The sequence below is a fragment of the Oryctolagus cuniculus genome, chromosome 11 (genome assembly GCF_964237555.1).
Source record: "Oryctolagus cuniculus chromosome 11, mOryCun1.1, whole genome shotgun sequence".
Classification (NCBI taxonomy): domain Eukaryota; kingdom Metazoa; phylum Chordata; class Mammalia; order Lagomorpha; family Leporidae; genus Oryctolagus; species Oryctolagus cuniculus.
Window position 1 is genome coordinate 30,328,040 of NC_091442.1, and position 288,358 is coordinate 30,616,397.

General features: G+C 46.0%; 2 protein-coding genes, 1 long non-coding RNA gene and 2 pseudogenes across 7 annotated transcripts in view; 1 reads left to right on the forward strand and 4 right to left on the reverse strand.

Annotated features, from left to right (window-relative positions):
* PROKR2 (prokineticin receptor 2) overlaps nt 1–949 on the reverse strand; it is an 8,754-nt gene extending 7,805 nt beyond the window's left edge. The window contains exon 1 of the mRNA XM_002710839.5: nt 725–949. The gene's annotated coding sequence lies outside the window, so the exon portion shown is untranslated. The remainder of the gene's footprint in view (nt 1–724) is intronic.
* Nucleotides 950–74,394: 73,445 nt separating this feature from the next.
* LOC100339890 (ataxin-3-like) lies at nt 74,395–76,118 on the reverse strand (annotated as a pseudogene).
* A 47,371-nt stretch (nt 76,119–123,489) lies between these two features.
* On the forward strand, nt 123,490–154,472 carry LOC103348227 (uncharacterized). 2 transcript variants are annotated; one of them, XR_011379983.1, is made up of 5 exons: nt 123,490–124,354; nt 125,197–125,569; nt 125,749–132,984; nt 142,080–142,136; nt 149,589–154,472. It is a non-coding gene; the product is annotated as an uncharacterized lncRNA (long non-coding RNA). The 2 variants fall into 2 exon arrangements; XR_011379984.1 differs by lacking the exon at nt 142,080–142,136.
* Nucleotides 154,473–158,482: 4,010 nt separating this feature from the next.
* GPCPD1 (glycerophosphocholine phosphodiesterase 1) lies at nt 158,483–219,406 on the reverse strand. Of its 4 annotated transcripts, none has more exons than XM_002710841.5 (20): nt 219,204–219,404; nt 214,138–214,214; nt 211,377–211,473; nt 207,466–207,550; nt 201,042–201,117; nt 199,200–199,241; nt 196,520–196,643; nt 192,607–192,838; nt 189,541–189,703; nt 187,639–187,771; nt 185,888–185,942; nt 181,672–181,764; nt 180,136–180,213; nt 179,445–179,484; nt 177,912–177,973; nt 175,401–175,466; nt 171,829–171,965; nt 171,128–171,263; nt 169,098–169,258; nt 158,483–161,854 (listed from the first exon to the last, which is right to left on the reverse strand). In XM_002710841.5, the coding sequence occupies exons 2-20, from the start codon at nt 214,184–214,186 to the stop codon at nt 161,665–161,667; spliced, it is 2,019 nt and encodes a 672-aa protein (XP_002710887.1). In that variant the 5' UTR covers nt 214,187–214,214; nt 219,204–219,404; the 3' UTR covers nt 158,483–161,664. The 4 variants fall into 4 exon arrangements, with proteins under 4 accessions (XP_002710887.1, XP_051702146.1, XP_017197253.1 ...); XM_051846186.2 differs by lacking the exon at nt 219,204–219,404 and adding an exon at nt 214,963–215,196; XM_008256282.4 differs by lacking the exon at nt 158,483–161,854 and adding an exon at nt 167,384–168,313 and having other exon boundaries at nt 219,204–219,406.
* A 5,123-nt stretch (nt 219,407–224,529) lies between these two features.
* On the reverse strand, nt 224,530–225,209 carry LOC100358596 (small ribosomal subunit protein uS2-like; annotated as a pseudogene).
* Nucleotides 225,210–288,358: the final 63,149 nt, after the last annotated feature.

Sequence of the window (288,358 nt, forward strand, 5' to 3'; positions counted from 1 at the left end):
CCCCACGCTGTGGCGCACGCTCCAGCTGTGTGCCCTAGGTGGAAATCTCTGAGGGGGTAAAGTTCGCATCTGCACCCATAGATGTCCTTCCGCGAGATCTCAATCCCCAGAGACGCCACTCAGCTGGAGACAGAGAAGTGGGACTTGTGTCCCCATCGGCTGCCACATTCCGCGGCTCTCCAGTCCCGAGGCCCAGGAGGACAAGGCATGCACCCAGGAGGGCCAGCTCCCGGCCCCACGTCCGCGGGATGTCCTCCCGGCCATGCCCGAGCCGCTCCAGCCGCCTCTCTGTCCTTCCTCAGTGTCACCCTCCCCACCCGAGCGCGCGTGCTCGGCCAAGGGTAAGACCCAAGTCGGAAGTGCCGACTGGAGAAGCAGGAGCCCGCGGGGCCTCTGCACCGCAAGACAACGCTGGGAGGACGCCGCCAGCTCTCCTCTGCTCCCCTCTCGGTCAGGTGCAGGGCCATGCTCCTCCCTGTGGTCTGGGGCTTCCTCCTCGCGCGCGCGCGCCCGTCCGCGCCAGCCTACAGCCCCCTGCTCGCTGCTGGAGGGTAAAGGGGGCACCTCCGGAGCCAACTCACCCTCCAGGCTCATCCCGAGAGTGAAGGCAAAGCAGTCCGAATACCCGCGAGACCGAAGTGGGCGTTGGAGCCTTTTGCCTAGGGGATGCCTTCTCCTTCCCCTACCTACGTCGAGCCCGGACTGCGCCCACCTGAGCACTTACCTTCCACGGCCACTCTCCGCCATGCGCTTGGCTGCCAGGGGCCCGAGCGCGGATCGCGGGCTGGGTGCGCGCGGGTCGGGACGCTAGGTTTCTGCACTTGCCGGGCACTGAGTGTGTGCGTGTCGGGGGTAGGGAGGATGGGCGTGCGTCTCCCTTTTCTTCCTCGCCTCAGCGCGCTTCCCCGCCGCGTGGCGGTCTCCCTCTTCCCGCTGGAGTTGGCGCTCCGCCCCCGCAGCTCTGCCCACCGTCTCGCACCGGCCCTCGCGCTCCGCCCCGCGCTCGACTCCGCCCGGGGGTCCCCCGCCTGCATCCGCGCCAAGGCGCAGGGTCCCGCACCCCGCCGCGCCCCGCTGGTTGGTGCGCCTGGAACCGTAGCTCCCGCTGCTGTGGTGCAGGTCCCCAGGCGACAGAGTTGACCACGATCCGGGGTTTCTATGCCCTCACGCAGGGGTGTGGATGAAACCGCAGTAGCTGGGCGTCCATGGTGCGATTCCAAAGACTGAGCACCTTCCTCTGCGCGCGGCAGTGGTGCCCTATCCGGGTCACCTTGGTGGGAGCGAAGCACTTGTATTCTGCAGGTGCACAGCCAGCCTCCAAGGTGACTCCTTCAGCAGGAGCTGGGGGTGCAGTCTCGGGGATGGTGTAGTAGGAGGAAGACCCTTGGGAGGAAACCAGGGCTGGGGGCAGTTGGCCCTACACAAAGCTCCCAGATTCCTACGCAAATTCTGCGATGACCAACACTGGCAGCTCCCTTGGCTCCCTTGGCTCTCCCTTGGCAGCTCCCTTGGCTCTCCCAGTTGCACTGGGGCCTCAGCTGGAACCCTTTGCTTTGCTTCCCAAAGGCTCCTATGGCCTCCTGGGGTCCAGTGACCTACAAGCACTGGTAGCTGGGAAGCTCTGGGTGGGCAGAGCTGGAACTCCCAGCTGGGACAGGACACAGAAGACCTAAAGGGTTTCCAGTGTGAAAACCCGTTCATTACTGACAGGTCAGAATGTGGACTCCACGTGGTCAGGTCTTCTCATTTTTCAAGGGAATCTGGAATTTGAGCATTTTGTAAATACTCTATTGGGTTAATGCAAACAAATAAAGAAAACAAAAAACCAAAAAGCTTCTGCAGGCCAGTAAGGACACATCCCAGATGGAATGCAGTCCACTGGGCTGGCAATTTAAAATTTGTGGGTAGATGACAGTGATAACCCTTTGGGTTGTGAGACTCTGTGGTTCTGCCTTTCCTACCTGCTGTGTTTGTATATGGCTTGAGTTTCCCTAGGAGGTCCTTGTGCTGCAGGCTTGGTCCCCAGAGTGGCACTAAGAGGAGGTGGTGGAACCTGTAAGTGGGGAATCCTTGAGTTACTGACTCAGAAGTGGAGTAGTACCTGATGTGGGGATGCAGGTGTGCCAAGCAGTGGCTCAAGCTGCTGCACTGAGCACCTGCCCCTAAACCTCTGTTCTTCATAAATCACTTTGTCTCTAGTATTTGCTATAGCAACAGACAATGGACTGACTGGTAGGACATGAAGACGTAAGCCCGCCAGTGTCCATGTTGGAATGCCCCAAAGGGGCCATGCTCCTTTTTCTGGTTTCGCTCCACCTCCCTGCCCACTTTTTATATTTAATGGCAAAAGCCCTCCTCAGTTTTCATTGTTTTCCAAGGGGTGTGTCCATTCCCATAAAGTAACCCAGCCTTGTAACCGGTGAAGCTGCAGTTCACTGCACGTCTCCTGCTGTTGAAGAGCGAATACTCCACTCTGCAGCTCTGGGTATTGAATTGTCAGCTTTCTGGAGACAGCACCTTCCTAAGCTGGTTAGCATCATGGCCTCTCTGGGGCCCATGTGGTGGACTGGAGTTTCCCAGGTGAGGGGCCGGCTCCGTCGGCTGTCTCCGGCAGCCATTGTTGCTGCTTTCCTAAAGTAGAAGGCTCTCCACTTCTCCCTCTGCAGGCAGCACTTTCCCACCCTATGGGGGACCTTTTGGCAAGTGGATGGGTGTGGACAGAATACAAAGAACTCAGTGGTGGAGTTGATCCTCTCTTAGTCTGTACCCCTGCATCTTCATTGTGTCTGAAGGTCACCCAGATAGGTCACCCCAGTTAGGATTGTTCCTGCTAAGCAATTTTACCCATGCTTTAAAAACTGTCAGTGATGAGAATGCACATCGGCTGGCACCACAGCTTACTAGGCTAATCCTCCGCCTGCGGCGCCAGCATTCTGGGTTCTAGTCCCGGTTGGGGAGCCAGTTCTGTCCCAGTTGCTCCTCTTCCAGTCCAGCTCTCTGCTGTGGCCTGGGAAGGCAGTGGAGGATGGCCCAAGTGCTTGGGCCCTGCACCCGCATGGGAGACCAGGAGGAAGCACCTGGCTCCTGACTTCCGATCGGCGCAGCGCACCGGCCATAGCAGCCATTTGGGGGGTGAACCAATGGAAAGAAGACCTCTCTCTCTGTCTCTCTCTCTCACTAACTTTGCCTGTCAAAAAAAAAAAAAAAAAGAAAAAAAGAAAAAAAAAGAAAAAGAAAGAAAGAAAAAGGAAAAAGACCATGCACATCAACACACCCAGGCTCTCCAAGACGGTGACTGCAATGAGAGCTTCTTCAAATCCAGGTACTTAGGACATAATGACCAAAAGCCTGGGAGTGAGGCCAGGTGCTACACGATCATCTCTAGGTGGTGGCATTGTGGAGGGGTTTTTAATGTGGTTACTTTTATTTTATTTTTAAAGATTTATTTACTTATTTATTAGAAAGATTTACACACAGAGAGAAGGAGAGGCAGAAAGAGAGGTCTTTCATCTGCTGGTTCACTCCCCAGTTGGCTGCAATGGCCAGAGCTTCGCCAATCCAAAGCCAGGAGCCAGGAGCTTCCTCCAGGTCTTCCCACGTGGGTGCAGGAGCCCAAGGACTTGGCCATCTTCTACTGCTTTCCCAGGCTATAGCAGAGAGCTGGATTGGAAGTGGAGCAGCTGGAACTCGAACCAGCACCTATATGGGATGCCAGCACGGCAGGCAGGGGCTTTACCCACTACACCACAGCACAAGCCCCTGTGGTTACTTTTTTTTTTTTTGACAGGCAGAGTGGATAGTGAGAGAGACAGAGAGAAAGCTCTTCCTTTGCCGTTGGTTCACCCTCCAATGGCCGCTGTGGCCGGCGCACTGTGGCTGGCGCACCGCGCTGATCCGATGGCAGGAGCCAGGTGCTTCTCCTGCTCTCCCATGGGGTACAGGGCCCAAGGACTTGGGCCATCCTCCACTGCACTCCCTGGCCACAGCAGAGAGCTGGCCTGGAAGAGGGGCAACCGGGACAGAATCCGGCACCCTGACCGGGACTAGAACCCAGTGTGCCGGCGCCGCAAGGCGGAGGATTAGCCTATTGAGCTGCGGCGCCGGCCATCCTGTGGTTACTTTTAAATTGAGGCACAGATGGCATAGATTACTTGTGTCATATAATATGCACATATAAAACAAAACCAAAATTACACAGATATTTGATACCACTTACATAGCAATATCACTATTGGAGTTATTCTATGCTTTTGGTTGTGTTATTTGGGGAATGAATTTAGTCAGTTAGGTAATTTGGCACAATTTTTTAAATGGCCAAACAATTGGCTAAGAACCACCTGATTCAGGACTGGCCTTATATGGGTAGCAGGAGTCCAGGGAGTTGGACCATCTTCCACTGCCTTCCCAGGTGCCTTAGCAGGGAGCTGGATAACTGGCTGAGTCTCTGCCTACAATGCCAATGTCCCATATCACATTACTGATTCAAATCCCCACAGCTCTCTTTCCAATTCAGCTCCCTGCTAAGGCACCTGGGAAGGCAGTGGAAGATGGTCCAACTCCCTGGACCCCTGCTACCCATGTAGCAGACTAGGATGGAGTTCCTGGCTCCTGGCTTCAGTCTGGCCCTGCCCTGGCTTTTGTGGACATTTGGGGGAGCGAACCAGTGCATGGGAGATCTCTGTCCCTCTGCCTTTCAAATAAGAAGAAAAGCCATGTGGTCAAATGGCTAACCATTTCCTGAGGGGAAAGCTGAAGCTGGGAGTGAGGCCGCCTGGTGTCCAGGCTGTACCTGCGGAGGAGTGCCAGGGGAAGTCACGCTGACTGGCACAGAACTCAGGACACTCGCCACAGAGGCACCTGGGGAACAGCTTCCTCCAAGGCCCTTGCCTCAGCCGAGCATTTTTGATCGCAGCTACCAGGGACGCACTTGAACCAGCCCGGGTCACAGAGAGGAATCTGGCTGCATGACAGCCAGGTATGACTCAGAGGTCCCAGCTCAGGAGTTGTGGGAGCCAGCATCACAGCCACAGGGCCACCCCAGCGTCTGGGGCCTCTGCTTGACTTCCCATGTCCCCTTCTCTCTGTGTGTCTGCTCCAATCTTGTCTTTCCCTGCCCCAGACCCAGCTACTGGACTTCCCAGTCCTAAATCTCAGGAATCTCACATGCCTAGGAGAGAGAGAGAAGTTAACCGATCCAGCTTGGACCAGTATCTACCCAGGTGGCCGTTAGCACACAGGTGCATTTGTGCTACTTGAGAGATGCTACCCTGAGCCAGGGCACACAAGTCAGGCTTCTCTGCCCCCTCCTCTTCTTGTGTAGTGCACAACCCAGACAACAGTACGTGGTAGCCCTTGCCCATCCCTGATCCAATCAGCTGTGGCTGAGATAGGGGCCAGGAGAATCACCCCTCAATGGGGCAGAGAATAACACTACTTCCCTCCATCTTTAGGAACTGAAACAGCTCTAGAACTTTCCACGCACCTTTCTCAGGCAGACCATACTGCATTGGGCCTGGAGGTACTCTCATTAAGAAAATGCAGCCCTTGTGTTTAACTTTGGAGAACCTGATGGGGAGAAGCTGATCAGTATGTTACTATGCGTAGCTAAGAAAAACAATAGAACTCCTGAGGTTCAACTTGCAGCACCAAAAAAACTGAGTGAAATACGAGGTGATGTTTGCCTTGCCACGGAAAAACAAATAGCTCACCAAAGGAAGCAATAGAAGTTCTTTGGGAGTTTGCATTTTGGAACCATCCTCGTGGTACAGGGTTTTGTCTGCTGAAAAGGGGAGCTGGGGCGGCTGCGAGGCAGGGGCTGGATGGCTTCTCCAGGCCTCTCTGCGCCAGGAAACCCTGCTCAGAGAACGCAGTCAGCATTTTCCTCTTTGAACTCTGTTCGAACCCAGTCCCTAGAAACTGGATCGCGGTTTTCTGAAATCTGTTTGTAATTGTCAACCTTGTTCCCGTGTGAGACATAAAAAACCCATCTGCATCTCCGGAAAGCCTCAGCTTTCTCTCTCGCCTCCCTTGTTTCTCAACGCCCCCTCCTCTCTCCCGTGCCTGGGGAGACTCCAGGCTGTGTCCAGGGGCTGTGTCCTGGAGCCTGGCTCTCGCCTCTCCCTGCAGAGCAGGCTCACCCCGGGTCGTCCCGCGCTTCTCTTCTCTGCCCTCCTGGTGACGTGGGATTTCCACATTTCCCTCGTCTGCGAATGTCCCTGAGGGTCCATCCCTCAACTCCTCACTGTTGCACTGGATGCGATGATGCGGCCAGGCACACTCTTCAAGTGTCAGTCCGTTGGCCTTTGTGAAATGACAGGGCACTTTCTCCTCTCCCAGTTGGAGGTCGATGTGCAATGGACCATGGAATATCCTTTAGGTATTGAGGCTATCCCTAGGTTTCTAGTTTCAGATTTTATTGCCAATTTTCTGCTACAAAAATAATTCCAGTCTGATTCAGTTCAAGGCTCAACTTTGGGCTGGATGGGACAATCACAGCAGGGGGTGCTCGCGGTCAGATCTGCAACTTGGGCGTAACTGTTCTCTGAATTTCTTCGAACCTCTTCCAATCCCAGTGTGTTATTTTCTTTTTCGGGGACTATTGGGCTATACATCATGTCTTAAAGCTGTAGGTGTAACTTAGGCAACTACCCGTTCAATGGTGCCTTGGAAAGTTTTAAAAGTCTAGAGAGAAAACGAGTTTGAACCATGTTAGAAACCCTTGGTTTAAAGACCTGTGGAGGATTTGTGGGAGCCAGGTTGTAAAATGCAGACAGGATCGCTGAGCAACAAAAGACCCTTATGGGAAAGTCACAACGTAATGCAATGACTTTTCGTGCACATGGCTTAGGAGTACTTTGGTTGAGCTATAAAACTGCTGGGATGTAGGGGCCAGAACTGCAAGCCAAGAACAACCTTTACAAAGGTTTAGAAGTGTTTCCTGCCAGGTAGAAAGAGACAGAGGAGTAGGGAGTCAGAGTGAAATGGGCTGTTGAAAAAAAAAAAACTGATTAAATTATTTAATCCTCTAATTAAACAGCTGAGAAACCTCCAGGGTGTTTTTACTAAGTGTCCAGAGGGTGGCAGATACCCTGGGAGAGAAAAATCTAATTAGGCGCTATCAGAGAATTGTGAAGTTTGGTCATCGGAGCACTGGTGTTGTCCTCACCAGGGTGTGGCGCTGCTGGGAGTGGAAACCAGAGATGAAGGAACTTGTCCCCTGGCACCTTTGGGAAGGGTGTGGAGAACACCTGTTAGTGAGGAGCTCATGTAGGGTCTGCCTGCTCAGAACAGCTCGCATCTGCTGATCACCTATAAACAGGCACACTCCGTGGCTCTGGTTCTCAAGTGTGGCTGCACATTGGACTCGCCCAAGGAGCAGTAAAAAATAAAAAATAAAAAGCTGATACCTGGGGCCCAATCACATGACTCTGATTTAAGTGGTGTGGTGAGTGGCTTGGATACCAGGGGCTTTTTTGTGTGTTTTATTATTTATTTGAAAGGCAGAGAGGGGGGTGGTAGAGAGAAAGAAAGGTCATCCATCTCTTGGTTCACTCACCAAATACCTGTGATAGCCACCCCTGGGCCAGGCCAAAGGCAGGAGCCTACACCCTTATCCTGATCTCCTCCATGGGTGGCAGGAACCTGAGTGCTTGAACCATTACCCGTTGCCGATCAGGAGGTTTTAGCAGGAAGCTACATTGGAAGTGGAGGAGTGGGGACTTCAACTGGCACTCTAACAGGGCATGTGGATGTCCCAAATGGCAGCTTAACCAGCTGTGCCACAACACCCACTCCAGAATCAGGACATCTAAAAGCTTCCCCAGGTGATTCCAATATGCAGTCAAGTCTGAGTATTTTCATGTGACATATTCAGATTACTTTATTATTTTTATTTTTTAAAAAATTTTAAAAAATTATTTGTAAGAGAGTTACAGAGAAGGAGAAACAGTGAGAGAGATCTTTCATCCGTTGGTTTACTCCCCAAATGGCCATGATGACCAGGAGAGGGCCAGGCCAAAGCCAGGAGCCAGGATCTTCATCCAGGTCTTCCATATGGGTGGTAGGGGCCCAGGGACTTGGGCCATCTTCCATTGCTTTCCCAGGCACATTAGGAGGGAGCTGGGTTGGAAGTGGAGCAGCCCATACAGGGACGGGTGCCTATGTGGGATGCCAGCATCGAAGGTGACCCTTTCTTTAAACTTTTTAACAAGTTTACTCATTGAGGTTGGATTACTTGGACTTTGTGGAGACCTGGTGTTTGTACTTAACAGTGTGTTTATGTTGACAATGCAGCCAAAGAACACTTAGAATGCTTCAATATATTCTTCAGTTGCACGTGTCTAAAATAAATATGTATACAGAAATCCACAAGGTACTGATTTTGCTTTCAATTGAACTTAGCTTGTGAAATGACTTAAAGCTATAATTTATGAAAAGGAATCTGACATTTTAAAAAACAAGAAACAGTTTATGTCTTGAACCAAATTGTTTTTAGGGCTTTTGGCTTTTGTTGCATAACAAATTGTCCCAAAACGTAGTGATTTATTTATTTTTTTTTAAATTTATTTATTATTTTTTTGAAAGACAGAGTTAGAGAGAGAGGTAGAGACAGAGAGAGATGGTTCATGCCCCAGATGGCCGCAACGGCTGGAGCTACACTGATCCGAAGCCAGGAGCCAGGAGCTTCTTCTGCGTCTCCTATGCGGGTGCAGGGGCCCAAGGCCATTTTCTACTGCTTTCCCAGGCTGTAGCAGAGAGACAGATCGGAAGATTAGCAGCCGGGACTAGAACCAGCGCCCATATGGGATGTCAGCACTTCAGGCCAGGGCTTTAACCCACTGCGCCATAGCGCCGGCCCCAAACTTAATGATTTAAAATAAGCACTCTTCATTGTTTCTCATGACTCTATGGGTCGGTTGAACAGTTCTCCTGCTCTGGGTCAGGCTTGGTTTATCTTGGCCAGGCTTGTTCATGTGTTGGTTGTCAGCATGTGGGTTAGATGTGGGCTAGTTGGTCTAGGTTGGCTTTACTCATATATTTGCTGCTTTTCCACCCCTTAGACTGGGATCACAGGGCCATATGGTCTCATCCTCTGTCAAGCTAGGCTGGGCTCACTCACACTGTAGTCTTAGGGTTTCCAGAGCAGGCAGAGGGCAAGCCCCAATGTACAACCACCTCTTCTGCTTGTGTTGTTTGCTACTGTTCTATTGACTAAAGAAAGTCCCATGGCCAAGTTCAGAGCTCATGTCAAAGGGCACTCCCAAAGGACAGAGTTTACAGGGGCCTTTGGATGAATCAGCTTCATTACTACAAGCAGTCCACTGGGGTTTCTGCTGCCTCGATGCCAGTTCCTCCAACCTTCTGGGTTATTCTTCACTGCGATGTGAAAAATAGAATGACCTAAACCCTTATCCCGTGAACTCTGAGCATCTCTGAGCATCCCATTGTTTCTCTTCCCAGTATCTCTAAGGACACATGCAGTGTGTGTGTGTGTGTGTGTGTGTGTGAGAGAGAGAGAGAGAGACAGACAGACAAACAGACAGAGAGAGAGAGGAAGTGGTGCAAGGGACCACTCATTTTCCTCCCCAACAGTCATGCATCAATTTTCTGCTTTCACAGAATCATCAGTGGATCATGGTCTTTTTTTCTCCTTGAAGATTTTATTTATTTATTTGAAAGGTAGAGTTATAGACACAGAGAGGGACAGACAGAGAATAAGGTCTTCCCTCTGCTGGTTGACTACCCAAATGGCCACAATGGCCAGAGCTGGGCCATTCCAAAGCCAGAAACCAGGAACCAGGAGCCAAGGAGCTTCTTCCAGGTCTCCCACATGGGTGCAGGAGCCCAAGCACTTGGGCCATCTTCCACTGCTTTCCCAGACCATTAGCAGAGACATGAAGCGGCACCCCCATGGGATGTCGGCACTGCAGGCAGAGGCTTAGCCCACTTCGCACAGTGCCGGCCCCTGGCTCGTCTTTTATTTATTTATTTATTTATTTATTTATTTTATTTGACAGATAGAGTTAGACAGTGAGAGAGAGAGAGACAGAGAGAAAGGTCTTCCTTCGGTTGGTTCACCCCCCCAAATGGCTGCTGTGGCCAGAGCTACGCCGATCTGAAGCCAGGAGCCAGGTGCTTCTTCCCGGTCTTCCACGCGGGTTCATTTGCTCATGTACTTCCTGGGCCACAGCAGAGGGCTGGACTGGAAGAGGAGCAACCGAGAGTAGAACCTGGTGCTCATATGGGATGCTGGCGCCACAGGCAGAGGATTAACCTAGTGAGCCATGGCGCCAGCCCCCCGTCTTGTCTTTTATTCCATCTCCAACAATTGCTCTTCTTCTTCCAGACTTCAGTCTTGAAAGATCAGCCCCAGATTATTTGTTCTTTTCTTTTTTTTAAAGAATTATTTTATTTATTTGAAAGTCAGAGTTACACAGAGAGAGAAGGAGAGGCCGAGAGAGAGGTCCTCCATTCCGCTGGTTCACTCCCCAAATGACCACAACGGCCAGAGCTGAGCAGATCCAAAGTCAGGAGCCAGAAGCCTCCTCCAGGTCTCCCACATGGGTGCAGGGGCTCAAGGACTCGGGCCATCTTCCACTGCCCTCCCAGGCGACAGCAGAGAGCTGGATCGGAAGAAGAACAGCTGGGACGCTAACCGGCGCTCACATGGGATGCCAGCGCTGCAGGCTGGGGCTTTAACCCACTACACCACAGCGCTGGCCCCCCAGATTATTTGTTCTTTACAAAGGATGAAAGGAGGTTTGACTGGGGAGTTGTATGGAGGCCACCACTTCAGCCCAGGAGTCAAACTTAACATTTTCAGCCATGAAACAAAGTGATATCATGTGACTTCTGGCGTGTTGCACTGAGAAATGCACAGTCTCATTTCTGTGGTGTTCCTGCCAAAAATGTATGAGGCGAATCTTTTATTTATTTTTTTTTTTTTTGACAGGCAGAGTGGACAGTGAGAGAGAGAGACAGAGAGAAAGGTCTTCCTTTGCCATTGGTTCACCCTCCAATGGCTGCCGCAGCCGGTGCGCCACAAGGTGGAGGATTAGCCTAGTGAGCCGCGGCGCCGGCCTAGGCGAATCTTGTTATGGTGAAAAATTCACCCAAATATACTTGAGGTACATTGTGCAAAATGGCTGGGTTGAACCCTCCACCATGCCAGTATCATGAAAGACAAAAAGTGCAGGAGAACTATTCTAGAATGGAGAAAGATTAAAGAAGTTTGAAAATCAAATGCAATATGTGATCCTGGAATGGATTTTGTTTGAAAAATAAGCTATAGGGAACTATCAGGGAAAATTTCAATATGGACTGCATATCAGATCTTATTGCACTAATATTATTTTCTGCTAATGATATTATAGTTGTGTCAGAGAATTCTCCCAAAAGATGTATACATTCATGCATATATACTAGACTTAAATTTTGGGGGTTTGCCTGTCAACAATGCTTGCAACTTACATGCAGTGAGTTTCAGTGAAAAACAAGTGGGGGGGCCAAGCATTTAGTGCAGAGGCTTTTCTTAAAGCAGAAAGTGTGCTCAAGAGGGAAAGCTGCCATTTTCCACTCTTCTCTGTGCAAACAGCACTGTAACACTCTAAGGGAGATCATTTGGCAACTGGACTGATTTAGATACAATACTGGCACATTGGAGGTTCTGGGTCCAAGGCCCAGCTCCACTCCTGATTCCAGCTTCCTGCTCATGTACACCCTGGGAAGCAGAAGGCTGGGTCACTGCCACCCAGGTGGGAGACCTGGATTGGGTTCCAGGCTCCTGGCTTTGACCTGGCCCAGCCCTCGCTGTTGTGGCATTCAGGGGTTGAACCAGAGGATAGGATATTTTGTTCTCCTACTGTCTCTCAAATAAAAATAAATAAGCAAATTAATTAATTTTTTAAATTTTTTAAATTTTTTATTTTTTGACAGGCAGAGTGGATAGTGAGAGAGAGAGAGAGACAGAGAGAAAGGTCTTCCTTTTGCCATTGGTTCACCCTCCAATGGCCACCATGGCTGGCGTGCTGTGGCCGGCGCACCGCGCTGATCCGAAGGCAGGAGCCAGGTGCTTCTCCTGGTCTCCCGTGGGGTGCAGGGTCCAAGCACTTGGGCCATCCTCCACTGCACTCCTGGGCCATAGCAGAGAGCTGGCCTGGAAGAGGGGCAACCAGGACAGAATCTGGCGCCCCGACCAGGACTAGAACCCGGTGTGCCGGCACCGCTAGGTGGAGGATTGGCCTATTGAGCTGCGGCGCCGGCCCAATTAATTATTTTTTTTTTAAAGACAGAGTGACAAAATGTTAACAACTGGTGAGTCTGGAAATGGGAGTTCATCTTACTGTTCTTTTAGATTCTAATGATTTGAAATTTCAAGTTAAAAACTTTTTTGATATTTGCACTAAAACTAGAATGGCAAACTATTACTGTTTATCATTATACCTAGTATATGTTATACACAAGTGAGATTTATTCCCGGGTTACAAGGCTGGCTTAACATACGAGAATCCATCCATATATTATACCACATTGACAGAACAAAGGGGAAAAAACCCCACTTGATCAACTCAATTAATTCAGGTTAAACATTTGAAAAACTTCAACATTGCCTCATGATGAAAGCACTCGACAAGGTAGAAATAAAAGGCATATGTGAAAAAAAGAATCATAGCAAGCATCATGCCCGGTGAGAGACTGGAAGCCATTGCTCTAAGATCAGGATCCAGGCAAGGATGCTGCCTTCGCTCTTCTCTTCCGCAGAGTCCTGGAAGTTCTAGTCAGGGCAGTTCAGCAAGAAAAAGATATACAAGGCACCAAATCAGAAAGGAAGAGCTAAAACTATCTCTGTTCACAGATGACACACTCTTATACGTAGAAAACCCTGAAGTTTCCACATACACAAGAAACTTTCAGAATAGATAAATTTAGCAAACTAGTGGGATACAAAGCCACACAAAAGTCAGCTGCAAGTCTACATACTAATAATCAATAATATGAAAAAGGAATTAAGAAAACAATTCCATCTACAGTAGCATTAAAAAGAATAAATACTTTGGGATTAACTCAACCAACAAGGAGAAAGATTTGGATACTGAAAAGTACAAAAACAATTCTGAAATAAATTAAATATATAAATAAATGGAAAGATGCCCCATATTCATAGACTGGAAGACAACATTGTTCAGCTGTCAATACTATGCAAAGTAATCTACAGATTTAATGCAACATTTGCTAAAATCCTAGTTGTTTTTTATTTTTTTCAGAAATAGAAAAATCCATTCTAAAGCTTATATGGAGTCTCAAGGGACTCTGAATAACTGAAACAATCTTGAAAGAGAAGAACAGGGGGCCGGCGCCGTGGCTCACTTGGTTAACCTTCCACCTGTGGCGCCGGCATCCCATGTGGGCGCTGGTTCTGGTCCTGGCTGCTCCTCTTCCAGTCCAGCTCTCTGCTGTGGCCTGAGAGGGCAGTGGAGGATGGCCCAGGTACTTGGGCCCCTGCACCCACGTGGGAGACCAGGAAGAAGCACCTGGCTCCTGGCTTTGGATCAGCACAGCGCCGGCCATAGTGGCCATTTAGGGAGTGAACCAACAGAGGGAGGCCCTTCCTCTCTGTTTCTCTCTGTCACTGTCTATAACTCTACCTGTCAAAAAAAAAAAAAAAAAAAAAAAAAGAGAGAGAGAGAGAGAACAAAGTTGGAGGAATCAGAAGATTTCCTGATTTCCAAAACTTACTACAAAGCTATGGTGATCAAAAGGGTGTGGTGTTGGCATACACGCTGTGTATGTACAGCTAAATACAGACTTAGGCACACTAAATATAGTCCCATGCAGTAGAACAAAGTGTTCAGAAATAAAATGTCACATTTGGGGTCAATTGAAATTTTACAAAATATGCCGTGACCATTCAAAAGGAAAAAATGGTCTTTTCAACGAATGGTGCTGGGGAAATTGGATATAGACATGCAAAAGAATAAAGTAGGCTGTCATCTAACACAGTAATATACAAAAATTAGCTTAAAATGGTCGTATGAACCTGACTGTAAGAACTACAGCTATAAAACTCTCAGAGGAAAACCAAGTGCAAAGCTTTATGACAGTGGATTTGGCAATGATTTCTTGGATGCAGCAGCAGAGGCACAAGGCAACAAAAGAAAAATTGGACAAATTTAATTTCATCAAAATCAAAACGTTTTTACATTAGAAAACACTTATCAGTGGAATAAAAAAGAAACCCAGAAACTAGGAGAAAACATTTGCAAACCAGACATCAGATAGCTGCTGTCATAGTATTGGGAGGCAGGATTTTCTTTCTTTCTTTCTTTCTTTCTTTCTTTCTTTCTTTCTTTCTTTCTTTCTTTCTTTCTTTCTTTCTTTCTTTCTTTCTTTCTTTCTTTCTTTCTTTCCTTCTTTCTTTCCTTCCTTCTTTCTTTCCTTCTTTCTTTCCTTCTTTCTTTCCTTCTTTCTTTCCTTCTTTCTTTCTTTCTTTCTTTCTTTCTTTCTTTCTTTCTTTCTTTCTTTCTTTCTTTCTTTCTTTCTTTCTTTCTTTCTTTCTTTCTTTCTTTCTTTCTTTCTTTCTTTCTTTCTTTCTTTCTTTCTTTCTTTCTTTCTTTCTTTCTTTCTTTCTTTCGACAGGCAGAGTTAGACAGTGAGAGAGAGACAGAGAGAAAGGTCTTCCTTCCGTTGGTTCACCCCCGCCCCCAAACGGCCGCCATGGCCAGCGCACTGCACTGATCCAAAGCCAGGAGCCAGGTGCAGGGCCCAAGCACTTGGGCCATTCTGCACTGGCTTCCCGGGCCACAGCAGAGAGCTGGCCTGGAAGAGGGGCAACCGGGACGGAATCTGGCGCCCCAACCGGAACTAGAACCCGGCGTGCCGGTGCCGCAGGCGGAGGATTAGCCGAGTGAGCCGCAGCACGGCCAGTAGGCAGGACTTTTAAGAAGTGACTATATCATGGGGGCTTCATCCTCATAAATGGGTTGGCGAAGTTATTTTAGGAGTAGGAGCATCTTTCTTACAGAAGTTCTGTCTCTCATATTCTTTTGCTCTTCTACTGTTTGCTGTGAGAGACACTGCAAGAAGGCCAGCACTAGATGTTGGGAAGTGTCCAGCACCTTGCCCATGCAATTAGCCTGCAGAACTATGAAAAATGAACTTATTTTCTTTATACGTCACCAAACCTGCAGTATTCTGTTACAGCAACAGAAAACAGATTGAGGCACCACCCAGATTGTTGTGGTGAAATCCATCCCCCTTTCTGTACCTCATCAGTGGCCAATGAGTAGATTGATGTGGAGCTGTGAGCCAACGTGGCACGTCTCCAGTGAAGCTGGGGAGTAAGGTGAGAGGCAGAGGGTGACGGGGGGAGAGGACCCTGAAGAGGCAATCTCACCTCCTAGTGCATTAAGGAATTTAGCCCTCGTTCTTTACATTGGTAGTTTTCCATTTTTGTCATCTGTGAATCATTTATTGGATCCTGCTACTCCAGAGGGTTACTGATTATAGGTTAATAAAAAGGAACGATTCAACACAATCTTAAAATCATACTACTAAAGCATAATATTTCCTTAACCAAGAAATGAAATGAGTTGTTTCCCCTCAGTGAGATGGTGTTTTCTGCCCTCTTGTTTTGACAAGGATCGTGGTACCATCGTACCCTGTCTGTTTCTTCCCTTCGTCTTTCTCACGTGCGTGATTCTTGCCTCACATCCTGGGCATGGCAGGTCTCTGATGGAAGACCACAGTCAGCACTTTGTGGGTCGCAAAGTCAACAAGAACACCACACCTGCAGCCTGGAGAATCAAGCATTTCAGCCCAGGAGGGAGCGGGAATGGATTCGTAGCCACTCTTTGGTTGAACTCAGTTTCACAACATTCTTTGTATTCTACTGCAACATTTGGATGTGGTTTCAAAATATGAATAATAGTATGCTATTGATTTCTTTCTCTGACAAGAAGGAGGACCATCAAGACTGGGCAAGACATCAAATGCTCAAGAACCGAGTGATTCGTACAACATTTTGATTTGGTTTAAAGTTATTTTTCTTTGGCTGTCTGAACAGATCTGTTACTCATGTGTCTCCTGCAGCCAAGTTGCAAAGGCAAACCTGAGTCAATCTGATTCTTAGCCCTTTGGAGTTAACCTGATTTTCACTCTGATTGCTTTTGGGTTTTATCTTTTTTCTTCTTTTTAAATTAATAAGTCCCAGGAGGAACCCAGGGCTGCGAGTGCCCTCAAAGTGTCAATGATCAACGTGTCCTGTGATTTACATTAATTCTCACAGCTAGCTGCATCCTGAGCAGAGAGATCCATCTCTAAGATAGCCAAACTTTTTAAGCAGCTGGACTTGTTTTATGGAGTGCTTATCAGAATTTTTTTTGGAGATTTTATTTTCTTCAACTTAATTTTTTTAAAATATAACTTAATTTTTTTAAAATATTTATTTATTTGTTTGAAACACAGAGTTACAGAGAGAGAGAGGGAGAGACAGAAAAGGAGATCTTCCATCTGCTGGTTAACTCTTCAAATGACCTCATCAGCTGGGGCTGGACCAGGCCAAAGCCAGAAGCCTGGAGCTTCTTCCTAGTCTCCCACGTGGGTGCAGAGGCCCAAGGACTTGGCCATCTTCTGCTGCTTTCCCAGATGCATTAGCATGGAGCTGGATCAGAACTGGAGCAGTGGTGCCCATATGGGATGCTGGTGTTGCAGGCAGTGGCTTAACTTGCAATGCCACAATGCCAGCCCCTCAACTCTTTTTTAAAGATTTATTTATTTATTTGAAAGTCAGAGTTACACAGAGAGAAGAGAGGCAGAGAGAGAGAGAGAGAGAGAGAGAGAGAGAGGTCTTCCATCTGTTGGTTCACTCCCCAGATGGCCACAACAGCCGGAGCTATGCTGATCCGAAGCCAGGAGCCAGGAGCTTCTTCCGGGTCTCCCACGTGGGTGCAGGGGCCCAAGGACTTGGGCCATCTTCTACTGATTTCCCAAACCATAGCAAAGAGCTGGACAGGAAGTGGAGCAGCCAGGTCTCAAACCGGTGCCCATATGGGATGCCGGTGCTTCAGGCCAGGGCGTTAACCCACTGCGCCACAGCGCCGGCCCCAAGCCCCTCAACTTAATATTTTATTTATTTTTTGATATAACATATTTTTTAACTTACATTATAGTAAAAGTTTTTACTCAATAAAGAGTTCAAAAAACAAAAAGTAAAGCAACCAAAATCCAGGAGGAAAATCGACAAGGGCTATAAACAATAATCAAATGAAGAGATATTCAACTTCACTCATCTAAAGTAAATAAAAAATGCAGAATCATTAGAACTATAGTGGTATACAATTCCTATCAATTTGGTTGCAGAATATTTTAAGCTGCAGACTTCTGTCTTCATTCAACAATAGGAAATTTTCAGTTATTCCCTCTTCAAATAGTATTTTTACACCATTTCTCTTGTTTTAAAATTGCCTTCCTCTCCTTTCTTTGGGTTAACATCGCTGTAGTTCCTGTGTTCTAGAATCTGAGCCTTTGCTGTTCTCTCCGGAATTCCTTTCCCACCGAACTACTGCCCCATCCTTTCTGCCAAGGTTCAACTCAGAATTCCTCTTCCATGATTAAATCTCTTTTGATCCCCGATTGGACATTCTCACCCCTGCTTTGTGCTCTGGTCATACACAGAATGCAAACTCTCTGAGGCCAGGATGGTGTCCTATATTGTCGTAATTCTCATAGGTTCTAATACATTCCAGGAACTGCCCTGATTGGTTGATTTTTGACACATGACAGTGTTGGAAGGCCACCGTAGAGAGGGAAAGTAGAACTCTGTCTCAGGGGTAAAGGGTAGGAAATGTGAGGCGCTCTTTGACAACTGGACACACCACCCATATACAGACACAAATTATGTGAGCAAATAGTGACTGCTGACTCAGGAATAATGGTAGCTGGGGCTGGCCTTGTGGTACCACGTGTTAAGCCACTGCCTACAATGCCAACATTGAATTTGGGAGCAGCAGTTCAAGTCCTGGCTGCCCTACTTCCAATCCAGCTCCCTGCTAATGTGCCTGGGAAGCAGTGGATGATGACCCAAGTACTTGGGCTCTTGCCACCCTAGTGGGAGACCTGGATGAAGCTCCTACCTCCTGAGTTTGGCTTGGCCCAGCCCTGGCTATTGCTGCCATTTGGGGAATGAACCAGTGGATGGAAGATTTCGCTCCCCTTCCTGCCCCATTACTCTGCCTTTCAAATAAATAAAATAAGCCTTTAAAAAAATAAATAATGTAGCCATGAGTAGCTGTTTTAGCTGTCCGTTCAGGCATCTATAGCAGAATCCCATAGACCAGATGGCCTCAAGAACAGACACGTATTTCTCACAATTCAGGATGCCAAAAGTCCAAGGTCAAGGTGCCTGCAGATCTGTGTCTGATGAGTGCCTTTGCTCTGGTTTGCAGATGGCCATCTTGCTGTGACCTCCCTCATGTGGTGGAGAACAGAGCGAGGAAGCAAGTACTCTTCCATAAGGGTCTCTTTCTATAAAAGCACTAATCCCATCTCGAGGGTTCCTCCCTCATGATGTAACTGCCACCCCAAAGCCACACCTCCTAACACCACCACACTCAGGTTAGAATTTCAACAAATGGATGCTGGAGGAGCAGCACGAGGTCCATAAGAATAGCTATTTGTTGAGTGTCTACTGGGGGACAGCCACTGTGCTAAGGGTTTTGGTTCATCGTTTCAGGTCACACTCAAAACAGCCCGAGGGAGGCAGTGTGATTGCCTTTCTCACTGAGGACCCTAAGTTCTGAGGGCTCACAGCTGGTGGCAGCCAAGCTGGCTGGCTCCAGGGTGTGCTCAGGCGACCACAGTGTTGCAAGGTCTCCCCAAAGACTGTGGCGGTGTATCTGGGTTGCTTAGTAACCATTAAACATTTAGAGGATTTGGCCAGTGCCACAGTTAAAATTTACTTTTACTCTGTAAGTACTGATTTCTGTGGCAACTGGGTACTCTGTGGCCCAGCCAACTCTAAACCAAAATTGCTCTTAGAGTTTTGGAATCAGCGCTGGGCTGCTACTTACATAACCAATTGCTTAAAATTGAGGGTTAGTAATTGTATGTACATTACAGTATTGTTCACACCATCCGCAAGGAATATTGGAACATTCTTATACTATTCAGATAACTTCCAAATATCCTTAATGTCATTATGCCAAAATATTAGTGACACATGAAGAGTCTGCCCACATTTGTATCTTTCTTTCAGTACAGGACCCATGATTCCTCATCATTTGTGGAATAAGCCTGACAAACCTGCCAGATTTTTCTGGCCATAAACATTTTATTTTGGCTTAATCTACTTTTTCTGGTATTTCAAAGACTTGTCATTTTCTTACTAAGCATGTGATGCTAATTACACGATAGCAAAATGGCCTCTCTTTGCAATTTTGTAAATAGGCCCAAGAATAAATTAGGGTGGCGGGGGTAGTAACCATCTTCCAAATGTGGATGCCAAGGTTATGAGTTTTGGTTTCTTGAGTGTTGAGGTTAGGGTGGGTGTGATGAGTGGCTTTCTCAAAGTTGGGTGGGCAAACGGAGACTACCAATTTCCAAGGTGGCTTCATTTTTTGAGTAGGTGGGAAGGAAAGAGGGAAGGACACACGTGGGAAGGTCATGCAAGGTGACAGTCACCAACACTGCCCTCTTCGGGAGATTCAGCGTGGCTGCCTGAGCTGCAACCTCCTTCTGGAATGTTCTTCTTAAACGTAGGTGTTGTGGGTTGAGTTGTGTCTCCCAAAAAGATATTTTGACGTCCTAACCCTGGGTACCTGGCACCACGATCTTATTTGGCAGTAGGGTCTTTGCAGATATAATGAAGCTGAAATGGTCGAAATGGGCTCTACTCCAACATGACTGGTGTTCTTGTAAGAAGAGGGGGATTTGGACAGACACACACATGCAGGAGAGATGGCTGCATGAAGAGGGAGGTGTAAATTCCTGGGGCTACCAGTCCCTGGTTGCAGCACGGAGGGATTCTCCCCTAGGGATATGGGAAGGAGTGGTGCCCATCAGCACCTAGATTCTGGACTTCTGGCCCCCAGAACTCTGAGAGAATGAATCCCTGTTGTTTTAAGCCACCCAGTTTGTGGTACTTTGTTATGGAAACCGTAGGAACCTAATACAGTCAGTGACTCTGCACTCTGGCTCTTACTTGCAAATACCCAAGGAAAACACTAGTGCCTTGGACTCCACCCTAGACCGATGTGGCTGCAATTTCCATGCTTTCAGCCTTGGCCTGGGCTTCTTATCAATGCCCTCAGGTAATTCTAGGGTGCTTGCAGGTGAGGCTGTGAAGCCCTGATACAGGTGACCACATCCGTTTCTCAGGCTGCAACTAACGAGGCCAGTGATTGGCACCTGACCCAAAGGCCTTGGACGTGCAAGAACCTCTGCCTGACAGGGACATCTTACACTGGAAAGATTAAGTTCGGGCCCAGTCCAATCTCTATTGGAGAATTTGAGTTTAAGACACTAAGCACTGTTAGCAGGCAGTCGAGAGGCCCAGGAATAGAAAAAAGACAGTGAGTGATGGCCTAGAGCAGGAGGAGCCGCAAGGAAGTGTGAGGTGTGGAGCAGTAAGGTCGGTGATGGGGCGGCTACAGAGAAAAGCAGAGATGCAGCTGTTGCGTCTGAGCTTGGAAGATGTCTGTGTGGTCAGAGCTGTCGGCAGACACCCAGCACTGCTGCAGAATCTACAACAGGGGTGAGGGATGCTCCATTCTCTACAACCTGGCTGCTCTGTGTGGCCTGTGGACAGGCAGCATTAGCAACCCCTGGGAGCTTGTTAGCAATGCAAAGTATTGAGCCTCACCTTCAAACTTCCCCACTCAGGACTTGCATTTTTCACAAGATCCCCAAGTATTTCATGTGCTCACTAAGCTTGACAAGTTCATGGAAAGTGTATTATTAAAAAAAAACTGTATATAAGAAAATGCATGTATTAAAAATATAGATATTATAAGAAAACATGTTTAGCACCAAAATAAGCACATCTTTTGATTCCATTTCCCATGTACTTTAAACAAATTATTGTTTTTTAATTCATTTGAAAGAGAGACAAGAGGGCAGGGAGAGATAGAGAGGTAGAATGCTCTCATCTGCTGGTTCATTCCCCAAATGCCAGCAATGGCTGGGGCTGGCTTGGGCCAAAGCCGGAAGCTGGGACACAATCCAGGTCTCCCATGTGGGTGAGTCCTACTTGAGTCCTCACCACTGCCTCCCAGGGTCTGCATTGGCGGGAAGCAGGAGTCAGGAGCTGGAGCTAGGAATCTAACCTTAGACACTCCAGCGTGGGATACTAGGGTCTGAATGGTTAGGCTGAACGCTTGCTTCCTTCCACGGCTATTTTGAAGGCCTGGCTGAATGGCTCCTGGTATCATTTCCTGGGCTTCCTTACTCCCTGTTTCTTCTTACAAAAGTCAAATTGCCCCAGGAAACCTCAGAGGAATCTGTTTCTTGCATCCTGAAAAGTCTCCCTCCCTTATGGAAGGCAGAAATAATTTTCCATGTGAGAACTCTACAAAGTTGGAGAAATTTTGAAAATGAGCCTGGGTATTAGCGACTGCTGGAGGCTGCCTGTGGCACTCGTGGTAGTTGGTGTGATTTCGGTAGTTGTTGGACCTACAGAAGAAATGCATGACAAGTGGCTCTAGGTCAGTCTCTCAAAGTGTGGTCGCTGGCAAGCAGCTTCAGCATCTCCCAGGACGCTAATTAGAAATGCAGCTCTCAGCCTCCACCTCACTCCTTGGAAATCAGCTGCTCCTGGTGGGGCCCAGCCATCCATGCTCTAGAACGCCTGCTGGGGAGTGCGGGTGCACACTCACACTTGAGAACCGTCTTGCTACTTGACTGCGTTTATGCCTCCAATTCTCTCATCTGCAGAACTACTGGGCAAATGACCTGGGCATGTCACATCTCATCTTTTGGTAAAAACATGGGCTAGAGTGGGTGGTGTTTGGCTTAGTTAAGACACAAGATTAGGGCACTTAACATCCCATATTGGATACCTGGTTCAGCTTCTGCCAGTGCAGACACTGGGAGACAGTGGTGACGCTCAAGTAATTGGGTTCCTGCCACCTGTGTGGGAGACCTGGATTGAATCTCTGGCTCCTGGCTTCAGCCCTAGCCTAGCTCAGCTATTGCAGACATTTGGGGAGTGAACCGGTGCATGAGAACTCTCTGTCTTCTTTCTTTCTTCTGTCTCTCTTTCTCTGTCTCTTGAAATAAGAAAGAAAGAAAGAAAGAAAGAAAGAAAGAAAGAAAGAAAGAAAGAAAGAAAGAGAGAGAGAGAGAGAAAGAGAGAGAGAAAGGAAGGAAGGAAGGAAGGAAGAAGAAAGGAAGGAAAGAAAAAAGAAAAGAAGAGAAGAGAAAAGAAAAGAAAAGAAAAAAACCAAAAACCAGGTGGGCATTTGGCCGAGCAGGTAGCATCATTGTTGAGACATCCATATCTCACATGGGATTGTCTAGTTTGTATCCTGGCTCCTCTTCCAATTCCAGCTTCCTGCTAATGCACACTCTGGGAGGCAGAAGCTGATAGTTCAAGTGGCTGTTTTTCCTGCCACCCACATGAGAGACTTGAATTGAGTTCTAGGCTCCTGGCTTCAGCCAGGCCCAAATCTGGCTATTGCAGGCATTTGGAAGAGTGAACCAGCAAATGGTATCTCCCTCTCTCTCTCTTTCTTCCTCTATCTCCCCCCTCTTTTTGCCCCTCAAGGAAATAAATGAATAAAAATTTTAAAAAAATAGCACCTCTCATAGAGGGGGCAGCTCTATTTGTAATAACCCCAAACTGAAAATGACCCAAAATGCTCACAACAGCAGAATGGACAAACCAGTTGTGGCATATATGCTGGAAAAGAGCAATGAGAATCAATGATTCACAGCTGCAGACAAAATGTTGAATGAAAGAAGCCAGACATGAGTTCATTCAGTACGCTTCCATTTGTATGAGATACCAAAACAGGCAGAAATAATAACTGAGGTTGCTTCAAAACCTTTGAAGGAAAAACTGTGTCATTAAAAAGCTGCATATGGATTACAAATTTTTTGCACCCAAATAAAGTTATCGAATTCCATTTTCCTAAGAACTCTTGGAAACATCCTCATGTTGTTAGATACCAGGCTTTGCTCTCTGGGACATTGTCCTCTGTGACGCCCCCACTTCCTTGACTAAATCCCACTCATCCTGCCATTCTTGGCTAAGTACCTTTTCCAGAGTCTTTCTCTGTCACCTCATACAGAAGTCACCTGGGAGAGGGTAGTGCCGGGAAGGAGGCACAGGCAGCAGGCTTTGGGGCAGCTGTTAACTCTCTCTTGCTTGCTGTGGATGCTGTGGGTTTTGTAAAAACAATGTACCAAGCAGTATGCTTAGCACATGTGTGCTTTTCTGTAATTATGTTATTATACCTCCATACAAAGTATTTATTTATTTATTTATTTTAAATTTTTGACAGGCAGAGTGGACAGTGAGAGAGAGACAGAGAGAAAGGTCTTCCTTTTGCCGTTGGTTCACCCTCCAATGGCTGCTGTGGCCGGCACACCACGCTGATCCGATGGCAGGAGCCAGGTGCTTCTCCTGGTCTCCCATGGGGTGCAGGGCCCAAGGACTTGGGCCATCCTCCACTGCACTCCCGGGCCACAGCAGAGAGCTTGCCTGGAAGAGGGGCAACCGGGACAGAATCTGGCGCCCCAGCCGGGACTAGAACCTGGTGTGCTGGCGCCGCAAGGTGGAGGATTAGCCTAGTGAGCCACGGCGCCGGCCCAAAGTATTTATTTATTTGAAAGGGTTAGAGAGAGAGCGAGAACGAGAGAGAGAGAGAGAGAGAGAGAGATCTTCCATCTGCTGGTTTACTCCCCAAATGGCCACAACCATCAGGGCTGGGCCAGGCCAAAGCTAGAAGCCAGGAGATCTCCCATGTGAGTGCAGGGGCCCAAGGACTTGGGCCGTCCTCTGTGGACGTAGCCATAGCAGAGAGCTGTATCGGAAGTGGAACAGCCAGGACTTGAATTGGCGCCCACATGGGATGCTGGCACTGCAGACGGCGGCTTTACCCGCTACGCCACAGCACCGACTCCACCTCCATACAAATTTTAAAAAGCACTAGTGGGTGCTGTCAAATGTTTGAGTCCAGATGTGACTTTCCTACAGCGTTTTTATAGCCTGTAATTTGAGGTTGGGCCCCATCTCCCGATTTTGTTGCCTGGGAGCAGGAACGTTAGGGACTCCGTGGTTTTATGAATTAATCTCCAATAACCTCACCTGGAAGGGAGAGGGAATGCTGGACAATGATTAGATATTTATGAAGTGTTTTTAAAAGTATATCTTGGTAGCATTCCAGGGTAGGTTAACAATATTATTTATTTTTTTGATTAGTAAATGAGTATTCCAGATTGTTTTTTTCTGGAATAGTGCTTTTGCTAGCTCTCTTTTTTCCCAGGGAGTCCCCTAAAATCCCCTTTGGGATTTAGTGGAAGAGACAAAGTCTGTGTGATGTTTTGCTCTCTGGAAGCCCGCCTGGGAATCAGGTGGGCAGAGCTTTGGGAGGAAGCAAATTTCATTAAGTCAGATAGAAGGTGTTATAAACTTAAAATGAAGACATCCATTTACAAATCATTGTGGCTTCCTTCCAAAAAGGCACAAGTACTACATATGCATAGCCTAACCTGCTTTTTAAGAGGAATAATCAGAAAAGAGGGAGAAACAGAAAACTGTACCAACACAATCAGCATTGATTCAAACCCCCAGGGCAGGGGGTCGGGGAACAACAGTGCTCCCTTTTGAAAGTTGCAGGGTTGGTTTTACTTTTGTGATGCAGTTAGGACCGAGGAAAATCCTGCCGCTGCTCTGCCCAATTACATTCCCGGGTCAGGAGGTGGGAGGAGCATTTAAAGTTCTGTTGTATCTGCTTCTAGGGCTGGGGAGGGAAATGAAGCCCGCTTCCACCCCCACCGCCAACCTCCCTGCAAAGGCTGTGCATCTGGGAGAGATAGAGCTTGGCTGGGACTCAGCCTGTGAACTTGTCTGTTTGGACTTTTCCCACGTTCAAGGGGAAAGTCTAGCGGAGACTGGTCCTCAAGGGAAGGACGAGGAAGACATGGAGGCCGGAGCACCTGAGGCAGAAGCCGGGTGGATCCCCAGTGGGAGACTGGGGCATTCCAGGCTGGAGGCCTTGGCTCGTTTCCCTGGAGCTTACTCACACCAGTCCCTGAGACTTCCCTTGGGGGTTTCCCTTGTCTCCTCTCAGGCCACATGTTTTCTGGAAACTCACACCACTTTCAAACCCAGAGGCAAATCTGATTGATAATCCCCATCGCCCTGGCCACCGTGCATGGTTGAGGACAGCATGTGGCTCAAATCAGTTCAAGCAGGGTCACCTGGATCCAACGTAGGGCTTTTGTTTGAGCCATGGGAAAAGCAGACTCTCGAGAGGGCTCAGAGCAGCCAGGGGTCTCCAGGTACAACTTGAGAATGAAGCTAACTGGAAGAAGGCAGAATCAAAAAAAGGAAGGAAGGTCTGATGGTGTGTGCTTGGAGGCAGACTCACCCAGAGTTCTCATTCCTTGGAGCAAAATTATTCCCAAGACTGGATTTTCTGTTTGTAGCAACAAAATAAGTCTGAAATGATACAAGTGCTAATGCACATCATTAGTGACTGCTCAGGGCACTGTGTTAAGGATTCTGAGGACCAAATGCAGATACAGTGGAAAGAATAAGATTGATGAGTGTTGTCTGCCATGGGTGCAGGAGGCAGCATGGTGCCACACACTGTGTGTCTGCTATCCTCGGGCTAGATGCCCCTTTCTCAGGACATCACACGCCAGATTCTTATCATAAAGGTTGAGGCAGGTGGTCCATAGCAGTGCTGTTCAATGGAAATATAAAGTGGACCACATATGCAGCTTAAAAAATGTTAGTAGCTATATAAAAACAGAAATAGTGAAATTAAGTTTAATAATACCTTTTATTTGACCCAATGATCCAAAATATTGCCATTTAGCAAATAGCCACAATTCCTATGCTCAATAGCCACAGGTGATGATTGTATTGGGTGGCTTGAGTCTGGAACCCGGAGTGTGAGCACTGTAAGACACCTTAGAAACAACTTCTCCCAGGTCCTCACTGTGCAGGCAGGAGGCAGAGGCTGAGGCAGGAGTGAGTCGGTTTCCAAGCACGTGAGCAGTGGCAGTGACTTCCTGTGGCATATTTCCTTCTTCTTCGAACACTAGGGACTGATGAGTCTGATAGACAGAATATTGCCACTCTGCCAAGGATGTCCACATCCTAATCCCCAGAACCTGCGCATACGTAACCTGACGTGGCAGAAGGCACTCTGCTGGTGTGATCAAGGATCTTGGGTGGGAAGATTGTCTTGGATAATTGGAGTGAGTAGATGTCATCCCAGGAGTTCTGGTCAGAGGGAAGTGGTTGAAAGTCAATAAAAGGAGACAGGGGCTAGAAGCAAAGGGAGCCGTCATGCATGCTGAAGACAGAGGAGGAGGCCCTAAGCCGAGGAAAGCAGGAAGCCTCTGGAATCTGGAAAACGTAGCTCCTTCCTTAAGCTCCCAGAGGAGTCAGCCCTACTGACAAGCTGATTGTACCCTCACGGGAACCATTTTAGATTTCTGGTCTCTACAACGCTAAAGGAATAAATGCCATTGATTTGGTGGTGGTCCATTACAGCAGCGATAGAAAACGAACATGGGGGAAGGGTCAATGCTAACTGGATTGACAATTTGTTCCCTTCATTGTTTCAGATGAAAACCAATGTCCCCTGCAATAAGACCACTTACCTTCACTCTGGGAAATCCAGTGTCACCTGTGGCTAAGTTCTCCTCCTCCCATCCCCCCAGTTCCCTGGGGTACGAAGAGAAATTCTCCAGAACAGTCCTCAGCAGAGGAAGTGTCTCCCATCCTTTGACTCCACGTCTGGCCTGGGAAAAGGGTCCACAAAACTCACCAGCAAATTTTTTTTCCTTGTATCTTTCTAGAAATTGCTACAGAGAGCTGCTAGGTAAGTGGTACCTTCTGGCATTCCAGGAACAATGTGTGTGTGTGTGTGTGCGCGCATGTGCACATACATACACACAAAGATTACAAGAAAACACCAGGGTTTGCATCAACCTTTCCTTTTATTAAATGCCAAAGCCCAGCTGGATAACTTAAGGTAAAGCTTTCATTATGCAACTGGACCCGTTTGGAAACTGTAGTTCAAGAAATGCAGCTGGGCTAATTCAAAGAGCACAGGGCAGAGTTAAAGGTTCAACCAAGAATTAGCTTAGGACTCTCTGGCTCTGTGTTTCTTTAATATCAAGAAGAAAAACTGAACTCCTTGCTCCTTTGTGGACCTCGGATCTTCTTATTTGAATTTCATGTTGCAAGTTTCTTGCTGGTTTGAGACATAGTAGCCATCAAAATGCACAACACCTGGGATGCCAGCCAAAGCCACCTTCCACCTTGAACACCCAATTCAGGGTGCTTGACCTCCTTGTTATTTTGAGTCTCACAGAATCTTACAGTATCCAAGAGACCATTTGGGTTTGTCAGCCAACTCCGCCTCTCACAATTAAGGAAACTAAGGCTCAAGGAGCTCGTGACTTGTTAAGGTCTCAGGACTGGTACTGACCTGGCAGGGTGAGAATCAAGATTTCCTGATTCAAAGCCAGAGCTCTTCCTACTCCTTCCTCAGCCCCCTTATTTTGCTTTGCTTATAGCTGAGAGGCACACCCCTCCAGTCCATGACAGCCCAAGGCAGTGGCACTGGTGAGGAAGGAGGTAGAATGGTGCTGGGTGCATTGCCAAGGCGGCAGGTGGGGCTCAGCAATTTGTATGAAAATAGCAGTAGAGGTGCGGCTGTCATGGCTGCACTGGCCACGCATGGTCCCGAACTTTCCCCAGAAAGGGCTGCTCTCACCAGTGGCAGAGCTTATATTTCAGAGTTGGGACTGCAGGTCCGGGAAAGAGCAAGTTTTGTCCTGAAAGGATTTTCCTTTTATCCTTGATTTCTAAGAACTACCAAATAAAGAAAAAAATCTATGCAAAAAATCAGTTCTCCTCATTAACAAACAAAGGAAACTCACAGAGTTCCTCCATAGTTTGTTCTCTCTCTGATGTACGCACAATCAATCACGGGAGGAGCAGAACACAGAGCCAGCCCCGGTTTGCTTGCTTGCAGTCGTGTGCAGCGGTAGGCACTGAATTGGGGCCCCACACTCAGGTGGCAGGTGATTACACTGCACCTTCCCTACCTTATGCGTAAGTCCGTGTCAGGTAGATCGTTGACCTAAATCTGAAAGGGAAAACCAAGAAGATTTTAGAAGAGAATAAAGGAGAATATCTTTATGTCCTTGGGGTTAGAAAAGCTTTCTTAGGTAGGATAAAAATAGATAATTGGACTTCATAGACTCAGAATTTCTGTTCACCAGAAGAGCACTCAGAGGGAGAAAAGTCAAGCCCCAGAATGAGAAAATGTGTTTAGAATATTTATGTTTGTTGAAGAACTCATGTCAGAAGGCATAGAGAACTTCTACTAACTGATAAGCAAGAGTTGGACACCCAAACAGAAAAATGGGCAAAGAATTGAATAGCATTTCACACATGTCCAAAATGGCCAATGCCAGGTCTGTATTAGGGGCTACAGAGAGTCTTGAACTTGTATAAATGGGTTATGAATGGATTTCCAGGCTTTTATTGAAGCTAAGTCAAGGGGGAAGGGATCTGTTAAAAAACACAAAGTTTGCTGCAGATGAAGAACAGATGAATATTTATTTATTCATGCACGTAGCTATTTGTTGAGAGGTTATCTTGGTAGAGAAAGGTGAACCCTTTAGGGCGGGAACTGGTGTTTTAGTCAAATCACAGATGGGGGTAGGGAGGATCAGACATTGGGGTGGTGATGCCTTCGGTAGGTTAAGGCACCAATGGTAATTGTTACAAAAGGGCTGTGGCTCTTTTAACTATCGCTATTTATAATATGCCAGAAACTCTATTTCCAACCATTTAAAGCAATGATGCAAGTATGGAAATGTAAAACAATCTGGGCTGCTCTGATTAGACTGGATAACTTAGAGATAACAGAAATTTCTTTCCTAAAGTGTGAGAGCTGGGAGCCCTAAGCTGGCGCTGTCAGCAGGTTCTGAGTCAGGTCCCACACTCTGCTTTGAGGCTGGCGCTTTCTTGTGCTGCCCTCACATGGCACGAGGGGCAAGCAAGCGTCTTCCGTCATAAGAGCACTGATCTGGAGGCCAGCATTGAGGCACAGTGAGTTAAGCTGCTGCCTGTGACACATGCGTGCTGATGCAAGTCCCAGTTGCTCCACTTCTGATCCAGTTCCTGCTAATGTATATGGAAAAATAGTGGAAGATGGCCCAAGTCCTTGGGTCCCTGCCACCTGGAGATGGAGTTCCTGGTTCCTGGCTTCAGTCTGGCCCAGACCTGGCCACTGTGGCCATTTGGGGAGTGAGCTGGCAGATGGAAGATCTCTTTGTCTGTCACTCTGCCCTTCAAATAAATAAACTCTTAAAAAAAAAAAAAAGAGCATGAATCTCATTCATGAGGGCTCCTCCCTCATGACTGGACCACCCTCTGAAGCCCTCCCTCTTTTTTTTTTTTTTCCAAGATTTATTTATTTGAGAGGTAGAGTTACAGAGAGAGGGAGAGACACGAAGAGAGGTCTTCCATCCACTGGTTTACTCTTCAAATGGCTGCAACAGCCAGAGTTGGGCCAATCTGAAGTCAGGAGCCAGGAGTTTCTTCTGGGTCTCCCATGTGGGTGCAGGGGCCCAAGGACTTGGGCCATCTTCCACTGCTTTCCCAGGCCATAGCAGAGAGCTGGATTGGAAGAGGAGCAGCCGGGACATGAACTGATGCCCATATGGGATGCTGGTGCCACAGATAGAGGCTTAACCCACTGCACCACAGAGCTAGCCCCAGCAGCCTCCCTCTTAACCCTATCACTTTGGGGATTAGGATTCAGTCTGTGCATGTTGGAGAATACAGACGTTTGGCCAGAGCAGGGGGAGCGGAGTCAGTTTTTCCAGACCCTTTTGTGAGTTTAAAATAAAAAAGCTGAAGGCCACTGGCATGACCATGTTCTAGAATGCAGGGGCTGGGTGAGTAGGAGAGTCCCTGCTGGCTTCCCTGGGCTTGCAGGCCCTTGGAATCGACAAAAGGTCTGTGTAGGCCTGGCCCAGGGCAGGTGCAGCACAGCTGGCCTTTGATGAATGAAGTTTACTTTCTTACTTCACCATACATTTTCCTGTAACTCCTAGCATCTCACATTGATTGAAGACTCAGCTGTTCTCATTCTGTGACTCATTGCTGTCTACTAGGCAATTGTCCTTTATAAATTCTACCTATTTTAAAAAACAGTAAGGAATTGTAGATGACAAGACCAAATATTAGCCAAGTATATAGTGAAAAAGGTAACAGAAAGCATAATAAATTCATCACTTAATACTTGGGGATGGGAAAGTCAAATTTCACATTCTGAATTTTGCCCTTTAAGTGGCAAATTCCCCATTTTCTGTCTTAGGTAGAAAATGGAGCATTTGGATTAATTAAACACTTACTTAGTAATTATTATCGTACATATACATTAGTCTTCAAAACACTTCAAAATCCACTTGATATTGTCATATAATTATTTTTTCCCTTTGGCAAATCAGAAGACACCAGAATTCTGTATGCCTTGGAATCTGTCTTACGAATGATAATTATCATTGTCTAACATATAAAGACAACAGCATAGAAATTCGTTGTTATTTTGCCCAGAGTGGAGACCAGAAAATGCTGGCAGGTGCTACAAAAGACATACAAACCATTACATCTTTATGCCAAAATCAAGGAGTATTTTATAACTTTTTTAATCTTATTGAATGAAATGTGCTCTCTGCAGTTTACACTTCCAGTTTTAACATACTCAAACAGTTTTCTTGGTAAGGAATTATTTTGCAAATTTATAGGAAGCCAAGAAGTGGTGAATACATAAAATAGTTTCATTTCTTATGATCAAAGACTCAGGAAATTTGAGAGTTGGAACAAACCTTAGAAGTTATTGATATATATAGAAGGAGAATGCCAGGCAGAGTTATTCCTCCAAAATACAGCACTCATAATTGACCCATTAGCAATCTGCGCTATAAATCAGTGAGACTCTTGCTCTACATTAAGTAGGCATCATTGTTACTCACTGCAGATGGGTGCCTGGAAATTGATGATGCAGGCATTTCTCACTTTACGAGCAGCTTGGGTTCCAAAGTATGTAGGTTGGATTTCTGGGATTTAGAAGATAGCTTTCCATGGACCCAGTGTCTCAAGCGGAGGTTGAATTGCTAAGCCAGAACATAAAGCCAGAAGTGCACTGTGCTCTGATGCTGTTAGAACCCCCGCTCTGGGCAGGCTTCAGTGTGACCTCTGCAGAGACCGGAGTCAAAAAGACCAGGCCTTCAAATGCCAGCTCCGCCGCACATGAGCTGCAGCTCTTGGCGATTACTTCGGCTTTCTGCGCCTCTGCTTCCTTTACCATGAAATGGGGAATAATTGTACTCTGCTGTGTTCCCCCTGCGGTAATTCCTCCTGATTTTCATGGCCTCATGTCGTGCCCTCCCACACAAAGCAGGGAGGATGTGTGTGACCAATAGGGTGTCGTGGAAATGGGACTTCCGCAGCTGCATCAGAAAGCACGTGGCAGCGGCTCCACCTGCACCTCTTGCTCTGGAGGAAGCCAGCAGCTGTGTCATGAGGATTCTCCAACAGCCCCACGACCAGTCCGTGTGGCCAGGAACTGAGGTCTCCTGCCTACAGTCAGCATTGTTTTGCCAGACACATGAGGAAGGCACCTCCACACCCAGTGACTGCAGCCCTGACGGACAACTTAGCTATAATCTCACGAAAGATCCCAAGCCAGAGCCACCAGCCAAGCCATTCTTAGATTTCTGACCTACAAGGATCTATGTGAGATGATAAAGCGGCTATGTATTGCAGTAATTTGTGATGCAGCAAACTAACTAGCATATTAGATGGATTAGGTGACGGAAGGATGTCGATGAATTAGCCTGGTGCCTAGGCAGAGATACTGAGGATGGTGGGAGATGCTTCTTTCTTCTTCCTATTGGAGTTCCCTCTGACCTCACAGAGCTGTGAACCACAGGTGGTGCTCACAGCTCCTTCTGCCTCTGGTCCCCCTCTTCTTCTCTTTCCTGCTCCTCTTCTCTCACTCCAGGGTCCTGACTAAATGCGGGGTCCCTGGGAGTCAGGGAAGTGGAGATGGTGGGGTGGTTCCTGATTGCAGCCTCGTAGGTCCTGGATCGTCCATGGGAAGATGCATGAGTTTGGTGCTTTATTATGCTGAAGACCCATTCCCTCCAGGGACAGGCTTCTGTCTGAAGGAAGGTGCTTGGCCCTTCCAGAATGTTCTAGTGCTGTAGTACTAATAGGATAGCGCGAGTCTCTAGCTTCCCCTCATGCTCTGTGAACGATCCTGTTTTGTAGTTTCCTTTTTGGTAGAGGTTAGGGGAGAGATGGTTTCCTGATGCCATCTGCAGTTATTTGTCTGGATAGACTTCAGTAACCTTGAACCAGACACTGTGCCGAGCTCACTCACGTGTTAGATGCTTTCCGGTACTCCTGAGGCGTATTAACTCAGCTGGCACCTGAGTCTATTGAGAGCAACGGAAATCAAACACAAAATCGTTATTCAGAATTTGTGTTTGTGTAGATGTATTAAATTAGAGGCAATTAGCAATGATGATAAATTCTCCTGTTGTTATGAGGCTCAATGGGAGAATTCCAGAGACTAGAAGGAATTCCTGAGAGTTCTTATTAATTCAAACAAAAATTAGATTGAGAGTTTCACATGGAGAAAGAAACTCAGGATGCAAATAATAAAAATACAATTAGGAAATTATTTGGGGGGAGTTTGAAGATAGCTGAAATAACAGTCAACATTTACTTGTATAGCAGCTTTCTACCCATATCAGTGCCCACTTATAATCCTCTAAGGGGTATTCTTTGGTCCGCAGCTTACCAATGAGCAAATGGAGCAAAGAGGGATTAAAAAACTTGCCAAAGGACAGACGAGAGGAAGAGGCACAGCCAAGTCCCTGTGTCTTTTCCAGAATCAGGTGGAGTTTCCTTGGATTATAAGTTTTGTTCTATGAAAACAAATGGGGGCCAGCACCGTGGCTCACTAGGCTAATCCTCCGCCTAGCAGCACCGGCACACCAGGTTCTAGTCCTGGTCGGGGCGCCGGATTCTGTCCCAGTTGCCCCTCTTCCAGGCCAGCTCTCTGCTGTGGCCAGGGAGTACAGTGGAGGATGGCCCAAGTGCTTGGACCCTGCCTTCGGATCAGCGCGGTGCGCCAGGCCGTAGCGCACCGGCCGCGGTGGCCATTGGAGGGTGAACCAACGGCAAAGGAAGACCTTTCTGTCTCTCTCTCTCACTGTCCACTCTGCCTGTAAAAAAAGAAAAAAAAAAAAAAGAAAAAAATGGGCTGTTAATGGATCCAAAAAAGCAAGCGTTTGACTTTTGCTTTTATTGGGGGTGAAAAACAAACCACGTGAGATCCCCGCTGTTAGCAAATGCAAGCGCATTGTGCAAGGGAACAGTCGTGGCAGCCACGTCTGTGGTGACTGAGGTTTCTAGCAACCATTCATACGCAAAAAGAAACAAGTAAAATTCATTTTATTAATATCTTGTTAATTCAATATATCTAAAATGTCACCCATATATAATTTATTCCTGAGATAGTTCACATTCTTTGCTTTGTTCAGATCTTCAAGATCCAGAGTGTATTTTACATTTGTTGACCATTTTAATTCAGATGCTTGAATTTCGTGGGAAATATTTAATCTGTATTTATTTATTTATAATGTTTAAAAATTTGTAAAGATTTATTTATTTGAAAGTTACAGAGAGAGGTAGAGACAGAGACAGAGAGAGATATCATCCATCCACTGGTTCACTCCCCAATGTCTGCAGTGGCTGGAGCTGAGCTGATCAGAAGTCAGGATCCAGGAGCCTCCTCTGGGTCTCCCACATGGGTGCAGGGGCCCAAGGACTCGGGCTCTCTTCTGCTGTATTCCCAGGTGCATTAGCAGGGAGCTGGATGGGAATTGGAGCAGCCAGAGCACTCAAACCAGTTCCCACATGGGATGCCTATGCTGCAGGCCGAGTCTTTAACCCACTGTGCCATAGCACCAGCCTGAGGTCTAAAATTTTTAAATTTATTTTATTTGAGAGAAACACACACGCACACACAGAGAGAGAGAGAGAGAGAGAGAGAGAGAGAGAGAGAAACTCCCATTCACTGGTTCACTTCCCAAAAACCTATAATGACCAGGGCTGGGTCAAGCCAAAGCACGGAGCCAGGACCTCAATCCCGATCTTCCACTTGGGTGTTAGGGACCCAACCAGAAGCTGAAAGCTGGAATTGGAAGTGACACCAGGCACTCTGACGTGGGATGCTGCTTCACCACTTCATCAAATGCCTGCCTCTAATTTGCATTTAAATTTCATAAAACTTATAGTTGAAAAAGTTATTCCGAGGTTACTTAAAGGTTTTCTCAGTGTGGATTAGAGTATCAAGAAGCAAAGCACACTGAGGTCAAAGGTGATGCTGTGGGGCTGAGGATGCTGTGAAATGGGCGCATGAGTGGACTGTGCCTGCACTCTGGGCTCAGATGTGTCTGATGGGAGCTTTGGGGACCCTCGAGGGAGATCTTGCTGGAGAAGGCAGATCCCTCTAGGGATTCCCTGGAATGCTGGCTCCCCTACAGAGGAACCCTGTCACCTGGCACTCCCAGAGGTCAGTGTGCAGCCGTCCCTACTGCACGGAGCCTGCCCCCGGGGCCACTCCTGTCCCAGCCATGCCCTGCTCTGTCCTTGCTATCCAGCTGTGTCAGGAAAAACAAGCCCAGCCCGGCAGGCACTCTGGTACAGCAGGTTTGGTTAGTGCAGTCTCTGGAAGTTCAAGGAAAATGCATGATTTTGCCATGACTTGGATTTTGTTGTACCAGTTAACAGTTTCTGCAGATGTCCAAACTCAAATGCAAGCCTACCGGGTTTGACTCCAGTTACCATAAAAGGAAAATCCAATCAGCTCTTAAGAGTTAAAACTTTTTCTCTTGGGGTTGGTAGAGGGTAAAACCGCCACCTGTGATGCCAGCATCCTATACGGGCACTGGTTCGAGTCCCGGCTGCTCCACTTCTGATCTAGCTCCTTGCTGATGCACCAAGGAAAGCAACAGAAGATGGCCTGAGTGCTTGGGCCTCTGCACCATGTGGGAGACCTGGAAGAAGCTCCTGGCTCCTGACTTTGTCCTGGCCTAGCCCTAGTCATTTGGGGAATGAACCAGATTCTCTCTCTCTCTCTCTCTCTCTCTCTCTCTCTCTGTGTGTGTGTGTGTGTGTCTGTATGTGAAACTCTGAATTTCAAATACAAAATTTCCCTCATTAAAAACTTAGTAGAATTTCCCCTTTTCAAGCAAGCTATTCACGTATGCTCACTTTAATGTGCATATAATCTCCACCACAAAGCTTTTTTACTTCTGCAGTGGCTTTCAACGTGTTGTGGTGCTTTTTCTCTTGCTACCTAATGTTCTAATGGAACATTAAAATGCTACATTTTCAGCACAAGTTTTATCATCATCTTTATACTGCTCAATGCCTCTTTGAAGTGCAAATGTAAGAGCAATATCTGGTCTGCGGCCCCTTGACTCAGTTTGTATTTTGTAGCTTGTACACGCAGGTGCATTTGTGCTTCCCAGGATGATGGAAATCAGCATGAAACTGCCTTACTGGTTTTCATTTCCCTTCCGAAGGCAACACTTGCTACAATGCCCTGTGCAGCCTTGCATCCGCTTTGTGTCCTCCGTATTCTCACACACCCAGGATCCAGAATCCTGTGCGGGAGTGTTCTACACGAATGGGCTGCGAGGGACAGGGTGGGGAAGAATTTTGCCTGCATCTTCCCTGCTCCCATGCATAGTCCACTGACCCCCTGGGCTGCACTTGCAGAACACAAGATCAAAGGTAAAGACAGTAACAGGAGGGCATTAAACTAAGCAGGGGGCCTATCTAGGCACCCGGTCCCCAGGGCACTTGCTCATTAAGCTTGCAGCCAATCTCTCCTTTTCTCTCTAGTCTCTGGCAGCCACTGATCTGTTTTATGCCTTTGCAAGAATGTAACGTAATTGGAATCACACAGTATAGGACTCTTTGAGTCTGGCTGCTTTTCATGTAGTGTAGTGCATTTGAAATTGATCCTTGTTGCATCCCATTCTCTGTGCAGTGCGTGGCTGTACCACGGTTTATTTGTTCTGCCTAGATGAGGATGGTCTTCATCTTAGTACTGAGGGGTGTTCTTTTTTGGGTTAATCGGATCCTTTCAAGGCAGATCTTGATCATGACTTCTTGAGTCATACTCTAATTTCTTAGGCCATAAGCCCTCTCACCCCCTTCCTGTAATGACAAAGGAGGAAAATAGCGTGAGGATGAAGTCAAGGGTAAACTCCAACGTGAGGGCGGTCTGGGGGAGGAGCCAAGAGGAGGGAGCACTTCAGTAATACGTGTAGCCAAGGGAACCCAAAGGTGTTACGTGTACAGGTGTTGCCTTATTAAATTAGCAGGTTCCATTGCTGGCGATGCTGGCTTCTTGCTGCTCTGGCTGAACTTACTCTTAAGGAACAGATTCTTAAATCTGAATCTGCTTTGTAACGACTGACCCACTCTGGTCCTGTGCTATCAAGGAAACTCTGGAAATCAGGGACCTGAGCCTGTCACTGCCCTGGTGCCCTGAGGCAGGATTCAGAGAGCTCCAGGTAGCTCCTGCCAGGCTGGTTCTTGGGGACTTGCCATCCCCTGCTGTGGGTAGGCCCACCAGAACAGGGAGTAGTAGAGGAGTCAGCACCACGTCTATTCTTTTTTTTTTTTTCCATACATTTTTCTAAAGATTTTTGTTTATTTGAGAGGCAGAGTTACAGACAGAGAATCTTCCATCCTATGGTTCCCTCCCCAAATGGCTGCAACGGCCAGAGCCAGGAGCGTCTTTCAGGTCTCCCACATGAGTGCAGGGAGCCATGCCCTTCAGCCATCTTCCACTGCTTTCCCAGGCCGTAAGCAGAGAGCCAGCTCAGGAAGTGCAGCAGCCGGGACACGAACCAGTGCTGCAGGTGGAAGCTTAGCCTACTGTGCCACAGCGCCAGCCCCAGCACACCACGTCTAGATCATTGAACAAGACTCAAGTGGCTGAGGCCTATGCTAAGCTCACCCAGGTGGCCTTCAAGGTTTAAAGACGTAGCTGAGGCTGTTGATGATGACCACAGCCCACTAGCACCTGCCTTTTCCTTGCTCCACAGGCTTCCTCTTTCAGACTCCCATGAAACTCCTGCTCGTAGAGCATGCTTGGCCCAAGGGCAGAGCTAGTCCCAAGCATGGGATTTATCTTTTGAGAGATGATGCATGACTCTGGCATGGCTTGTGCAAGTCTCCCAGAGGTCCCCAGCTGGACTGAGTTCGAGATGCCCATGGCGATCAAGTCCAGTCTGCTATTGGCTCTCTTCCCTTCTGCCTCACCTCCCAAGTCCCCCACCTGCCCTTCCTGGGATCACCTCCAAGCAAGCTGCTTGCACTTGAATCTTTCTCAGGGGGCCCAATGCTGCACAAGGGGCAAGGCTGCTCCAGGGGTTCCAGGGCACTGTGGCCTCTAGAACCTTCACTGTTACAGGCTCTGCTCTGATGGCATCTAAGACATGTCTCCATTAGAGCCTTCCAGGCCTCTACCTTCAACTCCTAAGTGCAAGGTTGAAAAGTACATGCTTTCCATGCTGTTCACCGTGCATGAAATTCTGGCACATAACAGGGCCTCCATGTAGCCTTGTTGTTATTCATGAGGATGGAGCGGTGGTAAAAATGCTACAACTAAAGAAGCATCTAGAGGGCCAGCACTGTGGCACAGCAGGTTAAAGCCCTGGCCTGCAGCACCGGCATCCCATATGGGCACCAGTTTGAGTCCTAGGTACTCCTCTTCTGATCCAGCTCTCTGCTATGGCCTGGGAAAGCAGTAGAAGATGGCCAAGTCCTTGGGTCCCTGCACCCAGCTGGGAGACCTGGAAGAAACTCGAGGATCCTGGCTTTGGATGAGCTCAGCTCCGGCCATTGCGGTCATTAGAGGAGTAAACCAGCAAATGGAAGACCTCTCTCTTTCTCTGGCTCTACCTTTCTCTGTAACTCTTTCAAATAAATAAAATAATTCTTTAAGAAAAAACAAAGCATTATCTAGATGGGACAGAATAAGGCACAGTAAACTCTTAGGGAATTTGGGACCTGCCTGGGAAGCTTGGTTTACTGGTACTTATCTCCTTGGGTAGCTCGGGGGGGGGGGGGGGACTGGACAGGGAAGAGATAGAGCTTTGAGTGTGAGTGTGATTGTCCTCCTACATACTCTCCCTGTCATTTGATCTGCTTGGGTTTTAATCTCATTTTGCTCAAAGCCATCCTGGGGAAGGAGGGGAGGGACGTGGTAAGGAAAGGCTCCAGTGTGGGTTCCCCTTGCCCGGCACCACCCTGCGGCTGGGAACTGCTCCTGACTAATTCATTACCTGCTTCATGGTTGCTTAGGGCACCTTCGTCTTTGATTCCTCTTGCCCACGGCGGGCTGGCTCCCTGCATTGTCTGCCAGCCCTGCAATGCCATTCTCATTCTTTAGCCTTACTGTGCTGGCAGCTTCACTGTGGCCAAGCCGGTGCTATGGCCTTGGGTTTCCTGGGCTGAAACTTAGGTCTTCAAAAAACCAGCTGTAAAGAATGAGCAGGCTGGAGACCATGGGAGGCCGGCTGCTCTGTGGGGGTCTCTCTGCGGCGATATGAGGGTAAGGTGTTTCTCACTGCTCTCGCTCTGCCAGTCCTTCCCCAGAATACCACATGCAGGGCCGGTGTGAACTCTGGGCAAGAGCCTGGAGCCTAAAAGCCAACTGTTTGGGTTTGAATTCTGGGGATGTCATCTTCAGCTATGTGACCATAGCACTTCCATGTCTCAGCCTTCCCGTCTGTAAAAAGGGTACAAAATAATAGCATCTCCTCAAAGTTTTGTGTTAGTTCTTTTAAAGAATAACATACTAAGTACCCATGAGGGTACAGCAACATGTTTGGGGGAAAATGGCATGAAAAGATAAGTTTGGGGTGGGTGTTTAGCTTAGCATTGGCATACTTGGATTCAATCTCTGGCTCTCTCTGGCTGCTGACTCCAGCTTCCTGCTAATGGGCCCCCTGGGAGGGGGGTAGTAGTGAAGACTCAAGTGGTTGACTCCCAGCCACCCATGTGGGAGACCTGGATTGAGTTCCCAGCTCCTAGCGTTGGCCTCAGCCTGACCCTGGCTATTGTGAGCTTCTGGGGAGCAAACAGTAGGAGCGACCAAGCTGGCTCTCTGTCTCCCTGTCTCTTTGTCTCTCAAGTAAAAAAAAAAAAAATTTAAGATAAATTTATTTTGGTGCAAAAAATTTTTGAAATCTATGCATAGGTTTTTCTTAACATAAATTTTCCATGAATTCTTTGAATACCGCTCATATGAATGGATTTCAATTTTTTTCTCCACCAAAACAAACATCTTTTAATCCCACATGTCCAAGAATATTTTGAAGTCTCCTTTTATGTTGAAAGCAGACAGTGGAAACTTTTTCACACACTGAACGTGCATAGGTCATCGGGATCCTGCTCAAACACCAGAACGTTCCTAGGACTCCTCACGGCACCTCCCCTGCAGTGCAGGGCAGTTTTGTGTTTGTAAAATCCTTAGGACAGGGACCGGCATGCAGCAATCACTTCTTCACAACATTTTTTTTTTTTTTTTTTTTGACAGGCAGAGTGGACAGTGAGAGAGAGAGAGACAGAGAGAAAGGTCTTCCTTTTTTGTGGTTCACCCTCCAATGGCCGGCGCGGCCGGCGCACCGCGCTGATGCGAAGCCAGGAGCCAGGTGCTTCTCCTGGTCTCCCATGGGGGGCAGGGACCAAGCACTTGGGCCATCCTCCACTGCACTCCCTGGCCACAGCAGAGAGCTGGCCTGGAAGAGGGGCAACCAGGACGGAATCTGGCGCCCCGACCGGGACTAGAACCTGGTGTGCGGGCACCACAGGCAGAGGATTAGCCTACTGAGCCGCGGTGCCGGCCACAACATGTTTTAAAAACTAATTTATTCGACGGAGCTGTTGGCCCCCCGAAGCTCAGCTGCTTGCTTCCTGTCTGGGAAAGCCTGGCTGCTGCAAGTGCAGGACTGCCCCCACCCCCTCCTACAGTGCAGCCGGCAGGATGAGTTAAGAGTCTTCAGAATAATCAATTATTTCCATATCCCCAAGGACCAGGTGGTGCCTTCCATGGCGAATGGTTCCTGTAGATTGCCAACAATTTTGCATACATGAGATAGCTGCAATCAGCTGCCGTCACCACTCAACAAAGGGCCAGGTGCAGCTCTCATGCACAGCAACTCCGGGAGGAGTCAGCACAGTCTGGGTCCTGGGCTATGGGGACAGAAGTCAGGGGTCTTAGAGCCAGGCTGGAAAGGGGTCCTGGGTAAGGCTTCCTTTATTGCTTACACATCCCATGAGACACACAAGGAAAACTGACCTTAGAAGTGTTCCCATAGAAATGCACTGCGCTGGCGGAATTCGTGTGTTCACACTTCATTTCCTATGGTGTTTTAAAATTTATGAGTGGAGGAGAAGGTTATGTCACAGGTGGAGACTCACTTTTATTTAACCTCACAACACATGTAAACTTCTCCTCTTGTGTTTATGACAAAAGGATTTTTTTAAAAAAGTAACATCAGACAGTTGAATTAAACCAAAGAATTTACAAGGGGAAAATTCTGGACAAATAGTAGGTAGTTGTCCTGGGAGCCACTGATAGGGATGGGATGCCAAAGACGAAGGGGAGAAGGAAGAAGGGAGTGAAGAGGGGGTGGCCCGGGGTATGGTTATGGGTGCACCACGTTCTCCTGGAAGGCACTCGCAGGTTTTGGAGGGAGAGATCCTATATAGTAGTGGCATGGAGGAAAAGAACCTAGTAGCAGTTTCAGAAAATATGTAGCAATCTTTGGATTGCAAAAATGTTTTTAAATTTCTAAGTCCTGTTGCCTTCTCTGATTAAGGAGAGATTTTATTTGCAAATATTATAATGGGACCAGCACTGTGGGGTAGCAGGTAAAGCTGCCGCCTGCAGTGCCGGCATCCCATATGAACATCAGTTCAAGTCCCGGCTGTTCCTCTTTTCTATTTTTTTTTTTTAAGATTTTATTCATTTATTTGGCAGGTAGAGTTAAAGATAGTGAAAGAGAGAGAGACAGAGAGAAAGGTCTTCCTTCCGTTGGTTCACTCCCCAAATGGTTGCAACGGCTGGAGCTGCGCTGATCTGAAGCCAGGAGCCAAGTGCTTCCTCCTGGTCTCCCATGTGGGTGCAGAGGCCCAAGCGCCTGGGCCATCCTCTACTGCTTTCCCAGGCCACAGCAGAGAGCTGGTGCTTTACTTTCAATCCAGCTCTCTGCTATGGTCCAGGAAAGCAGCAGAAGATGGCCCAAGTCCTTGGGCCCCTGCATCCACCTGGGAGACCTGGAAGAAGCTCCTGGCTCCTGACTTCAAATTGGCACAGTTATAGCTGTTGCAGCTAGAACTAGGGGGTGAACCAGAAGGTGGAAAACCTTTCTCTCTCTGCCTCTCTTAACTCTGTCTCTCAAATAAATAAATAAAATATTTTAAAATAAATAAAACCTTTTTATTTATTTGAGAGGTAGAGTTATAGACAGAGAGAGGGCGAGACAGAGAGAAAGGTCTTCCATCTGCAGGTTCACTCCCCAAATGGCCACAGTGGGTGGAGCTGGACCAATCTGAAGCTAGGAGCCAGGAGCTTCTTTTGGGTCTCCCATATCCCAGACCATAGCAGAGAGCTGGATTGGAAGAGGAGCAGCCGAAACTAGAACCAGAGCGTATATGGGATGTCGGCACCGCAGGTGGAGGCTTAGACTACTATGCCACAGCGCCAGCCCCAGGATTTTTTTTTTTAAAGATTTATTTGGGCCAGCGCCACGGCTTAATAGGCTAATCCTCCGCCTGTGGCGCCGGCACACAGGGTTCTAGTCCCGGTCGGGGCGTCGGATTCTGTCCCGGTCGCTCTTCTTCCAGTCCAGCTCTCTGCTGTGGCCTGGGAAGGCAGTGGAGGATGGCCCAGGTCTTTGGTCCCTGCACCCACTTGGGAGACCAGGAGAAGCACCTGGCTCCTGGCTTCAGATCAGTGTGGTGCGCCAGCCGCAGCAGCCATTGAGGGTTGAACCAATGGAAAAGGAAGACCTTTCTTTCTGTCTCTCTCTCTCACTGTCCACTCTGCCTGTCAAAAATAAATACATAAATAATAAAAAATATTTCTTTGAAAGTCAGAATTACAGAGAAGGAGAGAGAGAGAGAGAGAGAGAGAGAGAGAGAAACTCTTCCATCTGCTGTTTCACTCCCCAAATGGCCTCAATGGCCCAGGTACTTCTTCCAGGTACCTACTATTTTCTTGTGGTTGCCCAAGCACTTGGGTCATCTTCCACTGCTTTCCCAGGTGCATTAGCAGGGAGCTGGATGGGAAGTGGAACAGCTGGGACTCAAATGGTTTAACTCACTGTGCTACAGCACTGGTCCACGTGTCTAAATTTTAATGACTTGAGCTTGCAGGTTCAACAAGAAAATATCCATACATAGTGTTCAAAAATAATTTCATGAAAATCAGTACATTCATGGCCATCATTTGAATCTGCCTTGTCCCATCTGAAACTTGGACTGAATTGTGGTCAGTATTGTGGTAGTGTTGGGGGTTGGGGCCTTTGAGAGATGGTTAGGTGGTTAAGAGACGAGTCCTTTCCTGAGGGAGGGGTCAGTTCTCTTGAGCGTGGCTGGTTACAACACCTGGCTGCCCTGGCACTGGTCTCTCCCACACCTGCTTGCTTGCCGTCTACTCTCCACCATGCATTGAGACATCAAGAAGCCCTCACAGGCACCAGACTCTTGGATTTCTTGCCCAAAGAACCATATGCTAAAATGAATCTCTTCTTTCTCCATCATGCCTGCCTCAAGTATTTTGTTATAGTAACAGAAAGCAAGCTCCATGATCTTACGTTGCACACGAGCATTCTGATTTCAGATCTTGTACCAGGAAACAGCAGCTACTGTGGGCAGGAGGAGAGTCTGTCAGCTAAGGGGACTGAAACCCTTGCCTGAATGAAGACAATCCTAGAGTGTCTCTTCTGTAGCTGTATTAAAAAATATTGAACCATTAGGTTATTAAACTTGCAAAATATACAATAACTTAATGAATGCCTTGTATGAGTCCACTAATTTTTCCAGGTTTGTAGTATGATGTATTTAGTTAGGGTTTGACCTCCTAAGCAGTAGACTCCTAAAAGGTATGGAGGTAAAAGTATTGTTTATAGAAAGATAGGAAGACAGAGAATGGATGTAGCTCAAATAGATGAAGGGTGAACGTGGATTGAAAGTCCTGACTACAGGCATATCACCATCCGTGTTGTCTCCTAACACCAGGAACATGGCTTGCTCCTGATGAGGCACAAAGACAAACAGTTTAATTGCACCTGAGCCTTCCTCTAGGAAGAGCTCACAGCCACGTGCAGTTACCACCAGTGGCAAAGATGACAGTGGATTCTTTGATATTCTCCCATTGAGAGGAGGCTGCCTCTGTCCCTCCTCTTGATTCTGTGCTGAACTTAGTAAAAAAAAAATAGCAGTGAAGTTATGTTCTGGGACTCCTGAAAGTAGGTAATTGTAAGCTTTTAGCTTCTTGAAACACTGACTTTTATACCCAGCTGCTGTGCTATGAGGAAGGTCAAGGAGACCTGTGGAGAAGCCCCAGCTGAGCTCCCAGCTGGCACAAGCACCAGCTTGAGTGGGCTGTTTCGGAAGTAGGTGCTCGGCCCGACGAGTGGCTGTGGCTGATCCCGTGGTAAGCAGACATGAACTGGGCCTTCCAAGCCCTGCTTGAATTGTAGGTTCATGAGATAAACAGCTCTTGTTTTCAACTCTGAGTTTCTGTTTGTTTGTTTTGTGATTATAGCAATGGATGATTGGACCATCATCACTCAAGTTCTGGACCACGGTGTGGAAGAAGTCAGTTACCATGACTGGTCCCTGGGGGCAATAGTGTGCCTGTGATTTAGCCTGCTTCTCCATGGGACTCATCAGCTTCTTACTTGTGCTTGCTTCTATGGAAAACAGCTGGGACATACTGGAGGTAAGTAGGTTAAGCATCACCTCCAGCTTTTGGATCAGGAGGTATGTGCTGGGATGGCTGTTGTAGGGTGCCAGGCTCCTACCACAGCTCTGCTTCTATGATAGACTAGAACCCAGGGTGCTCAGTCTTTGTGGGGACTAAACAGGTGTCTCTCCAGGGGTGGGCTATTTTCTCTGTAGGGGCCATTGTTGAAGGACCCTTTTGCTCTTGGTGGCCTGACTTCCATTCTCTGGGCTGGGTGAGCTGCTTGTCCAGATCCTTATGCCTCCCAGGAAGCCCAGGAGACTCAGACATGAGTTTCCACACTGGGTAAAGGGGCTGGCAGGCTATCCTTGCTGTCTGCTTTTGTTTGCTGGAGTCCTGCTGGGAAAATGCATTATCTGAAGGTGCATCTGGGAAGTGCTGGCTATCACTGAATTGCTCAGGGCAAAATCTCTCACTTCTGTGTCCGCCTTCAAAGGGTTTTCTTTGAGGATCCCATCATCATCACTCAATTTTATTGTGACTTATTCTGTCCCACGTGGACCTTGGTTCTGTACTCTGCATTGTGGGACTTTACTGAGTTTGGTCCAGGTGTGCAGGAGACTCGGGTTGGGAGTGGAATCCTCTGCAGGACTCTGGCTGGAATGGCCCAGGAGTTGCTGGGGTGGAAGTTGTCCCACGACCTCCCATTTTCTGTGCCATTCGCTGTGCTTTTGCATAATGTGTTGCAGCTCCAGGATTCATTCCTGCAGAAAGCCACAAGAATCCCTGTTACAACTGCCCTGCCTTCCTCTCAGTGGAGGAGAATAAACCAATATTCTAATAACAAGAGATAATACACCTTCCTCCTAGAAATTCTGCTCTGAGGATTTTTTACTGATTATCTACTGCAACATTTTTAGTGGAAAAACATTCAAAACACCATTAATGCACATTAGTAGGATTAATGTTAGAGGTGGTCATTCATTCTTCCCAGGAACATTGCCTTAACTATGTGCATTAGAACTCTATCAGTAGTTACAATGAATCTAAATGCTTAGAAGAAAACCTGGTGCATATTATGTGTACAATAACTCACGGTTTTTGTTGTTATAAATGAGAAAAATTATGCAGGTATATAGATATATAATAAAATCTATACTGTGTATATATATAAATATGTTATCCTAAATCTGTAAAATAAACACAAAACCCTGTATACATGTGAACATACATGTGGGTATGGTTAGGTGAGCACAGAGAAAATTGTGGATGTGGATATCCTGCCAGCTTTTGAATGAGGAGATACCTGGCAGGGTGAAAAAGGAGCCGGAGGTAGAGGAAATAAAAAAAGAAAACAAATGTCTGTAATGAATCATCTTCGAAAGGTTGTATGTGTAGATATGGGTATGTGTGTGGCAGAGGGAGCTACTTATCAAAATCTAAGTGGTAGTGAGGGTTTCAGAATTTTTCTTATGCTAAGTTCTTCTGCATTCTCTTCTCTACTTTTTTGATTTTTTTTTTTTAAATTGAACATGTGTTATTTATAAAACCAGCAAACAAAGGGTCTTTTCAACTTTGAAAAAAAAAAAACCAGCACTATGAATAGCAAAACTCCCATACTAATTTTTCGGTAAGGAAGAAAGGATGGTGGTAATGATGGTAAACGGCTAACATTTATCGTGTCTCTACCACCTGTCTGATACTGCTGGGCTTTAAGAAGTAGTGGCCATTTGATTCCTGCCAGGTATCTATACAGGCTTCAGATTCTAAAGCTGGAAACATCCTCAGCTCTCTGACCCCAAACTCTCATTTCAAAGCTGAAGGGCCTGAGTGAGCAGGCAGCAGGGCCTTCTCCACTCACGTCTGCATTAGGAGGAGCCTAGCCTCCTGGCTTGCTGCATGGGCATTCCAGCCCCTGTGCACAGTGACCCTCTCAGCATGTGCGAGAACCGCAGCCCATCCCAGGCAGGTGGTGGTGTGTGACTGTGGTCACTGCTGTCACAGACCTACATCTTTCAAATGTCCATCCAGAAGAGGAAATGCTATACTCTTGCAAGAGAACCAACAGACTGGAAAGGACATAAAGAAGATTTTCCAAATGCCAGAAATGCTCTAAGTCTTGAGCGGGGTGGGAATCACACAGGTGTGACTTATAGGGACAAAGTTATCAGGCTCGTGTTTAAGAGCTGCACACTGGGGGTGAGCATTTGTCCTGGTGGTTAGACTCTGGTTGAGGTACCTGCATCCCACATCAGAATGCCTCGGTTTGATCCCCAACTCCAGCTCCTGACTCCAGTTTCCTGCTAATGCAGACCCTGGGAGGCAGCAGTGATGGCTCAAGTGACTGAGTATCTGCTACCCACATAGAAGACCTGGATTGAATTCCTGGCTCCTGGTTTCAGCCTGGCACAACCCTGGCCATTGCAGACATCTGGGGAGTGAATCAGCAGATAGGGGCGCTCTCTCTCTCTCCTTCTCTCTCTCTCTATTCCTTTCAAATGATTTTTTTCTAAAAACTTTCAAAGAGATTTGTATAGTTTAGTATATACAAATTATATCTTAAAACATTTAACAAGAGGCTACTAGTTGGGAAGACTGTCATATATACAAAATATTTTAAAATTTATTTATTTATATGAAAGGCAGAGTTACAGAAAGGCAGAGAGAGAGAGAGAGAGAGAGAGAGAGTCTTTCATCTACTGGTTCACACCCCAGATGGCCACAATGGCTGGAGCTGTGCTGATCTGAAGCTAGGAACCAGGGGCTTCCTCTAGGTCTCCCATGCGGGTGCAGGGGCCCAAGGACTTGGGCCATCTTCCACTGCTTTCTCAGGCCATAGCAGAGAGCTGGATCAGAAGTGGAGCAGCCGGGACTCAAACTGCCGCCCATATGGGATGCTGGCATCACAGGTGGTTTGACCCACTATGCTACAGTGCTGGCCCAATAGAAATTTTAAAACAAGGTCTGGATGGAGCCACAGAAGCAGCACAGAGTGACTCAGGAGAGGTCTATCATGTGCATTGATTAGCCAGGCATCCTAATATATGAGACCATTTTGCTTCATCTTAAAAGGTTGGTGGGTGTACTTTCCTTTGCTTACACCCCCTGCCCCGAAAGCAGTGGTGCTTTTCAGGTTAAAAGCATAAACAAGAGCTTTGGAATAGTGCCTGGATAAAACAAAGGAAACTGAAAATACAACCCTTCGAAGTAATACAGGCTTGGAACAAATACAGAACTACTTAAATCCAGTTGGGTGCAAGCAGAGCCTACAGTAGGTGAACACATAGCAATGTCTTTGACTTTGGGGGTCAGCATCTGAATAGGTGTTAACACCTTAAGTGTGCATCAGCTGGGAAGCTTCTACCGTGCTACAAAACAGCCCCCTCCTGCTGAGAGCGTCTGTGGCTCTTGTAGCCACTTCTCCCCACATCTGAGCTTGTGTTACAGCAGTGCCAGGCTGCGACTTCCTATTTTGAAAGTGTTGTTAGCCTTCTGACACTAGCTTGTCGCACTGTTCAGTTTGGTACCTGGACCTGGTGCTACTCCTCCTCTGTTTACTCGGGATTAGGGTAATTTTCTCCCCATGTCATCAATCTCCAATATTTTTGATGTCACTGTCAATTTTCACTGAGTGTCAGAAAGATAACAAAAGCTACAAGGTTGTGCAAAAATCTCACAGAGAGAAATCAGTTAGACTCTTTCTACCCAACTGTGTTTTTTCATGTGTGGGTATAGCTTTATTTTATTTTTTTCAAACCTTTTTGTACCCACAAAGAACAGGCTTTAGAACTCAGCCCTCTGTGGTGACTGCTCTCTGCCCTACACAATGGAGGAAAGGAAGGCTTTTTAAGCCATTCTTAGTACAGGGGAAGAAAGAAGAAAAGCAATGGAACAATATCTGCAGGCTGGCTGTTTAACATGGCTTCAGCAAAAACAGCTCTTCAGAGCACCTGCTAGGCTTCCAACACCTGCCTGTTTCTAGGATATTTTTCCATCTACTGGCTTTAGTACAGTTAGTCCGGGTAGCTAACTAGGGATACTAATGAGGTCAAAATCACATGATGTTGTCCAAGATTAACCAGTTGAAAGGCAAACTGACATAATGGCAGAACGATGAGTTCTATAGCCAGAGAGATCTGCGTTTGAAATCCAAGTCCCACTACTGACTATGATTTGGGTTGGTGAATCAACCTCTCTGCCTGTTATCAGTTACAAAGTAAGAATAATATTATCTAGTATTTAGGGTTGTTGAAGGCAATCAACTGAGATGGTAGGTGTGCTTGAACATGGCTGTCCTGTGTTAGTGGCTCACTAGGTAGATATGCACTTATTAGCTTTTCTGAAAATAGAATTTCTTTCCAAAATTGCAAACAGAAACTGCCCTTTGTCTGGCCAGCGGTCTTAACAAAGGTTGACTCTTTAGCACCTAGGAAATCCTTGGCACATTGCATGACCTTAGTACATGTGTAAATAAATGGAATGTGTGGGGGTAGGCACAGTGATTAAGACATTGCTTGGGACTCCCACATCCTACACAGGAACCTAGGTTCATGTCCCAGCTCTGCTCCTGATTCCAGCTTCCTGATAATGCACACCCCCCGGAGGCAGCAGATTATGGCTCAAGTGGTTGAGTTCCTGCCGCTCACATGGGAGATTCTGATTGAGTTCTGGCTCCCAGCTTTGACCTGACCCAGCCTTGGCTGTTGCAGTCATTTGGGTGAGCAAAACAGAGGGTAGATGATTCTCAATCTTGAAGAAAAAGTCTATCTATGTAATTATATCAATAAAAATTTAAAACATAATAAATTAAGTTTAATAAAAATTGTTTATTAAAAACATGATAAACTTAATACATTAGTTGAAATGAAATGGACACTATGAGAAACAGTGACTTGATCAGCCCTTGTCCTGACCGTTGATGAACAACTTAATACTTTATCCCTTTTAGTATTTTTTTTGTTCTACTTAATACTATTGGTTGAACTCTGTAATTAATACACAATTATTCTTAAGTGTTGAAATTTAACTGAAAAGTGATCCATGTTAAATATAAGAGTGGGAATAAGAGAGAGAGGAGATGTACAATTTGGGACATGCTCAACTGAACTTGCCCCAAATGGTAGAGTTAGAAACGTGGCAGGGGATTCCAATTCAATCCCATCAAGGTGGCATGTACCAATGCCATCTCACTAGTCCCAGTGATCAATTTCTGTTCACAGTTGATCATAATGATAGAACTAAGAGTCAAAGGGATCATATAAACAAGACTAGTGTCTGCAAATACTAACTGATAGAATAAAAACAGGGAGAGAACGATTCAACATGGGAAGCAGGATACACAGCAGACTCATAGAATGGCAGATGTCCTAAACAGCACTCTGGCCTCAGAATCAACCCTTAAGGCATTCGGATCCAGCTAAAAAGCCCATGAGAGTATTTTAGTCATGAAAGCCAAGACACTCTGGCAAAAAAAAAAAAAAAAAAAAAAAAAAAAAAAAAAAAACAAAACAAAACACCATAACAAAACAAAACCTATATGAAAGATCTCTGTGAGTAAAATCCCAAGATCCCAGTGGAAAGAACGGGTCATCAAAGAAGGAGGGACCTTTCTCTGAAAGGAGGAGAGAACTTCCACTTTGACTATGACCCTGTCGGAAAAAGATCCAAGTCAGTGAACTCAAAAGGCCTTCATAGCCTTGGCAACTCATGACAAGAGCCTAGGGTGATTACTGACGCCATAAACAAGAGTGTCAAATTGTTAAGTCAACAACAGGAGTCACTGTGCACTTAATCCTCATGTAGGATCTCTGTCCTTAATGTGTTGTACATTGTGATTTTTTTAATGCTATAACTAGTACTCAAACAGTATTTTACACTTTGTGTTTCTGTGTGGGTGCAAACTGTTGAAATCTTTACTTAATATATGCTAAACTGATCTTCTGTATATAAAGATAATTGAAAATGAATCTTGATGTGAATGGAAAGGGAGAGGGGCAGGAGAGGGGAAGGTTGTAGGTGGGAGGGAAGTTATAGGGGGGGAAAGCCATTGTAATCCATAAGCTGTACTTTGGAAATTTATATTCATTAAATAAAAGTTTAAAAAATTATAATAAATTAGTAAGTTTGAAAACCAGCAAAAGGAAATACAAACCAAAAAAAGTAGAAGGCAGAAATTAATGAGGGGTGGGTTTTGTGGTGCAGTGAGTTAAGCCACCCCTTGGAATGCCTGCATCCCATAACAGAGTGCATGGGTTTGAGCTCCACTTCTGAGTCTAATCCAGCTTCCTTCTAATGCATCTGGGAGACAGCAGATGTGAGTCAGTCCAAGTACGTGGGCTTTTGCCACCCACATGGGAGACCCAGATGGAGTCTGGCTTCTGGCTTTGACCTGGCCTGGCCTAGGCTGTTGCACACATTTCGGGAGTGAACCAGTGGATGGAAGATCGCTCTCTCTCTCTTATTCTCTCTCTCTCTGTCACTCTGCCTTTCAAATAAATAAGCAAAACCTTTAAAAAGACATCAATGAAGATGAAAGCAAAAAGTAATAAGAGAAACTTATTCTTTGAATAAAATAGACATACTTCTAGCTGACCTACTTAGTAAAACAGGAACAAACACACAAAATTGGAATTGTCAAGGGAAAAAGCCATTAAGAAACAGAGAACAATTTATAAACTCATTAGAGACTACTTTACACAAATCTATGCAAATACATGTGAACATTTTGATGAAATGAATACATTTCCTGAAAAAATGAAGTTTACCAAATGGACTCCAATGGAGAAATATAAAATGTCTATCATACAATTTTCCATAATAGTGGTTACACAAGAAGAGAAAGTAATTGAAAAAATCAGGACTGAGAAAATGCTATCACAGGAAATTAAGCAAGAGAAGCTGATGGCGCAGCATTTATAATCCAAACAACAGTTTTATTCTGACGGATGAACCTAGGCTGGAGTGAGCACTCAAGGACTGGCAGTGACCTGAGCTCTGATAAACACAGCTGTCCACAATGACCTCAGCACGTGGCAGACAGCTAGAGCAGGTAACGACTGGCTGTGATGAGTACCAGCAATTGTTAGACAGGCCACACCCTCGTCATATCTGAAGCAACACCCTGCAACTCGCTAAATTACGAGAGTCTCCTCTCATCCCTACAAGATACATTCCAAAACTCGTAGTCTAAAGGCACAGGTGAAACCAGGAATAGTGCAGATATATTTTCATATACCTAGGAGGGTACTTTAAAAAGTACATGGAAAATGGAATTAAAAGATAAGGTGGGAGCAGACATTTAGCCTAGCAATTAGGATGCCCATATTGGAGTGTCTGGGTTTAACTCTTGGGTCAGCCTCTCACTGAGCTTCCTGCTAGTGCAGACCCTGGTGGGCAGCAGTGATGGCTCAAGTAACTGGGAGACCCAGATGGAGTTCTTGGTTGCCACTTCCCAGCTTTGGTCCTGGCCCAGCCCTGGTCGTTATAGCATTTAGGGAGTGAACCAGCAGATGGGAGCTCCTTCTCTCTGTTTCTTAAGTAAGTCAATAATTTTTTTTGAGGGGTGGGGGTGGTGGGTGCTGTGGCACAGTAGGTTAATGCCTCCCATATGGGTGCCGGTTCTAGTCCTGGCTGCTTCACTTCTGATCCATCTCTCTGCTATGGCCTGGGAAAGCAGTAGAGGATGGCTTAGGTGTTTGGGCCCCTGCACCCATGTGGGAGACCCTGGCTTCGGATTGGCATGACTCCAGCCACTGCAGCCATTTGGGGAATGAACCAGCAGAAGGAAAACCTCTCTCTCTCTGTTTCTTCTCCCTCTTACTATCTGTAACTCTGCCTCTCAAATAAATATTTAAAATCTTTGAAAAATTTTTTAAATATACATTTATTTTGGTGCAGAAAATCTTGAAATCCATACATAGACTTTTCATAATATACATTTCCATGAACTTTTTGAAGGTCTCTCATACATTCCTATCAAGGTTAATTTATAAATTAGGCACAGTAAGAGACTAACAACAATAACTAATAATAAAATGGGAAAAGCATAACAGTATTCTGTAATAAGAGTTATTTAAAACTTGTGAGTTAACTATTTCTGGAAATTTCCATTTAATAGTTTGGGACCAGGGTTGACCTTGGGTATCTGAGACTTCAGAAAGTAAAGCCACGGATAAGCAGGGGGCTACTGTGTTAAATCTCTCCCTTTCCTGCCAACACAGGTGATTCCTATTTCTTTACCAGGGACAATTCTAGCCACACTTTAATCCACCCACAACCTAGATACAAATGACCAAGAGAGCCAGTCTTGGGGTTGCCTCTACTTCTGGACAGCACTGGATCCTGAACTGGCCCCTGCTTTCTTAAACTCACCTTGTAAAACTCCCAGCACAGGGGCTGGCTGCCATTGATGATGCCAGCATTCCCTTTGAGCCCTAGTTCGTGTCCTGGCTGCTTCACTTCTGATCCAGGTGCCTGCTAATGTACTTGAGAAAGCAGCAGAAAATGGTCAAAGTGCTTGTGCTTGTGGGAGACCAAGATGGAGTTCCAGGCTCCTGACTTTGGCCTAACCCAGACCTGGCTGTTGCGGCCATTTGCAGAGTGAACCACTGGATATAGATTGATCTCTCTCCCCACCTCCCCCTTCAAATGAAAAAAGAAACAAAACAAAACAAAAACCTCCCAGCACAAGCTCACATGCTGCCACGAGATCCTCCCAACTCCACCTGTGAGGGGCCCCATGGCTCCCCTGGTGTGCACTGCCTGGTTGCAGCAAGCTCAACAACCTCACTTTGTCTTGACTACAGAAGTGAGCCTCTAGTTTTGATGGGTGAGCACTCACAAATACAACTGTGCTGATCCCTATACCCTGGAACTCATTACCAAATCCCTGAGCCATTGTCCCATTCCAGGAAGTAAATCTGGTAATAAAAAGGGAATTAAGGGGCCAGTGCCGTGGCTCACTTGGTTAATCCTCTGCCTGAGGCGCCAGCATCCCATATGGGCACCGGGTTCTAGTCCCAGCTGCTCCTCTTCCAGGCCAGCTCTCTGCTGTGGCCTGGGAAGGCAGTGGAGGATGGCCCAGGTGCTTGGGCCCCTGCACCCGCATGGGAGACCAGGAAGAAGCACCTGGCTTCTGGCTTCGTATTGGTGCAGTGCCAGCCGTAGCAGCCATGTGGGGGGTGAACCAACAGAAGGAAGACCTTTCTCTCTCCCTCTCTCTCTCACTGTCTATAACTCTACCATGTCAAATAAAAAAAATAAAAAGGGAATTAAAAAAAGAGACAATCTGTATGAAGGAGATCTAAGTATATCACACCTCCACAAGTCCTTCTTTACCTAAGTGGGAAGCCTGAAATGTCTAAACAACTTCCTTTCTGGCTAACACCCATGATTACTCTTTCCTTACCAGTGACAACTCCGGCTCCACTATCTTTGCATGTCCATTGTTGGGGAGCATTTTCTCATTACCCGGAGTCTCAACACCACCTTCCTTCCCTCTCTTGTCTCTTTCCATCCTTCATTATGTAGAGTAACCTAGGCTGTCCGGCCCCCAGTAGCGAGACATGTCCCTGTGAGGAAGGAGAAGAATCAGGTGCTGACTTTAGAGTTCTTTTTGGAAGGCTAATGGAGGGGACAGGACCATGAAACTGCCTAATTGGCAGGTTTGCTTCATTCTACCACCGATACCCTCCAGTGTTTGTCAGTTATGAGCAGACTCCTCTTTGTGTACCATCCAAGCCCTTCAACAACTGAAAAGAGATGTTGGCAGTTTTGATTCTTCCCCTTGTATATGTTTGAGAATGGAAAAGCTCAGGAAAGCTAAGTCCAGTCATCCAGTACCTTAGGAGGCTCCAAATCCTGAGCCTCTTGCTCCAAGCAGATCTTCCACTTAATGCATGACCTGCACTAACATCAGTTCCAAAACCAGCCTCTCCCCAGATGACCTTCCACCATGTGCCAAGCTAATGCCAGCAGCGCTTGTAAAAGCATTTCTTAGACTGTGAGATGTACACCAACCACCTGGGTGTCTTGTGAAAATACAGGTTCTGACTCAGCATGTCTCTACGGGGTGTGATAATCTAGATTTCCAACAAGCGAGTTCTTGGCCAATGCCAGTACTGTGGGTCCACAGACCACACTTTGAGTAGCAAGACTTTATAATGCATTGTCTCACAACAAACCCACAGGATGGTGTTTCTCCACCCTAACTACTCTTGGAGGGATTTTTAAGCTCCCCAGTCCTCACACTCTGCCCATCCTAATCACATCAGTGTCCCTCCTGGTGAGACCCAGGTGGCTTGTATGTAAAGCTAAGGTGAAGAACTACTGCTGCATGAGCTAAGCAGTGGTTTACTCCCTGAAGTTTAGAAAGAGGGACCCCTACACACATCAATGTTGCAGGCATATTTTAAACTCAGGGATATCTGGCTCAGAGTTTGTTCTCTTAGCTGTTGACCTCACGGGCTCCTATGAACATGACACCAGCTTAGGATCTATTATTGCTGTTAATGGAAGAAAACCATTAGAAAACAGCCCAAGCTGTTTATGTAGTTTATGGCCCCTTGGGGACAAGGGGTGGAGAGCTGTCCTTGGTGCTGAAGGTGGCTTGCCTCTTCAGACTCAGCACAAACCCAGGAACTGACTATGCCTTATTGGTTCCTGGGCTTTCCTATAAACACTGACCAGTCAGGGTATTTGCTCTCCCATTGAGATTTTCAGTGTAAGAAAAACCAGGTGCATTAAATCTGTGTAATTAGCTCTGAAATGCTGGTGGCTGAGGAAGTAGGTTCCCAGAGAGAGGGAGACTCTCCAAGGCTTTCTCAAACTGGAATCAAGAAGCCCTGGACTGGACAGCAGCCAAACATCTCCCCCTTTCTGATGGGAACTGAAGGATTCCCTGAGGAATGGACTTGCTGGCAATGGCCAGGCTTATTCTCCCATCTGGGAATTCATTAATTAGGACTTAGCTTTGAAGACAGATAACAAGCTAATCAAAAGGGGAAGCAAAGCCCTGCAAATCCTGCTGCCTAATGAGTAATGCTGGGGTGAGCAGGTGAGCAGGCGCCTGTGGGAACAGGTGCAGTGGTGCTGTGGAGGATGGTCTTCTAAGCTGAGGGCTGGCCTCCAGTTTTGAGCCAGAGAACCAATAGAGAAACCTCAGGAGATGAGCTTTACTAAAAATTCTCCCCCAGCCACCTTCTGTGATCTTTTCCCCATCACTATCTCATCATTCCAGAAACTGAGACCACAAAGTCCCTGCTCACCAGGGCTCCCACCTGGGCCCAAGGCCAAACCAGCTCGCTGAGCAGGGCAAGAAGAGAAAGAGGCTGTAACAGGAGGCCTTCTGCTGATCCACACTTTGAGATTTGTAATCGCAAAGAGAATGCACATAAAAATGCATTGTTTACCTTCAATGATTATACTTTTGCTTTGTGCTTTAAAATGGGCATTTGGAACATTATAAAAGTGATATTCTGAACATCATTATAAAAATGATGTTCTGAGTTGAGGAAGAAACATGACAAATGAAGTGGAGATAGTTATATTTGTCAGGCTTTCCTTTCCCCTGTGTGACATCTAAGTAATGACTTGGATGTTTTCTGGGGCTGGTGTCATGCCACAGTGGATTAAGTCAGTCTGGCTACAACACCAGCATCCTGTATCAGCAACCATTCAAGTCCCAGCTGCTGTATTTCCAATCCAGCTCTCTGCTAATGCACCTGGGAAGGCAGCAGAAGATGTTCTAAGTACTTTTGCTCCTGAACCCATGTGGGAGACTCAGATTAAGCTCCTGGCTTCCGACTTAGGTCAAGCCCTGGCTAGTGTGACTATTTAGGGAATGAACCAGTAGATGGAAGATCCTCTCTCCTTCTCTGTATCTCTGCTTTTCAAATAAAAATAAACAAATCTTTTAAAAAATAAGTCAAGGCAGAGTCAGTAAATTTGAAGTGTTGTATTAGATTTCTGATGATTCCTAAAATCTTAGGGAATTCCATTTTCATGTTTATTAAAAATAGTACTTTTGGAATTACACTGTGTATTACTGATGAATTAAAATATTGGACAAGAAATAAAAGATATGATTTCTGGTTTAAAATTTCTCCAATAAGAGTTGTTTTGAGAAGCCAGCTGTCTAACAGGTTTACTGTTCAATGTGATTGGAATGATTTGAGAGTGGAGCTGCCAAGACTTGTCCTGGAATGGATAACAGGACCTCCTTCCCTTCACTGTCCTTGACTACTCTTGAGTGAATGTGCTAAGTGGCTGGAAAGCAGGCAGAGGTGAATAATACTGAGTTACAAAGACAGAGAGAATCCTGGGGGAATCAATTATATTTGCTGCTTAACTGCTAGTTCACTGTAAACCTAAAAGGCAGAATCCCATATGCCTTGGCTTCTTTAAATAAAACATCAGTTCAGTTTGGTAACCAACCTGTTTAGATTTACACAGCGGGTCAATCCGATAAGTATAGGGTATAAGGGTTGCTCTGGAGAGATAGCTCCAAATTGGCTTATTGCAAAGAGCAAAGTAGGAGAAGGTCATCAGCTTGTGTGACTGTCACACAACCCAGGGCTCCTCCTATGTAGGGAAAACACTATTGGGGTAATTATTGCAAGTGGCTACCACTGCATGGATCAACAGCTAGGACAGAGGTGGCTAAAGGCTAACCTGAACTCTAGAAAGCCACATCCATGGCTCCTTCATTCAAAGCTGAATCCCAGCATCTAGTATCATAGATGCTTGATAAACATGATTTATTAGTGTTTGGAAAACACCAGTTCTCACTATCTTGGGCATCCACCACTCTTTATGCAGGTTCAGGGTTCTAGGGAAGTTTGAGGGGACAGTCTTACCCCAGTGGGGAACAAGAGATCCAAATGAGAGTATTGATCTCTTTTAAATAACCACATGGCCATCTGAACTCTCAAACTGTCTTTCCTTCTGTCTACCTTACAAAGATATTTTAAAAATCAAATAGATTAAAGAAATAGGAAAACACCCAAAGACATTTATCTTCATATCAATGGAGTCTTGTTCATAGCAGGTATTCATAATATTTTTAATTTTTTAACTTTTTTTCTTATTTGAAAGGCAGAGAGACAGAGTAACAGAGACAGAGGCAGAAGAAGGGAGAGATTATATATATATATGTGTGTGTGTGTGTGTGTGTGTGTGTGTGTATGCTAGTTCATTCATTAAATATTTACAACAGCCAGGGATGGGTCAAACCAAAGCCAGGAGCCCAGAACTCAATCCAGGTCTCCCATGTGGGTGGCAGGGACCCAAGTATTTTCACCATTACTGCTTTCCCTCCAAAGTATGCATTACCAGAGAACTGTAATTGGAAATGGAGCAGAGGGACTGGTGCTGTGGCTCACTTGGTTAATCCTCCGCCTGTGGCACCGGCATCCATATGGGCGCCGGGTTCTAGTCCCGGTTGCTCCTCTTCCAGTCCAGCTCTCTGCTGTGTCCCAGGAAGGCAGTGGAGGATGGCTCAAGTGCTTGGGCACCTACACCCACGTGGGAGACCAGGAAGAAGCACCTGGCTCCTGGCTTCGGATCGACGTAGCTCCGGCCGTAGCGGCCATTTTGGGGGTGAACCAATGGAAGGAAGACCTTTCTCTATGTCTCTCTCCCTCACTAATTCTGTCAGATAAATACATTTAAAATTTTTTTAAAAAAAGGAAATGGAGCAGAGATATCTCAAACCAGACTCTCCAGTATGGGATACAGTTATTCTAAGTGGCATTTTAACCACTGTGCCAAGTGTTTGCCCTCCTCATAATGTTTTTTCTAACAATAAATAAGATGGTCTCAAAACCCTTTTTTTTTCAAACCTATATAGTAGTATAGGCTTGGGTTTATTTTTTCTTAGAGCCAGATTTGAGATGAGATGAATATTCTCTAATTTCTATTCCTATAGCTTCCACATCTTCACTATCATCCAATTACAGGTGCCTACTCACTGGCACATTCAACCTTCATGTACTGCCAACACATGGGGCATCTCTATTTCCATGCCTTTGTTCAGATCTTTGCCCTTCTGCAAAAAGGCCTTTCCCTTTCTTTAGAGCATAACCAAATTTTACATGTCTGTGGGCCTCCAATGGTTTCTCTCTCCTCAGAATGTCAAGGTTATTTATATAACTAATTATTCCTTCATTGTGTGAATGTCTGTTCCTCTGCAAGAATTCATACTCATATATGTGGAGATCATAAAACTTCCAGTTTCTAATGGATGTTTGTTTACATAGGTACCTGTTTAATTACAGGATATCAAAGATAATTTGGCATAGATAATTTTGAAGGTAAAAATGAGGGGTAAACTATATGTATAATCCCCAAAGTAAATCCCAAGATAAGGAACCACTTAATTTTTGCGAGCAAAAAAGACATCAAGAAAACAGTGTGACTGAATAATCATGCTTCTTAATGTGCTCCAAGAGAGTGTATACAGTTCTCCAAAGAGACTTCTCTGGGTTACTGGCAGAGAAGTCTAACTGGAGCTGTCCTCAGGTGTGGTGCTGAACATTAGTGTTCCTGAAAACACTAAACAATGAACAAGAACAGACAATAGTCTAAACAATGAACAAGAACAGACACTTGGAGTGTCCTTTGAGATGTTCTTCAGCCTCTTCAATCTTTACAATCTCAAAAAATTCATTTCTGTCCAAATATCCTTTCCTATTTCCTAAGTCCTGGCATTCCTGTTTCCTAAATAGCTTTCTAAATCATCTTTTCCTCTCCGTTCCCATTGCCACTGAAATAATTTCTCAACTAGTTTCTCCCAAATATCTTGCTTCTCAGTGGTTGCCCTTAATAACTTCCATCCCTTATGCATTCAGAATTTAGCTCAAGGTCATTAGAGTAGGCAGCAGGTGCAGTTTGGCTCTGGTAGTTAAACTATAAATATAAATCCATAATGGATAAGAAGGATATGTTTTAGAAACCCCTTAGATATAAAGTAATTCCTGGGCCAGATATAGCAGGAGTAAACACAGTCTGTCTGTGGGAGACAGGTGAAGCCCAGGCACAGTAAAAATCATATCTATGTTTAAAGACATTCTGTGAAGATAATGTGTTGTTCACAAAGGAAAGAGCCATCAGAAGATGATAAGAGGGTGCATTTAAAACAAGGAAGAACTGGCAATGTCCATGTGATCCCCTCCCAGGGAACCTCTCTGCACTTTTTAAAAAAAGATTTATTTATTTGAAAACCAGAGTTACACAGAGAAAGAAAGAGAGGCAGAGGGAGAGAGGTCTTTCATCCTTTGGTTAACTCCCCAGTTGGCTGCAACAGCCAGAGCCATGCCGATCCAAAGCCAGGAACTAAGAGCTTCCTCCAGGTCTCCTACACAGGTGCAGGGGCCCAAGGACTTCAGCCATCTTCTACTGCTTTCCCAGGTCATAGCAGAGAGCTGGATTGGAAGTGGGCAGCTGGGACTTGAACCAGTGCCCCTATTGGATGCCGGCACCTCAGGTGGTGGCTTTACCTGCTACACCACAGTGCCAGCCCCTCTCTGCACTCTGTCACAGATGCAATTATGTCAGATAAATAGGATGCACTGGTTTTGGTCAATTGGTCCCTCTACCTTACTCCAGCTTTGGGAAGCCACATGCATGGTCTCTACACCTTTGGGTTTGTTTAATGGAGAACAAAGGCAGGACATCACATGAGAGAGACAAGCTTCAGCTTGAATTATTGATTTCTCTGGCTCTTTCCTATGCATATTGTCCTGATATTTGGCCAGAGCATTCTCACTGTGACTTCTCCTGGGGCCTTATCCCTCTGGTTTCCAATGACCACTCCTCCCATTCCTCTTTGCCTACCAATGGTAACAGTGCTACTGTGTGGACCCCCCCCTAACTCATCCAATTTGAGCATGCCATCTGTTTCCTGTTGGGCTCTGGATCAGGGCCTGGTACCATTAAGCATTCAAATCCTAATTCCCTTGCTCCAATCACATCCTCACCCTGCATTATTCTGTTTATAAATTGGCTTCACATGTAAATACGTCTTCAGGGAGAGAATGTACTGGTCATGTTGACACAAGCTTTCTGTTCTGCCTAACATTTAGATTCTCTTTGTTAATATAAAAACCAGGACTCTAGTTTTGTGCTATTTATTAACTTTGTTAGTTAAAGCCAACTTGCCTGGGCTTGATGAAACTGAGGTGCAGGGCTGAAGTCATCCAGATGATATCACCCCTGGTAACCATCCACACTCACCCACACCTCCTGCTCCCAGAGCCCCAAGCTACTTGGTCCTCTGGCCAAAGATTTGTATTACAACCGTGTCAGGCTTTCATGCCTCTGGGCTTTTATGCAAGCTGTTCTCTCTCTCTCTGGAATCTTCTCTTTCAAAGCACTGTTCAGGCATCATCTTCTCTGTGGAATGATCTTTATCTTTTCCAGAAATAATTCTGACTAGTGATTATTTATTGAGCTCTCTGGTACTGGAAATGCTGAGATATCCTGGGGACTTGGGAGTAACTCAAACAGTTCATACTTCTCAGCTTCACAGGTGAGATGAAGTGATGTAAACAAAAATTCTGTCAAAATGCCATGGTGAGACAGAGGCCCACCCAGGACGCTATGAAAATGTGAGAGTGGGGAAAAGGAGTGGATGCGTGTCAGGGAGGAGACACCAGTGATACATGGTATGTAACTTTACATACCTGTGATACATGGTGTGTAACTTTACATACATGTGATACATGGTGTGTAACTTTACATACATGTGATATATGGTATGTAACTTTAGTCATGAGTGGGTGGGACAGTGAAGAGCTAAGGGCCTCTGCACTCTCAGGGCAGTCTGTCTGGTGGTCTGCTGAGCCTGTCCACCACCTGAGTATGGATGGATGACCATTCCAGGACATCAGCCCTCTCACTGTGGGCCCACCTGATTGGAGCATGGCCACCAGGTCAGACAGCAGCCCCTCTGCACACTGGCCAGTGACCTAGGAGGGGCCTGGCATGAATGCAGCACTACCACAAAAAGGAGTGAAAGGAGAGATGGGAGGGAGAGGGCAGGCTTGGGAAATGGTGACAGGAGACTCCTGTCACAGAGGGGTTTGAATGGATTTTTAATTTTCATAATATGAATCTTAAACCTTTACATTAAAACTTAAAATATGCTTCAAAAAAGAAAGAAAGAAAGAAAGAAAGAAAGAAAGAAAGAAAGAGAGAGAAAGAAAGAAAGAAAAAGAAAGAAAGAAAGAAAGAAAGAAAGAAAGAAAGAAAGAAAGAAAGAAAGAAAGAAAGAAAGAAAGAAAGAAAGAAAGAGAGACCTCTGCATTTGGCCTCCAGGTTGTTCATTTCTTTACAGAGGCTGAGACTCCTTAGCTCAAAAGCCCGCACTGGCCAAACTTGAAAATTTTCACATCCAGTTGTGTGTGTGTGTGTGTGTGTGTGTGTGTTTTTAATAAACAGCCCAAACATTTGCAACCATTTGCGGCCACTGGCTTTGCATACCCTATGAAACTGCACCCATCATCTACAGGCCACGGATAAGATAGAGCTTTGTGGTTACAAGCCCACAGCCTCTCTCTGACCAGAGACTCCCACTGTGCTGCTGAGCAACGCCAAGTAGACATACAAGCCCCTCTCCCATCCCTCCTTCTCCCAGGGTTCTCTTGTCCTCCTCCTCTTCTGGAAGGGTCCAGACACTGTCCTGCTGTGAGGGGCTTCCCCTCTCACCCACCCCTGTCCTAACCCTCACCAATAAATTCTGTGCATTTCTCCTTGATCAGTGTCCACACCCCTCAAATTCCTAAATCCTTCATTGAATGCTGACTCTCTCAACCCCTCACAGTCTCTCTGTTAGGGGAGTTTTCATCCAAGGGAGAGGGATGCTGTGCAGGTGACAGCAGGAGGCAGAATAGAAAGGCATGCACAGAAAAAGAGGTGGAGATAAGGAGGCAGAGAGCCAATGGCAGCAAATTGGACTGGGATCACTATAACAGGGAAACCCAGGCAGGAAGCCATGGGTACACACAGCCAGCCTGAGAGGAAGGAAGCAGTGAAGGAATTACTCACATGTTTTTTTCAGTTCCTGGACAACATTCTGGTCTCCATAAGGCCAGGCTGTGTCCTGGTCCCATCCTGCCACAGAGGACATGCCACTCAGTGTAATTCCCATTCTGATGGACAAGAGCCCCCTCCCCGAGGCAACTCTCATTAGGTCTTTGTTCTTTGCATCCAAAAGAGCCAGCTCCCACCTAAGTCATGGGAAGAGCACAGGCAAGGTCCAGAGTGGGGTGTTGGGAGGTATATGGGGGAATCACAAGCAATCTGATGAGCTAGATAAGAAAGTGCATGTCGGAGAGCTGGTGGAAGTGAGGCTGGAGAGGGGAACGGGTCAGGTAAGAGAGTCCTCTGTGTGCCACTGAGAGTCCTGGGTTCCATCCTGCAGACAGCCAGTGAGGTTTTATAGGCAGTGGACTGAATCAGGGTCATGTGTTCATTCAGTCACTCTGACAGTAGTCAAGAGAAGATCACAATGAGTAACTAACAATCTGGACAGTAAACAGTGAGAGAACACACAGCAGGAATGAGAAGAGGGAAGAATGTTCGATGAATATTCAAGCAGTATGAGCTGCAGGGTTGGTGACATTGTTTTGTGGTGGGAGAGAAAAAAAATCCTGTGATGGACAATTCCCAGTTTTCAGATTTTGGCCCTGAATGTGTGGGGCGCTCTAGTCTGACATGAAAGAGCAAATTGAGGTGGTAAAGGAGGAGGAGGAAGGAGATGTGTTTGAGGCATGCTCAGGACATCCGATGGAGGAACCCATGGGAAGCTGGCTCTGTGCATCTGGGCTGCAGCTCCTAAGCTACATTTCAGCGTCATCCATTATCACTGAGATTCATGCTTGTACTGCTGACTCTATCCTATGTTATGGAGCAGTCCTTCCTCTGTGTGATCTGGAATGCTGGCAAGTTTTCCTGTGTCAACTCCTGCACCAAACGTGCCTCTTCCTTTTGGACTTCAGTGGGCTCACCTGTATCCACTTTCCCTTACAGCTCTCTCAAGTGGAGGCCGGTTTCTATTCATTACTTAAATTTCATTCAATTCATTTATTTTCCCAGCATATTTCTTCAGGGCCAAAAGTGGGGTTGGAGTTTTTTCTTGATTGCATTTCTTCTGGAAATCTTTGAAGATTTCTCTGAAGATTATTCTGCTGTTCTCTCCCCTCTTCCTCACTGAAATTCACCAGCGTTCTCATCACTCTGACTCACTAGAGAAGCCATCTCCTATCTCTGCATTTGCTCCATGCTGGGTGATTTCCTCTTCAATGTGGGTGAACAGTCTACCAACCTGGAACCTCTTATCCTTGACTTCATCACCCCCAAAACATCTATGTTTCAACTCAGGCATCCATTCTTGGGGTCAGACCCCATAAAACACCTTCAGCAATGGCAACTTCACACATCCCATCTCCCCACCACCACTTCCTGTCGAATACTTCCTTGAAGCTACCTTTCCACTTGGCCAAGATCTCTCAACACTTGGCTGCACAATTATTAAGATCATAGGCTTTAGAACGAGGCTGACAGGCTAATTTGTGTGGAAGGCTAACAAGATGTGGATATATCATTTTTACAAAATGAATCGAGATTGTAGTGGGTAAAGCTGCTGCCTACAGTGTCTACATCCCATATGGGCGCCAGTTCAAGTCCTGGCTGCTCCACTTCTGATCCAGCTCTCTGCTATGGCCTGGGAAAACAGTAGAAGATGGCCCAAGTGCTTAGGCCCCTGCACCTGTGTGGGAGACCTGGAAGAAGCGTGTGGCTCCTGGCTTTGGATTGGCCCAGCTCCAGCCATTGCAGCCATTTGGGGAGTGAACTAGCAAATAGAAGACCTCTCTCTTTGCCTCTGTAACTCTGCCTTTCAAATAAATAAATACATATTAAGAAAAAAAAAAAAAAGAGGCCAGTGCCGTGGCTCACTAGGCTAATCCTCCGCCTTGCGGCGCTGGCACACTGGGTTCTAGTCCCGGTCAGGGCGCCGGATTTTGTCCCGGTTGCCCCTCTTCCAGGCCAGCTCTCTGCTGTGGCCAGGGAGTACAGTGGAGGATGGCCCAAGTGCTTGGGCCCTGCACCCCATGGGAGACCAGGAGAAGCACCTGGCTCCTGGCTCCTGCCATCGGATCAGCGCGGTGCGCCGGCCACAGCGCACCGGTTGCGGCGGCCATTGGAGGGTGAACCAACCGCAAAAGGAAGATCTTTCTCTCTGTCTCTCTTTCTCACTGTCCACTCTGCCTGTCAAAAAAAGAAAAAGAAAAAGAAAAAGAAAAAGAAAAAGAAAAAGAAAAAGAAAGAAAGAAAGAAAGAAAAGAATCAAAGTTTTGAAAATTACCTTGGTGGTTAGGATTGAGTAGGGTGTTCCCTTTGGAGAGATGGCCACCACCAGTGGGTGGTAGTGAACAGGGCCATGGAAAGAAGGCAGGAGATACGCTGGAATTCATCCTGCACACGATTCCTTGCAATGCTGTTTGGCTCAATCACTTTGCACTTAATTACACATTCTTTAATTTTTCACATCTGTCTGTCTGGAGCCTGAGATATGATCATAAAAAGCCCTCTGCGCCTGTATTCAAACAAATGCTTTCAGACACAACTTACTTCCTGCCTGGCCTGAGCAAGCCATTTAGCTGCACCTGAAAATGTAAGTAACAGTGCTTACCTCATTGAGTTGTGAAAGGATGAATGAGCTAATAGAAAAGCATTTAGTAAGCTTTAAAACATTTTAAGAACATAAGGTATGCTATCTCCTAATTGTATTTGAGAATAGGAATTCTGTATTCCTTATATGATTCATCAAGAATGGTGCTCAAATAATGTTTGTTAAATGAATGAGTGAATGGCTGAACAATTAGGAATAAATTCCTAAATGCAAGCTGGGTCTCAAGCATTTTGATCCCAGTCCCACAAGGAGAATTAGCTGTCCATTATATTTACATTTGTTAATATGCATTCATTTGTTTACTTGCTTGACAAACATATTCACTGATTACTACAAGTCTGGTACGATGTGTTCCTCATTCAAAACTCAGTGTATGAAAGTAGTTTGGTTAGGGCTGGCTTTGTGGTGCAGCAAGTTAAACCACTGCCTGTGATGCTAGCATCTCATATGGGCACCAGCTTGTGTAATAGCTGCTTCACTTTCAATCCACCTCCTTTCTAATGGCCTGGGAAAACAGCAGAAGATGGCCCAAGTGCTTGGGCCCCTGCCACCCACATGGAAGATCTGGTTGGAGTTCCTGGCTCCTGGCTTCAGCCTGGCCCAGCCCCAGCCATTACAAGTATCTAGGGAGTGAACCAGCAGATGGAAGACCGATCTCTCTCTCTGTAACTCAGCCCTTCAAATAAATAAATAAATAAATAAATAAATAAATCATTTTGGATAGATAAATTTGGATAGAGAAGGGATCATAGAGAAAGCAAAACTCCAGAGTCAAGGGCTGGCAGTATCCACAGAAGACCACCCCCCCTCATCAGGAGCCTCTTCTAGGGATGGCTACAGGGGCCATCCCAGCCTGGTGGCACAAAACCTTCCTGTTAAATGGCCAGACTTCTTGCTCTTGGCCTAAGCTCTCAGGAGGCATCTGGACTCCCTATGCACATTGGCTACAGAAACTAAATGAACACAGTGCCATTCTGCTCTGATTATTCCTAGACATCAGTCTTATTTCCAAGTGCTATCACCTCTGGGATGATGAGAAGCTGAAATTTCTGAGCCAGCAGCCTTAGGGCCATACCAAGGAAGTGAGACCCCAACAGGCTTTTCCAGGCTTAAACTGCAAACACGGTCATTCTTAGCGAGCCTGGACTCTGCAGTGGCGCTAAATAGACAGTTAACAGGAATGACAGGAAATCCCTGAGAAAGAGAGACCCAGACCAAGAAAGACACAGCCAAGCAATGACCATGGAGATCCAGGTGAGCTGGGATGTCCCTGCATGGGCAAGCATCCCAGTGGCTGAGCTCAGCCTAGAGACCACTGAGTGTGGCAATGTGGGACTGTGTAATAAAAAGATGAATAAACTAGAGGTCTAATTTTTAAAGATTTGTTTATTTGAGTGTCTGTTGGAGAGAGAGAGAGAGAATCTTCCATATGCTGGTTCACTCCCTAAATGGCTACAATGGCTGGGACCAGGCTGAAGCCAGGAGCCAGGAGCTTCTTCCAGTCTCCCATGATGGTAGAGGAGCCCAAGGACTTGGGCCATCCTCCTTTGCTTTCCCAGGCACATGAGCAAGAGGCTGGATGGGAAGTAGAGCAGCCAGGACTTGAACCAGTGCCCATATGGGATGCCAACATCACAGGCGGTGGCCACTACACCCAATGCCAGCCCCAAAACTTGAGGATTTAATGGGGACAGGATCTAAAGTCACTTACATTGAAAGGACTAACTCTGTCTGTGATTTAGAACAGTCTGGTATAAAAATCCCAAATTCAGTCAAGTTAATTTAAATAAAGGGGAGCTGATCCAAGGTGTCTTGGGTGTCTTCTAACACAGTAAGGAGATCACCCATGAGTCCAGAGAGAAGAGAGGAGACAAGAGGCCCTATCAAATCACCAAAACCACTTCTTTATAAGTGATTTGAACTTGGTGCTTTTTGTTAATATTTTTGGGAGCATGATGAAGTGAAAGCAGGATTAATTTGCTGATACTTAATCACTCTTTACTAAAGCTCAATTTTATACACATTTATGGAAGAGTTTTGAACTTTTCGTCCCCCAGACCTCTGGAGAGCAGAGTAGGATATCAGTGTGTAAGAGAAAGCAGAAAAAAGTTTAAGTCAGACACATGAAACTTTGGATGCATTAGTGCTATGGCAACCTTCCAGATCACTCCAATCATGTCCCTAATTGGGTCCATAAATAATTTATAACCCACCATTTGTGTCTGGGGTAAAGCGTTTATAACAGCAAATGCTTAAGTAGCTGTTAGAGAGACCTAATGATTTCCAATTCTGAATTCATCAGACCTCCTGTAGACTGTGATTCCACAAGCCTTCTTCAAGTAATTTGGTGGGGATTGAGCAAGTGTGGAGAGGAACTGTTTTCAGTGTCTAGTTGCAATAGGCTGTCAGAGACGCAATGAGCTCACCTCTCTTTGCTGTTAACCTTGACACTGGCTTTCAATAAGGTGAAAAGGCAAAGATAGGAAAATCAGAAATAAAAGCGGGAGCGAAGCTTCCAGAGGCCCTCTGATCGGTTGTATGATGTCTTCCCTTTCTTCATCAGAAGTGGATTTTCCTCTCCCTGTTTCAGGTGTTTTATGCTGCCTGTTGATTTTTCACAGCTTCTCTAGGTCTTCTCCTAATTTTTAAGTTGAAGTATAACATATGGGCAATGCAGTGAATGCAATGCTCACATCTTGAGTATAGAACTCAATGAATGTTCTGGCAAATGGGTCCACCAGAGTAGCCGTCACCCACATCAGGGTACAGACCATTCTATCTCTTCGAGAGGCATCCCAGTCCTTCCCAGAGGGCTTTGTCTCTCAGTGGAGACGCCTGGAGAACAAAGCGAAGCCCGTGAGGCTTGGCTGCTGTGGGATTCCTGCGCTGTCCGCTGTACGGAGACACAAACCAAGAGCAGAGCAACATCCCAGCAAGTCTGAGCTGACGACTGTGAAACGTGCAGGCCTGGAGGCTGTTTGGTAGCGATCTGTCTGTGGACCCAGCCCTAAGAGAAAGGTCGCCTGCCTCTCGCTAAGAGCAGGGGTTTGCAAAGCCCCTTCGCCATCAGAGAAGCCACAGCTCCTCCCCTGGGAGCTCGTGCTTGATTTTCTCTCTCTCTCTCTCTCTTTTTTTTTTTTTTTTTGGACAGGCAGAGTGGACAGTGAGAGAGAGAGACAGAGAGAAAGGTCTTCCTTTGCCGTTGGTTCACCCTCCAATGGCCGCCGCGGCCGGCGCGCTGCGGCCGGCGCACCGCGCTGATCCGATGGCAGGAGCCAGGAGCCAGGTGCTTTTCCTGGTCTCCCATGGGGTGCAGGGCCCAAGCACCTGGGCCATCCTCCACTGCACTCCCTGGCCACAGCAGAGAGCTGGCCTGGAAGAGGGGCAACCGGGACAGAATCCGGCGCCCCGACCGGGACTAGAACCTGGTGTGCCGGCGCCGCTAGGCGGAGGATTAGCCTAGTGAGCCGCGGCGCCGGCCTCTCTCTCTCTCTTGATCTCTCTCTCTCTCTCTCTCACACACACACACACAAAAGCAAACATTCTATTTATTTAATAATCTTTGATATTTAAAATACAACTCCTGAAACATCCAGGAACAACGGAATCTCAGCATTCCACAGTGCTTTGGAAGCCCTGCTCTCCAAGGACCAGAGGGAAGGCCTGTGTGTGCATCCTCAGTGCAGGAACACACAGAAGGGATGCAGACCGGGGTCCTGAGCAAACAGCACTGCCGCAGTGCACCTGAATCATGGCCAGAAGACAATGCTTTCTAGTTCATATGCTTTTCATACTTGAACTTCAAATATTTATACAGAATAGCAATTTTCAAAAAAAACTATTCCTAGTAGTCCAGTGTTGTAGAAATTAATCACATTTCAAATGTCTGTTTTCCTCTTTCCAAAAAATAAAAAAAAAGCATCAAATAAATTCCAGGAAACATTGCCCTTCGAATTTTGCCAGAGACAACTGGAGAGCTTCTAAATGAATCGGGAGTTTTTCTGTGTATATTTCATGATGCTTCTTACCGTTTATCTAGGAATCCAGTGTACTGATTGATACACTATAAAGCCTGCCAATTACCATAAACTTAGAACTTATTTGCATTAATTCTTAAAACATCAGACCATTTCAGAAAAAATAAAACAGCAAAATTTTTCTTCAATTTAAAAAAATTCAAGAATTAACCAAGCCAATCTTTTCTTTCATAAAAGCAGAACAAAACTGTTTTTATTATGTATAAGACTAGCTTCAAAAAAATAAAAAGCCAGTTCATTTCTTTAACAAAAGATGGGAGTTATAAAGGCACTAGGAATGAGCAAATATTTTTATTTGAATATGAAAAATTATTTACATGCTGAAATTAGTTGCTCCCATCTGATTTTTTTTTTATTTTATTTTTTTTATTTTTGATAGGCAGAGTGGACAGTGAGAGAGAGAGACAGAGAGAGAAAGGTCTTCCTTTGCCGTTGGTTCACCCTCCAATGGCCGCCGCTGCAGCCGGCGCACCGCGCTGATCCGATGGCAGGAGCCAGGAGCCAGGTGCTTTTCCTGGTCTCCCATGGGGTGCAGGGCCCAAGCACCTGGGCCATCCTCCACTGCACTCCCTGGCCATAGCAGAGAGCTGGCCTGGAAGAGGGGCAACCGGGACAGAATCCGGCGCCCCGACCGGGACTAGAACCCGGTGTGCCGGCGCGCAAGGTGGAGGATTAGCCTATTGAGCCACGGCGCCGGCTTTGATTTTTCTCAATTAAATTCACACAGGTCATACTTCCCTACTTACTAGGGCTCAGACACAGAAACAATTTACTGTGAAAATGATAGCCTCAGACCCCTCCAACTGCAGATAAGATTTTGAACAGGAAGTCATCAATAATTAATTGATGCCTGCAAAGAATTTAAAACATGATTTATTTTTCAATTGAAGATTGATTATGCACTGAATCAATCTTTCTTGGATTTGCCCAGGTCCACTGGACCAGTTTTCAGAATTTAGTAATGCTTGACACTAGCATGATTTTTTTTTTAACAATATCAAATGTGTAGACATTCAAAATGTCACTTAGGCTCTGACTATTCAACTTAACATTAAATGAAACAAAATAGGGGCCAGCACTGTGGTATAGCAGGTAAAGCTGCCACCTGCAGTACCGGCATCCCATTTAGGCACTGGTTCAAGACCCGGCTGCCCCACTCCCAATCCAGCTCTCTGCTATGGCCTGGGAATGCAGTAGAAGATGGCCCAAGTCCTTGGGCCCCTGCACCCATGTGGGAGACCCAGAAGAAGCTCCTGGCTCCTAGCTTCAGATTGGCACAGCTCTAGCTGTTGCGGCCAATTGAGGAGCGGATGGAAGTCCTCTCTCTCTCTGCCTCTCCTTCTCTCTCTGTGTAACTCTGACTTTCAAATAAATAAATAAATCTTTAAAAAAAAAAAAAGGAACAATAAGACTGCTGGTAGTTTGGCCTATAATAAAACTCAACAAGTTTTGAGCTTTTTTCCTCATTAACTTTGGCATCATGACTAAAGCCTTAATTAAGAAAAATCAAGTTTGAAGAAAAAAGAAAGCATCCACTTATGTAAAATATTCTATGAATTGTAAATTATTTGGCCAGGATCTTAAAATCTAATTATAGTGTTTACCTGCAGCAACCTTTTCAAACAGTTTACTGAAACATTTGTATGTTAACTACTGTAAAAAAGTATTTTTGAAAGTTTTAGGGGCCGGCGCTGTGGTGCAGCAGGTTAATGCCCTGGCCTGATGCGCCAGCATCCCATATGGGCGCCGGTTCGAGATCCAGCTGCTCCACTTCCAGTCCAGCTCTCTGCTATGGTTTGGGAAATAAGTAGAAGATGGCCCAAGTCCTTGGGCCCCTGCACCTGCGTGGGAGACCCGGAGGAAGTTCCTGGCTTCAGATAGGCGCAGCTCCGGCCGTTACGGCCAATTGGGGAGTGAACCAACAGATGGAAAACCTCTCTCTCTCTCTGTCTCTCTCTCTTTTTCTCTCTCTCTCTCTCTGCCTCTCCTCTCTGTGTAACTCTTTCAAATAAATAAATAAGTCTTTTTTTTAAATAAAATAAAGTTTTAGATCAGAGCTTAGTTACTCTGAATTTTTAGAATACAACTACTTATTAAATCCATGACATCTGAAAATATAAAAGTATTATTTCCAATTGGTTTAAATTTTACTTAAAACATTCGCAATACTACTATACCTATTTTACCCCAGTAATACAAATTACACGTTAGAAAAATGATACCAATATTTAAACACTAAAGTGTTTGCAATTGGTATAACAGAATGAAAATGTTTATAAAGTTCTTAGGCAGGACAGTCATCAGGAATTCCATTGTTACTGACCTTCTTGCATATGGTTTGCAGTAAATGGCATTTCCTGATGTGTGACCGAGAGCTTCATATAATTTTTATACTTTTTGATACTGTGGTATAAAGCATTGGCATTTTTTTCACAGTGGCCAATTAAGAAATGGAATATAAACATTCAATTAAATTTAAGACCGTCCAAACAAGATGGCAGCTCATTAGTGATTCTAGATTTGCCTGCCACATTTAACAATCCCACAGCAAACTACCGACCTGACGCGCCGGCATTCCATATGGGCGCCAGTTCTAGTCCCAGCTGCTCCACTTCCGATCCAACTCTCTGTTATGACCTGGGAAAGCAGTAGAAGGTGGCCCAAGTCCTTGGGGCTCTGCCCCCGAGTGGGAAACCCAGAAGAAGCTCCTGGAAGAAGATCAGCTCAGCTCCAGCTCTTGTGGTCATTTGGGGAGTGAACCAGCGGAATGGAAGACCTCACTCTCTCTCTGGCTCTACCTCTCCTGTAACTCTGTCTTTCAAATAAATAAAATAAATCTTAAAAAAAAAAAAGAACACATTGAAATGTATCCAATGTGTGCTCAGCTGTGCCGTAAATGAGTCCTTAACACAGACACATCACCATGCCACATTTTCTTAAGTGCTTTAAGTAGGGTGTACAATATAGGAATTTCAGAAGCTCTGAAGATAAAAAAAACTTTGAAATGTGTTTTAGTTTTCTCATTTTATGTTAGGTAGCATCAGCTGAAGTTTTTGGAAAGTTTGATGTAATTTTCCAACAGGAAGAGATAAAAACCAAAAATGCATGGAAACGATTATTGACATCCTGGGGATCCTTGCATAAATGTTCAGTTTTGTAAATCCCGAGGGAGCAGTATAAAACGCCAACATTCCTTGCAATTCTAAAGTTTTATAATTCCTCTGAAACATTTTCAGTTGTTAAAACTTTACATTTTTAAATAAAACTCTTAATTTTCTGTAAATGTAAAAAAATTTCAGAAATTTTAATTGGCACAAAGTAATAACTAAAAAAATCTGTTCTAGCCAAGGAAAAAACAATCATAAATAAAAGATATCTTCCCTGTGCATGATTTAGCAGTAAATCATAGGTCAGAAAACTTTCCCAGATTAAGCATGTGCAGCCGCACATCAGTAGGGCCACACAGCATGCTCTTAACTTTTCAAGTGTTTGGCTGAACACTCTTCTTGAATTTTAGACTTTAAACAACTCAACATCCAAAAGGGCTTCTGAAAGGAATGGGGAGTAGGGAGCTGATGAAACCCGCCAGTTTCAGAGAGATGTGGTTAAGTTTCATCAGAATCATAGTACAGCACTGACCCAGCAAGAAAATCTGTGCACCTTAATTATACAATGCTTATCGAAACTAAGGACTTTATTTACACACATTAAGTACGGTGACTCCTATAAACCTTAAGTTATTTAAACATGATGCAACTCTCAGATCACAGTACAAATTTAAATATATTTTCTTTTTTAAAAGATTTATTTTATTTATTTGAAAGACAGAGTTATAGAGAGAGGTAGAGACAGAGAGAGGTCTTCCATCCACTGGTTCACTCTCCAGATGGCTGATCTGAAGCCAGGAGCCAGGAGCTTCTTCCGGGTCTCCCATAGGGGTGCAGGGCCCAAGGACTTGGGCCATCTTCTACTGCTTTCCCAGGCCATAGCATAGAGCTGGATCGACAGTGGAGCAGCTGGGACTAGAACCGGCGCCCATATGGGATACCGGTGCTTTAGGCCAGGGCTTTAACCCACTGCGCCGCAGCGCCGGCCCCTTAAATATATTTTGATTAGTGAACTCTTTTCATGTTACAGATCACCATCTCTGGCAAGCTACACCTAGTACAAACAGGTGTGAAGCAGAGTCTACATTCATTTACAAATGTGCTGTAAAGACTCCATTGTACATGGAAAAGAAAAAAATAAAAGGAAACTGCTACTAAAATTGAAGACCAAATTTTGTCTATCAAACATCCATGGTGGAATACATGTAAAATCGTCTATCAGAAGGAAATCTACTTGGGTACTATGCTTCTATTTTAGGAAACAAGAAGGTGCAAGAAGAGGGGGTTACAATGAATTTGTAAAGTTCTGACATAATTGAAAAGACATTCATACCTTTCTCTCTCTCTTTCTCTCTCACTGTCTATGACTCTACCTCTCAAATAAATTAAAAAAAAAAAAAAGAAAAGAAGGCCCATACTCACATTAAAAAACAAAACCAAAAACGTACGTGTATTCTCAACTCCCATGCAAGGCTGACGTCAGAGCTTGGGAATGCACCAGAGCCATGAAATGATGGCTGTACCGCTGAGGGCTTAAACAGGACACATCAACAAAGATGAGCGTATTTAAGAATTATAGAAAAGTAATGAAAGCCAGATAAGTTGTGATTGGAGAAAATGGCATGAGAAAACATCCAAGTTCACAATATGCTTATTTGGAGAGAGAACAGTTGATCCTTTGGGAACCATTACTATTATCAATACAGACAACAGACACTACCCTGCAAAGGTTAATTTGGTTAATAAGAAATAAAAGTAACTCTTAGAGGAAAGAAAGTGAGCCAAATTACCTACAACAGGAGAAAAGAAAGAAAAACCGACAGGAAGAGTTCTGTGGCAAGAGCTAAGGGGATGGTCTGCGAAAAGGTCCAAGAAAAACACTCTGATTCTCGATGTGTTAGATACTGCACAGTCAGAAGAGAAAAAGGAACATTTAGAAAACTATTTTAAATGTCTTTAGTTGCTGAATGCCTTTGGCTAGTACATGGAGGATTATTACTTAGTCTTACAACTGACAAATTTTCCCATTTTTCATCATTTTGTTTGCAAAGCACCTGGAAGTCTCATTTCCTCTGCTGAACACTGTTCTTTTTAATGCATTACTGAAATGGATCCTATGCTGTTGCCATACAGGATCATGTTGGAAAATATGAGTATCTAAAGATTTTAAAGGTATTATTTTTTCCTTTCTGTTTTCAAATTATTTTGAACGATTTCTTTCTTTTTTTTTAAGTTTTATTTATTTATTTGAAAGGCAGAGTTACAGAGAGGCAGAGGGAGAGAGAGAGAGAGAGAGAGAGGTCTTCCATCTACTGTTTTACTACCCAAATGGGCCGATCCGAAGCCAGGAGCCAGGAGCCTCTTCCAGGTTTCCCATGTGGGTGCAAAGGCCCAAGGACTTGAGCCATCTTTTACTGCTTTCCCAGGCCATAGCAGAGAGCTGGATTGGAAGTGGAGCAGCTGGGACTCGAAATGGCACCCATATGGAATGCCAGCACTGCAGGTGGCGGCTTCACCTAGTATACCACAGCGCCAGCCCCTTGAACAGTTTCTAAAGACATGGTCACAACTACCTGAAGCATGTCTTCTTCATTCATAGCATCATCTAGGTCATTCCCAAGGGCTCCAAAACTCATGGTCAGCTTTTCACCGGGATGGGAAACCTGTCCTGGGAGATCTACCTGCTGCTGCCGCTGCCGCCGCGTTTCCAAGTAGGCTTCTTTTCCACAGCTCTTCTGCAGTAAGATCTGTACTTGACATCTGTGGAATATCTTGAGACATACTTCTGGAACCACCTTGCATACTGAGCTGAATAGCCCTGTGGATTGCTGCCTCTTCATCTTCCATGTCAATTTCCTGGCGACTTAGTGCCAGAGCCTTCTGCAGATCCTCCACCTCATCTAACATTCCTGACCCATCATTTGCTTCTAAGACTCGTTCCAGGTCTGTTTTATGGACTCGCTGGTCTTTTAGTTGTGCTGATTCTTCTCCAGTAAGTTTGGGTCTGTGCATCTGTTGGGCCCTGATCATCTGCAGGAGTTGGTCAGCTTCATGATCTGGCAGATCATCCTTAATAACAAATACAGAATAACCTTCCTGCTGTAATTGAGCCAAGAAAAGTGAAGGTGTGTATCTGATATGAATGCTGGGCCTAGCAAGAGAATTCAAGTCAAACCACTGTTTTCCTAATTTTCTAACAGTGAACCAGTGTTCTTTGTAATTGCATATAAATGATCTTTCATTTATGGAATCACTTCTGAGCCTCTGATACTCTGGACTGTTGAACAGGGTTTGTTCCAAACCCCAAACCGTCAAGGCATTGCTTATAACTTGAATAGAGAGAGAGAGAGAGAGAGAGAGAGAGAGAGAGAGAGAGAGAGAGAAAGCCCACTGTCACCCATGTTTCCAGAAGGCTGCTGTAAAAATGTTCAGTAGTCTTCACTGGTTACTCCTCCTTCTGCCATTCTCATCCTCGCCTCTTCATCGAGCTGACGTGCAATTGCAGATAATTCCACAGGACTAAAGTACTCTCCTTGCGACAGATTATTCAGGCAATGCTGAGCACAAAGTGAGCCTTGGAAGATGGACTCCATGTTTATTTGTCTGGAGCCAATGGCCCCTGCCGGGAGCTCTTTCAAATGCTCTGAAGTGCCTGGTTCCTGGAAGGCACTTTCATGCCAATGGGGCAAGCGGCAGCCCAGATGTTTGCTTTGGGTGAGGGACACCTTGAGGTCATCTTCCCCAGGTCGCTTTTGGAGAAGAACAAGGCTTGGGCTCCCCTGAGGTCCTGCTTGGTCAAGAGCTGTACCTGAAGACCCCAGTCCTGGCGACAAGCATCCACCCAGGATTGTGTCTGCTGGGCCCGGATGCTCCCGTTTTCTCTTTTACACACAGCTTTTCTCTCCCCCAGGAGGAAGAACCCACAGCCCATACAGCTGACCCTCAGTCTGCAGTTTCTCATCAGCACATTCAACCTCCTGTGGACTAAAAATGGAAAAATTTTTTTTAAACAATTATTTTATTTTTATTTGAAAGACAGAGTTACAGAGAGAGGTAGAGCCAGAAGTAGAGCCAGAGCCAGAGCGAGAGGGAGAGAGAGAGAGAATGAGAGAGAGAGAGAGAATGAGAACTTCTATTGCACTGGTTCACTCCCCAAAGCACTACAACAGCCAGAGCTGAGCTGATCTGAACCCAGGAGCCAAGAGCTTCTTCCAGGTCTCCCATGCGGGTGCAGGGACCCAAGGGCTTGGGCCATCTTTTACTGCTTTTCCAGGCCATAGCAGGGAGCTGGATAGGAAGTGGAGCAGCCGGGACTTGAACCAGTGCCCATATGGGATGCCAGCACTGCAGGCTGGGGCTTTAACCCGCTGCGCCACAGTGCCGGCCCCACTTTTTTTTTTTTTTTAATAATAAAAGATTGGGGGCTAGCATCGTGGCATAGTGGGTAAAGCCACTGCCTATGATGTTCACCAGTTTGAGTCCCCAGTTCCCTGCTAATGTGCCTGGGAAATCAGAGGAAGATAGCCCAAGTACTTAGACCCCTGCACCCATGTGGGAGACCTGGAAGAACCTTCTGGCTTCAGTCTGGCTGAGTCCTGACCATTGTGGCCATTTGGGGAATGAACCAGCAGATGGAAGATTTCTCTCTCTCTCTCTCTCTCTCTCTAATTCTGACTTTCAAATAAGTAAAATCAATCTTTAAAAAAGAAAAAATAATAAAAGATTAACAATACAACAATCAAAATAGGCCACATTTAAAATGCAGCATAAAAACCATCTACATAGTGTTCACATTGTAGTAGATATTAGAAGCAATCTAGAGATGATTTAGAGTTCGTGAGCATATGCAAATGTTATGCCATTTTATATAAGGCAGACAAGGCATCCACATCCGTGGGATCCTGAGCCAATCCCTGTGATGCTCAGGGTCGGCTGCTCACTGTGCACCCTTCTGTGCTGCGTCCAGGGACAGAGTCTTCACACTGATCATCTCGTCCACCTGTAACCTGCAGTGATCAGTGAAGACACAGCTGGAAACAGACCATGCCAGAGACTGGACCTGACCAGCCCTGCTCCAGCGCCAGGGGCCTCCTCACCAGAGCTGCTGAGGACCCCCATTCATACTCGCTGTCCTGGCCCATGGGTAAGGAGAGGAATGACGGTTCACCCAACCTATGATTCAACACAGTTCCTGAACCATGGCTGCAAATCAACACTTCCTAATCAAATGCTTGTTTTATGGAGGCACCAAATTATAAACTGGAGTTCTGTTTCTTTTTTTTTTTTTTAAAGATTTATTTATTTGAAAGTCAGAGCTACACACACACACACAGAGAGAGAGAGAGAGAGAGGGAGAGAGGTCTTCTATCTGCTGGTTCACTCCCCAATTGGCCGCAACAGCCAGAGTTACACCTATCCAAAACCAGGAGCCAGGAGCTTCTTCTGGGTCTTTCCACGCATGTGCAGGGGCCCAAGGACTTGGGCCATCTTCCACGCTTTCCCAGGCCATAGCAGAGAGCTGGACTGGAAGTGAAGTAGCCAGGACTTAAAGCGGGGCCCATATGGGATGCTGGCACTGCAGGACAGGGTGTTAACCCACTGCACCACAGCACCGGCCCCCTGGAGTTCTGTTTCAAATCGATTATGAAAAGAAAGCACAACACACATTTGTTAAAGTAGGAGAAATGTGAGTAATATAAAAGCGAAATGGTGTGGGTGTTAGATTGGGTGGACTTCTCTGCGAAGGCTACACTGACTAGGCAATCTTCAAACATGAGTTGAGTGGGATGTGTATTGGAAATGCCTTCCACATTTCAAGAAAAAAAATTCCCTGGGGGTAAAAATGGGCATTCTTTATTGTTCCAAAGACTTTGGCTCTGGACTGAGGTCAAAATCAGGTCCATCTTTCTCAAAAATTTCCATGGCAGGGCTGGCGCTGTGGCATAGCAGTTAAAGCTGCCACTTGCAGTGCCAACATCCCATATGGAGTTTGTCAGCCTCAGTGATTGCCTAAACCAATTCCTTATTGGCTGGCGCCGCAGCTCACTTGACTAATCCTCCACCTGCGGCGCTGGCACCCCGGGTTCTAGTCCCGGTCAGGGCACCGGATTCTGTCCCACTTGCTCCTCTTCCAGTCCAGCTCTCTGCTGTGGCCTGGGAGGGCAGCGGAGGATGGCCCAAGTGCTTGGGCTCTGCACCTGCATGGGAGACCAGGAGGAAGCACCTGGCTTCTGGCTTCAGATCGGCGCAGCGCGCCGGCTGTAGCGGCCATTTTGGGGGTGAACCAACGGAAGGAAGACCTTTCTCTCCGTCTCTCTCTCACTGTCCAACTCTGCCTGTCAAAAAAATTAAGAAAAAAAAATCCTTATTAAAATATTTTTCTATATATATATATATATTACTCTATCGGTTCCATTTCTCTGGAGAGCCCTGATGAAATTCACCTCCAAGAGCAATCAGAACTGAGAACACACACATGTTAAAGGATGCTCACTGGGAGTCTTATTAAGTGTGGATCTTGAGTTAGGTGGCCTAAGGTGGGGCCTGAGAATACGCATTTCTAGCCAGCTCCCAGCTGATGCCGCTGGTGCTGGCCTGTCACCGTATGTGGAGTAACAGGTGTTACTGATCAATAGTCATGGGCAGTTTGCTTTACTCAGTGCAACCTCTGCCCTAGACGATGCTGGCTGTGGATTCCTAGCCTGAAACACCTCGTCTTGGGTCATCAGTGCTTCCAGTCTTGGTGATTTTATATTTGGTCATATTAATCAGTCAAGTCAATTTCCTAAGCTTTCTATGAAATCAAAATATGATAAGGCTTTTAACATGGATTCTTCTGAAATTCTCACTCTTCTCATATTCTGCAATCCACCCTTTCTCCAGAGTTCCTCACCCCACCCCCTTATCCTCAGAAATCTCTCTCATTGTTTTGATTCTTCACTGTGTTTTCAAGTCTGATTAAAAAAACTTTGCATTAATTTGCATCTTCTCTCATTGTTAATAAAAAGAGTGATCCTTGCTGGTGATTTTGTGTTGTTTTGAATATGCAGGAAATTTGAAATAAATGAATAAGGAGCACAATATAATTCAGATGAAATTCTGGCATTAGAAACCATGCTTATGAAAAGTAAATGAGTACATATGACGGCGTTGGGAGATTAACCCTCGGCAGCAGCTGGCTGAAACAGGCCCCATGGCTAGCAAGCCTCACCCGGAATGGCCACTGCTCTGATTTCTCATCACAGAAACTGGGGGAGCAGCCACAGGCAGCCCCTTCTTGTCTGCCCCTCCCTGTCCCTGGACTGCAGACTCACCCCTGACATTTATGGCCTCAGGGAAATGATATAATGAAGATTGTCGTGCCATTTGTCTAAATATTGAAAGATATAAATCCAGGTAACAAACTGAATAAAATACTCTATCTTCTGCCAAAACATACACACACACACACACACACACTCACGTGTTCAAAAAATTTGTGCGTAGTATGTATTATGAAGAAGCTATGTGTGAATTTCAAAATTTTCTGCACCAAAATGAATTTATCTTTTTAAAGTTTATCTATTTATTTATTTATTTGAGAGAGAGAGAGAGAGAGAGAGAGAGAGAGCAAGCACTCCCATCAGCTATTTTACTCTCCAAATGCCCACAGAGGTCTGTCGGCTAAAGCCAGGAGCCAGGAACACAATCCAGGTCTCCCATATGGGTGGCAAGAACTCAGTTATTTGAGTCACCATGGCTGCCTCCCAGGGTCTGTGTTAGCAGAAAGCTGGAGTTGGGAGCTGGAACCAGGTGTAGAACCCAGATATTTCCATATGAGATGCAGGTGTCCTAATTGCTAGGCCAAACAACTTGTCCCTAAACTTATCTTTGAATTCCGTTGATTTCCCATTAGCTCCTTGGAGTACCCTGTTATATTTCTTTGTTAACCTGGGAGGCCAAGTTCAATGTCAGAACTTGGTGATAGGGCTCATGCCAACTCCCCTTCTCTTCCACTCCTCACTATGTTTCTCACTAAAAGGGACCTTGCTCCCACATGTCTGGCTGCCCCAGCTCCCTCTTCCCCCTTCAAACAGCAGCCGTTTGCTACTCATCTAGCCTAGAAAAGTGCACATTTAGGGTATGGTGAGGATGGCCCCTGTGAGAATGGCCCCAGGAATGAGAGCCCAGGATCCCTCAGCTCCCACGGGATCAGGTTGTACTGGAAGAACGAAAGAGGACGGAAATGTCTGTATGTGAAGGAGTAGTTATGAGGTGAGATCTCCAAGGATTCTGGGCTGTGATATGGATTCTTCTGGGACATCCGCAGACCTTGCTCTGCCCAAGTCTGCCCTGTGAACCATGCCTGGTCTTTTGGACAAAATCCATCCATGGATTCTTGAGTTGATTCTGTCGACACTGGTAATTAGCTCTTTAGAGAAATCATGGTTGCGCTTCTGTGGCATGGATAACAGTGTAAAGAGGGGCAGGAACCTTCCCTGTAATTTGATTCATTTTCTGCTGGAGAGAAGTGCAACCAAGTGCCGGCTTCTGCTGTGGCTGATGGCTTAATTGCCACGTGCATCTTGCAGGGAGCACTTACTTGGCACCCCTATGCTTGAGTCTCTGGCACTAGGGGAACTTGGGAAGCAGCTGACACCTGGAGGGAGGGGAGGGAGTTGAAAGGGCTGGTGGCTGACACCCAACAGTGAAGGAGTTGGCATCATCATCCTCTCGCTCGCACTGAAATCCCCTCTTTATTCCTAAGGGCCATATCATGTGGTAGCATTTTAGCCACTAGGAAGTGTACCTTAATTGTTTATATATTATGTCCCCAGCATGCAATGCAATATCTAGCACAGGCCAGGTACTCCGCAATGTCTGGTAAGGACACCCTGGCTCTGGCCTGGCTCCATGGCATTCCTAGTTCAACTTTCTGCACCTTCTCCTCACTTTCCCTGCTTGATAAATTATGTAATGGGTCAGCTGATGCTTTGCTGCACTCCCTGTCAATGGTGGCATGGACCTCCCCCTTCCACTGACTTTGGGCTTGATCTTGGCCAATGCACACAAACACATTTTTTAAAGATTTATTGATTTATTTAAAAGTCAGAATTACACAGAGAAAGAAGGAGAGGCAGAAAGAGAGAGAGAGAGAGAGAGGTCTTCCATCTGCTGGTTCACTCCCCAAATGGCCACAATGGCCACAGCTGTGTTGATCTGAAGCCAGGAGCTTCTTCCGGCTCTCCCTCGCGGTTGCAGGAGCCCAGGGATTTGGGCCTCTTCTACTGCTTCCCCAGGCCACAGCAGAGAGCTGGATCATAAGTGGAGCAGCCGAGACTTGAATTGGTGCCCATATGGGATGCCGGCACTGCAGGCAGGTGGCTTTACCCACTATGCCACAGTGCTGTCCTCATAAATAAATATTTTTTTAAAAATGTGCTGTAAATTGCCTAGGCGTGTTTATTACACAGCGTTGAGGCAATAAAGTGATTCACACACCCTCCCGTGCTAGACACTAGCACCTGGTTCAGAGCTGCAGCACAAATGGCTTTGACCAGAAAGAGTAGATCCCATTATGTGTCCTGTACTTTCCAGCATTGTCATACCGCTTTTGCCTCCTATTAACAGCCCATGAGGGAACGTATCTCATTGCATCGCCACTAGTTGTTTTTCCTCAGCAAAATCTAGCGGTCCTTCAAATTCCGGCTCAACTCCCATGTTCTCTTGGTGACTCCATCCTTCTTCAAATCCCATGACATGACTTGAGTCACAAAATTCAGCCCAGCATGCATTACATCCCTTGCTGTAGATTCTTGATGCCAGAGTTTCTCCTTCTTGAACCTCTCTCCTCTTTTGGCTTCTGTATTTCTTCTCCCTTCTGTTTTCCTCCAGGATGTTTCTCACAATGAAACAAAAGTAGATTGAGTAAGGAGCCCCTGGATAACTCTCTTGTTCTGTTGACCACCACTTCTTCCTTCTTCTTGCCTTCAATGATAAGGTGAATCTTGGAGTTATGGCAGCTATCCTGTGACCATGAGGCAACAAGCCCAAAGACAAAAAGCCCAACTCCAGAATGTCCAATCCAGAATTCCTATCTTCAGTTCTTTTAATATGCAAGTTAAAAAAGCCCCTGTTAATTGAGTGTTCTACTTATAGCTGAAAACTTTCCTAATATAGTCCATACAGTAAAAGAAAACCAGGTACCCAAGACAGATTAAATATTTCTGCTATGGTCCCTTATGTATCAGCTTATGAATGCAATTATAATCTATGACTCACAAATCAATCTCATCATTAAAGTGCAACTGCTTCCATAATGCATTTCTCATCAGTCCCTGTAGCTAGACCATGTTCCTCTGTCTCAAAATTTCTTCAGGGGCCAGTATTGTGGCGTAGCAGATTAAGCTGCTGCCTGTGATGCTGGCATTCCATATAAGCACCAACTCGAATCCTGGCTGCTTCACTTCTGATCCAGCTTCCTGCTCATGTTCCTGGGTAAACAGTGGAAGATAGTCCAAGCACTTGGGCCCCTGTCATTCATGTAGGAGACCGGGAAGAAGCTCCAGGCTCCTGGCTTCTGCCTGGCCTAGCCCCAACCATTGTGGCCACTTGGGAAGTGAACCAGCAGATGGAAGATCTCTCTATCTGTTTCTCCCCCTACCCCCCAGCCCTGTAACTCTGCCTTTCAAATAAATAAATAAATAAATCTTTAAAATATTTTTTTCAACTATAGCCCAGGGCTTTGTGGCAATCCCATGGCTGATCTCAAAGTAGCACAGAGAACACAGCTCACTGGGGCAATAAGACTGTAGCAAAACCAGAAAGCTGACTTATTAACTGGCATGAAATTAGAAAAATCAGCATGTAATGCTTCTCCACACTTTTGTATTTCCAGAGTGGCTTAGTATTTTCAAAGTGTCTCCTCACAGACTATCTCAGGTCAGCCTCACAACAAACTTGCAGTTCATTTACCTCTTGCAAAACAGCTTTCTTAAAATTTTGATATCAAGGGGCTAGCGTTATGGTGTAATGGGTTAAGCTGCCTCCTGCAATGCCAGCATCTCATATGGATGCCAGTTCCAGTCCCTGCTGCTCCACCTCCAGTCTAGCTCCTTTCTAATGGCCTGGGAAAGCAGCAGAAGATGGCCCAAGGCCCAAGTCCTTGGGCCCCTGCACCTACATGGGAGATCTGAATAAAGCTCATTGCTTCAGCCTGGCCCAGCCCCAGCTGTTGTGGCTACTTGGCGAGTGAACAAGCAGATGGGGGACCTTTCTGTTTCTCTGTCTCCCTGTCTCTCTCCTTCTCCCTCCCTCCCTTCCTTCCTCTCCCTCTCTCCCTCCCTTCCTCCCTTTCTCCTTCCCTCCCTCTCTCTGTCTCTATAATTCTGTCTTAAAAATAAAATAAAACTAAAATAATTTTGGATATTAAAAAGATTATTTGGCAACATGAAGAGTCGCTAAGTATATACCTCTCTATGGCAATTAATTAAGCAGTGGTTTGAATCATCCTAGAGTCTTTGTCTTCCGATATTGAGTTAGGTTCCTTTCCTCTTGTGCCAAGCCAAAGCAGCAGGGCTAACTCAACCCCCAAGGCCTTTATTGGCAGCAGAAGAGGTAATGGAGGAGACCTTTGCTTGCCACTGGTTTTGTATCAATAGGAACCTTCCCTGCTTAAATTCAGCCCACTGGAAACAGGGAGGTCAGAGGATTTTATGTCCTATAAGAGGAGCAAGTCAAGTCATCCTCTCCCCACATCCTCTCTTCCCGCATGAACATCTTTTTATAGGCCATGAAAGACTCAACAGGATTTTAAGGATCTTCACTCTAGCTTGGAGGTCCAGGTGTACTTTTTGCTCTAGGTTTGGCTCAAATTCTTGGCAAGACCTGTCCTATTGCACCCATTATTTTGGCTTTTCTGGCTACACATAGCCACTGGTGTGGCAAAATCATCCCCCAGCACTTTGAGATTCTTGGTTTAAAAAAAAAATCAAAACAATAAAGTCTCCAAAACTAACTAAAGCCCAGAAAGTAGTCTCCTCTATTTGTACAGAATCATTCCCCCACCTTGCCATCCCAACACAGAACTGCCTTAGATGATAGGCCATTGTCCTATCAAATACACTTGAATTCAACCATGATGACAACTCAATCAATTATGCCTACCTAATGAAACTTCAAGGAAATCTCTGGACACTGAAGCTCAGGTGAGCTTCCTGGGTTGGCAATACTCCATGTACATATCGGCATACATCAATGTCAGGGGGGTAACATGTCCCCAAGGACACAGAAGCCTCATACATGCAACCCTACCAGGCTCAGATTTCTCCCCATGCAACTCTTCCTTTGATCAGTTGTGATGTGTGTGTTTTTGCTGTGACAAAACTGTAATAGTAACTATAATGCTGTCCTGGGTTCTGAAACTTATTCTAGCTCATCATTGAACCTGAGGAAGTGTATGGGGGCCCCTGGATTTGTAATCAACTGATTGGAAATGAGGGGATCTTCACTTCTGCTCCTGGGCCATGCTGAATTTTTGCATCCACCTCAGTATGGGGGGATCTAGAGGTAGACTTTCACTTCATACTCATAGCCTCCCAAGTAGAAGAACAAAGATGGTCAGTCTACTCTCCACTGCCAGGAAGTTGGAGAATTCCTCCAGATTTAGAATAGCTTGCATGGGAAAATACTGCATAGCATGGCTATGTGGAAGCAGGATACAGTGTGACATTCCATCTTTCTGAGTGATGGGAGAGACTTATGCTGCTAATCCCTACCCAGGGTACTATGTCTCTCAGGACAGCCCTGATACCAGAACAGTGCCAACCACATAGTTCTACTTGTTATTGGTGAGTCTTTCCTTTTCTTCTTAATTGATTTTCTACCATACCATCTCCATCATATAAAGGTGCTTAGCTTTGAACAGCTTGTCAGCCTATCCAAGTTGTATAGAGATTGCAGTAGGCAGGGGTAAGGCTGGGAAAGGAAAATGCTAGACCAATGCCCTAGTAGTCAAGAAAGTTGAATGTGGTCATTGCTAAGGTGCTGTAGACTTGTACTCTGAAGACATTTGACATAGGAAGATGCACAAGCAAACTTCATGGAAATGCTTAGGTAGTTACCATGTTCCATAATTAGGATTACTCCAGATCCACAAGTACATAATAAAATAGCCTGCATCAGTTATTAAATGTTTGTGCAGTGCCATCTCTAAGCCTCTGAGGGCTGGGATAGAACATTAACTCGATGTCTCTTGGCCTCAAGGAGCTGGTAGCTGTGTGAATCCTCATTCCTGTTATCTGCTGCAGGGGATGCTCAATACTGAGAGACAGCTGTTAAAAGATTTTGTTTCCTAGACCTTCTGGGACTCAGCTCTAGGGAGTCAGAGTGGGTGGCCTGGGTCAATCAGTCTCCAGCTGCTTTACCATAACAATAATCTCTTTCATCAACAAGGGATATGTTCCAAAACCCTAGTCGGTGCCTGAGACTATGAATGGTAGCAAACTCTATATACCCTGTATTTTTCCCTTTTTAAAAATATTTATTTATTTATTTGTTTATTTTTAAAGGCAGATTTAGACAGTGAGAGAGAGACAGAGAAAGGTCTTCCTTCTGTTAGTTCACCCCGCAATGGCTGCTACAGCAGACATGCTGCGCCAATCCGAAGCCAGGAGCCAGGTGCTTCCTCTTGGTCTCCCATGCAGGTGCAGGGCCCAAGCACTTGGGCCATCCTCCACTGCCTTCCTGGGCCACAGCAGAGAGCTGGACTGGAGGAGGAGCAACCGGGACAGAATCCGATGCCCTGACTGGGACTAGAACCTGGGGTGCCGGCGCCACAGGCGGAAGATTAGCCAAGTGAGCCTCGGCACTGGCCTATTTTTATTTATTTGAAAAGCAGAGAGAGAGAGAGCAAGAGAGAGAGAGAGAGAAATCTTCCACTTGCTGGTTCACTCCCCAAATGGCCACAATGGCCAGGGTGGTGCCAAACCCCAAGCCAGGAGCCCAGAGCTTCTTCTTGGTCTCCTACTTGGGTGCAGGGCCCCAAGCACTTGAGCCATCTTCTGCTGCTTTCCCAGGTGCATAGCACGGAGCTAGATCGGAAGAGCAGCCAGGACTCAATATGGGATGCTGGCATCACAGGCTTTACCCCCTGTGCCACAACGCCAGTCCCAGCAGCCTGTTTTTTTCTTGTATGTACATTACTATGGTAAAGTTTAATTTCTAAATTATGCAGAGATGATCAGTAATAATAAAACACAACAAATATAACAATATACTATAAAAAGATGTGAATGTACACACACTGTCAAATATTAGATTGTACTGTATCCTTCTGATGATGATGTGAGCTGACACACTGCCTCTAGGATGAGATGAATTGAGATGAACAATGTAGGCACTGTGGTGTGGCACTGGGCTCCTCTTTAGGGTACTTGAACACAAGCGCTGTGATACCACGAAAATCCATCTCGGAAGTGAGATGGCTGCTCAATGACTAATGAGCAGGTCGTGGATACCCTGCATAAAAGGATGCTGCATGTACTGGGTGGGACAGAGCAGGATAGCATGAGATTTCATTACACTTGGCTCAGCCATTTCTGAACATTTCCATTATTTTCAGACTATGGTTGACTGAAAAACCGCAGATAAGGTGGAGACTGCTGTATCTGTTGTCTTGGACTTGAAGGCCACTCAGCTCAGGGAATTAAGTTTGGCCACCTTTAAAAAAAAATCTCTCTTCTAAAAATGAAAGATAATTCTACAGGGTGGTATTCCATAGGGAGAACATGAGGACAATATGGAACAAACATTAACATCTACAGTTCATGCACAAAATGCTAGCCTCCTAAGCACTCACTGGGCACTCCATCATAGTCCAGCTACAATTTACAAGACAACAAAGATACCAAAGTATCTTAGTGCCATGCAAAAGCTAACAGTAGAGTCTCAACTGGTTTGCAAAGATGATCTCATGGGAGACCTCTGGCCCAGAAACAGAAGGCCACAGAAACTCATTGTTCTCTGACTACTGGAAAACAGCTCCAATTGGTTTTCATGAACAGCCCATTCTGCCCAGGTGGGCTTGTTCAAGTGTTGCCCCAAACAGAAGAATCATGCAAAGCTTCCACCATCAAAGCTGGGAAGTCATCTCCAGGAAGCAGCAATGAGATACTCCTAAGGGCATTCCCCCATCTCTGTGTGGGTGAAGTCTCTGTTTAGCAAACTACCCCTTCCCCCAGCACTGCACTTCTGGCTTATTGAAAATATCACAGGCACTTTTAATTGAAGTTCTGGGTGACAGCTGGCTCTGCTCGAAGATGGATTTTAAATTAAAGATTTTAAACAGACAGCCAAACGAAAGGGAGGCAGGATAAGGAACTGATTTAAAAAACAGAAGCAATATTGAGAAATTAGCTTATTAGTTTGAGAAAGAATTCAGCTGTAGACCCAAAAGGGCCTCGCGACGTGCCTGGGGCAGCAGGCTTTGTACTGCACAGCTGTGGCGAAGGTGACCGTCTGGATCCAAGGCATGTTCTTAGAGGCACAGGCAGACATTAGGGCTCAGAAAATGATACCCAAGACGCAGTGCTGAGCTGAAGAAAGTCTCAGAACTCAGGTGTCTCTGACCGAGCCCCACTTGCTCATCTCTGATGCTCTTTCTTTCCCAAAGCACAGGAGATACTTTCTCTCAAGTTCCCTTAGAAGGAAGGGAGTTCTTAGGAAGTTTCACCACCTCGGAAGGATTAACCACTGCAGCAGAGACCCAAGAGCCAAATACCACTCCTAGAGCCCAGAGGGCTTATTCATTTTCCCAAAAACCCCTCACTACTTCCCTAAAGCTACCTACATGCCCCCCTTCCCCAATAAAGAGGATATTTAAGCCTCAACTATCTGGCCATTCATTCAGTTTCAAATTTTATATGGTTCCTGTGTACATGTGCATGTTAATAAATTTGAATACTTTTTTTCCCGTTGATTTGCCTGTTGCCAGTTCATTTCAGCAGGCTTAAAACCTCAGACCTCCTGAAGGGGAGGGAGAAATTCCTGTAACCCCTACACAGAAAAATAAATACTCTTAGAGTACACACTCTCATAATTTGAATATATTCTCTCTGTAGTAGCCCCATTCCATGCCCTTGAGTCCATTTCAATGAAAAGTTTACTATCCAGAAAAAATTTTTAAAGCTTGTATTTATTTGAGAGGTAGAGTTACAGAGAGAGGGAGAGGCAAAGAAAAAGATTTTCATCCCACTGGTTCATTCCCCAAATAGCTGTAACAGCTGCAGCTGGACCAATCACGAGCCAGGAGCCCCTCAGGGTCTCCCATGCTGGTGCAGGGGCCCAAGCACTTGGGCTAGCTTCCACTGCTTCCCCAAGCCATAAGCAGAGAATTGGATTGGAAGAGGAGCAGCCAGGACAGGAACTGGTGCCCGTATGGGATGCCAGCGCCACAAGGTGCTATGCCATAGCACCAGCCACCCAGAAATTTTTAAAAGATTTATTTATTTGCTTACTTGAAAGGCAGAGTGACAGAGAGAACAGATGGAGAGACAGGGAGAGAGAGAGAGAGAGAGAGAGAGAGAGAGAGAGAGAGGTCTTCCATCTGGCGGTTCACTCCCTATAGGACTACAAAAGCCAGGTCTGGACCAGGTTGAAACCAGGAGCTAGGAACTCAATCCAGGTTTCCCACATGGGTGGCAGGGGTCCAGGTACTTGGGTTCTCCTCTGCTAATTTCCCCGGTAGCTGAATTGGGAGCAGAGCAGCCATGTCTCAACCAGCACTCCAATTTGGGATAGTGGTATTGCAACCAGTGGCCTAACTTCCTGTGCCACAGTGGCGACCCCAGCTACCTAGATATTTCAATAACGTGTACCTCTAGCTCCCATTGCCAGCTCCCATTTTGTTGACTTTTGTTGATTTTCTTTCAGACCACTTTAAAACCCAGTGATGAAGTGACTTGTTGCAGTGGGAGATGATATTTTTAATTTTAACAGTTCCAGTAACTGCTTTCCTATCTGACTTTTCATCCCCCCCCCCACAATGACACAAACATCATACTAGCTCCTCTGGGAGCTGGAGGAGGGTGAATTCATATTTGGAGTTGGAAATTCATCTCACCAAAACAGACATCTTCGTCACTGAAAACGCGCTCTTTTAAATTCCATTTTAGTAATTTATACTGAGCAAAATTCTCTTTCACCTAAAGCCCAGTGAGACAGCAGAGGCGCTGTCGTGGTCTGCGAGTTTCCTTCCTTCCTGGCTGAATGACTGTGAAGAGAGCGGAAGTTGGGTCTGTGCATCTTGCCAAGGTTCTGAAGACACTAGTATCGTGTAAGAGTAAACTTGGTTAACTGCCAGGTTGAGCCATGTGGCCCTGGCACTGGAAAGAGGACAGTGTGCAGTGAGGTTTACTACTCCCAGAAGTGGGGGGCGTGTCATAATTAACTCCATGAGCCCTTAAAGGACCTTAAACGGGTCATTTGGACCAAGTGTTCCATTTCAGCCTATCCAAGTGTGGAAGAAGAGACTGGTCTCTCCAAATCCAGCCTGTCTGGCGTGGCCCAGTTGAGGTTCTGCTAAATCCTTCTACCATGCTTTATCTCTCCCATCCACAAATTCCTCAAACCCTTTGGTTCACTGATCTTGGACTCCCACGGCTAGGAGATCTGAGAAAACACCACTCTCACTAGACCCACGGCTCCTGAAGGCCCAAACCTAGCATGATTCCTTTGTGTGTCTGCAGCAGGTGCATGGTATCATCCTGACTCTCAGCTGAAAGAACAGAATCAGGGCAGTCAGAAGTCAAGTCCAAATAGTCAACTTCTTCCCTGGAGTCTCAGACACTATAAAAGAGATCCAGGTCTGGGCGCAGCATTGTGGCATAATGGGTAAACCTTCCGCCTGCAACACCAGCATCTTGTATGGGCGCTGGTTCAAGTCCCGGCTGCTCCACTTCCGATCCAGCTCTCTGCTATGGTATGGGAAAAGCAGGGGAGGATGACCCAAGTGTTTGGGCCCCTGTTACTCACGTGGGAGACCCAGATGAAGCTCCTGGTTCCTGGCTTCAGCCTGTCTCAGTCCAGGCTATTACAACCATTTGGGGAGTGAACCAGCAGGTAGAAGATCTTTCTCTGTGTCTCCCTCTCACCCCCTATAAGTTTCAAATACATACATAAATAAATAAATCTTTAAAAAGCCAGGTCTCCAGCTGCACTTCTTCCAGCCCCTTTCCCTGAGCTGACATCAGTTCCGCTCACGACAGTACAACCACCTTTTGGATTCAACACCTTCTCTCCCAAATAGTTCCTGCCACTTTCACCTCCATTGTGCTCTTAATTTTTTCTTTAATTCTCATATATTCTTAGTTGGGAGAGACAAAGTCCAGATGTACAAGGGACAAACAAGCAGAAATGTGTGAATGTGTATGCACATATACATAGCAGCTACTCAGGCGGTGAGGGATCCGCATAAGCTTGTCAGCATAGAAGCTCCAGGTATCACTGCACACCAATAAGGGTCTGAAGCTTCTTCCAGGTCTCCCATGGTGCTGGGGTGCAAGCACTTGGGCCATCTTCCACTGCTTTCCCAGGAGCATTAGCAGACAGCTGGATTGGAAGTGGAGCAGCCAGGACTTGAACTTATGCCCATATGGCATGTGAGCACTACAGGTGGCAGTTTTACCTGCTACACCACAGCACTGGCCCCAGAAATGAAATACTTTTACAGTATACTAAGGACCTGGCCATAAGCATCATTTTAAAAGTTATAATAATGTTATTGTTGACAATTAAAATATTAATATCACCACATTCAGAATAAGGGGTCAGGATTTTTTTTTTTTTAAGAGAAAAGATTGGGGCCAGCGCCATGGTGCAGTAGGTTAATCCTCCACCTGTGGTGCCAGCATCCTATATGGGTGCCAGTTCTAGTGCCAGCTGCTCCTCTTTCAATCCAGCTCTCTGCTGTGGCCTGGGAAAGTAGTAGAAGATGGCCCAAGTGCTTGGGCCCCTGCACTCGCGTGGGAGACCCGGAAGAAGCTGCTGGCTCCTGGCTTCAGATTGGTACAGTTTCACCGTTGCGGCCATTTGGAGAGTAAAGCAGTGGATGGAAGACCTCTCTCTCTGTCTCTCCCTGTCACTCTACCTCCCAAATAAATAAATAAAATCTTTTTTTTTTTTTTAAAGATTGACTGATTAATTTGAAAGAGTTACAGAGAAAGAGGGAGAGACACACAGAGAGATCTTCTATCTGCTGGTTCACTCTCCAGATGGCCACAATGTCCAGGGCTGGGCCAGGCCAAAACCAGGAGCCAGGAGCTTCTATCTGGGCCATATTCTGCTGTTCTTCCCAGACTATCCGCAAGGAGCTGGATCAGAAGTGGAGCAGCTGGGGCTCGAACCTGTGCCCATATGGGATGCTCAGATCCCAGGCAGCAGTTTTACCCACTATGCCACATCGCTGGCCCAGGTGTCAGGATATTTATAAAGTTAAATCCTCATGTAGCACAACAGGAAACTGAGATTACTTGAAACTGATAAATCATAATGTTGTGGCTGAATCATATCGTTTGGAAAAAAATGCAGGAAGCAACCAGATGGAGAGATTTTTCTAAAAAAGTGAAAAGTAGATGTTTTGGGAACAGAACTTGGAGGCAGGAGTCTGTGATGTTTCACTCTTATGAGATATTTTTGTTTCAAGCCAGTCCTTTATACAAATAAAATCCAGGTCTAATTCTGGAGGACTGTTGTGTTCTTTTGGAGGCGTCTTGCTACTTGCCTCTTCGTGTCTCCCGTGTCTGTGCATCTGGTGTAATCGCCCCTTCTTTATGGAGTAAGTTTTATTGGAAAAGAGGTTATAGTTTAGCTGGAATGCAGGATATCTTTTTGCTTTTTTACTTGTTACACTTCTTATTTGGTGAAGCATTAAGCCTTTTTACTGTAATGTAAATTTAAAATATGCTATCTCAAAAGGAAAGAGAAAGAAAGGAATATCATCTATTCTTGGAACTGTATCTGCAAACTATATTGACTCTGTTAAAAAGCTAACTAAAAATTTTTAAAATCCTTAAAAAAGATCCAGGTCTATTCTTAGCATAGAATTCTGAAAATATGATGACTGGAGATTGAAAAGATCATTTAAAAGCTTCCCCGGCACAATTTCAATTGTTTGCAAAAAAAAAAAGGGGGGGGGGAGAGAAAAAAAAGAAGAAGAAAAGCCCCTCTACCTTTTACTGTCATATGCAGAGACTAAAATTGTTTGGGGATGAATATCCAGGTCTTTATTTCCACTGCAATTCAAACTCAGCACAAATAAGCAATTAAGTCCAATTTTAAAGGCAGACGAAAATCATATCGTGCTATTATGCTTCCACTGGCATCTGGACCTTCATGCAGACAGTTGGAAAAAGAATCGAGTAAATCTTCCTGTCATATAGATATAGATATAGATATAGATATAGATATAGATATAGATATTCCCAGAGCATCTGCAAACACTGGGGAAGTACACCTCCACCCTCTGGCAGGGAGAACCAGACTGTAACAAGTTCTGTGAAATGTACGGGTCTCCTCTCCGGGCAGGACTGAGAACAGCCACCTGCCATTGGGGAGAATTTGTCCTAAAGGGTATGGGGTTATTGACTGGAGCAAAGCAGCAGCCGCTTTACAAATGAGAGGCTACCGATGCCCTAAAAATACCCCTCCCTGTCCTGCCTCACGGCAGCCCCGCCAGGAGAGGAGGAGGCAGGTGAATCTGTGTTTTACTGATGTGGAAACCAAAGCTTCTCACAGCCTGCCAAGATCGCTCAGCGATGGGAGAACACAGTGCTGGACCTCCTTCCCCGCCCCGTCCCATCACTCCTCTCTGGGAGGGTGGCGTCTTCATGGGACAGTGCCCTTGCTGGTCCCAAAATGTGGACGTCTCATGGTTCCACGTTCTCCTCTTTCAGCCTAGTTAGAATATCACTAAAGTTGGGGTTTGTAACCTTAAAATGTGCTTTGGTCTCCATGCTTTGCCATACATATTCTGCTGTACAGGATACTTTTCCTGTACTTGTACATCAGTTCTGTCTCCTGTACGTAGCATACACTCCGTGGGAAGCTGGCGATGACTCCACAGATGCTGCTCCACTATGTAAACTTAGCAGAGGCCAAACAAAAACTGGGCTGAGAACCACGAAAGTTGATTATTTTCTCCCACGAGATATATTAACATTCTGGTAAACTGCCATCAAGGGACTTATGGGAAAATAGCTGTTTCCTTTATGTAAATGTCATGAAGCCCAAGGAAAACTCTACACTTCACTGCACATTCAAAATAAGATCTGTAAGTATTAAAAGAGCCAAGTAGCATATTTAATAATCACAGTGTCAGTGTGAAGCTTTATCATAAATTACTATATCTACATCCTCATGTGCTTATTAAAAAAACTATTAGAAAAAAATTTAAGGAAATGTGCATACTGCAGTATAATTAGCTAGTTTTATCTGTAACATCATCTGTCTGTGCTTAATTAACTCTTAATCAACCTGGCTTGCTCTGGGTTCCCAGAGGAACAGAACATGTAAATCTTAAACTCTTAACAAAACCATTCAAGAACACATGAGTATTCTCAGTACAAATGCTCTGGGGCTATGGACCATATAGAGCCATGTTAGTTGAATTCTAATTAATGATCTTCTTTCCTGTGGCTAGTCAACAATCAGCGAGAAAGCATGATGTTGCTTCCTATGATTCTGCGTTTGTTCTCAGAACTGCCCCTTCTGACGGTCTTGATTCAAAGAGAAGAGGTGGTGCTATAGCACGACCCTTCCGGTCTGAGCAGAACTGCTTCACGCCGCCAGGAAGGTGTGGGTTCCTTGGCACGGAGTGGAAGCTCCCTCCCTGCGTCTCCGGGAATCAGCCTGTGGCTAACCCTGCAGCTCCCCACTTATTTATGTGTTTTTGGCTTGCTTGACCTTTGACACAGACTTCCTTTAAAAGCACCTGGAGTAAATCCTTCTAACCCTCTCCTAAAAAAATCTACTTTCAATACCTGTTTACCAAGAGGGAAAGAAATAATCCCAGAATGTTTGCAGGTTAAAAAAAAAAAAGTAGAGCTGGTGGAAGAAGCTGCTGTGAAATTTAGCAGTGAAGTGAGAGACTGGTCCAGGGGAGACGCACACCCGCTGCTGCTCCAACCCGGTGTGTCGTTGATGATAATCCTTCTGAGATGCTTTCCTGGAATAAAACGCTGCTAGGGAGTCCTGACTCAGGCTGCAGCCGAGGAGCGCACAATGTCAGTGGCACCTCAGGGGTCTTTTATTTTTTCCTGGATATTTTTCTTAGCTGACTCTGTCATTAAATATATTGTACAAATTAAACATTCCCTATCTCAGCTTTTGGGTTGAGCACAAAGGAACAGTAACTTCCGGGACAGGTGTTTGGTGCTGCGATTCAGACACCCCTTTCAACACTGTATCCCATATTGGAGCGCCTGGGTTTGAGTCCTGGCTTTGCTTCCAATCCCAGCTTCCTGCTAACGTGCACCCTGGGAGGTAGCAGTGATGGGTCCCTGCCACCCACCGAGGAGACCTGAATTGAGTTTTGGGTTCCTGGATTTGGCCTGTGTATTCTGGCCATGTAGTGAGTGAACCAGCAGATATGAAAAATCTTTGTGGGCCTTTCTCTCTGCCTTTCAAGTAGATACAAATTTTAAAATGCTGGTTTTGCAGTATCTGCAGAGAAAAGAATATTTTACTGGGACATAATCTACCTTCCCTCTCCTAAGTAGAAACATTCCAAGTACACATGGAGATTCTACATTGCCCAGGGCAGTCAAAGCAATGGCTCCTCCTTAGCCGGTAGACTGAGCCCTGGGAGCAAGACTGCACCCTTCCAACCTGCACCCCAGAAAAATTCACGGGGCATCCACGTGCTCGCTGAGGGAGGCAGCAGGCCTGAGAGATGCCCAGGGTGCCGTGGAGACCCTGCTGCAGCCGGTGCCCAGGCTTTTCCTCTGTTACAGGTCTCTCTCTCTACAGGGAAGAAAGCATAAAGCTAATCTCTGCCTCCCAGTTTCCCTGCTCACCCCCTACCCTGGCAGCCCCTCAGAGAGCACACAGGGCCTCCACAGAGGAAGTGCTGTGCAAGGCACATTTCTTACAGGAAGAGCCCCGAGTCACATCCTGTGCTCTGCCATAGAACTCTCACCCCAGCGCCCTGGTGAAGAGCCGGCCTGCACTACCTCCCACCTCTCCTGTGTCTAGACAGACGCGTGCACTTCAACAATTCGTTATCCAGATAGGACTTCAATGTGTGCTACTTTATGAAGCACCAACAGCCCTGCCCGAGCCCTGGGATTCCTCTTCTCAGCGTGTGGATGAACACACTCAGGCTCGCGGTCTCCAGGACAGCTCAGCTCACCATCATGGCAAAGGCTGGCCTCAAACCTGCATCCCCTGCTGCGGTGTGGACCATCCCAGCTGCCTGGCGCTTCTGGTCACTCTTCTCAGGCGCCAGCCCCTTGATAGCCCATAATATTGATGATTTTTGTAGCTGGGAAGAGCTCGTGTGAGAATGCGGCTGGAGCTTCAGCTTGAAGAAGGTTCATACTGCTGGCAGGGGATGGGTGCCGGAGCTGTTCTGTCCCAGGGGACCTACCCCGTGAGCAGAGGAGTGTCCCCTGCTGACTGCTGGCCTCTCCCAGAGCTCCAGGCAAGGAGATTTTCAGACCCCGAGGACCTCTGAGGTGACAGCATAGTCATTTGGAAGGGAACGGGGTGAAGTCCTGAGGTGTTGAGAACCTGAGCGCCAAGCCCCCCACCAGGGAGACCCTTTCTCCAAGGCAGTGCTGCGAACTGGACATCATGTCTATTTTGTACACGGACGATGAGAGCTGCTAGAATTTAAACAACCATGAAAACTGCACGGCCAGGACCTGGGGCCCAGTCTGCCTCCCCAAGGCTTTCTTCCTCAGTGCCACCTCCTCACCTCACTTCAGGGGCCTGAGGGAAGCGAGAGTCCTGTATTAGAGTTCTTCAGAGAAAGAGCGCCAACCGGAGATGGATAGATAGACAGACAGACAGATAATAAATACAGAGGTAGACAGATAGATGATAGATGATAGAAAATCAATTTAGAAATCGGCCCATGTGCTTATGCAAGCCAGGAAGTCCCAGAGTCTGCCAGGTGCACTCTGGAGAACAGGAGAGCCAGTGTGTACTTCAGGTCAAGTGCAAAGGTCTGAGAATCAGGGAACTGATGGTGTGAGTCCCAGAATCCAAAGTCCGGAGGACCAGGAGCATCGATCTCCAAGATGGGTGCCTCAGCTCGTACAGAGAGCACATTTATCTCAACTCTCCTTTTTGTTCTGTTAGGGCCCTCAACACACTGGGTGTTACCAACCCATGTTGGTGAGGACAAACTCTACCAGGTCTACTATTCAAATGTCACTCTCTCCTGGAGACACCCTCGCAAGCACACAGACAAAACAGTGCTTTACTAGCTACCTGGGTGTCCCTTAGCCCAGTCAACTGGCCACATAAATTTAATCGGCCCTGACCCCACTCTCTGGGCTGACCTCTGATGCTGTCCGTAGAGCAAAAGGACCCCGATCTTGGAAGAAGCTCCTAACTTTGTCTCCAGCCTCTAAGCCACCAACGAACACTCCTCCCCTTCTGTCTAGAGCACTTGACCCTCTTGCCACTGAGCTCAGGTGACCAAGATTTTGAGGGAACAGCAGTGAAAGCTGTGTATATTTAAGATACTAATATATATATATATATATATATATATATATATATATATATATATCTTAGGTGGAGTTGTCCCAAGGACTCCTGCCTTCCACAATTGTTTGGTACCCACGACCCTGACTTAAGACAAACAGAAGCTACTGTCTGCCACATTGGCCCTTGGCTGGTACATGCAGAATTAACCATCTGTTGGGCGGTCTGCCCAAGCTTTGTCTTGCTGTTGGCAGCCTGTATTTATCAACAATGGGCCTCTCTAATGTGAGGGTAGGCTGTGTTGGAGGCCACAGTGATGCAGAATAGGAATTAAGCATGCGTCTTCTGCCTTGACTTTCCAAGATGCCTTTATGGGACCCTCAAACTCCTGAGACTGGCTGACTATCAAAGCAATTCCCTTTTCCACATGTTGTATGTAAAGATATCAAGCAAAGGTAGGAAAGGTGGAGGATCCTGGGAGAGAGGCCCTGGCAGCCGTGTGGAGAGGATGGCTCACCTTGTGTGGCCTCTGATGGTGAATTATCAGTCTTGTGAGCAAAGGAGGATCACACTATTACTCCACCATTACTCCCACTTTGCCAGAACCAAGAGGTGACAGATTTTGCTGGAGGTAAAAATCAGCCAAGGCTTGGAAGGCACTTCCATGAGACTTCCCCTCTCCTCTCTTAGCTTATCCAGCTGGGACTATGTACAAGCGTGTATTGGCCTGGAACAAATTAGGCCAGGTGCTAAGAGAATAACTGCTTTCACCTTGATGCCATTGAAATATTCAGGCAGGAGCCTCCAACATGGTCTTCTTTCTGAGCCTCGCAGAGTGACCTTTACATCCTATGGCATCCAGCATTCTCCTTCTGGACAAAGTGGAGGAACAGCCACGGGCAAAGGGCAGGGCTCTAAGAGGAGAGAATGGAAGGTAACGTCAAGATCTGGTGCATGATGAAGTCAGCCCCAGGATATCTAGCACCAACCACGCTCAGTGCTGAAGGATCCCACGGCTGCAGCCTCACGATTCCTCCCCAAAGCATAGTAGAATGACTGTGGGTAGGCCCAGGAGTGGGGCCCATGTTTCTTCCAGAACTGAAGGATTTATGGGAAAAATCTATTCTATGCTTTCATCTTTCTTTTTTTTTAAAAGATTTATTTACTTATTTGAAAGTCAGAGTTACATGGAGAGAGAAGGAGAGGCAGAGAGAGAGAGAGAGAGAGAGAGAGAAAGTCTTCCATCTGCTGGTTCACTCCCCAGATGGATGCAACGACTGGAGCTGCATGAATCCGAAACCAGGAGCCAGGAGCCCCTCAGGGTCTCCCATGCAGGTACAGGGGCCCAAGGACTTGGGCCACCTTTTACTGCTTTCCCAGGCCATAGCAGAAACCTGGATCAGAAGTGGAGCAGCCAGGACTTGAACTGGCGCCCATATGGGATGCCGGCACTGCAGGCGGCGGCTTTACCTGCTACGCCACAGCGCCGGCCCTGTTTTCATCTTTGTTGAGTATTGCTGTGCTCCATTAAGTTTATAAATTGCTGAAGGAATGTTTGGTTAGGTTCTTGGTTTCCTTAAGGTCAAAAAAGTTGACAGAACCATCTTAGTCTGAAAGTCACATTCATAGTGTAAAAGGTGTTTGCTAGAACAAATCCTTCTCAGTGAAAGATCAAATCTTGGGAGTATGTGTTAGCACAAGTAACTTCTTTGAAATGCTATTATCTTAGCCTAAATTTCACTAATATCAATAGTAACCAATAATAAGAGGTCGATGTCATTATATGAAAAACCTTTTTTTTTTCCAAATTTCTTTTTATGGGATGTCAGTGTCCTGGATGTAATATTCACTTCCAGTGAAGAACATCTTTACATAAGTAGAAAAAAATTTTAGGCAAGAAAAAAAAAAACTATTTCAAACCCTATATCAAATTCCAACATGGAGAGAATTGTTATGAACATGGTCATTTTTTGTAAGTTTTTTGATTTTTTAAAATCACAGTCTCACAGGATTTCAAACTTTTGTCAGAAAACTACTCAACAAATCAACTTACCTAGAAGGCATTATTTGACATCACTGCCACTGATTTTTATCTATTATACTGCTAACAAGAGCACAGGGTAAGTTAGTTATTAGGAAAAATTTTGGCTGTTAATGCTGGTGTGTGCAGCATAGGGTTAAGAGTCATACTTTCCAAGTTCAAATTGTTCTTCGCTATTTACTAATGGTCCAGGCTTAGGAAACCAGGAAGCCACAATTTCTCTGTCTCTAAAATGGGGGGGGGGGGGGGCTGTATTAATAGGATGTTCCTCATGGCATTGTTGAGAGGATTAAACAAGTTTATAGCCCCAAGGCAATTGTTACAGTGCTGGAAAATGTTATCAGTTATTCTTAGGTTTCTCAAACTGTGAGGCTCATGTTTCGAGAGTGAAGTTTTCTAAGTTAGTCCACTGAAAATCTTTTCAGAAGATTAAATGCTTTCACTATCAAGGAGATCAATGTGAATGGTATTCTTCCTATGGATTTTTCCAGCCTTGAATTTGTATTTAACCTAAAGCCTAAAGCTTATAGCACTTTAAGTTTCTAATAGTAAGATCTATTTATTTATTTATTTATTTATTGGAACAGTTTTAGACTAACAGAAAGATTGAGAAGATATACCCAGTTTCCTCCTATGGCTGTCATTCTACATTACTATGATGCATGTGTTACAATTAGTGAACAAATATCTATGCATTATGGTTAGCTGAAGTCCATGGTTTTACCTAATGTGCTTTGTCAGCTTTAGGATCCAGTCTAGGACACCATATTGCATGCAGTCATTGTGTCTCCTGAGGCACCCCTTGGCTGTAACAGTTGCACAGACTTTTCCCTGTTTTGGATGACCTTGATGATTTTGAGTGTACCATCAGATATTTCACAGGATGCCCCTCTATGGGATCCCGTCGGAGTTTTTCTCGTGATTAACCTGGAGTTATTGGTTTTGAGGAGGAAGGCCAGGGAAGTCCAGTGCCATCTTCATCACGTTGTATCAAGGGAGCACATGTCATCAACACGAGCTTTCACTCCATGTTGACCTGGATCACCTGGCAGGGGGAGTGTTTTCGGACTTCCCCACTACAGCGTTACCCATCCCACACCTTCTCCCTACTGTGCTCTTCGGAAGGAAGTCACTGTGTGGGCTCGTGCGTCCAGATTGGAGACTTTATCTTCCCCCTCCTTGTGGGTAGAGTTATCTACAGAAATTGTTTAGACTTCTCCACGGAAGAAGATCTGCCTCATCTCTGCCATTTATTTACTTACTCAACAACGTGTTTATGAAAATATGGACTCCCAGATATTTATATTGTAGTTTGGGCTATAATCTGATACTACTTTATTTTGTTGCTCAAATTGCCCCCGCTTTGGCATTGGAAGCTCTTTCGTGGGCTCTGATGCCCCTTGACATACCCTGCCCATACCCTTTTCTCTAGCACTTGCTTGCTTTTCAGGCACTACGAGGTGCTCCAGCTTATCCCCTGCTCCAGTCCCAGAATTGGTTGTTTCTCCAAGGCTCCCTGCGTCCTGCTCTGGAGAATGGCATCAAGATCAGGGAGCCAGGTGTGCACTTGCTAGCGGGCATCATGTTGTGTCTCTCGTATGTACTTTCATCTCACAGAGCAAGGAAATACATATGTGTGTACTAACTCATGCATTACCGGTCTTCAAAAAGTTTAGGGGAAATGTGCATTTTTTTGAATGTTCTAATAGACTTTTTAAAAAAAGATTTATTTTATTTACTTGAAAGACAGAGTTACAGAAAAGAGGTCTTCCATCCACTGGTTCACTCCCTAGATGGCCACAATGGATGGAGCTGTGCCGATCTGAAGCCAGGAGCCAGAAGCCTCCTCCTCTGGGTCTCCCACGCGGGTGCAGGAGCCCAAGGCCTTGGGCCATCTTTTATTGCTTTCCCAGGCCATAGCAGAGAGCTGGATCAGAAGTGGAGCAGTCAGGACATGAACTGGCACCCATATGGGATGCTGGCACTGCAGGCGGAGGTTTAGCCCACTATGCTACAGCACTGGCCCCAAAGATTGATTGATTTAAAATTCAGACTTATAGAGAGGGAGGGAGAGACAGAGAAATCTGCCATCCGTTAGTTCACTCCCCAGATGGCTACAATGGCTATAGTTGAGCCAGGTCAAAGCCAGGAGCCAGGCGCTTCATCCGGGTCTCCCACGTAGGTACAGGGACCCAGGCACTTGGGCCAATCTCTGCTGCTTTCCCAGGCCTTTAGCAGGGAGCTGGATTGGAAGAGGAGCATCTGGGCCTTGAACTGGCTATTTTTTTTTTTTTGACAGGCAGAGTGGACAGGGAGAGAGAGAGAGACAGAGAGAAAGGTCTTCCTTTGCCATTGGTTCACCCTCCAATGGCCGCCGCGGCCAGCGCGCTGCGGCCGGCACACCGCTGATCCGAAGGCAGGAGTCAGGTGCTTCTCCTGGTCTCCCATGTGGGTGCAAGGCCCAAGCACTTGGGCCATCCTCCACTGCACTCCTGGGCCACAGCAGAGAGCTGGACTGGAAGAGGAGCGACCAGGACAGAATCTGGCGCCCCGACCGGGACTAGAACCCGGTGTGCCGGCGCCGCAGGTGGAGGATTAGCCTATTGAGCTGCAGCGCCAGCTGGAATTGGCTCTTATATAGGGTACTGGTGTCACAGACAGTAGCTTAAATCACTGTGTCACAACACCGGCCCCGATATTATAATTTTTAACTAATAAACAAGCAATCAGATTCTATATCAATGACAAAGGAACTTCATGTATACACACACACACACACACACAGAAAAGCACATTTCACTTGCTTAGAAAAAAATAGAAAAAGATTAAAAATCAAGTTTTATATTAATATAAGATCTAATATAAATTTTTGCCAATAAACTTTCCATATTCCACATATTTCTGATGTATTTTTATCAAGCTTGACCAATGATGTGTGTGCATCCTGTCAATTGTGTTCATCTTGGCTGCTGCTGCCTAGGGGAATGCTCTGTTTTCTGACCCCTGTTTTGGAACCACCACATGTTTTCCTCTAGGAAATCAACTTTAGGCACTTGAACCACACTAAGCCTTTACTGCAGCCTGAAAAAAAAAAAACCACACGAATGTGTTGGACCCTAAACTGAATCCTTTCTCTCTTTGTATATATACACTGATTTTACACAAGTAAAATTTACACTGATTATACACAAGCTAAAATTTTCCCATCTTGCCACCTACATCTCCATATCTATATCATCCACACTTACACATGTATGAGACCACTTCAAAATGTTCATGGAGGGGCCGGTGCTGTAGCACAGGGGGTTAAGTCATGGCCTGCAGTGCCGGCATCCCATATGGGCACTGGTTCGAGTCCCGGCTGCTCTACTTCCCACCCAGCTCCCTGCTAATGTGCCTGGGAAAGCAGCAGAGGATGGCCTAAGTCCTTGGGCTCTTGCACCCACGTGGAAGACTCAGAGGAAGCTCCTAGTTCCTGGATTCAGTCTGGTCCAGCCCTTGTCGTGGCCATTTGGGGAGCGAACCAGTGGATGGAAGACCTCTCTCTTTCTGTCTCTCCTTCTCTCGATCCATAGCTTTGCCTTTCAAATAAATAAATATTTTTTTAAAATATTCATGTAAAAATGGAATTAAAATAAGTTTATTTTGGGCAAAATAATTTTGAAATCTATGCATATGAGGTGGTTGTTATGCTCATGGAAATGCATATTTTAACAAAACTATTCATGGATTTTAAAATATTTTGTCCTCATATAAACTTATCTTTTCATTCCTTTTTGCATGATCTTTTTGAAGGACTTTTTTTTTTCTTTTAAGATTTATTTGAAAGTCAGAGTTACACAGAGGAGAGGCAGAGAGAGAGAAGAGAGGTCTTCCATCCGCCAGTTCACTCCCCAATTGGCCGTTCACACCCCAATTGGCCGCAATGGCCTGAGCTGTGCCTATCTGAAGCCAGGAGCCAGGAGCTTCTTCCAGGTCTCCCACGTGGGTGTAGGGGCCCAAGGACTTGGGCAAACTTCCACTGCTTTCCCAGGCCATAGCAGAGAGCTGGATCGGAAGTGGAGCAGCCGGGACTTGAACCAGCGCCCATATGGGATGCCAGCGCTTCAGGCCAGGGCATTAACCCGCTGTGCCACAGTGTCGGCCCCTGAAGAACTTCTTGAAGGACGTCCAATAGTGACTGTTCCTTCACTGACTTGCTTTCCTTCTGACAGCAACACTGAACACAAACCCCACAGAATCCCAAATTGCACAAGACGATTTTCTAAACGGAAACAGGGGGTTCGCTTCTTTTGGAGCCCCCTCCATGCCACGCTGGCTGGAGGTCTCTGACTCCAATAAATCTATCTTAAAAAAAAAAAAAAGGAAACAAAGTATGGTGGAGATTTATGGTATAAGTCACAGCAGTGAGAAAGCCGAACGCGGGCACTTTTAGCCCCCGACAGGTGCGCGAGATTCATTAGACGCATTCATGCTTCATAAAAAGCCTTCCTGTTGGTTTCCTGGGCTGACAAGTGCTTTTCCTGAAAACACAGATGAATCAAGGTAAAAGAAGGGCGCTCTTGCAAAACAGCTCCTCGCTTCTCACCCGGGTACGAGGCAGCGCGGACGCAGGGGGAAGCTGCCGCCGCGGGGTACAGGGGTCTCCAAGGTGGTTGCGTGGAGAGACAGTTTAGCAGAGATTGTAGGCTGCACAAACATCCAGGAGCTGCGATTTGCAAACACGCCAAGCATAAGACGCAGCAGCTGGAAGCTTCCCATCAGAGGCCTCCGACGCCAGCCTCCCGCTTAGCCGAGAGAGAAGTCTGCCTTCTCCCGCAGTCTTCAGTGCGTTCACTTGACACTACCTGAAAAGTGACGCTTAGCTCGGGGTGACTCTCTGTGACGCTGAAATAAATAAGTAAATAAATCTTTTTAAAATGTGTTCATGGAAAAATGGAATGAAAATAAGTTAATTTTGGGCAAAATAAAATGAAAAGTGACGCTTAGCTTGGGGCCTGCTCTCTGTTCTGTCACGGTTGTCTCTGTTGCTCTCTGAGCTCTCAAGAGCCCACAGAAATTAGAATATTCCTTCATCGAAGGTGCTCTGCTTTTAAAAGCCTGTGACCGCCTGGGCCAATTGTTTTGAGATAGGCTGAAGGAATGGCATCTTATTAAAAGACCTAGGAAAGCTAAAATCTTCAACTCAACTCAGAGAGCACTCTGCATTTGTCCGTCTGTCCAGCATAGCTTCCTAGCAGGCCTGAACCTTGTATGAGCCACTCTGCCCTGAGTGCCCGTTTCTATATCTCAGCAACGTGTTAAAAATGAAGTCACAGCGTGCCTGGTACCCATGAAGTTCTGAGCCAGGGGCTGCAGTGTGGGGAAGACACAGGACCTGCCTTCCAGGAGGCTGAAGGAAAGAGAGGCAGGTGCATCGGTGACGGCCCAAGGCTCCCAGCCCCAAGAGGGGGTGAACAGAAATTATAATTTTTTTTGACAGGCAGAGTGGACAGTGAGAGAGAGAGACAGAGAGAAAAGTCTTCCTTTGCCGTTGGTTCACCCTCCAATGGCCGCTGCGGCTGGCGCGCTGCGGCCGGCGCACCGCGCTGATCCGATGGCAGGAGCCAGGAGCCAGGTGCTTTTCCTGGTCTCCCATGGGGTGCAGGGCCCAAGCACCTGGGCCATCCTCCACTGCACTCCCGGGCCACAGCAGAGGGCTGGCCTGGAAGAGGGGCAACCGGGACAGAATCCGGCGCCCCGACCAGGACTAGAACCTGGTGTGCCGACGCCACTAGGCGGAGGATTAGCCTAGTGAGCTGCGGCGCCGGCTATAATTTTGTTTATAATAATTAACCCCCCCCCCCCGATAAACAAAGAGCTCTGAGGGTCGAAGGACATGGAGATTTTCTGGACCCACTTCCTGGTTCTGGCAGACTGGCAGAGGATTGCCGAGCAGCTTCAGGGATGGAAAGCCCTTCCCTCATGGTGCCAGAGCCCCCCTGCCCATCCTAAACACTTCAGAATCACTCATCAAAGCTGTTGTGCAGGGTGGAAGCAGAGAGCTCCTAGCTGGCAGTGTGTGTAACTCCTAACAAAGGCTCAGAGAAATCAGATATTCCAGATGGCACCACTCAAAGCAGTGTGCCAGGGCGAGCGTGCAGCATCAGGGGGAAGACCCTTTGTGGGTGCCCGCTGGGTGGAAAGCAGCGGATGTTGGAATTGGGGTTGAAGCAGAAAAGTACAGGGCATGCTAGAAATGATGTCAAATTGAGGCTTTGGGTTTGCATGGGCCCGTATTGGCTTCTTGGGAAAGATATGCCAGGTGGTATCAGGCTATCAAAATGCTGAGAGTCAGGGAGAAATTGAATTCGACCGCATCCACTAGGGCAGATGGGTAGGGGAAGAGCCAGGCAGGGTGTGACCAGCAGGCTGGGCCTCGCTGTCTAACTTCCTTAGAAAGGCAGAGCGACTGAAAGAAGAGAGGTCTTCTGTGCACTTGTTCACTCCCCAGATGGCCACAGCTGGGTCTGGATCAGGCCGAAGCCAGGAGCCTGGAACTCCAGTCGAGTCTCCCAGAGGCCTAAGCATTTGAGCCATCTTGCATTCCCCTCCCAATAACATTAGCAGGGAACTGGCAGTCCCGGCTGCTCTGCTTCTGATCCAGCTCTCTGCTATGGCCTGGGAAAGCAGTAGAAGATGTCCTGAGTCCTTGGGCCCCTGCACTTGCATAGGAGACCCAGAGGAAGCTCCTGGCTCCTGGCTTCATATTGGCCCAACTCTGGCTATTGTGGCCATTTAAGGAGTGAACCAGCAGATGGAAGACCACCACCCCCCGCCTCTTCCTCTGTAACTCTGCCTTTCAAATAAATAAATAACTCCTTAAAAATATTACCGTCATCCTCCCCCCAACCCCGTCGGGTAGAGCTGTTCTGAGCCTCCTTCTCTCTGGCTGGAGAAACCCCCCACTTCACTCTTGTGTTCTGGGGTCTCCAGGTCTCACCCAGCCCAGGACATTCAGAGAAGGGTGCCTTGCTCTTCTTGACAGTTTAGTCCCCTTCACAGGCCCATGTAGGAGGGAAACTGGCAGTCTGTCACTGAGGCTGGAGACAGGGTATTTGAGAGAAGTGGGAGTCTGGCTCCCCCATGTGAGGTCCAGCTACCCTCTGGAGGACAGCAAGGAGAAGGGTCTGAGCTCAGCCATTCCTAGGGCTGAGCCCGGGTCTTGAGAAGCAATGGAAGGTTCTTTTCTCTTTCATGAGGTCCATTTGCCCCTCTCCCAATGTTTGGTGTCTCTCCTGTGCTCCATTTGTCTATCACAAAAGCCCTAGGTGACAGATGTCTTCACAGTGGCAAATTCTGCTTTGCACTGCGTGCCACTCTGTCTCGGGGTGTGGGCTGGATGTGGTATTTGCCAGATTATCTGTTGAAAGAACCTGAGGCCAAGGATGATGTCACCTTGCTCTGAAGAGGGTTTCTCTTTAGAAGGTACCTTGGGGAACCAGCCATCTGAGATCTTGGGTGTACAGTACAAGGCTCTTTACTAAGCACTATAAAAATATGTAAAGATTCCAGCAATCATGTAACTGTATGTGTCTCCCCAAGTGAATATCAATCTTGAATGCCCCCCAAAACTAAGAAATGTTAAGTTCTGCAGCTGGTGCTGTGGCATAGTGGGTTAAGTTGCCTCCTGCAGCACTGGCATCCCATGTGGGTGCTGGCTCGAGTCCTGGCAGCTCCTCTTCTGATCCAGCTCTCTGCTGTGGCCTGGGATAGCAGTGGAAGATGGCCCAAGGCCTTGGGCCCCTGAACCCATGTGGGAGACCCAGCAGAAGCTCCTGGTTCCTGGCTTCAGCCTGGCCCAGCCCCCACCTTTGCTGCCATTTTGGAAGTGAACCAGCAGATGGAAAAATCTCTCTCCCTCTCTCTACCTCTCCCTCTCTCTCTGTAATTCTGCCTTTTAAGTAAATAAATAAATCTTTAAAAAAAAAAAAACTTCCATTTACTGGACACTATGAGAAGCAATGACTAGATCAGCTCTTGTCCTGACTGTCGAGGAACAACTTAGTATTTTATTCATTTTAGCCTTTTTTTGTTCTACTTAATACCATTGGTTGAACTCTTTAATTAACACACAATTATTCTTAGGCGTTTAAAATTAACTGAAAAGTGATCCCTGTTAAATATGAGTGGGAATAAGAGAGGGAGGAGATGTACAATTCGGCACATGCTCACTCGGACTTACCCCTAATGGTAGAGCTAGAAATGTGCCAGGGGATTCCAATTCAATCCCATTAAGGTGGTATGTACCAGTGCCATCTTACTAATAAAAGTGATCAGTTTAAGTTCATAATTGATCATAATGATGGGATTAAGTGTCAAAGGGATCACATTAACAAGACTAGTGTCTGCTAATAATAATTGATAGAATTAAAAAGGAGATAATGATCCAACATGGGAAGCAGCATACACAGCAGACTCATGGAATGGCAAATGCCCTAACAGCACTCTGGCCTCAGAATCAGCACTTAAGGCATTCGGATCTGGCTAAAAAGCCCATGAGAGTTTCTCAGGCATGGAAAGACAAGACACTGTGGCAAAAAAAAAAAAAAATGACCTAAATGAAAAATCTCTGTGAGTGAGATCCCAGCAGAAAGAACAGGCCATCAAAGGAGGTACCTTTCTCTGAAGGGAGGAGAGAACTTCAACTTTGACTATGGCCTTGTCTAAATAAGATCAGAGTTTGTGAACTCAAGAGGATTCCATAGCCTTGGCAGCTCATGACAAGAGCCTCGGGTGATTACTGACATCATAAATAAGAGTGTCAATTGTTAAATCAACAACAGGAGTCACTGTGCACCTACTCCCCATGTAGGATCTCTGTCCTTAATGTGTTGTGCTATGCGAATTGGCGGTAAAACTACTACTCAAACAGTACTCTATACTTTGTGTGTCTGTGTGGGTGCAGTCTGTTGAAATCTTTACTTAGTGCATACTAAGTTGATCTTCTGTATATAAAGATAATTAAAAATGAATCTTGATGAAGAATGGAATGGGAGAGGGAGTGGGAGATGGGTTGGTTGTGGGTGGGAGGGAGGTTATGGGGGGAAAGCCGCTATAATCATCCAAAAGTTCTACTTTGGAAATTTATATTTATTAAGTAAAAGTTGAAAAAATTCCATTTACAGTGGCATCAAAAAGAACAATGTACTCGCAAATAAGGAAAAAAAAAGAAAAAGAAACATTAAGTTCTTGTCAGTATGGCTGGTATCACATCTCACTCCCCGATTTGGGGTTGAACACAACAGTAATCATTGTGTCATTCTTTTGGTAAGTCAGGAACGCAGAAGCTGGGTGGTTCGAATACGGGGTCTCTTGTGACACTGCAGTCAGCTGGTGACTCCACGTGCAAGGGTGGCCGTGGTGCTGGGTGCCAGCAGAGGCCCCAGCTCCCTTCCACGGGGTCTCCCCACACAGCATTCCCCAAGGAGAAGCAAGCCACATGGCCCAGATGGAAGCAGCCTAGCCTCAGACCTCATAATCTGCTGGCCATCCAGGACCGCCCTCATCCCATGTGCGAGGGAGCTATCGAGGGTACCAACACCAGAAGGCAGGGGTCATTGTCGGCCATCCCAGATCCTGGCAGCCCCAAGTGGAAAGTGGAACTCACGGCCAGGTCTGTCTAACGGCAAGCCTGCTTACAAGGGCACGCCAAAAAATTCTTGGGAATGGCATGAAAAGATTCATTTATTTTGGTCCAAAACTTTTTTAGAAATCCATGCATAGTGTTTTTCATAATATGCATTTTCCATGAACTTGAAGCTCTCTTGCATGTGTGGATTTCGAAACTTTTTCACACCACAATCAACCTTTTAGTTCTGTTTGTCATGAACTTTTTTTTTTTGGCAGGCAGAGTGGACAGTGAGAGAGAGAGAGAGACAGAGAGAAAGGTCTTCCTTTACTGTTGTTTCACCCTCCAATGGCCGCTGCGGCCGGCGCACCGCGCTGATCTGAAGCCAGGAGCCAGGTGCTTCTCCTGGTCTCCCATGGGGTTCAGGGCCCAAGCACTTGGGCCATCCTCCACTGCCTTCCCAGGCCACAGCAGAGAGCTGGACTGGAAGAGGGGCAACCGGGACAGAATCCGGCGCCCTGACCGGGACTAGAACCCGGGGTGCTGGCGCCGCAAGGCAGAGGATTAGCCTAGTGAGCTAAAGCACCGGCCCTGTCATGAACTTTTAGAAGTGCACTTGTACCTCACAGTCCTGCCCTCCCCAAGCAGCCTGTTGGAATTTTGGAGTCCTTCTGAAACTTACATTAAACCTGCAGTCTGTAATAGCACAGGGTGGTACATTGACCATAGGAGGCATGTGCTGAGGTGGAGATGCTCTGGGCACACTAGGAGCTGGGGGGGAAGGTGGCACCAAGCCAGAGGCAGGCCCAGGGGGAGGGGCCCACGTAACCACCACTCACTGTGCATTTAGTTTCCTGCTGTCGCTGGCATCAGCCATCAGAAAGTCTCTGGCGGACATCTGAGCACTTTTTAAAATTGTTTTAAAAATCTATGTATTTTCATTTTGTTCAAAAGGCAGAGAGACAGACACAAGAAGAGAGAGAACTTCCACCTGCTGGTTCACTCCAGGGCTGGGCTGGGTCTCCCACGTGGGTGGCAGAGGCTCAAGCACTTGAGGCATCGTCTGCTTCCTCCTGGGGTGCGCCTTCGCAGGAAGCTGGACAAGAAGCAGCGGACATGGGACAAGAACCAGGCTCGCCAGTGTGGGCTGCAGGTATCCCGAGCAGCATCTCAACGGCTCTGCCATATGCCCACCCCTGAACATTGCTTTATGCCATCAGCAACTTTCCTGCAAAACTTACGTTTAATGGATTGACATTTTCCTGGGAGCGCTATGCGTTCAGAGCAGAAGCTGCCTTGTCCTTGTCCCAGAAAATTCACCACCCACTGCGTTGAACCTGAGCCTCCAGGAGCCATCCAGTGCACGCCTGTCCCGCAGGGTTTGTAGCACAGAGTCTCGGCTGGAAACGTGGCAGTGCGCTTTCTTCCGTCCGATTCCACATTGATATTTAATACATGTTTCTTTGGTAGCGTCTCTGTGTTGATGACTTAGACTCTGAAATTCAAGCCCTGTGGCTTCCATGAAGCATTGACTCACCAGAGGAAGCCATGTGACCATGGAGTTACATTGTAATGACGATGACCAGTGGGATCTCTTGTTTTCATACGGTATAACTGGCAGCGGCTCGGAAGATAGCTTTGCAGCCGGGATCCAGCCGGAGCGGCTGTCTCCTCCACTCTGCGGCAGGCTCTCCTTCGCCTTTGTTCCTCCTTCCCTCTGCACACTTCTCCCTCAGTGGTTGTCGCCGCTGCTAATAAAGGAGACCCAGGACCCACAGCTCCGGCAGTGAACTCCCTTTTGTGGGCTTGCATCTCTCTGCTATTCCCCGGTTGCTCCCACAAAGCCCATCTGCTCTGCTCCAGTGCAGCGAAGTAGCTAGGATGGCCCCCATCCCCGTCCACACAGCAGAAAGACGAAGCCCTGCGGACTTGAGAGCGTGTGTGGCTGCTGAGACACTTGCCTCCTCCATGCTTCTCCTGCCCCGTCCTGGGCCCAGGGAGCCTCGGGCTACCCTGGGAATGCTTGTCTTCCTCTACGGAGAACTCAGCCAGGTCAAGAAGCTGCCCCACACCAAGCGTTAGCCTGAGAGCCCCATGAGCAATCTGTTCATTTTAAAAAGAACTTCAGACAAATGTTTTTCTTCTTAATTAAAAAATGGCTCAAACACAGAAAGGATTACAGGAAGCCATTGAAGAGCAAGCCAGATTTATCAGACATCTGGTCGACATGCTGCCATGTATGCTTGAATACTGTCTGCCTCTCCCTTAGGAAATAAGGTGCTACAGCCGCTGGTGTGCTGCCTCCTCACCCTTGCTTGTCTCCCTCCCGAGACTGCCCCCAACCTGAGCGATGTGTCGTTCGATTGCGTGTTGCTCTGCTGTTATACACAAGAATGACTCAAAAATCACATGCCACGGTCCTGTGTTTTGTAAGAGTGCATGGGGCCGGTGCTGTGGCGTAGCAGGCTAAACCCCCGCCTGCGGCGCCGGCATCCCATATGGATGCCGGTTTGTGTCCCGGCTGCTGCACTTCGATCCAGCTCTCTGCTTATGGCCTGGGATAGCAGTGGAAGATGGGCCCGGTGCTTGGGCCCCTGCACCCACGTGGGAGACCTGGAAGAAGCTTCTGACTCCTGGCTTTGAATGGGCCCAGCTCCAGCTGTTGAGACCATTTGGGGAGTGAACCAGCAGATGGAAGACCTTTCTCTCTGGCTCTCCCTCTCTCTCTCTGTAACTCTGCCTCTCAAATAAATAAATAAATCTTTAAAAAAAAAGAGTTTTCATGAACAGTATCCTACTGTGTTCTCACCTCTCAGGAGTGCCCTGGGTGTCTTTGGCTTTCCCAGATCTCTCTCTTCTGGTTGTGGATGGGGGGTGGGGGGGGTGGGGGGCGGACCTCAGCAGCAGCTCCTACTGCAGCAAGTGCTGGGATCCATGTCTACGGTTCCCTACAAGAGGCCACAGAGTGGGCACCAAGGTCCCACTGTGGAGGAGACTGCTGGCCACCGCCCAGGTGGGACGTATGGGCTGAGGGCATCCCAGGACAGCCTGGAGCTGACACGCAGTGTCTAGAGAGGGAGACCAGGCCCAGAGGAGAGAAGGATTCTCTCACTGATACACCTCTAGAAACTGGTCAGGCCAGGACCAGCTCAGGGCTCAAGGCACAGGACTCACCTTTGCACAAAAGTCACGTTGCCTTTTCCAGTTACTCTGCATCCAGCAAGCGGCAGACCACTGAGGCCTCTGCTCAGAAATGCGAGCAAACGGTAAACACCCACACCCTGAGATCCCGGCAAGGTGCAGCGGATCTGGGAGGCCCCTCCCCAGGGGACAGCAAGGATTCCAGAGTTTACCCGGAAAGTCCAGGCTGAAGGACAGGAGCCTCAGAATCTGTTTACCTGGAGCGCCCTCTAGTGGCCGAATGGAAAACAACCGTTCGAATTCACCATCTAGGAAGTGCCGAGTGGCCGTGGCCAAAGATTTCTTTGATTCATCGTCCCTCTTGGGGCTCGCTCTTCCCACGTTAATGCACCCCAGTGCCCGCTACGACAGGACGCATTACGCATCTACTTTGAACTGCGTCCCTGAAGTGACTGACTCCCAACCACTCCCGTTTCTGTGTGTCACTCTCAGTAACTAGAGCTGTGGGAACGCATCATCAGAATGCATTGCTCCGGGGGAGGGTGGAAGGGGAGCAGGGAGCGCCAAGAAATTTGCAGTTCAGTGGGTGAGACCGGCACAAAAGCAGCCTCGGAGTCAGAGTGGCCAAGACTGGACGGATGAGAACAAGAGGCTCGGGGGTGGGGGGCAATTGGTGTCAGCCACAGAGACCCCTCGTCCTGTGTCCCCTTCTCCTCCAAGCTCACGCTTCCTTGTTCTTTAATTCATCCCACACAGCCATCCCAATCCCGACTGCTCAGAGCGTCCATTTTCCAGAAGGGGTCCGGCAGCCGTCCTGGCCTCTTCCAACAGACCTCCCCCCACCCCATACCCCCTCCTCAACCTGCTCGCTCTCCCCCTGCCGCTGCGCCTTGTGCGGCTGGGGTCCTAACACCTGCCCTGACCCGTGTGCAACTCAGGGACCAGCAGGTGACTGGAAAACTGATGGCAGCGTGCCGGGACCCAAGGGACCGAGGGGGACGGGCTGGGAATTCTGCTTCAGAGTCAGAATTCAGACGGGGGTGCGGGGAGTGCTGTCTGGGGCCACGGTGCGGTGCGGGTAAATGCTGGGAAACCGAGGCCGTGCAGTTGCAATGGCAGCAGCCATAGGATCTGAGCAGGCGGGGAGAAGCTGGGGACAGAGGCAGGGTGGCTTGGGACTGTGAAAAGGACAGCACTCGGCTGATTTGCCTAGGTCACAGGGCTGTCTCTTTTTTATTTATTTTATTTTTATTTATTATTTATTTGGGGGGGGGCCTGAAGAAGGTTTTTCCTCTGGCACACGGGAGCTGATAAGGGTTAGGAAGCAGGAGAGTGGCATGACGAAAGCTCACCTTTCCTCCCCACTTTGGACAGGGCCCGGTTCTGATGCCCTGTGTGCTGGCACCGCCCACCAGGCAGGAGCGGCCCATCCCGTGTTCAGCGCTGCCCCCCGGTGCAGATGGGGAAACCAGCCATGAGCCTCCCTCAGAGGGAGGGCGCTGGGGTCCAGCTGGGCACTCCATGGAGGGAAGAGGCTCTCCGTGGGCCACGGTGGGTACCCCAGGACCCTGCACTCTGTCTGAGAGCCATTCTGCCCACCCCCTCCCCGGAGCAGCCTGGTTTCCAGGTGTGAAAAGCAAAGACTCATGGAGACCGCCCTCTGCTAGGCTCCTAACAAACTCCATGTTAATCCTTACAGTGAACCTATGATGTAGGCATTACGGTGCCCGTTTCACAGATGGGAAAGCTAAGACTCACAAGAGTTAAATGGCTTGCCCCAGAAAGCCCCTCTGACTCCGGGACCCAAACCCTCAACCCCTGTGGCAGGGACTCTAATAAAGGGTCACCCACCCACCCTGAGAGTACAGGTTCCCGGGGGGATCCCCCTAGACTGAATCAGGCTGTGCAGGGGCTGGGCCTGGGAACTTGCCCCTCCCACATCTTCCCCATCCCCCCACCCCCGGGGATTGGCCACACAGCTGGGGGCAGATAGGATTTTCCCAAGATGGCTGTATCCACATATGGGTGCTCGGCACCACAGAGGCTGCAGCACAAACTGGGAAAGCAAGGTGCAGGTGGCAGGAACCATGGCAACGTCCCCGTGTGGGTCTCAGCGCATGGCAACCATGATTACACCAGGGCCCTGACCTTAAATCTCAGGCCAGAGCCCCAAGGGAGCAGCTCCTCCCATGGGTTCCGGTAACCAGTGTAGGAAAGACTCACCTGTGGGTGCTCCTGCCCAGCGGCCTGGTGAGGTTCCCCAAGGGGTGCACGCACATGGAGCTTCGGGGAAGGAGGGTGGTGCCCGTTGTGGCTCCACCCCCGCGTTCTCGATGATAAAACAGAGTCACCAGAGACCTGAGCACCCTGGGACGCTGTGGGAAATAAGCCCACGTGAGACCACTTACCCACCGGAGGATGGAGTCGGACATGAAGGGAGTGGGAAGCGAGGCTTTGCTTACCATCTCGCAGGGTGGGTGTCTGGTGGCAGGCACATGCAAGACAGGATCCAAGCAACCTTTTATTCGCTAGTGTCCCAGTCTCTTCCCCCAGTTCCTCACTGGCTGAGTCACAGTCCTGCCTAAGCCGGGGCAGGTGATTGGGTGCCCAGAGCAGCTGCTGGGCGAACAGGTGGGAGAAAGGGATTGGTTGGGACTGCGGCAGAGGGCTCGTGCGGGAATACGTGTTACAGGTGCTCGTTCAGAACTATACCAAGAACAGGAGCCTTGAGGTTACAGGTTGCCTTACAGGCTACACAAATAGCAGAGTGCAAAACACGTCTTAGCAGGCTTAGCCATTGAGGTTTTTCCCCGCTTTGCTTTAAACTACAGTGTGTGCAGCTGAAGGTCTATGCAGGACTGTGGCTGGTCATGCTCTTTGAACATAAGCCGTAAAGCACCTTCTTACAGAAGTGAACGCTGTTTGCATGGGGCCGTCCAGACTCCGCTTCCTGGCACTCAGGCGGCCGGACAAGTGAAGCTCGGGCCACACCAGGGCTTGCCGCTTCTTCCTGCTCCAAAACAGCAGGTGAATGGGGGGCGGCAGGCCTGCGCCTAGGGGGAACTCTCCGTAATCCTGGGTGCCCCAGGGAAGGGGGACGTCCTGCCCCCTCAAAGCAGGGCCCCCCAACACTGAGACTACACAGGAGGGATGGCTGGACTCGACTCAGAGCCCCTGCACCCTGACACGCTCACCCCCAGCCCGAGACCCAGCATACAGGGCCTCTGTGCCACACTGGACTTCTGGGAGCAGGAAGGGATGGGAATGGGTGAGGCTTATTCTGGCACTTCCCAGAGCTCCCCGGGGCTTCCTTGGGGGAACTGGCTGCTCACACCTTTGGGGTCTAAGACATTTTTGAGAGCTGGATAGGCACTCTGCCTCCCAAACACACAATGAATGAAAAGTCAGGGACTTAGTGTTCTCTTTGAAGCTCATCAGTGCACCCACATCAGGAAGCTTCCGGAGACAGCTGTGACTGAAGACTGCAGTGCCTCGCAAAGGAGGCTGGGTGGTCCCTGAGCCCAGAGGGACTCTGGGGGTGAAGCCACCACCATGCAGTATCCCTTCTCTTCTGCCTCTGGCATCCCCAGCTCTGTACCTTGGGCAGGTAACTGCTGACTGGTTAACCGGTCATACCATTGGTCAGCTGGCCAGGCTGCTCAGCCAATCAGAACCACTGGCAGTTGGTTCCATGGAGACAGAATCAGTTAAACTGACAAAGCCCCCAGCAGACAGGGCAGGGTCTCTGTGAGTCAGGACTGTTTGTAGGTCTGGGGTCAGCAGGACCCTCACTGATGTGTTGAGATTGGTCAGTCGGGGGGCAGTTGGTGGTGGCGGGGAGTGAGCAATGGTCAGCAGGGTCAGGCTACCAGGGACAAAGTGTGAGCCTGCCCAGGGTCCTGGAGGTGGACAGACACGTTCGAGGCTGCTCGCAGGACGACAGAGGAACCTCGGTGGATAGGGACAGGCCCCATCAAGGCTGCACGGTAGGCTCCAGGCAGGATGGGCCCTCCACAGCAGGCTGTGTCCCAGGGCTGGGCCTCCTGAGTGTGACTGCCCCCTGTGGGGCAGACTGGGGCGGGGCAGGGATGAGAAGAGGCAGGGGGAGTTGCTCAGGGCACAGGGCAGCTCCTGGGATCAGAGCTGTCAGGAGGGGAGGGGGCCATGAGGGTGTCGCCCACAGAGGCTGATGGTGGGGATCGCAGTCTGAACCCTGACTTTGGTTGGGCCTGATTCCTTCCGGTGGTGCGGGTGATGGTGCCTTGAGGGCCCTCGCCCTGCTGTCCCCCAGGATGGGCCCTGGGCAGAGTGGGCTGCAAGGACGACAGCACACACGGGGCACATCAAGCTCTCCCTTAGCACAAGGCCACCCCGGGCCAGGGAGGCCACCTCTGCTGCCTCTGCTTCCCCACCTGAAACCCCACCCACCCGGGGCTCACAGGGACACAGGGACAGCCCCTTTCTGAGCAGCCCAGCGTCATCCTCCTGATGGGGCAGCTCCTGGGGGAGTGGAAACGCCCCCTCCTCCTGAGTCAGGGTTTCCTGGACGTGGGCTGGACGCCCAGAGGGCCCTGATGCTTCCTCCCGTGGCCTCCGGGAGTCAGGGACCACTGATGTGCAGGCTGCACCTGGGCTGGCTTCTTGTCCCCCATCTGGGCTGTCAGGGAGAATCACCTCTGTTTGGAAGAGACCAGAGATACGTAATAGGGAAAACCCAGTTCTGTTGGTCCTTTCGAGTGGAAGCAAACCTGACTCAATGGGTGTTTGTGGTGGGAAACTCCTCCCTTCAGCGCCAGCGCCCTGGGATCAAGGTGAACGCTGGGTTAAGCATAGGTGCCCGTGGACAGGGCTGAAGGGAAGTGAACACTCCGGCCTCGCTGTGCACGCTCAGCCTGTTGGCAAGTTCCACCCACCACACAGCCGTGTAATGGATCCATGGTTAAGATGGGACCTGGAGGATCTCACCCTGACCTGGAGATGGCTCCACGCAGAAGGCAAGGCCACGTGGCATTGGGAAATTGGCTCTGACTGACACCAGTTTCCCAGTGCATCAGCTTGGGGACCTTGGGCACTTAGGTCACTTCTCTGTGTTCCCCTATCCCGGAAGTCTTTGAAACAGGACCGATGGCAAGCAGCACCTGCCGCCTGGGAAGAGATGGAGAATTTAGAATTATTGCTCATACATGGGGCACGCCTGGTGTGCAGGCAGCTCCCATCACTGTGGGCAGGTGACGGGACGAACCCAAGCCAGCAGAATCCACTTAGCATGGCGGATGCATGCCGGTCAGGCTGACCTGGGAGCCATCCCTGGACATGGAGATGCTGGGCCCTGCCCTGTGGGCAGGGAGGTCCCACGTGACAGATGGGACAGCTGGGAGCCCGGGACAGACAGTCTTCCTGGCAGGAAGCACCACAGGCACAGCGGGCACAGAACTCGTGGGCCTGCAGAGGAGTTCCAGTTACTATTCAACCAGGAGAGGAGAGATGAACTCACCCGTGAAAGAACATGACTCCAAATAGAACATGGATAGACTCATCTTACACCAATCACAGGCTAACTATTGGTTTTGGGTGAAAGGCCACACCCAGGCAAGTGTGCCCTTTCTCCAGGGGTCCGGCTGCAGCCCTGGTGCTAGCACCCGTGTCTGGGATCAGCCACTGAGAACAGGTCAGTGGGCTCTGCTGCGGGGTCCTCGGCTGCAGCTCAGCACCCCGGGGCAGATGCCCAGAAGGTCACGGCCGCTTCCTTGGGTGGTGAGGGCTACAATGCTGCAAGTTCAGCGTGCACAGAGACCAGGCTCCCTGAGGGGACCCGGTGCTGGTGTGCTCCCCATCAATTCCCTCTCAGAGACCCGCAGGGGGTAGAGGAGCCAGCAGTGACGGGAGTGGCATGGGAGAGGGCGGAAAGAGCCCAAGAATCATCCCAGAGAAGACCAGACCCCAGGAGCACACACAGGGACAGGAGAGACCCGGGAGAGGCAGGACAGGGACGCCCCTGTGGATAGGGGACCCACACCCACCGCCGTCAGACACTGTGTGCATCTTAGACCAGAGAGGCCGCCCAGCACCGAGCCTGGGGCTGGCCGAGCTGAGCCCTGCCAGGGTCCCCTGCTCCTGTGGGTGCTTCCCAACAGGTGACGCCCTGTTCCTCTTCTCCCGCAGCCATCAGCCACAGCCGCCCTGCTTCGCCCACCCGCTCAGCTGCCACCTCCTCCAGCCAGGCTGGCACCCTCTCCAACACCTCTCCACCCAGCAGGACCAGGACACAGATCCAGATGTGCAACGGCCAAAGAGGGGGGCTGTGGCGTGGGTGAAGCCACACGCAGCCCAGCGGCACCTGAGCTGAGAGTCTGCAGAGGTGACAGGATAGAGGACACCTCGCTCCATCAGGGCCTGGACAGCCACCCCACGGATGAGCCTTTCTCCAGTGAAAACACCCGGCTTGTCAACTCCAGGTGGCCCAGGATGGGCAGCCTCCCTCCCAGCCTACTGGGGCTCAGCAAGCAGTGTAGACACCAGGAGTGATGGCCTTGACTTTCTGTTCCCAGGGGACCACAGTCACACACACACACACACACACACACAAAATGATACTTTTGTTAACCTGTTGGTTGCCTTTTCCGTTCTATTTTTTAAAAATGATTTATTTGACACAGGTTTTAAATCAGCTGGTCCATGCAACAAATGGACCCAATGGCCAGGGCTGGGTCTGGCCAGAGCCAGGAGCTGGACTCCATCTGGATCTCCAACATGAGTGTCAGGGACCTGCCAGCCCGGGTCATGTGCTGCTGCCTTTCAGGGGCATTAGCAGGGAGCTGGAAGGACACGGAGGGGCCGGGACTCTAACCAGCACTCCTATGGGATGCTGGTATCACAGGCGGAGGCTTAACTGCTGCACCACAGGGCTGTCCACTGTCACTGGAGTTTGTAAAAGAATCCTCATCTGTGTGTAAAATTCAATCTAAGAAAAAAAGTCCTTGTGCTCCTGGGACCACGTGACCCTCGAGTCAAAGCCTGATCTGGAGGGGACCCTGCCCTCGGGGCTGATTCTATGCCCCCTCCCCCGCCCCTGGCGCTCAGCGGTTCTGCAGCCATCAGGTGGCCAGACCCACAGAGGGACTGTCAGAGACACCCATCCAAGTGACTGGACCACAGGTGACTTTGCCTGGGACACTGGCAACGGCCTCGGAGCCTGCAGAGAGGAGGAGAGGCAGTGCTGGCCGTGCACCTGCACACGCCTGCTGCCTGCCCTGCCCATCCTTAGCCTCTCCTTGGGAATAGAAAATGAGGCAGAGATGACAAGAAAATGGAAAAGGGCCTGGACCCGGGCACCGGGAAGTCAAGGGACCCTGCCCTCCTCCTGCGGATTCTCAGGTGTGGAGATGCTGGTAGGGCTCAGGGAGCTGGGGAGGGGTCTGCAGAGCCCCTGTGGGCCATGCCCTCTTCCCAGGCAGCTCCTGTGTTCTTGTATGTCAGGTCAGTCTCAGCCCTGAGGGAGGCTTGGAATGCCTCTCACCTGGAGCTGCCTCTCACCTGTGCTGCCTCCCACCTGTGCTGCGTCTCATCCAGAGCTGCCTCCCATCCCGAGCTGCCTCTCACCCTGGACTGCCCCTCACTTGGAGCTGCCCCTCTCCGGCACTGCCTCGCACCTGGGCAGGACAGGACATGGCAGACACCTGGACGGAACTGGCGCCCTCCAGTTTTCTACGGAAACTTCTGCCCAGCGCTCTCCCCACTGCGGCAGCCTGCTCTTATTGCCCTCATCCTGACTCTGGGAGAACAGGGACGTGGACACGGCCCCTGCGGTCCTTAGCGCTCTCACCTGGGAGCCTCCCTCCCTGAGTGGGGAGGTGAGCCGAGGTGAGAGCAGGCAGGGGCTTTGAGAAGAAGTCACAGGAGCCAGGAGTCGCCAGCAAGGGGAGCGCTGTGCCTGTGCGCACAGCCAGTCGGGCCGCCTGCCTGCTGTGAGATCTCGGCAGCATCCTGGAGGGCTCTGTGCCTTCGTTCTCTCTGCTTGATGGTGAGCATGGGGGCACCTGCTCCACGGGTGGGCTGGGGGCGCCCACGGAGCCCTGTGCCACAGAACCTGTGCCGTAGAACCGGGCAGGTGCTCTGGCTGGGAGTGAGAGCCGCCGTTGGTGTGGTTTCTCGGTTGTGATTTCGTCATGGGCAGCAAAAATGAACAGATGTGATTTGAGGAGAGGAAGACTCATCTCCGAACCCAAGTTCAGCGCTGAGCCCGTCCATTACAAAGGAAGTGTTTATGGTGGTGACCGCAGTCGTGGTATTTTCGTGGCCGATGAGTGGTTAAAGCCACTGAAGTTGGGTTTGAGGCTCGCTCTCTGGAAGGTTTTGGGGACCAGACTATGCTGGAAATGGTATCACACGCTTGGGTCTTTGTCATATTTCCTGTGCTGGGCAGTGCCTCTGAGGCCAGTCCTCTTTAATTCCAGTTGTCTTTTTGGGCTCCGTTGCCCCCTCCCAGGGTCGTGCCTGCCCTGGTGGCCCCGGCTGCTCTCAGCCTGTCCTCCTGTTCAGGACCCTGCTTCTTTGGATGAGCCGGACAAGTGTTTCCCAAAAGGCTCTTGCTGGGTTATTTCCTAAAAAGTATCCTAGAATATTCCTACACATTCTTGGAGTTTTGCAGTGATGTTGTTGAACTTCACTGCATTCATTCTTGACTGCCTTGATGTTGTCCCCTTGCCGATGATTTTTTGACCCAAAAGTAAACACTGTGTCATTTGAGGCTCCCTTTAAACTGCCAGTCCTGGGGAACCTCCAGTTCTCAGGCAGCGTGGCCACCCCAGTCCAACTTTGTCCTGCCTTTCGTTTCTAGACTCAGAGGGAAGCCTTCCTCCTCTTTAGGTCCTGTGGGGTCACCCGAGCGGAAGCTCTCTCGGGCTCTAACCTCCAATGATGTGCTTCGATGTATTTGGATGATTTGAGCGCCTCAATGACTTACTCCCATTCCTTCCTTCTCTGTGTCTTCAATCACTGTGACCGTCAGCACAGCTCCACAGAGCGGCCCGGGGACCTCATCCTCTTCCTGTTGATCGTCCTGCCTTCCGCAGCTTTCCACGGAGGCGCTGTCCTGCCAACTTCCTCTTCCCCGTGGGTTTTCATCCTCTAGAAGTAGTCACTCCTCCAGACCCTGGTCACCCAGCAATAGTTGCAAGACTTCACGTACATTCTGCAGAGCCGCCTCGCTGCACCTAAGCCACTTTTCTGCCTGGCCTGGGGGCCTGGCCACCAAGATCTTCGTGCTCTCTCGGGCACTGCCTGGCCAGCAGCCGGCCCTGCTCTGCTTGGATCAGGGAGACCTTTGCACTCATCCTTCCCCTTGTGACTCGCAATGGACGTTTCACTGAGCTGCTGCACAAACATCTGGAATGTTCTCAGACTTTTCTCCCCTCTGATCTGCCTCTCTCCATCGGCCTGCCTGTTTTTCTCTGCAGACAAGGAAATGTCCCACACTCCAGAGCTTCTAAAAAAAAAAAAAAAGGAATTGGACTCCACGAGGGTGGTCATCTGGAGACCACCGAGAGGAGAGGAAGCCCTTGGATCTGGGGCTCGGCCACACAGCTGCCTCCCGGGGGCTCCCCGGTGTCCAGGACTCCCCGTGAGCCATGGTTAGGAAGGCACCCGAGCAGAGCTGTCAGAGCTGCCACTTCCAAGGTGCTGCCCTGGGCTCCTGGCCTGAGGTTTCCATGGTGATGGTAACTAAGCAGGCGCCCCTGCGGCCTGTCTCCTCTCAACCGGTTCCGTGCTAGATGTCCAAATGCGACAGACAGATCCCAGGGCAAGTGGGGCCCGAAGGTGAGGGCTCCGGACTCTTAGAGAGGAGGCACAGGAGTCACACAGGGCCTGGGCCTCTGGGGCCTTGCTGTCAGGGGTCCACCCCTGGGAGCTGGCTCAGTGCCTGGGGAAAGGGGTGCAAGTCCACACTGGGGAACAGGGGTGCAGTGTGATCTGGAGAATGCTGGTGTTCATGCGGCCCCCGGGGGCGGGGTGGGGTAGGGTGCTGGCAGCTTCTCTGTGAACAAGGCAGACACCCAGATGACTGCGGGCTCTCCCCAGCACTGGGGGTGTTTGAGCAGAGGCCCAGCCCTGCTGCAGGGGGACTTAGGAATTTTTAATAAATTTTGTTTTCTTCTTTTACAGTTAGTATCTCTCTTTTAAGAGATTCACATGGGTAGGTGCCAGTACTGCGTATGTTATTGTGTAATCACATGTAATTATCGTATAATTAATTTAACTGCAATGAAACATTTCTTAATAATGAGATGTATGTAACAATGTACAGAGGGTACTGTTAAATCCCAATGTACGTACTTGGCAGCTTCAGAAAGGTAGCACTGTAATTTACTCTGTGGTCTTTTGTGTGTCCCCCAGTATTCACATCCCTCCCCTTACCTCTTGGGTAGCTACTATCCTGAAAATAATGTTATCACTTACTGCCTTGTCTTTATAGCTTTGTGAAAATTTTGTGGGCAAAAAAAAAAAATCCATTTATCAGTTTTACATATCCTTGAGCCTAGTACCTGTAAATATACTTTGTAGTCAGATACTGGCCAGTGTCGTCCTATAACTCTCTCCAAAGCTCAGTAATATAGAACAGGAAGCAGCTCCTCCTCATTCATGTGCTTATAGTTGATTTGGTTGGGTCAGCCTGGGTCAGCTGGTTGGTGGTTGGGATCCAAGTCTGCTCTAGGTAGTACCCATTCTCCTAGGACCAGTGGTTTCCTGAGGCAGTCTCTTCACAAAGCAAAAGCCAGGAGCACATGAGAGCAGGCCCAGCCACCAAGTGTATTCTAAGCGTTGGCTTGTGCCAGGCCCACCAGCACCCCCGTGGCTTGGAATTGCAAGGTAGAGATTTCACCTCTGCCTGCCACGAGGATTTGAGAAAGGTGTGGATGTGGAACAACACAGGTGGGTCACAAATGGGGGTTGTAATTCAGTCTACCACAATATCACGAAGCAATCTGTTCAATGATTTCTTCTAAATGTATTTTGTTCATTTGAACTCGTGCATCGTATTCCAGTGTAATGACTGGAATTTATTTTCCCATACTTCTTTCCGTGGATAACGGAGTTTTGCCAATATAATGCTGCTTTGAACAAACTTGCATGTGTCACCTGGAGCAGCTGTGTGAAAATCGCTCAAGATTAAATTACTGTAGAGCAAAATTATCCAAAACTTGGAAATAAAGCGAAAAGTTCACCACGAAGTCTTTAAATGGCATTTAAAGAGCACCTTCATTAAGCCTTCTGAGAATCATCTCTCTCAAGGATATAACTTTGTCGACTTTTTAATGACTAAAATTAAGCTCTATAAAGTCTTTTTTTTCCTTAGTAGTTCTTTATGAAAGTTTTTTATGAAAAATCTCTACAATGAAAATTGCAAGGCATTAAAGAGAAGACACTAAAAAATGGGAAAATCTTCCACGTTCAGAATCGGAAGAATTAATATCTTCAAAATGTCCACATTACCCAAAATAATTTACAGATTCTGTGCAGTCCCAATCATCTGACATTCTTCTCAGATTTTTTTTTTTTTTTTTTTTTTGACAGGCAGAGTGGACAGTGAGAGAGAGAGACAGAGAGAAAGGTCTTCCTTTGCCGTTGGTTCACCCTCCAATGGCCGCCGCGGCTGGCGTGCTGCGGCCGGCGCACTGCGCTGATCCGATGGCAGGAGCCAGGAGCCAGGTGCTTTTCCTGGTCTCCCATGGGGTGCAGGGCCCAAGCACCTGGGCCATCCTCCACTGCACTCCCTGGCCACAGCAGAGGGCTGGCCTGGAAGAGGGGCAACCGGGACAGAATCCGGCGCCCCGACCGGGACTAGAACCAGGTGTGCCGGCGCCGCTAGGCGGAGGATTAGCCTAGTGAGCCGCGGCGCCGGCCCAGATTTTTTTTTTTTTCATGTTGAACATGACCTCCTTTCTTTCTTCTGGAAATTACATCCAAAGATTTACTCGGTGCATTTGAGCTAATAGGTGGAAGGACTCTTGGAACCTTAATGTTTTCGCTCAAGGAGCCTCTCTGTGCAGGCCAGCCGCACCAGTTGAACTCGAACCCATCAACAAAGACAGGAGAAGTTTTACAGAAGTCCAAAAAGAGGACAGACGAGATGGGGGAGGCAGGAGGGTGGACAGCACGAGGCCCTAGCTGGCGAGGAGCGGCTGCTGAGCCTTCGCAGGGGGCCGGGACGGGATCGTGGGGTCCCAGTCTGAGCTGGTCCCCCTTGCCCTCGCCCCAAGGCGAGCACAGATAGTATGGTAGGCGAGCGGAACCCGGGGAACCACGGGAGGCCGCGCTAAGCAGGACTGAGGAGGCCGAGCCGAGAAGAGGGGTCGGAGTCCTGGTCACAAGAGAGATGAGAAGGAAGGCGATGGTGGTGGGAGCGGAGTCGGGCCAGTCTCTCTTGGCTGGACTCAGGTCTCCCTCAAGTCCGCTTGGCTGGGGAGGAGGGGTCACAATGGAATCTTCGTGACGTCACTGAACCCCACCTGCACTCCTCCCAGTGAGCCCCTCCTCCCCAGCTGACTGAACTGCGCAGGGACACTCCCGTGTGACGGGAAGACAGGGGGAGACTGAGCAAGACGCGGGGAGCCGTCCGCCCTGGATGCCCGGGTCCCCCGCGGGGCTGCCGAGAGGCACCGGGGCCAGGAGCCGTGGCTGAGAAAGGCCCCCAGGGACCACCCCAGCACCGGCACCAGGAACACACAGAAAGCCCGAGAAGACCTGGCTGGAGGGGATGTCCCAAAGGGACCAGGTGAGTGGGGCCTGAGCCTCCTGGATGTGGGGTTCAGGCACTGGGTAAGGGGCAAGAAAGATGTTTTCCATTTGTTAAAAATTCACTATTAATTTGAGAGGTGGTCCATTTGCTGGTTATTCCCCCCAAAACCCACCACAGCCAGGGCTGGGCCAAAATCCAGGAGCCAGAAATTCAATCCAGGTCTCCCATGTGGGTGGCTGGGAGGCAATTTCTTGGGCCATCACCCACTGCCTCCCAGGGTGAGCATTAGCGGGAAGCTGGGTCTGCAGGAGGTGGGACTTGAACTCAGGCGCCCCCATGTGGCTTAACCTGCCACACCACGACACCCACCCTCCCATTTACATGTAAGTTATCCATCCGCATGGAACAAACGGATGAACTAACTCGAGAGGACTCTCGAAGGCCTTGGGCAAGGAGGGGGGTGGTGTGCCCTGAGTGGTCTGGGGGGTTCCAGAGGCAGAAGGGACAAGAGGGGATCAAAAGCCTCTTCCATCCCCCGGTCCCCCAGGCCACCCGGAATGTTAGCTGTGACTGTGCCTGTCACAGTAGCCCGCGCTGACGCATTCCAACACAGAGCAGCCCCACAGCGCAGTTTTGTGACAGTGACTTTGGCTGGGTCACATGACCTGCTCAGGTCACTGGGAATAGCAGACACCACATGGTGGCCAAGATGTGCTTGCACGTTTCGTCTTGTTCTCAAGTGCTTGGGCCCCTGCCACCCAAGTGGGAGACCCGGATGTCTCTCCCCCTCTCCCCGTAACTCTGTCTTTCAAATAGATGAATAAATCTAGAAAAAAATGGCCTTTTAAAAAGTATTCAGAATATTTTATTTTTCTTAGAATATTTAAAGCCGACACAGATCATCTACTTGACTTCAAAATTGTAACTATGCGAGTTACACCATCTCCAGCAGTTCTTTCCCGAGGACACATTTGCACGATTCTTCAAAACAGCACTGTTGTCCTTAGCAAAATCTAGGAACCGCTCAAGTGTTTGCTAGGAGCGGCCCTTGCAGTACAGTACCGAAGGAGACCACAGCAGACTATGGCACCTTCTCCTAAGATGGCTTCCTATGCAGCACTGCTGAGTGACAGCTACAGATCCTAGGACGCAGTGGCTCAAGGACAGGCAAGATTACTGGATGGTGGACGTGCACCACGAAATGTGGTAAAGCTATGAAGGAAAGCAGGTGTCCAGTAGCACAAGGTTCAGGTAACGGTTATCCTAAGCCGGGGGGGAATGTTTGGGGATGCACACACATACACACACAGAAGCCCTCAAGGACAGTCAGTGCTTGTGGACATATTGCTCTTTGTTTTACTAGGATTCATTATAGCTAATGTATATATGCAGAATACCTCATGTATACTGTACATCTCATTTTTTTTCAGATGGGTAAAAAAAGCCACACCCAAATTCTCGACATACAATAAAGTATATTAAGGGCTTGGCACGCATCTCCCGCAAAAACTTAATACAGGTAAACTAAACTCCCTCAAATGATCAGTCACCGAGGAAAGCTGAGCCCCTGACCCAATCAAAGATGCACCTAGAAAGAACACAGGAAAAGGAAAAATAAAATCAAGTGGCTAAAATCCACTCATTTAAAAAGAAAACCATTCTAAAACAAGGCCTATGAAAACTATGAGCAAATCTTTTCAATTAGCTGTTAACAAAAACTTCGTGAAGCAGTCACTTCTAAAAGCAGGAAGCAGAAGTACATTACGAATGACTGGGTGAGAAGTATCAGGGGTCAACAATGAGAGACCAAGAGAGCAACAGATTATGAAAACCACAAAGCACATCCCTTTTGTCTGCGGACAGACAGGAAGACAATAAAGAGAAATCCCTCGCTCTGAGCCCTGTGTGAACGCACAGTGGTGTTTTTTAACAAATCACAAAGCCCACCTTATCCTAACCCGTCCTGGTGCTTAGGTACCTTGGGCACCATTCCTGCAGCAGGGCTGGGCCTCTGCTCAAACACCCCCAGTGCTGGGGAGAGCCCACAGTCATCTGGGTGTCTGCCTTGTTCACAGAGAAGCTTCCAGCACCCTACCCCACCCCGCCCCGCCCCCGGGGGCCACATGAACACCAGCATTCTCCAGATCACACTGCACTCCTGTTCCCCAGTGTGGACTTGCACCCCTTTCCCCAGGCACTGAGCCAGCTCCCAGGGGTGGACCCCTGACGGCAAAGTCCCAAAGGCCTGGGCCCTGTGTGACTCCTGTGCCTCCTCTCTAAGAGTCCGGAGCCCTCACCTTCAGGCCCCACTTGCCCTGGGATCTGTCTGTCGCATTTGGACATCTAGCACGGAACCGGTTGAGAGGAGACAGGCCACAGGGGCGCCTGCTTAGTTACCATCACCATGGAAACCTCAGGCCAGGAGCCCGGGGCAGCACCTTGGAAGTGGCAGCTCTGACAGCTCTGCTCGGGCGCCTTCCTAGCCACGGCTCACGGGGAGTCTTGGACACCGGGGAGCCCCCGGGAGGCAGCTGTGTGGCCTAGCCCCAGATCCAAGGGCTTCCTCCCCTCTCAGTGGTCTCCAGATGACCACCCTCGTGGAGTCCAATTCCTTTTTTTTTTTTTTAGAAGCTCTGGAGTGTGGGACATTTCCTTGTCTGCAGAGAAAAACAGGCAGGCCGATGGAGAGAGGCAGATCAGAGGGGAGAAAAGTCTGAGAACATTCCAGATGTTTGTGCAGCAGCTCAGTGAAACGTCCATTGCGAGTCACAAGGGGAAGGATGAGTGCAAAGGTCTCCCTGATCCAAGCAGAGCAGGGCCGGCTGTTGGCCAGGCAGTGCCCGAGAGAGCACGAAGATCTTGGTGGCCAGGCCCCCAGGCCAGGCAGAAAAGTGGCTTAGGTGCAGAGAGGCTGCTCTGCAGAATGTACGTGAAGTCTTGCAACTATTGCTGGGTGACCAGGGTCTGGAGGAGTGACTACTTCAAGAGGATGAAAACCCACGGGGAAGAGGAAGTTGGCAGGACAGTGCCTCCGTGGAAAGCTGCGGAAGGCAGGACGATCAACAGGAAGAGGATGAGGTCCCCGGGCCGCTCTGTGGAGCTGTGCTGACGGTCACAGTGATTGAAGACACAGAGAAGGAAGGAATGGGAGTAAGTCATTGAGGCGCTCAAATCATCCAAATACATCGAAGCACATCATTGGAGGTTAGAGCCCGAGAGAGCTTCCGCTCGGGTGACCCCACAGGACCTAAAGAGGAGGAAGGCTTCCCTCTGAGTCTAGAAACGAAAGGCAGGACAAAGTTGGACTGGGGTGGCCACGCTGCCTGAGGCCTGGAGGTTCCCCAGGACTGGCAGTTTAAAGGGAGCCTCAAATGACACAGTGTTTACTTTTGGGTCAAAAAATCATCGGCAAGGGGACAACATCAAGGCAGTCAAGAATGAATGGAGTGAAGTTCAACAACATCACTGCAAAACTCCAAGGATGTGTAGGAATATTCTAGGATACTTTTTAGGAAATAACCCAGCAAGAGCCTTTTGGGAAACACTGGTCCGGCTCATCCAAAGAAGCAGGGTCCTGAACAGGAGGACAGGCCGAGAGCAGCCGGGGCCGCCAGGGCAGGCACGACCCTGGGAGGCAGCAACGGAGCCCAAAAAGACAACTGGAATTAAAGAGGACTGGCCTCAGAGGCACTGCCCAGCACAGGAAATATGACAAAGACCCAAGCGTGTGATACCATTTCCAGCATAGTCTGGTCCCCAAAACCTTCCAGAGAGCGAGCCTCAAACCCAACTTCAGTGGCTTTAACCACTCATCGGCCACGAAAATACCACGACTGCGGTCACCACCATAAACACTTCCTTAGTAATGGACGGGCTCAGCGCTGAACTTGGGTTCGGAGATGAGTCTTCCTCTCCTCAAATCACATCTGTTCATTTTTGCTGCCCATGACGAAATCACAACCGAGAAACCACACCAACGGCGGCTCTCACTCCCAGCCAGAGCACCTGCCCGGTTCTACGGCACAGGTTCTGTGGCACAGGGCTCCGTGGGCGCCCCCAGCCCACCCGTGGAGCAGGTGCCCCCATGCTCACCATCAAGCAGAGAGAACGAAGGCACAGAGCCCTCCAGGATGCTGCCGAGATCTCACAGCAGGCAGGCGGCCCGACTGGCTGTGCGCACAGGCACAGCGCTCCCCTCGCTGGCGACTCCTGGCTCCTGTGACTTCTTCTCAAAGCCCCTGCCTGCTCTCACCTCGGCTCACCTCCCCACTCAGGGAGGGAGGCTCCCAGGTGAGAGCGCTAAGGACTGCAGGGGCCGTGTCCACGTCCCTGTTCTCCCAGAGTCAGGATGAGGGCAATAAGAGCAGGCTGCCGCAGTGGGGAGAGCGCTGGGCAGAAGTTTCCGTAGAAAACTGGAGGGCGCCAGTTCCGTTCAGGTGTCTGCCATGTCCTGTCCTGCCCAGGTGAGAGGCAGTGCCGGAGAGGGGCAGCTCCAAGTGAGGGGCAGTCCAGGGTGAGAGGCAGCTCGGGATGGGAGGCAGCTCTGGATGAGAGGCAGCACGGGTGGGAGGCAGCACAGGTGAGAGAGGCAGTGCTATGTGAGAGGCAGCTCCAGGTGAGAGGCAGCACAGGTGGGAGGCAGCTCTGGATGAGAGGCAGCACAGGTGAGAGGCAGCACAGGTGGGAGGCAGCACAGGTGAGAGGCAGCTCCAGGTGAGAGGCATTCCAAGCCTCCCTCAGGGCAGGTGCGTGGCCCACAGGGGCTGTGCAGACCCCTCCCCAGCTCCCTGAGCCCTACCAGCATCTCCACACCTGAGAATCCGCAGGAGGAGGGCAGGGTCCCTTGACTTCCCGGTGCCCGGGTCAAGGCCCTTTTCCATTTTCTTGTCATCTCTGCCTCATTTTCTATTCCCAAGGAGAGGCTAAGGACGGGCAGGGCAGGCAGCAGGCGTGTGCAGGTGCACGGCCAGCACTGCCTCTCCTCCTCTCTGCAGGCTCCGAGGCCGTTGCCAGTGTCCCAGGCAAAGTCACCTGTGGTCCAGTCACTTGGATGGGTGTCTCTGACAGTCCCTCTGTGGGTCTGGCCACCCGATGGCTGCAGAACCGCTGAGCGCCAGGGGAGGGGAGGGGGCACAGAATCAGCCCCGAGGGCAGGGTCCCCTCCAGATCAGGCTTTGACTCGAGGGTCACGTGGTCCCAGGAGCACAAGGACTTTTTTTCTTAGATTGTATTTTACACACAGATAAGGATTCTTTTAAAAACTCCAGTGACAGTGGACAGCCCTGTGGTGCAGCAGTTAAGCCTCCGCCTCTGATACCAGCATCCCATAGGAGTGCTGGTTAGAGTCCCGGCCCCTCCGTGTCCTTCCAGCTCCCTGCTAATGCCCCTGAAAGGCAGCAGCACATGACCCGGGCTGGCAGGTCCCTGACACTCATGTTGGAGATCCAGATGGAGTCTGGCTCCTGGCTTTGGCCGGACCCAGCACTGGCCATTGGGTCCATTTGTTGCATGGACCAGCCGATTTAAAACCTCTGTGTCAAATAAATCTTTTGTAAAAATAGAATGGAAAAGGCAACCAACAGGTTAACAAAAGTATCATTTTGTGTGTGTGTGTGTGTGTGTGTGTGTGTGTGACTGTGGTCCCCTGGGAACAGAAAGTCAAGGCCATCACTCCTGGTGTCTACACTGCTTGCTGAGCCCCAGTAGGCTGGGAGGGAAGCTGCCCGTCTTGGGCCACCTAGAGTTGACAAGCCGGGTGTTTTCACTGGAGAAAGGCTCATCCGTGGCATGGCTGTCCAGGCCCTGATGGAGGTGTCCTCCATCCTGTCACCTCTGCAGACTCTCAGCTCAGGTGCCGCTGGGCTGCATGTGGCTTCGCCCGCGCCCCAGCCCCTCTTTGGCCGTTGCACATCTGGATCTGTGTCCTGGTCCTGCTGGGTGGAGAGGTGTTGGAGAGGGTGCCAGCCTGGCTGGAGGAGGTGGCAGCTGAGCGGGTGGGCGAAGCAGGGCGGCCATGGCCGATGGCTGCGGGAGAAGAGGAACAGGGCGTCACCTGCCAGGAAGCACCCACAGGAGCAGGGCACCCTGGCAGGGCTCAGCTCGGCCGGCCCCAGGCTCGGTGCTGGGCGGCCTCTCTGGTCTAAGATGCACACAGTGTCTGACGGCGGTGGGTGTGGGTCCCCTATCCACAGGGGCGTCCCTGTCCTGCCTCTCCCGGGTCTCTCCTGTCCCTGTGTGCGCTCCTGGGAGCCTGGTCTTCTCTGGGATGATTCTTGGGCTCTTCCCGCCCTCTCCCGTGCCCCTCCCATCACTGCTGGCTCCTCTGCCCTCTGCGGGTCTCTGAGAGGGAATTGATGGGGAGCACACCAGCACCGGGTCCCTTCAGGGAGCCTGGCGTCTGTGCAGGACTTCCTGGTATGTGTCTCTGCACAATGAACTTGCAGCATTGTAGCCCTCACCGCCCAAGGAAATAGCCGTGACCTTCTGGGCATCTACCCCGGGGTGCTGAGCTGCAGCCGAGGACCCCGCAGCAGAGCCCACCGACCTGTTCTCAGTGGCTGATCCCAGACATGGGTACCAGCACCAGGGCTGCAGCCGGACCCCTGGAGACAGGGCACACTTGCCTGGGTGTGGCCTTTCACCCAAAACCAATAGTTAGCATGTGATTGGTGTAAGATGAGTCTATCCATGTTCTATTTGGAGTCATCTTCTTTCACGGGTGAGTTCATCTCTCCTCTCCTGGTTCAATAGTAACTGGAACTCTTCTGCAGGCCCACGAGTTCTGTGCCCGCCGTGCCTGTGGTGCTTCCTGCCAGGAAGACTGTCTGTCCCCGGGCTCCCAGCTGTCCCATCTGTCATGTGGGACCTCCCTGCCCACAGGGCAGGGCCCAGCATCTCCATGTCCAGGGATGGCTCCCAGGTCAGCCTGACCGGCAGGCATCCGCCATGCTAAGTGGATTCTGCTGGCTTGGGTTCGTCCCGTCACCTGCCCACAGTGATGGGAGCTGCCTGCACACCAGGCGTGCCCCATGTATGAGCAATAATTCTAAATTCTCCATCTCTTCCCAGGCAGCAGGTGCTGCTTGCCATCGGCCCTGTTTCAAAGACTTCCGGGATAGGGGAACACAGAGAAGTGACCTAAGTGCCCAAGGTCCCCAAGCTGATGCACTGGGAAACTGGTGTCAATCAGAGCCAATTTCCCAATACCACGTGGCCTTGCCTTCCTCGTGGAGCCGTCTCCAGGGCAGGGCGAGATCCTCCAGGTCCCATCTTAACCATGGATCCATTACACGGCTGTGTGGTGGGTGGAACTTGCCAACAGGCTGAGCGTGCACAGCGAGGCCGGAGTGTTCACTCCCCTTCAGCCCTGTCCACGGGCACCTATGCTTAACCCAGCGTTCACCTTGATCCCAGGGCGCTGGCGCTGAAGGGAGGAGTTTCCCACCACAAACACCCATTGAGTCAGGTTTGCTTCCACTCGAAAGGACCAACAGAACTGGGTTTTCCCTATTACGTGTCTCTGGTCTCCCAAACAGAGGTGATTCTCCCTGACAGCCCAGATGGGGGACAAGAAGCCAGCCCAGGTGCAGCCTGCACATCAGTGGTCCCTGACTCCCGGAGGCCACGGGAGGAAGCATCAGGGCCCTCTGGGCGTCCAGCCCACGTCCAGGAAACCCTGACTCAGGAGGAGGGGGCGCTTCCACTCCCCCAGGAGCTGCCCCATCAGGAGGATGACGCTGGGCTGCTCAGAAAGGGGCTGTCCCTGCGTCCCTGTGAGCCCTGGGTGGGCGGGGCCGGTCCTGGGGTTTCAGGTGAGGAAGCAGAGGCAGCAGAGGTGGCCTCCCTGGCCCGGGGTGGCCTTGTGCTAAGGGAGAGCTTGATGTGCCCCGTGTGTGCTGTCGTCCTTGCAGCCCACTCTGCCCAGGGCCCGTCCTGGGGGACAGCAGGGCGAGGGCCCTCGAGGCACCGTCACCCGCACCACCGGAAGGAATCAGGCCCAACCAAAGTCAGGGTTCAGACCGCGATCCCCACCATCAGCCTCGGTGGGCGACACCCTCATGGCCCCCTCCCCTCCTGACAGCTCTGATCCCAGGAGCTGCCCTGTGCCCTGAGCAACTCCCCCTGCCTCTTCTCATCCCTGCCCCGCCCCAGTCTGCCCCACAGGGGGCAGTCACACTCAGGAGGCCCAGCCCCAGGACACAGCCTGCTGTGGAGGGCCCATCCTGCCTGGAGCCTACCGTGCAGCCTTGATGGGGCCTGTCCCTATCCACCGAGGTTCCTCTGTCGTCCTGCGAGCAGCCTCGAATGTGTCTGTCCACCTGCAGGACCCTGGGCAGGCTCACACTTTGTCCCTGGTAGCCTGACCCTGCTGACCATTGCTCACTCCCCGCCACCACCAACTGCCCCCCGACTGACCAATCTCAACACATCAGTGAGGGTCCTGCTGACCCCAGACCTACAAACAGTCCTGACTCACAGAGACCCTGCCCTGTCTGCTGGGGGCTTTGTCAGTTTAACTGATTCTGTCTCCATGGAACCAACTGCCAGTGGTTCTGATTGGCTGAGCAGCCTCGCCAGCTGACCAATGGTATGACTAGTTAGCCAGTCAGCAGTTACCTGCCCAAGGTACAGAGCTGGGGATGCCAGAGGCAGAAGAGAGACTGAAGGTAGACACTTGGAGGCTTTGTTGCACTTTTCTTCTTTTAAAAAATGTTTAACAGGCCAGCGTCGCGGCTCAATAGGCTAATCCTCCGCCTGCGGCGCCAGCTCCACGGGTTCTAGTCCCAGTCAGGGTGCCGGATTCTGTCCCGGTTGCTCCTCTTCCAGTCCAGCTCTCTGCTGTGGCCCAGGAGTGCAGTGGAGGATGGCCCAAGTGCTTGGGTCCTGCACCTGCATGGGAGACCAGGAGAAGTACCTGGCTCCTGGCTAAGGATCAGTGCAGTGCTCTGGCCACAGCGGCTATTGGGGGATGAACCAACGGAAAAGGAAGACCTTTCTCTCTCTCTCACTGTCCACTCTGCCTATCAAAAAAAAAAAAAGTTTAACAGTTTCATCGGGATTTAATTCACATACCTTACAATACACCCATTTAAAATGTATGCTTAGGGCTGATGCAGTGGCACTCTGGGTAAGTGGCATCCCTGGTGCTCCACTTCCAATCCAGCTCCTTGCTGATGCACCTGGTAAGCAGCGGAAGATGGTCCAAGTACCAGAGCTCCTGCCACCCACGTGGGAGACCTGGATATAGTTCCTGGCTCTTGGCTCTAGTGTTATTGCCATTTGGAAAGTAAACCAATGGATGGAAGATCTGTCTCCTGCACTCTGACACTGGCTTTCCAGTCAATAAATCTTTTTAAAAAGCATGCTCTTAATATATTCTTGCATCGTACAATCACCCCCACAATTTAATGTTAGACTCACCCCACCTCAGGAGGGATAGTCTTCTGTGACCAGTTCAGCTCACTTAGTAGGCTTTCAAACTTTGTCCTTGCAGAATCATGTATCATAACTCCCTTCATGCTGAAAAAGATATCCCTGTGTATGCATACCACTATTATTTGTCCATCAGTTGATATACCATTGAGTGTGATTTTGGGGACAAGATGCGACTCTATTATTCACCTTTTGAGGAACAGCCAAACCATTTTTGTAAAGTGCTTGCACCAGCCATGTAGGGTGGTTGTATTTGTGCCCATCTTCAGCAACACTTGGTATTGTGTGTACTTTTTTTCTGTTTTATATATATATATATATTTGTACTTTATTATATTTTTAAAAATATAGCAGGTATAAAGTATTTCATTGTGCTGTTAATTTCCTTTTCCTAATGACTGATATGCTGAGCATCTCATGTACTTATTGGCCACTTGTTTTATCATCTTCGAAGGAATGTTCATGCAAATCCTGCGCTCATTGTTTAGGGAGGTTATTTGTCTTTTTATGGGGTTGTAACAATAGTTTATGTATTCTAGATACAAATCTCTTATCAGAAAAATAATTTACAAGTATTTTCCCTATTCTGCGGGTTTACTTTCTTGGTAGTACCTTTTGAAGCCATTTTTAAAATTTTTAAAAAATTGTTTTAAAGATTATTTTATTTGAAAGGCAGAGTTAGAGAGAGAGAGAAGGAGAGACAGAGATCTTCCATCCACTGGTTCACTCCCAAATGGCTGCAATGGCTGGGACTGGGCTGGGTCAAAGCCAGGAGCCAGGAACCCCATCCAGTTTGCCCACATGGGTGGCAGGAACCCAAGCGCTTGGGCCATGTGCTGCTGCTTTTCCAGGCACATTAGCAGGGAGCTGAGTTGGAAGTGGAGCCCCTGGGACTTGAACCACTGCTTATATAGGATATTGGCATTGCAAGCAGTTGCTGAACTCACCACGACACAATGCCAGCTCCTGAAGCCAACATCTTTATTTTTTTCTATTTCATTTTTTCTAGAAAATATTTAAACTTTGATAAAGTCCAGTTTATTTTTGCTTCATTCACTTTTACATTTAGTGTCATATCTAGGAAGTCATTGTCATAAGGACATATGGTTATATTTTCTTCAAATTTGATTCCAGCATTTAAATATCTGCTTTATTTTGAGTTAATGTTTGCAAAATGGTATGATGTAGGGGGGCTAACATTCTTTTACACGCAGCTGTATGGTTGAGAACCATTTGCTGAGAAGATGATCACTTCCCCCTTCAATTGTTTAGCCACCTTCCTCCAAAAGCAAATCGATGTAAACATGAGAGTTTACTTCTGTACTCCTGACTCGATTCCACTGATGGACACACTCATCCTAATGCCTGGAGCACACTACTTTGACCACCGCAGCTTTGATGTGTTTTCAAGTCAGAGACCACGCGTCCTCCATGGCTTTGTTCTCTCGCCCGAGATGGATTTGGCCGTTCTGGGTACCTTGACCTTCCACTTGGATATGGGGATCAGCTTGCCAACTTTGTAATGAAACTGGCTGGAGCCCTCCTATAGGTATTGAGTGGCACCTGCAGCTCAATGTGGGGACCTGCACGTGTCAGGATTCCCCAGAGAAACAGAACTAGTGTGTATAGACAGAGAGTTAGGATAGGGAATTGGTTCACCTGATTCCGGAGGCCGGGGAATGCAACACCTGCAGTGTGGGGTGGCAGGCTCAAGACCCAGGAAAGCTGACCTTCCCGTTCCGGTCCACACACCACTGGTAGAGACCCATGGGAGGCTGCAGGTGAGGTGTGAGGCTGCCTTCTGGGAAACACCCTGTGCTCAGGGAAGCTGGTCTCTGTTCTACTCAGGCCTTCACCCTGAGTGGAAGAAGACCACCCACACCACGGGAAGAAATCTGCTCTACACGAGACACAAGGCTTGAAATGTGTATCTCGGGGCCAGTGCTGTGGCTCAGCAGGTTAACGCCCTGGCCTGAAGTGCCGGCATCCCATATGGGTGCCGGTTCTAGTCCCGGCTGCTCCTCTTACCATTCAGCTCTCTGCTGTGTCCTGGGAAAGCAGTAGAAGATGGCCCAAGTCCTTGGGCTCTTGCACCTGCGTGGGAGACCTGGAAGAAGCTCCTGGCACCTGGCTTTGGATCAGCACAGCTCCGGCCGTTGTGGCCATCTGGGGAGTGAACCATCGGATGGAAGACCTCTCTCTCTCTCTCTCTGCCTCTCCTCTCTCTGTGTAACTCTGACTTTCGAATAAACAAATAAATCATTAAAAAGAAATGTGTATCTCCTCCCGAAGCACTCGCCCCAAGTAAGCATCACGGCAGTGTAGGTATCTTAGCATTGAGTCTTCTGGCCCGTGAACATGGGAAAGCTCTCCACATAGAGTTTCTTTCAACCAAGGGACATAACATTCCATTCTTTTATTTCAGCGTTGTTTTTTAACATTCAGAGTACAAGTCTTGCATTTAAGATTATTTCCACTACTTCATTCTCTGATGTTGTTAGCTTTCCTCATTCTTGTTTTATTCATTGCTACTACAAAGAAATATGATTGACTTTTGTATGTGGGTCTTGTATCCTGCAACCTAGCTTATCTGGTTTTCATAGTTTTTTTTTTTGTGTGTGTGTGTGTGTGTGTGTGTGAATTTCTTAGAGTTTTCTAGATCTAAAATCATGTGACCTTAAGTAGAAATCATCTTTCTTCCTTTTCATTCTGGATGCCTTTTTTTTTTCTTATGTAATTCCTGGCTAGAACTTCCAGAGTGTTGAGTAGAGTGATGAGAGCAGACATCCTTTTGTTGTTCATTCTATCTCTCACCATTGAGCGTGACGCTGGCTGTGGACTGTCCATAAATGTCCTTTAAAAGGTTAAGGTACTTCCTTTCTAGTTCTAATGTAATTGGTTATTTTTATTATAAAGGTCCGTTGGATTTCATGAAGTGCATTTTCTGTGTCTACTGAATGATTGTGTGACCTTTGTATTTATCCTGGTGCTACAATGGACTATATTAATCAATTAGATTTATTTATTTATTTCAAAGTCAGAGTTACAGAGAGAGAGGAAGAGACAAAGAGGTCTTCCATCCATTGGTGCCCTCCCAGATGGCTGCAATGATCTGCACTGGGCCAGGCTGACATCAGCCTCCAGGAGCTTCTTCTGGGTCTCCCACGTGGGTGCAGGGGCCCAAGGACTTGGGCCATCTCCTCCTGCTGTCCCAGGTCATAGCAGAGAGCTGAATTGGAAGTGGAGCAGCTGGTACTCAAACCGGCGTCCATATGGGATGCCGGCACTGCAGGTGGCTTTACTCGCTACAACACAGCGCCGGCCCCTAAAGTAGTTTTTAACATTTGTTCCACATGTCAACCGGCTTACGGCGGTTCCTTTTCACCGATGGGAAAACAAATTACAGTTCAGATACAAAAGAATACTAAAGCAAAAGTTTGTTGAAATATGCCTTCCACGCGTGATCTCATTAAGCTTTATTGCAGCCATCTTGTGAAGTGATTATTACCCACCCTCTGCAGGTGGGGAAAGTAATGACAAGACCCGAACTCAGCCAGTAGGACAGGTGCGCTCGCTTAGGGGCGGACTCTCAACACTCCAGCAGTACACCAGGGCCCCACTGGGTGGTGCTCCTGTCTGCTGTTTTACTGCTTCGCAAGGGCCAGGGCGAAGGGCTCAGGTTCTCAACAGAGGGGAACTTGTGTTCATCAGGAATACTTTGCCACTAATACGACCATTACACGTTCATTCTGGCACCTCTGAGAACAGCCCTGAGCTTGGAATTCGTAACAGGAATTAGCGCTTTGCTCTCCAGGAAAAGTCTCCTAGGATCCATGATGAGCCCCCAGCCGGCCCCACTCAACTGTGGGACAAGGTTTACACAGGGAATGCCCTGCCTTGACCGACACGCGCGGGGAGAGGGGACAGGTGAGCGCACGCAGCGGGCCTTCTCATGGTGGCTTCCAGCCACGTGGTTAGTTTGCAGTTGGCCAGGACTCAGGGGACATGGTGGGGGGGGGACTCTTCCCAGTTCCTGGCAGGTGGGTGTGGGGTGAGGCAGCGCTGAAATGAAGAACAGCTGAGAAGTCAGGAGGGCTAAAGGCAGGGATGGTAAATAAAGTCTGAGCTGCACACTGACCCATCCCCACACACAGCTCCCGGGCACTCCCGCCCCCACCGCACTCCGCTGCCTGGCTCAGGCACCCACCAGGTCGGGGAGGAGAAGCCAGATTCAGTTTGGGATAAACTAAGTAGGAAACCAGAGGACCCCGCCACCTTCTTCTTCTTTTTCTTCTTTTTTAAATTGAACATGCCAAGTTCCATCAGCGAGTATGTGGCTGGTAGGTTGTCACTAAAAATAGCATGTCTGATTTTTGGACATGCGCACTTGGCATTATTTCTCTTACAAATTCAGGAAATGAAACCTCACACAACTTTGCTAAGTGATCCATCTAGAGAAAAAAAAAAAACAACAACAACAAACATGAACTTGGCTAAGGCTAAGGCCTTTTGTGTTCTTCCAAGGGCAAGTAGAATGTCACCTGGGAGCATGGGAGGGTGCACGGACAGGGAGCCGTCACAGATCTCAGGCCAGCCCTGCACACCGGCTGAGGTCACTTAGTGGCCTGTCAGAAGGGCTCCTGGCGCTCTCAGCCATGTTCACCCATATGGGCGCGGAGTGGGACCTGGACAGGAGATGAAATAATCAGGGGGAGGTGATGACGCCTTCAGGGCAAGAGTATGACTCCAACCCCCAACTGTGTGACCAGAGCTGGGGGAGGCAGGAAGTGGGCGTTGGAGAGGCGGTGGTGGCGTCGATGCCTTGGTGGGAAGCGGCCAGATTTCGGTTGGGAGGGGGAGTTGATGCCAGATAGGCCAGGCTTGGGTTATGACCAGGGCAGTGGGCACCACAAGAGACAGTACAATCACGGGCAGGAAACAGACAGGTGTAGGATATCCCCAAGCACAGGAGGCTGGTGCAGAACGCGACAGTGAGGAGGTGAGTGAAACCCTCAGGGAATCCATCCCCAGGCTTTGGCACACGTCTGTAACAAGAGGTGGTGGGAGCAGCAGTTCCTCATGGAAGCAGGGAGAATGTTCCAGGAAAGCTGCCCCGAGCTGTGAGGTCGACAGGCATGGGAGTGTTCAGGAAGTGCAGGAGTTGACCAGTGCCCATATGGGATGCTGGCCGTGCAGTTGCAGCTTAACCTGCTGCACCATAGTGCCGGCCCCAGATTTATTTTTCATCTTATTAATTCAAAAGTCAGAGACACAGAGATCTCCCACCAGCTGGTTCACTCCCCAAATGCCCGCAACAGCCAGGCTAAAGTCAGGAACTGGGAACTGTGCAGGTGTCTCACATGAGTGACAGGGACACAAATACATGGGCCATCACCTGCTGCCTCGTAGGGTGTGTATCACTAGGGAGCTGGAATCGGGAACAGAGCTGGGTCTCAAACCAGGCATTGGGAACCACTTTTTTTTTTTTTTTAATGAGTTTTGTTTTGTTTTTAGGATTTACTTATTATTTGAGAGGTAGGGTTACAGACAGGGAGGGAGAGACAGAGAGAGAAGTCTTCCATTTGCTGGTTCATTCCCCAAATGGCCACAGTGATCGGAACTTGGCTGATCTGAAGCCAGGAGCTTCCTCCAAGTCTCCCATGTGGGTACAGGGGCCAAAGGACTTGGGTCATCTTCCACTGCTTTCCCAGGCCATAGCAGAGAGCTGGATGGGAAGGGGAGCAGCCGGTACTTGAACTGGTTCCCATATGGATGCCAGTGCCTCAAGTGGAGGCTTAGCCCACTGCACCACAGTGCTGGCCCTTAAGAGCCACTTTTAAGTTATGTCCAGGAAGAGGGGCAGCCATAGTATAGATTGTGTCAGAGGCGTGGGGTTTCCAGAGGGAAGCAGGATGTAGAACCAACCCTGGGTTAAATGGTAGCAGTCGAGTTTATTTCCATCTTCCTGACGAACCAAGGAATTACAAAAGGGAAGAAAGATTCATCTGATGCAATTTCTGTTTGGTTTGGCTTGCAGTGCATGCCTTTGGCTAAGCATCTGTGCCAAGGTCTGTGCTGAGGGTCTGGGCAGGAGCGTGGCCTGCTCACCAGTTGGCCCAATTCAGGGAGAATGGCTTTCTTCACTGTGGTTCAGCTCCAAGGACTTTTACCCAACATTCATTGTAAATAATTCCAGGTTCTGTGGGAAGCTGTTGCAACAAGGCCCCAGCAACTGGAGAGCAAGGCAGGGCAAGCAGAAGGTAGAAAGTTCTAGATGTGCAGCTACACTCTCTACACTATGAGATGTATACACCCTCCTGGCTTCTGGTTCCTTGTCTCCCCATCAGCTGGTCTGTTGTGTTTCCAGGGTATACACATTCATTGTAATGTTAGATAGAGCAAGATGTTGTCAAGAATACATACCTAGGGAAAAAAAAGAAGAAAAGATACCCTTTTTATGCCTATATTTCATGTCTTATTTTCTTTTTTTAATGTATTTTATTTATTTACTTTTTAAATTTTTTTTTCTTTTATTTGGAAGACAGGAAAGACTAAGATCTTCAACCTGCTGGTTGACTCCCCAAATGCCCGTAACAGCCATGGCTGGGCCAGGCCCAAGCCAGGAGCCGGAACTCTATCCAGGCCTCCCATGTGGGTGGCAGGGACCTAAGCCCTTGAGTCATCACCTGTTGCCTGCCAGGGTATGCATTAGCAGGAAGCTGGAGCGGAAGCTGAGAAGCCAGGACTCCACAGCGCTCTCTGCTGTGGGAAGCAGGCACCCCAAGCTGCGACAAACAGCCGCCCTTGTTCTAATGCGGCTGCTTTATGACCAGAGAGGCAGGAACAGGGAAGGTGGAACAGAATGTCCTTGGAGGAATCCAGTCTTAACTCAGGCACTGCTTGGCCCAGAGGGGCCAGCTCAGCTGAGGCAGGTTCTGGAACGGGCGCTTGGACATCTAACATCCGACAGGCAGAGAACAAATTCCCACCTGCCATTAGCCATGCCCGAATCTTTCCCTGTCACTTTGGGGGCAGGTGAGAGTGAGGGCCAGAAGCAGCAGTGGGAGCGGGTGAGACTGGGGGCCAGGAGAAGTGGTGGGAGTGTGAGAGGGAAAGAGAAGAGGCTTAGAGATGCCGTGTGGTCCCGAGGGTGAGGCTCAGGCATGTGCAGGGGCCAGGCAGGACAGGGTGGAGAATGGAGAAGAGGAAGCAGGGTGGGAGGAGGAAGGCTCAGGTTAGGGGGAAATAACTTGCTGTCCATGGACCACTGAAAGTCCCCTTGAGCAAGAGGGAAGCCTCACTGGTTTGTTTACTTAGCAAGAGGAAGTGGTTGTGAAACCATCTTGTTCTGAGATTGCCCAGGGCCCCGATGACATCTTTTGTTTGCATATCAAAATGTCCACATGGGGCTGGCGCTGTGGCGTGGTAGGCTAAGCCTCCACCTAAGGCACGGGTATCCCACATGGGCGTTGGTTCAATTCCTCTTCCGATCCAGCTCCTTACTAATGGCCTGGGAAAGTAGTGAAGGATGGCCAAAAGTGCTTGGACCTCTGCACCCACGTGAGAGACCTGGCTCCTGATTGGCTCAGCTCTGCCTGTTGCAGCCATTTGGGGGATGAGCCAGCAGAAGACAGACCTCTCTGTGACGCCCTCTCTCTCTCTGTAACTCTGCGTCTCAAGTAAGTAAGTCTTTAAAAAAAATTCCACATCTTCAGATGTCATCAGACCTGTGCATTGGAGGGGGTTATGGCTTGTCCACTGCTGGGGGGACTCCAGGCCTGGTTTGGTGGGGAGGGCCAGGGAGAGGGCATGGGGCGTGGGGGCCGTGTTGCACTCCTGTGGTGACTCATTTCAGCAGTGGGTCATTGGTGAGACTCAAGGTGGGGACATGGCTGATGCCATCAGATTATCTAGAAAGCAACAGAAACTCACCTGGTAAGCTCCTTTCTCAACCCCTCCTACTGACTCCCAAGAGGCCCCCCCCCCCCATGGCTTTGCAGGGAAGCCCAGAGTTTGTGACACCTTTGGTGAGGTTGGCAGGGCTGGAGGTGGGGGCGGGGTTCAAGCAGGCTATTAGCACTTGCAGTCAACGCTCATCGAATCTCATTATAAGTGTTCAAGGTCACTTAGTCCAAAAGGCAGTTGATGAGAGTCACCCATCCCGTGACGAAGGATGGGGCTCTCACTACTCCCTGGGCAGCTCAGCTCTAACGTGTTCTGCACCATCAGGAGTGTGTTCCTTTTTATTGCTGAATAATTTCCATGGTGTAGCTGTATCACAGTCTGTTGAACCATTCACCTGTTGATCAACATTTGTGCTATTTTTCAGTTTGGGGCCATTGCAGATAAAGCCGCTATGAACTGTCCTGTGCAGTTTTGTGTGGATGTAAGTTTTTGTTTCTTTGAGATAAACACCCAGGGGTGTGAGGGCTGGGTCATAGGCTGCATTAGTCAGGGTTCTCTAAAGATACAGAACCGACAGGCTATCTATGTAAGGGGGATTTATTAGGGTCATTGGCTCCCGCAGTCACAGCAGCTGTCCCAAGACAGGTGATCTACAGGTTGGAGAGCCTGGGCTGCTGGTAGCAGGGCTCAGTTGAAGTTCAAGGGCCTCAGAACCAGGGAAGCCAAGGGGCTCACTTTCAGTGTGAGGCTGCCTGACCACCAGCCAGGGGCCACCGACATGGGACCTGGAGCCCAAGCGCAGACACTGATGTCCATGGCAGGAGACAAATGTGGCCCAGCTCTCACCTCCTGTGTCCATTCTGCCTGGACCCCCACTTGCTGGGTGGTGCCCACACACTGCAGCCAGGACTTCCCACCCAGCCCAGTCAGGCTCACAGACACACCCAAAAGATGCCAAGTGTTCATTAACCCAGTTAGCACTATAAAATCAGCCATCACACGTGGTGGTATTTAGCTTTTAAAAGCAGCCATGCTATTTTTATAAAGATTTATTTGCGAGGCAGAGAGAAAGAGAGAGACAAACACACACACACAGAATTTTCACTCCTAAAACTGCTGCAGTAGCCAGGTCTGGGCCAGCCTGGAGCAGGAGCTTCATCTGGGTCTCCCACATGGTGGCAGGGTCCCCAGGACTTGAACCATTGTCTGCTGCCTTCCCAGGCACAGAGCAGGGAGCTGAGTTGGAAGCAGAGCAGCCGGGACTTGAATGGCTGCTCCGGTACCGAATGCAGCATCACAAGGGGCGGTTTACTCCTTGCCGCACAATGCCGCGCCCTTGGAATCCTCTCAGCTTCATCCTCTTCTTCCGGGACTCCGATGACATGGATGGTTGTTGGCTTCACTTCTCACGTGCTCCTGAGACTGCATTGCTCACTTTTCCTTCAGCCTACATTCTCTGTTCAGATTGGGTTATTTTTGTTGTCTTTAAGTTCTCCAATTCTTGCCTGTGTTGTCTCCATTCTGCTGTTGAGTCAATTTATGGAGTAAATTAATTGCAAACTTGTGTTCTGAAAAATTTTCAAGTTTTGGTTCATTATCTATTAGCACTTGCTAATTATCTCTCCTGTTTCTTTGCTATGTTTCATTTGTTTTAAGCACATCTGTAATTGTCAAAGCACATCTATAATGCTTTTTTTCTAAGATTTATTTTATTTATTTGAAAGAGTTACAGAGAGAGGTAGGGACAGAGAGAGAGGTCTTCCATCCACTGGTCCACTCCCCAGACGGCTGCAATGGCTGGATCTGCACCAATCTAAAGCCAGAGCCAGGAGCTTCCTCCAGGTCTCCCATGTGGGTGCAGGGGTCCAAGGACTTGGGCCATCTTCCACTGCTATCCCAGGCCACAGCAGAGAGCTGGTATGATGCTGTTTTAAATCTATCTTTACTGAAGTCCAATTTTACTTATATACTAAGCCATGAAAATGAAAAAATCCCACAATTTTGTTGAAAATAAAACACACTCTATGCATAGGAAAGACTGAAAATATACAGGTGGTGCCTAACTTATGACAGCTCAGCTGATGACTTTCCAACTTTAGGATGATGAAAGTGATACAGTCAGCACAAGCTGTGCTTTGAATGTTGGTCTTCTCCCACCCTAAGGACAGATACTCGATGGACGTTCTCTTTCGATGTGGGCATCGGCAGTGAGCCACACCTCCCAGCCCGAGACTGATGACTTTGTCCACTATAATGTTCACCTCAGTGTCAATTCAGTGTGATTTCAGTGCTGTGCATTAATGGTGAGAACCCATATAAGCATTCTATTTTCACTTCAAAATAGTATCCAGTAAATCACATGAGATATTCAACACTTTATTATAAAATGGCTTTGTGCTGGATGATTTTGCTCAACTATAGGTTAATGTTTGTGTTCAGCGTATTTAAGGTAGGCTAGGTTAAGCCATGATGCTCAATGGGTGAGGTGAATTAAATAATTTTTTTCTGAGAGGGAGAGGATGTGCTCACAGCCAGTAGGTCACTCACCAAATGTCCAAGAACTGGGAATTCAGTCCCTGTCTTCCACGTGGGCAGCAGGGACCCAACCACCCAAGCCATCACTTTCTGCCTCCCAGGTGCACATTAGTAGGATGCTAGAATCAGGGAAGTGGAAGAATCAGACCCTCAGATACGAGATGCAGACATCCCAAGAAGAGCCCTAACTGCTCTACCAAATGCTCTTCTCTTAAATGAATTTGTTTAAAGATTTAGGGGTGGTACAGCAGGTTAAAGTCCTGGCCTGCAGCACCGGCATCCCATATGGGCACTGGTTCAAGTCCCGGCAGCTCCACTTGTGCTCCAGCTCCCTGCTAATGATGCCTGGGAAAGCAGTGGAAGCTGGCCCAAGTGCTTGGGGCCCTGTACCCAAGAGGGGAGACCTGGAAGAAACTCCTGGCTCCTGGATTTGGATCAGCTGAGCTCTGGCCATTGCAGCCATTTGGGGAGTAAACCAGCAGATGGAAGACTCTCTTTGTCTACCTCTCTCTGTAACTTTTTCAAATAAATAAATCTTAAAAAAAAATTTAGTCATTCAAAGAGGAGACAGAGAGAGAAAGAAAGAACGAGAATCTTTCATCTGCTGGTTAATCCCCAAATGGTCACAATGACTGGCTGTGGGCCAGGCCAAAGTCAGGAGCCAGGAATCCCATCCTGGTCTCCCATATGGGTGGCAGGGGCTCAGGTATTTGGGCCATCCTCTGCTGCTTTCCTAGGTGCATTAGCAGGGAGCTGGATCGGAAGTGGAGTAACTGGGACTTGAACCAGCATTCCAATGTGGGATTCTGGCATTGCAAGTGGCAGCTTAGCTTGCTGAACCACAATGCTGACCCCAAAATGCATTTAAAAACATTTTTTTTGAAAGGCAATGAGAGAGAAAGGGAGAGACGCACAGAGAAAAATCTTCCTTCTTCTAGTTCACCGCCCAAATGCCTACCACAGTCTGGGCTGGGCCCAGGAGCCAGCAGCGCCTTCTGAATCTCTCGGGTGGGTGGTGGGGACTCAAGAACTTGCACCATCAGCTGCTGCCTTCCAGGTGCGTAGGCAGAAAGCTGGACTGGAAGGCAGAGCAGGACTTGATGCCAGTCACTCCTATATGGGAGGCAGGTGTCCCAAGCCCAGGCTTAACCTGCTGTGCCACAGTTAATTGCATTTGTGATTTATAGTATTGTCAACTTATGAGTTTATTGGGTTGTAACCACCCTGTAAGTCAAGGAGCATCTGTCTATATGTAGTACGCCAAGTTATAATCATATATTTGGGTTTTTAACTTCCAAGGGCCAGTGCTTTACAGCCAGTCATGTCCTGTGCCTGTTTCCCAGGAAACCTCTGGGCTGTCTGTGCCCAACAGAAGCAATAAAGCCAGATGGGAGGAAAGCTGGTGTCCTGGAGAAGGGCCCAGATCTTCCAGTTACCGCCCTCAACAAATGAGTCTGGTAGGCAGGCGAGGCAACCCCACCCCAACACACACACACACACACGCCCACCTCCCCTGCAGACACCTCCACACCCCACGGCTCCAGGTTCTGTTGCTCTGGGGCTCAGCCCTCGTGGACTTTCTTGTAAAATCTGGCTTATTTCCAAACAGGTCTGGTCTGTCCCTATCTCTATGGGACTGGGATATAAAAAACAAACCTTAAACTCACAAGCACTGTCAGTCAAGCAAATGTGTGTGTATGTGTGTGTGTGCATGCACCCACGTGCCTCTGAAATGAACTGATTGGTGGTAGGCTCTACTCCTTATGTTCATCGTGTGACCTGTTACCTCCCACCCCACAGCTTTGCTGAAACCAAATTCACGTACAATCAGCAGCAATAGTGAGTCTTGACATACTGGTGTCCCACAAAGCCAGCCCGATCAATACAGAGCACACCCCTCAGTGCCCTCAATGTCCTCCTGCCTCTGTGACCCCTTCCTCTGCAGCCTCTGACCTGTGTTCTGCACCTGTGGGTTATGTTCACGACCCAGTTTGTAGAAATACAGGGTGTGAACTCCTGCTTTTGTCTTGCTTCTTAGACTCAGTAGAATTAGTTGTGAGGCTCAGTCTGTCAGCTGCTCTTTATTGCTGTGTCCTACTGCCTGTGTGAGCCGTCACTGTTGTGTCCACTCAATGTCAGTGGACATCTAGGTTGTTTTCAGGAGGGGCTGTTACAGGTACGGGTGCAACACTCACACGGCATCTTTCTGTGGACAGAGGCTTTCGTTTCTTGTGGGCAACAGCTAGAAAGAAAATGGGCTGTCATATGGTAGGTGTCTATTTAACCTGTAAAGAAACTCTGAAAGCACTCCATACCCAGGATCAGAAGACAGTCAAGTCTCTGTTCCTCTGTTCACTCTTGTTTACAGGTCATATGGGATTCTAATCCATTTCAGTTCAGAGCAGCTCACTATTGGGCGGGGCGGGGGGGGGGGATACTACCGCATTGTGTTTAATGCCTTACAAGGGTAAACACTTGCTTATTGTCAACATAAACCCTACTCAAGATCTTTTTTTTTTTTTTAATATTTTATTTATTTATTTGACAGGTAGAGTTACAGACAGTGGAAGGGAGAGACAGAGAGAATGGTCTTCCGTCCGCTGGTTCACTCCCCAAATGGCCACAACAGCTGGAGCTGCACCGATCCAAAGCCAGGAGCTGTGGGGAGCAACTCGGACTAGACTAGGTTACTGGAATTAAGACTTATTCTATGCATCTGCTCTCCCACAATATGGCGCTGGGAGAGAAGAAAACAGCTTCTACACAGCTGCCTCCAGTCCAGCCAATAAACTGTAGGACTTGCTCCTGATTGGAGGAGAGCAGCGTGCTCGGCGTGTGGGCAGCCGAGTTGGGATTGGCGTTGGGATTGGCGGAGGAGGACTATAAAGGAGGAGAGAGACGGCATGCACCAGGAACATCTAAGGGGAACATCTAAGGGGAACATCTGAGCAGCCCCCGAGAGAGCCGGCCGGCGGAGTGCCGCTCCCCTGCGGAAGTGGGGAAAGTGGCCAGGGGGAACCGCCCTTCCACGGAGGTGGAAGGGACAGTAGCCAACCCGGGAAGAACCAGCAGCAAACCCGGGGAGGGCCGAGCAGACGAAAGAACAGCGCAGGGTCCTGTGTCGTTCCTCCACGAAGAGGGGGAGCAACATAATGGTGCCGTGACTCGGATATGAAGCCTAGGCAGGGTTTAGTGTCGTTCCCCCATGAAGACGGGGAGCAACATGGTGGTGCCGTGACTCGGATATGAAGCCTAGGCAGGGCTTGGTGTCGTTCCTCCATGAAGAGGGGGAGCGACAAGGAGCCAGGAGCTTCTTCCAGTCTTCCACAAGGGTGCAGGGGCCCAAGGACTTGAGCCATCTTCTACTGCTTTCCCAGGCCATAGCAGAGAGCTAGATCAGAAGAGGAGCAGCCGGGACTAGAACCGGCGCCCATATGGGATGCAGGCACTACAGAGCCTACTGAGCCACAGCGCCAGCCCCTACTCAAGATCTTTGTACTTCTTCTTTCCAAGTCGTTTACCACTCTTTCAGAATATTAAGTAACTCTTCTCTTGCCACAGACTTAATGCTTTTGAGCCAGTTCATTGTCTGTGGGCATCGGCTGAGTGACATTATTATAAAACTATCTCACTTGTTATAAAAATGACTAAGTATTTGAATATCAGCACAATACTATGCTGCTGGCCACTTGTGAAGTCTATCTTCAAGAGACTATCGCCAGGGGGATTGATGTGGGCACTGATTTTGACTTTCATATCTGAAAAAATTAATCTGGAACCTTACCTGGCCCACATTGTGGTGTTGCGGCATTTGGGGAGTGAACCAACAAACGGAAGAGTTCTCATTCTCTCTCGTTCTCTCTCTCCTTTTCCCCTGTCACTCTGCCTTTCAAATAAATATTTTTTAAAAAAGGAGGTGAGATAACACAAAGGATGGGGTTTTGGATTTTGTACAATAAAAACAGAATTCAGCATATGGCTAGGGAAGGACATGGTGTATATAATTGTAGAATACTGTTCTAAATTATTCAGGCCTACACTTTCCATTGTTGGAGCCCTCCATTGTGTGGCCACACAGTGTGGCGAACTTACAGGAGCCAGAGCGTCCCCTCTCCCCAGGTAGCTGGTCAGCTGTGGACTCTGTGACCTTTGTCTAACCTGTGTTGTGAGATCTTGGGACCTTCTCCCTCTTGCTCTTTCTCCCCACCACCACCTTCCCTTCTTAGTCTATTTTTCAGTCTCTGAATCTCTGTCTGTCTCAGTCTCATTTTTGAAAATGCTCTTTCAGAACGGGCACGGCTCAGACCCTGCTGTGGGTGGGGCCTTCTGTCTCTGTCGCGTCTGCTGTGAAGCACAGCATGCCCTATGTATTGTAGAAAGTGACTATTTGCTTTCTAGAATTGTTTATGACAGATGATATAAGAGAGGTAATAAACAGAAAAATCTATGCCTGTAAAGAATACAAGAGTGAATTTTACCTACTATAATAAATCTGAAACTTATTTTCTGAGAAATAAATGTTCTAATGGGAAGATTATAGATAGATAGATAGATAGATAGATAGATAAAATATATATAAAGGAGGTGAGAGAGATGCTGAGAGGGTTATAAGCTAGAAGTTTCAGGAAATAGGTTTCTAAAGTGGAAGGGGAACCAAATGCCAAATAGACTTTCTGTGCTAGTGTGGGATCTGCTCCCCTAGTGGACTGACAAGCACTGATAGAATGTCATTAAAAGCACTCAAAAGACAAGGCTGGAAGTGGGCATGTAGCCTAGTGGTTTGTTTCCTGGCTCCAGCTTCTGAATCTGCCTTCCAGTTACAGCAGATCCCGGGGAGCAGCAGTGATGGCTCAAGCAGTTGGGCTCTTATCACCACGTGGGAGACTTGGATTCCTTCACAGCATCCAGCTCTGGCTCCAGCTCAGCCCTGGCTCGTGTACGCACTTGAGGAGTGAAATCAACAGATAGGAGCACTTGTACTTTCTGTCTCTCTTCCCCTTCACTCTCATTAAGAAGAGAAATTTGGGGCCAGCGCTGTGGTGTAGCGGGTTAATGCCCTGGCCTGAAGCACTGGCATCCCATATGGGCGCAACAGTTCTAGTCCCAGCTGCTCCTCTTCGAATCTAGCTCTCTGCTATGGCCTGGGAAAGCAGCAGAAGATGGCCTAAGTCCTTGGGCCCCTGGCACCTGTGTGGGAGACCTAGAGGAAGCTCCTGGCTTTGGATCGGTGCAGCTCTGGCTGTTGCAGCCATCTGGGGAGTGAACCATCAGATGGAAGACCTCTCTCTCTGTCTCTCTTCTGTGTAACTCTGACTTTCAAATAAATAAATAAATCTTTAAAAAAAAAAGGAGAGAGAAATTCATGTCATCAAAGTAATATCTCATTCTTTTTTTACAGCCATGATTCAGACTCTGAGAGCAAAGTACGAGTGCCCTCTGAGGCAGTGAACAGAAGAGTCGGGTTGAGAATGGTAGAGACATGCTTGGAGGAGAACATGCATGAGATGTTCCAAGCCACGCTGGTCCCACCATGCACGGGCAGCGGAGTGCAGGCTGGGCTCCTGATTCACGGAGACATTTGTTTGGTTCACTGAGATATAATCTACCAGCTGTTAATTCATCCCCCACAAGTCACATTAGAATGTGCTTCAATTAATAAATGATTCTTGTTAATGCTAGGTACATAAATGAGCTGATAAGGGAAGAAAATACAAGTTGCTGAATTCAGTGTATAAAAACTGTATTGAGCCTTCACAGACCTGTGTGCCTACCTATGCTAGCAGCCCAGTCTTGGGCACAAGCAACAGTACTGTCTGTAAAACTGCATCAGGTGCCAGTGCAGCAACTCCCTAGGCTAATCCTCTGCCTTGCGGCACCAGCACACCGGGTTCTAGTCCCAGTCAGGGCACCGGATTCTGTCCCGGTTGCCCTTCTTCCAGGCCAGCTCTCTGCTGTGGCCAGGGAGTGCAGTGGAGGATGGCCCAAGTGCTTGGGCCCTGCACCCCATGGGAGACCAGGAGAAGCACCTGGCTCCTGCCATCGGATCAGCACGGTGCGCCGGCCACAGCGCACCAGCTGTGGCGGCCATTGGCGGGTGAACCAACGGCAAAGGAAGACCTTTCTCTCTGTCTCTCTCACTGTCCACTCCGCCTGTCAAAACAAACAAACAAACAAAAACAAACAAAAAAAAACCCACCTGCATCAGGAAGACCCAGGGGGCTCCCCAGCATGAGCCCCTCACATCACCCTGGATTGGGAACCGTCTGGGCACTTGTTCTGTCTTCCAGCGCTCTGACCGAGATGCAATGGCCTCCGTGCAGAGTGTCCAGTCCTGGCTTTGTTCACGTGCCCAGACCTAGGCGGGGGGAAAGATGGCATTTCCCCCAGACCACCCAACAGGGAGAGGGTACAGCCAAAGAGGCAACGCTGCCACCAAAAGGAGAAGGTGGGTGCTGGGCAGTTAGGGAAGCAGACACCACATTCTTAGTTCTGGTCCCCAGTGGGGAGTCTCCACTGCATTCCTCTGAGCTGGTGAGGTTTTTAATACTGTGTGATGATTTGTTGAGTTCATGCAAGACCAACAAATCTGTGCTCCAGACACCCTGTAGGGGCACACATACAGGACTGCAAAGGTCCATACTCCAACAGTCACGTGTTCTTGGATGTAAGCAACAGAATCTTTAACAGAAGAAAACTGTACCCAGAAAAAGGAAATGGGTAAACTACAGAAAGATAAAATGGAAATGACCAAACTAGAATATACAAATCTCCTGGGACTAAAACCCAAGGTCAACTGGCAACTCTGGGGCAGAGTCCCAGTTCCTTCTTGGCATTAACTATCGGGTGCTGTCACATACCCGGGTTTAGAGTGAGGTTTTGGAGCTTCTGCGGGAGGCAACCACCAGACCACTAGAGAGATTAGAAGAGGGAAGGAAAGAGATTAAATACAGGATCCTGCACACCAAAATTCTCAAATGCATGCGGAACTGTGTGCTGAGAAAAAGCCACTAAAACCAATCATTACAAGAGCCTGAAAAGGACCTTAAATCCTTAAATAGACTGAGTGTATAAAGGGTAGGCGTAAGCTACACCTCTGTTAAAAAAAAAAAAAAAAAAAAAAAAAAAAAAAAAAAAAAAAAAAAAAAAAAACTGCGGCTTATTTGATTGAAAAATGGAAAGGAATGAAATAAGACCAAATGGACTCAAAGAAGAACCAATTAGAAATCTTGGAAAGAAAAACATGGTTTAATTAATATAAACAGGCTTAAGTTGGATATAGTAAAATAGTAAGCAAGGAAACTGGAAGATGATACTTAGGAAATTACCCTCTACACAACACACACACAAGCACCTTTCCACTTAGACACTGAAGAGGCATCTCAAATATCTGTAGCCACAAAACTCCGTCTTTGAAGCACATCTCTAATAGGAGGTATAGAACAGGTCAACGCAGAGCCACGGTGGTTGAAGTGTGGGCAGGAGGACTCATTCATGTCATTAAATGAGCATGAGGAGTGACCCAGTAATTTTCCTTCTATTCCTGTTTTAAACAATTGCTACAATCTTGTATTTTTTAAAATATACCTTGCCTGAATTAAATAAGGGACATTTTGAAGATGGAAGCTGTTCTATGAATTATCCAAGCTCTCAACAAATAGCTTTACTTTATTATGCTTTAATGAATTGTAGTTCAATCAGACTAGCTAGAAAGTTAAAGATACAAGTAATGCAGGCATGTCTCAGACATTGTGGGTGCTGCTCCACAACTACAGGAATAAATATTGCAACAGTAACCTTGTTTCCCAGTGGATACAAAAGGCTGTTTATCACATACTCTATTAAGTGAGAAATACAGTGTTATGTCTAAAAGCACTCAACATACAGAAAAAACTTTGTTAAAAAAATAATGCTAAGCTTTACCTGAGCCTTCAGCAAGTCCTAATGCTTTTGCTAGAAGAGGGTCTTGCTGGGACGCTGACAGGTTCTGGCTGATCAGTGTGGTGGCCGTGCGGTTGTGGCAGTTACACTTCGCATCTTTAAGACAATGAGTCTTCCTTTCGCAGAAGGTCTCTGCCGTGCAATGCCATGTGATGCTGTTTCACCCACAGAATTTCTTCCAGAAGTGGAGCCAATCCTCCCAAACCCTGCTGCTACTTTATCAACTAAGCTCATCTGACACTCTAAATCCCTTGTTGCCATTTCAACGATGTTTGCAGCATCTTCGTCAGGAGTAATTCTGCAAAATACTTTCTTGGCTTATACACAAGGAGTAACTTTTCTCATCCATTAAAATTTTACCACGAGGGCTGGTGGTGTGGTACAGCAAGTTAGTCGCCACCTGTGACGCCAGCATCCCTCATCAGAGTACAGGTTCAAGTCCCTGCTCTGCTTCTGACAGCAGGAAAGGCAATCTGCCTATCTGCAGCAGAACTCTCAGGTGACTAGGCAGGAATATTTTTTGCTCCGTCTCAACAGTGAGTACCTGAAGTTCAGTAAAGCGCACTGCAACAGCTCTGCTATCATCCAGGCTTTGTTGTTTGTTTCTAGGGCAAAGGCAGATTGGATTGAGTAATTCCTAAGGGCGGGGCCGGCACTGTGGTGAATCGGGTAAGGCTGCCACCTGCAGTGCCGGCATCCCATATGGGATCCAGTTCGAGTCCTGGCTGCTCTGCTTCCAATCTAGCTCTCTGCTATGGCCTGGGAAAGCAGTGGAAGATGGCCCAAGTCCTTGGGCCCCTGCACCCGTGTGGGAGACCCAGAAGCTCCTGGCTCAGATAGGCCCAGCTCTGGCCATTGCAGCCATCTGGGGAGTGAACCAGCGGAACAGAAGACTCTCTCTCTCTGCCTCTAACTCTGCCTTTCAAATAAATAAATAAACCCTTAAAAAAAAATTCCTAAGGGCTTCAGAGTTTTCAGACTGGCAAATGAACACGGCTTCAACTATCATCACCAGCTGCATTAGCCCTTCCTAACAAGGAGTCAGCCAGTCCATGAAGCCAGGCAATGATTTCTCTGTAGCTATGGAAGTCCAGATGGAGTCTTCTTTCAATGTGAGGCTGTCTTGTCTACCTTGAAATCTGTTAGTGTAGTCACTTTCATCAGTTATCTTAGCTCAGTCTTCTATAACGTGCTGCTTCAGCCTGCACTTCTGTTATGGACATGACTTCTTAAATCTTACCAATCTACTTCTGCTAGCTTCAAAAGAAATCTGCATTTTCCATTCTTCTCTCTGCCTTCATACACTTGAAGAGTGTTATTAGATCTTTGCTCTGGTTTGAGTTTTGGCTTAAAGGAATGTTGTAATTGATTTGCTCTTCTATCCAAACAACTAAACCATTCTCTGTATCAGCACTAAGGCTATTTCCCTCTCATACCATTTGTGTGTTGACTGGAAAAGCACTTCTAACTTCCTCCACAACCTGCATCCACAGCCTGGCTGTTTGCTATAGAAGTCCTGGCTTTCAGCCTGTCTCAGTTTTCAGAATGCCTTCCTTACTAAGCTTAATCATTCTATTTTTTTTTTATTTAAAGTGAGCAATGTCTCACTCTTCCTTTGATTTGAACACTTCAGAAGTCACTGTTTCTGCCGATTCCAATATGGCTTTCTCTTATGGACTAGGCAGACTGAGAGAGCCCAGGAAATCAGCGTTCAGTTGGTAGAGCAGTCAGAACACACACATTTATCTCTTGTTGGCCATCTTACATGAGCACGTTTTGGAGCACCACAAAACAATTATAATCGTAACATCAAAAGTCACTGATTATCCCAACAGATATAATGAAAAAGTCTGAAATATTTCAAGGATTATCAAAATGTGAGAGATGTGAGGTGAGCACATGCTATTGGAAAAATAGTACCAATAGATTTCCTCTGTGCAGGGTTGCCACAAGCCTTCAATTGAAAAAAATATAACACCTAAAACACCAATCAGGGGCCGGTGCCGTGAATCAGTAGGTTAATCCTCTGCCTGTGGCGCCAGCATCCCACATCGGCGCCAGTTCTAGTCCTGGCTGCTCCTCTTCCCATCCAGCTCTCCGCTATGGCCTGAGAATGGCCTGGGAAAGCAGTACAAGTTGGCCCAAGTCTTTGGGCCCCTGCACCCACATGGGAGATCAGGAAGAAGCACCTGGTTCCTGGCTCCTGGCTTCGGATCAGCACAGCTCCAGCTGTTGTGGCCATTTGGGGAATGAACCAACAGAAGGAAGACCTCTCTGTCTCTCCCTCTGTCTGTAACTCTCTCAAATAAATAAATCTTTAAAAAAAAAAAAAAAAAAAAAAAAACACCAATCAAGCACAACAAAATAAAGTATGCCTGTGCTTCATATAGTGCTCATCCCTGTTAGTGTAAAGCCACCAGTTCCAGGAAGTATAGATTCTTTTATTCTTAAAAGTTCTTGTCCTTCTATTAAGATTTATTTTTTAATTTTTAAATGAAGCTGCGATTCAGAACCACAGCTTTTTTTTTTTTTTTTTTTTTTTTCCCAAAGACACAGGAGAAGGGGAGAGAGAGAGAGAGAGAGAGAGATCATCCATCAACTGGCTCACTCCCTAAATGGCAACAGCTAGAGCTGTGCCAGGTGGAAGGCAGGAGCCTGGAGCTACTTCTAGTCTCCCATGTGGTACAGGGGCCCAAACACTTAGGCCATCTTTGGCTGCCTTCCAAGCACGTTAGCAGGGAGCTGGACTGGAAGTGGAGCAGCCAGGTCTCAAACTGGGGCCCATATGGGATGCCAGCATCACAGGTAGCAGCTTAACCGACTATGGCACAGCACTAGACCCTAAAATTGTATTTCTCTGAGGCCAGCATTATTATTCCATTGGACCAGAATTGTATTTTGTGTTGAGATGAACTCAAGAAGAAAAAGAACAAAATAAATCCAAATTAAGCAGAATTCTGAAAACTTAATGGTAATGAATAATAGTAAAAACACTGTTCAATAATGCTAAAGCCTAGTTTAATAAAGAGATATATGAGGGTACTTCAAAAAGCTCATGGCAAATGGAATTAGAAGTTAGTTTAGGGGCCAGAGCCATGGCTCAATAGGCTAATCCTCCACCTGGGCGCCGGCACCCCGGGTTCTAGTCCCGGTTGGGGAGCTGGATTCTGTCCTGGTTGCTCCTCTTCCAGTCCAGCTCTCTGCTGTGGAAGGCAGTGGAGGATGGCCCTCTGCACCCACATGGGAGACCAGGAAGAAGCACCTGGCTCCTGGCTTTGGATCAGGGTGGTGCGCCGGCCATGGTGGCCACTGGGTGAACCAATGGAAAAGGAAGACCTTTCTCTGTTTCTCTCTCTTTGTCCACTGTCAAAAATAAATAATTCAAAAAAAAAAAAAAAAAAGTAGTAGTAAGTTTAGAGGTAAATGAATGGCTTAGTGGTTATTACCGATGTTGGGTAAAATGTACACATCCCACTTCAGAGTACCTGGTTTTAATACCATCTCTGGCTCCTGACTCCACCTTCCTGCTAATGCAGACCCTGGGAGGCAGCAGGTGCTGGCTCAAGTACTTGGGCTCCTGCCATCCCTGTGGAGGACCTGGATTGGCCTGCCAGCTCCCGACTTTAGCCTGCCAATTTTGGCTATTTTGGACATTTGGAGAGTAAACCAGTGAATGGGAACTGTTTCTTTGTCTCTCTGTCCCTCAAATAAATAAATAAATAAATATAAAATATAAAGAGAGAGAGTGTGTGCTAAGTTTTTTTGGTGCCAAAAATATGGGACCTTCAATAAGTTAATGAAAAAACTATGCACTGGATTTGTTTTTCTGAACCAAAATAAACTTAACTTTTAATTCCATCTTTCCATATATCTTTCAAAGTAACTTATTTATTTTTATGTATATATATCATTATTAAACAACACACAGCTTTATATTCAATACATTCAAATTTAGAAAAACTGCGTGATTTTCCATGAAAATTATAAACTTGCTAAAAAAAAAAGTAGAGAATATATACAGAAAAGTAACTGAAGAAACTGTAATGGAAAAAAAAAAAAAAAAAAAAGCCACCACCAAACTTGAAAGCTACTCAATTTACAAGGCTATCTCAAACAGTCTCCAAAACCAGCTGAAGAAAAGTCCAAGTCAATCTCATTTGCTAAGTGCGGACAATAAATCCTAAACAAGTTTGCAAATTAGTGTTGAATCAACATTCATGAACAGAGATTTTACATCAGTTATTGAAGAGTAGTTCAGCATTAAAAAAAAAGTATTAGCTTCGTTCACTCCACTTAATTACAGATGAACAAAAAGTATCCCTTTGGTGATTTATTAGCAAACTAAGAATTTTCTTAACTTGATCAATGTGATCTACTACAAAACCTCAGCAGCCAACATTCTTATGTTCCCATGACAATCAGGAAAGAAAGATGCCTATAATTACTACTTGTCAATGAAATGAAACAAGATAGTCACTTAAAATTAGAAAAATGCATTTACTGATACTATAATTATCTATACAACCCCAGAGGCTTAAATAATAAATGTTTTAATTGAATTCAGCAAGGTACCTAGAGATAATATCAATAAACAAAAATTAACTGCTTATTATTAAAGCAGAAAAGTACTCGAGAAAGTGAACTAGGAATTTCATAAAAGTCTATTCATTTCCATTTAGAAAATGAAAACTCAGTTTATGAAAACAGGTAAAGCTGCCGTCTGCAGTGCCAGCATCCCATATGGGTGCCGGTTCGAGTCCCAGCTGCTCCACTTCCACTCCAGCTCTCTGCTATGGCCTGGGAAAGCAGATGGCCCAGGTCCTTGGACCCCTGCACCTGCGTGAGAAACTGGGAAGAAGCTCCTAGCTTCGGGTTGGCACAGCTCTGGCGGTTGCAGCCGTCTGGGGAGTGAACCAGTAGATGGAAGATCTCTCTCTCTCTCTCTGCCTCTGCCACTCTAACTATGCCTTTCAAATAAACAAACAAATGTTTAAAAAAAAGTCAAGTCGTCCCCGTCATGTTTTTAATATAGCAATCAGTCTGACACTGAGTAAAATCCCACAAAGACTTTCCTGACAGTTGATAAGGTCATTTTCTACTTGTTGAACAATGTGGAAGAATTTTTAAAAAGCAAAAGAATAAGTTGGGCAATGGCCCTATCCTGTATCATATTATAAAGTTATACGAATCCATGGATTCAGCAAGAGAAAAGTTATGCAAGAGTCCTGGGTGCCACTTACTGAGGCAGAGAAAACTTTAGGGATGGGAGGAGGTTTGGGGGAAGGAGGGAAGAGCGTGGGCGAGGTGCAGTAATGTGGGATGCCTGCTCGCCCTCTATATGCACAGTCCAATCTGGACCTTCTGCAGTTCAGTTTTGCACATTTCAGTTCAGCCATCCGACCTACATTTCAATTTCTTGTGTAAGGAAACAAGTGGAGGTATGCGTGGCGGATTAACCACAGCATTCCTCATTACTGTACTACTAGTAGTTTCCTCTATTTTAGAACACTGCATACCTGCCTTTAAACAGGCAGTGACCCAAACTGGTTCCACAGCCATCCTGCCTCACCCCTACTCCGTGAAGGCCCGAGAGCCCCACAGGGTTCTTGACCGTTGATCATGCCGCAATCTCTCCCGACCTCCAGAACACATGGCACACACTTAACCATGTACTCTTGCACCTTAAACACCTCAGATCAAGTTCTCAAATTACAGAAGCCCACTAGGGTTACATTTGAATCAGTTTCTAATCATGAATGCCAATATAAAGCAGCATTTCAACAAAATGCATTATTTCTAATATGAATACTTTGCTTTCAACTCCAAAAGTACATAATCCAAGACTAAAATGCAAAGGAGTAAGTCAATGTATCCAAATCTAAGTTAGCAGGACTCCATTATCAACCTAGAGTTCCAAACCAGCGCTAAGGTGAGAGATAAAACTCAGTAATCACGGCCATGAAGATAAAGAGCTAAGGCAGAAGGGGCGACAATCGTGCACCTGGACTGACAGGACTGCAGCACCTTACTGCCAGCCCTCCCGCCACCCACTTTAGGTAAATTGCTCCAGGGAAGGGCAATCGGGTCTGGGAGGAGAAATTACCTTTTTGCTCAAATCACTGGAATAACCATCACTATTATATTTCTCCTCATTCAGCTTGGAGTAGAAAATTGGTTTACAGTAACCCATCAAATATATGATTCCAAGCAACTGGGGTGGAGTGAGAATTCCAGGTGTGAACATGCAAACTCACACACACACATGCACATGTGAGCACACTCCAGATAAATGGCCAAGCATGCCATACAGAACTGTATGTTAATCATGAAACAGTCTGAGTGAGGAAACTAGGATTGTTGCCACTGCCATTTATTTAGCTGGTTCATAACGAAGGAGAGAACACTAGAGTGGTGCTAAAAACACAAAGAAGTCCTTGCCCTTAAGGGGCTTACAATCTTATTAGGGAAATATAACAGATACATAAGAAATTGACTCTAAGAACGCTTAGGCTAACAAATGCCACAAGACTTCAGAAGGCCGCGTAGCTTAGGAACATAAAGATCAGGAGTTGGGAAACCCAGATTCTAACACCAACCTGACAGATCAGTGAACCCTTGGGTTTATTAGCCTAGCTGCAAACTGCAGTAGAGAGACTTCGAGGCTATATGCATTGTTTCTGTCATGATTGAGATCCAAAGCGGAGGCAAGTTTTAAAGAGGTGGCACCTGAGTGAGACATGGAAGGCAGGCAGAGAAGGCATTTCAGACAAGGAGAGTGGTGCTGAGGCAGGCAAAAGCATGGGGCCCCCAGGGGAGAAGAGTTGAGTGCTACAGGGAATAATGGAATGAGGTAAGTGGGTGGCAGGACGCCAGCTGTGGTTACCCTCAGGCACCGCTCACCCAGGAGGGAGCTGTGTGCCTCCCATCCATGTCCAGTCAGTTACAGTACATCATTCCAGAGAGGAGAAAATACAGAGGACAGTGGCAGCATGCTATCAAACACTTCACTCGATTTCTAGAAAGCAAAAAATAATTTAATATTACACTTCTACATCACAAAATTGACATTAATATATTGTCCCCATTGTCAAAATGTAAACTAATTCAAAGTTAACATTTTTAGTAAACAAAACTAAATCTCTCAATCCAAAAGGACATATGATACAAATTATATTATCCCCCTAATTCCAACATTGGTTTTCTACTGTGTTCCACATACTGTGGAAATAAAAATGGCTAAGGACAAGGGCCCTGCCCTTGCAAAGCACAAGCCTGGTAGGAGAGGCCCTCAACTGTGCTCACCTGGAATGGACCAAGAGGCATGGTGTGATGAAGGTGTGAGCAGGGCGGAGGTGTGAGCACAATGAGGCATAAGCAGGATGCTTGAAGACAGTTTCTTGTCTTCTGAAGGACTTTCAGTCTGGGCTCAGAGGAGAGAGGCGGATGGCTCCAGGAGAAATGTGTGTGGCATGGAGAAAGTGACTATGGGGAAGAGACAGCTCCTAGGCATCGGACACATGGGCCCATGTAGGGAGTAGCACAGTAGCCTCTCACAGCTAGAGTGGCTGGAGAAGAGGTTAAAGGGCAACAGCTAGGAACATGAGACCTGCATGTATTAAAATGGGGAGCCTCTGCTTGTGACGTTTTAGTCATTGCCTAGCACTGGCTTCTAAGGTTTGGAAGAGGCAGATTTGAGAAGGAGTGGGAAGGTTCTATCTGTATCGTAAGCAGTTGCAATGTGCTCTCCTCAGCAAATCAAACTTCTCAGAGGCATAGCCCCTACCAGCTCCTTTCCTCACTCTCCTCTGTCCCTACCCTGGCTTATGAACAGTTTCCCCACTGCCCTAGAGTCTTCTTCAGAGATCTGGAACTGGAAAGGCACAGGGGAGGAGCAAAGAAATGGGACTAAAACTGCACACATATGGCTAACCAAGTTACCAGAAGATATTGGTAACTGTATTGTACAAAAGTCTGCAGATGAAAAAACATTCTTTCCCAGGAGTTTTCTAAAAATTCCCAATTCCTAAACTATTTTCAAATATCAGTGTTACAAATACAATACCATAGGATTTCAGATCTCATCTTCACATAATTAAAATCTCACCAAAATTGCATTGCTTAGCTTTAAAAAAATCAAAAGATATATGTAAGTTCAAGTCTTAGGTTCTCAGCTACTGCCATACATGAATGTCCATACATCAATAAACGGCCTGGGGAAGAAAGTACAGTGAAAGATGGAGGCAAAGAAGCTTTAGGATAGACACTAAGTTCCAATTGCTCAGAATAATATAAAACCGTTCTACAAAAAAAGTAACACCTTCTTGAAATTTCATTTTATAATGGAGAAAATAAATCTGTCATTTTATTTAACATTCATTTTTAAGTTACAGTTATGCCAACATAATCTACTCCTAATGAAATAAATCTTAGTATAATCCTAAAAACATGCATAAACGCTTGGTAAGATTTTCTATATTTCTAAATAAATTACATGCATGATATGCATTTCCAATAAAGAATACCAATATAAGATTCAGGACATTTATTTTTCTGCACGAAGATTTAACTACTGTATCACACACACACACACACACACGCACACATACCCAACAAACCCACAAAGCAATGGTGTGTAATAGGTAGTGAGATACCCTTAAAATAAGCATGTTTAATATGCCCACAAACAGGCTTTTTTTTTTTTAGGCAACAAAATATTTTCAGTCCTTGACATCTTCTCACACTCACCTAGCACCACAGATGCAAGGACTTATATCAGTAAACGCGTACAATCCCATGCTTGAAACCTAAAGCATGCACTGAACTGAATATATACATTGTGATCTACTCTACTAGGTATGCACTACATACTTCTAATATTTTATACATTAAATTACCCTGCAGCATTTTGAAATTTTAACATTTATGCAAAACAACTTCTGAAAGACTTAGGAAACAAATTCCAAGGTTCACCTCCAGGCTGGTTTGGTTAAGTGAAAAAATGGCAGCAGCCTCAAGGTTCATCCTGAATGAAAATGATATATGTGCATGTCAACCCATGTAAAAAACGCCTATATACACAGATGGCACAAAGAATTGTGCAGTTGGAATCACCAGTGCAAATGCATGCATTTGAGGTACTTATTCTTTTCCATGGTCAGGTATAATTATGCATAGTCATTTCCTCAAGTGCTAAAGATTTCAGACCTGATCAAATAAGTCGTTAAGAAGTGTAAATATGAGATATTTATATAGCTAATTTTGAAGTGCTATGCTGTTAAGGACATTTATTTAACATTATAGGTTTATATATTTAGTTCAAAATATTTACCAACCAATAAATGTTCTTACTGTAAAGAGAATGACTGGCAATTATACCTGGCCAAGTGATTAAATAGCATACTTGAAATTCTTGCAAGAACTGTAGTGAAAGAGTAAAATACTTCATTATTGCTTCATTGGACTAAGAAACCCAAAAGGCATAGATAAACGATGCTCAGTGATGAAAAGTGAATACCCAAATGGTCTCCAGACAGCAACTACGCGTTCTCCATGTTGTCAATGCCATTGGCATCCACGTGGATATCAGGCTCCCCGCACAAAGACGAGGGGACAAAGCGGCTCACAGTAGGGCACAAACAGCTCTTCAGCTCTGGCAGTTCTTGCTTCAGGCGTTCCAACTGCTCCACTTGGAATATATTTGGCTGTTCAGGCATCCAATCATATATCCTATGATGAAACAAACGCAAATCACATAAAAAAAAGCAATTTCATGCTTCAGACCTACCTACCTGATTTACCCTTCATGACAATTTGTTTTCAAAATGCCTAGAATATCCATATTGCAGAGTTTTTGTTTGAAAGATGAAAGCTTCAGTTCTAAAGACTTCTCTTTTCAGGGTGGGCATGTAGCATAGCAGGTTTAAGATACTTCTCGGGACCCCCAAATTCCACACTGGAGTGCTGATTCCAGTGTTGGCTACTCCGCTTTTGTTTTTTGTTTTGTTTTGTTTTGTTTTGTTTTGTTTTTTCGACAGGCAGAGTTAGACAGTGAGAGAGAGAGACAAAGGTCTTCCTTCCGTTGGTTCACCCCCCAAATAGAAGCTACGGCCGGCGCACCGTCCTGATCCAAAGCCAGGAGCCAGGTTCTTCTTCCTGGTCTCCCATGCGGGTGCAGGGGCCCAAGCACTTGGGCCATCCTCCACTGCCTTCTCAGGCCACAGCAGAGAGCGGGACTGGAAGAGGAGCAACCGGGACTAGAACCCGGGATACCGGCACTGCAGGCAGAGGATTAGCCAAGTGAGCCGTGGCATCGGCCGGTTACTGTGCTTCTAATCCAGCCTCCTACTAATGCCCTTGGGGAGGTAGTGGATGATGGCCCAAGTTCTTGAGTCTCTGTCACCCTTATGGAGACCAAGATGGAATTCTAGGCTCTTAGCTTTGGCCTGGCCCAGCTTCAGCAATTGAGGTCACTGGAAGAGTGAACCATTGGATGGAAGATCTTTTACCTTTCAAAAGAACAAATAAATAAATCTTTTTTTAAAATTATTTATTTGAAAGAGTTACAAAGATAGAGAATCTTCCATCTAATGGTTCACTCCCCATATGGCCACATCAGCTGGGACTAGGCCAGGCTGAAGCCAGGAACCAGGCGCTTCCTACAGATCCCCCATGTGGCTGGTCTGCTAATTTCCCAGACCAATCCATGGCAGGGAGCTGGATGGGAAGTAGAGCAGCAGGGACACAAACCGGCACCCATTTGGGATGTCAGCATTTAAGGCGGCACCTTTACCCACTTTGCCACAATGCTAGCCCCATAAATCAATCTTTTAAAAAATCTTTTGCCCAGTCTAATGATGCATGGTTCTTCTGTATCCCTGATGCAAAAACTGATTAAAGCAAATCGGAAAATGAAATCTATAGCTTGCCAGAGATTCCTAAAGTACTTGCCTTCCACATTAATCAATCAGCAATGTCTTAGTTCACAAGGGGAAAGATACTGACAAGTTTCTGAGTTCAAATTCACTAAAGAACAAGATGAGGACTGCTCACCAGTATGAAAATCAGCGTAAGCTTTGTAGTACAGGAAGATAAACTCAGGGTCGAGAGCCCAGAATGAGCACTGGCACTGCCTACCGGCAGAGAAGGGCTTCTCACACTGCAATGTGAATTCTAGGCAACTACACAACCTTTCACAAGAGAACCTAGTGATATCACACTAAGGAATAAGTTTTGGAACAAGATTCAAATATATATTGGTTCTATTAAAACAAAGGCTTTCTGTAAAATAAAAAGTGGCTTCTGGATCAAAGCCATTAGAACAGAGCATCTTAACTTCATTCTTTCCCCTATATCCTCTTAAAAATAAAAGGGGGATTGGCCTTATGACATAGTGGGTTATGCCACTGCCTGCAATGCTGCTATGCCATATGGGTGCCAGTTTGAGTCCTAGATGTTTCACTTCTGATCCAGCTCCCTGCTGATGCTCCTGAGAGAGCAGAGGAAGATGGCTCAAGTGCTTGGGCCCCTGCCCCCATGTGGGAGACCTGGATGAAGCTCCTGGCTGCTGGCTTCTGCCATTTGGAGAGTGAATGAGCAGATGAAAGATCTCTGTCTCTCCCTCTCTGTAACTCTGCCTTTCAAATAAATAAATGTTTTTTAAAATAAAATGGATTTAAAAAATAAAAACAATCTGTGAGTATGAGAAAACCCAAGAAACAAAGCAATAGAGTTTTGGAAGCTGGGAAACATATGGATAAAGAACTAAAAAGGCCAAATCACAAGTCAATAATAACAAAAAAAAGTCCAAGCTTAAAAATAGCATTGAAATCCTGAATGAAGAGACAGGGTTAAAATGGGGAGGATGAGGTGAAGGCTTTGAGCCAACAATATTTCCCCTTACTTTCTGCTGCCAAATGGATCCCACAGGTATATATGCAGATTCTTCTGTGAGGAACCTGACTAGCCAGGCAAGTTCTAATCTACTGACATCAGAAGTATCACCAAACAGGCCACCTGATTACCCAAAGCAAAGTCCAACTCAACTCCATTTACAAGGAGATGGCATGGTGCAAGCAGCTTGAGTAGCTGTGTGGGAGACTCATATGCCACAATGGAGTACCATTCTGGTCCCAGCTACTCATCATTGGAAGCATTCAATCCAGTTTCCTGCTAATGTGCCTGGAAAGGCAGCAGATGATGGCCCAAGTTCATGGGTCCATGACACCTACATGGAGACCCCAATGAATGGAGTTCCTGGCCCCTAATTTCAACCTGGCCCACCACTGGCTGCTGCAGGCAGTTAGGGAGCGAGCCAGTAGATGGAAGAGTGAACTCATTCTCTTTCCCCTCTCTGTCACTCTACCTTTCAAATAAGCAAATAGGCCAACTTCAAAAAAATTCATTATCATTAAAAAAAAAAAAAGGGGCAACTGCTTCACATACTCAATTTCCAACAAGCTCTGTAGACTGAAATTCCTTATCATGGTAGGCAAAGATTCCGAAACATCTGAGAGACTCTTCTAAATGAAAGATAGTAAAGAAAACTCCAAAAAGCCAATGACAACAAAAACCCTTAATGATTTCAGAGAAATACAAGAGATCTTCAAAGCATTCCTGGAAAATGGAATTAAAAGACATTTATTTGGGTGCAAAAAATTTTAAAATCTATGCATAGTTTTTTTCACAATATGCATTTTCAGATAACTTCTTAAATATCTTGCATTGTTTTGATCAAATTCAAATAGTGTTACACAGAAAAAAGCACAGATAAAAAAGATAGTCCTTGGGAATTAAAATCATAGTAGCAAACGTGATAATACAAGAGAATGGATGGAAGATAAAGCTGAGGATATCTTCCAAGTAGAGCAAAAAACACTATAAACAGGAGAAAATAAGTACAAGTCTGGTACAGGAGGTGTATATGCAAGTAAGAGGATTTCTATAAAGAAAATACATCCAGCAAAATGAGAGACAAGAACCATGGAAGTCAGTCAAAAGGGCTAGCATTGTGGCATAACTGGTTAAAACACAGCCTTTGATGCCGGAATCTCGTATAGGCACCAGTTCATGTCCTGGCTGCTTCACTTCTGATCCAGCTCCCTGCTAATGTGCCTGGGAAAGCAGTGGAAGATAGTTTAAGTACTTGAGCCCCTGCACCCATGTGGGAGACCTGGAAGAAGCTCCTGAACCTTAGGTTCAGCCTGGCCAAGCCTTAGCTATTGTGGCCATTGGGGAGTCAACCAGTGGATAAAAGATCTCCTCTCTCTCTCTAACTCTGTCTCTCAAATAAATAAAATATTTTTAAAAATTTACAAAATATTCCCCATCTTTAAGGATATTTACTGACAGACTAAAAGAGCTATGGAGTCCCCAGCACAATGGCAAAACCAGACTCACAACTAGAATCATCTCCACGGAGCTCTAGAACACTAATGACAAAGACTCTCCTAGCTTCTGGAGGGGAACCAAGAAATTACATGCCAGAGAGCAGGGGTCAACAAGGCCTCACACTTGTCAACATTAACACTGGCATTGCAAAGATGGAGAAATGCTTCAAATTATAAAGGAAAATGATTTTCCAAGGAGAATTCTATGCCCAGCCATGACATTCAAGACCTAAAAGACCTATAAATACTTTCTATCTTCCTTTCTCAAGATGTATTCATAAAAATGACAATGAACCAAGGAGAAAAAAAAAAAAAAAAGGTATGAGCTACAGGAAATGTGATACAACACGGGGAATGCCAGGGAGCAGCTCTCGGGATGGTGGTTCTGTCCAGAGAGGCCAACCAAATAGTACTGGAAAGTTCCGGGTAGAAAGGAAGGTATATTAAAGTTGTCATTCCACGGGGTGGATGTTTATCCAGTTGAAATACCCATCAAGATACCATCAGAGTACTGAGTCTAACTCCCAGTTCTGGCTTCTCACTCCAGCTTCCCGCTATTGCAGACTCTGGGAGACAGCAAGTGATGACTCAGCTACCAGGGTTTCAGCCACACACATTGGCACCATGGATTGTGTTCCCACAACCATGCTCATTGCAGGCATCTGGGGAGTGAACTAGCAAGTGACAGTGCGTTCAGGTTCTCAACTCATCTTTCTAAAAGATTAATTTGAAAGGCAGAGATATCAACTAAATAATTTTTGAATTCTGAATTGTATAAAAATTAAAGGCTCTCACTCCAAGAGGATCACTGACATTCTTGCAGCCTTGCAATCTAAGCACAGTGTGCCCAGTGAGCCTAGGCCCAAGTGTTACTTAAATACGATTTCTTACCCATGTACTGATGAAGACTGTGCACCACCTGACAGGTAGTCAGCCTACTCCTGAAACTGTGGCAGGCTACAACAAGCATAGAACCAGGAAACAGAACGGCCCACTCCACGTGACGGACCTAGTCCTGACAGTGCTGAGCAGGAGACTGAGTGGGTCACAAAATCATTTCAGAAAGCTAGGATTAGCATATCAAGTAACACATGAATAGGAACTATTCAAGGGGCATTGTGTTTTTAATGTTGTTGAGATACACATTAGTAAATTTTAAAATGCTTTAAGAGAATAACTTGATAAGTAATTATGTATGAGGGAGAAGACAGGAGAATGGGATTAGGGAGAGGCATGCAGGGACTTCAGAATGATAATGCTCTTAAACATGGTGTTTGTTCAGTTGTTACTGCTTTGTTTGTTTTTATCTAGAAGGCAGAGAGATAGGGACACATAGAAATCTTCCATCAGCTTGTTCATGCCCCCAAATGTCCTCAATAGCCATGGCTGGGCTAGCCAGGCCCAAGCCAGGAACTCAGAACACAAACTGGGTCTCCCAGGTAGGTGACACTGACTCAAGCATTTGGGCCATTACCTACTGCCACTCTGGGTATCAATATGCAGGAAGCTGGAATGGGAAGCAGAACCAGGATGCAAACCCAGGCACTCTGATAAGGGATACTGGTGTATCAAAAGGTATCTTAAATGCTGAGCCAAACACCCACCGTTGGGCTACAATTTTAAAATCAGACTGATAAAACAGGAGAAAAAGCTTTATTACAAAAGTGATGTTACTTCGTAGGACAAACAATACAACACGAACTAAATCCAAGGAATATATTTTTAAGGCAAGTTTGTTGAGAATTTTATCACTCACTCTATGATGCTGCTCAAATATTAGAAAGACCACTAATTCAACAAATTTTTCTGTACTGAAGTGACTCTCACCAATTAGTGACTATCATATTTACATCATAAACACCCAGAGAGCTGATTTTTAAAATTTTTATTATTTTTAAAGATTTGTTTATTTATTTGAAAGGCAGCATGAAGGAGAAGGAGAGGAAGAGAAAGAGAGAGGTATCTTCCACCCACTGGTCCACTCCCCAAATGCCCACAATAGCCAGGGTTGGGTTGAAGCCAAGAGCCAGGAAATCCAAACAGTTTCTCATATGGGTAGTAGGAATCCAAGTATTCGGCCATTATCTATCTGCTGACCTCCAAGGTGCAATAGCAGGAAGTCGGATTGGAAGTGGAGGTGGGACTCCAGCCAGCACTCCAATATGGAATGCGGGTGACCAAGAAGTAGCTTAACCCACTCCACCATAATGTCCACCCTAAGCTGATTTAAAATATATATGTTCAAGAAACAGTTGAGTTCCTACTGTGTATTATCTATTTGTCTAACTTCTGGAGATATATCAGTGAACAAACAAGCAAAAAGCCTTGCTCTCATGTAGCTTATGGGTAAGAAGAAAGCCGATGGGGGAAGAAGAGCCAGGGAGAAAAATAATGTACATGCAGGGTGTCAAATGGTGACAGCTGAGATGGAGTTGGGAAGTGCATTGTGAATACAGATTATTTAAAATAGGTTATTCAAGGGAGGCCTCCCTAGGTGACATTTCAATTTTCACATAAGTCTTTCTCTCTGAGAGAAAAGGTCAACGAAGGACAGTTGGGGGTGGGGTGGGGATGGGGAAGGACAGAGACAAGGGCATACAGCATCTTATAACATCTTTGGCTTTTCCTTTATGTGACACAGAAACCCGTGGAAGAGTTGTAAGCGAGCCATGATCCGACAAAGGTTTTAAAAGGCTCCCTTTGCTGCTGCGCTGAGAAGAGACAGTGTGGGAGCAGGGGAGAGGCAGTCATCACGGCACAGGCTACTTCAGTGATCCACATGAGACAGGAGGTGGGTTAGCTGAGAGTGACAACAGTAAACATGGTGAGCAGACAGATTCAAGAAAGACACAGTTTGAAGAAAGCATAAAGGAGGTTTTATCTGACTGGATTTGGGGTATGATATAAAGGACAGAGTCATGGAAAACTCCAAGAATGTGGCCTCAGAAATTGGAAAGATGGAGTTATCAATTATAATGAATTCTGGAAAGCTACAGAAGCACCTGGATATACAAGTTAGAAAACAAGGGAACTGGTCTGTTAGAGACACTTAATTTGGGTCTACAAAAAGCAGGGGTGGGAAGTGTCTGGCCTGTGGGCCACATCAGGCTGCAAAATCGTATGGTTTGGCCCTGCCAAAGCAAACCACAGGCAGGACTCGAAACTCAGTAAATCTATAACAGCCTAGTTTTGATAATTTTGTATGGACTGCAAATGATGTTATAAATATCCAAATAGACCTTGGCAGAAAAAAAGCTTTCCCCATTTCAGATACAAAGGTATGAAATGCCACAGAACTGGATGAGCTCATGAACAGTTTTGGGGAAGACAGCCATCCTCACCTTCAAGGTGACTTAGTATACCTCAGTTAGGGACCAGTCATCTGATTTTATAAAAAGCTTCCCAGATGATTCTGGTTTATTTCAAAGTTTGAAAAAAAAACCACTGACAAAGGTCAAGATAAACCTCAGGCCAAACTAAAGATTTTTAACTGCAGTTAAAGTTTGATTTTATTCATAGTTTTCTAAGATGAATGCTACACTTTTCCTAACATTCCAAGGGAATTTTTTAGGAAAGATAGATACCTATCATAAATCAGACCATTGACTCCAAATTCCTTTAATTTCCTTCTGTTTTCTGGATCGTTGGTATCATCACCCCAGCAGAATATGACCAGTCCCTTAGCTCTCGCCTCTTGAATATAGGATGGGTTTCTGAGCAGGTCTTCAGTGTGTGCATTTATCCCCTAAGAGAAGAAAAATCAGTTGTTCATGAAAAAGCAATGTATAACTGCACACCCTAAATGCTCACACTTTCTAGATCATTGCTATTTAGAGTGGAGCATACATGAAAGAAAATGTTAGACACAGTTCTTATAATTTACCTTATTCTTCTGACTAAACATTTCACAGACATATATTCAGAATAAATATTACTGACTTTCTATGTGTAATTTATAAACATACAGATATTGAATGTGTGACCAAAAAATTTACTCTAATAGATGCACTATCAAAACAAGGTTATCTGCATTCAATTCACAATAGCTAATATATGGAATCAACTCAGATGTCCATCAACTGAAGACTGAATAGAGAAATTATGGTATATGTACCCCATGGAATACTACATAGCAGTAAAAAAAAAAAATTCCTGTCGTTTGGAACAAAATAGATACAACTGGAAATCCTCATACTTAGTGAAATAAGCCAGTCCCCAAAAGACAAATATCATATGTGCTCCCTGATCTGTGGTAACTAATAGAGCACCTAACAGGTAATCTATAGAAGTGATATTGACACTTTGATATGTGAGGATTTCGACAGCTTTCATCTTAACTGTGAGAAACAGGTTTTTGTTTTTTTTTTTTTACTATCTGTTGAACTCTTGGTATAGGGTTAATCTTCTGAGTACAAAGTTAGTTGAAAATAGATCTTGTATAAAATAAGAATGGGAATAGGAGAAGGAAGAGGAGGAAAGGTGGGAGCGAAGGTGGCAGGGAGTGTAGGGTGGGAAGAATCACTATGTTCCTAAACTTTTATATATGAAACGCATGAAGTTTGTATACCTTAAATAAAAGGTTTCTATGTAAAAATAAAAATTTAAAAAAACAAGATTATCATTTTTGATGATTCAGAAAATCCACTCAGAAAACTAAACTAAAACTCAGTGTAGGCCTGCAAGATAACTCATTTCTCTTCAATTTAATTTCTTTTCATTCTGAAATCTAACACCCCCAATTTAAAGTAGTTATTTGCTTATCACACATCACTCAAACCTTTAACCATTAGTTGTGTAAAGTAATATGAAACTTACTACTGCTCTAAAACATCAAATTTTTTTTTTTTTGACAGGCAGAGTAGACAGTGAGAGAGAGAGAGAGAGAGAGAGAGAGAGAGAGAGAGAGAGAGAGAGAAAGGTCTTCCTTTGACGTTGGTTCACCCTCCAATGACTGCCGTGGCCAGTGAGCTGCGGCCAGCGCACCGGGCTGATCCAAAGGCAGGAGCCAGGTGCTTATCCTGGTCTCCCATGGGGTGCAGGGCCCAAGTACTTGGGCCATCCTCCACTGCACTCCCTGGCCACAGCAGAGAGCTGGCCCGGAAGAGGGGCAACCGGGACAGAATCCGGCGCCCCGACCGGGACTAGAACCTGGTGTGCCGGTGCCTCAAGGAGCCGCGGTGCCGGCCTCAAATAATATAATATTAAAAAATAAAAATTTAGGCCGGTGCCGCGGCTCACTAGGCTAATCCTCCGCCTGCGTCACTGGCACACCGGGTTCTAGTCCCGGTTGGGGTACTGGATTCTGTCCTGGTTGTTCCTCTTCCAGTCCAGCTCTCTGCTGTGGTCCAGGAAGGCAGTGGAGGATGGCCCAAGTGCTTGGGCCCTACACCCGCATGGGAGACCAGGAGGAAGCACCTGGCTCCTAGCTTCAGATCGGCACGGTGCACTGGCCGCAGCACGCCGGCTATAGCAGCCATTTGGGGGGTGAACCTACAGAAAAGGAAGATCTTTCTCTCTGTCTCTCTGCCTAACTCTGCCTGTTAAAAATAAATAAAATAAAATAAAAATAAAAATAAAAATAAAAATAAAAATAAAAATAAAAATTCAAACTTACCAGAAGATTTTCAAACTGTGCAAAGCTCATTGCAATGGGAGTTGTCCGAGACCTGAGGTCCATGAGCTCAGGGTAAATATCGGATTTTCCTTGAGTCAAAAATAATATGGGATATTTGTTCTGTTTTTGTCGAACCCTAAAAAAGATAATTTAAAGAATTATTTTTCAAGGCCGGCACTGTGGCAGGTTTAGCTGCTACCTGCAGTGCCAGCACCCAATCTTTACAAAAACAAACAAAAAATTACTTTTCATTGGGGAGATCACTATAATATTACTTGTAAATTTTAGAAAATACTAAAAATGTAAAGAAAACAGAAAATATATAATCCCATTATTCAGATATAACATTAACATGTGCTTAGTCAAAAAAGAAATTTAAAATTTTTCTGCATAAGAAATACAATAGAAATAGGCAGTCAGAAGGCCCTTGAGAGCTTACAGTCTGGGGAAGAAGACATGACCTGCAGTACAGTGCAGCACAGGTTTGAGGCTCTAGGATCCAGCAGGCAGGGACTTGTCAGGAGTGGAAGGCACCCCAGCAAGCCAACATAAAGAAATAAGGACAATAAATACAACTTGACTGAGAGGAAAAAATCAAGGCTGAAATATGGATAACTCTCCTACCTTCGGTATACCTCCATGTATACTTCAAATTCTAGCTATACTATAGGAACATAGGAGAAAAAAAAAACATGACTCACATTGTGCAGATATCTGCATCAAATGAAGAAAACACTATTCTCCTCTTCCCAGAGTTTTCCAAAACGGTTTTTAAAATTATATCCAAAAACAGATTCATGTCAAAATATGTTGATAAGTTACCATCCCACATCCCATCCTGTATGAAAAGGAAATGAAAGACATTACATGCTGCAAAAGCACAAGGTTGGGGAAAAAATCTTATCCAACTCATTTTTCAATCTATAGAAACTGTTATTTTAATGTGTATATTCAAGGTACACAACAATATGTTACAGGATAAATATAGTAAAAAGGATACTAAATTGAGGCATCATCTCACAGTTCCCCTTTTTTGCTTCTGTGGCAGAAGTAGCTAAGGGGCGGTGTTGTGGCATAGTGGGTAAATGGTCTCCTGCAATGCGAACATCACATATGTGCACTGGTTTGATTCCCAGCTGCTTCACTTCCAATCCAGCTCCCTGCTAATGCACCTGGGAAAAGCAGCAGAGGATGGCCACGTGCTTGGACCCTGCACCCACATGAGTGACCTGGATGAAACTCCTAGCTTCTGCCTGGCTCACCCTTGGCTGTTGCAGCCATCTGGAGTGAGAGCCAGCAGATGGAAGATCTCTCTCTCTCTCTCTCTCTCTCTGTCTCCTCTGCTAACTCTGACTTTCAAATAAATTATTAAATCTTTAAACCAAAGATCGGCTAGAACCTATTCACTAGAATCTCGTAATACAATACAATTTTAACACATATAGTCTTCATGTTGTACTTTAGATTTCTGGACCATTCATTCTACTTATCTATTTTTGTATCCTTTGACCTACATCTCCTCACCATGCAAAATCACTGCTTTGTCAGATTCCACCTATAAGCAAGATCATTCAAAACTTTTCCTGCTATATCTCATTTATTTGACTTAGCATAAGGTCCTCCAGGCTCATCTGTTGCGGCAAATGTCAAGATGTTCTTTTTTAGAACCAAATAAGGGGCTGGCGCTGTGGCACAGCAGGTTAATGCCCTGGCCCGAAGTGCCGGTATCCCACATGGGCGCCGGTTAGAGACCTGGCTGCTCCACTTCCGATCCAACTCTCTGCTATGGCCTGGGAAAGCAGTCGAAAATGGCCCAGGCCCTTGGGCCCCTGTACCCGCATGGGAGACCTGGAAGAAGCTCCTGACCCTGGCTTCAGATCGGCACAGCTCCGGCCATTGCGGCCAACTGGGGAGTGAACCATCAGATGGAAGACCTCTCTCTCTCTCTCTCTCTGCCTCTCCTTTCTCTTTGTAACTCTTTAAAATAAATAAATAAATCTAAAAAAAAAAAAGAAAGAACCGAATAATTATTCCATTGTATGTGTGTGTGTATCTGTTTCTTCATCCCTTTCTCGCTGATGAATACTTTGGTTGCTCCCCTACCTCCTCTATTGTGAATATTGTTACAATTATCTTTTACAAGGCAGTGATTTCACTTCCTTTTTCTACATGTTCAGAAGAGAGGTGGCTATGTTATATAATTGCCCTGGTTATTTATTATTAGATTTATATTATTACAATTAAAAATTGTTAGATTATATTTTTATTGGAAACTTCAATACTGTTTTTATCATTTAAACTCCCACCAACAGTGTACAAGAACTGCCTTTTCTACAAACCCTCACTAACATTTACCTTTTGACTTTTTGATGACTGTCATACTAACAAGTGTGAGTTGGTAGCTCACAGTTTTTTTGACCAATTATTATTTTGCAGATGAGGAAACCAAAGGCCTGAAAAGATTAAGTGACTTGCCAAGACCACACAGCTACTTAGTGATGGTACAGCAGGTGTAGAAACTAAATCTGAAGTCTGATATGACTTTAAAATATCTTTATGGCGGCCGGCACTGTGGCACAGAAGGTTAAACCTCCGCCTGCCCATCCCATATGGGCACCAGTTCAAGTCCAGGCTGCTTCACTTCCGATCCAGCTCCCTGCTAACATGCCTGGCAAAGCAGCAATGGATGGCCAAAGTACTTGGGCCCCTGCACTCATCTGGGAGACCCGAAAGAAGCTCTTGGCTCCAGCCTGGCCCAGCCCTGATCATTGTAGCCATCTGGGGAGTGAACCAGCAGATGGAAGATCTGTCTTTCTCCTTCTCTCTATATATTTCTGCCTTTCAAAGAAAAAAACCTTTATAAAAAAATCTTTATATAGCCTTCATAAATGATAAGATACTTCACTGGCTGAGACCCTATTAATTATGAACTTACCAGCTACCAAAAAACTCAAATACTCCTATTATTTATAAAAACATTATTTACTATGAATTACCAGTTAAAAATCTCATTATTTGGGTCTTAAACATATCAAGTATACTTAGACAATTAAAATAATGGAGTTATGATACAAAGAGCTTTATTGACATCCAAATATTAAATGTCTTAAGATATTAATCATGAAAATAATTCTAGATGCTCAGAAAACCAAATCATATATTTGAAATATCTCAGTTGGAAATGCCTTTACTATGTTAACCAGAATCAGCCTGTCATAAATAGAATGATTTGAAGGCAGTTACATATTACTGTAACCAAAACTTACTCCAGGATATCAGTCTGAGTAACTGATCATAATACTTAACTACTTCCAAACTTCTGACCAAGCACCCTATCGATTTATACATATATCCTCCTCTAGGATATATTTAATATGTACTTTAGGGGCCACTACTGTGATACAGCAGGTTAAGCTACTGGTTGCAACAGTGGCACCCATATCATAGTGCCAGTTTGAGTCCCAGTTAACTCCACTTCTGATCCAGCTTCCTGCTAATGTGCCTGGGAAGACCAAGAGAAAGGATGGCACAAGCACTTGGGACACTGCCATCCATGTTAAAAACCAGAATGGAGTTCCTGGCTCGACTTCAGCCTGGCCTATACCTTACTGTTGTAGCCAGAGGCGGAGTGAACCAGCAGATGGAAGATGGCCTGCTCTCTGTCACTCTGCCTTTCAAATAAACCAACAAACACACATATTTTTAAAGTTACTTTAATTGCTGTTTCCCCCAACAAGAATATATGTTCTAGGAAAGCTGGGCCTTATTTGTTTTGTTCACTACTTAATCCAAGCACTCAGAACTTAGCCAGCAGCTGCTTTTCAATAAATATTTGTTGAACAAGGAAAGATTAAATCCAAGAGTGATTTAAAACACAGCTGCAGAAATTTCTTTTCCTGGGAAACTACTATTAGCCAATAGAAAACTACTCAGGAAATTGTTTAAAACATATGTTTACATAAGAAATAAGTAAAGAAAAAAACAGAGAATCTGTCCATTTTTTAAGTATTCCCGGAAACCATCTGTATTAATGTGTACACAAGACACATGTACAAGGAATGTCTGCAATAAATTTCAAGTACTGACATATTAATGTAAGTGTGATAATGCTTTAATACAAAGGTCCAAAAAGCACTGTGCTTGCTGGAAGAAGCCACAAAAAATTTAAGTATTATTTATTCCATTAAAATAAAGACAGACAAGAATGAAGGAATTTTTTTTAAATGTGGGTAGGGAAGAATGAAAAACATCTCTTGCATACAGAACTACTTACCCTTTGTTGACAGATCCACTTTATTTCTATGTTAAACCCTACATCTTCCGGCAAAGAATCTAAAACCTAAAGTTTTGTTTGTTGGTGGCCAATTGTTTTGTTTTTGGTGAAACAGTGGCAGAAAAAGAAGAAAAGTAAAAGAATTATTACAAAAAGGCAATCACTACAAATATATTACTAGTAAGAATAAAATGCTTTGTGTTTTCAGCATAAACCACTATCTTCTCATACCAAGCTGACAAACCTGGTTGATGCTTTTTTACATTAAATAAGAAGATCAAAAGGAACAGCAAATTCACTAGCCTCAGGCAACATCTATGATAAGCAATCACCACCCCACCATGAAAATCCTTAATGTAAAATCTTTTTCATCATTGTTACTGAACACTGAATGTCATGAATTCCAAGCATGGGTCATGTTTTCTGAATTGTCTTCAGGCAGTTCAATCTACTTTACTAAGATATGATTATGGTGCTGGCGCTAGTGCCGGTTCAAGTTCTGGCTGCTCCACTTCAAATCCAGCTCTCTGCTATGACCTAGGAAAGCAGCAGAAGATGGCCCAAGTCATTGGGCCCCTGCAACCGCATGGGAGACCCGGAGGAAGCTCCTGGCTCCTGGCTTTGGATTGGTGCAGTTCTGGCTATCGAGACCAACTGGGGAGTGAACCAGCAGACAGAAGACCTCTCTGTCTCTGGCTTTGTCTTTTCTTCACTCTCTGACTTTCAAATAATAAATAAATAAATCTTTCAATAATAAATAAATAATAAATATTTCAAATAAATAAATAAATGTTAAAGACATGATTACATGGAAAAAAAAATACATGAGTTTTAGCTTGTTTTGAAAGTGATAATACCAATAAGCCCTTGAAACGATGTTGTTCACAAGTTAAAGATTTTGCTGGGGTTCAGAAATCAAAGGTTATAAAGAGCAAGGAGGGCCAGCATTGTGGCGTAGCAGATTAAGCCTCCACCTATGATGCCAGCATCCCTTTTGGGAGCTGGTTCAAGACCTGGGTGCTCCACTTCTGATCCAGATCCCTGCTAATGTGTCTGAGAAAGCAGCAGAAGATGCCCTAAGTCCTTGAGCCCCCGCATCCCCACATGGGAGACCCACAAGAAGTTCCAGGCTCCTAGCTTCAGCCTGGCCCAGCCCTAGCTATTGTAGCTGTTTGGGGAGTGAACAAGTAGATGGAGATCTCTCTCTTCCTCTCTATGTAACTCTTTCAAATAAATTATTTTAAAAAGATGATATATGACATCTATTTTATACAGCAAATAAAAGTATATTAACATAACTTAGAGGTGAGACCTGGACTCTACACTAACCAGCTAAGCACAAAGTACAGTATGTAAGAGTTTATACTCAAAATTTATATGGGGCTCCTTGATTTTCTTCTCCTATACCTAGAAGCCTTATTTATTGAATGTAGCCATACTTTTATCAGACTAATGCCAAATTTTAAAACGAGGATAACAGCATGATTTAGGATTGCAACTGTTAAACATCAGATGTATAAGAAGACTGTCTTTATACTGCTAATGGTGTATTTGGCATTTGTTTTTAAATTTCTCATTAATTAAATGACAGTAATGGCAAAGTGAGTTGGTTTTTATGTGTGTAACTACTTGGCTAAATAAAAGTTGTCAAATACTTCACATATAATTTAAAAAATATGATTCAAAAGTCTGGGCATTATGAGCTTTCTGAAACCCAAATGAGTTTAGACTTTTGAAGCAGATGGAGTGATCTCACTTTGCTGGGCTTCATAAATATATAAGAACTATAGATGCCATGAGGACCACATTAGGCGCTCTCTTGTGGCATCCTTTTAGCGCAGTGAACAATCAGTACTTAATTTACTTTTAACCACTTGAGCTACCTTTAATGATTTAGATTCCCTTATGAATTCCTTCTCAGGTGAATACATACCTAAATATCTTAAGCTAGGCAATGGAGTCAGTGGGAGCGAAAGCAGAGAGTGAAAGCAGAAAGCGAAAGTCTCTGTCATCTGCAGAGGCTCTTTCCTGGTGCTGCCAAAGCAGCTTTTATAGGAACTTTTGCCAGGTTTTTAAGAGTTTTCATGGCTGCTTCTGCTTCTCGGTGAATTCTTGAAATTTCTATCTCATTTTAAGTGATGAGGGCACTTATTTTCTTTGCTTGGAGAATCTCATTTCTCTCCAAAAGCTATGGAACACTATTAAACATGGTAAAAATGCCATCTTCCATCCCCTTCCTGTTTATACACAGAAATATGTGAATGTACTCTTCTTACCAAATTAACCCACTGAGATGAGAATTTTTTATTTAAGCAGATGTTACTCCTTTAAAAAAAGTAGCACAGTACAACCATGCAGGGGGATGTCTCTTTTAAAGATCAATGACAATAAAATTTATTTTAAAGTTGTCTGATACAGCCTTTTTAGTGCCTATTTAAGACATCAAAATAAATCATTCAGATGATAACAGAATTAATGAGAGTCTTGCCCTGGTTTCCTCAAGGAACTTACCATTTTAAGAGAAGGAAATGGCTGATTTTCAGAAAAGGAATTTTCTTCTTCAACCACAGATTCTAGAATTTCAAATGATAAAAACTCAATAAATAAAATGCTACTATATAACCAAGATCCTTAGTGGGTAGCTACAGTAATTATGGGATTCTTTCACATATGGTATTTTGAAGGCTCTTATATTTGTTACTTTTGATCATTAAAAATTTAGTTGTCTAAAGTATCTTTCATGTAGACTAGCTGGCAACAAACACTTAAAGACCATAGTCTGGGTTGTAAGAATATATTATTTCCGTATAAAAATCATAATACATAAGATCTTCAAAATGTGTAAAATTGATGTCAGGGAAAGCCACTGAGGTGGGCTTTTGGTGTAGCAGTTGAGACACTATTCAGGACGTTCACATCCCATGCCTGGGTTTGACTCCCAGACTGCTCCTGATTCCAGCTTCCTGCTAATGTCTACCCTGGAAGGCAGCAGGTGACAGACTGCCACCTTCATGGGAGAAAGCTCTTGACTTCAGCTTGGTTCAGTCCCACCCGATTTGCAGAGTGCACCTATATTTGGAGAGTGAACCAGTGGATAAGAGATCACTGTCTCTCTGCTTTTCAAATAAATTAAAAGTTTAAAAAACAAAAACCAATGAGCTTCCAAATATTTCTGAACCAAAATAAACACCTTTTAATTTCATTTTTTTAAAAAAGAAGATTTATTATTTATTTAAAAGTCAGAGTTAGAGAGAGAGAAAGAGAGAGAGAGGTCTTCCACCCACTGGTTCACTCGCCAGATGGCTACAACAGCTGGAGCTGCACCAATCCGAAGCCAAGACCAAGGAGCTTTCTCCAGATCCCCAATGTGGGTGGTGGGGCCCAAGAACTTGGGCCATTCTCTACTGCTTTCCCAGGCAACAGCAGAGAACTGGATCAGAAGTGGAACATCCAGGACTCGAACTGGTGCCCATATGGGATGCCAGCACTGCAGGTGGCGGCTTCACCCACTACACTACTCTTTTAAAAGTAGTCACAAGAGACTGGTGCTGTGGTGTAACAGGTAAGGATGCTTCCTGTAATGCCGACATCCCAAATGGCACCAGTTCACATTCTGGCTGCTCCACTTGCTATCCAGCTCCCTGCTAATGTGCCTGGGAAAGCAGCAGCAGATGAACCAAGTCCTTGGGCCTCTGCCACCCAACTGGGAAACCTGGAAGAAGCTCCTGGCTTCAGACTGGCCCAGCTCTGGCAGCCACAGCCATCTGGAGAATGAACCAGCAGATGGAAGACTGTCTCTCTGTAACTTTACCTTTCAAATAAATAAAACTCTTAGAAAAAAAAATTCTGATCATCAAGCTAAGAAAATAAAATGGTTACTATATACACATTTATTAACTAATAATATATGTAAGGTCTTCACATTTATAAAATCACATTCAGATGGTCCAGTGTTATATTCCTCAAAAATCTATTAAGATGGGTAGGAAATACTCTACTAATACTAACTACGAAACAAAATGCATTTCCCACAGTGGTACATACCTTTCCGATCCTTAGACTTCAGTGCAGTCACATGAGAGAGCTAGAAAACACAAAAAATGCAATCAGAAAAAAGTGTTTTAGTTTATGAAGAGTTGGTTAATAAAACTGGAAAAGCTACCAAGGTAGACTGTAAAATATAGATTTATCAATTCCTAACAATAAGTGCTAACCACCGTGCATATTTAAAATGCACATACACATTATGATCAAATACTCAAAGAATGTAAAATTCGTAAGCTAAGCAACTAGGTATCTAAAGACAATGGGAAGAAAAATCATGTAAAATTACACAGTACAACCAAAACACAAAGATTTTGGAGATTAACATGTCTAAAAACTAGCACATTAAAGGATTATTGTAAAACAGGTGCAGGTGATATAAAGGGCTACTGAATACCAGAAGGAGCCTAAGACTATGAAGCTGAAGAGCTAGTTCTTAGGCCTACAAGTATTTATGGCCTAGTTCCCTATGAAGTACCAAAAACCAGTGTTGTCCTTAGAGATGTGAGAGAAGGCAGATTAGCACAAACCCACTCTCTCAAATTATAACAAAAAACTAAAGCACACTCTTAACTAAAGCATGATGCGTATATAATCATTCCTGGGTGCAAAGAGAATGCTACTATATATAAGCAAGTAAAAGTAGTCCTAAAGCTAAAGGATAATTTTTATTTTATTCTACTGTTACTACCTTTAACAACTGGAGTTGGTCAAATGTTAATTCCTTTACTGGAATTTCAAACAGTTCAACTGGATCAGCTTCAAATTTCTAAAAAAAAAAAAAAAAAAAAAGAGAGAGAGAGAGAGAAATAGGCACCAAATTATTATTGAGTGTTTACATGAGACAGGCCTAATAACTTGTTAAACAATGATAACTATTAGGTAGCCACTGTGATACCATATAAGAAAGCCCTCCTTACTAGCTCCCAGCTCTTTATTCCGGCTTTTACTTTTAAAGTAGGTGGGGAATGCCTGAAAGAGAAAATCTTCAGGAAGGAAGTAGTGGCACTGAAGACACAATGAAAGATAGGGAGAAGTGGGTTGTCATTTCTCTTATTTCCTGTCATGCTATTTAACATTCTGACAACAGCTACACTGCCTGACTGGGTTTCACTCACAAGCAAGTCTGTTCTATTAGGCTTTAATGCCATATCAAATGATAAAGTGTCACACTGTTAAAAACACCTCTATCTTCTATTTGTGAGTTAAGGTAACACCAATAAATAGCAGTCCAACAAATATACTAAAATCCATTAATTCAGTAGTGTACAATTAGTGTGAAACTGTATTTGCATAGTTGTTCTGGAAGAATAAATAAGAAACTATTAAAGAAAAGTAGTGAGGCCAAGAAAAAAAATAAAAATTTGTTTTTCACTTCATCACCATCTGAACTACTTGCAGTTTTTCTGAGTATGATTTTTTTGTAAGAAAAATGCCAGCTTTTTTCTAAAAAAATTAAAACTCAGCCTAAAAATATATGTAATTCATTACTTCCCTTACCCAATTAATTCATTCAGGTCTGCTTTAGTGCAAGACAGAGTCTAGTAAAAACATACTCTTCAATTAGAAATGATACTTTCACAGATTTTTACAAATTATAGGTAGATTCATTCATCTCATTCTTGGCTAGCAAGATCCTTTTTACTGCATTAATGTTCCCCCACAGCAAAAACAACCAGCTCCATTTCTGCCAAGTTATTCTACTCTTGTCAACTGAATAGATGCATCTCCTTCTGCCCTGTTCCTAGTAGCATACCACACATCACACTATACCACAATAACCCAACCCCCTGGGACTCTGGTTAAAATCTGATAGCAGGTGGAGCCAGGTGCTAATTTTTGACTGTGGCTCTTCCTGCTTTAGCCAAATCCTATCAGTCTGTTAACAGAGAAAGTGTAAAACAGAAACAGATGGAAACCTAAGAAACAAACATGATAATTCCTGGTCTCCTGCCCCAATTCAGTGACAGTGGCAGAGAGAACCCACCTGGAATGTCCCTTGGTTAGCAACACAAAAGAACACATTCAGCAATACAGAGACTACATTCTGGGAAATTAACATTCTTACATCATTCTCAATGTAGTAACAGCTCGAGAAAGGAAAGTACTGGCATTAATTGCCAAAAAACTGAATTGACTCTTTTTAACTAAAAATACAACAAAGTTCTAATTTTTAAGCTGTTTACCTAACAGAAAAATAGTTTAAAATGAAGGAATTTCAACATACCTTCTTCATAGTCAAGCAACAAGTGAGATCATGATATACCACAGGCACAAAGTCCTTTGAAAGGTGTACATCAAATTCCACAAAGGCTGCACCCTGACAGAAATAAAGTATTTAAAAAATATTATTTGGTGTACAATGTATCTGAAAGTATGAGGACATCAAAAACTTTTCATTATAAAAGTATAGGCTTGTACATAAAACTCCTGCTGATTGAATTTCTTCTTTTTTTTCTTCTGTGAAAGCACAGCAACTTTTTCATGGCAAAAAATGGGCACAGATCCATTTGAAAACAGCTCCCCCACAGGTGTCAGTTCTGCTACTGCTAACAGCAGCACTGAAACCTGACAGGACCTGGAGTACAGGGCTCCCTCGCCTTGCTGCCCTGCTATCTTAGCTGGACAGGGAAACCCAAAGATGAGGCAATGGAGGAGTAAGCTGCAGAGCCTCCGAAACACACTCCCTGGGACATCTGAGTAATAAACTTAAGAGCCAGAAACTAGCAAAATGTCAGAAGTGGACTAAAGAGGAAGCTAAAATTGCTCAACACAGAAAACAAAAATGGGCAAAAAGATCGATGGATGTGCCAGATTTCCTGATGGAAGCAGAAACAGATGAGGCAGATGGGAATTACAGTTAAGAATGTATTTTAAAAGTTGGATCCATCATTTTTTGGCTATTTGGCTAAGATCAAGTGTAAAAGTAAATCCATTCTATGAATTAATTCAAATAAAGGCCAAAAACATAGAAAGACATATAAATGTGTACATTTACTGAAAGCAAGCCAGCTGGGATCAAAGGAAGCAGGGTCTGAGAATCTGTGTGCGGCCCACAGAAGAGCAACACAAGAATGGGTGGATGTATTTCTAAACTTACAGTGGGTTGTCATAGCAGGGGAGCAACTCGTGTAGACTTACAGACTCCAGACAACCAGAGGCTCAAATTATGCCTATGAAGTTTACTTCCTTAGTGATACCTATGATAGCAAAGCCCACCATCCCTAAATAGTTCTATTAAACATTTTAGCTTTCTAGTTTACATGTTTAATTTTACAAAAATCAACATTGTTTTGGAAGATAGTCTTAATAAGAGACAAAAGCTAATCCCAAAATTCATTTGGAGACTCCAAAAGTCAATAGATCAAAACACCTTCAAAGATGTTAACATTAAGATGTTAATAAACAATTAGTAAGATTTTAAAAATGTGATCCTTGGGGCCAGCGCTGTGGCAGAGCGGATAAAGCTGCCTTCAGTGCTGGCATCCCATATGGGTGTTGGTTCGAGTCCTGGCTGCTCCACTTCTAATCTAGTTCTCTGCTATGGCCTGGGAAAGCAGTAGAAGATGGCCCAAGTCTTTGGGCCCCTGCACCCACGTGGGAGACCTGGAAGAAGCTCCTGACCCTGGCTTCGGATCAGCACAGCTCTGGCTGTTGCAGCCAATTGGGGAGTGAACCAGCAGATGGAAGACCTGTCTCTCTGCCTCTCCTTCTCTAACTCTGACTTTCAAATAAATAAATAAATCTTAAAAAAAATGTGATTCTTACAAGTTTTAAGAATTTCACCAGAATACAGAAGACGGCAACTTAATAAAATCCTCTTTCAAAAAAAATAGAGAACCTGAAAATTCCTTAATGGAGCCATCATATTTTTATAGCTAACAAAATGTTTCTATTAGTTAGCTATGGTGAAAAAAAAGTTAGCTATGGTGAACTAAAACTGCCCCCAAGTTATGAATCAATATATTCATAGATTAATATCATCTTTCAACACAAAGACAAAACTATCTGTTATTAATATTTAAGGCATTAAAATAATTGCTACAATCAATTTAACATGTTATGAATTATAAATTGTATTATTATTTTGTATACCACAAAGAAGAGAAGAATATTGCTAATTAAACCATGACTCAAAGTTAGGGTGTAGGGAAAAGTGCTTGGCCTTCAAGTTAAGCCAGCAGTTGAGACACCAGCATCCCATATGGGAGTGCCTAGGTTCAAGTTCTGGCTTAGCTCCTGATTCTAGCTTCCTGCTAATGTGTACTTGGGAGCACAGACCATAACAGCTCCTCTGGCTGAGTCCCTGCCTCGCACATGAGACTCAGCTGGTATAGGCATTTGGGGGAATGAACCAGCATACAGGAGCACAATCTCGCAAATAAATTTTTAAAAAAGAACCTAACATGTAAAACCAATTCCAATTTCAGAGAGGCTTTCTGGTCAGGTATAGAGAAACAGGTTGAGAAAAAAAAAAAATCCCAGGTGTATTTTTTCTCAAGTTTCAGCTTTTTAAAAAGCTAGGGGCAGGGCCAACGCTGGGGCACAGCAGGTTAACACCCTGGCCTGAAGTGCTGGCATCCCATATGGGCGCCAGTTCTAGTCCCGGCTGCTCCTCTTCCGATCCAGCTCTCTGCTATGGCCTGGGATAGCAGTAGAAGATGGCCCAAGGTCTTAGACCCTTGCACCCGCGTGGGAGACCCTAAGAGGCTCCTGGCTGCTGATCGGTGCAGCTCCGGCCATTGTGGCCATCTGGGGAGTGAACCAGTGGATGGAAGACCTCTCTCTCTGTCTCTACCTCTCTGTGTAACTCTTTGAAATAAATAAAACAAATCTTGAAAAAAAAAAAAATGCTAGGGGCCAGCGCTGTGGCATAGAGGGTAAAACCACTGCCTACAGTGTCAGCATCCTGTATGGGCCCATGAGTCCTGGCTGTTCCGCTTCTTTTTTTTTTTTTTAAAGACTTTTTTTATTTATTTACTTGAAAGAGTTAGAGAGAGAGGTAGAGGTAGAGACAGAGACAGAGACAGAGACAGAGACACACATAGAGAGAGAAAGAGAGAGAGAGAGAGGTTTTCCATCCGCTGGTTCACTCCCCAGATAGCCGCAACAGCTGGAGCTACGCTGATCCGAAGCTAGGAGCCAGGAGCTTCTTCTGGGTCTCCCACTTGGGTGCAGGGGCCCAAGGACTTGGGCCATCTTCTACTGCTTTCCCAGGCCATAGCAGAGAGCTGGATCAGAAGTAGAGCAGCCCAGGCCGGCGCCACGGCTCACTAGGCTAATCCTCTGCTTGCGGCGCCCACATCTCGGGTTCTAGTCCGGGTCGGGACGCCGGATTCTGTCCTGGTTGCTCCTCTTCCAATCCAGCTCTATCTGCTGTGGCCCAGGAAGGCAGTGGAGGATGGCCCAAGTGCTTGGGCCCTGCACCCAAGTGGGAGACCAGGAGGAAGCACCTGGCTTCTGGCTTCGGATTGGCGCAGCGCGCCAGCCATAGCGGCCATTTGGGGGGTGAACCAATGGAAGGAAGACCTTTCTCTCTGACTCTCTGTCTCTCAGTGTCTATAACTCTCTGTCTGTCAATCTCTCTCACTGTCTATCTCTGCCTGGCCAAAAAAAAAAAAAAAAAAAAAAAAAAAAGAAAAGAAAAGAAGTAGAGCAGCCAGGACTAGAACCGGCGCCCATATGGGATGCTGGTGCTTCAGGCCAGGGCTTTAACCCACTGTGCCACAGCACCAGTCCCCGGCTGTTCCATTTCTGATCCAGCTGTGGCCAGGAAAGCAGCAGAAGATGGCCCAAGTGCTTAGGCCCCTGCATCTGCATGGGAGACCCAGAGGAGGCTCCTGGCTTCTGATTGGTGCAACTCTGGCAGTTGCAGCAGTTGGGGAGTGAGCCAGCGGATGGAAGGCATCTCTCTGTCTCTCTTCCTCTCTATAACTCTTTCAAGTAAATAAATAAGTCTTAAAAAAAAAAAAAGCTAAAAAACAGATGAATCCTTTAAGAGTGGATAAAATAAACAATAAAAAGGCATTAAGAAATTTAACATGATCAAATGGTAAGTAAAGTAGGACCTGATTTTTTTAAAAAAGTGTTACATGAAATCACCATCAAACCCTACTAAAAGCATTATTTCCAATGTTATCTGAATAGGCACATTATTCAAGTAGGGAAAGCCAATGCTTAACAGGAACTTTTTTCTTGCTTCAATAACCAAAAATGTGTTACATCAAAAAGGTTGCTTATGATTCTGTTTTCATTTCAATCTTTACCATGGATCTAAATACAAACACCAACAGAGATTTTATCTTCTCTTAGAAACATGTTTAAAAGAAGCATTCATTTTGTAATTAATCCTTTTTAAGCTGTTAATGTAGATTGCAGGAGACCGCCCTGAGCTCATTTCCCTACCTCAACACTCCAAAGTTGTTTCAAGAAAGGTTACTTACGTGACTAGCAGCATTTCTTAAGGAAGCAATAGTATTTTCTTGAACTTTAGCCAGCCTGAAATAGAGAAATACAGCTAACTACAGAAAAGAAAAAATGACAAAATAAAGAAGCCAACTGTATTTTCAACAGTGGAAATAGTGCTTATTTTCTATACTGAGGTTGATTTTGTGAATCTTCAAAATGCGACTATAACCATCACTTGGCTGATAGGTGCATGTATTTCATAAATGCAATGTCGATTGTAGAATATTCAAGATGAATACAGACATATCTTGCACCATACACATACTTTCCCTGTACTATGGGATTCTTTTAAAGTCAAGGTGACTTAAGGTGATCAACTAAGGAAAACAATCCTTTTCAATGGCGGGAAGAAACATAGAAACTTGCTCCTTGCAAGGAAGCCTCCAGGGGACTTAAACCTGGCAGACTGTGGCGGAGAAGACAGACATACTAACAGGGCAGAGATATTAAAATAACATTAAGATAAGGACAGGGGGCAGGCGCTGTGGCCCAGCAGATGAAGCCACCGCCTGTAGTGCTGGCATTCCATATGGGCGGCGGCTCAAGTCCTGGCTGCTGTTCTAATCCAGCTCTCTGCTATGGCCCGGGGGAAGCAATGGAAGACAGCCCAAGTGGTTGGGCCCCTGCACCAGTGTGAGAGATTAGGGAGAAGCTCCCGGTTTTGGATAGGACCAACTCCGGCCTTTACAGCCATTTGGGGAGTGAACCAGCAGATGGGAGACCTCTCTTTCTCTTTCTGCTTCTGCCTCTCTAACTCTGCCTTTCAAATGAAAAAAAAAAAAAAAAAAAAAAAAAGAACAAGGACAGAAAGGAATAAAGCTTAATGTTTGGTAACATGTGGCCTGAAGGTACTTTTTTCCTTAAAATGTAATTTAATTTACAATTTAATTTACAGACGTAAAAGATTATAATGATCACCATGGATCCCAAAACTATCACAGAATCACTTTAAAATAAAAGCATGTAGGAGTAAAAGTTACAGTAGAAAATCTGTGGCTATGAACTACATGAACACTGGTGATCACACCAATTTACAAAGTTGTAAGGAAAAGACAAGTGTACCAGGCTGTAATCTGTGTCTGCTAAGAAACAGCGCATCTTTCTGTTGAGGTCTAGGCTGAACATTTAATTTTACTTAAACTTTCTTAGAATCATGGATGCTTGGACCAGAAAGGAACACTAGGGATAATCTTGTTCAAACCCAACACTAACACACTGAAGTCACCAAAGCTTTCTGAATCAAGTTTCCCCTCCTGGCCTTCTACTTTTAATGTCTCCCTCGTCATCAACTCAGCACAACATTAACAAGACTGACCAGAAGGCTGGTGCTGTGGTGAAGGGGGTTAAAGCCACAGCTTGAGGTACCAACATCCCATATGAGCACCTGTTCAAGTCCCTGATGCACCATTTCCAATCTGGCTCCCTACTAATGTGCCTGGGAAAGCACTGGAAGACGGCCCAAGTGCTGCACCCACATGGAAACCCAGAAGAAGCTCCTGGCTCCTGACTGGCCCAGCTAAGGTTGTTGCAAATAAATATACATATTAAAAAAAAAAAAAAAAAGACTGACCAGAATCTTTGGAGAGAGTTGGCCTCTATTTGAAATTATGTTTCATTCCCAGATTATTAATAACAGTCATCTGACCTTTAATGGTCAAACCCACAAAATCTTTACCGAACATGAACTACCAAATAAATGCTGATCCTCCTCAAACATTCAACGTACTGGGCGGTCGTTGTAGAGTTCCCTGCTCCTCGATGTCCAACATCCAATGGTATTCTTGGCTTCCAATACTTGGAAAATGATGATTTCATATCACAACTGTATCCTGGTATTGGCTTAATAATTATGAAGTCAACTTTCACAGAAGAAAAAAGAGAGAGGGACAAAGATTAAAAATGATTGGAAAGGACATTATGAGCTCAATTACTTTTAATTGTACTCAAGGGGCCGACACTGTAGTACACTGGGTAAAGGAACCGCTTCAGTGCCAGCATCCCATATGGGCGCCGGTTTGAGACCCGGCTGCTCCACTTCCCGATCCAGCTCTCTGCTACGGCCTGGGATAGCAGTAGAAGATGGCCCAAGTCCTTGGGTCCCTGCACCTGCATGGGAGACCCAGAAGTTCCTGGCTTCGGATAGGCGCAGCTCCGGCTGTGCGGCCAACAGGGGAGTGAACCAGGGGGTGGAAGACCTCTCTCCGTGTCTCTCTCTCCTTCTCTGTATGTAACTCTTTCAGAAAATAAGTAAATCTTTAAAAAAAATTGTACTTAAGCCAGCTTTATCAACCTCTATCAATTAGAAAAAAACATATCAAGGGCCGGCGCTGTGGCTCACTTAGCTAATCTCCGCCTGCGGCGCTGGCATCCCATATGGGTGCTGGTTCTAGTCCCGGTTGCTCCTCTTCCAGTCCAGCTCTCTGCTGTGGCCCGGGAGGGCAGTGGAGGATAAGCCCAAGTGCTTGGGCCCCTGCACCCGCCGGGGAGACCAGGAAGAAGCACCTGGCTCCTGGCTTCAGATCAGCGCAACACCGGCCATAGCAGCCATTTGGGGAGTGAACCAACAAAAGGAAGACCTTTCTCTCTGTCTATAAATCTACCTGCTAAATAAACAAATAAATGAAAAAGAAAAAAATATATCAAACCAAAGTTGATTCAGGGGCTGGCGCTGTGGTGTAACGGGTTAAGCTGCCACCTATAATGCCAGCATCCCATATGGGTGTTGGTTTGATTCCTGGTGGCTCCACTTCTGATACAGCTCTCTGCGAAGATGGCACAAGTGCTTGGGCTCCTGCCACCTCCATGGGATAAAATTCTAGGTTCTTAGCTTTGGCCTGGCCCAGCCCTGGCTGTTGAGGCCATTTGGAGAGTGAACCAGCTGATGGAAGATCTGTCTCTCCATCTCTAACTCTGCCTTTCAAATAAAATAAACCTTTTTTAAAAAATTAATTCAAAGTAAAGCTTCTAGACAATTTAACAATGTTTTTTAAGTTGTTTTAACCAATACCCTAAAATTTTACTTTAATCTTTACACCATTCTGCAATACTCAATTTAAAAATTAAAATTCCAGCTGATGTGGTTTAGACAGCTCCTTTCTTGGGTCCTCTAATAATGACTGTCTTTTGTTTTAGATCCCGTGAATTTAAACTGCTTTTTAGATTAATTTTCTCCAGACTTAAAACAGTGAAATTCTAGGTGGCCAGGCACCTCAGATGGAAACAGTCTCTGTAAGCTGGCGCTGGCACTGGCACTGGCTCCCTCAAGAACCCACCTCCAGCTGAGAAGCCACCTCTTGTTGGAACCCTGTCTTGACTCCTATTCCCAACAACGCCCCTTTTTAGCATGAAGCAGCCAGAGCCATCATTGCCTAGTTCTCCTAACAGAAGGTAGAGTCCATTCATCTTGTGGAGTGGGGGGGAATGTGAGGATGGGTTAAGATTTTTTTTCTTTCAAAATCGTGCTTAAAAACCCCACTACCACCAGACATTTTGGGTTTTCTCTTGGAGCCCTGCTCCATGCCACTCTGGCTGGAGGTCTCTGACTCTAATAAATCTAAAAAAAAAAAAAAAAAAAAGTCAGCTGAACAACAGTTTATTTGAATGGGTCCTCCAACCTCTCCAAACTTACCTCTTACTTTGCCAATTGTTTTCCTGGAATTTCTGCTCATGATGGGAAGGGTGAGGATTCCAGCACTCTTCCCACTCTCAGCAATGGTGGATGATAAGAGGCACGCTGTTCCCACATGTCCAGGAAGAGCATCACCCTGAACTATATGTTCACTGAGATCTTCCTGAAAAAGGAAGGACCCAAAAAATGTGAATTTTTCAACTTTGTCAATTCCAAGATCAAAGAACTCTCTTAAAGTCAACTCACAATTTATGAGGGAGGACCGATGAGAAAGAAATACAATCAAATTTATAATCAGGTAATTCTGATGGCTTTATAATAAATGATACATTTATTTTAAAATATAAGATTTAACATACTGATTAGTCATAATCCTGCTGGTCTTCTAATAATGCTTCTAATATTCTAACCTGTATTAGGAGAATCTAAATCCCTGCCTGAAATTTCTAAGCACTTTTACATTAAAAATCTAAGATGTAGGGCCGGCGCCGTGGCTCAATAGGCTAATCCTCCACCTAGCGGCACTGGCACACCGGGTTCTAGTCCCGGTCAGGGCACTGGATTCTGTCCCAGTTGCCCCTCTTCCAGGCCAGCTATCTGCTGTGGGCCAGGAGTGCAGTGGAGGATGGCCCAAGTGCTTGGGCCCTGCACCCGCATGGGAGACCAGGGGAAGCGCCTGGCTCCTGCCATTGGATCAGCGCAGTACGCTGGCCGCAGCGGCCATTGGAGGGTGAACCAATGGAAAAGGAAGACCTTTCTCTCTGTCTCACTGTCCACTCTGCCTATCAAAAAAAAAAAAAAAAAAAAAAGAAATCTAAGATGTATTTTTAAGGAATTTTAAGCATATATTGTAATTTTCCAATAACGTGTTTATATGGGTGGCACAAAGGGATAGTTACTGTCTAGGAAACCAAATACTCACTTTAAGATTATACTGAGTATTATGTCAGCCTAGTATATGAATAAAAACGTATTTCTGGGGCTGGTGATGTGGCATAGCGGGTAAAGCCACTGCCCGAAGTTCCAGCATCCCATATAGGTGCCGGTTCAAGTACTAGCTGCACTTCCAACCCAGCTCCCTACTAATGTGCCTGAGAAAGCAGCAAAAGACAGCCCAAGTGCTATGTGGTTGGCTGCAACCACATAGGAGACCTGGAAGAAGCTATTGGCTGCCGGCTTTAGATCTGCCCAGCTCTGGCCACTGTGGCCATTTAGGGAGCGAACCAGCAGATAGAAGATCTCTCTCAATCTCTTTTAACTCTGCCTTTTAAATCTTTAAAAAGAAAAAAAAAAAAAAAAGTACTTCCAAGGCCAACTCTGTGGTGCAGCAGGTTAAAGCCCTGGCCTGAAGCGCCAGCATCCCATATGGGTGCTGGTTCTAGTCCCGGCTACTCCTCTTCCGATCCAGCTCTCTGCTATGACCTGGGAAAGCAGTAGAAGATGGCCCAAGTCCTCGGGTCTCTGCGCCAGCATAGGAGACCCGGAGGAAGCTCCTGGCTTCGGATCGGTGCAACTCCACCCATTGCAGCCATCTGGGGAGTGAACGAGCAGATGGAAGACCTCTCTGTCTCAACCTCTTTCTATAACTCCTTCAAATAAATACAATAAATCTTTTAAAAAAAAAAAAAGTTTTTCCAGAAATGCTAAGCCAGTCAAAGTGAAGCTAGGATGTTCAGGAGATTATTAAAAGGTAGGCAGGTTCACTTAAAACATCTTAGAGGGGGCCAACGCTGTGATGTAGTAGGCAAAGCCACCACCTGCAATGACTGCATCCCATATGGGTGCCAGTTCGAGTCCTGGCTGCTCCACTTCCAATCCAGGTTTCTGCTATGGTTTGGGAAAGCAGAAGATGGCTCAAGTGCTTAGGCACCTGGACCTGTGTGGGCAATCTGGAAGAAGCTTCTGGCTCCTGGCTTTAGATTGGCCCAGCTCTGGCCATTGCAGCCATTTCTCTCTCTCTCTCTCTCTCATTCTCTGCTTCTCTGTAACTCCGCCTTTCGAATAAATAAATAAATATTAAGGGGGAAAAAAAATGTGCTCCCTGGGGGCCAGTGTTGTGGAGTAGTGGGGAAAGCTGTTGCCTGCAATATCGTTATCCCATATGGGCACCAGTTCGAGATCCGGCTGCTCCACTTCTGATCCAGCTCCTTGTTGGGAAAGCACCAGAAGATGGAACAAGTGCTTGGGTCCATGCACCCACGTGGGAGACTTGGAAGAAGCTTCGGGCTCCTGGCTTCAAATCAGCCCAGCCCTAGCCGTTGTGGCCATTTGGGAAGTGAACTAGCAGATGAAGATCTCTTTGTCTGCATAACTCTGCCTTTCAAAAGAAAAGGCATATTCTCCTAGCCTCAAAGATTTAAACTTTATTATAGAGGAAACAGGAATGGAGACAGTAAATGAGGCAGTGGCCAAGGAAATCAGTACTTGTTTAACTACTGCACTGGGCACATGTAGAAAGGATCTGAGAAGGGTAGAAAGTATTATTTGCAGGAAGTCTGAACAGCCCGTAAGCTACCAAGTTCTAGCATAAACAGCTCTGCGAAGTTGGCAGTACAGGTTCTGTACAGCCAAGTATAAATTTTACAACTCTTTTTATTACATACATATAATACCAAGTAAAGCTGCAAAGCAAGCCCACTGTCACAATGAATCTTCACAATCAAACGCCTTATAACAAAACACCCCCAATAAATGACAGACTTGTGTCACGAAGAGGACATAACCATGCTGCTTACATCACACTGCCTGGTATTCTATTTATCCTGGGAGACTCCCCTGCATACAGCTCATTTATATTTAGATTTTTAATAAGCACAGACATCAAGACATCTAGTCTTGAATTAAAGCATCAATTCTACTGAAGTTCTCTTAATTATATTCTTAATAGTACTCCAGACCATCAACTGCAGGCTGTTTAAGTCAGCTAAAATGTGTACAGGAGCAAACATCTGAAGAGTTGTATGAATCTCAGATTTATTCATATACATATTAGATTAAAATCAAACCACATGTAAAATTAAACTCCTGCTTGCATTCACTCTTGATACTCGCACTGAAATAACTCACCTCAAAAAAATCAAAGATTAGTTCTAGGTTATCTGGTTCCATTGTCTGGATGCTGTACTCTGTCCAACGGTCAGGCTGCAAGCCATATCCACACTCTGGCTGTGAATGCCTGCACTTGAACTCATTATCACTTATTAAAGATATCTCCAGAGTATTGGACATTTTATGAAGAACAGTGGGAGAAATCCTATCATCATCATCTTCCTCTGGGCCCTCCAGTGTCAGCTTTACCCTGTATGACAGGAAAAAATAATGAAATGCAAAAAGTGGCACAGGAGGGAAACTCATAAAAATGCAACATAAGTGTTAAATTAAAAGGGAAGGGAAAGGCGGCGCTGTGGCATAGTGGCTAAAGCCACTGCCTGTAGCGCTGGTCATCCCATATGGGAGCCAGTTCGAGTCCTCGTTGCTCCACTTCCAATCCAGCTCTCTAATATGGCCTAGGAAAGCAGAAGATGGCCCAAGTCACTTGGCCCCTGCACTCGTGTGGGAAACCCAGAAGAACCTCCTGACGGCTAGCTTTGGATGGGCTCAGCTCCAGCCATTGCGACCAACTGGGAAGTGAACCAGCAGATGGAAGACCTCTCTCTCTCTGCCTCTCCTCTCTCTGTGTAACTCTGCCTTTCAGATTAATAAATAAATCTTTATATATATAGAAAAAAGACTATTAGAGGGGCCAATGCTGTGGCGTAGCGGGTAAGGCCGCTGCCTGCAGTGCCAGCATCCCATATGGGTGCCAGTTCCTTTACCAGCTACTCCGCTTCTGATCCAGCTCTCTGATATGGCCTGGGAAAGCAGTCGAAGATGGTTGAAGTGCTTGGGCCCCTGCACTCGTGTGGGAGACCTGGAAGAAGTTCCTGGCTCCTGGCTTTGGATCAGCTCAGCTCCGGCCACTGTGCCCATTTGGGGAGTGAACCAGCAAATGGAAGATCTCTCTCTGTCTCTACCTTTCCCTGTAACTGTTTCAAATGAATAAATCTTAAAGTTTTCTTCAAATAGTTATATAAATGCTTATAGTCTACCACAAAGAGACACTGACAGGTGAGCATCTGGCACAAAGGTTAAGATACTACTTGGCATATCCACATCCTGCAGTTGCTAATGTGCAACTTGGGAGAGAACAAGTGATGGCTCCAGAAGGTGGGTCCTTGCCATCCATGTGGAAGACCCAGATTGAGTTCTGGGCTCCTGGCATTGGCTTGGTCCACTGCTGGCCATTGTGGGCTTTTGGGAAGTGAACCTTTGGATGGAAAATTCTCTCTCTCTCTCTGACTTTCAAGTAAAGAAGTGCATAGTTGCTTTTTTTTTTTTAATTAAAAAAGATTTATGTATTTATTTGGAAGTCAGAGTTATACAGAGAGAGAAGAAATGGCAGAGAGAGGTCATCCATCTGCTGGTTCACTCCCCAACTGGCCTCAATGGCCAGAACTGTGTTGATCCAAAGCCAGGAGCCAGGAGCTTCTTCCAGGTCTCCCACATGGGTGCAGGGGCCCAAGGACTTGGGCCATCTTATACTGCTATCCTAGGCCACAGCAGAGAGCTGGATTGAAAGTGGAGCAGCCGGGTCTCAAACTGGCACCCATATGGGATGCTGGCATGGCAGAAGGTGGCTTTATCTACTATGCCATAGCGCTGGCCCTTTTTTTTTTTTTTTAAGCAAGACATTTATATTGTTTTCCACCTACTGGTGGAGTCAATCAAAGAGAGAACAGTGTTGTTTAATACTTGGTGATGAGGCTGGCACCGTGATGTAGCAGGTAAAGCTGCCACCTGCAGTGCCGGCATCCCATATGGGTGCCGGTTTGAGTCCCAGCTGCTCCACTTCCAATCCAGCTCTCTGCTATGACCTGGGTTAGCAGTAGAAGACGGCCCAGGCTCATGGGCCCCTGCACCCCCGTGGGAGACCCGGAAGAAGCTCCTGACTCCTGGCTTTGGATTGGTGCAGCTCCATCGGTTGCAGCCATTTAGGGAGTGAACCAGTGGGTGGAAGATCTTTCTCACTGTCTCTCCCTCTCTGCCAATCTGCCTTTCAAATAAATAAATCTTAAAAAAAAAAAGCTTGGTGATAATGAGATGCAGGAATACTGTTTTATTTTAAATGCCTAAGTTAAATTTTTAAAGTGCTGACTGCTTGCAGATAAATTTATTTTTTATCTTAAGAAAGCTTAGTCTAGGAAGGAAGACCTTTCTCTCTGTCTCTCTCACTGTCTATAATTCTACCTGTCAAATAATAATAATAAAAAAAGCTTAGTCTATCATTAATATGAATTAGGAAGGAAAATGATAGTCAGAACAAACATCAATTTCTAGCTGTGCATAATTATTTCAAAAGAAATCAAGTAATTTATAAAACGAAACTAAGTAGTTACAAGAAAAAAATATCACAATTTAAGTCTATGCACTCAATAGTATATACAAACCCTCAAAGTGATTTTCACATAAACAAGAATGATGCAGAACTCAGTTTTCACATGCATTCTAATCAGATGCCCCAACCATTGATTACCTATTTACTTTTTAACAGCAGCCAAGGGGGAAAAATCCTGCAGGTCAACCCACCAACTAGGTTTTATCTTCTATTGATGCCTTTATTTCAAGGTCTTTTTTTAAGTTACTACAGTGTTGCAGAATCAAAGTAGAAGGCAAGAAAAGCCATGGCAAGATACCTACACCCTAAATCCTCTACTCATAGCTGAAGGGGCCACCACAAAGGATTAAAGTGCCACTTAACCTTTTCCTTATCTATCATTGAGATCTGTGAGTACTATAATATTTAACCACTCATGGCAAAATATTTATGCATTTACAAACTGTAATATCATTATGAATTTTACTATGAAGATAATAAATGTTATATTATCAATCAATGTTAACAAAAATGGCCCTTTCAATCCAGGCCTGACATTTTGCCATAAAAGGCTGCATTACATATGAAAACACAGAACCCGCAGTCTCAAAATCACAAAAATTCTCAAGTGAAAGGGATGTCTGGGTCTCCAAGAAACTAGCTCAGTCCAAGTTATAATATTTCGCAGCAGGGGAGGAAGTCACTAATTAACCACTTACACAAAGCTTGACATCTCTAGCTCTTAAATTGGTATAGACTTTTAAAAAATAATCTGGACCAGTTCTGTGGCATAGTGGTTAAAGCCGCCGCCTGCAGTGCCGACATCACATATGGGTGCCAGTTTGAGTCCTGGCTCCACCACTGCCAATCCAGCTCTCTGCTAGGGCCTGGGAAAGCAGTCGAAGATGGCCCAAGTCCTTGGGCCCCTGCACCTGCGTGGGAGACCTGGAAGAAGCTCCTGGCTCCTGGTTTTGGATTGGCACAGCTCCTGCTGTTGTGGCCAATTGGGAAGTGAACCAGCAGATGGAAGACCTCTCTCTCTGCCTCTCCTTCTCTGTCTGTGTAACTCTGGCTTTCAAATAAATACATAAATCTTTTTAAAAAATAATGATATGGAACAGCTGTGATAACTGCTGCCTTCCATCATACAAAATTTTTCATTTTTGAGTCACAGCAAAGTTTAGAACTCTGAAGGATATTTCCAATCATTTTTTTTCTGTATATGCCATTCTCCTCTCCCTTAGCACAAAACTTTGGCTATATCAATTTTAAGACAAACTTTTACTGCTATAGAAAATGTTAAATGATAGAAAGTACAAAGATACATAAACTTAAAAATTATCTACATAAAAACATTTTTCTGGTTCTGAGTTTCAAGGTAACACTAACCTAGGTACATGCTGCAACAGCAATCTGAGCAGTTCACTAACACAAAACCCTGTGGTTACCAGAAGATATGACATAATCTGTTAGGTGTCTACATTTAATGGCTAAAACCAAATGGGTGAGAAATCTACAGCAATAAGAAAAATAAATGGCAGAAGTAAAAAAAATACATGTGCATACCTAAATCTAGATTTCTTCAACTTTTTCTTGGTAATTGAGACAGGAGGTTTTTCAGAATAATGCAAGCGTAATCTTATTTCAGTCTGACATGTCAGCCATCCAGAATCCAGAGTTTCAACACCATCTGGCAGAGTAAATATATGAAGAACAGTGATTATTAAACACTTTTTAAAAAATAGCCCAGTAATTACAATACACACTAATGATTCCAGTTCTCTTTCAAATTTTAATACACTGAAGTTATAACATTGGTCCTTCCCCCATAGCAAATACACAGTCTTAAAATTTGTCACTAAAAAAGTTTCATTTGAAAGGAAAAAAATGTTAAGCTATTCACAATTAGCTATGCTTTAAAAAGTAAATTAAAATATTCTTATCAGACTCATTGTTTAAGTAACACGGATCTATTTCAGAATGAGTCCATGTTCCAAGATAGCTTCTAATCTAGTTAAGCGTTTCATTGGGGATTACTATTAAACTTCAGTGCTTCAGAGGAGATGCTCAGCTGAATTATTATGCCACACTAGTGGTGAGGCGTGAGATGTAGGAAGGTAGGAACAAAACTGCAAGTCAACTCTCCATTCTCATATCTATATATCCTGTGATAAAATATACTTATTTTGTGTTAGCACTCTTTAACTTGAAATTATCTAACATAGATAATAAGTTTCATCTATAGGGATTAAAGAAATTAAACATCTCTCCATAGGTATAATTTAATGTTTAATAATTGTCAAATTTTAAACACTGCTTGTAGAAATGGATGTAATGGCTTTTCATCCTGAAAGCTAACTCAAGCTGAATTCAGCAGAATAACAGCCACAACAAAGGAGAGAAGTGCTGTGTATTTAACCCTAGCCCTGAAACAATAAACACTGATGCTGTTCAAGTAGTAGACTAATGTAATATAAACAATCCCAGACCACATTAAAGAAGTTAAATTCGTACCCAAATACTCCGAGAGCACATACTCGTCTAATGTGTCCCAGCATATGAGGATGCATAAAGGAAAACTACAATCAAAAACATTCAAGCCCTTTTCCTCCCTGTGCTTGACAGGAAACTGGTTATTGGCAATTTATCTCTAGGTCACACGTTCTTCCGACCCTTTTCTACCTTTTAACTCCCTAGGTACAGTAAATTAGAATGCAATTTAGCAAGATAATCTTGATAACAATATGACAATTCCAGTCATTAAAGAAAATCTGAATTATTAGGATATAGTATTTACTAAAGCAAAGAAGTATACAAATACATTTTTCAGTTAAAAATTTTTACTCGATTGCAAATTAGTTTTTACAGGTTCAGCCATGGCAGGTTATTATGGCACAGTGGGGTAAGCCAGTGCTTGGGATAACCACATCCACATCACAGTGCTGGTTCAAGTCCTGACTGCTCTGCTTCCAATCCAGTTTTCTGCTTATGTGCCTGGAAAGGCAGCAGATGATAGCCCAAGTACTTGGGTCCATCACCCACATGGGAGACCCAGATGGAGTTCTAGGCTCTTGGCTTTTGCCTGACCCAGCCCCAGCAGCCGTTGTAGGTATCTGGAAAGTGAACCAGCAGACGAAAGGTCTCTCTTTCTCTCTCTCCCTTTCTGTCATTCTGTCCTTCCAAATAAACAATCAAATGTTATTTAAAACAAAAAAAAAAAAAAAAAAAAAAGTCAGCCAGAATTACTAGAACATTCTGGCCAGTCTCAGTTTTACTGTAAGTGCACATACAGGGGCTAGAGTTGCGGCAAAGCAAGTAAAGCTGCCACCTGTGATGCCAGCATCCCATATGGGTGCTGGTTTATGTCCCGGCTGCTCAACTTCAGATCCAGCTTCCAGCTAATGGCCTGGGAAAGGCAGTGGAAGATGGTCCAAGTGTTTAGGCCCCTGCCACCATATAGGAATCCCAGATGAATTCCTGACTTTGGCCTGGCCCAACCTTGACCATTGTGGCCATTTGGGGAGTAAACCAGTGAATGGGAGCTCTCTCTCTCTCTCTCTCTTTGAAAATAATCTTTAAAAAAATGCATACACAATCACATAATGTACTTACTTAGCCAAAGAGTTACAATTCATACTTTATACCTTTAGAACTACTTATCATTTTCAAACATAATAGTGTTAAAGTATATTAAAAGTTAAGAATACCACTTTTTTTTTTTTTTTTTGGACAGGCAGAGTTAGACAGTGAGAGAGAGAGACAGAGAGAAAAGTCTTCCTTTTTTCCGTTGCTTCACCCCCCCAAATGGCCGCCACGGCTGGCGCACTGCGCCGATCAAGCCAGGAGCCTGGTCTCCCATGCGGGTGCAAGGCCCAATTGGGCCATCCTCCACTGCCTTCCCAGGCCACAGCAGAGAGCTGGACTGAAGAGACAGGACAGAATCCGGCGCCCCAACTGGGACTAGAACCCAGGGTGCCAGTGTCGCAGGCGGAGGATTAGCCAAGTGAGCCACGGTGCCGGCCTAAGTATACTACTTTTAAGTTAACTGTATGAACTCATACCTGAAGTCATTAGTTAAAAATCAAAAAGGTAAAATTTTAAAACATAGCAATTATGTTTCTGGAATCTAGTCTCTACTTTCAAGATCATTCTATGCCCTATTTCTCTGTGCTATTTATTTCCAATGAAATGTGAAGTAGCATCTTAATCATATCAGTAAACATTTTCACAACTCAGTCTCACTTACTGTGGATTCCAAACTGTCCGTCATCAATAGTAATTTCATTTTCTAGAATTCAAGGAAAATAGAAAACCTAGTTAAAATTCATGAGGTACATAAAATGAACAATTCAGAAACTGCCCACCTTAGGACTGTTTAAAATATTTTATCTACAACTTAACAAGCATCCTAAAGTGAATAAGCATATTTATTGTAGCCCTCAATAAAGAATGCCCTTTAAGGAGGCTTTGCCAACAAGATTGTTCTTACAGACTTTGTTGATTGTTCACGAAATTAAAAGGACGAGAAAGGAAATTCCTCAGCAAGGTGCTCTAGAGGCACTGGGACAGACTCCCACACCCACCCACGCAGGAGCCTTAAGTTGCTGGACAATGATAACTCCTTTTTGATGTTTCAAACCCAACATCTTGGCACAATTAAAATGCTTATTCTTATGTAGTGCATATTCTGAACTCATCTAAAATATAGTTCTCAAATTCCAACTATTCGCTATAGCCAGCTAAAAGCTTCTCAAATAGCAAACTTACCTGTAAGTACAAAGCTGTGAGGAACTACCAAAAAAATAAGCACTAGTAGGCTTCTTTCTAACAAGATTGCAACTAAACCACAGCTGTAAAGCCCCACCCTCTGAGGATATACTAATTATCTTCCTTGCTTACATCCCTTCCCAGTTTACTTTAAATGTAAGTCTGAAATGTTAAAATAAATGATGGTTCCTAATAAAGACTCTCACACAGAACACTTTTTTAACTTTAACAGCTATATTTCCCAAGCGTAAAAATAAATTTTTCTGTAAGAACAAAATCATTCTACATTTCACAATAATATATTTAATTGCAAGATACCTCAAAATGCAAAATTTTTTAAATGCTGAATCTCTAGTAAGTTCCAACCTCAGTATGGGACTAATGTACAATTCAAAATATTCTATCATAAAATTGTTAAATATACTATCAAAAATGTACTAAAACATACCAAAAAAATTCCAGAGAGGACAGAATGAGATGTTTGTTTAAAGATGTGTCCTCACTACAGTGTAAGTGGAACCTCCCACTGCTTTACCAGCCAGCTACCTTTCCATTTACCTCTAGACACTAGAAGATACGGTCCTCAGCAATGAATCAATTTACAGATGAGTACAAGCAGGTAATTTAATGCATGTGAAATGAATTTCAAATTCTATTTTCAATATGGAAAAGGAAATTCGAAAATATTGTATGAAGAGAAATGCCATTTTATAGGCATAAGAAAACTGAACAGTGTTTTACAAAACAAAAAACTCTCTGGATTTTAATTCTAACACAGCCAGCAGGGAATTTAAATCAATTAGGAGTAACATGTCTACTATAACAAAGAAATCTGGATTCATGCAAGTTTATTCAAGTACATACTAGCTTTAAAAAAAAAAAAAAGAAATGGAATAATTTATTCCATTACTCTCACTATACGAAGGTAAAAAATTAAGAGTCATTGCTCTGGATTAATTCTTTCCTCAAATGTCCTTTACGCCTGAGCATGTAATCAAATAAAGCCATGATGCTCAGTCAAGATGAATGTTATTTTTCAAGCCTCTAACTACTCCAAATAAAAATGATTAAAAATAAATTAACCAAACAAAATGAAATAAAAACTAGGCAAGCATGTCTAATAAATTTTATAAAGAAAGGCAATTAGGAACTATTTAGTTTTGAAAGTAAAATCCACGAAATGCTAAGTGAACTTTGTAGTACTGACAATTCATTGACTTTAAACTTTAGAATACAACCTTATGAAATCCCACTAAGCCATTGTCCAGCATATTAGTAACTTTATGCATATGCCTCAAACAGATGCAGTTAATGCCCATACCTAAAGGGGTTATTGATCGTGGTTGTAGATGAGTCTCCCACTTGTGAACTATGACTTGACATGGACCACCGATAGTCTGCAATTTAAAAGTTAAACGTCTGCAATAATTTCTTATACCTTATTTTCTACCCATGACTCCATTAGATGTTTGTGGCCTAAGTCTTATACTAAATATGAGACCAAGAGATTCATCTTGTTAGTTATCAATATTATATGCCAAAAATCAGGAATGTACCAGGTCACAAAACATGATGAAAATGCTGGAAGAAAAGGAGAGTGAGGCAGTAAGCAAAGAAAAATGAGATGAACTGGCATACAAGACTGTCTTAAACCCATTCTTGTATCTACCTCCAATACTTAATTTTTCTGCAAAGAAATTTTAATTTTTAACTTCTATTGTGTCATTAAAGCCAACACTAAATAAATTTTGTTTAGTATGTCAGCAATCAATGAAGTCTTACTAAAGTATTCTCTATTTTAAGTAACTCTCCAAGTGTTTAAAAAAAGCCTAACCAGTCTACAATATGAATAGTAGAAACAAGTATATCAGGTTCAATTATCACAAATTACAAAGAAGTAAAGTTCTTTATTTAAGAATATAAGCAGAAAATAAGAATATCAAAGTTCTTAACATCACAGCACTTCTTTTTTTTTTTTTTTTTTTTTTTGACAGGCAGAGTGGACAGTGAGAGAGAGAGACAGAGAGAAAGGTCTTCCTTTTGCCGTTGGTTCACCCTCCAATGGCCGCCGCGGCCGGCGCACTGCAGCCGGCGCACCGCGCTGATCCGATGGCAGGAGCCAGGAGCCAGGTGCTTTTCCTGGTCTCCCATGGGGTGCAGGGCCCAAGCACCTGGGCCATCCTCCACTGCACTCCCTGGCCACAGCAGAGGGCTGGCCTGGAAGAGGGGCAACCGGGACAGAATCCGGCGCCCTGACCGGGACTAGAACCCAGTGTGCCGGCGCCGCAAGGCGGAGGATTAGCCTAGTGAGCCGCAGCGCCGGCCAACATCACAGCACTTCTAAAGAACACAAGAAACCCTAAAGAAAGGACACATGCACAGGTGAATTTGAAGGGCAAATATGATAATAGGGGAACTAACAGTCTCATCCCTTAGAATTTATATTCATACTGTAATAATTCATAATACTGTCTTCTGCTATCAATTCCCTTACTAAAACATAAATGTTGTTATGTTTTATGTTATGTTATGTTAAAACATAAATGTTATGGATAACACATAGAGCAATTTTAGACCAACAATGAGCCACAAAAGATTCTGAATGTACCTAAAAGACCAAAGTTTAAGTGTTCTAATTTTCCTTTAATTCTTAAAAAAAATTAGCTAATTAAAACTATGTGACAAAGGAAAACACTAAACTACACATTTTGAAAGCAAATTTTCAAATAACCTTATACAATACTTTGATTTTTTTTCTTCTTTACATGTTCTTTGACCCTTTTTCTAGGCAGATTATACATTACTATATGTGCTACTGAAGTGAGCACATGTTATATATAAAAAAGCCCAAGACACACAAGCTTCTCTTTATATACATTCTTTAGATACCATTAAATACTCTTGTATATCTTACAGAATTTCAATGTTAATTGTATTTGATAATAAGCATGCCAAATGATAGCAAATATCTAATAAATTTGGCACTTTTTTTATTTAAAGATTTATTTATTTCTTTGAAAGGCAAAGTTAGAGAGGCAGAGAGGCAGAGAGGCAGAAAGAGAGAGAGTCTTCCATCCTATGGTTCACTCCCCAAATGGCCACAACCACCAGAGCTGGGCCAATCTGAAGCCAGGAGCCAGAAGCTTCTTCCAGGTCTCCCACATGGATGCAGGGGGCCCAACGATTTGGCCACCTTCTACTGATTTCCCAGGCCATAGCAGAGAACTGGATCGGAAGTGGAGCAGCCAGGATTCAAACTGGCATCCATATGGGATGCCAGCACTGCAGGTGGTGGCCTTACCTATATGTCACTTAAAATAACCAGGCTAAATTTTTTGGTATATATAAACTTGTGAAGCTTAAAGGCTAAAAAGCATTAGCTATTCACTCAAATCATTAATCTTGAGATACTAAATGAAATGCTCTTTTTCTTTAGCTGCATACCTCCTTGCTAGAGAAGTTCACTTACGGTGGATTATCAAAGGAATGTATTCTCTTATCCTAAAATGTGATACATTTAATTTCCATTACACTTTTTAAAAAGGAAATATATTTAATCCTACATCTGCTAGATGTTTTTTACTACAACTTTCTTCCTGGCTATTTAAAAAAAAAAAAAAACAAAAAAAAAAAACTAAACTTTCTAGCTGTCAAAAGATGCAAAGTGCACATTAAAAATAGGAACAGTAATATATTTAATCCTACATCTGCTAGATGTTTTTTACTACAACTTTCTTCCTGGCTATTAAAAAAAAAAAAAAAACTAAACTTTCTAGCTGTCAAAAGATGCAAAGTGCACATTAAAAATAGGAACAGTGTTTCTTAGCATTATGCCTTTCCTCTACCTCTCCCATCCTCCTGCATGTCCTTTCCCTAAAACTCCCGTCTCTAAAGATGGGGCAGACTTAAATTCATATAAAAATTAACAATCAAAGATGAGTTGAAAAGGGTGCCATCAACTTATTATATGTTGACAGCGATTGAAAAGTGGGTGGAAAAAACGAGAGGGTGTAATTTGCTTTGTTAAATTTAATACAGGGGAACATTACAAAGTTTTGAGTGTTTTATCTATAATTACGTAAGAATTGTCCTGTGGATTAAATACTTGATAGGGAATCTATTTTCATAGCAATTTTAATATCTCCACTCTCTTTTCAGTAACAAAGCTATGACATAGCATAAAACAATCCAGACTTGAACTAACTGCAGAGACCTGAGGGGCAGTCTGAGGGCCAGTTCTGCAGATGACTTACAGGTCTACCTGCATTCAGACTACAAGTCCATTTTACTTGGTACATGAACTGCCATAATATTGGGTAACAAAAACTTGTTTTAAAATACACTGAAAATCCAAAATGGTTACAACTACATTTGACATCCTTTTACAAATATTTAAGAAATGTCTTAAACATTAGAAAATTTAAAATTTCAGTGATGACACTAAAGCATGCAATCCTTTCTAATAAACTAAATGTACTAACTCGTTCATCAAGATTTTAAAAAATTAACAGTTCCAATCTGCAGAAGGCATCAACAATTGTAAGATTTTTGAGTAAAGTAGAAGGTGGATCTTTGGGGGGGGAAAGTAACAGTAACAATCTAAGATAATACTCCATTAACTGTACTTGTAGAACTATTTCAATTTTGCAGATACAAAAATCAGATGGCTACAGAAATGTTTCCAAACATATATATTAACAAAAACAATAAAAAAAATTTGTTTTAAGGGGAAGAACAAAAGCCTTACTGATTGCTTTCTTGAATAATTGCTGACTTCACTCAGCTCTATGCAGCACTGAGAAAAACAAGATCATCTAACATGGAGACTGGAGTTTTATTTTTGTTATTTAATAAATCACCAAAAATTATCACTAGTCATGCAGTATCACCACTGGTAGATATGAAATTTTAAAACTGTTACTGATTGTTTTCTCTACACAATTTTCCAAATATCTATATGTAAAAGGGGAATTGAGAAAATTTTACCTATGATATCATACAGAGATCAAACCCACTGTCATTTAAAAATCTCTGTTTAGTAAGACAAGTAAGGAAAATGGTTACCTAGGCATGAGTAAAGCAAAGTAAGCTAAGTGGAGAGGTATATCTGAGAAGACTCAAATCTCAAGCATCCAGAAGAATTTTACTACATTAAGAAACCACTACACAAAATGACATTATCTAGGCTATCCTGAAAATGAGCAATTATCTGCCTAACACTGACTATTTTATTAAAAAATTTAAACAAAAATCAAGGGAGATTAAGACCAAATAAGATAATGAATCTAATCATGACTGAATGTTAACATCTATTAAAGTCAGAAACATAGCTATGTTACCAAAAAGCAAAGATGTATTTTGATTAAAAAATAAGGAAAAACAACAAAGGTAGAATTAAAAACTGGCTAACACTTCATTATAAAACACTCATAATTCCAACCATCTGCAAAAGATAGTAGATATTGATTTTAAAAATGCTTAAATTACATGTTAATTCAAAACGAGTATGTGGAGAAGATGAAAAATTAATGTACTACCTATCTGTAGGCTCATCCAATGTTTTCACTCCAAAAATACTACTGTTACATTTAAATTAGTTTACCATAACACCTAGAGAATTATTTAAAAATTTAAACATGAATATTTTATTCTAATTGCATAAAGTGTAAGAGAAAATGTAGCTATGAAAAACTGAGGAAAAAATATTTTGAAACTTTTAACTTTTAAACTAAAAGTAATATGCCAGAAAAAGCAAAGTATGGAAGAGAAAACATGAATGATAAAATTTTATTTTTTCACAATAAAATTTTAGTAATGAAAGGGACCTAAGAAATCTACAATTCAAACATTTCATTTTATAGATGAAGAAGCTTAAGCCTAAAGGATGAGTGGTTTGTCCAAAACCATAAGCTTTTACTTAAACTTTTGTTTTTTACTAAAACTTTTGACCCAGTAAAATTAACCTTATCTCCCATTTTAACTTTTTAATGTCCTCATCATTACTCTGCTTCCCTATCATTCTTTATGCTCATAAAATGTTTCCCTTTAGTTTACATCATTTCAAGATTTAAGATTCCTTGCACATTACTTCCATCATTTGATAACATACAACTGAGACAAAGTTTCATAATTCTAATAAAAATGTTTTATTTAAAAAGTGCCACCAACTTTTAAAAGAAAATTGTCACTTTAAGCTAGCATATGGGGAAAAAAAACTCTATCCATATGCATGGAATTTTATGTAGCTATTTACTCTATTCCATGAAAAACATACTTACCATGGCAGCCCCTGCATCACACGGTACATGTGTACACGATACAGAGCACCTACTTAAAGAAACACACTCACCAACACATACTGTAAACTTTTGCAAGTATTACAAGGGGAAAACTTGTTTTTTACTGTTAAGCAGAGTTCTTGCCAATTTTTCCAAAGGGCATTTGAGTGATTTTGCTCTTTTTGGTTACATTTTCAATGAAAAGGAATATACAGGTTGGCTTGATTTAACATATGTTGACAAAAGTCTTACTTTAGAAATCATGGGTCTTCTCACCTAAATTCTCCTTTCTAAGTAAAATTTGATTTCATATGCTGTAAGGCTAACAAAACATGCTCAATAAACTTTCAATGTCTTGAGCGCTATAACCTACATTTCTATACATAATTGTTCAATTTATACTGAAGAACTTTGCCATGCTGCATAACACCCATACAAATGATAGATGCCCTTTTCTTAAGTTGTTAAAGTAAGACAACTGTCAAGGTAAGCCAATGATCGACCAAAATGTAATTTAAGTTCAGTTACTGAATACTTATATAATAAAATATTCTTAGAATGAGAACGTAATAGGTGCAAAAGACAGCTGACGTGGGTTTGTCAGTTTTCATTCTTTTTTTATAATGGTGGCTAAGAGAACAAAGTAACAGTGGCTGCTTGCACTTTTTCGCATGTAACTAGTGTTCAACAGCCCCCAAATGAAACCCATTTTTAAGAAAGTTCTAATTCAAGTGTCATTTCCTAACCCCCTGCCTAAACCTTTTTCACATGCAGCCCAACTGTGCCCCAAAGTAAAACTCTGAAGGAAAAAAAATCCTTTCAGCAAATAACTATCTGTAGACTAAAAGGAAAAGAACCAAGTGTTTTTCTTTACTAAATATGAAAACAATCCCCAAATAATAAATTGTTGTGAATAGGCAGGTTGAGAATAGATATTTCAAAGGCCTTCAGAAAAGATCCTGGCCTAGCAATATCACCTTTGAAAAAAGTCTAAGAGGAATCACGTCAATTTTCATAGAAGTTAAAACAATACAGCCATTAAGAAATGGCTACAGTGAAATAATTTTACAAAACAATTAAAGCTGGCTATGCACTCCTCTAAATATATTTACGCCACGAAAGGATTCAAAACAAAACAAAAAGGAAAATCTTTGCAATTGGTTACTAACTAGTTTACAAAAGTTACAGAAAATGCATACCTATAGAGAACATTTATCATTAAAACCACTTTCATGATAAGAATATTGCAGAATATACTTACTATTATTAGGCTTTTAAAAATTCCACAGCAGAAAATGTCTGCCTCTGAAGTGGTTACTTTCTTGCATTTTTAATACCAAATTTGTTACTAACCAAGAATTCTGTTCCTTATTTGACCCAGACTCATTTTGCTTTTAATGTTTTCAAATGTGAGTTGCTTTTGAAAGAAGTGTTAAAGACATTGGAAAACAGATAAAGAAAACATACCTTTGGTTCTAAAAAGCACCCTTTGAAGTAGCGATACTGAATTGATACTCCTCTACTGAGGGCAATGGTTGCTTTCCATAACATGCTGTGAGGACAGAACAATCAAAGCAACAGCATCAGTATCAAACTAAAATGCCTAGACTTCATAATTTATGGAGCCTCTAGAACAAGATATGAGGCCAATACCACTCTTTTACGCCTACACAGGATTTTACTTCAGCCCTTTTGTGCAGCAGGCAAAAAACACATAAATATCGCTACGAAGCGGCTTTGGGACTCAGGCCTTTGCATCCCAAGTGCAGGGTGACCATCCAGCAAGTTAACACGCATGACGCAACTGTCCCTGGGTCTAAGGGTCCTGGTCCAGGCTCTGGCTATTCCCCTAACCATGAAAACAGTGTATCTTGTTTCAATTCAATGTTCTGGCTTGGAATTACGCTAATCTTAACAGCAACTGAAGCTCTGACTCAACATTCTGCCACAAAGTGAACAAATTCACTACCCTTCATGATTGTAACTGATTTTGAGCTTCAAATCACAGAACAATGGTATCCGAAATCTGGTCCCAGGATCCTTAATATCATCTGGGAACTTATTAGAAATGCAAACTCTCAGGCTGCACGCAGATCTATTGAAGCCTTGGGCTGAGTCCAGCAATCTGTACTTTACAAGCCAAGATTGAGAGCCACTGTCAGAGACCACCACCCAAACATGAATTCAGCCCAAGAGTAGCTCAGGGAACACAGGGCAGCTCCAAATGCTCTTCTATGAGACCGGATGCCACCTCTGCTCCCAGACTGGCTCCACTAAGGCATTATCCTCTCTGAGGCTCAATCCTGGCTCTTAACAAAATACCCACAACCAGATGTTACCCATGTCCCTAGTTTCAACAATCTCTGATTCTACCCTGAGAGGTTCTGATTTTATAGGCCTGGCCATTTAGAGTTTGATCACAAACTTCACGGGCACTTGGATGTAGGTGGTTTGTGGAAGTCACTGCTATAAAATGAGTACAGCAAATGTGTGGCACATGTGCCCCTACTTTTCCCTGTTAACTCTCAGAATCTTTTTCAACACAGGGTACCAGACAGACTACCAACTCAGAGATGAAATCTGCCATCGCTCCTATGAGAAAATGGCAAAAATTCCAGTACTACTGATCCACAGTCAGCCAAAGAATATGAAACTAGCCATGATGTGCACAGGATTTATGGTTAAGCTTTGGGAAATGTGCTGGGATTCCTGTCTCATCCACTATTTCTAAAGCTCTAGGAACAGGGGACATAGGTGTGTATATGTTTTAAAAGCCCTTCCAAATGATTCTAATGTATACCCCTGTTTAAGAACCACAAAATGAAGAGATGGCAAGGCAAAGCAATGCGTTTTTTCACCACTTCTCTAAGGAAACATACCAAAGTTAAGAATAAACCATGGGGGAGCTGGTGTGGCTTAGTGGGTAAAGCCACTGCCTGCAGTGCTAGCATCCCATATGGGCACAGTTAGAGTCCCGGCTGTTCCACTTCCGATCCAGCTGTCTGTTGTGGCCTGGGAAATCAGTGGAAGATGGCCCAAGTGCAAGCTTGGGCACCTGTACCCACATGAGAAACCCAGAGGAGGCTCCTGACTTCAGATTAATCCACCTCTGGGCATTGCGGCTATTTGGGGAATGAACCAGCAGATGAAAGACTTCTTTCTCTTTTTTGTTCTCTCTCTTTGCCTCTGCCCTTCAAATAAATAAATAAATCTTAATAAAAAAAAAAAAAAGAATAAGCCATGGGGCCAGCACTGCGACAAAGTGGGTAAAGCTACTGCCTGTGATGCTGGCATCACATGGGTGCCAGTTTTGAGTCCTGTCTGCTCCATTTCCAGCTGTTCAGAGCCTTTGAGGAATGACCCAGCTCTGCCTTTCAAATAAACTTTCAGAGTGTAAGTTGGGGGTGGAGGGTGGGAGGCAGATTGAAAATCACAGGCACAGAGGACTTACATGCTGAAATCCCAAAGAAAAACAAGAATCCTGTCTAAACGCAAAAGATTTCCCTGTGTCATCTATTTCTGTTCTCCCTGTGAAGCACTGTTTATCTGCTAGATATGAATCAATTTTACTTCAGTGTACATCAGTGAATAAATGGCTGGCCCCTTAAAGTGAAGTAATCAAAGGGGCCAGCACCGTGGCATAGTAGGCTAAGCCTCCGCCTACAGTGCCAGCATCTCATTTGGGCGCTGGTTCGAGTCCCAGCTGCTCCTCTTCCAATGTAGCTCTCTGTTTAATGGCCTAGGAAAGCAGTGGAAGATGGCTCAAGTGCTTGGGCCCTTGCACTCTCGTGGGAAACCTGGAAGAAGCTACTGACTCTTGGCTTCAGACCAGCCCAGCTCAGCTCCAGCCATTGCAGCCATTTGGAGAGTGAACCAGTGGATGGAAGACCTTTCTGTCTCTCTCTCTGTAACTCTACTTCTCAAATAAATAAAGCAAACAAAAAGGGAAGTAGTCAGGTGCTGTCTCATTCTATTCACACTACTTTGACCAGGTTGGGTAAAATCGACTCAAGACAGACAGAGTATGTTTTATTGAGAAGTTCAAAAAGGCATGAGATTTCACTTAAGACAGGAGTGGCTGATCAGAAAAATCAAGGAAAAGCAGCCATTTGAGGGGAATAAACAACTCGTCACTCTGTAAAAGACTGGGAAAAATGCTATACTAATATCATTTTTCAGCAGAATTCTACCCATAAAAACAGGTGAGAAAATGTGTCATTCCACAAGCAAGAAGAAAGGTGTTCTAGTGCATTTTTGTTTTCCCTTACAAAACTCACATTATGGAGCTACTTTCCTTTCCTTTTGTTACCCCTCTGTTTTGCCATTAGTGCTCTTCAAATTATCTGCTGTGAAGAATCAGTTTTTGTTTGCTTGTTTCTTTTCCCAATCTGTCTGGAGACTAATACCTCTGTGGTCCATGACCCCAGTTCAATGAAGTCAGTCCATGATGACACATATGGATGTCCTATAGGTATCAAATTGCTAAAAACATATATAAATGTCTGCTTTCAAATTTTGTATCTCTTACCTCACAGAACTAACCTAAACTCTACCAGGTCACCAAGGCCTAGAAACAGTTCTGCCCAAGATCACAGTTGACTGAATGTTGGCAGCCAGCACCATGCTCCCCTTTCCCCAGCTCACTGAACTGAAGGTAAAGTTTAATGCTGGATTCAATACTGCTAGCAAATGCGCTTCTTCACGTTACCTAAGATAAAACTTAAGTGTGTGCTCCACTCTGTGCTCCTTTACATCAATACCATATACTTCTCAACTAAATAACTGCATAGGTGAAAATAATTAATTAGATCTAGGGGTCAGCATTGTGGCGTAACAGATTAAGCTGCCACCTGCAATGCCAGCATCCCATACAAGCACCGGTTGAGACATGGCTGCTTCACCTCCAGCTCAGCTTCCTGCTAATGTATCTGGGAAAGCAGCAGAGGAGGACCCAAGTCTTTGGGCTCCTGCACCCATGTGAGAGCTGGAAAAAGCTCTTGGCTTCAACCTGGCCCAGCACTGGCCATTGCAGTCATCTGGGGAATGAAGCAGCAAATGGAAGAGAGCTCTCTCTCTCTCAACTCTGCCTTTCAAATAAATAAACCTTTTTCTCAAAAATTAATTAGATAACAAAAAAAATTAATTAGATCTTATCTAGAATATGAACTGATAATCTAAAAGATAATGACTAAATGTTTTAAATAAGGCAATATAACCCTGTTATTTATAAATATGGTAGTAAATCCTAAAAGAACCAGTTTAAGCACATGTGATAACCTTAATCAAAATTAAAACACAAAAGAAAAAAAGTCTCTCAGGAATCTGAGTTCTGTAACCTGAATGTCATGCTGCTCTGTAACCTGACACTTCGTGCTTACCTTTCATCGGTCTCATTCTCTGGAAGAAGAGTGACAGCATTTTGAGGATTCCAGTTTCCCAATGCATCACAGCTCCCACATATTGCAAAAACTTCTCCTGAAGAGCAAAACCATCAACCACAATGTCAGGTTTAAGCAGCAAAGTTTCACATTTTTGAAAGCAGTTGCTCTATCTAGTTCAACTGAATGCAGAATCTCCATTAGCAGAGCCAAAAGAGCCTCACTGGAACCTGCACTCGGCTGAGGGACCACACTAGCACCTTATCTGATTCACTCTTTCAGAACCAAAAATACCAGAGAAAGGGGGGAGGCACAGGGATGAACTTCCCTTCATTTGTTCAACTACTTAGCAAACCAGTAACAAGTACTCAAAAATATAAAGTGATAAAATACCTTCTTGTGGGGAGCAACCCGGACTAGACTAAGTTACTCGAATTAAGACTTATTCTATGCACCTGCTCTCCCACAATATGGCGCTGGGAGAGGAGTAAACAGCTTCCGCACAGCTGCCTCCAGTTCAACCAATAAACTGTAGGACTTGCTCCTGATTGGAGGAGAGCAGCGTACTCGGTGTGTGGGCAGCCGAGTTGGGATTGGCGGAGGAGGACTATAAAGGAGGAGAGAGACGGCATGCACCAGGAACATCTAAGGGGAACATCTAGCTGAAGGAACACCTGTGCAGCCCCCGAGAAAGCCGGCCGGTGGTGTGCCGCTCCCCTGCGGAAGTGGGGAATGTGGCCAGGGGGAACTGCCCTTCCACGGAGGTGGAAGGGATAGTAGCCAACCCGGGAAGAACCAGCAGCAAACCCGGGGAGGGCCGAGCAGACGAAAGAACAGCGCAGGGTCCTGTGTCGTTCCTCCACGAAGAGGGGGAGCGACATAATGGTGCCGAAACCCGGGAAGAACCAGCAGCAAACCCGGGGAGGGCCGAGCAGACGAAAGAACAGCGCAGGGTCCTGTGTCGTTCCTCCACAAAGAGGGGGAGCGACACTTCTGATTTAAAGGGGGCAAACACCAAATGTACAAAAGTATAATGCATAAATATTAACCACCATTTTCCAGGAACTCAAACAGCAGCTACTAACAAGCTAAAGATCAAGAACATTATGAGGGGCCAGAGCTGTGGCATAGCAGATAAAACTACAGCATCCCATATGGGCACCATAGCTACTCTACTTCCAATCCAGCTATCTGCTAATGCACCTTAGAAAGCAGGGGAAGACAGTTCCAGCCATTGTGGCCACTTGGGGAGTGAACCAGCTGATGGGAGATTTCTGTCTCTCCTTCTGTCTGTAACTCTATATCTCAAATAAATAAACAAATAAATCTTTAAAAAAAAATAAAGCCAACATACAGGGGCTGGCCCTGTGGCATAGCAGGTAAAGCTGCCACCTGTGACATCAGCATCTCTTATGGGCACTAGTTCGTTTCCTGGCTGCTCCACCTCTGATCCAGCTGTTAACGGCCTGGGAGAGCAGCGGAGGATGGCCCAGGCCTTGGACCTCTGAACCCAAGTGGGAAACCTGAAAGAAGCTCTTGGTTCCTGGCTATGGACTAGCCCAGCTCCGGCCATTTGTGGTGTGAGCTCTCTCGCTCTGCCTCTACTTCTCTGTAACTCTGCCTTTCAAATTAAAAAAATAAATAAATAAATAAAAATAAAATAAAATAAAATACAAATTTATTTAAGTATTTAAAAAAAAAAAAAAAACACACCAAACACTGAGGCAAATTCATAGGGGCCAAAACATAGGGAATGGGAAGTCAAGGAGCACGGATCTAGACAGAGAAAACAGAAGTTAAGAAGGCACCAAAAAAGAAGAATGGAGGAAGGAATATAGATTTGAGGAACTGAGAGAAAGTGAACACAACCAGAGGATACTAACAGAGTGGTACATAGCCCAGGTGTGACACAGTTTTGACATGCTATCTTACACTGAAATTATTTCACAATGCTTTAATACATTAATTAAAAAACACAGAAAGGCTAAAAAAAGGATTTCTAGTTAGGAAACAAAGTTATTCTACCCAAATATTTTACCCAACTGCTCACCTAGCACAATTTCCTTCATTTTCATGTTACTTAAAAAAAAATTCAGGGCCGGTGCCGTGGCTCAATAGGCTAATCCTCCACCTTGCGGCGCCGGCACACCGGGTTCTAGTCCCGGTCGGGGCGCTGGATTCTGTCCCGGTTGCCCCTCTTCCAGGCCAGCTCTCTGCTATGGCCAGGGAGTGCAGCGGAGGATGGCCCAGGTGCTTGGGCCCTGCACCCCATGGGAGACCAGGAAAAGCACCTGGATCCTGGCTCCTGCCATCGGATCAGTGCGGTGCGCCGGCTGCAGCGGCGGCCATTGGAGGGTGAACCAACGGCAAAGGAAAACCTTTCTCTCTCTGTCTCTCTCTCACTGTCCACTCTGCCTGTAAAAAAAAAAAAAAAGGTCTCTTTCTTTCTGTCTCTCTCTCCCTCTTTGTCATTCTGCCTTTCAAATAAATGAAATAAATCTTTAAAAAAAAAAAAATTCAGAGCCCAACCATTTTTGTTCTATGCAAAATTAATTATATTCAGTTTGCTTAGAAAGCATGAGAATGATATTATTTGAGTTTTTTTTTACTTTGGGTTTAGTATGCTCAGTATTTCTATTAGGCAAGACCTATAGATATTTTCATATAAAAACAAGCACACTCTATGAACTTATGTTTAAGATAATTTAGTTAAAAAAATGCCCATTTAATTTTAAAAAGTATTTAAGTAAAACTACAATACCTGGTAAAAGAGTTCCTCTTATTTCAAAGGTGACCTGAGAAGGTGTCATTCTGATGGATTTATTTTAGGATGTCTTGCTAGAAAGAAAAAGAAAAGTCATCATTTGGAATATAAGAAAACATTAGTTGTAGATAGTGACATCATGAAACATGTTAAATCAAGACCTAATCTACATTTGTATTTTTTAAATATTTAATGTCTTTGCAGCTTTTATGCTTGTTTTTAAAAAGAAAAACTGATGAGGGTGAAAGGAAAAAAGAAACAAAAAGCAAAGAATAATGAAAAATTATTTTCAACTATGAGCAACTGACTGAATTACTATCTAGCAAGTTTGAAGGCTTTATGTTACAAACCTATTTAGTTAGGATATACAGACCAGAAATACAACAAAACAAATAAATGCCAAAACTTTATTTTTAAGGAGTCAAGACTCTCTTTCCACATATTTGCTTCTGATAAGCAGCTGCTCCAAATTCAACCTATCTTTCCTGACCAGGCTCAGGTTATGGTGGAAAGAAAAACAACAAACCCCAACCAAATACAGATAGAAAAAAACTTAGGATTGCTACTTTAATAACAACCAAAGAATTTAAGAACCAAAACTGAAACAAGCTAGTTATGTTCTCTAAGAAGTTTGAGAAATTTCTTGTAAGGTAACAGTGTAACTAATCACTTAAAAAAAAAAACTTCCCCCATAAACAACGCTTCTCAGATTTTTTTCTTTATTAATCATGAGGACCATCATTATGCAAATTTTACAGGCTCAAACCTAGCATCCATTACCAAGTCTTGTTCATTTTATCTAACTGATCTTACACCTAATACCTTTGTTTCCAAAGTTGTCAACTTCATTCAAAACTTTTAAAGCCTCTAACAGATACTTGTATTTTGGCTTCTAAATCTCTTCACATTAATATAGTTTATGTCAATTGGAATCTTCTTCCTCATGTCTGTCACTTGGAATCACTTTTATTACTTATCCAGACTTTCTATTTTTCTCCCATTTATTCCGTCTTCCTCAGCCAAGCAAATCTCTTTACCATCCCCTAACTTAAGTACCTGGGGGAAGACAGGAAATAGACCTTTAAAATACACACGCATAATTTCTCTTAAAAAAAAAAAAAAAAGCTGTGAGATTTAAATAAAGAACACATTCACCTCACAAGGACACATCACATTCTTCATAACTTCTCCAACACCCTCAAAAGCCTTTGCTGCCAAATTCACCAATGTTCCTAAAAGACTTCCAATCATGCCTTAATTCTGCATATGTCCATCAATTTACCATCTCAAATGTTATTTGCATTTGTATATGACTCCATAAAACAACCCTAAAGTACCTTTCATGGCTGTTTACTCTTCAATTTCCCCTTTGCTTCCTTCCCCTCCCCCTGAGTCCACAGTAACTGCAAGGGTCATTTAATGAACAGTTAGCCACACTTCTCTGCATCAGTTGTGTATCAGCAGTTCTCACTGACGGCAATTCTGCCCGCCAGGGTATATTTGGTAATGTCAGCAGGCACTCCTGGTTGCCACAATTGGGGAGTGTTGTTCCTGGCATCTAGAAGGTGGGGCCAGGAGTGCTGCTGACACTGTACAATGCATGAACAGCCTTTCAACTAACTGTCCAGCTCCAAACATCAACAGGACTGAGGCTGAAAAACCTAATTCCAAATATTTACTAAGGTATCTGGGGAAGGAGGGTACAAGAATGTTAGCTATAAACCATATATCATCCCATTCATGTCACTTATAAAATGTAGTGCTGAATATTACATAGGTATAATGTTAAATATATAAATAAAATGAAAGCACCAGTCAGTGTGGTGTTATGTTATACTTGGAATAACAATTCCTTATTTGGCAACTCCACAATTTCAGCTGAAAAACCCAAGACTCTGCATTGCAGAAAACCTGTCCTTGATCAGAATGACTTCTAAGATCCCTTATTTTACCTTCTTATAAACACAATCTATTGAAAGTCATACATCAGCTCTAGCATTGTCTAAGAACATTCTAAATGTAAAAGTAGCTCTAGATTGTCACCCCCTCGTAGGCCTACTGTCAACCAAGTATCTTAACAGTTCTCTCAATATGACATTTGGTATGAATCTGAGTGAAACCCTAAGAGTCTATTTCCTTTCCTAATAAATAAGATGGTTCATTGAAACGCTATGGCCTTACATTTAATTCTGCATATCTTTATCACATCAAATAAAGCTTGGCTTTTAAATTACTGAATCAGGTTTAAGGGACAGCAAAAACTTTATCATCCAACACAATGGCTGAAAAACCAGCCTTAATCTTAATCGGAATCACACTTTCACCCGTGGTGCTTACTGCAGTTCTCAAACTAAGAATCATCTCATCTGCATGATTACACAGTTGGTACTCAACTATTTATTGACCAATTTTAAATTACTATTTTAACCAATTTCAGGGAAATCAGATCTAATACATTTAAATTAACAGCTGGTACAAAATTATCTCCAGATTTCTAATGCATTAAGACAAACAGGAAACTTATATGAATTTAATAAATGAGAAATCAACTAATTATTGAGTCTTTCACTGTTTACAAAGTGGCTATCCTAGCTTAGCAATGAACGGCTGCAGTAACTGTACCATACAAAGCTGTGCACACAGGCACAAACTGACCCCCCCCCCAAACAAATTGCCAATCAATAAAGTACCATTGCTTTTGAGACATCAAAAGTCAAGAAATCAAATTCAATTTCTACCCCTCAAAACGCAATGCTATACCAAATAAAAGGCTGGGGAGCCGCTGCAATTGCAGTGGATGGGATCATGGACAGCCAGAACTGCGGTGCAGGACTGAAGCACCAGCTCCCACCACAACAGCAGTGACAAGGTAAAAAACCTGTTCTGTTGTGGAACACAAAATTCACACACCCACCCACATTTCCTCTTCCAACAAGCAAAAATCAACCCAACGTTGAGGGGAGTAGTCCTCCAGAAGACACATACAGCAAAAGGAAACTGGCTGTCATACACAGTGAACTAACCATATGTAGACAGGCAGCTGGACTAAGTCACCTACTGCCCTCTTGTACATGCTATACTTTCTGGGACAGGTTTTTGTTTTTGTTTTTTTAAATATAACCTCTATTTTGCATTTTTAGGGATTCTGAATGATTTTTAACACTATTTTAACACTTTTAAGACTCAAGCAGTTAGCAAAATACAACTCCATAATTAGCATCAGAAACATATTTCAGAGCTCACACTACCTGCAAGACAAATTTTACCCTGTTCTTTCTGACAAGCAAACTTTGCCAACCGACGCATGACCTTACTGGCTTAGCAGTGTGAAGAACAAAAGGGGGATTTAAGGAAACCAAGGTGCAGGAAGCATTTAGTTGAGAGCTGAATTTCAGTCAGATATTTTTAGTCAAACTGTGTATTTCTGGCCCAAAAAAAGAACATCAGCTTCCCCAAGGAAAAAGCTGTTTCCAATTCTCCTTGCTCTTTCCTAGGTTCCAGCAGTTCTGCGACTGCTAACTAGCTGTGATCACGGAACACAAGAGTGCTGGCATTAACTTCCACTCCACTTGGAGGCTCATTATGACCGGCCTCTGACCCTGTATACTTTAAGCCAGTATTTATTTTAATCAAACGTATGCAGACATCACGAGTTCTACTAGGAAGGCATTTGTAAAGCTGATTTTACTAAGCCAAATTAATTCCTTGATCGACTTTCTAAACAACGTTTGACATTTTCCCAAACGTGTCCCATTTCACTTTATCCTGATACTATCTTCAAAGAGGGATTCCACGTATCTTTTCCATTTAAATTATACACACAGGAAGACTTGATTTGCAAACTTCATAGCAAATCTCACTCCCTCTGCCACTGCGGAAATTTTCCTTTTGTGGTTCTTACTTCTGGGCCTCCGAGTGGCCTTTATTTCATTTTGGAGACTTAAATCTCCAGAAGATTGCTGTCCCCTGGTCCCTAAATCAGGTATGAACTGGGCGGTGGGCAGTTTCAGCTCCACTGGCCTTGTGCTCTCCAGTGCACTAAGAATTAGGGTGAGGAAAAAGACCCAAGGCTTGCACGCACTCATTCCTTAGTTATGTAAAAGCTCAGCAGGGTAGCAAGCAGCAGCCCGAGAAGTAGAGGAGTGGGTTGCAGCTGGGCAGAAATGGGCAATGAGACAGACATCCTGCTCGGTTTCATCAGTTCCTCCAGGCTGGCTACATCAGCCTCAAACAGCTGTCCAAAGGGGAGAGGCTCGCCTGCTTTCCTTGATTCCTGGACGGCGGAGCCCGGGCGGGGGTTGGGGGGTAGGTAGAGGGGGTGCAAGGAAGCATCTGACAGACGGAGGCTCTTGCCTCCCAGAGTCAGCAAGGAGGCCCGCCGAGCCTTGGAAAAAAGCAGAGCTCGGGCGAGGAGGGGGCCGCAGGGTTAAAGACCTCCCCTCCCGAGGGCACGCATGCCCGTTCCTGGAGCAGGAATATTCCCAGCGGAGGAAGGCGCCTCGGCTGCCTGCAAGCACCGCGCGCCGCCGGCCACCCTGGACGTTGTGTCCACACAGCACAACGCGCTCCGTCTGCCGCTCAAAGAGTTTTCCCCGCTGGCCATCATCCCGGGGCAATCCCGGCCAAGCGGCAGTTTGTCCCACACTATGAATGACCGAAGGGCCGAGGGCTGAGGGGAGCCGGGGCCGGGATGTGGACAACGGGGGCCCCCGGACGCCCTCGGCCGCCTCTTTGTTCCTGCACTCACGGCTCTGCATTTGCGGTGGTTCTGCGCCCCCCAAACCCTGCACGACCCCAAACGCTCCCGATTATTTTCCGGATGAGAAGGGAAACCACCGGGCAGCTCAGCCGAGTCGCGGCGACAAACAATGCGCGCCGGACGACAAGTCTGACCTGCAGCCGACGTCCAGGCCGCCGCTTCCCCTGCCCGGGCTGCGGGGACCCCGCCCGCCCCCCTCGGCCCCGTAGCCCCCAGCGTCCCCGCCGGGGCCGCCCTGACACCTCATCCTGCCACGTGAGCCGCCGCCGCGGCTCCGCACCCAGCGCCCGCCCGCCGGCCTCACCTGCCGGGTCCACGGCTCAGCGGGTCCCCCCCGCCGCCGCCGCCGCCTCCTCGCCCGGGAGCGAGGGCTGCGGGCCGAGGTGCCGGGCGCCCGCCGTCCGCGCCTCGCCAGCGCTCCTCCAGGCGGCCCGCGGCGGCGCCGAGCGGTGGAAAGCGCCTCCTCTCAAACCGGTTTCAGCTGCTCCAGACCAAACTGCCAGGCCACCCCGCAGGGCGGGGCCGGAGGCCGGCGGGGCGGGGCCTGACGTCACGCCCGGCCGTGCCTCGGCCAATCGGCGGTCGCGCGCTGGAGGCGGGCCCGCCCGTTCCTGGAAAGGGCCCGCGACGGCGGCCGACGTGGCCGGGCATCCCCGGGTTCCCCCGTGTCAGCCTAGCCCTCCGACCCGCGCGACTGCAGGGTGGAGACGCAGAAGCCATGTGGCCTGAGATTGGAGATGCTGCCCGTTGTTCCCCCAAAGCTCTTAGAGACAACTTAATGTGGAAGCGGAAGCTGCAATTCTGAATTGCATTTTTCCCCCCTTTGAAAGTGAGGTAAAATAACAGGCCTGATGTTTGCTGGAAACTTTCGTGACCAGTCTCACTTGGATCATTGAAGCTAAAACGAGGGCTAGGGAGTCTGAGGATGATTGAGAGTTTACACCGTCGCTAGGCAAAGTACGATCTCCTGGCCTACAGCACCACCTGGGAGCTGTCAGGACCATCCGGCAACCCGAATCCAATCTGCTCTGAGCGCCCCCCCCCGCCCCGGCCGCCGCCCCCAGGATGCTCGTTTGCAAACCAGTCTGAAACAGCTTTCTGAAAGCAGAAGTTCTAATAATTTACTTCCTGAGAAATGGACCCTCTTAAAAATTGAAAAAAAAAAAATAGGCAGAGTTTATTTGATGTCCCCACCCCCTCCCGCAAACTGATCAGCTTTGTAACCTAACCAGCATCGGGTTAGCCTCTGGTTCACCTCTAAGGTAGCGGGGTGGCCGGATTTTATTTACATCAAGTGAAATGGAACAAGAGGTAGCTCCAGGTGCAAGTTGTCTGGAAGGTGCCTACCGAGAACTTCTAGTCTTATAAATAGGATTGTTCACCACCACACTTGATGTTTGAACCTGGATTACACCCCAGGGCATAGTTTTGACAATGTCATTCATCCAGTTAATAAATAGTAATGGCTGACACAGATTGCAATTAAAAAAAAAATTTATTTATTTGAAGGAGTTACTGAAAGAGAGAAAAGGAGAGAAAGAGAGCTCTTCCATCTGCTTGTTCGCTCCCCAAGTGGCCGCAACGGCCAGAGCTGGGCCAGAGGGAAGCCAGGAGCCAGGAACTCCATCTGGGTCTCCCACCTGGGCTCAGGGGCCCAAGCACCTGGGCCATATTCCACTGCTTTCCCAGGCCCTAATTAGCAGGGAGGTGGATCAAGTGGAGCAGCTGGGTCTCCAACAGGTGCCCATATGAGATGTTGGCATCGCAGGTGCGGCCCCCAGCAATGGTTTTTTGATGGAATTCATTTTAATCCCAAATTTTTAAAAGAATTATAGCTCCCTTCTGATTACATGCTATTGTCTGCTGAGGTCTGCTGTGTATATTTCCAAACAGCTGGAGTTGATTTCATTCCTCTATTAGTTGTACTTAAGTGACGAATGTTTTGTAGTAGTCTACTTCCTTTAAATGTTTATAGTGGGGGCTGGCGCTGTGGCATTGTGGGTAAAGCCACTGCCTGCAATGCCGACATCCCAAGTGGACGCTGGTTAGAGTCCGCCTGCTCCAATTCCGATCCAGCTCTCTGCTATGGCCTGGGAAAACAGTGGAAGATGTCCCAGGTCCTTAGACCCCTGCACCCGCATGAGAGACCCAGAGGAAGCTCCTGGCTCCTGGCTTCGGATCAGCACAGCTACATCCGTTGCAGCCATCTGGGGAGTGAACCAGGGGATGGAAGACCTCTCTCCCTCTCTCTCTCTGCCTCTGCCTCTCTCTAACTCTGCCTTTCAAATAATAAATAAATCTTTTTTAAAAAAGTTTATAGTGCGTCTTTATTTTCCTGTAATCACCATGTAGTCAAGCCATTATTTGCCTAATTTTTTTAAAATTATATTTTTATTCATCTGAAAGGCAGAGGATAGAGAGAAGGAGAGACAGAGAGAAAAAGAAATCTTCCACCCACTGGCTCACTCCCTCTCACTGTAACTCTGCCTTTTAAATAAATAAATAAAATCTTTATAAAAAAAAGTGATAATGATATTGATGGGAAAAGCTCTATATTTAAGAGCCAGAATTAGAATTAATTCCTACCCTTCAATATGACACTTTGAATATAAATGTTTGATGAAAAATTGTATTATTGATGAATTTTGAGATTTTATTTCTAAAGAAAACTCTTGATACCATTTACGTTTCTTCATTAATTTTTCTAGGATGTACAGTAAAGCTTTTGCTAATTTGTTCCCTGTACATTTTACTGAAATTATTTTTATTTTATACAATTTTATTGCATTCAATTTTTTCACACTTTACCACAAAAATATTGGTTTGTGTTGGTATCAATTAATTTTTAAGTCAACTTTTATCACTGTGAGTCTTTTTTTAAGCCATTATTTTAATTTTGCAAGTCCATATTTTATCATTTATCAATTCTTCTGTCATTTCAACAGTGTTTAGGAAAGGAGAATGGATTCAGGCTATTCAGTTGAACTATAAAAATTAGGCAAACAGGGCTGACGCCGCAGCTCAATAGGCTAAACCTCCGCCTAGCGGCGCCGGCACACCGGGTTCTAGTCCCAATCGGGGTGCTGGATTCTGTGCCGGTTGCCCCTCTTCCAGGCCAGCTCTCTGCTGTGGCCAGGGAGTGCAGTGGAGGATGGCCCAAGTCCTTAGGCCCTGCACCCGCATGGGAGACCAGGAGAAGCGCCTGGCTCCTGGCTTCAGATCAGCGCGGTGCGCCGGCCGCAGCAGCCATTTGGGGGGTGAACCAATGGCAAAAAGAAAGACCTTTCTCTCTGTCTCTCTCTCTCACTGTCCACTCTGCCTGTCAGAAAAAAAAAATTTAGGCAAACAGTAGCTTGACCGAATGGTGATTAACAGAAAATAAAGATCCACTATAAACATTTAAAGGAAGTAATGCTTCTTCCAACAGTGTTTAGGTAATAGCACATCTTACCCCAGCAGTTCTGTGTTTTACCAGCGTTTTTTCTACGCTGAGTCTTCTCCGAGAATCAATCATTATGACTTGGATGAGCGACTGATCACTTACACTTGACTCTTGTCCAATCTATGAAAATACTGTGGGTATTCTCTTCAAGTATTCCACAATTGCCCTACTGTTGGAATCTTTCATCAGGCTCAAATGCTATCAATTTTGTGTGACCGGTGCAGCTCACTGGTGGCCCTGCCACTCAAAAGGCACTCCCATGGGATTCCATGGAGTCAAAGGAAGCCACACCCTTCATTCCTTTTGCTTCAGTCCATGGACAGCTTCCCAAATTATAGCATGCACTATCTATGATTCATGCAGATAAAAGATTATTAATGTTTGCTATTGATTGTTCACTCACATAAAGTAACCAAAGCAACTGCTGATTTCCAGCACAATTTAAGTATCTCAAAGATGAGCCTTGAAACCGATTTCAAATTTGCTACTGCTTTTTGCTTTGTTGCTTTCTGAGTTCTGGAATGCATTTTTGGATCAAATCGTCTGGAACAAGAAAGATTCCAACAGTAAGGTCAAAACGTCGTCTTTGACCTATTTCTTCACCAGTGAAATGTGAAATTGAACACCATAGGGTGTTTCACATGGAGTCTGAAAACATACCCAGCACCTGGCACAGTGCCTGTTGCTGCTCCCAGTGTTGACCCTCTCTGAACCTCACTCCTAGGAAACAGTGTCATCAAATCATAAGGTGATACAAAGAATCAAAAAATACCACCCTCGGTACTGAGACATGATGCTTTCTTAGAATTTCTAGTTTTACTTATCGAATGTGTTCTTTTAGTTCTAAATTGTACTAGATATCATTTCTGTGCATGCATCAAAAGGAAGATAAAAATGAAATAACTTGCTTAGGTATTCCTCAAAGTTCTTCACATTCACCATTCATCCCTGAGTAACTGCAGCATTCTGGTTTCTCCAAACAGTGTTCTATCATACCATTGGTGATGCAGCAACGTTTTCAGTTCTAAGTTGTTGTTGTTGTTTTTTTTTTTTTTAAAGTTAAGTTGTAAGTTCTTTGTTTTGTTTTGTTTTAAAGATAATTGGGGCGGGGGGGGTTTCTCTAACCTACCAATGCTATTTGGGTGAGTTTTGGTATCATCAGTGCTTTTGTCCCTAAGATAAAGTATCAGGATTCCTGCTCTATCAAATGATTCCTTGGATGAAGCACGCAGGGGTTGCAGCTATTGGTCTTGTCAACAGGAGAAACAACCACATTCAAGATTTATTTATTTATTTGGGAGGTGGGGTGGGGAGGGGGAGAGAGAGAGAGAGAGAGAGAGAGAGAGAGAACCCACTTGTGAACTCCTATTTGCTGATTCACTCCCCCAAATGCTCATAATGGCAGGGGATGGAGAGGAGGCAAAGCCATTGTCAAATCAATAACTCTTAATTCCAGGCCAGTGGCATCGTGATATAACGGGTTAAGCCACCACCACCTGTGACACTGGCATCCCATTTAGGCTCCAGTTCATGTCCCTGCTGTTCCACTTCAGATCCAGCTCCCTGCTAATGCTCTTGGGAAAGCAACAGAAGATGGCCCAAATGCTTGGGCCTCTGCACCCATGTGGGAGACCTGGAAGAAGCTCCCAGCTCCTGGCTTTGTCCTGGCCCAGCCCTGGCCATTGCAGCCATTTGGGGAATAAACCAGCGAATGGAAGATATCTCTCTCTCTCTGTTTTTCAAATAAATAAATAAATCATTAAATCACTCATAATTCAAATAATAGACTTATAGCCAAAGTGAGGAGCCATTGTGTAAAGCAAATGGCCAAAATTCTTGCTGTAGAAGATCAAAGTTCATCTTGAAAATTTTAAGGAATTCAAAAGACCTAAGAATCCTACAATATTCAGAAGTCTTTTTGTCTTCAAAATAGTGTTGATTCTTCAGGATGCTAGGCTCAGCCAAACCAAAGTTCCTTTATGGATAGCTTCCTTTTTGTCTTTTTTCTTTTAAACTAGTGTTTATTTTCCTTCAACCTCATTTCCATTTCTGTTTCAGATACTGTTTAAAGCAGCGTAAGACCCCTCCACGTTGTTCCTACCCACTCAGTGGCCTGATCAGTGGGAGCTACAGCCCAGTCTTCAGTGGGGACCTGCTGAGTAGGCACAGAGGGCACCTGCATACCCTCCTACCAGTCTGCAGCCTCGGATTGTGTAGCCGTAAACTCAGGAGCTGGGACAGCCCCTTCCCCCTGCAATTCTTCCTAGGTCACATCTTCTGCAGCAGCGGCCTGCTGCTCTTTTTCAGTGTCATCAGGATCTCTGTAGAAGCAGACATGAAGCATGACTTCCCATGGGTGTTCACGGGAGATGGTGCCTCCTGGGCCAGCATCCACCACATCAGACCCACTGCGAAGGCTCCCCTCTTCTTGCATGGGATGGCAATGTCCACATAGCACTGAGGAGAGTCTGCGGGCAACTTCACATAAGACGTGTCTCTGAGAGGCTGGTGGTCAGCCCTAGGATCAGTAACCCCCAGAAGACATGGCTCCCGGAAGGCCACCTTGATCTGCTCCGTGAAGGTTCCAGGTGTGTCACGGGCAGCAAAGGGAGTGGCTCCAGTGGCAGCAGCAAACTTCAGCACAGCCCTCTGGCCGGTGTTCCTGGAGGATGTGACACTGACATCAACATGGGTTTCAACAGCAACAGTGGCACGAGCTGCCAACAGGTGCTTCTCTCAGGTCCTCTGCAGATTGGTGATATCAGTGGCATCACTTTTGTAGATGTCCTGTTTCATTTGGAAGTCCAGGTTGGTGCCACCTAGGTGGGTTCCTGCTGCAAGGAATTTGAGGACATTCTCCTCCTCCATTTGCAGGACATCAAGGGCGCTGAGTGTTGTGACAGCTTCCCTTTAAGTTACGCTGGGAATCAAGCACAAAGCCGTATGCATCCCTCACAGTGCAGTGCCGAAAGCTTTCTTTCCATCTTTTAAAATACTTGGGGTGTGTGCTCTGTATTGTGTATGCTAAGGTCAGGTCACAAACTGTATTATGAACCTGTAGTTTCAGAAGGCTTCCCCTTTGTTTGCTTCAAGTAAATCTTCACTTTTATGGCCTCCCCGCAATATGAGGGAGAGGAGGAGGAAGAAGATGGAAGGAGATATGGATGGAGGAGGAGAAAGAAGATAATGAAGAGGAGGAGGAAGGAAAGGAGGAGGAGGAGCTGAACACATAGCTCTTGTTCTGCTGAAACCCTGCAGTTCTATTTTTTTTTTCTTTTTGGACACGCAGAGTTAGACAATGAGAGAGAGAGAGACAGAGAGAAAGGTCTTCCTTCTGTTGGTTCACCCCCCAAATGGCCGCTATGGCTGATGCGCTGCACCGATCCAAAGCCAGGAGCCAGGCGCTTCCTCCTGGTCTCCCATGTGGGTGCAGGGCCCAAGCACTTGGGCCATCCTCCACTGCCTTCCCAGGGCACAGCAGAGAGCTGTCCTGGAAGAGGAGCAACCAGGACAGAACCAGCGCCCCAAGATTTATTTATTTATTTATTTATTTGAGAGGTATAGCTACAGACAGAGAGAGGGAGCGACAGAGCTGAGAGAGGTCTTCCATCCCTTGGTACACTCCCCAAATGGCCACATAGGTTGGAGCTGGGCCAATCTGAAGCCAAGAATCAGGAGCTTCTTCCGGGTCTCCCACATAGGTGCAGGGGCCCAAGCATTTGGGTCATCTTTCACTGCTTTCTCAGGCCATAGCAGAGAGCTTGAACAGAAGAGCAGTGGGGTTAGAACCACCGCCCATATGGGATGCTGGCACTGCAGGCAGAGGCCTAGCCTACTATACCACAGCACTGTTCTTAACTCACTATTCCAGGGAGCACAACAGTCTGTGCTTGGAAGAAACACATTTGCTCGCTCCCTGTCTAGCTGTGAATTTGCTCAATCTGGTTTTCTCATGTTTCTTTCTTTCTTTCTTTTTTTTTTTTTTTTTTTTGGACAGGCAGAGTGGATAGTGAGAGAGAGAGAGACGGAGAGAAAGGTCTTCCTTTTGCCATTGGTTCACCCTCCGATGGCTGCCACGGCTGGCATTTTGCGGCCGGAGCACCGCGCTGATCCAAAGCCAGGAGCCAGGTGCTTCTCCTGGTCTCCCATGTGGGTGCAGGGCCCAAGCACTTGGGCCATCCTCCACTGCCTTCCCGGGTCACAGCAGAGAGCTGGCCTGGAAGAGGGGCAACTGGGACAGAATCCGGCGCTCCAACCGGGACTAGAACCCGGTGTGCCGGCGCCGCTAGGTGGAGGATTAGCCTATTGAGCAGCGGCGCTGGCCAAGTTTTCTCATGTTTCTTGTAGCACTCATAAGAAACATCACTTGGGACCGGCGTTGTAGTATCCAGCTCCCTGCTAATGACCTGGGAAAACAGCAAAGGGTGGCCCAAGTGCTTGGTTCCCTTCACCCACATGCGAGACCTGGAAGAAGCTCCTGGCTCCTGGCTTCATTCTAGCCCAGCCCTAGCTGTTGTGACCATTTGGAGGAGTGAACCAAAAGATGCAAGATCTCTCTGTGTCTTCCTTTCTCTCTAACTCCGCCTTTCAAATAAAAGATTGATTGATTGATTTGGTGGCGTTACAGAGAGGCAGAGGGAGGGAGACAGAGAGAGAGGTCTTCCATCTGCTGCTTCACTCCCCAGATGGCCACAACGACTGTAGCTGCACCCATTGGAAACCATAGCACAGTGCGGGATCGGAAGTGGAGCATCCAGGATTCGAACTGGTGCCCATATGCAATGCAGGCACTGTAGGCGGCAGCTTTACCCGCTTTGCCACAGTGCAGGCCCCTCAAATAAATAAATTTTTAAAAAATAAGAGAAAAGATTCCTTGCAGACACTGTGGGTTTCAAATACCCAGGCCATGGCTGGGTCCCCTTCTTAGTAGTACTTCCACTCGAGAGAGAACATCATAGTACATGTGAGAGACAATGGCATTATTATTTGTGCTCTAATTTGTTTTTAAAGTCATTTTCATACATTGGTATATAACCTAAGCTTCTAAACTATTGTTCAAGTGCTTCATCACTGGAAAAGTATTTCATATTCTGGATATGCTCTTGGTAAATCATAGTAAGCCAGAACGAAATTCTGGCTAAGACCAACATTGTTAGCAATTAAAATTATTTTGGGGTAGCATTGTGATGCAGTGGGCTAAGACTCCACCTGCAATGCCAGCATCCTAAATGAGTGTCAGTTTGAGCCCTGACTGCTCCATTTCTCATCTAGCTCCCTGCTAATGCACCTGGGAAAGCAGCAGAGGATGGCCCAGGTGCTTGGGCCCCTGCCAGCCTCATGGGATACCCAAATGGATTTCCTAGCTCCTGGCTCCTGGCTTTTGTCAGGCCCAACCTGGTCATTGTGGCCATCTGGGGCATAAACCAGTGGATGGGAGATCTGTCTCTCAAACTTTTCTCTGTATAACTCTGCTTTTCAAATGAATAAAAAATAATGTTTGTAAGACGTATTTCAAGATTTCTTCTTTTTGGCATATTGTTATTTTCTAATTTTCTACCATGCATATTTATGGAATTAAGAATATCTGCATATGAGGCAAGGTGGTACCAACTTTACATGTATTATTCTATTAAATCCCCCCAGCCATCTTTGAGGTACTATTATTAACCCATTTTGCAGAAAAGGAAACAAAGGCTATGGAGGTCAAATAATTCACTAGTTCTGCTTGGCTGCCTGTTTATATACAAACTGCTAATTCTCCTGGGCTTGGAGTTTTATGACCTATAAAACTGAGATCATATCTGCTTCATCAAGTGTAAGATTTAAGAGAACACTAACTGTGGAGGAGGTCTTGTGTAGAAACGCGTGGCCCAGAGAAAACAACACTTTTTTTTCTTTAAGTTCTTTACAGATGTCAAAAACAAACTCCTTGCCAGCAGTGTGCAGGAGCTAGCTCAGATGTCAGTTGTGCACATCTCCTCCCAGCTTGGAGTCTTGGAATTGGCCATCACTGTTGTCTGGCACCAGGACACAACACAAAGCAGGGCCTCTCCGCCCAGAGAGCCCATTGTTCCATATTTTCCAGCACACCACATTTCTAGATTGAAAGGTTACACCGAGTGCTGGCTCAGGTCCTGGCTGTACTGCTTCTGATGCTGCTCCCTGCTAACATGCCTGGGAAAGCAGTGGAAGATGGTCCAGGTGTCTGGGCCCCTGGTCACCCACATGGGAGACCTGGATGGAGGTCCTGGCTCCTGTCTTCTGCCTGACACAGCCCTTGCTGTTATGAGCATTTGAGGAGTAAACCATTGGATAGAAGCTTGGGCATGTGCATGCTCTCTCTCTCTCTCTCTCTCTCTTTCTCTTTCTCTCTGTCACTCTGCCTTTCAAATAAAATAAAACAAATATTTTTTAAAAAGATTATGGATTTACTAGTTGGGCTCAAATTCAGGTTTTATTTAATTATTTATTTAAGTGGAATGATTCAGAACTTGGCTTTGCATGTCATGAGGCCTGTTTTTCCAGCTGGACCATGAAGGAATTTTAAGAATGGAAAGAAAAAAAAAAAAAAGCCCCAGAAAAAAGACTTTTCCCATTGCAGCTATTTCAATCAGATTAGGGAAACACAATACACTACATTCAACATCTCTGAGTGTTGTTGTGTTTTTATTTTTTAATCTCTTTGCTGCCTGCTTCAGCCATAAAGTAACCAGATTAATAACTTTTCTGAATAGCCTATTTAGTAGTTCCTCATACTTAAGCCCTGGAGTAGCTATTTCATTAACCACTTTTTCTTTCTTATGGGACCACACCTTTTAAGAGTATTTGGCGAGACCAGTGCTGTGGCGTAGCAGGTAAAACCACTGCCTGCAGTGCCAGCATCCCTTATGGGCGCCGGTTCAACTCCCAGCTGCTCTACTTCTGATCCAGATCTCTGCTATGGCCTGGGAAAGCAGTAGAAGATGGCCCAAGTCCTTGGGCCCCCATATCCATGTGGAAGACCCAGAAGAAGCTCCTGGCTGCTGGCTTTGGATCGGTGCAGCTCCAGTCATTGCAGCCATCGGGGGAGTGAACCAGCGGATGGAAGACCTCTCTCTCTCTCTCTCTCTCTCTCTCTGTGTGTGCGTGTGCGTGTGTGTGCCTCTGCCTTTCAAATAAATAAATAAATCTTTAAAAAAAAATGCAATAGTTGCACCTTTAAAAAAAAGAGTACTTGGCATAGATATATTTTGTCAAAATAAGGCCATATTGGTCAACTTGATCTCAGTGGCTGGATAGGCTTGCCTTTCCCTCACAATAAAATATCAGCAAGTCCCTTATTAGCGTTCAAAGAAATGGAGGAACTTTCTGGCAGTTCACTGTGTCTCCCTGAAACGCAAGCATCTAGCCGATGGGCAACTGAAGGTTAAAGTCCTGCTTCCCCCCACTCGCTCACTGGTCGTTGTCCAACCGGTCCTAGCCTACTAGCTTTTTCACAGGAAGATCCGACTGCCCCACCCATACCCAGACTAGGAAGCAAAGCTAGGGTGTCCTTTGATTGGCCACAGGGTTAGACACCTGATCAAAATTAAGCCGATCAGCTTTTCTCAGCAACTTCAGTTTACATACTATATTAGTTTCCCAGGACTCCTGTAACAAAGTGCCACAAATTCAGTGGTTCAAGACAAAAGAAATTCATTCTATTGCAGCTCTGGAGTCCAGAAAGCCAAAATGAAGGTGCCAGTAGAGCCATGCTCCCTGAGGGCTCTCATCTGCTCCATGCCTTTCTCTTACCTCCTGGTGTTGTCAGTGATCCTTGGCATTCCTTGACTTGTGTATGCCTCACTCTAATCTCTGTCTCTGTCATCACACAGCATTCTCCCTGGGCGTCTGTCTTCATGTCATCTTCCTTCTGTGTGTATCTGTGTGTGAGTTTCTTTACCAGTTGTATTGGATTAGGGTTCATCCTAATGACCTCATTTTCACTTGGTTACATCTAAAAAGACCCTATCTCCAAATAAGGTCACATTCACAGGGATGGGGGTTAGGAGTTGGACATATTTATTTGCAGCGCACAATACAGACCCAACGAATACCGAGAAGGAAGTGAAAGCTAGATATTTGGGGCAGTGGTTTGTAAATAACCATGTCAAGTCCAAGATGGGTGGACAGAGGGAGAGACAGGTGAAGAGATGTGCAGAGGGAGACAGCAGGAGTCTCAATGGCCTTCCTCAAGCCTGGCACCTTACCACTTCCACCTGCCACTTTCTTCCTTCCTGTGCAGAATTAGAGAGAGCACAAACCCAACGGAGAGAGCCATAGCCCTGTGACCTCCACCACCTTCTATAGCCCGGGCTCAACCTCCCTACAGGTGTATGCTCCGGGTAGGCTAAGTTATTTGGTTTTGTGAGTATGTGTGTGAATTGAAGACTCCTGTTTTCCTGTCATCCATGACTACTTCAAAAAATTCTTGGAAGGGCCGGAGCTGTGGGTAGAAGGTTAAGCCTCCGCCTGTGGCACCAGCATCCCATAAAGGCGCTGGTTTGAGTCCCAGCTGCTCCACTTCCAATCTGGCTCCCTGCTAATGGCCTGGGAAAGCAGTGGAAGATGGCCCAAGTACTTGGGCACCTGCACCCGTGTGGGAGACCCAAAGAAGCTCCTGGTCCCTGACTTCAGAACAGCTCAGCTCTAACCATTCTCGCCATTTGAGGAATAAACCAATGGATGGAAGATCTTTCTTTCTGTGTCTCTGTCTGAATCTCTGCCTCTCAAATAAATAAAAACAAATCCTTTAAAAAATTATTGGAAAATGGAACTAAATGATAAGTTTATTTCTACTGCAAAAGCATGGAAATCCACACAAAGGAAGACTCTTCAAAAACTCCATGCCTACTAGAACTACACAGGGCTTTCAAAATACACTTAACTTGGGGCCAACGCTGTAGCAGAGTGGGTAAAGCCGCTACCTGCAGTGCCGGCGTCTTATATGGGCCCTGGTTCGAGTCCCAGCTACTGCTATTCCAATCCAGGTCCCTGCTAATGCACCTGGGAAAGCAATAGAACAAGTCCTTGGGCCCTGCACCCGAGTGGGAGACCCGGAAGAAACTCCTGGCTCCTGGCTTCAGATCAGCTCAGCTCTGGCTGTTGGGATCATTTGGGGAATGAACCAGTGGAATGGAAGACCTCTTTCTGACTCTATCTCTCTCTGTAACTCTGTCTTTCAAATAAATAAAATAATTATTTTTTTAAAAAAAAGAATGGGAAGGAAAGAAAGAAGAAAAGGGAAAATAAAGAGAGGCAGATAGAGACAGCTGTCACTGCTCAATAATCTAAGAAATCAAAATATAATTATGGGATACCCTTGAATTTAAGGCCTAGTTCAGCTCTTATCAAAGTTTAACTTACACATGAATCAGCTGGGGATTCTGTTGAAGGGAAGATTCTGATTTAGCAGCTCTAAGGTGGGGCCTGAGATTCCAAATTTCTTACTGACTCCCAGGGAGTGCTGCTGCTATTTCTTGGATCTTGTTTTCAACAGCAAGACTCAGCAGTCTTGCCACAGTCATAAGGGCTGCATTGAGGCAGGTGCTGGGGTGCAGTGGGTTAAGTCACAACTTGGACTCCTGTAATCCATATTGGAGTGACTGGTTCAACTCCCAGGCACTGCACTTCCGCTAATGCTCACCCAGGTAGGCAGGACACAATGGCCCAAGTGCTTGGGTCCCTGCCACTCATGTGGGAGATTCAGATAGAGTTCCTGGTTCCTGGCTCTGGCCTGGCCCAGTCACAGCTGTTGGGAGTATTTGGGGAGTGAACCAACAGATGGAAGATCTCTCTCTTTCTCTTTGTCTCTCTCTCTCTTCTCATTCTGCCTTTCAAATACATGAATATAAAAACCTTTTTAAATGGTCAGCACTGCTTAAGGAATACATAATTCTGTAAGTCTTTGACACTGTTGTAGATCCCCCAAATCTGAGTCTACTGGCTTGCTGCGCAAGGACAATCACTGACGTGGGGCAGTGGTGGAAGAGAGTAGGTATTTATTTGCACAACTCAGAGCAATGAGTCAGGCATGCGTTGCTTGATTCCCAGTCTAGAGGGTTAAAGGGAAAGGATCCTGGGGACCACAGCAGGGGTTGAGAGGTGCACATTCAGCTCCTGTGCAGCTCTCCAGTCGGTCTCTGGTGCTTGAGACCTTCCATTGGTGACATTGGTTACATCATGTCTTTCTGGGGATTTCGATGGTGGCAAGGTGGTCTCTAGCAGCTACTGCAGATGGTAATTACTTTTTGCTCAAGGCCTGGGGCTCCTGGAAAGACCTCAAGACAAAATCAAATGACAAGTTGTTATCTATAGAGGAGATAAATTACTTCACAGCTCCGGTAATCTGGGGCTGTGCAAGGCTGGCAGCACCACTCCCTTAATTTAGTGAATAAATTTTAGTGAGAAGGTGATTTGCAATCATACAACCAAAAAGCTTTACACAAAGGGAGGGAGACTGAGAGACTGCGGGAGACCAGGGCTGGTCATTTCTGTCATTTACATCAAAGGTGCTGTAGATAGGGTCGGTCCTAGCATGTGTGATCTGTGTGTCGCCTAATATTCTTGAGCTGGACAATGTACTTTCAAGAGCTTACAGTGATGGAGCACTGACTAAACTTCAAGATGATGCCAGTCCACGTAACCAAAGAATTACATTAGCATCTAGCATCATTGGGTTGCCCCTTACACAAAAGCCCCTGCAGATTATCAGGTGCTGCAATCCTGGGCTTGAATTATCTCCTTAAGAAGCCACACCCTGCAGTTGTGTAGTAACTTTTACGAAAGTACTCACCAAAGCAAACTGAATGTGGGAAAACATTTGCACAATTGGTAAATATCAGACATCAAGCCTACGATCAACGTCTTTGGTTCCAGTTTCATTTACCTTTTCCCGTAACATGTTTGTAGACACCTTAGATAACTCACCCAATGTTTATGCCATTTCTACAGTTGGTAAGCAGAGAAAACAGTATCTAAAGTCCATGAGAGATGTTACAAAAGAGTGAGTTGGGCAAACTGTGTCTGAAACGGAAAAAAATTGGTGTAAATTGGGTGCATTAGTATCAAATACAGAGATAAAGTCTACAGATTACCCACGCCAAGTGGAAATGAGGCTGAGCTAAATTGTACCATGTCACTTTAGATTGCACAGACCTTTCTTTTGATTATGTAGATCCAATATAGCTTGATCATTTGGGGAAAATGTCCTCCCAAATGTAGTCTTAGTTGCTGAAATGGTAGATATTTTGTAATAATAGTATCTACTATGATTTATAGTTATATATATATATGATTTATAATTATTTATAACAAGCTCCTCTCTGCCACATCTGAGTTTATGTTAATGAGGTGATTTTTGGAAAGTCCCTAGATAACCACACGGTGGGTTCCAAGGGAAGCAGCCTGTTCTCAGAGGGTTGGAACTCATAGCCCCACCCTCCACCTACAGAGAAGGAAGAGGGAATGAAGGTTGACGCAACCATCGATGGCCAATGATTTATTAATCATGACTCCATAACCAAGTTCCATGGGGCTTCCTCCTGGACTTTCTTCCTTTCTGGGTGAATATGAACACATCCCCATGTCATGATGGTGGCACATCCCAGCTCCTGTGTTTGGGGCCCTTTCAGATCTTGCTCCATGGACCTCTTCTTGATCTGTTCATTTGCATCCTTTAGGATATCCTTTATAACCAGCTAGTGAATGTGACTCCCTGAATTCTGTGGTTCTCTCTGGCAAATGAATAGAACCCAAGAAGGGGGTTCTGGAACCCTTGTTTTTATCTGATTGTATGAGGAGATAAACTAATAGGCCAGGTCCCCATGGGAATGAGAAAAGGGAAATATCTTTGTTGTTGATAAATATTTATTTATTTGAAAGGTAGAGTTAGAGAGAGGTAGAGGCTGGTCTTCATTGCTGGTTCACGTCCCAGATGGCTGCAATGGCTGGAGCTGGGTCAGGAGCCAGGAGCTTCTTCTGAGTGGAGCAGCAGGGGCACAAACCGGCTCCCATATAGGATGCCAGCATTGCAGGTGGCGGCTTTACAGGCTATACTACAGCACCAACCCCAAGGGCAAAGTCTCTTTAAGAATGCACAAGGGGCTGGCACTGTGGCACTGTGGGCTAAGCCCCAACCTGGGGCGCTGGCATCCCATTAGAAGGCTGGTTCATTCCTGGCTGCTCCTTTTCCAATCCAGCTCCCTGCACGCTTCTCCCTCAAAGCTACCCTTAGCAAGATAAAAGTGCCGATCCTGCCCCTTCTGAGTTTCTAGTTTTCTCATGAGAACAGAAAGTTACCTAACCTTCTATTCTGCTTTTTTGTTTTATCCTGAGTAGGCTAGACAGAATTGCAAGTCTGGGCTTCTGATGGGTTTTGTCCACGCCCTTTGATTGTTCCCCGAATCATGCTTCAAAGACTCCTCTCCTGCTTCAGATTCCTTATTTACTTGAGAGGGAGAGACAGAGAGAGGGAGAGACCGAGAGAGAGAGTTCTTCCATTCACTGGTTCACTTTCCTAATGGCTGTAATGGACAAAGCTGAGCTGATAAAGCCAGGAGTCAGGAGCTTCTTCCAGGTCTCCTATGTGGGTTCAGGGGCCCAAGCACTTTGGCCATCCTCCACTGCTTTCCCAGGTGCATCAGCAGGGAGTTGGATTGGGAAGTGGAGCAGCTGGGACTAGAACTAACACCCATATGTGATGCCAGTGCCATAGGGGGATGCTTACCCACTGCGCCACAGTGCTGACCCCAAAAGGCTCCACTTCTACCAGTTTCTCAGGTCTGCCTGTCAGAGCTCACTCCTAGCTACTGCAGCAGGAAGTTTCTGACTTAAATAAATCTTGCTTTGCTCACTGCCTTGTCCGCGTGGAAATTCTTCTATGTGAAACAAGAACCACTTCATCGTCACTTTTCCCATAGTAGTTGGCCCGAAACACAGGTAAAAGAGTCTGGAGCTTGCAACTGGCGTAGAACGTAGAGGACCTTCTTGTGGGACCAAGCTCCCAACCTGTGCATTCTCTGGGCACAGAACTGAACTGAACAAGAGGGCGCCCAGCTGCTGTCTGGTGCAGAACTGCTCGCTTGCTTAGTGTGTGGGGAAAAAACCCACACACCTGGGGTCATGGTCACAGAAGTGTCCTGTGTTGTGAGAGAATAGTAGAGCAAAGTCTTCCCATGGATATTTGCATGTAGGCATGATTATGGTTTGGAATTTAAATACTTGAAATATGATATATTAAAAATGTTATTGGGGCTGGCACAGTGGCACAATAGGCTAAACCTCTGCCTGTGGTGCCTGCATCTCATATGGGTGCCAGTTCGTGTCCCAGCTGCTCCTCTTCTGATCCAGCTCTCTGCTATAGCCTGGGAAAGCAGTTGAAGATGGCCCAAGTCCTTGGGTCCCTGCACGTGGGAGACCTGGAAGAAGCCCCTGGCTCCTGGCTTTGGATCAATGCGGCTCCAGGTGTTGTGGCCGTTTGGGCAGTGAACGAGCAGATAGAAAACCTTTTACTCTGTCTCTCCCTTTCTCTGTCTGTAACTCTACCTCTCAAATACATAAATACAATTTTGATTGAACATATAGAAAAAATATTTACATCAAAAATTAATTTAAAACCCTAGATCATAACTTTTTTTTTTTTTTGACAGGCAGAGTGGACAGTGAGAGAGAGAGACAGAGAGAAAGGTCTTCCTTTGCCGTTGGTTCACCCTCCAATGGCTGCCGCGGCTGGCGCACCGCGCTGATCCGATGGCAGGAGCCAGGATCCAGGTGCTTTTCCTGGTCTCCCATGGGGTGCAGGGCCCAAGCACCTGGGCCGTCCTCCACTGCACTCCCTGGCCACAGCAGAGGGCTGGCCTGGAAGAGGGGCAACCGGGACAGAATCCGGCGCCCTGACCGGGACTAGAACCCGGTGTGCCAGCGCCGCTAGGCGGAGGATTAGCCTAGTGAGCCGCGGCGCCGGCTCATAACTTTTAAAATTAATGTTACTTGGGGCTGGCGCTGTGGCATAGCAGGTAAAGCCGCTGCCTGTGGTGATGGCATCCCATGTGGCTGCTCCATTTACAATCCAGCTCTCTGCTATGGCCTGGGAAAGCAGTAGAAGATGGCCCAAGTCCTTGGGCCCCTGCACCTGCATGGGAAGACCCAGAGGAAGCTCCTGGCTCCTGGCTTCGGATCAGCACAGCTTCAGCTGTTGCGGCCAACTGGGGAGTGAACCAGCAGATGGAAGACCTCTCTCTCTCTCTGTCTCTCCCTCTCTCTGTGTAACTCTTTCAAATAAGTAAATAAATCTTTTTAAAAAAATTAATGTTACTTAAGCATTCTTGCCTTCCAAAGGTGTTTATCTGAATTGTGCTTATGGCTATCAAAATGTACCCATTTTTATTTCACAATGTCATTTTATCAACAACAAAAGGACTAAAACACAAAATATTTAAAAGCTACTAACAAAATATGAATGGAAGAAGCATATTGGTCCCCTTTTAAAGCATTCTTTGAGTTGACCAAAAAATGTTTTCCAAGTTGAAAGTTTCACAAAATATCTTACATATTTATTTTCTTTGATAGAATGAGATTGTAAAATATGGCTGCTTTGTTTTTCAAGATAAGTTATTTGAACTGATTTTTTGAAGGAATGTGGGCAGTAATTTTGAGTCCCCCCCTCCCTTTATAGGGAAATGAAAGCCAGTATTTCCTGCTCAGAAATCCTTGGGCTTCAGGGAACATGGTTGAGTATTTACATTACATTCAATTGTCTCTGTTCTAAATCTGTTGAGAGTTGCAGGATCCTAAGATTAAAATCCCAGTTCCCATCTGCCTGTCCCACCCCTAGTCAACACTGTTGTCAGAGGAAATCTTAGACTCTATTAACATTGACTTTTCTCACTTTGTTTTGTGAAATTGCAGCTACTTATCAGCCTGGATGCGTTCAGGCCTGTTTTAATGGTTTGGGAGTGGTGGTTGTGGAGCATGTAACTTTGATAGAACATCTAGACTGCTTCTACAGAAATGCTAGACAGGTCTCATGACTGGTTTTCCAATTAGAACAGCCCCAAAGCAGTGGGTGATGCAAGCCAAGAGAACAAACTCAGACCTCACTGACCTGCTTAATTAATGGCATTGCTTTCTAAAAATAAATCTCCCATTCCTGGGAGCAAACATTCACCTGGTAAACCCAAGGATGCCCAGCTCCAAGCCCCTTCTCCAGTCTCTCAAACGGCATTTTGTTGACAGCCACAGGACTTGCCAAAGACTCATATTGAAAAATATTACATTGTTCTTCACTATCCCTGAATCATAAGAATTTCCACTATAAAATGATACACCTGGAGCCAGTGCTGTAGTGTATTGGGTAAAGCCACTGCCTGCAGTGCCTGCATCCCACATGGACGCCAGCTCAAGTTCTGGCTGCTCCACTTCCTAACCAGTTTCCTGCTAATGTGCCTGGGAAGGTAATGGAAGATGACCCAAGTGCTTGGGGCCTGCACCCACATGGGAAACTCCAAAGAACTTGGCTACTGGTTTTGGCCTGGCTCAGCCCTGGCCATTGTGGACATTTTAAGAGTGAACCAATGGTTGGAAGATTTCTCTCTTTCTTACTCCTTGCCTCGCTGTAACTCTGCCTTTCAAATTAATTAATTAAAAAAAATTATACACTTAACATCCCAGTCTGAAGTATTTGCCATTGGAGGTCTTCATCAAAATCATGAACAATGAGACCAAGAGGCCCCATCAAAGGAATCAAAGACCAATGGTGGGAAGCCTACTTATTACCTGTGGTTTTGAAAACTCCCAGTACTCCGCTTCCTGATCAAGAAACATGTTAACAATGAAAGGATGTTGATGCTTCCTAAAAATTAAATACCTTGGGGAGGGGATTTTGGCTCAGCGGGTTAAGCCCCAACTTGGGATGCATGCATGCCCTGTCGGAGTGCATGGAGTCCTATCTCTGCTTCTGATCTGGATTCCAGTTGATGTGGTTGATGTGCACCCTGGAAAGCTCAGATGATGGCACATGTACTTGGATCCCTGTCACCCAAATGGGAGATCGGACAAAGTTCCTGGCTCCAGGTTTTAGCCTGGCCCAACTCCAGCTGTTGTGGGCATTTGGGGAGTATGCCAGTGGATCCAGAAGATGGAAGATTCTCTCTCTCTCTCTGCTAAAATAAAGCAAAAATAAGCAGAAATAAATGTAAATACCTAATAACATTATAAACTTTTATTAAAGACATGTTTGAAGCATTGGGCAGGGATGCTCAGAAGATAACCACTACTACTTCATTTGATGTCACTCTCTCATAACTGGGGATAATTCAAGTACCTAAGTGATTGCAATAGGATACACAGAATTGTGGATGAAACAAGCTGACCAGGGGCCGGTGTCATGGTGTATCAGGTTAAGCCACTGCCTACAATCCCATATGGGTGCTGGTTCAAATCCTAGCTGCTCTATTTCCAATCCAGCTCCCTGCTAATGTGCCTGGGAAAGCAGTGGAAGGTGGCCCAAGCACTCAGGGCCCTGCACCCACGTGGGAGACCCAGAAGAAATTTCCGGCTCCTGACTAAAGCCTGGCCCAGCCCTGGCCATTGCAGCCATTTTGGTTGGAGGATCTCTCTCTGTCTCTGTCTTTCTCTGTATTTCTGCCTTTCAAACAAATCTTTAAAACAAAACAAAGTGACCAAGAGTTTAGAAAAGGACACATTAGCTTCTGTTTGTTTTCTTCTCCTTCTCCTTCTTTTTTACAGTTAAATTATTCAGGCAACACTGGCCCTAGAATCCTTCATTTTCTGGACCCCTTTCTTTCTTTTTAATGAAGCCCTTCATAGCCTATGTAAAATTAGTCTTGCATAAGCCCGTCTGTTCATTCCTTCTGCTCCTGAGCCTGAGAAACTGGACTGGAGAAAATCAGACAGCCACACAAATGGCTCCATGACAAATGAATGACCACACGCCTTGACAAGGATTCCTCATCTTCCTCTTATAAGTCCTACTCTCAGTGCTGTCTTCTTCCATTTTCCATCACTACAACAAAATATTTGAGGCTGGGTAACTTATAAAAGAACTTATTTAGTTAGTTCATGGTTTTAGAGGCTGTACATCCAAAAAGCATGTCACTGGCTCTGGTGAGGCTCTCCTGACCATATCACATGTTGGCCAAAGGCATCGCGGTGGGATTGTGTACAGAGGGAGCAATCACACAGAAGCCAGAACAAGGGGAGGGGCCAGGCTTGATCCTCCTGTAAGACCCTCTTGTGAGAACTAACTGAGCCCCCATGAGAACTATTTTAATCTCCCAAGGACCTCCCACTAGGCTCCATCTTTTAAAGGTCCCACTACCTCAAAACATCACCACATTGGGGACCAAGCTTCCAACACACAAGCCCTTGGGGCACACAGTCAACCATAGGCAAACCATTAAAATTACTTTGATTAATTTTGCTGCAGAACAAACCACTCCAGAACAAGTGGCTTAAAACAAAAACCATAGGATCTCTCATTTCTTGGATGACTGGACTCAACTGGGATGTTCCGGCTCAGGGTTTTTCATGCAGCTACAGTCAAATGGCAGCTGAGGCTGGAGGAGGCACAAAAGCTGAGTCAACCAGATGCCCAGGATGACTTCTTTGCTCACCAAGTTGAACAAAGCTGGGATGCTGGAACAGGTGAGGCCAGTGAGGCGTCTCTCCATAAGCATCTCTCCTTGTGGCTACTTGGGCTTCCTCACAGCATGGCATGGTTATGGACTATCGCTCCCCCTCTTCATGGAGGAACGACACTAAGCCCTGCCTAGGCTTCATATCCGAGTCACGGCACCATTATGTCGCTCCCCCTCTTCGTGGAGGAACGACACAGGACCCTGCGCTGTTCTTTTGTCTGCTCGGCCCTCCCCGGGTTTGCTGCTGGTTCTTCCCGGGTTGGCTACCGTCCCTTCCACCTCTGTGGAAGGGCGGTTCCCCCAGCCACTTTCCCCACTTCCGCGGGGGAGCGGCACACCGCCGGCCGGCTCTCTCGGGGGCTGCTCAGATGTTCCTCAGGTGTTCCTGGTGCATGTTGTCTCTCTCCTCCTTTATAGTCCTCTTCCACCAATCCCAACTCTGCTACCCACACGCCGAGTACGCTGCTCTCCTCCAATCAGGAGCAGATCCTGCTGTTTATTGGTTGAACTGGAGGCAGCTGTGTAGAAGTTGTTACTCCCTTCTCAGCGCCATATTGTGGGAGAACAGATGCATAGAATAAGTCTTAATTCCAGTAACTTAGTCTAGTCCGAGTTGCTCCCAGTTGCTCCCCACAATGGACTACCCCTAGGGTATTTTAGGTTATTTTTAATTTACCACAATAATCTAGTTCAATAAAAGTTTTGTTGTTGCTGTCATTATTTTTAAGAGAAGGAACGAAAGAAGCTCTAAATATAGGCCAGGAAAAGTCTGATCTGGAGTCAGGCTCACAGGACCTGCCTTGCTATATGTTACCATCTTCTGCCCTTTCCTACATCTCAAAAATGCACATGTGCACAGGAAAAAAATGTTTCCTTTACTTACTCCCTGCCTTCTTTCCTTCATGCCACTTTCCCAGTTTTCTGAAATCTTATCAGTTACATATTTGAGTTTGAAACAAGTCTCTTTATAATACATAAGCTGGCAGGTTGTGAAGTTGTTCCCAGTAGTTCAGGAATGTATTCAGTATCTCCCCAAAACTTAGTGCCTTAAAACAATGTGCTTTGCATATCACAGTTCCTGGTGTCAGCAGCACTTTAGCTGAGTAGTTCTGCCTTGGAGTCTCTCAGGGGCTCCCGTCAAGATGTTAGCTGGGGCTGGAGTTATCTGAAGACTTGCTGGGGATGGAAGACCCACTTCCAAGATGGTGCACTCAGGGGGGTGCTGGTTAGAGGTGGGAAGGTTCAGATCCTCCCTGAAAGGACCTTTCTTTGGATTGTGTCACTATTCTTGCAACAAGGTGGCTTCCTTCCTCCGGAGTAAACAACCCAAGAGATGAGGAGCAGGAGGCCATTATGTGTTTTGGGACCCAGCTTCAGAAGTCATCCTCTCTCATATCTATAATAGCCTGTGGCTCATTGAGGTCAGTCATATTCAGAGAACAGACTACATAAGATGTGAAGACAAGGAGGTAGGGATCATCGCGACCGTGAGCTAGGCTAAGGAAAAGACAATGTTGAGCAGAGAAAAGAGAAGACAAATACTGGAGCTGGGAACATTTGAAGGAAAAGCCAAGCCCTAATTTGGGTCCTGGAGCTGGGAATGGAGTGGAGGGTTTTGAGACCTGGTGGTCCCTGACATGTCTTGCAAAAGATAAGAAGTGAAAACAGAAGTGAGAATGATGGACCCATTTCTCCTTTTGCAAAGTTATTCCTGCACTGACAGCAGGAGACAATCTGCCCTCACACTTCCATAAGAGGTAATTTTCAGTTTCTTGGCTGAACTATAAGAAGAATATTTCTACTGAATTATTAATTGGTTTTATAAATATGGAAAGATATTTTCAGCTTCTAACACGAAATCAAGATCTCCAAAATGATCTCTCATTCAACAAGGACACAGTCTTGCAGGAAGTTTACTTGTGTCAATGCAATTAGCAACAACTTCGCAGAGCAATAATGTCCAAGTTTCACGCTGGGATGAATGGTGATTTTCTAGTTAGTGCTAATTGAAAATGGAGACAAATCTAAATCTAAACAGGAAGGGAAATCCAGACCATAATATGACAATACCTTAGAGTTTTGCTATTTCACAGTGCATAGGAGGGCAAAAGTTTTCCTAAACTATTTTCATCTGAGCCAGGTTTCTTAGACAAATGCCTTCTTCATGCTGTCTCCACTTCCCTCTGGCCTGGTTCTTTCCCCCTGTCTCTTCACCACACCTGCTGTCTTCAGCTGTCTTCATGGTCACAGAGGACCTGTTGTCCAATGGACAACCCCTCCCCCCCATTTATTTATTTGAGAGAGAGTGTAAGCAAATTCCCATTCACTCATTCACTCCCCAAACGCCCAAGAGCCAGGAAATCAATCCAGGTCTCCCACATGGATGGCAAGAACCCAATCACTTGGGTCATTGCTGCTGCCTCTCAGGGTCTGCATGAGTAGGAAGCTGGAGCCAGGAGCTGGAGCAGAGAACAAAACTCAGGTGCTCCAAGTGGGATGCAGGCATCTCAACCACCAGGTTAAACACCCACCCCACCCTCTTTCTGTTTATGTATTTTCTGAGGTCTAAGCAACACTGTCTCAGCTGATACCCACCACTCCTAGAAATAACTCTCCTCCTGGTTTTTGCAACACCATTTTCTCCTTGTTTGCTACCTCTTTGGCCATCGATGTAGGTTCTTGTACCATCCAACCTCCAAATCTGGGGGATGCTGGTCACTTTGTGTCTTCCCTTTCTGCATGATCCTATCCAACCCCATGGCTCCACTACCATCTGGACACCAACAGTTGTCCACATTGATGCTTCCAGCTCTGATCTTTCCATGGAACTTGAGAATGCTGTACCCGACTGCCTTCTTAATAATCCTCTTAGGATTTCACAGACATCACACGGTGTCTCCTGGTGCCCTTATTTCCTCACCTTCTACTGTGGTTTGGCTTCTTTGAAACTCATGGTGAAATTTAATCCTCATTCTTAGATATTAAGAGGTGGGACTAGGTGAGATGTCAAAGGTGATTAGGGCTCTGTCCTCATGACTTGATTAATCTGTTTATGTGTATTAATGGGTAAATTAATTGCCTCAAGAATGTGTTTTACAGGGACAGCTCTGTGGCATAGTGGGTAAAGCCGCTGCCTGCAGTGCTGGCATCCCATATGGGTGCTGGTTTGAGTCCCAGCTGCACCACTTCCGATCCAGCTCTCTGCTGTGGCCTAGGGAAACAGTAAAAGATGGCCCAGATCCTTGGGTCCCTGCACCTGCATGGGAGACCCGGAAGAAGCTCCTGGCTTCTGATCGGCACAGCTCTGGCTGCTGCAATCATTTGGCTAGCTCTCTTGTATATTCCTTGTCTCTCACCATGTGATGTCTCATGCCTCCCTGGGCTCTGCCAGCAAGAAGGCCATTACCAGATGTGACTCCCTGACCTTGTACCAGAGCTGTGAGCCAGAATAAAGCTCTTTTTGTTATAATTTACCAATCTTTGGTATTCTCTAATTAACACAGAAAATGAACTGAGACACCTCTCAACCCTGTTCCCCATGCCCTAAGCTTTATCTGTTTTGTAAATGGCACCACCTCTCATTGAACTACCACTGAGAGACGTCACTGTATCTGGATTCCTTCCACTCTCTGCATCCAGCTCTCCAGGAGTGCAGCTGGGTCTGTCTCCCAAGCTCACTTCAGACTTGTCCACCGTCACTACCACCCAATCTCCTTGCTCTGTCTGACTATTCTCTACACAGAGAACAGGTTTATTGTAAAAGATAAAACAAATTGTGCTACAATCCATGTTAACTGCCTTCAATGGATGCCTACTACACTGAGAATATATATTTTTTTATTTTTACAAACTTGCAATGCCCTATAAGCTGCTGCAAGACCAGGCTCCTTTGCTACTGGCTCATTCCACGCCACTCTCGGGCTGACAGCAGCAGTCCTGGCCAGCCTCAGAGTCTTTGCTTCTGTGGTGCCTTCTTCCTAGAAACTCTTCCCCTCCTCTTCTCATGCTAGCTCTGTCTCTTCCTTTGGGTCTTGGCCTAATTCCTGTCCACTCCCAGCAGCGTCCCCGACCCTCCTCTCTGAAACAAGCCTCTGTAGTCCTCTTCTGCTCTTAGCATTCTTTTATTTCCATCATCAGTCATTACCACAGTCATAATGTCAGCTCAATTTTTCCCCAAATGAGGAAATCAACAGACTTTTAAGGAACTTCTGAGATTTGAGACAAATCAAAGGCAACGTCGGCCAAGGACTGCTTCTGTCTTAACCTGGAATCCTGCTGGATACGACCGACCTGCCGTACTCCATCGCACCCATATCCAGAAATTGATATGACAAATCAGCATCTGAGACCAAAAACAAGGACGCTCTGAGCCCATCCCTCTCAGTGAAGAGCATTGAACACCCCAGTTCCTGTTTGCTGCGGTTTTGGCCCTCAGCGACACAGCTGCAGTCAACTGAGCTCGCAGGGACTGGAAGAATGTTCTCACGACCAATCTCATTTCCTGTGTTTTCTCATTAGGGTTTGTTGTTCTTTTTTCCCTCTTCTAAGACCCAAGTCCCATGAGACGGAATTATAAGGATGAAAGGTTTGGCTTCAGCTTAAATCCTTCTCTGTGTGCGCATGAATGAAACTCCAGATCAGGTGCTGACATTCTCACATGCATAGAAACCTTCAAAATTTAGAAAAGAATACCCTTCAAGTACAAATTCTCACTTTCCTTTCTAGGGCGAGACTTTGTGGTCATATACGCTGAGCTGACAACAGATCTCTTAATTATGAGCTTGCAGTTGTCAATTACTTGGCTAAAACCTACTCAGGAATTTGGATTCTGTTCCAACACTTTAAACAGCGTCCAGTCTGTGTTGTTCATAAATCACTAAACGTTGAGCTCAAATCACCAGCAAGTGTTCAGTAGAATTTAACTCGCTGCTGCTTGCCGACACTCAGACAGCCATAAATCACCTTTGTTGCATTATAGATCCTGAAATTCTAGCAACCAAAGAGTCTGTATTTTAAGTGAATTCAAATCATCCCCAGGGATGCAAAAATGTTTGTAGTGCTTCAAAAAATTTTCTAAAGCAGTGAGAGGATAAATAAAATCCTCTGGAAAGAAATCTACTTTGAAGGGAATACACCAGTATCACTAAATCTTCTTCAGACAATTGAAACCACTTTTACATACAGAAAGTGAGTCTCACCAGATACCAAAAAGGTCAAAATTCCCAGATTCCAGGCCCTCATCTATCCCTGAAGAAACACTGAGCAGGAAATGAACCCTGTTGTTTCTATTTGTTTCTATAAGGAAGATAGTTTAATTCAGAGCTGCTGTTTTTTGTGTATTTTTTTTCTCCCTGCCACTTGAGTACAGTATTCAAAGGCCAAAGAAAAATTTTTAATGCTATCAAGAAAACCATTTTTGCTTTTGATTTCATTTATATCATAAAGATCAGATGATTGGGCTGAGAAATTTCCCTAAACTGTTCAAGGTTGCTGTATCTGTTAAGACGAATTTCTTAGCGGCTTCTAAGGGGAGTATGTGCTGAGTTCTCCCCTGAGCTGCCCAGCTTAAGTTCTGTGTAGAAAATTGCATCAGTTCCTTTGCTAATTCACAGTGCCTGGTAGACTTCTGAAAGAAGTTAGGAAATGCGTGAGATGCAAGACACAAAACACAACTCCGCTTCTATTGCTCAACAAATGTAGAGCGGGAGTGTTTGTACTCCCAGTGAGTCAGCCAAATTGGCCAGCCTTCAGCCCTCAGCCCTCAGCCCTCAGCCCTCAGCCCTCAGCCCTGTGCCTTTTCCTTCAGTCAGGTCCTGTGGGCCTGGGCCTGCTTGCAACACCCCTACCTGCATGAAGGCAGGCAGGCAAGACACCCCAGCAAACTACTTAGGGGCAGAAGAGACCTGCGGGATTGCCTCCTTCAATGCTCACTGTTTGTTTTCTTTACATCACTGGTCAATCCTTTATGGTGTTGCTAAAATAGACTAGAACTTTCCTACATTCTCAGTAAATGAATTAATTAGAAAATGATCACCAGGGCTGGCGCCGTGGCGCAGCGGGTTAACTCCCTGGCCTGAAGTGCTGGCATCCCATATGGGCAATGGTTCTGGTCCTGGCTGCTCCTCTTCCAACCCAGCTCTCTGCTATGGCCTGGGAAAGCAGTAGAAGATGGCCCAAGACTTTGAGCCCCTGCTCAAAAAAAAACAAATATTTCAACAAAACAAATATTTCATAAACCTCAGTTCTTACTGTGGTGACGTGGACTTCTCCTTCCTTATTCCCTAGACAGGATGACACTGTCAAAACTCTTCATTGTTGCAGCAAATAGCTGATTAGCTCTCATCAAAAATGTCTGTCGCTTTGCCCCACCTCCCTTCCGGTACTTCCTCTGCAGTGGTCCTGCGCCCAGACTCCTTCCAGGGCTCTTCTCCATGGAAGCCTGTTCTTGCGTAAATTCACTTCAGCAGAAACACCCCGTGACTGTTCTCGATAACTCTCTTGGAAGTATGTGCATTTTAGTGGGAGGAGAGATTGTAGGCCAAAAGACTGAATCTCTAATTGTGAGATTTCAACCCTCTCATTTGGAAGCAATCTGAGGCACCAGGAAGCTAAGGAGATGTGCCCCAGGCGACACTGCAGACTGGTGGCAGCTGGCGCTGGAGCCCTTCCCTCCCTGTCCCACACCGGGATCCTAGTCCGCGAGTGCACAGCGACCCAGACCAAAATTGTCGTGAGTGTCAACGAGTCCTCCACAGATACCCACAGCAGACCCATTCATGGTGAGTTTCTCCCTAAGAAACACACACTTACCTCAACGTCTACGATCAGCCACGTACACAATTTTGCATTTCCACCACAGGAAATATGAAACGAATAGGTTCGACTCTGTAGAGAAATGTCTGGAATGGAGTTTTGATGACTGTTTGCTAAGGGAAAAAACTCATTTTACTCCGCGGATGCTTAGGATTAAGGGGTCAGTTTTCTGGATCCCTTAAAGGCAGCATTTTGTGTTTTTTTTTTTTTTATTTTTAGATTTTTTTTTTTTTTATTTATTTGAAAGACTGAGTTACAGAGAGAGGTAGAGCAGAGAGAGGGAGAAATGACTTCCATCTGCTGGTTCACTCCCCAGATGGCCGCACTGGCCAGAGCTGAGCTGATCCGAAGCCAGGAACCAGGAGCTTCCTCCAGGTTTCCCACATGGGTGCAGGGGCCCAAGGACTTGGGCCATCTTCTACTGCTTTCCCAGGCCTCAGCAGAGAGCTGGATCAGAAGTGGAGTAGCCGGGATTTGAACCAGCACCCATATGGGACTCCAGCACTGCAGGCCAGGGCTTTAATCCACTGTGCCACAGTGCCGGCCCCAAAAGCAGCATTTCAAAAAATTATTTTTTATTTATTTGAAAGGCAGAGTGAAAGAGAGAGAGAGAAAGAGAGATCTCCCATTCGCTGGTTCTCTCCCCTAATGGCTATAACAGCCAGGGCTCAGCAAGACCAAAATCAGGAGCCTCAAACTTCATCTGGGTCTCCCACATGGGTGGCAGGGGTCCAGGCTTTTGGACCATCCTCTGCTGCTTTCTCAGGTGCATTAACAAGAAGCTGGATTGGAGTCGGAGCAATGGGGATTCGAACCAGCATTCCGATATGGGATGTGGGTGCTGTAGGCGGCACCTTAGCCCACTGCTCCACAACACCGGCCCACAGGCAGCACTTCCTGTTATACCAGGACACTTGGGAGTTCCTGATACTCACATCCTGGATCCCGCCAACACCCCAGCTCCTAGGGGTCTGTCTCTTGGTTCTCTGCCTTGGACCACCACACCATTGTGTGGCCTGTCTCCCGTGTCTCGTCCCTCCAAATTACACAAGGCACAGGTACGCACGTACCTCAGATTTCACAATCAAACCACATACAAAACATATGAGGGAGAAATTAAAAATGATGCCATTTAAGAATTTTCCTCTACTTCAAGGGGGAACCTCTCTCCCCTCCAAAAAACCCTAAATTCTTCACCAGGGTTTCTTGTTGGCACAGCCCAGTTCCTAAATCTGCTCCCACCGACTCTTCTTAGCCCCTGTAAAAGATTCTCCTTCTCTGCCACATTCTGCTCTCTACTGCTGGTTCTGAACCCTGGCCACTACCCACAGGCCTGGGCCTTGGATCCTTGCCCATGTCCCTCCCTCAATGGCGTGTTCCCCGAAGCTTGAAGTTCTGTCTAGAGCGCCATATTGGGGCAAGGGTGTCAGGACAGTTCTCCAAGGATTTGGCTCTCCAGCGCTCCGTGGATGCGCACTCAGAGTGCTAACCTCAACTCCAATCCCACCCTCCAGTGCGGCTGAAGTTGCAACTCTGAATTTCCTGGTTGCTCACCAGAGAACTGAAGGCTTAGTCACACGGACATACACGGTCTCCAACAGCAGACGCGATTCTTGGTGCAGTCTAACCTCAAGAGGAGGAAGGAAAACGTGTTCCACACACACCCCATAATTTGCACAGTTGCCTCTCTCCAATGAATATAAAATTTCACATTTCTATTTAAGGCAGTAATCGCTCCCTTTCTTAATCTGCCTTCCCCTTTCCTGGGTGGGATTGTGTCCTCTTGGGTCTGTTTGGAGTAGGAGAGAGGTGTATGACTGAACTGCTGTGATTCTCCACTACTCTCAGTTACACAAAGATGCAGCTGAAGCTCTGAGATGAATATAGGGTGTGTGTGTGTGTTTCTGTATTGCTTTAGGTCACTTATGCTACATAAGTTCTATTTCCTGTGCTTTTTTTTTTAAGATTTATTTATTTATTTGAAAAAGTTACAGAGAGAGAAGTACAGAGACAAAGGTTTCCTATCTGCCACAATGGCCAGAGCTGAGCCAATCCAAAGGAGGGAGCCAGAAGCTTCTTCTGGATCTCCAAATGGGTGCAGGAGCCCAGGTCTTCTGCTGCCTTCCCAGGCTCATTAGCAGGGAGCTGGATCAGAAGTGGAGCTGCTGGACCGTGAACTGGCGTCCAAGTGGGATGCCGGCACTAGGGGTGGCAGCTTTACCCCCTGTGCCACAATGCTGGCCCCATCTGGGTGTTTTTCTTCTTTTAAAGTCTCTTTTAAAGCCGTTGCTGTGGCGCAGTGGGTTAAAGCCCTGGTCTGAAGCGTAGGCATCCCATATGGGTGCCAGTTCTAGTCCCAGCTGCTCCTCTTCCAATCCAGCTCTCTGCTATGGCCTGGGAAAGCAGTAGAAGATGGCCCAAGTCCTTGGGCCCCTGCACCTGCGTGGGAGACCCAGAGAAGCTCCTGGTGCCTGGCTTCAGATCAGCGCAGTTCCAGCTTTTACAGCCCACCGGGGAGTCAATCGCAGATGAAAGACCTCTCTCTCTCTCCCTCTCTCTCTCTGGATCTATCTCTGACTTTCAAATAAATAAATAAATAAATAAATAAATAAATAAATCTTTAAAAAAAATCTCCAGACCCAAAGAATCCAGATTATCACCTGGAAACATTCTCTAGGCACACAGCAGAGATAAGGAGTGTGAGCCTCTCAGATGGGTGGAGAAGTTTCAGCAAATTCCTGTATAGGGAAATCTTCATAAACTTCATTGTGGGGAGGGGGTACCCGCGGGACCAGAATTATGCACAGCAGGTTAAACTGCTGCCGCGATGCCAACATCCTATATGGGTGCTGGTTCCAATCCTGGCTGCTCCACTTCTAATCCTGCTCCCTGCAGCAGAAGATGGCCCAAGTGCTTCTGCCTCACCACCCACGTGGGAGTACTGGAAGATGCTCCTGGCCCCTGGCTTCAGCTTGACCCAGTCCCACCCACTGCAGCCACTTGGGGAATGAAGGAGTGAATGGAAGATCGATCTCTCTCTCTCTTTCTCCCTCTCTCTCTCTGTAACACTGCCTTTCAAATACATAAATAAATCTTAAAAAAAAAAGTTCAGAGAGAGAAGGAGTTTGCCCTAGTAGTGAAGATACCAATTAGGATGTCCATATCCCACATCCGGCTCTGACTCCTGACTGTGAAAACACAGTACTTGGTACATAGTATGTGCTCTGTAAGTCTTTTTCTTTTTCTTTTCTTTTCTTTTCTTTTCTTTTCTTTTCTTTTCTTTTCTTTCTTCCTCCCTCCCTCCCTCCCTCCCTCCCTTTTTAAGATTTACTTATTTATTTTTTTTTTGAAAGGTAATTAGAGAGAGAGAAATCTTCCATCTGCTGATTCACTCCTCGAAATGGCTGCACCAGCTGGGGCTAGACCTGACAATGCCTACCAATTGCAGTTGGGTGAAGGTGATGGATCCTGGTGTTCCACAGAACTGTAGGGCAACTGTAATACTTGGGCATGCTTTATTTATTTGGTGTATATTTACAACAGTCATAACCAGGATCCCAGAACTCCATCTGGGTCTCCCCTGTGGGTGGCAGGATCCCAAGCACGTGGCCATCTTCTGCTGCTTTCCCAGGTACATTAGTAGGGAGCTGGATCAGAAATAGAGCAGTGGGGACACAAACTGTGTTCCAATATGGGATGCTGTCCTTACAAGTGGGGCTTAACCTGCTTTGTCACTACACCAGCCCCGTATATGCTTTTTCAATTATTGTTGTGTATATACGTATCCATGGTTTCCAGATGAGAGTTCCTTTTCTTTTTTTTCATAGATAGAAAGAAAGAGAGTTCCTATCTGCTAGTTCATTTCTCCCAAATGCTTGCAACAGCTGGAGCTGGGCCAGATCTTCCCCATGAGATAGGAACCCAACTACCTAAGTCTTCACTGCTAACCTCCCAGGGTCTGCATCAGCAGGAAGCTGGAGTCAGGAGCCAGAGCCAGGTATTGAACCTTGGAACTCTGATGGGGGATGCAGATCTTTCTCTCTCTCTCTTTTAAGATTTTATATTCTTTATTTGAGAGGTAGAGTTTCATTCAGAGAGAGGGAGAGAAAGAAAGAGGTCTTCCATCTGCTGGTTCACTCCCTATATTGCCACAATGGCCAGATCTGAGCCAATCTGAAGCCAGGAGCCAGGAGTTTCTTCCAGGTCTCCCATGCAGACGCAGGGGCCTAAGCACTTGGGCCATATTCTACTGCTTTCCCAGGCCATAGTGAAGAGCTGGATCAGAAGAGGAGCAGCCAGGACACAAACAGGTACCCATATGGGATGCTGACACTGTAGGCAGAGGCTTAGCCCACTATGCCACAGCACCAGCCCCACAGATGTCTTAATTGCTAGACTAAATGCTTGGTCCCAAGGTTCAGGTTTTTTTTTTTTTTTTTTTTTTTTTTTTTTTTTTTTTTAATTCCACTGTTTAAAAGAAGTTTGAACATTTCAGCTCTGGCTAAAACTTGTCTATAGGTTGAAGGAAAGCTCCAGTTGTCCACAAAAGACCTTTGTACTTTAAGGAACCCATGCTTTTAGGAAACACACTGCCTTCACCATGCACATCAGCCATGGATTTTGGCAACCACATGAATCGCTAGCCTTCTTGAACTCCACGTGCCAGCTGCATTGATAATGTTTTTTTTTTTTTTCAAAACACGCCATGAGGTAGGTTGTAGTGTCAGCAGTGCCGTTTTATACATGGGGAACTTGAAGTTGATTTAGACTATAAAGTGAATGCATTGGTTTACAGCCTGAGAAATCCAGAGGAAGACTGACTTCGGTGAGGCTGAGCAGGTCTCAGCTTGGAGCCAACGGGACAGTAAGTGATCACTTCTCACCTCCACCTGCCCTTGTTGGCTGTGACCACCTTAGCAAGCTTGTCTCCTTAACCTCTCCAGGAGTCCGCGGGGATTCCAAGGCCACATGTTCCCTCTTTCGCATCCAGTGACGGTGAGCGTGTCCTGGGGAGGTCTTTCAGAAACCAGGGGAGCTTTCCTTCAGCAGACCTCTTCCCGTGGTCTCATTGCTCTAATTTGTCTCATTGTCTCATGACCTGGGGGTGAAAGAGAAGGTAGACTGCCCCTAATTCCTGACGTCTGAGGCTGCGTATGGGGTAAATCACCCCAAAACTGCACTGCAGAAACATGGGGAGAAACGTCCCAGAGGAAGTTCAGAGTTGTTGCAGATTTGCTCCCAGAGAGCTGGTTGTGACATGGATGTTCATGCACAGTTTTCAGCAAATGTGCTTGTGCCCAGCACCCTGCAAAGTGGGGAGAAAAAGCCGGGTAGAACAGAGGGAGAATCTGGACTGTGAAGCAGCCTCATCAAAGGTTCCAGCCTGTTAGCGCGACCCTTCAGAGGGGTCCTGAGTTGGAGTGGATAGGCGGAAGTGAGGAGTCTGGGCCTCCTCAATCCTATAAGCCAGGTGTTGTCTGTGGGGTGCCCAGGAAGGAAGCAAGGCCCTAGGAGAATGACTCTTGTTAGGAGAAGGTGATTCCTGGAGAGGCACCCAGCTCTTGGCTGACAGCACTTCCGGCAGCTGGGACTGTAAGTCCTTGCAGCCCGGGAAGGAGGATCTGGGCAGCACACCCAGTAATCAGGAAGCAGTTGAGGAACCAGAAATAAGTCACCCAGCTTCTAAGTGGCAAAGCCGGGAGCTGAGCTCCAACATTTTAGATGCTGTTGTTTCCACTTCCAGCTCTTTGCTGTTCCATGCTTGCTGATTTCTATAGCCTGGCCACTCTAGGGCATTTCTGGAAAGGCTCCCGTGTACACAGTCTGTAGGCATGAGCTGCCCATCCAGGTGTCTTGTGCGTGGCTCAGAGGACAGAGTGTGAGAGAGGAGGCCCTGATGATACACTTGAGCAGGTGGCTGAGGAGGCGAGATCCTGGCCAGAGTCCGGGCATTCTCTGCCTGCTCTGAACACATGAGGAGTGTGAAGGACTTGGAAAGGTTACAAAGACGTCACTGGGATGATAAATACATTCTGAACCAGCACAGCCAGGAGAGAGCAAAGGCTGGAATCAGGCTTGGCCTTGGTGATCTCTTAAGGTCTCTCTCTTTCTCATTGGGATGAAAAATCCGCTGGGCACACATGAAAAATTTTATAATCACAGGGGCGGGTGTTGGGTGCAGTGGTTAGGATGCCATTTGGGAAGCCTGCATTCCATAGCAGAGTCTCTGGGTCAGCTCCAGATTCCAGATTCCTGCTAATAAGCACCCAGGGAGGCAGCAGGTGATGGCTCAAGTCCTTGGTTCCCTGCCACCCATGGGGTGGATCTGGACTGACTTTCCCTCCTGGCTTCAGCCTGGCCCAGCCCTATCCATTGTGGGTATTTGGGGAGTGAGTCAGTGGATGGAAGATCTTGCTCTCTGTCTTTCTGCTTTTCAAATAAATAAAAGTAAGTGAATAAACTTTTATTTAAAAAAAACTACAACTACAGCTTCCTTCTGGCAAAATAATTTCATTCTGAACAAAACAATGTGCAAATACTGGTTCCTTGCAGGTAATCATTTTTTTTTTATCTCATCTGTTTTGAACGTTTGTGGATCATAACACAAATTGTCCTATGCTCCCCTAGGCCCCCCACACCCCCGTGCACACCCTGCCGGAAGCTTTGGAACACCTGGAAAGAGGGAGCAACATTCAGCTTCACAAGGTTGATCTCTGGAAGCCGTGTACAATAAACTACTTAATCACGTCTGGTTCCCATGGCAACAGCCAGGGTTGCAGCAGCGTGGCTGAACAAGACTGCATGTGATCAACGGCTATGTGGCAATGGAAATCCTGCCCTACCCTCCGTTTTTTAGCATCTGTCTTTGCGATATGCTCTGTGTTTCAAAACAGAACTCGGAATGCTGCCTGTGTCTCCCCCTATTTCAAGGTCCCAGCCCCCCACCCCCACCCCCAGGCGTTTTCAGAGCAGAACACAGAGAAGGCGTGTGTGTATCGGGGTGGGGGTGGAGTATTGGGCTGGGGCTGGAGAGCATCACATGCACTCTAAAAGGCAAGGGAGATCATTGCGGCTGGTTCCTTACCCTGCCACGTCCCTCACCAGGAGCCCTGATTTTTTTCTCTCAGGCAGTCACGCCTTTTTCAGCTGGACTCAAACCAGAGCATATTTGTGTTCCAGAGCAAGACAGATTTTCTAAGTCACAGAGGAGCTATTTTTAGAGGCTCTTGGAGGGGGAAGATCTCAGAATCCACCTAAACTTAGACACAGCTTTTGGTACAGAGTGTCTCACAGGGACACAGCCTGCGCGTGCTACAGAGGTTTCTCCCGAGAGCACACACTTTCTGGGCTATCCTCAGAGGCTGTGCAGGGTAGGGGCCTAGGGAACCACACAGCCTTTCTCTTTCTTCCCTTTAAAAAGGGCACATTGGCCGGCACCGCGGCTCACTAGGCTAATCCTCCGCCTTGTGGAGCCGGCACACCGGGTTCTAGTCCCAGTCGGGGCGCCAGATTCTGCCCTGGTTGCCCCTTTTCCAGTCCAACTCTCTGCTGTGGCCAGGGAGTGCAGTGGAGGATGACCCAAGTGCTTGGGCCCTGCACCCCATTGGAGACCAGGAGAAGCACCTGGCTCCTGGCTTCGGATCAGCGTGATACGCCCACCGCGGCAGCCATTGGAGGGTGAACCAACGGCAAAAGGAAGACCTTTCTCTCTGTCTCTCTCTCACTGTCCACTCTGTCAAAAATAAAAAAAAGGGGGGGGCACATTATCAGCTTTCCAGCTCTTAAAAAAAAAAAGATTTATTTATTTGAAAGGCAGAGCAACAGAGAGAGAGGAGAGACAGTGAGAAAGAGATGTTCTGTCTGCTGGCCCACTCCCCTAAGTGGCCTCAATAGTGAGAGCTGGGCCAAGCCAAAGTCAGGAATCAGGAACTCCCTCCAGGTCTCCCAAGTGGGCAGTAGGAACTCAAGTACTTGGGCCATCCTCTGTTCCCTTCCCAGGCACAGTAGCAGGGAGCAGGATTGGAAGCCGAGTGCCCAGGACTCCAACAAGTCCTCCAATATGGGAGGACGTCACAAGCCATGGCTTATCTGGCAATGCCATAGCGCTGGCAGCTTTCCATCTCTTGAAGAGCCCTATGGTGAGGTCAGACTGTGCTGAAAATGGCCGCCTTGTGATGTCTGAGCTGTCAGTACAATGTGAAGGATTTCACTTCAAGAGAAATAATGTCTGTTGTCATGTGTTTGTGGTTAGAGGTTGGCTTGTTGATAGAGTGTGGACTAGGAATTTCACCCCAAATTTGTGGTCTGGGGGTGCATGAAAAACAGATAGTACTTTGTAGCTCAACTTTGGTGGCAAAGGATGAGTTGTGGATACATATTATATTTAATAATTCAATGGAAAATTCAAGTATTATTTTGCAGATTATGCACTCTGACTCAACTCAAGCCAACAAACTACTTAGAAATATTTCTGAGACAATGGGGGATTTGCACACTGATGGAATGTTTGAGAATTTCCATCATCAGGTGAAGCCGGGAGATGAGTGTGTTCGTGACACTATTCTCTCCACTTCGGTTGATTGTGAGCAGGACAAGGACACATAGCCAGTCCTTGTAGGAGTAACCTAGGGTTTTTTGGAGATGGGAGGGCCCTCTAGACTAAGATCTGCAGGATGAGAAGTGCTAGCAGGTGCAGACTGAGGGTGAGGAGGTCAGATGCGAGTATTACGTGGAAAGTGCTCCAGGTAGAGGAAACTCCATGGCACAGGCAGGTGGGTGAGGAAGAGTTCCTGGGGACTGAACGTTCAGCAGGATGGCAGTAGTGTGTCACAAGGGAAGAGGCTGAGTGGGGACCCGGGGGACAGGAGGTAGTGACAAAGGGTCTGGGCATTCTTGTAAGAACAATGAAAGGCCAAGGAGCACAGGAGTTACCTGACTGGGACCATGGGTCAGAAAAGTTGCAGCCAAGCGACACTCCCAGGGCAGTCCCTACTTTAGAAGTCAAGTTCTCCAGCCCTCATCCCTCCGAGCTGTGGATTCCACCTTCCGTGCCTGCTGCTAATGCTTCATGCATGACAGGAGCTGTGGTAGGAAGTGGAAAGTTCCAGGCTGAGATGAGGGAAGGGGCTGCCTACTCTTTGCTAGGGGTTGAATTGTACCCCCCCACCACCCATTCATTTGTTGAAGTCTTGACCCCATTTGGAGGTAGGGCTTTTAGAAGATAATTAGAACTTAACTGAGGTCTTAAGGGTGGAGTTCTTTTTTTTTTTTTTAAATTTTATTTATTTTGACAGGCAGAGTGGACAGTGAGAGAGACAGAGAGGAAGGTCTTCCTTTGCCGTTCGTTCACCCTCCAATGGCCACTGCGGCCGGCACACTGCGCTGATCCGATGGCAGGAGCCAGGAGCCAGGTATTTCTCCTGGTCTCCCATGGGGTGCAGGGCCCAAGGACTTGGGCCATCCTCCACTGCACTCCTGGGCCACAGCAGAGAGCTGGCCTGGAAGAGGGGCAACTGGGACAGAATCCGGCGCCCCAACCGGGACTAGAACCCAGTGTGCCGGCGCCGCAAGGCGGAGGATTAGCCTAGTGAGCTGCAGCGCCAGCCAAGGGTGGAGTTCTAATCTAGTGTGATTATGATGGCCTTATAAGTAGAGACAGGGAGAAATGGGTGGTTAGCCTAGTGGTTAAGATGCCTGTTTGGGGTCAGCATGGTGGCATAGTGGGTTAAGCCACTGCTTGCACATATGGGCACTGGTTTGAGTCTCAGCTGCTCCACTTGTGTGTGATCCAGCTCTGTGCTAATGCACCTGGTTTTGGCCCAGCCATTGCAGCTGTTTGGGGAGTGAAGCATTGGATGGTAGAGCTTTCCCTCTCTCTCTGTATCTCTGCCTATCAAATAAACAAAATAAATAAAAACAAAACAAAACCAAGATGCCTGTGTCCCACATAGAGTATTTGGATTCAATTCCCCACTCTGGCTCTTGACTACAGCTTCCTGCCATTGCAGACATTGCAGACTCTGGTAACTGAGTTCCTGTCACCTCTGTTGGAGATCTGGATTGTATTGCTGGCTCTTGCCTTGGCCTCAGGAGTGAACCAGCAGGTGGGAGCTCTTTCTTTCTCTCAAAGAAACAAATTAAAATTTTCAAAACAAAAAGTATGTTCTACTTAAAGGAAAAGAAGAAGAGGGAGAAAGAAAGAAAGATCACTCTATGCAGGCAGATGCAGTGAAGAATGGCGGTGGGGGCATCCAGTGAGGAGGTGGCCATCTGCAAGCCAGGAACACGCCACGACCACGCCAGGACCACGCTACTACCCTGACCCTCTACAACTGTGAGAAAATGCATTTCTCTTGGTTAAGCCATCCAGTCTATGATATTTTGTGATGGCAGTCTGAGCAGACTAAGACACTCTTATAAGTCCCTTTCCATCCAACTAAACCTGGGTCTGGGACAAACCACAGACTGATCCTTAAAGATAATCAACATTACACCAGCACTGTAGTCACAGTTTCATGGTCATCCAGAGGTTCTCCTTATCCATGGTTTCACTGCCTGTGGTTCAGTTACCTGAACCACAGGCCAAAACTATTAAATGGAAAATTCCATAAATAAAAAATTCCTAAGCTTTACATTGTGCATTGTTCTGAGTTACATGGTAAGACCTGGCACCATCCTGCTCCATCCTGCCTGAGATGTGAATCATCCCTCTATCTGGCACATCCCGGCTGTGCACACCTCCCACCCATCAGTCACTTAGCGGCCACCTCAGCCATGGGTCCACCTGTTGTGTCATCACAGTGCTTCTAACCCTTATTTTAGTTAGTAACAACCCTAGAGTTTGACAATAGTGAGGCAAAGGAGGCCCCAGGGCATAAAACATGGAAGGACAGGTTACCTCTGGCACTGCGTGGCAGTGCTGCTGGGCACACAGGAAAAATCTTACTACAAGGACTTCCTAATACACCTGAGAAAGCAGCAGATGAAGGCCCAACTACTTGAGCCCCTGCCACCCATGTGGAGATCCAGATAGAGTTTCAGACTCCTATGGCTTTGGCCTGGCCCAGCCCTGGCTGTTGTGGCCTTTTGGTGAATGAACCAGTATATAGAAGATTTCTTTCTGTTTCTCCCTCTCTGTCACTCTGCCTTTCAAATAAATAAATACTTTTAAAAATCATTAAAAAGAAGCTTGTAGAGAGGTGGGCATTTTGTGCAACTGTTAAGATACCACTTGAGGGGGTGGCACTGTGGCATAGAGGGTAAAGCTGCTGCCTGGCATCCCATATGGGTGCTGGTTTGAGTCCCGGCTGCTCCACTTCCTATTCAGCTCTCTGCTATGGCCTGAGAAAGCAGTAGAAGATGGCTCAAGACCTTGGGCCACTGCACTCGCGTGGGAGACCCAGAAGAAGCTCCTGGCTCCTGGTTCCTGGCTCCTGGCTTCGGATCAGCTCAGCTCCAGCCATTGCAGCCATTTGGGGAGTGAATCAGCAGATGGAAGACCTCTCTCCCTCCCTCCCTCTCTCTCTCTCTCTCTGCCTCTCTCTCTGTGTAACTCTGCCTTTCAAATAAATAAATAAATCTTAAAATTTGAAACCCATGCAATTTTTATTCATAATATTCACTTTCCATGAACTTTTTAGAGACCCCTCATCTGTATGAACACAAGTTTTTTTTACACTAACATAGACTTATGTTTCAAGTACATTTTTCATGAGACCTTTGAAGTACCATTGTATATATAAAGTTTGGTACTGTCCATTGTTTCAGATATCCACTGGGTGCTTGGAATGTGTCCCCCATGGATAAGGGGAGACTACAGTACATGTGATTTTTCTCTACTGTCATGAAACCAAGCTATGGCGTAAGCAGATGGTTCTGCAGCAATGACTATGGCTCATAATCTGGTATTTATATAATTACTTTTCTCCCAGTTCATCCTGAAAAAACACATCATAGTTTGTTTTTTTTTAAGATTTGTTTATTTTTTTTGAAAGTCAGAGTTACACAGAGAGAGAAGGAGAAACAAAGAGAGAGAGAGGTCTTCCGTCCGCTGGTTGACCCCCCAATTGGCTGCAACAGCCAGAGCTGCGCTGATCCGAGGCCAGGAGCCAGGAGCTTCTTCTGGGTCTCCCTTGCAGGTGCAGGGGCTCAAGGACTTGGGCTAGCTTCTACTGCTTCCCCAGGCTATAGCAGAGAGCTAGATGGGAAGTGGAGCAGCCAGGATGCTAACCGGTGCCCATGTGGGATGCTGGTACTGCAGGCCATGGCTTTAGCCACCTCACCACAGCGCCAGCCCCAGCACATCACAGTTTTGTAGGATTTTATTTTTCCTGCTTGAAAACTTCCAATCATTACAGCCAAGGTGGAACTGTTGACTCCCGAGGTTGAGTGAGCTGCACATGGTATTTAGGACATGTGTTTATAAGAAAGTCTTTGTTTATATTGAAGCAATACAATGTTGTCTTCTTCTGGCTGCCTTTCCTAGGCAAGGCAACTGTTCAAAACAAGTTGCCTGGGAAATGACCGTCTTTGCAAATTTGGATGTAATGCTTAAGCTATTAGATTCCTACATGGCAGCCTACTCAAGTTATGTTTGCAAAGTCTCAAAGTCAAGGAAATGAGCCTTTCAAGAAGTCAGGGTAGGCTGGCGCCAAGGTTCACTTGGCTAATCCTCTGCCTGCAGCGCCAGCACCCCGGATTCTAGTCCCAGTTGGGGCGCGGATTCTCTCTGCTGTGGCCCAGGAACGCAGCGGAGGATGGCCCAGGTCCTTGGGCCCTGCACCTGCATGGGAGACCAGGAGGAAGCACCTGGCTCCTGGCTTCAGATTGACACAGCGCACTGGCCGTAGCAGCCATTGGGGGGGTGAACCGCTGGAAAAGGAAGACCTCTCTCTCTCTGTCTCTCCCTCTCACTGTCTAACTATGCCTGTAAAAAAAAAAAAAAAAAGAAGAAGAAGAAGAAGGCAGGGTGAGAATCACCAATCTCTGGTAAGAGGTGAGGGAACCAATGATTTCTCCCACCATCTCTTTGGCTAGCCAAACCACCTCTGGTAGTACTTTCCCTTGGATATTCCACTTTCCATAACAGCTCTCTATTAATATAATTTTATGCTCAAAAATATGCATTTGTATGTATTTATTCCTTGATAGTCAAACACAAGAACTATCACTTTCCTGTATACTCATAAATGAAATTAAATCTAGCTCAACGTCTGTTGATTTTAGTGGTAGAGAAATTCAATCTTAGTAGTTTGGTGAAGAGGTCCCTCTGTACTCCCTTAGGATTGTTCCTGACCCAGGGCTCACTCAGTTCAGGTATTTTGCCATCTGACCCACTGGGAGAAGCAGAATTCTGTTATCCCCTTCTCTGACCTCCTGCCTTAAGTTTTGGGGAGAGTGCTTTGCCAAGGGTCTTGAGTAGCACCTAGGGCCCCAAACCATTTGCACACACGTAGGCCCCTTCAGAGGCCCAGTCTCTGCAGAGCTGATAAGCTTTCCCACCAGCTTTCAGGGGGAACTAACATCCTCTATCCCCACACTACCCCCTATGCTTAGGTAGTGCAACTTCACCCTTCAACAAAAAGTTTGACCGTCACCACCTCCTCTCCTAATCCCAAAAATCCCAAGGAAGATATAACCCAGGCCAGAGTGGCTTTGGATTTGGTGTGCCTGCTGTTCTACTGGAGAGGCTCCCTTCCCTCCTGTGGTCTTTCTTCTTCTAGAACAAGAATGAGGAAGTGGCCTTGTCAACAGAGGATTCTGTGGGCCCCATCTTGCACCAGAGCCAGTTTTCAACATGTAGCGGAGTGTGAGATAACAAGACAGGCATGGAGCATAGGTGGATGTTTAATGGTCATTCAGAGCCAACCTCTACACTTCACTGATAATGCATTTTAAGGATTCACTGGCCTCTCAAGATTTATCATCCATTGCCCATTTGGAGGGGCATGTTAGCAAGAGGAACACTGGGTCAGACTCTGAATCCTAAAACTGTCTTCTAGAGTTTTCAAGCTTTCAGGGATCCAATTGGAATCCAGGAGTACTAGAGCATTTGGAGTATATATCCCAAAGGTATTTTCCTGGGCTGATGTTGGGGCACAACAGGGTATTGTTTGGTTATCAGCGCTCACCTTGGGAGGCAGCAGATGAGGGCTCAAGTATTTGGATCCTTGCCACCCATGTGGATGACCCAGATGGAGTACATGGTTCCTGGCTTTCGCTTGGCCCAGTCCTGGGTGTGGTGGGCATTTGGAGAGCGAATCAACAAGTGGAAGATCTCTCTGTCTCTGTCTTTGTCTCTTTTTCAAATGAAGTGAAAATTATTTTTTGTTTTAAAACAGAAAATGAATGGTGCGAACCATATGCCCGAGGCACCATTAACAGCTGCTACAGATGTCCTTAGGGGTTGGGAAAAGAGCCTCAAAGGCATGGGAGAACCTCTTGTCGGAGAAAAGAGCATTTTCAATGCCCCAGTGAATTGACAGAGAATCAGCCTGAGTGGCTCACTAGCTGGAGACAGGTCACATGCCCCGACAGGAATGAGTAGAGCCTGCTATAACACACACCAGCGCAGGCTCTGCCCTGTTTTGTGAGCAGTTTTTAAGTGAGAAGAGGTTGCTCTTTTAAAGAGCTGCTTTTTCTGGATGCCATTAAAAATAGGAAAACAAGCGGTAGCAGAACAGTGAGTGAACAGTTTTCTTTCCTTCTGCTTTGACTAATGTTTGGGCAGTAATTGGACTTGTGAGCGAAACAATGCTCCTAAAATGCATTACTTTTATCTAAAGTGTTTTTTTTTTTTTTTTTTTTTTGTGACGCAAGCCATATATTTTTTCCCAACAACCTCAGGCGCATAGCTAATCCTCCACCTTGCGGTGCCAGCACACCGGGTTCTAGTCCTGGTCGGGGCGCCGAATTCTGTCCCAGTTGCCTCTCTTCCAGGCCAGCTCTCTGCTGTGGCCCAGGAGTGCAGTGGAGGATGGCCCAAGTCCTTGGGCCCTGCACCCCATGGGAGACCAGGAGAAGCACCTGGCTCCTGCCTTCGGATCAGCACGGTGTGCCGTCCGTGGTGGCCATTAGGAGAGTGAACCAACGGAAGGAAGACCTTTCTCTCTGTCTCTCTCTCTCACTGTCCACCCTGCCTGTCAAAAAAGAAAAAAGAAAAAAAAGAAAAAAAACAATGGAAACTCAGCTTCTTTTGTGCCTGGAGCAAGACAACAAATGAAACTCATAAGAATTTAGGGCTCAAGTGATGCTCCTGATAGCATTTGGAGTTTGCTTGCTCAAGTCGGCTGTGCAAGGGAGGGAAGGTTGGAGCCCAGGGCCCTTGGCTACCCATTACAACACAAGGGATGACCAGAGATGCGTGAGGTGGGAGTAGAGGCCTCTTCCTGACAAATGGAGCTGCCAGTGTCCCTCTGAATCTCCTACCTCAGATGCTACTGCCTGTTTGGAAATGTCCCCTGTCCATGTCTCCAACCCACACTGGTGTTTTCCCTGGTATACAACAATTACCTTATACTCTTGAGTGTCTGAAGCAGGTGAGCAGATACTAAAAGATACTTACATCAGAACTTTCCCCCAAGTGACTTGTTTTTTTCTTAAAAATATATAACATTGGGGCCAGTGTTTGGGCACACTGGGTTAAGCCAACACCTGAAATGCTGGCATCCTATATATGTGCTGGTTCAAGTCCTGGCTGCTCCACTTTTAATCCACCTCCCTGCTAATGCACCTGGAAAAGCAGCTGAATATGGCCCAAGGGCTTGGGTTCCTGCCACCCACATAGGGGACCAGGATAGAGGGCCAGGTTTCAGGGCTCAGCTTGGCCCAGATAGGAAGTTGTGATAATTTGGGAAGTGAATCAGAGGATGGATGATCTCTCTTTCCGTCTCTCATTCTCTCTCTCGCTGTGTAACTCTGCCTTTCAAGTAAATATAAAGATGATGATAATAATAATAATAAGGTGGCGGGGGCTGGTGCCACCTTATAATAATAATAATAATACCATCCCATATGACACTGGTTTGAGTCCCAGCTGCTCCACTTACAATCTATCTCCCTGCTAAGGGCTAGGGAAAAAAGAGGAGGATGGCCTGAATGGGAGACCCAGAAGACGCTCCTGGCTCCCATCTGGCCAAGCCTTGGTCATGCGGCCATTTGGGGAGTGAACCAACAGATGGAAGACCTCTCTAAATAAATAAATAAATAAATAAATAAATAAATAAATAAATATTTTTAAAAAGTGGCACAAAAGATAACAATGCACAGAAGTTAAAGTCAAAGTGTCCAATAAATGTGGAAAGACTTCAACCTCATCAAAAGCCAAGGGAGCCGGCGCCACGGCTCAATAGGCTAATCCTCCACCTAGTGACGCCGGCAGACCGGGTTCTAGTCCCAGTCGGGGCGCCAGATTCTGTCCCGGTTGCCCCTCTTCCAGGCCAGCTCTCTGCTGTGGCCCAGGAGTGCAGTGGAGGATGGCCCAGGTGCTTGGGCCCTGCACCCGCATGGGAGACCAGGATAAGCACCTGGCTCCTGCCATCAGATCAGCTCGGTGTGCCGGCCGCAGCACGCCAGCCGTGGCGGCCATTGGAGGATGAACCAATGGCAAAACGAAGACCTTTCTCTCTCTCTCTCTCACTGTCCACTCTGTCTGTAAAAAAAAAAAAATTTTTTTTTTTTGGAAACACTAAAAAAAAAAAAATGGTAGCATCCCGGGTTTGTGAAGATGTGATCTGTCTTAAAAAGTTTAAAGGAGGCCAGGGTTGTGGTACATTAGATTAAGCTGCCACTATCCAGGCCTCTACCCCGTATTTTAGAAGCTTCCCATCCAGCTTCCTGGTAACAAGCCTGGGAGGCAGCTGATGATGGCCCAGGTACTTGGATCCCTGCCCCCCATGTGGAGACCCAGATGGAGTTTCTAGTTCCTGGCTTCAGCTTGGCCCAGCCCTGGCACTCGGAGCATCTGGGAAATGAGCCATAAGATGGAAGAACTCACTCTCTGTCTCTCAAATAAATAAATCAATTCTTTTAAAAATTAAAATTAAGGGGCCGGTGTTGAGGCATAGTGAGTAAACCCACTGCCTGTGACACTGGCATCCTATACGGGCACCGGTTTGAGTCCCAGCTGCTCCACTTCCAATCCAGCTCCTTGCTAATGTGTGTGAGAAAGCAGTGGAAGATGGCCCAAGTGCTTGGGCCCCTGTAGTCATGTGAGAAACCAGGAAGAAGCTCCTGGCTCCTGGCTCCTGACTTTGGCCTAGCCCAGCCCCAGCCCCAGCCCCAGTCATTGCAGCAATTTGGGAGTGAATCAGAGAATGGGAGACTCCTTTCTCTGTCTCTTTCTCTCTCTTTCCCTGTAACTCTGCTTTTCGAATACATAAAACAAATCTTAAAAAATAAAAATAAAATTTTATCAAGTTACCAGTGTCCAGTATCCATAGGATGTACACAGCTGGTGAAACGGAAGGTCAGCAGAGCCCTTTCAGAAGAGAACATGGTGGTACCACATGTCCTAAGTACACACGGCCTAGGACACCGCGGCTCCTAGCCTGGAGAAATAGTCACTAAGGTACATAAAGGCCCATGTACAAGAAGAAGCATGAGTCACAGAACATTGATAACAATACACATGCCTTGCATGGGAGAAGTTACATAAACCATGGTTCTTTCATTTTAGTGCAAAACTCCCAGCACCTAAGAGAGGTTGGAAGGTCGCTATGTACTGACATGACAAGATAAGGCGCAGGACTAACCAGTGAGGGCCTGCCTGGATTCAGATCATGGTTCTGGGAAGTCTAGGTTCTCAGACCTTAGATAAGCCACTTCAGCTCTCTATACTTTGTAAAATGCAAAAACCAGTCTTATATATCTCTCGTGTTTTTAGGGAGAATGACATGGCTCAGCATTTTGAACACGTCTCATAGAAGCTCATCAACAAATATCAGTTCTTCTGTATTATTCAAGAGAAAAGCACATTGGAGAAAACCATGCATGGTATCAAAATTTTGATATATCTATATGCACCTGCTGAGACAGGCATAGAAAATGATCTCATAAAACCATGCCTGTTTATTAGCACCCTTTATTTCTGGGGGAGGGAGGGATTGCACTGGGCTGGGCAGCCAAAGGGCTTGTCCTACCCAATCTACTGTTTAGTGTTGTTTAGCTTTTTACGGCAATGAATGTGACTTCTGTAAATCCCACAGAAAACAGTAAGAAGTCTTGAAACAGCACTGCAAGCACGTGTGTGCACACACACAAACACACCTGTAACTAGGATAAAGCAGTACAGCCTTTGACTTCAGGCTACGGTACTAATCCTTTGACTCAGGGAATCTGAGTAATGTTGAGATCATCAGTAGTTTTTTTAAAAAATTTTTTTGTTCATTTGTTTTTATTTGAAAGGCAGAGAGACAAGGAGAGAGAGAGAGAGAGAGAGAGATCTTCCATCCTAACTGGTTCACTCCCCAAGCTCCCCAAGTGCCTGGAACAGCCAGGGCTGGGCCAGGCTGAAGCCAGGTGCTCAGATCTCAATCTGGGTCTCCCACATGGGTGGCAAGTACCCACGTACTCGAGCCACCACCTGCTGCTTTGCAGGGCTTGCTTTAACAGAAAGCTGACATCTGAAGTGGAGCTGGGACTCAAACCCAGGCACTCCAGTATGGGATGTGGATGTCTCAAGCAGTAGCTCAATCACGGCACCAAATGCTGGCCTCTCAGTAGTGTTTTATGTCTGTTTTGAGGCAACTTCCTCAGCAATACAGAAACAATAGTTTGGTAAACAAAAATAATTTGTAGAAATAGAGGGCTATGGGGGCTGGTGTTGTGGCACAGTGGATTAAGTCACCCTCTGTGATGCCAGCATCCCATTTTTGTGCTGGTTCAAGTCTCAGCTGCTCCACTTCTGATCCACCTCCCTGCTAATGCACCTGGGAAGGCAGTGGAAGATGGCCCAAGTGCTTGGGCTCCTGCTGCCCACATGGGAAACCTGGATGCAGTTCCAGGCTCCTGGTTCAACCCTGGCCATTGCAGCCCCCCGAGGAGTGAACCATCAGATGGAAGATCTCTCTCTCTCTCTCTCTCTCTCTCTCTCTGTCTTTCCCTCTCAGTAACTCTGCCTTTCAAATAAATCAATAAATCTTTTTTAAAAAGGGTGAATTTAAAAAAAGAGAGATGGATATGAGTATCTTCTGATAACAGCAGTCATCTGTCACCCACACATTGCCTCCCACAGCTGACTGGATGTCAATTTGATCTTGCTTTTATGGAGTCAGTGCCCTTTCTCTAAGTGCAGATATGCCCTTTCTCCCAGTCAGCAGGCACAGAGGATGGAACTGCACCGCCCATTGGTGCAGGATTTATCTTGTGTCTCTGGAGGAGGTGCTGGTGAAGAGAGGACGCAGGGCGCCCACAGTGAGGGAAGACTTCCCGTCATTCACAGTTGGCCCCTGTGACACCCTTGTGTCATTCTGAGGGAGAAGACTTTCACTTCATAAACATTATTGGTAAAGGAAAATGCATAGGAAGTATTTAGTTTGAAACATAAAACCAATAATTCTTTTTTAAAAATATTTATTTATTTATTTGAAAGTCAGAGTTACATAGAGAGAGGAGAGGCAGAGAGAGAGAGAGGTCTTCCATCCGATGGTTCACTCCCCAGATGGCCGCAACGGCCGGAGCTGCGCTGATCCGAAGCCAGATGCCAGGAGCTTCTTCCAGGTCTCCCATGCAGTGCAGGGGCCCAAGGGCTTGGGCCATCTTCTACTGCTTTCCCAGGACACAGCAGAGAGCTGGATGGTAAGAGGAGCAGCCAGGACTCGAGCCGGCGCCCATATGGGATGCTGGCGCTTCAGGCCAGGGTGTTAACCCTCTGCGCCATAGCACCAGCCCCCAAACCAATAATTCTTATAATATGACACCCAGGTATTAGCCACCCATATTTATCTGATTTAGACACTTTTTTCAAAAAGATTTATTTATTTGAAAGTCAGAGTTACACAGAGAGAGAAGGAGAGGCAGAGAGAGAGAGGTCTTCCATCTGATGGTTCACTCCCCAGATGGCCACAACGGCCGGAGCTGCACTAATGTGAAGCCGGGAGCCGGGAGCCTCTTCTGGGTCTCCTATATGGTGCAGGGGCCCAAGGACTTGGGCTATCTTCTGCTGCTGTTCTGGACCATAGCAGAGAGCCGGATCAGAAGTAGAGCAGCCAGGACTCAAACCACTGCCCATATGGGATGCTGGCACTGCAGGCGACAGGTTTATCCGCTCTGCCATTTTGTCTGCTCTGTTGCAGTATTCCAGCATTTCACTATCCCAAGCAACGTTGCAGTGAGCAAGCGTATGCACACACAGTCTGATTCGTATGTGGGAGAACCTGGCTTGAGAAATATAGAAATGTGTTTGTTGAGCTGAGGTTGTGAACATTATCGACTATCCCAAGCACCGCAAAATTGTTCCCTATAGTAATTACTCCCATTTCACTCTCACAGCCCGAGTACAAAAGCGCCTTTCTGATTCTCCTTTGTCACTGCAGTTGGTATTATCAGACTGCCAATCTAATGGCTCTGAAACTGTATCTTATTCTTATTTTAATTTACATTTCCCTAAGTGCTCTTTACTTTCCTATGCCTTATAATCTCCAACAGTGACACGGAGATCATGAAAAATGCATTATAAATGCAACTTAAGATATGGAATCGATGCAAATGTCCATCAACTGAAGACTGGATGAAGAAATTTTGGGGATATGTACACCATGGAATACTACATAGTAGTTAAAAAAATGAAATCCAGCCATTTGTAACAAAATGGATGAAACTGGAAAACATCATACTTACTGAAACAAGCCAGTCCCAAAAGGACAAATACCCTATGTTCTCCCTGGTCTGTGATAACTAATAGAGGTCCTAAAAGGTGATCTATAGAAGTGAGATTGACACTTTGAGATGCAATGACTTTGAACAGCCCTTGTCTCAATTGTTGAGGAGCAGCTTTTTTTGTACTATTTGTTGAATTCTTTACTTAGAGCTAATCATATGTGTATAAAGTTAATTGAAAATAGATCTTGGTAAAAAATAAGAATGGGAATAGGAGAGGGAGAAGACAGAAGGGTAGGAGTGTGGGTATGGTAGGAAGAATCACTATGTTCCTAAAGTTGTATTTATGAAATGTGTGAAGTTTGGTTTCCTTTTTTTTTTTTTTTTTTTTAATTTGAAAGAGAGAGGTAGAGCCGGCGCCACGGCTCACTAGGCTAATCCTCCGCCTAGCGGCGCCGGCACACCGGGTTCTAGTCCCGGTCGGGGCGCCGGATTCTGTCCCGGTTGCCCCTCTTCCAGGCCAGCCCTCTGCTGTGGCCAGGGAGTGCAGTGGAGGATGGCCCAAGTGCTTGGGCCCTGCACCCCATGGGAGACCAGGAAAAGCACCTGGCTCCTGGCTCCTGCCATCGGATCAGCGCGGTGCGCCGGCCGCAGCGCGCCGGCCGCAGTGGCCATTGGAGGGTGAACCAACGGCAAAAGGAAGACCTTTCTCTCTGTCTCTCTCTCTCACTGTCCGCTCTGCCTGTCAAAAAAAGAGAGGTAGAGACAGAGAGAGAGGTCTTCCATCCACTGGTTCACTCCCCAGATGGCCACAAGGGCTGCAACTGAGCTGATCCAAAGCCAGGAGCCAGGAGCTTCTTCCAGGTCTCCCACGTGGGTGCAGGGGCCCAAGGACTTGAGCCATCTTCCACTGCTTTCCCAGGCCACAGCAGAGATCTGGATGGGAAGAGGAGCAGCTGGGACTAAAACTGGTGCCCATATGGGATGTCGGCGCTTCAGGCCAGGGCTTTAACCTGCTGTGCCACAGTGCCGGCCCCTGTATTCCTTAATAAAGGGTTTGTGGGGGGAAAAAAAGAAAAATGGGTTGTATTATTACAAAACCAGTGTTTTTGTTAGTGATGTTCACAGAATCAACAGTCACTGCAAGAGATGACGTCACTAGACTGCTCACACCTCGAACTCCGTGGATTTTCCACACTTACGACTCCTGAATGCCACAGCACGTGCTGGCAGCTTCACGCAGGTGAGTGTGCCAACCCACTTCACAAGAAAACCACTCAAAACAGACTTGGTTTCCCATGTTTTCTTGTCACTTTTGAGGAACCCTCTGGAAACTCAAGTCGCTTATGCAATGAGCTCCAAGATTTTGTTTTATGAGCTCCAAGATTTGGTTTACCATGTGAGAAAGACAAGATATGAAGCAGCAGGTGCTAGAGAGAGTTGGCATTTATTTAAAATTTTAAAAGGTATACAATGCATCTATAGGGGCCGGCATTGTGGTATAGCGGGTTAAGCTTTGGCCTGCCGTGCCAGCATCCCATATGGGTGCCGGTTCACGTCCCCCTGCTCTGATTCTGATCCAGCTGCCTGCTCATGTCTGGGAAAAGCAGCAGAGTTTGGGCCTCTGCCACCAACATGGGAGACCTGGAAGGAGCTCCTGGCTCCTGGCTTCAGCTTGGCCCAGTCCTGGTTGTCGCAGCCATCGCAGGAGTGAACCAGCAGATGGAAGATTTCTCTTTCTCTGTGTGTGTGTCTCTCCCTCTCTCTCTCTCTGTAATTCTGACTTTCAAATAAAGAAATAAATCTTTTTAAAAAATGTGTATGGGGGCCAGCGCTGTGGCACAGCGGGTTAATGCCCTGGCCTTTAGTGCCGGCATCCAATATGGGTGCTGGTTCAAGTCCTGGCTGCTCCTCTTCCAATCCAGCTCTCTGCTGTGGCCTGGGATAGCAATAGAAGATGGCCCAAGTCCTTGGGCTCCTGCACCCACGTGGGATACCCGGAAGAGGCTCCTGGCTCCTGGTTCGGATCAGTGCAGCTCCAGCCGTTGCGGCCATCTAGGCAGTGAACCAGCGGATGGAAGGCCTCTCTCTGTCTCTACCTCTCATTGTAACTCTGTCTTTCAAATAAATAAAATAAATCTTTAAAAAAATAAAACTGTTTATGTATGCATACATTTTAGGGTCAATATTTTGGAAACAAGAGAGTGGCTGTCTCTGTGGAGAAGAGAAAATTTCAGGGTCAGAGCAGGAAATGGATTGAGTTTCCATTAGGGATCTCTTGGTTCTTGTTTTTGTGTTTGCCTTACTACCTCCAAACAACCGAACAAAGTAGAACATCTGATTAAATCACAATTTGTAACTTTTTCTGAGCCCAAATCATTCTTTTTAAACTTATCATTAAATGAGTTATTAAACACATTCATTTGGAACTGGTGTTGTGGCATAGCAGGTAAAGCCACCGCCTGCTGTGCCGGCATCCCATATGGGCTCTGGTTCGTGTCCCCGCTGCTCCACTTCCGATGCAGCTCTCTGCTATGGCCTGGAAAAGCAGTGAAAGATGGCCCAAGTCCTTGGGCCCCTGCACCTGCATGTGAGACCCGGAAGAAGCAGAGCAGCCGGGACACGAACCAGTGCCCAATTGAGATGCTGGCACTGCAGGTGGAGGCTTCACCTACTACACACACAGCACCAGTCCCTGTCTGTTTAACTCATAGAAAAAAGATAAACATCTATCAAACGATTGCAAACATTTCTTGGACAACTTGAGACCAGTCTCATGTCTTTGTTTCAGGGAAGTTGTGAAATTTACTTTTTCATCTATAAAGCAGATAACAGAGTGACTGTGCTATGTTGAAATCTGTTTCTTTATTTAAGAAAAATTTCCACTGTACATTCCTTTCATCTTGCTAACATGTTTACCTTGGTCAGCAGCAGATGGTTTTTGCCATCCTGGGCACCACATGCTGATAACTTTATCATCTGCTGCTGTCTCAAGACATCTCCCCATGAGATGCTATTGCTGCTTTGCTCTGGGGAAGATGTGGCCCCCAGGGAAGGGGCACATGCTTTTTTGGATGAATGAAAAGATTATCCTTGGAGCACAGTAACTATCCAGTCAATCAAATCTGTTTCCCTATGGGCTCAAATACACATCCTGCCTGCTGAGTATTTTTGGCTGACTGAAAAGTTGTTTTGTTTTGGGGAGTATGCACTATGTTATCTGGTTGGGTTTTTGGGAGATCATGTAAAGGGCATCATTATAATAGCATACTATATATTCTGGTTATATGTATTATTTGACTCACTTTTTCAGTACTCATAATTATATATTAAATGTTCAAAATCTTGAAAGCAGTTTCACAAACTTTCTCCCCTCCTTCCTGAATCACACATTTTTTAGGGTTTTCAAAAGCAATTGGAGGGGCCAGTATTGTGGCACAGTGGGTTAAGCCACCACTTGTGACACCAGCATCCTATAACAGAGTGCTAGTTTAAGTCTTGACTACTCTGCTTCTGATCCAACTCTCTGATAACGCACCTGGGAAGACAGTGGAGAGTGGCTCAAGTGTTTGGGCCCTGCCACCTACATGGGAGACCCAAATGGAGTTCCCACCTCCTGGCTTCAGCTTGGACCAGCCCTGGTCATTATAATCATTTGGGGAGCAAACCAGTGAGTAGAAGATCTCTCTCTGTCTCTCTCTCTTTTTCTTTTTCTTTCTTTTTTTAAAAAATAGATTTATTTTATTTATTTGAAAGGTAGAAATACAGAGAAAGAGAAGAGAGAGAGAGAGAGAGAGAGAGAGAGAGAAAGGTCTTCCATCCGCTGGTTCACTCCCCAAACAACTTCAATGTCCAGGGCTGGGCCAGGCCAAAGCCAGGAGTCAGGAGCTTCTTCCAGGGTGCCTTGGACCTTCTTCCACTACTGTCCCAGGCGCATTAGCAGGGAGCTGGGTTGGAAGTGCAGCAGCCAGCCCTCGAACTGGTGCCCATATAGGATGCCAGCACTGCAAGCAGAGAGTTAATCTTCTATGCCACAGTGCCGGCCCCTGTCTCTTAAGCAAACAAATAAATCTTTTGTTTGAAAAAAAAAAGCAATTTAAAAATCAAAACACATGTGGTAAATTCTATTCATTCACCCATTCTTCATATTATTTACTCACAAAGTATATATTAATGTACACTTTGTGGCAGGCACAGGTTAATTGCTAAAGATAGAAAGATAAAAAGCAGACTCCTTCCCCAGTGGAATTTTACAATACAGTAGAAAAGATGCGATGTATGAATAGCTAAGTGCTATAAAATCTTACAAGGACTGTGAGAATCAGCCATCTCCAATATAGAGTGTGTACGCAAGTTAACTATCGCTGTGTAACAAACAGCCCCCAGATTCTCCATCACATTCAACACTTTTTTTTTTTTTTTTGACAGGCAGAATGGACAGTGAGAGAGAGAGAGACAGAGAGAAAGGTCTTCCTTTGCCATTGGTTCACCCTCCAATGGCCGCTGCGGCCGGCACACTGTGGCCGGCACACCGCGCTGATCCGAAGCCAGGAGCCAGGTGCTTCTCCTGGTCTCCCATGGGGTGCAGGGCCCAAGCACCTGGGCCATCCTCCACTGCACTCCCTGGCCACAGCAGAAAGCTGGCCTGGAAGAGGGGCAACCGGGACAGAATCCGGCGCCCCGACCGGGACTAGAACCCGGTGTGCTGGCGCCACAAGGTGGAGGATTAGCCTAGTGAGCCACGGCGCCGGCCCACTACTGGTTTTGTTCATACCTTTGGATGGTCCGTGTAAGTTGATCTAGGCTGACTTAGCTGGGGGCATTCAACTCAGCTCCATCTATCTCTATACTTCCTGGTCCGGTGTAAGTTGATCTAGACTGACTTAGCTGGGGGCATTCAGCTCAGCTCCACGTATCTCTATACTTCCTGGAAACAGTGCTAACCTGAAATGTTCTTTTTATTCTTGTGGCACAGGAACAGGCAGAAACACATGTCACTTCCTAAGGCCTGGACGCACAACAGGTACACCATTGCCTCCCATGCTCCGTTTGGCCAGAAAGTCATGTGACTCAAGCCAAAGAATCAGAAAGTAAATTCCATTAGTTTAGAAGGAGAAGCATACATTTACTTGGAAATGGCATAAATAAGGGAGAAGGGAAGTACTGTGGTGAATAATACAATCTATCGGAGACGAATAAAGAGCAGGAAATAGTTCCCCATGGTCCAAACAGGAGACACTCAATAGAGTGGGGAGCATTTATTCTTTTTCCTGTCACGCATGGTTCACTAGTATTTCATCCATTTCTCTTTGGGCTCTTTACACAGATTGCTCCTTGTGCTGCACATTCTCTGCGTTTTCTGCCATACTTTGGCCTATGTTGGTTAATTAATAGAGTGACTGATTGTTAATAATACACTCAAAGAAGAAACTATAAATAAGGCGTGGCGATATCCTTTCTGGATAAGTCTGCTGCCTTCTGTCATCACAGTAGTCAATCCACTGGTAGAGGACTGGCATTGTGGCACAACAGATAAAGCCACCACCTGCATCCCATATGGTCACTGGTTCTACTCCCAGCTGCTCCACTTCCAATCTCTCTCTCTGCTAATGGTCTGGGAAAAGCAGCAGCAGATGGCCCAGGTTCTTGGGCCCCTGCCACCCATGTGGGAGACCAAGATGAAGCTCCTGGCTCCTGGTTTTAGCCTGGCCCAGCACTGGTCATTGCAGCTCTCTGGGGAGTAAACCAGCAGATGGAAGATGTCTCTCTCTCTGTCTCTCCCTCTCTCTGTAACTCTGTAGCTCTGACTTTCAAATAAATAAATTAAATAGATCTTTAAAAACAGAAACAAAAACCACCTGGAGCTCTGATTCAAGTCCTGGCTGCTGTGCTTCTGATCCAGCTTCTTGCTATGGCATGCTGGGAAGCAGCAGATGATGGCTCAAGTGCCTGCCACAAATGTGGGAAACCCAAATGGAGTTCCGATTTCTGGCTTCAGCCTGGCCCCGCCCTGATTGCTGTCAGCCTTTTGGGGGGAATGAACCAGCAAATAGAGCTTTGTCTCTCTTTCTCCTTTTGTCACCATGCCTTTCAAGTAGATGAAAATAAAAAAATTAACATTAAAAACAAAACCATTGGTTGAATTCAATAAGCCCACCTGAAATAAATGTCATTTAATGCCTGAATTTATTCTGTATTCACATTTTTACCTCAGATATTATGACATTTATTCAGTGGTGTCTCTTGGATTCTAAGATGAATGTGATTAGCCTTATTTATCTCTAGGAGAAATAATTCAATATCTGCCTCATCAATATATTGGACTCTTCACTAAGCTAAAAAAACTAAAGATAATAGTTACAGTATGTAATCCATTTTGTTGGTAAGTGAAGAGTGATAGCAAATATTTTTATGTGCATGAGCATCCTACCAAATTGCAGGGCCTTTGTGGCAATAAAATAAAAAATAATTTTCTTACTTTCAGAAGTTGTAATCATGAGTTTCCATTTCTAAATCTATACTGATCCCATCTCTGAGGTTAATTGTTTCTGAGCTACTGTGTTTGCATACACACACATATTGGTTAGCCTGGGCTGAATTATGATGTGGTTAAAACCTCAGAACCACTGCTTGAAGCTTCAAGCTTCACATCCACCATGGGCAAGCAAGGGCTCTGTGCCACCTCGCCATCAGCCTTCCTCCAGAATATAGGCCCATGGAGAAGCCGCCATCTTGGGTATTTCTTTTCGTCACTGCAGATGGAAAAGAGCTCAAGGTTCTTGAACCAACCATTAAACCCTCAACTCAGAAATGGCACATGACTCTTGGCCTGAAATTTATTGGCCAGGCCAACTCATGTAGTTCACCATACAAGAAGGATTATCTTGCCATTTACCTGGAACAGGGAGAAGTGGAAGCAAGGGGAGAACCAGAATAGTTGGGACTATGAATAAATGCATCTTATTAGTTTCTAGAGTCCTAAAGGAAGTGGAATTCTCAGAGTTCACAGCAGAGAAGTGAAGAAAAAAGTTGGGGAAAGGGTGAGGTGTTTAGAGCATTCGCTTAAGTCAAGTTCACCAAATATATGTGAAATTTGTGACACCTAACTCTGCCCGGTTTGAATGATCTGCCTGAATCTGGCTTCTCCAACTTAGTCTCCAGGCTCCCGGCTTTGGCCTGGCCCAGCCCCAGCTATGATGGCCACTTGGGAAGTGAGCCAATGGATGAAAGCTCCCTCTTTTGCTCACTGTCTCAGCCACTCAGCTTTTCAAATAAATAAATTAAAAACAAAATACAAAGATGCTGGTAGAACTGACCTTACAGAAGTTGTGATGATTAAGTAAGGTCATATGTGTAAGTAAGAGCATGGTCTCATAGAGCTTTCTGGAACAATGGAAACATACTGTGATCTATGCTGTCTCACCCAGTATTCACAGCTGCACATGCCTATTGCATGCTTGGGCTGCATCTAATGCCACTGAGGAACTAAATTATTAATTTTATCTCAATTCATTTAAATTTACATTGCCACATGTTCCTATAACTATCGCACTGCACAGTGAAAATTGAGAATATTGCCTGACACATGGTAAGCACTCAACAAGGATTAGCTCTAAGTGTAGAATTATTACAGCCAAAGTGGGAGAAAGGAGAATGAACCCCAAGGTCAGAGACAATGAGAAAAGGCCTGGACTTGAGAGGGTGGTCTCCGACAAAGAACTGCCTCCTTAACTTACTTTTGGGCACCATCTTTGAAGAGACATTTCCAGTCATCTAAAAGGAGTAGTTGAGCAAATCAGGTCTCTTTTGTCACCTTTGCCTTTTGCTATGGCTGGAATGTATCCCCAAAAAGTTGGAGACTTAATTCCCAAATTCAGATGTTAATTTGAGTTCATGTTATTTGGAGGTGGGGCTGTGGGAGGGCATTAGGATTAGATGAGTTCATTAGGGTTAAATGAGGTCGCGAGGTCCCGTGATAACTTTAGAGGCTTTATAAAAGAGAAAGATTCACCCTAGCACACTTGCTCTGTCTTGCCATGTGAGACCCATTGCCATGTGCAACACTATAACAAAATACCCAAGATAAGCTACTTATGGAGGAAAGAGGTTCTTTTGGCTCAGGATTTGGAGGCTCACAATCCAGGACGGGGCAGACCCCATTGGTTCAGCTATCTGGTGAGGCTGGAGGATGGCAATGGTAGAGTACACGTAGTAGAGAGGAAGCCCGGAAGTAGAGAGAGCAATGGGGGTCTGATCAACCTTCTCATGAGAACTACCTTTGAAGGGCATGGCCCCGAAGACCTAGGGACCTACCACTAGACCCACCTCCTAGACACCCTAATTACATCAAGTCTCCACCCTCTTAGTAATCATCTATTAATACTTTGAGACATGACCATCTGCATGAGTTCAGGAGCCACATCCTATTCAAACCATAGCACTGTGTAATGATGCAGAAGGGAGGTCCTCAGCAGATGCTGGGGACATGCCAGTGCCATGCTCTTGGGTTTCCCAGCCTCCAGAACCATAAACCAAACAAACTCCTTGTCTTTTTTTTTTTTTTATAAAAAGATCTATGTATTTACTTGAAAAGCAGTGTTACAGAGAGACCTTCCATCTGTTGGCTCATCCTACAAATGGCCACAAGAACTGAGGTTGGCCAGGCTGAAGCCAGGAGCTCCTAACTCCACTGAGGTCTCCCACGTGGGTACAGGGACCCAAGCACTTGTGCCATCTTCTACTGCTTTCCCAGGTGCATTAGCAGTGAGCAGGACTGGAAGTGGAGCAGCTGGGAGTAGAACTGACAACTTGACCCACTATGCCACAATGCTGACTCCAACTTCTGTTGTTTATATAAATTACCTGGTTTCATGTCTTTTGCTTTAGCAACAGAAAATGGGCTAAGACGTATGGGTAGAAAGGTTCCCCTTTATGCATAGAGATTTGGTGTTAAGAAGCAGCCCAGTGTGGGAAGTGTAGGTGAGAAGTCAAGATAGTTGGTTCTCTCCTCCAGTTACCCAATGTCCTCATGCTGAACCTGCTGCCTGTCCCTGTCCTGCCAGGACCTGGATCTTCCTTCCCACCAGGTCTCCTTTGTCTGGTTAGTAACTGCATTTGTTTCTTAAGGTTACCATAACAAAATACCACACCCTGGGTGGCTTAGAACAGCACACATTTATTCTGGAGGCTGGAAGTTGTCATGTTGGCAGGCCCCTAGTCTCTCTGAAGGCTTTAGTGGGGAATCATTCCATGCCTTTTCCTTAGCTTCTGTAACTGCTGGAAATTCTTGGCTTGTACATGCATCACTCCAATGTTTCCGCTGTCTCATAGGTCTCTCCTTCTTTGTCTTTGCTTGTGTCTCTTCTCTTATAAAGAGACCAGTGCTATTGGACCAGGGCCCATCCTAATCCAGATGAGTTAATCTCAAACTGACCACGTCTGAAAAGATTCCTGATTCCAAATAAGGTCACATCCCTCAGGAACCAAGAGTGAGGACTGTGACATGACTTTTTCAGGGACACAACGTAGCCCACAACTCCCACTATTCCCTCTCAGGACGATTTTCTGCTGGTGGCAATTTCTTTAGCTGCCCCAGGGTTGAGGAGGACACTTGTCACCCTGTGTGCCCAGGATCCCTCCCTTCTTCTGGGAATAGCCAGGCTGCTGCCAGCATGTCAGGTGTTTCAGTGCAAAAGGTATGAAAGAGCACCCCACTTAGGTGTGGATGAATTCTAAGCCACTGGAGCTCTCCCCTTCCTTATGCAAAGAAGCAATAACCCCACCCCCTTTTGTGTCTGCACTGATTGGAACTGGCATTTATCACTTGCAACCCAAGAATCTAGGTGGACCTAGGTATCACTGGATGCTGTGAAGTACTGGGCTGCTCCTCATGATAATTTCCTGGAGGTCCTACAGGAATCTAAGTGACACTTCTGAAGGTGGTGGAGTGGGGCCTGTGACCACCAGTGCAGGTTTATGGTTTTGGAAGTCTGGGATCCTGATTCTCCTCTGGGCTCACAAGTTAGGTCTCTCCCTGTGAGTCCTATGGCACGTGTTCCTGTAGGCCACCCATAGCCTCTTGGGCTGAGTCCATCATTAGGCAAATCTCCACTGCCAGCTGCCTGGGGGCTTCCTCTTGTATCTCAGCCCACCTTGCCCACCTGTGGGGCAGAGTGCCCAGCGACTGCCCTTGATATCTGCTGATGATAGTTGATGTATTCAACACTCCAGCTCTCTCCCAGGGGTCCTCTGCAGACAGGATCTACGCGTCCATCTATGTGCCTTCATAGCCTACTGTGCCTCTCCCAACTCTGGGATCAACCACGTTTCCTGGGATCATCTCCCACATAAACTGCTGGCTCCAGAGTCCTTGTCTTAGAGTCAGCTTCTGAGAGTTCACTTTAAGACAAGGCCTATGAGTACGCTCATCCCAGGAGAGCCCAAGTCAGCCACTAAACAGCCAGATGGCACAGAATAACCACCCTACACCCTGGATCTCAGTTTCTTTTGGGAAAGGGAAGTGGCCAATCAGTCTAAAGGAAGGGTTTTTTGGCCGGCGCCATGGCTCAATAGGCTAATCCTCTGCCTTGTGGTGCTGGCACACGGGGTTCTAGTTCTGGTTGGGGCACCGGATTCTGTCCCAGTTGCCCCTCTTCCAGTCCAGCTCTCTGCTATGGCCTGGGAGTGCAGTGGAGGATGGCCCAAGTGCTTGGGCCCTGCACCCCATGGGAGACCAGGAGAAGCACCTGGCTCCTGCCTTCGGATCAGCATGGTGCACCGGCCACAGCGGCCATTGAGGGGTGAACCAATGGAAAAAGGAAAACCTTTCTCTCTGTCTCTCTCTCTCACTCTCCACTCTGACTGTCAAAAACAAAAAAGAAAGTTTTTTTTTTTTCTTTAAAAGTTTGTTTGAAAGGCAGAGAGACAGAGTCAAGCTGAAGATCTTCCATTGGCTGGTCCCTCTCCAATTGTCTGCAACAGCTGGGGCTGGGAACTCAATCCAGGTTTCCCATGTGGGTGGCAGGGATGCATGTACTTGAGCCAATGGAATGCTTGCTCCTAACCACGGCACCAAACATTTGCCTCTAAGAAAAGACTTTCTTCTGGATACGGTATGAAGGTACTTCAAAAAAGTTTGTAGGAAAAATGGCATTGAAAGATACATTTATTTTGGTGTGAAAAATTTTGAAATGCATGCATGAGTTTTTGTGAGACACTTTTATGAATTTTTAAAGTCTGCTGCTGTTAGAGAGGCTGATGAGATCATAGTTTTTAAATGCTTATTTATTTATTTATTTTAATATAATTCAAAGACAGAGAGAGAGAGAGCGAGAGATGTTCCATCTGTTGGCTCACTACACAAATACCCACAACAGCCAGGTTGGGCCAGACTAAAGGCAGGTGCATGGAATCTCATGGCAGGGGTAGCAGGGGCCCAAGCACTTGAGCCATCATCTGCTGCCTCCTAGGATGCATTAGTAGGAAGGTGGACTGGAAGCAAAGTAGCCAGTACTTGAACTAGCACTATGATACTGGATGAAGTCGTCCCAAGCTTCTCTTGCTGTGCCAGAATGCCTACTCCCATTGATTTTTTTTAAAAAAAGCAATTGCTCCGGGGCTAGCCCTGTGGTATAGCAGATAAATTTGCTGTCTACCACAATGGCATCCCATATGAGTGCCGGTTTGAGTCCTGGCTGCTCCACTTCCAATCCAGATCCCTGCTAATGTGCCTGGGAAAGCAGCTGAAGATGGTCCAAGTCCTTGGGTCCCTGTACCCACATGGGAAACCTGGAAGAAGCTCTTGGCTCCTGGCTTTGGCCTGGCCTAACCCTGGCTGTTGTGGCCATTTGGGGAACAGAACCAGCAAATGAAAGATCTCTGTGTCTCTCCTTCTCGCTCTATAACTCTGCCTTTCAAATAAATAAAATAAATCTTAGAGGAAAAAAATCACCTCGTTTTTTCCCTCTGAGTATGAAAGCAAAAGCATGACTATTGGAAAATATTGGAAAATACAGGAAAGTAAATAAAAAATTGAAATTAGTCAGAGGGGCCACTGTTGTGATACAGCGGGTTAAGCCAATGCTTGTGACACCAGCACCCCATATCAGAGTGCCAGTTCCCATCCCAGCTGCTCTGCTTCTGACCCAGCTTCCCACTAATGCATCTAAAAAGGCAGCAGAAGACAGCCCACATGCTTGGACCCCTGACACCCATGTGGGAGACCAGGATGGAGTTCCTGACTCCTGGCATTGACCTGGCTCAGCCCTAGCTATTGCAGCTACTTGGGGAGTGAATGAGACAATTAATATCTCTCTTTGTTGCTCTACTTTTTAAATCAATCAACCAATCAAATCTCTAAGAAAACATAGAATGAAATTCGCCCGGATATCACCAGTCAAGGACATTTTCTTTGAAGGTGGAGGGTGTTATCACGACCTCTCAAATCCTAACGCTGTGTTTAGCTTCTGCTGTCCTGTGACTTCTGCAAGTGTTCTCTTGTCCAGTGGAGGTGAAGATGCTTCAGGGCAGGGAAGGAATGCAGTGAGTGCAGGCAGGCCTTTCACCTCTCCTCTGTACCACCTGACCCAGAAAGGAGCCGTCCCCCACTCTCTGTCTCTGCGCCTTGTCTCCTTCTTCATTGATTGTCTTTTTTCTGCTCCCTTTTCCCCAATGATGTGAGCGCTCTGGGAATAAATTACTAAATCTTCTTCTTCTTTAAAAAGATTTGTTTGTTTGTTTATATATATATGTATGTATTTATTTATTTGAAAGTCAGAGTTACACACAGAGAGAAGGAGAGGCAAAGAGAGAAGTCTTCCATCAGCTGGTTCACTCCCCAGTTGGCTGCAACAGCCAGAGCTGAGTCGATCCGGAGCCAGGAGCCTGGCGCTTCTTCTGGGTTTCCCTCATGGGTGCAGGGGCCCAAGGACTTGGGCCATCTTCCACTGCTTTCCCAGGCCATAGCAGAGAGCTGGATGGGAAGTGGAGCAGCCGGGACTCGAACCAGCGCCCATATGGGATGCCGGCACTAAGTGGCGGCTTTACCTGCTTCACCATAGCGCCGGCCCCTAGATCTTCTTTTTACACTGTGTTACATAGATATCCAGACACAAATACAGATACAAGGGTACTTCAAAAGGTTTGTGGGAAAAGGAATTAAAAGATAAATTTATTTTGATGCAAAAATTTTGAAATCCATGCAGTTTTTTATAATATGTATTTACATGAAATTTTTAGAAGATTTATTTCTTTATTTATTTTAAATGGGAGAGAGAGAAAGAAAGAATCTTCCATCTGCTGGTTCATTCCCTAAATGGCTGCAATAGCCAGGTTGAAGCCAAGAGCCAGGAACTCCAACCAGGTATCCCTTGTGGGTGACAGGGGCTCAAGTATTTGGGCATCATCCACTGCTTTCCCAGACACATCAGCAGGGAGCTGAATTGGAAGTGGAGCAGCTGGGGCTCGAACCGGCATTCAGATATGGGGTGTTGCTGTCGCAAGTGGCAGTTTAACCTGCTGCACCACAATACTGGTGCCCCATGAAACTTTTGAAGGCTCCCTTATATACAGTTTCCATTTTTTTGCACTAAAATAAACATCTTAAAATTTAAAAAATTATTTGAGAGAGAGACAGAGAAAGAGGGCCCTTCCATCTGCTGGTTCACTCCCTAAATAGCTGGGCTGAGCCAGGCCAGAGCTGGGATCTGGTAATCAGTCTAGTCTCTCACATGGATGGCACAAACCTATACTCCAGGTAAGCTGACACATAGACTATGACACCTGCCATTTTCACACGAAGCCTGCCACATAGTAGGCACCTAGTAAGTATGAAACGGAACCTCACAGCTGTATTTGATGTTGTGTTGCTACCCACATTTGGAAGACAATGAGGCTGAAGCATGAACTCATGCAGAGCCACGCAGGAAGTAAATTGTCTCCAAAGTTGTTTTCCTTCGACCATCTGAACAGTTTCTGAACCCTTCAACTAACAACCATGGCAAGCACTTCTGGAACAGGACCCTGTGCTGGTGATAGGAAGCCCAAGAGCTATCTGCTGTGTTCTATGCCTTTAAGAACTGAGCATGTAGAGCAATAAGACTTGAAAAGACAAAACAGACAAAATGGTTTACAGCTTAAGAACAAAGGAAGGGGTGCTGCGTAAAGCCGCCACCTACAGTGCCGGCATCCAATATGGGCGCCGGTTCAAGTCCTGGTTGCTGCACTTTCAATCTGGCTCCCTGCTAATGTGCCTGGGAAAGCAGTGGAAGATGGCCCAAGCCCTTGGGCCGCTGCACAAACGTGGGAGACCTGGAAGAAGCTCCTGGCTTCTGGCTTTGGATTAGCCCAGCTCCAGTCATTGTGGCCCATTTGGGAAGTGAACTAGCAGATGGATGACCTCTCTCTCTCTCTCTCTCTGACTCTGCCTTTGCTTCTCTGTAACTCTGCCTTTCAAATAATAATTAAAGAAAAAAAGTATTCATTGCCAAAGTATATTGAGCATCAACTATGTACAAGGCAGACTGCTAGAAAGACACTGTGGTAATCACAATCCGGTCTCTGTCCTTCAGATGCTCCCAGTGTTAGTGTGGCTGATGGAATTAGGCTGATCTGTGACTGGCTCTGGACATCAGAATGTGCAGAAGTGATGCTATCCTAGTTTTGGGCATAGAACACAGAGGCCTTGCAGTTCTCATCCTCTCTCTCTTAACATGCCTGCCATCCTGCAAAGAAGCCTGGGATAAATGACCAAATAACGAGACACCATAGAGCAAGGGAGAGGCCCAGCCAACGGTCAACGTCAAGGACACAGGCATGAGAGTGAGGCTCTCTTAGACCCTCCAGGGGTGGGGGACCTTTTTGCCTCCCTGCCAAGGGCTATTTGGATATTTATAACATCATTCATGGGTCATACAAAATTATTAACTTAAACATTAGCCTGCTATATAGATTTATTGAATTTTGAGTTCTGCCTGTGGTTGCCTAGGCAGGGCCAGACGAAGTGATGTCACAGGCCCTATATGGCCTAGCCTGCTACCCTCAATCAAACTGCTGGGTAAATGCACAATTCTAGGCAAGACCAGCAGAAACAATGCCAAGCTTAACCCATTTTTAGTGGCAGAGTAATGAAGATGAGAAATGGTTGTTAGTTTACACCACAGAATTGCAGGTGTCTGTCTTAATAAGGAGGTAACTGTTAGGGGCCAGTGCTGTGGCTCAGCAGGTTAAAGCCATGGCTTGCAGCACCAACATCCCATATGGTCGCTGGTTTGAGTCCCAGCCACTCCACTTCTGATTCAGCTCCCTGCTAATACACCTGGGAAAGCAGTGGAGGATGGCCCAAGTGCTTGGGCCCCTGCACCCATGTGGGAGACCCAGAGAAAGTTCCTCGTTCCTGGCTTCGGCCTGGCCCAGCCCCGGTCGTGCAGCCATCTGGGGATAGAAGTGGATAGAAGATCTCTCTCCCTCTGTCTTTCCTTCTCTCTCTCTGTTAACTCTGCCTCTCAAATACATCTTAAAAAAAAAAAAAAAAAAAAAGAGGTAACTGATAGACCGGAGAAGATGGATGCAGTAAGCCAAATGACCTATGGAATGACCCCTAAAGACGCCCACACCATCCTCCCTCAGACTGTACATGTGTTACATTATACGACAAAAGGGATTTTATAGATGGAATTCAGGTGAAGGACCTTAGCGCAGGGAGGTTATCCGGTGTCATCTGAGTAGTCCCGGTTCAATCACAGGCTTCCTTAGAAGCTGAGAGTCAGAAACGCTGCAGAGGGAGAAGGCACAGGACATGAAGAGGGAGACAGGCTTGACCTGCCTCTGCTGAGGGGGCCACGCAGAAAGCGTGAGAAGTCCTGCAGGAGTGGCCCTTAGCTGACCACCAGCAAGGACCTTGGGACCCTGTTCCTAGGACCACCAGGAAGTGAATTTAGCCAACAACCTGGAAGAGCTTAGAAGGGAATCCATCCCCAGCACTTCCGGAGGGAAGCCCAGCTCTGCCAGCTCTGCACTGGCAGCTTTGTTAACCTTTATGCAGATGGGCCAGCTGTGCCATGTTACATTTGGACTCTGGCCTACAGGACAGTGACGTAATAAGCGGATGTTGCTTTAAGCCACTAAATTCGTGGTAACTTGTTACAAGGGCAACAGACAAGCGACACCCCGACATCACCTGTAATCTAACCACTGAAAGGAATATGAGCCGCATTATCATGGGACTGTGTGCCCCAAACAGTGGGCAGAGGTGGAAACAGCCACGTTGGCTGACAGGAGTGGTGGGGGCTTTCCAGAGAGGGTGTGTGTTGAGTCAGACCCTCCAGAAGGAGACCCTGAGACAAAGGTTTCCATGCACGTCCATCGTTCAGGGGATGACTCCAGCCAACACTAGCAGGGCAGGAGAAAGTGAGACAAGGAAAGAAAAGATACCAGTAAAAGTGAATGATGGGGGGCCAACATTGTGGCTCAGTAGGTTTAGTCATCACTTGTAATGCTGACAGCCCATATGGGTACCGGTTCAAGTCCCGGCTGCTCCACTTCTGATCCAGCTCCCTGTTACTGTGCCTGAGAAAGCAGAGGAAGATGGCCCAAGTCCTATATATTTAGGGGACTGGACTGGACTGGGACTGGGGACCAGGAGATTCGTACATCAACTGCCATCATAGGTGGTGGAGAGCCTCTCGTGGGGGCGGGGCATGAGTTCCCTGGCACTTCCACCTGCTGAGGCAGAGCAGACAGCTGGAACTCAGAAAGCTCGCAGGCAGAAAGATGCAGGTGCTGGCAGTTGAAGCCTGGCTGGTAGTCAATGAACCCGTGAAGCCAAGAGGATATAGGCGGAGTACCCACAGCATGATTGTCGCAAGAAGGGTTTATTCAGCAAAGATCAGAGAAAGTGTTCCGGGTGGAGGGAAAATAGGCATGCACACTGGAGCACCAAAAACCTGCATGTTGTGAAGTGGGTGGTGGATTTGTCTGGAGTCAGACAAATAGGAGTTTGAATCCTGCCTTTGTTTTCTCACTTCCTGATTCCTTTAGGGGAGTTACTTCACAGCTCTGAGCTTATCTGTAAGGTGGGCATAGAGATGGGACCTGCGTCATTGAATTGTGACAAGGAGTACGTTACTAGGCCATGTTTTAAAAGACTGTGATACCTCACATAATAAATCACATAAATCCCATTAAGTTGGCAGGTACCAATGGCATTTTACTAGTTAAAGTGATCGGTTTAAGTACATAATTAATCATAAAGATAGGATTAAGTGTCAAAGGGATCACATAAATAAAACTAGTGTCTGTTAATAATAACTGATAGAATTAAATAGGAGGGAATGATCCAACATGGGAAGCAGGATACAAAGCAGACTCATAGAATGGCAGATGCCCTAAACAGCACTCTGGCCTCAGAATCAGCCCTTAAGGCATTTAGATCCAGCTAAAAAGCCCATGAGAGTTTCTCAGGCATGGAAAGCCAAGACACTGTGGAAAAAAAAAGAAAAAAAAAAAACCTAAATGAAAGATCTCTGTGAGTGTGATCCCAGGGAAAGAGCAGGCCATCAAAGAAGGAGGTACTTTTCTCTGAAGGGAGTCTGAAGGAAGGAGAGAACTTCCACTTTGATTATGGCCTTGTCTAAATAAGGTTGGAGTTGTGAACTCAAGAGGCTTCCATAGCCTTGGCAACTCATGACAAGAGCCTCAGGTGATTACTGACGTCATAAATAAGAGTGTCAATTGTTAAATCAACAACAGGAGTCACTATGCACTTATTCCCCATGTAGGATCACTGTCCTTAATGTGTTGTACTATGAGAATTAACAGTAAAACTAGTACTCAAACAGTACGTTACACTTTGTGTTTCTGTGTGGGTGCAAATTGTTGAAATCTTTACTTAGTATATACTAAGTTGATCTTCTGTATATAAAGATAATTAAAAATGAGTCTTGATGAAGAATGGGATGGGAGAGGGAGTAGGAGATGGGATGGTTTGCGGGTGGGAAGGTGGTTATGGGGGGAAAAACCACTATAATCCAAAAGTTGTACTTTCGAAATTTATATTTATTAAAAGCTTTCTAAAAAAAAAAAAGACTGTGATACCTGGTCCCTCCTCAGTGATGAAAGGCTCATGTTGTTTGGCACCACCTGGGGTTAAATTTGAAATTTAATGAATTAATGAAAAAGCATATTTTTAAAATATTTATTTATTTATTTGAAAGGCAGAATTACAGAGAGGCAGAGGCAGAGGCAGAGTGAGAGAGAGAGAGAGAGAGAGAGAGAGGTCTTCCATCCACTGCTTCTCTCCCAAATGGCTGCAATGGCCAGATTTGGGCTGATCTAAGGCTAGGAGTCAGGAGCTTCCCTTGGGTCTCCCATGCAGGTGCAGGGACCCAAGGACTTGGGCCATCTCCTACTGCCTTCCCAGGCCATAGCAGAGAGCTGGATCAGAAGTGGAGTAGCTGGGACTTGAATCGGTGCCCATATGGGATGTCTGCACTGCAGCTGGCAGCTTTACCTGCTATGCCACAGCGCCAGTCCCAAGAAGTAAATATATGATTGTATCAGATGTCTGTTTCGAAAAAAATATTTTGCTAAGTGCATTGCAGTATAAGTGGTTTCCCTTGAATTCAAAAACACTATCCTAAGAAGAGGATTCTTATATTTCCCAGACCACCACAGGAGTCCACACAGGAGACTGGTAGCAAGTGTAACCTGCATCCTGTTGGCACTGTTGAATGTGCTGTATTCTGGGCACTCTGATCTGCCATGCAGCATTTATCCCTTTATTGCAAAGTAAACTCTCATAACTAAGGGCTCTGTGTGCAGGAGTCACGAGACCAGATTTGCACACTGCAGGGGTAAATTTATACCAGCAGTCCTCAGCCCCTCTTCCAGCTCACATACCCCTGTGAACCTCAGCTCACACTGGCTCTGAGTCTCAGTGTGCACACGCTGGGCTTCCTGGGGGACAGACTTCACCCTCTGCGGGGGAATGCATGTGTGGGTGGGAAAACTCCCCTGGGTGTTCTGAAATCTTGCCACCCCCAGCGGCTGCCTTTCTTTCCTCTTCCTTGATAAACACTGTGAACACAAAACTATCCATATACAGTACTCTAGGTTCTAGGAGCTCAAGAGGAGGTGGTTACTGTGGGCTCTTTTTTGCAAAAAGCAGAATTTGAGCAGACATTAAAAGGAGGAAAGGGGGAGATGGAGGCCAAAGGATATAAAGTAGCAGGCATGTAGGATAACCAACACTAATGTGCAACATGACGACTACAGTTAATAAATTAACTTTTCATTAGAAATGTCTGCTAAATAAGTAGGATGTAGCTGGTCTTGCCACAAAAGAAAGGCACCTCTATGAGATGATGGATTTTTTTGGCTATGCTGGTAATCATTTTACTGTCAATATACATCTGTAACATCACATGATAAATTTCAAATATATGCAATAAGGTTTATGTTAAAATAAAAATAAGTAAATGAAAATTATGTTCATGACAAATCTTTCAGCATGAATATATTTATTTTTATTTTTTATTTTTTTGACAGGCAGAGTGGACAGTGAGAGAGAGAGACAGAGAGAAAGGTCTTCCTTTGCCGTTGGCTCACCCTCCAATGGCCGCCGTGGCCGGCGCGCTGCGGCCGGCGCCCCACGCTGATCCGATGGCAGGAGCCAGGTGCTTCTCCTGGTCTCCCATGGGGTGCAGGGCCCAAGCATTTGGGCCATCCTCCACTGCACTCCCTGGCCACAGCAGAGAGCTGGCCTGGAAGAGGGGCAACCGGGACAGAATCCGGCGCCCCGAGCAGGACTAGAACCCGGTGTGCCAGCACCTCAAGGCAGAGGATTAGCCTAGTGAGCCGTGGCGCCGGCCTCAGCATGAATATAAATGCCAGTTAGATTACAAAGGAAAGGATTTCACAGTGAAGCTTATGAGGCAGAGGCGCTCTAACTGGCCTTGAAACCCTTCCTCTTCCTCCTGGGACCTGTGGATCACGTTTCCCAGGCTCCCTTGCAGTTGGAGCCATGGGACTATGTTCTGGTTAATGGACTTCCAGGCAAGGCTTCTAATAACCTCCCACAGGAGTGGGTGTTGAGCAGGAGTTGAACCTCCTGTGTTCATTCACATCACAGTGCATGTGTTCTACTCCTGGCTCCAGCTCCTGACTCCAGCTTCCTGCCAGTGCAGACCCTGGGAACTGGTAGGTGATAGCTCAAGAAATCGGTTTCCTGCCACTCTTGTGGGAGATCTGGATTGTGTTCCTGGCTCCTGGTTCCACCCCTTCGGCCATGGAAGGCATTTGGAGAGTGAACCAGAAAAGAAGAACTCTCTGCCTTTCAAAAAAACATTATTTTTTCCTTTAAAAAAAAAAAAACACACACACACACACAAACACACCCTTAGGGGCCTGCATCCCAAATGGGGACTGGTTTGTGTCCTGGCTGCTCCACTTCTGATCCAGCTCTCTGCTATGGCCTGGGAAAGCAGTGGAAGATGGCCCAAGTGCTTGGGCCCATGCACCCATGTGGGAGACCTGGGAAAAGCTCTTGGCTCCTGGCTTCTGATTGGTTCAGCTCTGACTGTTTCTAGCCATTTGGGGAGTGAATCAGCAGATAGAAGACATTCATCTCTGTCTCTCCCTCTATCTGTAATTCTACCTCTCAATCAATAAATAAGATCTTAAAAAAAAAAAAAAAAAAAAACCTGTAGACAGCCATCTTCC

Coding starts and splice junctions, on each gene's coding strand:
- GPCPD1 (XM_002710841.5), bottom strand. CDS start 214,186: ATGACACCTTCTCAGGTCACCTTTGAAATAAGAGGAACTCTTTTACCA. Junction 211,474..214,137: donor AAGAGGAACTCTTTTACCAG/GTATTGTAGTTT, acceptor TTTGCTCTTCAG/GAGAAGTTTTTGCAATATGT. Junction 196,644..199,199: donor CGGACAGTTTGGAATCCACA/GTAAGTGAGACT, acceptor TTACTCTGCCAG/ATGGTGTTGAAACTCTGGAT.